General features: G+C 46.1%; 1 protein-coding gene and 1 long non-coding RNA gene across 8 annotated transcripts; one reads left to right on the forward strand and one right to left on the reverse strand.

The window, feature by feature from the left end:
- Positions 1-25,980: 25,980 nt before the first annotated feature.
- Positions 25,981-210,306, reverse strand: PLCG2 (phospholipase C gamma 2). 7 transcript variants are annotated; one of them, XM_009196941.3, is made up of 34 exons: positions 210,146-210,306; positions 203,219-203,459; positions 132,927-133,070; positions 129,240-129,333; positions 128,453-128,500; positions 119,291-119,375; positions 117,406-117,489; positions 107,960-108,003; positions 105,412-105,484; positions 99,406-99,507; positions 97,103-97,221; positions 94,624-94,709; positions 92,502-92,622; positions 87,000-87,168; positions 81,954-82,058; positions 79,696-79,785; positions 78,877-79,052; positions 76,754-76,954; positions 74,787-74,906; positions 67,564-67,744; positions 65,978-66,049; positions 63,616-63,725; positions 60,033-60,129; positions 58,587-58,653; positions 55,621-55,778; positions 50,770-50,872; positions 48,857-49,066; positions 47,352-47,497; positions 46,352-46,466; positions 45,228-45,395; positions 39,058-39,146; positions 27,398-27,582; positions 26,274-26,332; positions 25,981-26,173 (listed from the first exon to the last, which is right to left on the reverse strand). In XM_009196941.3, exons 2-33 carry the CDS (start codon positions 203,409-203,411, stop codon positions 26,290-26,292), a joined length of 3,798 nt encoding a protein of 1,265 aa, XP_009195205.2. In that variant the 5' UTR covers positions 203,412-203,459; positions 210,146-210,306; the 3' UTR covers positions 25,981-26,173; positions 26,274-26,289. The 7 variants fall into 7 exon arrangements, 6 of the variants coding, with proteins under 6 accessions (XP_009195205.2, XP_003917280.2, XP_021787898.2 ...); XM_003917231.4 differs by having other exon boundaries at positions 25,981-26,332; XM_021932206.2 differs by lacking the exon at positions 210,146-210,306 and adding an exon at positions 135,731-135,807 and having other exon boundaries at positions 25,981-26,332; positions 203,219-203,307.
- Positions 77,310-81,520, forward strand: LOC116271264. The gene is made up of 3 exons (XR_004179714.1): positions 77,310-77,705; positions 78,080-78,330; positions 81,072-81,520. It is a non-coding gene; the product is annotated as an uncharacterized LOC116271264 (long non-coding RNA).
- Positions 210,307-234,879: the final 24,573 nt, after the last annotated feature.

Here is a 234,879-nt window from a genome sequence, read left to right on the forward strand (position 1 = left end):
TTCTATATTTTTTGTAGAGACAGGGTCTCGCCATTTTGCCCAGGCTGGTCTCAAACTCCTAGGCTCAAGCGATCCTCTTTCCTCAGTCTCCCAAAGTGGTGGGATTACAGAAATGAGCCATGGTGCCTAGCCTACCATGCTTTTTTGGTTTGTTGTTTCTTGGGTTTTTTGTTTGTTTGTTTGTTTGTTTGTTTTGGTGGTGGTGGTGGTGGTGTTTTGTTTTTTTTGAGATGGAGTTTTGCTTTTGTGGCCCAGGCTAGAGTGCAATGGTGTGATCTTGGCTCACTGCACCCTCTGCCTCCCAGATTCAAGCGATTCTCCTGCCTCAGCCTCCCAAGTAGCTGGGATTACAGGTGCCCACCACCAAGCCCAGCTAATTTTTGTATTTTTAGTACAGATGGGGTTTTACCGTGTCGGCCAGGATGGGCTCGAACTCCTGACCTCAGGTGATCTGTCCGCCTTGGCCTGCCAAAGTGCTGGGATTACAAGCATGATACCATGGTTTTAAATTCCGCAATTCAATGGTGTTTTGAGCTCTAAACTGAAAATGATTTCTTCATTTTTTGAGATTGCAGAGTTGATTACACCGTGTTAGAGAACAAGTAGGCATCCATGCCCCTCTGCTCTAAATGTTGATATCTATAAGCACCCACAGAGGTATGTATTAGTTTTAGATCATATGGGGCTAGAAAGCCAACCCAAAATGGTCAAGCTCTTATTTCCACACATTTAGAGTACTTCTTTTTAACTTAGATTAAAAAGTAACTATACAAATAATGCATGGATATATTTTTCTTGTATAATGTTAAAATATTACAGATGAGGCCAAAGACCCCTTTTACTAATGTCGCCGAAATTTCACACATATATATATATATATATGTGTATATATATATATATTTGTATAGAAAACAGGACTGTGGTGTTCATGTCTTTCCCCATACTACTGTCCCCCACCTCACAGTTCCTTCTGCTACTGCGGTTTCTCACTCAATAGTACAGCATGGTGATCTGCCGATATTAGTATGTATTCCTTATTTGCTGACATAGGAGGTCACTGGATATATAAAGATGATAACCATATATCCTAGTTTGCCTAGGACAGTTCGGGTTTCATGCCTGTAGTCCTGCCTTAATTTTTAATAGTGCTTCCTTTCACTCTCAGATATGTCCCATTTTGTATAAAAAATTGTATGATCACCCTATGTATAAGATACATAGTTATATGAAGAATTAAGCATTTTTCATAACCCATGTGTTAGAAGTTATTGTGAGCTGATTTTGAGGGAAAAAAATCTCATTTTGTACTACGATAGAATATAGTAGAAAATCCTAAATGCTGGGTATGTAGCAGTATTCTACCAACATTGAAATATTAATACTAAATTACCCAAAGAAAATCTTATGTATAGTTTTTCAGTGCTGCTTTTGTGTATCCCTCAGCAAAATAAATTTACTGGTGGAAGAGTAGATGATCTGACGCGCGGTCGTATAAAAGCAAACATTAGTGCCATAGTTCACTGAACACTGGTAACTAGTAAAGACAAAGTAATATATATCTGAAGAAATTCCTCTACAGTACATGCAAAATAAAGCTAATATCAGTAGCAAACTATAATAAATTTGAATAAATTCCTCTGCAAGTAGTCATTGAACATGTAAAAGAATAAATATTTAGTCAATATTGGTACAAATTATGCAGCATAATACACTAGAAAGAATTCCAATATCAACCTTGCAAAGGCAGCGAAATTAACTGTATCACAGAACACTACAATATTCAAGAAGCAGAAAGGAAAACATTTCGGTGAATTCAAATGGAACTTGATTTTCCAGTAAATATAGCAACATCAGTCCAAAAGCATTTGTAAAATGCATCATAAATGTTTTACTTTTCATTTTCTCCAAACCTAAAAAGCCATCTAAAATGCCTGAGTATAGGTAATTCTCCTTATAATTGGCCATCATTGTGTTAGTGGTAGAGTCAATAACAGCCTCAAACAAGGTCCTTCAATTGTCCTTCACAATATTGTGGTTATTACTTCAGTAATTTGACTGCCTCAAATCTGGGAAACAAATAACATGGCTCTGTCTGGGCCAGCCCTGTTAAGAACAGAGATTAGGAAGAGGTGGCACTGCCAGCTCCCACCCCTACCTCAGGCTGCCCAAGAAACCTGTTCCCCAGCTGTTGGAAGAGTCCTGTGTGCCACATCAGAACTTTCCTAACTTCCGCTGTTCACCTACCTCTGATTATGCTTCACGTACCTCCCCCCACTTCCCTGCCTATCTCCCAGGCATGGGCATGACTCATCTACCAGCAAAGGTGAAATCTGAGTTGGTAGATCTAACGCCTGGACTGCCTTTCCATTCCCCACCCTGGGCACACATTCAGGGCACAACTTGGTGCCAAGGAAGGAGGCTCAGTATGTGAGATGGGTGGCGCCTGGCCTAGAGCTTGCCTTTGTAAGAACACTAGAGGATTGCTACTTTCTGATACAACGATGGCATAGAATATGTCTTATTTATGGCCATCAAATAAGGTAGATATACCTAGTTCGTCTTAACAGCTGAACAGCGTTCCATAGTGTAAATATACCATGGTAGATTAAGGCATTTCCTTATCGGTGTTTATTGCATTTGTTTCTAGCTTGCCACTTTATCAGACAGCACAGGCATGGATGCTCTTATATATATCTCCTTACATCCACATGGAAATGAACTGCTGTGATAGACATCCAGAAGTGGAATTAGAATTGCAATAGGGACTACTGTATCAGACATGCATTCAGCTGCTCATTTAAAAATTATCTAACAGTGCCTTGAACAGTGGTTTGTTGTTTTCATGTAACAAGGGGTCCAGAAGTAGGCATCTGTGGAATGATGCAACTCAGTGGTAACATCAGGGACTGGCCCCATCTTTCGGCTCTGTTAGATCTTCATTCCAATGATTCTCACCTCGTGATTCTGAGAAGGTGGCTGCAACCTCAGGCATTATTACAGGCAAGAAGAAAAGGGAAGATAAACCAGGCCAAAGGGAAATGCCAGCTGGGTCTATTTCTTTTAAAAAGCCTTCTTGAAAGCCCACTCCAATTTCTTCTACTGGAAATTAGGGAGGAAGATGGGATTATAGGTGGGGCTTGGATCAGCCATACTGTTCATCTGCTTCCAAAGTGGCTGTACATATTTACCCTCCCACCAGAGTTCCTTGTTCTTCCATACCATTTCTAGAACTACCTTACATTTCCATTTTTGCCAAGCTTGTGAGTTTTTTAATATCTCATTTTTTAAAACCTACTCTTTGTAATTACTACTCAAGAGAGCATCTTGCCAGGTATTTGTTAGACCTTGAGTTTCCTCTTATGTGAATTTCATAGTCATATTTTCCCCTACTTCTGTATTGGGTTGCTCATCATCTTTGCATGGATTTGTAGGATGTAAAAGATGTAACATCTTTTATCATATAAATCATGGATAGTTTCTCTCTCAAACGGTTGCCTTTTAACTTAGTTTCAAATGTCTTTTTAATTACATAGTACTTTTAATTTTGTTGCTAAATTATGTTTATGAAGGTCTTTCCCATTCTGAAGAAATATTGTATGTTTTCTTTTCATAGTTTTAAAGTTTTATTTTTTACTGTTTACCTTTATCTGGTATTTAGTTTTGTGCATGAGGTGAAGATCTAACCTGGTATTTTCTAAGTGAACGGTCAATTGTCTCAACATAATATTATTAATAATTATCTTTCTACTAAATTCAAATTCTCCCTATTCCCTCTTCAAGTTTATCTTTTACTGTGAAGGTAACACAACTTCAGTTATTAAGGACTTGTAAGATCTTTTATATTTGCTAAGACATATCCCCCACTCAATTTCATTTCATAATTGCAGGCTATTTATATACATTTTCCGTGTGACTTTTAGAATCAGGTTTTACAGTTTTATGAAAATCTTGAGGATATTTTTTCAACTGGGTTTGCTTTAATATTAGTTAAATTTGGAGACAATTGACATGTACAGTTTTGAGGTGTTGCCTTCATAAACATGTTATACCTCTCCATTTAGTTTTGTGTCCATTTATGAATCTTCTGCAAATGATCTTTTTTTATTTATTTTTTTTTTTTTTGAGACAGAGTATCAGAGTATCACTCTGTCACCCAGGCTGAAGTGCAGTGGCGCGATCTTAGCTCACTGCAACCTCCGCCTCCTGGGTTCAAGCGATTCTCCTGCCTCAGCCTCCCAAGTAGCTGGGACTACTACAGGCTTATGCCACCATGACCAGCTAATTTTTGTATTTTTAGTAGAGACAGCATTTCTCCATTTTGGCCAGGCTGGTCTCGTACTCCTGACCTCAAGTGATCCACCCACCTTGGCCTCCCAAAGTGCTGGGATTACAGGTGGGAGCCACCACACCCAGCCAAGATTCTTAGTTTTCTATGTTAAGGTCTTGAATATCTTTTGTTAAGTTTATTCTAGGTAATTTAAGGTTATTATTTCTACTGTTGTGAATATCTTTTTATTAGAATTATTCTAATGAGTTACTGATGGTAAATGGGAGCATATTTGAATTTTATACATTGATTTTTATATCTAACTTGCCTTACTATATTGTTACTGGTTCTGCAAGTTAGCTAATTTTTCTTGAGGTTTCTAGGTAGATGGTTATAGACATTCATAAATAATGACAATTTTTCTCCTTTCCAGTTTTTATCTTAGTTCTTTTCTTGCTTATTACTTTGGCCAGGGTATCCTGTATAATATTAAATAATAGCAGTATAGTGGGCAACCTTTGTTTATTCTGAATGATGGAATTGTTTCCCTGTTTATCAAGCGTTAAGTTCTGTGTAGATAGGTTTCTGATAGGTCCCTTCATCAGGTTGAGGCAGTATTCTTTACTTAGTTTGCTAAAATAAATTTGTTTCTTTTTTTTAATAATTTCAACTTTTATTTTAGATTCAGGGGTGCATTTACAGATTTGTTACATGAGCATATTGAATGATATTGAGGTTTGGATTATGAATGATCCTGTCATCCAGATAGCACAGGCCAGGTGTGGTGGCTCATGCCTATAATCCCAACACTTCAGGAAGCTGAGGCGGGTGGATCACTTGAGTTCAGGAGTTTGAGACCAGCCTGGCCAACATGGCAAAACCCCATCTCTACTAAAAATACAAAAATTAGCCCAGTGTGGTGGCACACATCTGTAATCCCAGCTACTCAGGAGGCTGAGGCATGAGAATCGCTTAAGCCCAGGAGGCAGAGGTTGGTTGCAGTGAGCCAAGATCATGCCACTGCACTCCAGCCTGGGTGACGGAGTGCGACTCTCTCTCAAAAAACCAAACAGCAACAACGACAAAAAACAGATAGTGAGCACAGTACTCAACAGTTAATTTTCCAACCCTTGCCCTCCTCTTACCCTCCCCACCTCTATTAGTCCCCAGGGTCTATTCTTGCCATCTTTATGTCCGTGGGTATTCACTTATAACTCCCGCCTATAAGTGAGAATGTGTGGTATTTGGTTTTCCGTTGCTGCATTAATTTGCTTACGATTGTGGCCTAAGCTGCATCCATGTTTCTTCAAGGAATGTGGCTTTGTTCTTTTTATAGCTGTGTAGTATTCCATGTTGTATATGTGCCACATTTTTTATCCAGTCCACCATCGATGCACATCTAGGTTGATTGCATGTCTTTGCTATTGTGAATGGTGCTGCAGTGAACGTACAAGTGTGTGTGTCTTTATGGCAGAATGACTTATATTCCTTTGGGTACATATGCAGTCATGGGATTGCGGTCAACTTGTAGTACTCTTAAGTTCTTTGAGAAATCTCCAAACTGCTTTCCACAGTGACTGAACTAGAAGCATTCCCTTTTATCTGCAGCCTCGCTAGCATCTGTTGTTTTGGGACTTTTTAATAATAGACATTCTGACTGGCGTGAGGTGGTATCTCATTATGATTTTGGTTTGCATTTCTCTGATGAGTGATCAGCATTTTTTCATGTTTGTTAGCCACTCATATGTTTTCTTTTGAGAAATGTTTGGTTCATGTCCTTTGCCCACTTTTTAATGGGGTTGTATTTTGCTCATCGAACTGTTTAAGTTTCTTATAGATATCAGACCTTTGTTGGATGCATAGTTTGTGAATATTTTCTCCCACTCTGTAGATTGGTCTGTAATTGCATTTGAGGACTTAGATATAAATCTTTCCCCATGTTGATGTCCAGAATGGTGTTTCCTAGGTTTTCTTCCAAGACTCTTGTAGTTTGAGGTCTTACATTTAAGAAAGTCTTTAATCCATCTCGAATTAATTTTTTTATATGGTGAAAGGTAGGGGGGTCCAGTTCCCTTCTTCTGCATATGACTATCCAGGTATCCTAGCATCATTTATTGCATCTTTCCTTATTGCTTTTGTCAACATTGTTGAAGATCAGATGGCTGTAGGTGCAAGGCTTTATTTCTGGGTTCTTTATTCTGTTCAGTTGGTTTCTGTGCCTTTTTTTGTACCAGTACCATGCTCTTTTGGTTACTGTAGTCTTACAGTTTGAAGTTGAGTAACAGGGTGCCTCTAGCTTTGTTCTTTTTGCTTAAGATTGCTTTGGCTATTCAGGCTCTCTTTGGGTTCCATATGAATTTTAGAATAGTGTTTTTCTAATTCTGTGAAAAGGGATGTTAATAGTTTGATAGGAATACCAACAAATCTGCAGACTGCTTTGGGAAGTGTGGCAATTGTAATGATACTGATTCTTCCAACCTTTGAGCATGGAATGTTTGTCCATTTGTTTGTTTCATCTGTGATTTCTTTCAGCAGTGTTTTGTAGCACTCTTTGTAGAGATGTTTCAAGTTATTGGTTAGATGTATTCCTAGGTATTTTATTTTGTGTGTGTGGCTATTGTAAATGGGATTGCATTCTTGATTTGGCTCTCAGCTTGAACATTATTGGTGTATAGAAATGCTTCTGATTGTTGTACATTGATTTTGTATCCTGAAACTTTGCTGAAGTTGTTTATCCATTCCAGAAGCCTTTTTGGTGGAGTCTTTAGGGTTTTCTAGGTATAGAATCATATCATTCAGAAAGAGAGATAGTTTGACTTACTCTTCTCCTATTGGGATTGCTTTTTATTTTTATTTTTTTTATCGTGCCTGATTGCACCGACAGACTTCCAATACTGTGTTGAATAGGAGTGGTGAAAGCTGGCATCCTTATGTTGTTCTAGTTCTCAAGGTGAATGCTTCCAGCGTCCACCCATTCAGTATGATGTTAAAGCTGTGGGCTTGCCACCAATGGCTCTTATTATTTTCAGGTATGTTCCTTCTATGCCTAGTTTCTTGAGAATTTCAACATGAAGGGATGTTGGATTTTACCAAAGGCTTTTTCTGCATCTATTGGGATGATCATAGGATTTTTGTTTTTAGTTCTGTTTATGTGATGAATCACATTTATTGATTTGCATATGTCAAGCTAACCTTGCAGCCCAGGAATAAAGCCTACTTGCTTGTGGTGGATTAACTTTTGATGTGCTGGTGGATTCAGTTTGTTAGTATTTCATTGAGGATTTTTGCATCTGTGTTCATTAGGGATATTGGCCTGTAGGTTTTTTTCATTGTGTCTTTGCCAGGTTTCAGTATCAGGGTGCTATCTGGCTTCATACAATGAGTTAGGAAGGAGTCCCTCCTCCTCAGTTTCTTTGGAATAATCTCAGTAAAATTAGTACCAGTTCTTCTTTATATGTCTGGTAGAATTCGGCTGTGAATCCATTTGGTCCATTGTTCTTTTTGGCTGATAGGATTTTTATTATTGATTCAATTTCAGAAATCAATATTGGTCTGTTCAGAGTTTCAATGTCTTTCTGATTTTATCTTGGGAGTTTATGTATTTCCAGAAATGTATCCGTTTCCTCTGGATTTTCTGGTTTGTGTGCATAGAGGTGTTCATAGTAGTCTCTGAGTATCTTTTGTACTTCTGTGGGATTGGTTGTAATGTCACCTTTGTCATTTCTGCTTGTGTTTAGTTTGATCTTCTCTCATTTTATGTTAATCTAGGTAGCAGTCTATCAATCATGTTTATCCTTTCAAAGAACCCACTTTTCAGGCCGGGTGCGGTAGCTCACACCTGTAATCCCAACACTTTGGGAGGCCAAGGCGGGTGGATCATGAGGTCAGGAGTTCAAGACCAGCCTGGTCAACATAGTGAAACCCCATCTCTACTAAAAATACAAAAATTAACCAGGTGTGGTGGCACATGCCTGTAGTCCCAGCTACTCAGGAGGCTGAGGCAGGAGAATTGCTGGAACCCAGGAGGTGGAGGTTGCAGTGAGCCAAGACCATGCCGTTGTACTCCAGCCTGGGTGACAGAGTGAGACTCCATCTCAAAAAAAAAAAGAGAACGCACTTTTGGTTCCATTGATTCTTTGTGTTTGGGTCTCACTCAGTTCTGCTCTGATTATTGTTTTCTTGTGCTGTATTTGGAGTTAGTTTGCTCTGGTTTTTCTAGTTCCTCAAGACGGGATGTTAGATTAAAAATTTCTTTGAGATCTTTCTTACTTTTTGAGGTAGGCATTTAGAGCAATAGACTTTCCTCTTGACACTGCTTTTGCTACAGCTCAGAAATTTTATGTTGTGTCTCTGTTTTTATTTCAAATAATTTTTTGATTTCTGCCTTAATTTTGTTTATTCAAAGTAATTTGGGAGCAAATTGTTTAATTTCCATGTGGTTGTGTGGTTTGGGGATATCTTCTTGGTATTGATTAATAATTTTATTCCACTCCTGTTCTGAAAGTATGGCTGGTATTATTTCAATTTTTTTAAATGTATTGAGACTCATTTTAAGGCTGAGCATGTGGTTGATCTTGGAATATGCTCCATGTACAGATGAAAAATATGTATATTCTGTGGTTAACAGGTGGAGAGTTCTGTAAATGTCTGAGATTGAGTTGGTCCAGTGTCAAATTTAAGTCCAAAATTTATTTTCTGCCTTTATGATATGTCTAAGACTGTTAGTGGAGTATTGAAGCGTCCCAGTATTATCATGTGGCTAAGTCTTTTCTTAGGTCTATAGTAGGTTTTTTGTTTGTTTGTTTTTTTAATAAATCTGGGTGCTCCAATGTTGGTTACATATATATTTAGGACAGATAAGTCTTCTTGTTACATTGAACCCTTTATCATGTAATCCCTCTTTGTCCTTTTGTTGTTGCTGGTATAATGTGTGTTTTATCTAAGAATAATGACCCCCTGCTCTTTGTTGTTTTCCTTTTACATGACAGATCTTTCTCCAGCTCTTTACTTTGAGCCTCTGGGTGTCATTACATGTGAGATGGGTCTCTTAAAGACAATGGATGTATGGGTCTTGTTTTTTAATGCAATTTACAAGTCTGTGCCTATAAAGTGGAGCATTTAGACCATTTACCTTCAATATTAATATTGAAATGTAAAGATTTTGATCCTATCATGAGGTTTTTAGCTGGTTGTTTTGTAGTTTTTACTTGTGTGCTTGCTTTATAGGGTCTGTGGGCTATGTATTTACGTGTGTTTCTCGGGTAGGAGGTGTCTTTCTTTTGTTCTATGTTTAAAACACCCTTAAGTTTCTGTTGTAAGGCTGATCTAGTGGTAACAAATTCCCTTACTGCTTGCTTGTCTGGAAAAGATTTTATTTCTCCTTTATTTATGAAGCTTAGATTGGTGCAATATGAAAATCTTGGTTGGAATTTTTTAAGAATGCTGAAAATGGGCCCCCAATCTCTCCTGGCTTGTAAGGTTTCTGCTGGAAATCTGCTGTTAGCCTGATGGGGTTCCCTTTGTATGTGATCTGACATTTTTTTCTAGTGGCCTTTAAGATTTTTTTTCTCTAGCATTGCCATTAAACAATCTGGTGACTGTATGGCTTTGTGATGTTTGTCTTGTATAGTATCTCACAGGTATTCTCTGGATTTTTGAAATCTGGATGTCTACTACTTTAGCAAGTTTATGGAAATTTACTTGAATTATTCCCTTAAATATATTTTCCAAGTTGCTTAATTTTTCTCCTTTTATCTCAGGAATACCAGTAATCCATAGGTTTGGTCACTTTACATAATCCTATATTTCTCGAAGACTTTTTGTTCATTTGTTAAAATTGTTTTTTATTTTTGTCTTACTGGATTAGTTTGAAAGACCAGTCTTCAAGTTCTGAAATTCTTTCTTCCATATGGTCCAGTTTATTGATAAACTTTCAATTGTATTTTGAAATTTCTTAAGTGAGTTTTTCAATTCCAGAAGTTCTGATTGTTTTGTTGACACCACTCTCGTCACCTGGCTGATGCAGTGGCAGTGGCGATCTCGGCTCACTGCAAGCTCTGTCCCCTGGGTTCATGCCATTCTCCTGCCTCGGCCTCTAGAGTAGCTGGGACTACAGGTGCCCACCACCACGCCCAGCTAATTTTTTGGTATTTTAAGCAGAGACGGGGTTAGCCAGGATGGTCTCAATCTCCTGACCTCGTGATCCACCCACCTCGGCCTCCCAAAGCTGGGATTATAGGCATGAGCCACTGCACCTGGCCTGACTTCTTTTTAAGATATTTATCTCTTCCTTCATTTCCTGGATTGATTTAGAAATTTCTTTGTGTTGATTTTCAGTCTTGCCATGGCTCTTGTTGAACTTCCTTGTAATTCATGCATTGAATTCTTTCTCTGTCATTTCTGCATTTCCACTTTGGTTAGGAACCATTACTGGAGAGCTAGTGTGATGTCACTACATTCAGATTTTTCATGGTGCCAGAATTCTCGTGCTAGTTCCTTCTCATCTGAAGATGCTGACTCTTCTAATTCTTGTAATTATTTTCATGTGGGTAGGATTTTTTTTCTTTTTCTTTCTCTGTATTATTATTGGGTTTTTCTTCTTTCCCTTTCGCTTCCCTACCCCCACCCTTTCCCCCCCACCCCCCACCCCCAGGAGGTGGGACTGTAGATAATGTCAGTAGGGTCTTTTGGCTTTGCTTCTATAACCCTATGCACTACTTTTGGCAGGTTTTATATTGGGCTGTATGGTTCGACTTACAAACCAGTACTTACCCTGTACTTATGGGTAAGGGGCAGCTACAGCCAACATGCTGGGTATATACTTGCTCTTTGTTTACTACTAGAAGCGCTCTGTTGCCTCAGGAAATGGGCTGATGCATGGAGTACACAGTCCTCTGAGTTCCCTGCTTAGCCCAAGAAAGAGGGGGGCACAATGGGCAGGACCAGATCAAGTAGGCCTACCTACAGGTCCCCCGATGGCAGGCACAAGCACCAGTGCTGAGGGACAATCCAGTGGGCGGCCACCATATGCCCAGAGGTGGGCCTAGGCATGGAGCTGGAAAACCTCCTCAGCCCCAGGTTATCTGCACAGATCAGGTACAGCCTAAACTCCTCATTCAGGAGAGTGGGTGCTTCAGCTGCCTAGAGATATGCCTGGGCATGGGACAGAGAAGTCCTCGCTCTACCATCGTCTCCACACAGGAAGGGTGGGCTGGCTCAGACTACTCATTCAGGCAAGGAGGTGCTCTGAATGCCTGGACATCTGCCTGGGCATGGAGCAGAGAGGGCCCTGCTTCACCACAATGTCTGCAAAGGAAGAGTGGGGCAACTCCGGCTGCTGATCCAGGTCAGTGGAGATCTGCCTGGGTGTCAAGCAGAGATGGTCCTGGGGCACTACAATCTTTTTATGAACTAGACATCATCACAGGGGTTGTTTGCCTGTGTTCTTCTACCCAGGAGCTGAGGTTTCTTTACAATTCTAGTGGATTCCAATTTTCCTTCTTGAATTAAAGCTCAGAGAGTTTATACACTACCTCGATATTTCCAAGTGGCTGAGGCATGCTAAAAGCCTCTAATCCACCACCTTGGGAAAAACAACTTCACTAATTCACTAAAAGTTTTTATGTGGCATATGTGTTTCATTTTATCAATTTCCTTATGGAAAAGCATAATATATTAATGTAGAGAACTGCACTGATAGGTTTTCCAATTATTAAACCATTACTGGATTCCTGAGATTAACTCTACGTTATGAACAAGCGAACATTGGTTTACTAATTTTTTTCAGGATTTCTACTCTGTTCAATAATGAGATTGGCATTGTCCTCCCTCCCTTTCTCTCTGTTCCTTTCACTCTTCCTGATTTTCCCTCTCTTCCTTTATTCTCCTCTACCCTCTTAAAATGAGTTTAGGAGGTTCCTTTTTTTGGTCTGTCACCTGATAATTTTTATCCAATAAAAATATATTCTGTGGACAGGAACAGTGGCTCATGCCTGTAATCCCAGCACTTTGGGAGGCCGAGGCAGGAGGTATCTTGAGGCCACGTTTGAAAACAGCCTGGGCAATATAGCAAGACCCCATCTCTACAAAAAGTAAAAAATAAATTATCCAGGCATGTGGGTGCATGCCTTTAGTCCCAGGTATTTAGGTGGCTGAGGTGGGAGGATCATTCGAGCCTAGGCGTTCAAAGTTACAGTGAGTTGTGACCCTACCACTGCACCCCAGCCAGGGTGACATGAGCAAGACCCTGACTCAAGCTTTCAAATGTGTGTGTGTGTGTGTGTTCCTTCTCTTTTGGGAATAGAAAGCCCAGACACAGGTCATTGAAATTATCCAGCCAGAGGAGCAAAAACAGGAAAAAGAAGAGAAGGAGGGGAAGGGGGAAGAAGGGAGAGATAAGAGGAGGAGGAAGGAGAGGAAGAGGAAGATGAGGGAAGGAGAAGGAAGGAAGAACAGGAAGAAGGAAAACGAAGAGAAAAAAGTCTCACAGACTTATAGGACACCATAAGCAGACCAAAATGCTCCTTAATGTTAGTTCCGAAAATAGAAGAGATAAAGAGGCCGAAAGCTTCTTTAAATAAATAGTGGCCAAAAACTTGCCAAATCTCTGAGAGAAAACGGACCCAAAGGGAATAAACTCAAAGAAGTCCATACTGACACATACATTGTCAAAAGTCAGAAATTTTAGAGCAACAAAAGTGACTAATTACATACAAGGGAACCCCCATAAGAATCAGTGAATTTCTCAGCAGAAACGTTGCAGGCCAGAAAAGAATGGGACAGTATATTGGGAGTGCTGAAAGGAGGGGGGAAAAAAAGGCTGTTCAAGAATACTATATCTGGCAAACTGTCCTTTAAAAGCAAAGGAGAAATGAAGACTTTTTCAGATAAAATTTGAAGAAGTTCCTCACCACTAGGCCTGAATAACAACAAATACTAAAGGCCTTGAAGTTTAAGCATACTCTAAGCAGCCATACAAAAGCATATGAAAGCATAAAGTTTGCTGGTATAGGTAAGTATATAGAAAAACACAGAATACTATACTGTTAGTGTATACATCACTTTTCATTCTGGTACAGATGTTGAAAGCCAAAAGTATTTAAAAACTGAAAATATGTAATGGATACACAATATAAAAAGATACAATTTATGACATCAATGACAATTGGGGGAAAGAGTAAAAGTGTAGAGTTTTTCAATATGATTAAAGTTGTTATCAGCTTAAAACAGATTGTTATAACTGTAAAATGTTTCATGTAAGCCCTGTGTTCGCTATAAAAATTACAAAAAATCAAAGGAAGACAGTGAAAAAAGAAGAGGGACAAAAGAGCTATAAGACAGAAAATTATTAACAAAATGGCAGTAGTTAGTCCTTTCCTATCAATAATTAAATGTAAATGTATTAAACTGCCCAGTCAAAACACACAAAGTAGCTGAAGGATAACAAGATTCAACTAGGTACTGATTATAAGAGAGTGACTTTAAGTTTAATGACCCACATACACTGCAAGTGATAGGATGGAGAAAGATATGCTAAGCAACTAAAAGAGGGGTGACCATACTTAAACAAAATAGACTTTAAGTCAAAAGCTGCTGCAAGAGACAAGGACAGATAATGATTAATGGGTCAGTTCACCAAGAAGATACAATATTTATAAATATGTATCTACCAAATATCAGAGCACTTAAATATATGAAACAAACATCGGCAGAACTGAAGGGAAAAACAGCATCACAATAATAGTAGGAGATTTCACTAATGAATAGAACATATAGACACAAGATCAATAAGGAAACAGAGGACTTAAACAATACTATAAATCAAATGTACCTAATAGACATATACCGAACATTCCACCCAGTAGTAGCAGAATACACATTTTCTCAAGTGCACACCGAAATATTCTCCAGGATAGATCAAAAACAAGTCTTAACAAACTTAAGAAGATTGAATTCTCAAATTTATTTCCAGCTACAACGAAATGACACTAAAAATCAGTAGGAGAAGGAAAATTAGAAAACTCATAAATATGTGGAAATTAAACAACACCTACTCTGGAACAACCAATGGGTCAAAGAAGATATAAAAAGGTAAATTATAAAATAGACAAAACAAAAACATAACTCATGGTATGGAGAAAAAAGCAGTAGGAAGAGGGAAATTGATGGTGATAAATTCCTGCATTCAAAAAGAGGAGCTCAAATAACCTAACTTCTATACCTCAAGGAATGAGAAACAGACTAAGCCCAAATTTGGCAGAAGAAATGAAATAATAAAAATTAAAATAGAAGTTATCAAAGTAGAAAATAGAAAATTAAGACTGAATCATAAAGAAATAGAACATCTGAAGAGACTTTTAGCTAGTAAGGAGATTCAATCAGTAATCAAAAACATCTCAAAAAAAGGCCCAGGATCAGAAGATTTTGCTGATGAATTCTATTAAACATTTAAAGAACAATTAAGACCAATGCTTCTCAACTTTTAAAAAGTAGAAGAGGAAGGAATACTTCCAAAGTCATTTTATGAGGCCAGCATTACCCCATTGCCAAAGCCATAAACAGACATTACAAGAAAAAAATAATGCAAACCAATATCCCAGATATAGATGAAAAATTCTTAACAAAATACAAGCAAACCACATCAATAGCACATTAAAAGGATCATACACCATGATGACCAAGTGGGATTTAGTCACTTAGTATTCTAAGTGACTAAAGAGTATCCCTGGGATATAAGAATGATTACAAATATGCAAATCAAAAATGTGATATACCACATGAACAGAACAGAGGATAAAAATCACATGATCATATCAATAGAAACAAATTGCATTTGGCAAAATTCAACACCCTTTTGTGATTAAAAAGCTTAGCAAACTAGGTGTATTATTCCATTTTGCATTGCTATAAAGAAATACTTGAAATTGGATAATTTATTTTGGCTCACAGTTCTGTAGACTGTGAAGCATGGTGCCAGCATATGCTTCTGGTAAGGCCTCAGGAAGCTTTTAGTCATGGTGGAAGAGAAGGGGAGCTAGTGTGTCATGTGGCAAGGGAGGTAACAAGAGAAATGCTAGGCTCTTCTCAACAACCAGCTTTAAATGAACTAAAGCTTTTAGTCATGGTGGAAGAGAAGGGGAGCTAGTGTGTCATGTGGCAAGGGAGGTAACAAGAGAAATGCCAGGCTCTTCTCAACAACCAGCTTTAAATGAACTAAGAGTGAGAACTCACTCATTACTGTAGGGAGGGCACCAAGCCATTCATGAGGGCTCTGCCCCCATGACCCAAACATCTCCCACTAGGCCCTACCTCCAACATTGGGAATCACATTTCAATATGAGATCTGGAAGGGATGAATGTCCAAATCATATCACTAGGAATACAAGGAAATTACATCAACATAATAAAGGCCATATATGAAAACAGGACAGCTAACATTCAAAGGTAAAAAACAAACTTTTAGTCTAAGATCAGGAAAGAGGCAAGGATGCTCACTCTCACCACCTCTATTCAGCATAATACTAGTGAAAGTTCTGGCCAGAGCAAGTAGACAAGAAAAAGAAAGAAAAGGCATGCAATCTTGAAAGGAGGAAGAAAAATTATCTATGTTCACAGATAACATGATTTTAGGTGTAGAAAATCCTAAAGATTCCACCAAAGGGGGGAAAAAACTGTTAGAACTAATAAATCCAGTAATGTTCCAGGATTCAAAATCAACATACAAAAATTTCAAAAAGAAAACAATTAGCAATAAACTTAACCAAGGAAATGAAAAACTTGTACACTGAAAACTATGAAACATTGCTGAAAAAAATTTAAAACACAAATAATGGAAAGACATCCCATGTTCATGAACTGGAAAACTTAATATTATTAAAATGTCCATATTACTCAAAGTGATCTACAGATTCAATGTCATTCCTACCAAAATCCTAATGGCATTTTTTACAGAAATAGAAAACACAATCCTAAAATTCATATGGAACCACAAATGATCCCAAATAGCGAAAACAATCTTGAAAAAGAACAAAGCTTGAGGTTTCATCCTTCCTACTTTCAAAACACACTTCAAAACTACAGTAATAAAACATTATGGTACTGGCAAAAGACAGACATATAGATTAATGGAACAGAATAGAAAGCCCAGAAATAAACCCATGCACCTAAGATCAACCAATCTTTGACAAAGCTTCCAAGAGTATGCAGTGGGGAAAGAATAGTCTCTTCAAAATATGGTGTTGGGAAAACTGAAAATCCACATGTAAAACAATGAAATTGGTCTCTTATATGTGAAAATCAATTTAGAATGGATTAAAGACTTAAATGTAAGACTTAAAGCCATAAAACTGCTAGAAGAAAACAGAAGAAAAGCTTCATGTCATGGGTCTTAGCAATGATTTCTTGGATATGACCTCAAAAGCTTGGGCAACAAAACAAAGGTAAGTAGAACTATATCAAACTAAAAAGCTTCTGCACACAGCAAAGGAAATATTCAACAGAGTAAAAAGGCAACCTCTGGACTGAGAGAAAATATTTGAAAACTACATCTGATAAGGAGTTAATATCAAAAACAAGGAATTCCTATAACTTAATAGCAAAAAAACCCACAGTTTTTTAAATGGGCAAATGACTTAAACAGACATTTTTCCAAAGAAGACATACAAATGGTCAACAGGTATATGAAAAGATGTTCAACATCACTAATCTTCAAGAAAATACAAACCGGCCAGGCATGGTGGTTCACGCCTGTAATCCCAGCACTTTGGGAGGCCAAGGCAGGCAGATCACTTGAGGTCAGTAGTTTGAGACCAGCCTGGCAAACATGGTGAAACTCCATCTCTACTAAAAATACAAACAAATGAGCTGGGCATGGTGGTATGCACCTGTAATCCCAGCTGCTTGGGAGGCTGAGGCAGGAAAATCTCTTGAATCTAGGAGGCAGAGGTTGCAGTGAGCCAAGATGTCGGCACTGTACTTCAGCCTGAGCAAGAGTAAGATTCTGTCTCAATAAAATAAAATTTAATTTTAAAAAAAGGTAAAAGCCACAGTGAAATATCACCTCACACCCTTTTAGGATGGACATTATTAGAAAAAATATGTATAATAACTGTTGATGAAGATGTGGAGAAATTGGAAACCTTCTGCACTGTTGTTGGCGGAAATGTAAAATGATGCAGCCATTATGGAAAGCAGTGTGGAGGTTCCTCAAAAATTAAAATAGAAGTACTATATGTTCTAGGAATCCCACTTCTGCATATTTAGCTAAGATAATGAAAATCAGGATCTAGAGGAGAGATTTGCACTCTCCAGTTCATCATAGCATCATTCACAATAGTCAGTTGTGTACATGGACAGATGAATGGATAAAGAACATGGGGTATAGGCATACGATGGAATATTAGTCAGAAAATAGAAGGAAATCCTGTCAGATGCTACAACTTGCATCTTGAAGGACATTGTGCTAAGTGAAATACGCCAATCATAGAAGGACAAATACCACGATTCTACTTACGTATAAAGCATCTAAAGCTTTCAAACTCATCTAGGCATAAAGTAGAATGGTGGTTACCAGGAGCTGGGGGAAATGGGAAATTGCTGTTCAGTGGCTATAATGCTTCACTCGTGCAGGATGAAAAAGTTCTAGAGACCTGTACAACTTTGTACCTGTAGTTAACACTGTAGTGTACACTTAAAAAACAGGGTAAATCTTGTGTCATGTTTTGGGTTGGTTTTTCTTTTGGCAATATAATAATAATAAAAACACTTTTTCTGGAATGTTTGGTAGAAGTTGCCCATAAAATCATCTGAAATTGATGCCATGGGGCGGGAGGTGCATGTCTTTGTTTTTTCTGTTTCTTGGATGATAATTGGATTAGTCATATTTTTAGTGATTCTTAAACATTTGGTCATTTTTATTTTAATATAATATTAGTTATTTTGTCTAGGCTTCCAAAAGTCTTACTGTAAAACCATTTTTACTCCTGGTAGTGTTGATCTGTGCTGCTTTTTTTCCCTTTGACTTTTAAAAGAACGATTTTATCAATTTTAGTTTTGTTTTTGGGTTTTCTTGTTTTTTTCATTTTTAGAGATTTTTCCCTACCTTCTAAGTTAAAGCGTAGGTCATTTATTTTCACTTTTTCTCAATTTACAATCAATGCATTTAAAATTCTAGTATTTTTTTCTGGGCAGTTTTGTCCCTTTCCTAACATATTCCCTAAAAATAGTTTAGAAATAGCTTTTAAACTTTGCCATCATAGGACTTTTGGGGGCCATCTTTTTGTTTGTGATTTTCATGTGGCACCGAATTTAATCTTGTATTAGAGCAATTAAAATTGTTTCCCCCTCTGTGGTTTGTTGTACAGTCAATATTTGTAAATGTTCTGTGCTTGAAGAAAATTTGTATTTTCTGGATCCAGAGTTTACTCTGTGTTTGCAGAAGCCTAACGTGCCTTTGATTGTGCTGGTGATTTGTGTTTTTCAGATTTTCCTTGTCCTTGTTTTGTGCCTTCTTAATCTGTGCTGTTCTGAGAAAACACTCTGATCCCCGTCTATAATTGTGAACTTGTTGATTTTTGTTCTCCCAATCTGCTCTATGCTTCTCAAAGCTACGTTGTGAGACACACAAAAGCTTGGGTCCTTCACAATTGGCTGGTGCAGTATTATTGTTAAAACTGTAAAACATTGCCCTTCTTAGCGATATCTACCTTGATTTTGTAACTTGTCTGATATTAGCAATGCTGCAGCAGCTTTATTTTTATTAGAATTTGCCTGATACGTTTTTTATATAACTTTATTTTTTGTTCCTTTTTTTTAAAAAATAAAAATGAATAAAAGAAGAATATAACAGCCACTTTTCACTACCCAGAATAATTGGCTAACATTTTGTGCTGTTTTAGTCTTTCTTCCCACTCCCTCGCCCCTGCCATCTTCCCCACCGCCTTCTTCCCCAGCTCTGTCACCCCTCTCCCCACTGCCCCACCTTTCCCCTCTCATTTCCCTTCTCCCCTCTCTCTCGTTTTCTTTTTTTCTTTTTTCTTTTTTTTTTTTTTTTTTTTTTTTTGTGCAGTGGTACAATCTCGGCTCACTGCAACCTACACCTCCTGGGTCCAAGCGATTCTCCTGCCTCAGCATCAGGAGTAGCTGGGATTACAGGCGTGTGCCACCACATGCCTGGCTCATTTTTGTATTTTTAGTAGAGATGGGGTTTCACCATGTGGGCCAGGCTGGTCTCAAACTCCTGACCTCAAGTAATTCACCCACCTCGGCCTCCCAAAGTGCTGGAATTACAGGCATGAGCCACCGCACCCAACCTCATTTTCATTATTTTTTATTCTTCTGTCTAGCTATTCATCTATGGACCAGAAAGCTTGAGTATGCCTGTATCCCTTTTTTGGTACAGCAGGCTGCATTTACATTTGTGTCAGGCAGAGCAACACTTCCCGATCTTTAGAAAAGAAAGAAAACCCATCATCAAGCTAAAACTACCTCTCCCTGCCTCGGTCACATTGCCTTTGCCTTCCCCACTATGTGACTCAATCCTTCTCTTGACATTAAGAGGTTTCTTTTAGTCCATTTTTATACCTGTATTATCTACTTAGCTGTGTGGATGTTGGAAGCAGTTTTATGTGCAGTTTTTAAATGTGTGTAAATGGCATCACTGGGTAGCACTGTTCTGTATTTTCCCTTTTCTCACACAATATAGTGTAAATGTATCCATGTTAAATATATGGGCTGTGTTCCACTCCATTTTACTTTCTTATACTATTCCGTCTTACAAATATCCTGCGTTTTATCTATATGTCTCTCTACTAATTTATATCATTTCACTCTTCTCTTTGCTGTGTGTGTGTGTGTCTGGCTTCTTTCACTCAACTTGTATTTGTGTGATCCAACTGCGCAGTTACTGTAGTTACAGCTCAGTCATTTGTCATTGCTGTATGGTGCTCCACTATAGAAATGCACATTTGTATGTGTGTATCAACTCTTCTGTAGATGGACATTTAAGGCTCTTTTCAGTTTTTGCCTATTGCGAATAACAGTACTATGAACACTCATATATATGTCTTTTGGTGTGCATATATATGCTTCAGTATTAGGTATATAGGAGTGGAATTGATGGGGTGCAGGGTACGTATATGTTTAATTTCAGCAGAGAGTGTCATACATTTTTTACAATGTAGTTTTGTACTAATTTACACAAGTGTGCCAGGTGCTCTACGTTCTTGCCAGGACATTAGGTTTTTAATTTTTGCCACTCTGGTAAGTGTAGTGGTATCTCATAGTTCTAATTTTCATTTTTCCCATATGAATAATGAGTGAACTTTTTCATACACATATCAGCCCTTTGGATATACTCTTGTGAGGTGCTTATTCATGAAATATGCCCCTTTTTCTCAAATGGATTGTCTTATTCTTATTGACTTGGAAGGATAGAGTTATTTTTTGGCTGAGGTCTTTTGTCAGATAAATTATTGCAAATATCTCCCTCTATTCTGTGGCCTTTTCTCTTTGTCTTCTTATTGTATCTTTTGATAAAGACCAGTTTTGAATTTTAGGGGAGTCAAATTTAGCAGTCTTCCTTCAGGGATACTGCTTTTGCAGTTTTGTTTAAGTAACCTTTCCCTACTCGTATGTTGTGAAGACCTTCTAGAAATACTGTTTTATCTTGCACATTTTGATCTATAACTGACTTGATTTTTGCGTGTGGAGTGAGATAGGAATCAGATTTCACATCCATTAGCGACACTGAAATAAATTTAATAGATATAAAACTGGTAAAACCAGTGTTCAGTATCCACAAGGCAGTGATTAATTGGATCTCCACAGGACACAATTTGCATTTCTATGGACAAGAATAATTTGCATTATTCAGACAATAAAACATGGAGAAACCATATAAAATCAGATAATCTGGACAGCTGATAACCTATACTCTCTCTATATATATTGTTCTTTGAATTCTCCTTTAAACAAGCTGGAACATCTTATTGGTTCCCTTGTTAGTAAGATTTCTGATATATGTTCATTTTATATCTTTATGAGAGTTATGGTTGTATCCATTTAAAAAGTGGTCATTTGGCAGTTCTAATTTCATCTTTGCTTTTTAATATTCCTTGCTCACCCTTCTAATGCAGAGGTTCGTCATAGGCTATTCTTGATCAGGGTCACTAATCCAACCACTGGGGGCTGGGGGTCAGAGGTATGAGATACAACATGGCTTCCTGTGAACCAGGGATTGTTGGCAAGAAACGCAGTGATTGACAGTTCTAGGGAGCCCATCACTCAGCTGAGAAACACAGGGACTTATTATAAGGTCTTGCTCCTTCCAACATTAAACATGCTTTCAAAACTGATAAATTGAAGAGCACTCAAGTATTAATCTTACAAACTTGAGTTTCAACATAGAGTGAGTTTTTGCTGAAGGTAAGATAAACCTGTAACCTACAGAAATGTGGGCTAAATAGGACAGTAAAACACATTTCAAAAAATAACTGTAACTCTACCTATCTCATGACTAAATTATTTTTTGTGTGTATTTTATTTGGGAATATAAAAGGTGAATAGCAGTTTTTAAAAAAAGTTCTGGGCAGATTGCTATATTCATTCAGATGAAACTTTTATTTTTCAAAATGTGATACAGCTGTTTAATTTTGACATTAATAATAGTCAACATCTGTGTGACTCATTCACTTAATTCTCTATGTACACAAAGCACATACTGTTTATATAAAAAAGAAATTAAGCTTTAATAATGAAACATAAGTTTACAAATGCAGCTTCTTAAGGCCTAATGAAAAATAAGAAATGTGGAAATTTCCAAGAGGCATGATCACTGTGGAATCTGGCTATTCAGAAAGAAAATATTTTGAAAATTAAAAACCAGGGACAAATTATTGAGTATTTTTAAATGCCAATTTTTTAATTCTGTGTAATTCCAAATCTAATTATTAACTTTTTGTTGGCGAGAAGATAGCTTTTACGGTTGGGTTCAAAAAGCTAAATGTCACACAGGTTGAAGGTTATTTTCCTTTTAAAGTTGAAAGGGCTGAGGCCCTTTTTAGCCATCCTTTTTGCTTCCAAATACAATTCATCACTTAGTGGCCCTAGATCAGCAATCTTAACATTTTATGCTCAGATACCTCTTAAGTGAATTTTAAAAATCTGTGTATCTTCTTGCACATTGCTATACTGATATCTAAAATTTCTCATCATGAATAGTTGCAAAGTGCTGGCATACCATAGACACTACATGTTTAAATAAAATGGTTGTATTCCTTTTTAAATTTAGCCCAGGAGGTTCTAAATATAAGTTATTTGATAGGTACTATGATCTTTTTAAAAATTTTATGAACAGTGCCATTTTTTTTATGATCAGTCTTACCTGAAGCAAGGCAATTTTTAGTAGCAGGGAATGCCCCACTTTTCCTTTTACTCCTTGAATTTGTATTTTCATACCACTTCTCCCTCAAAATTTTAGCCTAATACATTTTTTATTTTTATGTTGTTTAATTCTATCTCTGTACCAAAAGTATGATATAGTATCCTATAATCCTAATGCTGTAAGCCGTTAAAAATGTTCTTCTGGATTGAGCTCAATCAATAAACACATAGCACAAATTTCACCAAATTATTAAACATAGTAAAACTTCATTGGAAATGTATCACTTAACGAGATAAAGAGGGCTCTTCTCCACAATTATTTCATCTATGTGGATTGATAACACTTAAGATTGAGCCAAAGTTCATCATCGATTCTATTTTCCCTTTTCAATTTCATTTATGGAGGTGTTGATCCTTGTTCACATAGATACATCAGTGATAGCAGAATCACTGAATTCTTCCAACCCCTTTTGTAGTTACATGCTAAGAGACACAGAAATTTGCAGGCTCTTCCTTCCAGTTTGTTGAAAGCAGAGAATTTGGAACCACCAGAAAAATTTGGAAAATCCATTTGCAAAAGGATTTGTGCCCTGTTAAGTCTTTCACTTTCCAAATATCCACATTTTGAATTTTATACCTTGGGTCATGCTCTACAATAAGACTAGAGGTGGAGAAAGCCATATTTTCTTTTGTAAGGTAAGAAAAGGGCATTTTCTCAGGCAAGTGAGTCTTAGAGAAGAATACAACAGGAAGATGAGGGTCTGAACACTGCTCCCCTGAGAGTCCTGGAGTCTGCGTATTCCTTGGAAAGCTCTGGTATACTCCCAGGGGTAAGGGTAGCTTAATCTAAAGACCACTGGCCGTGGCAACTTAAGTTTAGATTTTAACTAGGTCACAAAGCATACGAAGTATTAGACCATGTTGCCTGGCTGCCTTACTTAATAGAGCAGCAGGGCTTCAAATGTGTTCCACTAGAGATAAGTCCCACGAGACACTTCTGGCAAAAGGATTCTGAGATCAAATGTGGAAAACAAGACCCTCTACACCTTTCACTCCTGCACATCTAGTCTCACAGTAGAAAAACTGTTTAGCTTTTATAACCTAAGTTTCCCCAACTCACAAGGCCTAACCAGCCTCCCCACTTTATTTTTCCATGTAATCACCAATATTCTAAATAACACACTTAGGAAAATGGGGAACAAAAACAATGTAACACATATGCAGTGGTGGTTTCGACCTATCAGTGCTGCTTCCATCTTTCAGAACGTGCCTGTTCCGAGTCTTCTTGGCCTGGATTGCCTGTGCTTTAACAGTCATGTAGGAAGCATATCTCAGCTAGATACTGAGGTTATGTAGCATCAAATAGACTCTGGAAACAGCCACGATACCATGTGTGCCTTTCCTGAGAGAATCAGTCCCTAACACCACCAAGAACCAGATCAACATGTTACTGTGTCAAGGACAGGAGGAAGGAACCAAAGCAAGTACTTTCTAATGGTGGATTCCAGTTGTAGCACCAGGAGGAGGAGACAGTTTTAGGCAGAGGGTTCTTCCCAGCACCATTTATGTCATAATCCCCTGACTGCTCTTTGGCCATGCATGGGTTTTACACAGCAGCAGCTGGAGAGAGGTTTAGCTTCTGCTTCCTATGCTGCCATATGTCAATTTCTTTGATAAGGTATGAAAAATCCATTTTGGGCAGAAAGGGGATGCAGGCCTTAGCACTGTGGCTTTAGAGTAGAATGAAGTGGGGAGCTGAAAGGAGGTAATGACAGCAACACCTGAGCTCTACTGTGTAGAAGTCATGACAGAGCTGAGAGGGGTTGGGGGAGATGCCAGAAGCAATAAATAGGTTCTGGTAGCTACCTGGCCAAAGGTTAATGGGGCCCTGGCTACGGAGTGCCTGTAGCACTCATCCTAGTGCCTTTTTCACCCAGCCTTTCTTGAAAGTTGCTTTGAACATCTGCCACTAAGAGGGATGTTCTTTCTTCAGTTGCTGACTGCCAAATAAAATAGCAACTCCCAGTTGGAGGAGTAACTGGAGTAATAGCACCCCATAACAGCCCTTCCTTGGCCAGACTGCTGTTCCCTGTATTCCTGGCTTCAGGCAAGGTAAATACCTTTCTTTTAGGAGCTCGTGGGTGGAGATGATTGATGAGACCCATAGCTTTTTATTTTTTTAACATCGCACCCCCAAATCTTGGCACTGTATTTGGCATGTGGAGGTGATCAGTAAGTTTTTGTAGAGTGATGGGACCAGAAGGGTCTTCTGGTCTGAGCCTGATTTGTTCTGCCCTGCTCTTCAGCAGTACATGCATGCTAAGCCCAGCATTTCAGATAACAAGAGAAGGGCCAGATGGGTTTTCTAGGGGCCAGTTTCATCCACATCAAGCATCAGGCTTACTGCTGGTTTGTTCTTCCCCACCACAGCCATTGCTTTTTACAGTTACACCCGTTTTCCCATCAGTTGTAAAGTCACTCATTGAGAAGTTCTGACTCTACCAACCAACTCCCTTCCCAACCCAGCACTCTCCTCTCCTTTAAAAAGCCATATTACATCACTGGTATCTGTTAATATCTTAAGATGCAGAGGTGTGAAGCCCTCACCAGCCGCACATATTATCATGAACTAGGTAGGTTTGCCCCAAGGGAGATGGCTGCATTTGAAATTTTCTGTAACACCCTAATGCTTAGCCCATTAAAGCTCAGCTTGCTGCTCCAGAAAACTGGGTAACCCAGAGACATTTCGCCATCAACCTAACTTTTGTCTGCCTCTTTCAAGCAGCAATTGACCTCTTGCCTGTGGAGAGCTGTGGACCGAGGGCCTTTCCAGCAGCCTCCCAGCCAGTTCAGTAGGGCCATGGGGGATTAGTGGCACCAGAGCCTACCAGCAGCTGGCAGAGCCAGGGGCAAGTGAGAACCTGCCCTTGCAGCAGAGCTCTGGTCTCTCTGGTGGGCTTTTTAAAACAAAGAGGCCCCAGGATTCCCACCTCCATCCCAGTAACTCTGGTCACAAAACAAGCCCTCACCATTCATTAGAAATTGTCTTAATGAAGAGATCCCATCACTCAGCCATTTTCTTGTGGACTGCAGCAGGCAGCCAGTGGTAGTAAAGTACATTGAACTGAGCAGGCTGCCTTTGGGTAGGGCTTCTCTTTGGGCCCTTATGGAATCATTTGCCTTTTAGTTAAAATCCTTTTCAGAATCTAATGAATAGTTTCTTACATTTCCAGCTCATCTTCTATGGACGTCAATTACCTGGATCATTAGAGGTAGAATCTTCTTGGCCGGAAAAGAAATCCTGTTCACTGTGTACAGGTTGTGCAACAGAAGGCTTAAGTGATCAAGGTTTTCATTGCTTTTATTCAATGAGGTTTGGAACATGAGAGGCCAAAAATGAGGAGCACATTTTGGGGAATCCTCTATAAAGAATATAAGTTAAGGAAGTTGTCCAAGATGAAAACAGTGGCAGGAAGTTACCCCAGCTCATGCCAGTTGGTTCTTCAGAAATGTCACCTTGATGGCAGGCTTGAAGAAAAGATGTCACAGATTAGCGTCTTCCTGGAGTGTGAAGAGGGCACATTCTCTTACATGCAAACACACATGTGCACACACACAGTACCCTTACACACATAATCCAGCTTCTATGAGTAAAACTTGCTGTTGCTGACTCTCTTCTCTTTTAACCTGAAATAAAACAGATTTCACCGTCAGCATTGGGGCATGAGAAATGGGCTGTGTGCTGAACTCTGTAACATTTCTCTGTCCATACATTTGCCAGTCATTCATAGCTGGATGGTGTAGGGCTGAGTGTCAGAGAGGCAAGCTCCAAGTTCCTGGTAAGACATTGAGACTCAGAAAGTTTAAATCTCCTCAATGGTAAAATAGAGTAAGAGCTACTCTGCAGGCTGACATGAAGATTAAATGAGAATAATGTGAGTAAGGCAGGCAGCACAGTTTCTCATTGGTGGCTACTATTAGGACTTTTGTCTGGATGGTTCTTAGTACTTTTAGACACATTATGAAATACTTGGCAACCCTGGCCGCCCCGTATCCCATTACATGCCTGTAGCACAACCAGAAGCATCCCTGTTGGGGGATCTTGACCCAGTCTAGAGCCACTGGACTAGCCCGTTCTTGAGAACACAATAAGGACTCCTTAAAAGTCGGTGGTCACCATTTATTTTCACTATTAAATTGAAATGTCCTTCTAGAGGAAATAGTTCTACTTAAGGGAAGTGGCAAACGCCTAAGGTATTACTTTAAGTTAATTTTTAGAACAAAGAGCACTAGAGTCAAGGGTGCCAAAGCAATTTTTTTTTTTTTTTTTTTTTTTTTGAGATGGAGTCTCCCTCTGTTGCCCAGGCTAGAGTGCAATGGCGTGATCTCGGCTCACTGCAGCGTCTGCCTCCCAAGTTCCGAGTCTCCTGCCTCAGCCTCCAGAGTAGCCGGGATTACAGGCACCTGCCACCACGCCTGGCTAATTTTTGTATTTTCAGTAGAGACTGCATTTCTCCATGTTGAGCATGCTGGTCTTGAACTCCTGACCTCAGGTGATCCAACCACCTCAGCCTCCCAAACTGCTGGGATTACAGGCATGAGCCACCATGCCTGGCCCATAAGACATCATGCCCGGCCAAGGATTTCTGAAGAAAGCAACTCAGAGGGCTTTCCAGAAGCCTGGCCCCTGGTGCCCAATATCACTGTGCCTAGAGACCTCCCAAAAGTTTGCAGGTGGAGGGGCTGACCTACCTCTTGTTGCATTTCTCCTGGTACAGCTGGAGCTGGTTCTCATTAACATTGAACTCTTTAACCAGGGCATCCCGGTTGGCATTGCGCAAGTTCTGGTGTGTGTCATACAGAAAGAGTTGGTTGTTCAGTTCTTCTTGCCGCCTCCTTAGCTGGCGACAGGAGGAGTAAAGTTCCTCTTCGCTCTCCTGCAGGATGCGGGGGAGAGAACAACCATGTGGTGACTACACCTTCCAAACCAAAATGTGAACCTGGCATCTCACAAGCACACCTGAAGGGAACATGAGGCAGAAGTTTTGCAACTTGGATTAGTCCAGACGAGCCAGGGCCTATTTTTACCAAAGATAAAACACAATTATTTATTGTGTGGGAAGCAAGCCGTCTAAAAAGTGCTTGGTCTTTACACTGTCGCTTTATTGCAAAACATTGAAATAATTACTACACTGCCCGTAGATCCTATTTCTTAATCTAATCCAGTTTTCCCTTGGTCTACATGTCACCTTCTGGTCTTTAACTGCAAAAGCATCTAAGCAGCTGCATGCTTAAAGTGGAACCCAGCAGAGGAGAAAAAACAGCATGACATGAGAGCAACAAGGCAGGCAAGAGGCAGATAATTTAAAATCTTTTAAGGGTCTTAAAAGGCAAGGTAACAAGCTGCAACATGGATGAACCTTGAAAACATTATTCTAAGTGAAAGAGCCCAACTCTAAAAGATCACACATTGCGCGATGCCATTCATATGAAGTGTCCAGAACTAGCAAAATCTTAGAGACAAAGTAGATTAAAGGTTACCAGGGTCTGGAGGATGGAGTGAGTGGCAGCAGCTAATGAACATGAGATTTCCTTTTTGGGTGTTGGAAATGTTCTAAAATTGATTGTGGCCATGACTGTACAACACGTAATAGGCTATAAACCATTGAATTGTACACTTTAAATGAGTGATGATTATATGAATTATCTCTCAAAGCTGTTACCCAAAAAAGCCAAGGTATCGTAAATTACACGTTGCAGAGATGGGCATGTGCCTCACCTGTAGCCGGTAATGATTTCTACTTCCCCCACCAGTACCACCTCCAGGCACATGACCCAATCAAGGCCAACTAGACGCATCCGTGGGAGTTTCATTGGTGTTCTGGGTAGAGTGTCTTTTCTTGGATCAGGTGAAAGAGTGAGTGTGGTCCTGTCATGGCCACACTGCTATTGTGTCAAGAAGTTGGGAATGTGCCAAAAAAAGAGGAAAACAGCCACTGCGTGAGCACAGAGATTCAGCCATGACTGAAACAAGACCTACTCCTAAACTTTTCAGTTGCAGGAGTCAAAATAGTACATTATACTAGGGGAGACAAAAAGATAAAACCCACTCAGGGTAGGGAGTTTGGGTTTCAGTGCAGAAGGAGGATGAGGATGTTGTACCTCATCTGTTTCAGAGAGTCACTGACTACTGTGTGAAGCTTGGCTTTGCAGGAGGTCAAGTCAACTGGCCTTTCCTGATGGAGTTCAAGTGAAAGACTCCTGTGCTACAAAAACATGTGTCAAGGTGCACAAACAAGATCCTTTGTCATTTACTTTTAGAAAAACATGGACTCGAACCATACTCTGCAAGGTTTTATTCCTACTTTAATGACCTAACAAAACAGTCCCCAGGGTAACAGCTGGAACTGTGACTTTGGAGAAGGGGGAGAGAAAATGGTTATTCCAGCTGTTTGCAAAGGTTGAAGAGTAAGCAAAGGTAAAATGGGCTGTCCTTGGTGATTAAGTGAATGTGTCAAGTGAGGCACTGGGAAGAGTCAGTAATGACTTCACTTAAATGTATTCCCTTCCTAAAGGGAATACATAGCTTTCCTCCCTATGAAGAATAAAGCATATTAAAAAGTCAAACAATAGATGCTGGTGAGGCTGTGGAGAAATAGGAAACTTACACTGTTGGTGGGAATGAAAATTAGTTCCACCATTGTGAAAGACAGTATGGTGGTTCCTCAAGGATCTAGAACAAGAAATACCATTTGACCCAGCAATCCCATTACTGGGTATGTACCCAAAGGAATATAAATCATTCTACTATAAAGACCCATGCACATGTACGTTTATTGCAGCACTGTGTACAACAGCAAAGACATGGAACCAACCCAAATGCCCATCAATGACAGACTAGATAAAGAAAATGTGGTACATATACAGCATGGAACACTATGCAGCCGTAAAAAGGAATGAGATAATGTCCTTTGCAGGGACATGGATGACGCTGGAAGCCATCATCCTCAGCAAACTAACACAGGAACAGAAAACAAAATATCACATGTTCTCACTCATAAGTGGGAGTTGAACAATGAGGACACAGGGAAGGGAATAACACACACCAGGGTTAGTCGGGGGATGGGGGGGGAGGGAGAGCATTAGGACCAACAGCTAATGCATGTGGGACTTAAAACCTAGATGACAGGTTGATGAGTGCAGCAAACCACCATGGCACATGTAACAAAACTACACGTTCTGCACTTGTATCCTGGAACTTAAAGTAAAAATTTAAAGAATAAAGTTCAAGGAAAAGTTAAAAAAAATAAAAATAAAAATAAAGTCGCTGGGCGCAGTGCCTCAGGTCTGTAATCCCAGCACTTTGGGAGGCTGAGGTGGGGGGAATGCTTGACCAGGAGTTCAAGACCAGCCTGGGCAACATAGTGGGACCCTGTTTCTATAAAAAAGGCAAAAATTAGCTGGGCATGGTGGCATACCCTGTACTCCCAGCTATTCAGGAGGCTGAGGGGGTAAGATCACATGAGCCCAGGAGGTTAAGGCTGCAGTAAGCCACAATCATGCCACTGTACTCCAGCCTGGGTAAGACAATGAGACCCTGTCTCAAAAAATAAAGCAAAACGAAAACCCCATTTAAGTCTTAATTATATACCATGAAAGGTCCCTCTTTCCCCTTGTCTGCACCTAGAAGAAAATGGCTTCTATTGTTTTATTCTATATAATGAGTATTTGTTATTCAGGTGCAAGTTCAAAATTCACTTTTTCTATGAATGCTTCTGTAACTGCAGCCCTTTATCACCTTTTCTGAGTCCCAAAATATTTACAGCTATATTACATACTGTAGTCCTGGGTACACTATATATATATGACATAGAATGCACATTCAGAAAAGAACATAAAAGATAGAAACCATTTACTGAATAACTCTACAGCAAGTGAACCAGTCTTCTTGACTTGAGGAACCACCATTCTAGTCAAGAGAAAACATTTTGTAATACTTATTTCCTGGATTTCTTTTGAGTCTGAGTTTTCACTTAAAAATTTAGTTTATTTTATTAGAAAATAAAGGAAGCCTTTGGTAGTAAGTTTTACCTGGCCTGAGACAAAATCTTTATGGCATTCTCTGCCTTTATTTTTTTTTTTTCCTGTTTGTTGGGTGGGGGAAAAATACACAAAAGTAAAGTTTTTCCCCCACCAATACTTTTTAAATTGTTTTATGTTGGAAGTTTAAGCTTACAAAAAAGTACAGTAATAGTACAATGTTCTACATACCCCAACCACCTAGACTCCACAGTGTTAACATCTCACACAACCACAGTACAAGTATCAAAACTAAGAAATTAATATCGGTGCAATACTAAAACTACAGATCTTATTCATATTTCATTGGGTTTTCTACCAATGTCCTTTTCCTGTTCCCACATCAAATCTGGGATCCCACACAACCTTTAGTCATTGTGCTACCTTAGTCTCCTACAATTGGTATGGTTTCCTCATTCCTCCTTCAGGACACTTTGGAAGAGTACTAGTCAGTTATTTTGTATGAATGTCTAGCAACTTTCATTTGTCTGGTGTCTTCTTCTATTTTGTTTGAGGTGACGCAGTTTTGGCAAGAATGTCACAGAAGCAATGTACCCTTCTAAGCGTCTCACATCAGGAAGGACATGATTTCAACATGTCTTATTCCAGGTGGTTGGTAACACTGATCATCTGATTAAAATGGTGCCTGCAGGGTCTATCCGCTGTAAAGCTGCTATTTTCTTCTAATTGATACATTTCTTGGAGGAAGACACTTTTGGGACAATGGAAATATATTTCTCTTCCAACTTTCATTTAGCATTCATCAGTAGGTCTTACTGCAGCAGTTAGTGCTATGCTGTTTCGATAGTGATTTTCTAGTTTCTTCATTCCTTCTACATTTATTAATCAGAATTCGTTTGTGGGGAGGACTGACTCTTCTCTCTCATGTATTCACTCATTCACAGACACGTAGCTATTTCATTCCGTGTGCTAGAATCCAATATTATTATTTTGCTATGCAAATTGTTCCAGCTGTGGCCATTGGGAGCTCTCCCTGGTTGGTTCTTAGGCCCCTTTGATGCCACCATTTTTTCAGCACTTCTTTATTTACTGAAACGTTAAGATGCTCCAAGTTCTTTTTATATTTTATTTATCCCAAGTCTGGAAATCAACCACTTGTCTAAGGAGCCCGGATTTCTTTTTATTGGAATATGATATTTGGCAATATCTGGAATTCAGAAACCAATGACTGAGGTGTCATTAATTCTAGGCACTCAGCAGAGTGAGCTAGGATATGTATGTATTTGTAGTAGCATGTAAACACACACATTTATTCATCTACCTATGTGTGAATCTATATATAAGTATATATGTAACTTAAGTGAGTTTATATTGATATCTCCAATTCCAATCAAACATTAATTTTGGAAGAGTTGGTATAAATTTCTACTTGTTCACATGGTGTTTTTTAATAAGATTTTATGTTTTTCCTTATATAAGTTGTATACCTTTATTTAAATTACTCCTAAATGTGTTAATGGTTTTTGTCAGTAACACAAATGGGATTTCCCATTTGTCCCTTCCTCCCACACCACATTTCTGTTTGTTACTTCCAGAACAGAGAGAAGTGGTTACATTCAATAAATACAAGACAAAGTCTCTCTTTAAAATTGAAGTCTTCCTGTTTTGTAAACTATACAATCAGAATTTGTATAGTTTAAATTTGTATAGAATAGAGATCACCTGACCTTTTTTCTACAATTATACTGATTATTTCATTTGGCTGATGACATGTATGGCATCTACTAGTTTATGCTTTTTTCATATTTAATTTGTTGCTAACTGTGCCACTGTTAAACCATCCTTGCATTCCCGGAATAAATGCTTAGTTTAATATATTGCTCTTCTAGTAAACAGCTGGACATTTGCTGTTTTTTTTTAAGTTTAACATCTATATTCACCCATGACATTGATCTATGGCTGAATGAGGTTAGAGGAAAGCTAGGAGTACTATCTCTCCAGTTTTGATATGAACATTGTATAGCTTCAAGACAGAAGAAGGATTTCCATTGTTTTTACTTCAGTGGAGTAAAATTGGAATTACATTATTTAAATGAAGATAAAACTAAGCTATAAAACCATCTAGATCCTAAACCTGTTTTATCTAATAGGTATTTTAACTTTTCTACTGCTTTTCAGAATAATTTAAGGCAATCATCCATTTGCTCTACTTTATTATTCGGGGTTCAGTCTCCTTTCCAGTGTTTACTATTACATGTTTTTCCTTTTTGTTCTTTTATTAAGTAGGCAAAGAGTTTAACTGGTCTTTTGGGGGCTAGACGCAGTGGCTGACACATGTAATTCCAGCATTTGGGGAGGCTAAGGCAGGAGGATCTGAGAGCAGCCTAGGCAGCAAAGCAGGGCCATGTCTCCATACACACAAAAAATTTTTTTAATTAGCCAGGCATGGTGGCATATGCCTGTAGTCCCAGCTACTCAGGAAGATCACTTGAGCCCAGGAGGTCAAGGCTGCAGTGAGCCATGATCACACCACTGTACTCCAGCCTGGGTGACAAGAAAAAAACACTGTCTCAAAACAAAATTTGGCCTTTTTGATAAACCAGAATGTTTTATTCTTTATCTTTTTTTGATTTGTGTTTTATTCAGTTGGCTTCTATCTCTATTTTATTCCTTTGTTCTATTTTATTGGTGTTTTAAAAGTTCTTAAGATGAATACTTAGTAGTCTTCAGTCTTTGTGAAGTTTTAAGGCAAGCACTTTCCTCTTCTAAATGTAACTATGGCATAAATGTTTTACTTTTAGGTAATTTACTTGTTTTAATATATTTAGAAAATTATTATCTTCAAATCATGAATAATTTTACCATATTTTTATATCTTTCGAATCTTGTCAAGTTATAGCCAATGACCTATGAAATTGTGATTTTTAAAAAATGTGTTAAGGTTTTCTTTCTAAGAAAGGATGCAATCAAATTTATAAAGTTTGAGAAATAGAAGAAAATGGTGTATATTAGCCATTTGTAGGACACAAAGTTGTATATTTCTTAAGGCAAATTATTTTGATATTATATCTTCGCTGATCTCCTATATACTAGACTCTCCAAATTCTGAAAGATTTTTTCTTTATACAGTTGTCTTTGTATTTGTAGGAACTTTTGTTTTATATACTTAGGTACTATGCTGTTTGCTAATGACTTTTATATCCCTTTAGAAAACAAGCATTTTATCATTACATACTGTTCATCTTAATACACTGTAGTACTTCTGATCCTAAATTCTAGTTTGATGTTAACTTTTCCTTCCCAATTTTCCCAGTAACTCTTCCATCCATTCCTATTTGTTTTATTTACCTTGCCTTTAGGCCTATTCTTATAAACATTGCAGTTAGATTTATTTTCTAATAGGAGGATTCAGCCTATTTACCAAATTAAATGTAAGTTCTTATCCATTTCACTTCAATTACTATACATTTTACTTTGCTTTAATTTCTTCTGATTCTTTACCTTATTTTTACTCTCTCTGTCAAGTTTATGTTGATCTCCTTTTTTCCTCCTCTGCTTTTCAATTCTGACAGCGGTTACCCTCAGTTTAACAATGCTAACTAAAATCACAGTTTCCTTTAACATCAAATGTAGCATTAACTCTCCCTCTGCAGTATAGTTTATTTACTGTCTGATTCCCCAGTCATCAAAGTCGAAATACCCTTTAGGATACCTTTATTTTTACCTGTCCATGCCTGTGCTTTGTTGATACTTGATTATTTTTCAGCTTTTGATTAGCATTTTTTATTATGGTATATTTCTTCCAATTCAAAAATTCTTGTTTAATATTTACCATAACAAAATTTTAATCATGCTGTCATCCTCCTGTAAGATGTAATTGTACTGCAAAATTAATTATCCACTGGTTTCCCTCTCTTCACCTCCCTACCTAAAAGTTTCTCTTCTGACTAAAATATCATTGATTCAGGGCTGCCTCAAGATTTCCCTTGAGTAGGATACCTGATATATCTAAAATATTGCATATTTTGAAATTCCTTGACATGTGGGGGGCTGGACACTGAATTATTCTGTCTTCCTAGTCCACATTCTACCCATTTGGGGAGTCTTTTAGTTTTCAGCACCAAAAAGGACAAGTCAGATATTAGACTTATTCAGTTCCTTTATACACAACTAGTGTGTTGCAAGTCCAGGTTTTTTAATTTATCCTTGGAATTTAACATTTTTACTAAAATATTACTAAGGGTATGGATGTGTTTTCTATTCATCCCACCTGCAACCAAGTGGGCCCTCACAAACAGCAGATCAGAGAAACACTTCCTCTATTCACTGTTTCATTAATAGCTTTGCACCATCTGTTTCAGTTTGTCCTTTGGGACATGCTTTCATATTAGGTCTTTGGCATCTGTCCTCCCAGCCCACCTTTTCCTTTCTTTCCATCTCATGGTGGGGTTGCCCTAGATTGTGAGACATTTCCTTCACATTATCTTTGGGGTCACTAATGCAGATCGCTTTACATACCGAATGTTTTAATTCAACAAATCAGGTCTTGTCTTTGAATTCCAGAAAGCTTTTTCCAGTGCTCTACTTGGATGTCTTTGAAAGATCCTATGAGTTATGTGTTACAATTCTCATCATCTGAGGCTTCCACTGGCTCAGTTTCAACTGCCAGCCACCTGTTCCAGGTGTGTACCTTTGTCTTCCTCTTTTTCCACTGCATGCTCATGGTTTTGTCTGTTCAGTAGTCATGTCAAACTGTTGGGTCATAGATGGTAAACACAGCAGTTTTTGCTCTTTGGAGCCAGCACTTGGCAAACTGACCAGCTTTAGCTGATGAGGCATAAGGAAGGCCTTTGTGTCCCCCAAGTTCTCCCCAAGTGTGAGGAAATCTTTCCCAACCTCAAAAACCAGGACCAGCTCAGTGCCAGAGTGCAGCTCCCAGTTCTGGACCTCCAGGATTCTAAAGTGTGCACTCTTCTACAAAGGGATTCACGCATCTGATCTAGGATAAGCCTTAATCTAGTTGACAGCATCCTGGGTTTTCTTTCACTCTAAGGAAGGGCCTCTGTACCCCCTTGCACTTTAGCTGCTACCCAGCACAAAACAGAACCCAGTTCACCCAGGATCAGTACTAAACAGGTCCTGGGGCAGCCAGTTTTCTCAAATGTGCCCTCCAGAAATGGCCAGTTTGCCCAGGGAAGATAATGGATATTTAAGCTTTCCTATTTTCCCCAGTCCCATTCTTCGGGATCTCACCATGTTAAATCATTCCAGTGAAGGCCTAATTCCAGTTAATGGCAAGATTGGATGTAATACATCAACTTAAGAGAAACTATTTACTTTCAGAGAACAATTTGATATGCAGGTAAAAATACATGGTCCTTTTTTCTTTGATTTATTATTCCATTGCTAAATATCTAGCCTTGGGAAATAATTTTTAATCAGAAAATGTTACATGAAGACCTATATTATTTATAAAGTAAAAAACTGCCAATGACTTAACTCTCCATTAGTAGGAGAATAAGTGAATTAGGGACCTACACGTGATGAAACAGGCATCAATGGCTTTGAAAATCATTTAAAGTCGTCGGCGAAGTAGGAAAGGGCACCTGTATGAATCCGACTATGGAAATATCATATACAAAAAATCATAAGGCAATGGAAATCTACCAAGATGGTAACAGTGGTTAGATACAGGCTGTTTGTGAGGACTCTTTTCAACTCCCCCACCTTTCTTTCCTTACATCTTCAAATACAGTAGGTAATAAAATGGTGCTGAAAATACTCTTTATAAACTAAACATACTGCTAACAAAGTAAAGGACTGCGACTTGATAAAGTAATTGTGACATGTAAATGGCTTCTTCAGAAGGTGTTTAAAGTGCTTATTGACAGTTTTCTGGGGCTGTAAAATCTATCTCAGCAAATGTTTTATGAGCAAACTCCATTTTAGCCCTTACTGGATCAATCATTTGCTCAGAAAACGCTGTCTTGAGGCTGTTTACCAGAGTTTCTCCCTGGCTTCCAGAGGATATGGTGATAAATAAAAGGTATGACCGTGGGCATTAAGGAGAAAGCCCAGGTCTACCGAATGCAATTCAGCTCGGCTTCCAAGAGCGACTTCTCATCCCAGTGTGGACAGAAATGCCAAGCTGCACCTGTGAGTGGCACAAAACCAGGTGACAGATGTGGAATTAAATGAAATCTCAAGAACTAGCAGCTGAACTAAAGAAAACTTTCAGAAAGAAGATTTGCGAGCATTGACTTTCCATTTAGAACCCCATACAACGCCCCCTACTCCCTACAGTGGCAGCCCCAGCATTAAGCTTCCCTCATCAAGGAAGTCAAATCTGCATCAACACAATTTTCTTTTAAATATACTAATTTTCTCTGCTGCTGGTGATACCTAATCACTTAAATTATTTATGATGCTTCCAGTTGTTTACAGCAGCCTTGCAGAGCAGGCTTAGGCAAATGCTGCCCTACCACCATCTAAAACCGTTTTTATCACTTGACTTTTCTGTGAAGTATCTGCAGAGAGAGCAGCACCAGTTCCCTTTCCCCGGCAACAGATGCGCAAATCCCAGATCCTTTGTTGAGCTGGGAAGGGACAAGCTTAACTAAGCAAAGGGTCTTCGTGCTCACTGGTTTAAGGCTTCTGCTAAAGCCCAGGTTTTACAGTTTTACCATTCAGCTAAATTAATTGATCCCACTAATTCTATATCTGAGTATTGATCCTCAGGAAAGAATTCTGGCATAAAGGAGGAAAAGGGTACTCACCTAAAGCTGTGCATGATCGCTTTGTTTGTAAATGGATTCCATCTAAATGCCCGGCTTGGGGTGTGATTAATTTATGGTCATTCTACTTGATGGAAGACTCACACAGTCATTTAAATGCTGGTGAAGTTTATTTTAGGCCACTGAAAAGTGAGACTGTCTCAGGCTCTTTGGTCCCTAACAGCTGTGCTTTTTAAGTCTCTCTCAGCAGTTTTTCCTGCTCTTTCTTCCCTTATTTTTTTTTCCTTGAGACAGGGTCTCACTCTGTCACCTGGGCTGGAGTGCAGTGGCACAGTCTCAGCTCAGTGCAACCTCCGCCACCCAGGATTGAGCTATCCTCCCGTCTCAGCCTCCCAAAGTGCTGGGATTACAGACGTGAGCCACTGTGCCTGGGTCTTCCCTTATTGCATCTTCTTTCATCTCAGTGCTCCTAAAAATGCTCTGGGAGTGGAAAACTATCAAAGTTGCAAAAGCTGCACATCGGGAAATGGCTATGCAGAAAAGCCTAATATTCCCTCCTCTGAGTCAAGTTCATGAATTTTTATTGCATGGACTGTTGTTATGGCTGTTCAAAGGTCTGAATATCCCTGTTTAGTTTTTGTAGCCAAATTACAGACCCTGATTTCTCTATCTGGAAACCAACCAAAATGAGAAAACAAGATGGGTATTGGGGGGCACTAACCAAGCCCACATCAACCCACTGGGATTCAGAACTACAGTTTTTTAGGTCAGCCAAAGAGAATCTGACCACAGAACTCACTCAGCCCATGTCAAGCTTTAGCCCATGTCGAGCTTTGCGGTTCTGCAGTAGGGGGAATGAAAAGATCCTGGGAGATGGTACTGCCTACAGGTCAGGCACTGCAAAAACATAGGCCTGATAGGTGGGTCTGAGCCTATGAGAGAGGCCATCATCGAGTCTCTGGAGCCCCAGAATCACAGTAAGTAAATACCCAGTCATCTACCCAAACCCAAGCCCTGACTCCACACAGCAGGGAGCTCCACTCTTAACCCTTCATCCTGAGCAAACTTGCCACATTTTTAAATACAGCTCAAGACCAAGCCTATCCAAACTGATTAATCAAAGGAGAGACTCAGTATCTTCAAGGCCTGGGAAAATCAAAAGAACCAGGAAGGAAGTCTCCTTCAGTCTTCTCTAGAGAGAAGTTGGGGTTCATGCATTTTTGTCCCCAGGACAGGCCAAGACAGGCCCTCACTGGAGGCTATCAGACTTTTTGACAGGATTCCTAAAGACCCACTGGCACCAAAAAAGCATCCAGAAAGGATGAGTCTATCTAGGAAGGCATCATCTGGCCCGGCTCTTGCTGAAATGAAACTATGAGGAACTTACAAGTACCGGCACCCTTTCCTTCACTGCCTACGCAGAATCACACAGCATTCTCCAAGAAAGGAGGATGCTGGGAGGGAAAACCCAGGAAACTCTGGGGAATTAGCAAAAAGGAATTCTTGTATGATGTCTCATGCTTGGGCTAGATAATTCTCAATGGGCGTAAGTCCAACAGCCAATGGTATTCATAGGCCATTTCTATCCCCACCAGCAGGCATGGCTCAGGGAACCCTTACTGGCGTATCTCCACTCACCAGGACTGGCCGCATCTCACAGAAAACCAGGAGGGAAGCCAGCTCTATGTCCTCGCTGTACCCGTTCTTCAGAGGAACAGACCTGAATCCTAAAGTAGAACAAGGAGGAAGATGCAAAGGCAGGTAATTAATGTCAGACCTTAGATTTTTTTGGAGGATACCCAGGGATCACAGGCCTAGTTCAAAGAGAAGAGAAGTCAGTGCCCCCTGCTGGGGGCTGACTTTGTGGAAGCCGGAGGTCCTATCCTGATGGTTAGGGACACAGGCCAACAGCCATGACTGACTGGTCCATACAGGGAATCAAGGTTAAAAATATCTACCATCTAGAAATAAAAATGATTCACTCAGAAGAAATTAAAACCCACAGAACATTCCACATTAAGTGTAGTGATTGCAGCTGTGGTTCAATTCCTTAAATACTCCTGAGACCAAAAGAGTAGTGAATCCTCATCCATTTCCTCCACTTAGAGCCTTACAAAGCACAGGACGAGGGAGTGTGTTTTATCTTTAAAGATTTCCAATGGGAGGAAATCTTTCTGTCCCTTAGTAGTTCATAGCAGTATTGATCTTCCTCCTCCGAAAGCCATTCCCTGTTTACAAGTAGGACCTGTGTTTGACAGTCATTTAAATGGTTCTTTTTATTTAGGGCTGAAGGGTGGGGGCGAGTTGGAGCTGAATCTTCCCCACCCCGATTCAGTAATGTTTAAGGCAACACATCTCAAAGGTTGGTTGCTGGCTTCTTTTAATTTAGTATAAAAGAACACAGGGCTAAAACAGAACTGTCACTCCCACCCAATTCTCCTCTCTGTCCTAAAAGGAACCATTGTTAACAGTATCTTTCCCAAGACTGCCTATGCATATGTTTGAGTTGCTTTTAAATCACAAATGATAGTGCCTTACCAGTGAGCATTATATCTTAGAGATCGTTTCTGTGGTCCTAGTTTGTCTTGAAAGCATTTATATCATATCTACTGATTCTCCAAGACAAGCAATGCCCAAAATAGGACCCTCCCACTGTTTCCTCTGTGCCTTCCACCATTCAGATTTTGGGCTTATTTCTCTTGGAACATTTTATACTCTCAGTTGATTTATCACCTTCAAACAATAGCCATTGAATCTCTTACTTTCCACTGCTTATGAAGAGGAAAGTCGCATACTTACACAAACCTGTACCTTTACTCCTTTTCTTCCCTCAGCTTCTCCTTTTACACCCCTAAGGTGTATGATTTCTGTATGGACATGGTGTATAATATTTGCATTCCATTTTGTAACCATAATTCTCCCACAAAGGGAGGCTTATGTTTTTCTGGCATTTTAATATAAAATTCTTAAACATACAGCAACACTAAAAAAGTATTACAAAGAACACTTGATTGTACCCACCACCTAGATTGTATGAAACTTGCACTCTACGGTTGTCCCTTGATATCTATGGGGGACTCGTTCAGGACTTCCCCAGATACCAAAATCCTTGGATGCTCAAGTCGCTGATATGAAATGAGATAGTTGGCCAAGTATGGTAGCTCATGCCTATAATCCTGGCAATTGGGGAGGGCATGGCAGGAGGATCACTTGAAGCCAGGAGTTCAAGACTAGCCTAGGCAACATAGCAAGACCCCATCTCTACAAAAAATAAAATAAAAAATTTAGCTGGGCATGTTGGTGCACACCTGTAGTCCCAGCTACTAGGGAGACTAAGGCAGGAGGATTGCTTGAACCCAGGAGTCTGAAGCTGCCATGAGCTATGATCACACCACTGAATTTCAGCCTCAGTGACAGAGGAAGACCCTGTCTCTAAATAATTAAATGATGTAGTATTTGCATATAACCTATGCACATCCTCCCATATACTTTAAATTATCTCTAGATTACTTTAATACCCAAGACAATACAAATACTGTGTAATTGTTATACTGTATTAAGGAATAAGAAAAAAGTCTGTATATGTTCGATACATAATGTTTTCAAAAATATTTTCAATCCAAGCTTGGTTGGTTGAGTCCACAGATCCAGAGGGCCGACTGTGCTTGTTTTGTCATGGATTTATCCGCCCATCAATCCATCTAATTTATGTATACAATTCAAAGTATGACAAAGACATCACTATACTTTCCCCAGCATGCATCTCACCACCCAGGGCTCAGTATTGGTTTACAGTGTTCGTCTTTTTATACATAAGGAAATGTACAAATTTATTTTTAATGGCTCGATGCTCATCATCTTACTGAACTCTGTGGATGCCTTCGTTGGCTAAATGTGTCCTCTTTTGTTCTCTTCAAAATGAGCCCACGGGACACAGAATTCCTGAGCTGTGCATGTTTGAGAGCATCCATCCTTTGATTTTATAGTTGAATGACAGTTTGAATGGGTATAAAACATTCAGGTTTTATACCCACTCTTTTCCTGGTAGGGTTTTGGGGACACTGCTCTCATTGAATATACTGCTGTAAAGAAGTCTTCTGACCTATTTTTTCCCTACGGCTACAATGTGATCTTTGTGGCTAGTTTGTTTTTTGCCTTGATAAAGCCTCACAGAATTCTTGCAGTCTAGCCCAGTGATAGGCCAACATTAATGCAAATATGAATCACCTGTGAATCCTGTTAAACTGCAGACTCTGACTTGGGAAGTCTGGGGTGAAGCCTGAGATTCTGCACCTCTAATGAGCTAATCTGTGGACAGTGGGGAAGAATTAAGTCTATGTTACGGTTTGGCTCTGTGTCCCCACCCAAATCTCATGTTGAATTGTGATCCCCAGTGTTGGAGCTGGGGCCTGGTGGGAGGTGACTGGATCATGGGGGTGGACTTCCCACTTGCTGATCTCATGATAGTGAGTTCTCACAAGATGGGGTTGTTTAAAAGTGTGTAGTACCTCCCCCTTCACTCGCTCTCTTTTCCTCCTGCTGACGATGTAAATATGTGCTGGTTTCTCCTCGTACCAGGATTGCAAATTTCCTGAGGCCTGCCCAGAAACAAAAGCCTGTACAGCCTGCAGAACTGTGAGTCAATCAAACCTCTTTTCTTCATAAATTACCCAGTCTCAAGTATGTCTTTATAGCCGTGTGAGAACGGACTAATACAGTCTAGCTGCTGATTGACTGTTAGAATGAACTGGAATGACTACTCTATGGTGTTCCGGGAGGCTATCGGGTAGCCTGTACACTCCAATAGCATGGTTCCAGGCCAGACAGTACTATCTGACACTAGGCGTGTGCCTCTTAAATCGGAGACATGAGCTCTGCCCCCATGGCCAGCTATCTCCAGCTCTGTGTACCTTCTCTCACTGCCCAAGTCCCATTTTTATGCACTGGGCAGCCCTCCTTGTATACTAGAGTCTGCTCAAAGGTGTTTCCCAATCTCACCCAAAACAGAATGATTTTTCTTCTTGTTTCTAGTCATTTCACAGGGGAAAGGGAAATATAGACACCTTTTAAAGTAAGATCAATGCTTCGGGCTTTGAGGGCCCAGTGAGAGGGCAGCCTGCAGAGGAGGAACACGGGGTTCGAAATTAGACATTCCTGGGTTTGAATCTCAGCTCTGGTCCTACAGGTGTGTGACCTTGAGCAAGTTAAGTCATAGTTTCTAGGCCTCGAAGTGCTCAGAATTTTAAAACCAAAGATAAAACCCCTTTCACAGGATTACTGTGAGGATTAAGAGAGAAAGAGTTTAAGGTACCGAACACAATAAAGGCTGCTTCTTTCCTTCCTGCGCTCCAGCTGGTTTAAAAGCTTAAGTGCATCTCTAATGACAATGGGCGAAGTTTATTTTTTGAGTTTGGAAGCCCCTCAATGCCTTCTGTTCACTCTATTTCATTCCTCCCATGAATATGGATGTGCCAGGCGCTGCTAGGAGCTAGAAAGGAGCGAGGAAAGGTCCCTGCTGAGAGTATCTCACAGTCGGGGGAGGACGAGGTCACATTTTTAATCTCCCTTGAGGTTTTGACCTTTGTTTTTTCTAAATCTCCAAGCTAAGTCATTGTATTCTGCAGATGAATTGACACACTTGGATGCCCAGTAAGGTAAGGAGGTTTTACCATCAACTCTGACATCTCTGCAAGGCACTGGGAGGGGTTATGAAGCTCATGGCCTTCATCCTTCAACAGGATGTCAGGGTAATCAGGGGGTTTCAGCACAGCTGCCCCTCTCTGCTGGATGAGTCCGGTAGAGGAACTGGCAGGCAGTTACCGTACAAAGAAGTCTGTTACAGCATCAAGGCTAGGAAGGTAAAGATGTACCAAAAGCTACACTTCCTGCACCAGAAGAATTGGTTTCATTCCTAAGCCTTATTAGACTAATCTAAAAGAAGCAAATTAAGGAATCACAGCCTCAGTGCTGGGTTTAAAGTAGTTCATAGGCCAGGCACAGTGGCTCACGCCGTAATCTCATCACTTTTTTTCTGACCAACACGGCAAAACTCCATCTCTACTAAAACTACAAAAATTAGCCAGATGTGGTAGTGTGCACCTGGAGTCCCAGCTACTCAGGAGGCTGAGGCAGAGGTTACAGTGAGCCGAGATCACGCACTGCACTCCAGCCTGAGCGACAGAGCAAGACTCTAAAAAAAAAAAAAAAAAGGTAGTTTATAGTGTGGGTGAGTTAACCCAGAAGGGTTGCCAAATATCAGACCTCTTACAGATGAATATTCATTATTATTGCTAGAGTAGCAATGTTCATGAAAATGAACATTTCTAGAGTGCTAAAAAAAAAAAAAAAAAAAAAAAAATTCAAAGTTTAAACATTTTCCCAAAGTCTTAACTTGCTAAGGAATTCATTTCCTCAATGGTAAGATAGGCAGCCTTGACATAATTTGGTTTTCTCAAAGTGCCATCCAAGGACCATCTGGGGAGCTGCCTAAAGATGCACATTCCTTGGCCCCATCCTGGGCTGACTCAGCACCCTGTGGTAGGTCCAGGAACCTGCATTTTCTTTTGAGTCTTGCTCTCTCACCTAGGCTAGAGTGCAGTGGTGCAACCTCAGCTTCCCAAGTAGCTGGGATTACACGTGTGAGCCACCGTGCCCGGCCAGCACCTGGATTTTCTAGCATGCCTGCTGCTCAGAAAGTGGGCTCCTGCCCAGTAGCAGAAATGGTCAGGTTTATGATATTATGCTAAGAAAGGTGGAGGTTGAGGGAATGTCTGAAAACAAAAAGGATCCAATTCAGCTCTTCGTTGAGCCCTAGGTTTCCAAACAACATCAAAAGACTATATTTTTATATAAGTAACTAAAAATGACAGTCATCTTTCTCTTGAAAAATGATCCTCAGAAAACAAGGGAACAGTGACCTCTTGAGGAATCCGGAAGAATCTATGATCTCATGCACCATGCATCAGAAATACTAAAGGAAGAGGAACAAGGAAATTCAACAGCCAGCAAGGGCCTATTTGACAAACATTATACCTAAAATCCAGTAGGAAAGGAAATACATAGAAGCTAAGGAGAGCCGGTTTTTTTGTGTTTGTAAACGACTGGCTCTGGAAGCAGCAGAGTCCCAAATCCCCTCACCTGCAGGTGTCCATCTCAGCTGTGCAGGAGGGGCTCAGGCATCTGGGATTCAACAGTGTTCTTAAGCGCTGGTCGTATGACCCAGCTTGGCTTGGTTGCAGAAAAATACGAAATGACCCTCCTCATACCATGAAGGGGTTTTGTGTTTTCTTCAGCAGGGAAGAAAACTAACAATTCAAAGAAGTAAATTAACCCGCCCAATTTTATACAAGAGGAAGGTGAATTCTGAAGGATCTGGGGAGTTGGACTCTCGAGATTGTAACTCCCCCGCAAGATGCCAAAGGTCTCTCCCTTGCCACCCTCTCACACTGCCAGCCAGAGAGCAGGAGGGAGATCAACCCAGACTTAGCCCTGGCTAGGGAGAAGCAAACCGTGTATAATATTTCAAAATGAAATCAAACTGCAGTGCCAGGTTGACGATCCACTAACAATCCAATTTTGCATGTACACATCCCACTTCGAGGGGCATAGCCTCCCCTGTCACCCGCTTCCCCCGACCTGTGTGCTACACGACAGGCTGTACGTGCACCAGCTCTCCAAGCCACCCAATCTGTTTTACAGTGATTCCATCCAAACCAGGAAAAATGATTTTTCATTCTTTCTGAAGCCAGCAGCCAAACCAAAGTACAATGCCAGCCCAAACTGAACATCTTAATTAAAATGCCTCTTACCTGATTTGATTGCTTTAATGGGGTAAGTGGCATGAGCAAGAAAGTTGGGATCACTGAACATATCTTCTTCGTAAACCACAAAGCGCAGAAATGCCAGGTTTGGGTCATAAATTTCAAATGTCACCTTCTCCTGTGTTGGAGCCCAGATAGGGCTGAGGCCATTATCATCTGGAAGGAGATCAAAGCTCATTAGAGGCCGCATTGGAGCTGCCCCCTTCTGGTAAGACAATCTCTGCATCCTTCAGCTGTGAATCCCCTTAGCAACCACGTAAATAAATATGCATCTATGCCAAGATCTAAGAAAATCTGAGTAATTTTCTTCACTCCCTCACCCCACCTTGAGCAATCCTGGAAGCTGCTGTTGCAGGCTGGTCCCTTGGTGAGCAGAGCAAGGAGACCACCTCCCATCTCCCCTCCCCAGGATGGGGGAGAAGGGAAGAGGGGAGGTGTTTGCAGAGCAGGAAGGTGGAATTTGGAAAAGATGAAAGAGGAGAAGAGAGCCTGCGAGCCACATCCAGCAGCAGGGGATTCTACAGCTGGCCGGTGAGAGCCCAGCCTCACAGAGCAAGCAAGGAGCAATCCTGCAACTCTCCATAAATGCCAATTTACTCAGTGAGCATCTGAGTTGTTCATTGGGCTACTTTTTACCAGGAGCAAGGATCCTGTGCGTTAGAAGGCCCACCATTCACGGTTCCCTCCTGGTTTTTCCTGGAAGAGCAAGCATTCCTCCTGCCCTCTAGGGGCTAAGCTCCCCCAGGTTAGGCTGATCCTCTGGGTCAGGTCAGCCATATAGGTTCACCCCCTCTCTCCATGTCTCTGCCTCTTGGCCTTTGACTCAGTAGATCAATCCGATTGGGCTGTTGCACAAAGAGGACCAACCAAGTGTCAGGGCCTCACCTAGAATTCCAGACTTGAGTTACAGGCAGGCAAAGAGCACTGGGGAAGGTCTAAGGATTTAATAAAGTGGCCCTTTGTATCCCCTCCTCAAGCTGAGCCATGTGGGCAAGAGGGAGGAAAGAAAACCTTGGACAACTGAAGTGCATTGCAAAATACCCCAGGAAGAGCACTCCCACAAAGGAGTCACTGGTCGGACGTTTCAAAGCAGAGGGGCCAAGGCGACTTACTCACAACCGTCGTCTTGAACTTGTTGTTGTCATAGTCGGCTCCACAGATCTCCACCTCTACAAAGGGACAGGCAATACTTCGTCCAAGTTTGGGGAGATGGCGAGCACCGAGAACCTGGGACACCAAAGGGAAGCATTGGAACCCTCCTGGGGTCCTGAACAGACAGCCTAGCATGGTTTGCGACTGGGTTCCAGAGTGACACTGGATGAGTTCAATGCCAGCCCTAATTTTCCCAAATTCATTGGAGAAGCCAGAGCAACCTTCTGCGGTGGATGAAGGTGGACTGTGGTATATCCCACAGTTCCTCAGCATCAGCCTGAGTCTCAGTCCCATACGCCACCTGACTCAACAGGTAAAACTCACCTGAGCTCATGAATGCACATCCATGCCCAAGTAGGTGCCTCTGATCAAGGCAGAGCTTAATCACTGGATCTCCCTGCCCCCAGGAAAGACTGAGGGACAACATGGCACTCTTTTTGTAACTGCAGTTTACTTAAAGGCCTCTGTTTACATGTGCTTCTTCCCCCCACTGCCCTTAATTTCATGAGAAATGCAATTCATTTCTCTACTTTTCAAAAATTCTTACAAAGTAACAACACTTTCTCTGAAAGTCAGATGAATTTTAACAAGCCCTGGAACTGGACAAAGTAAGGGAAAAAATGTCTCCATTAAGACCAAATGGCTGTTTCCCATGTTTCCTTTCTCTTTCCAGCCAGAGGCTGACCTCACCGGGACCCCAGAAAGACAGGGTCGTACCTCACCCCCACAGACGACAAGGGGACATGGGTTTGAGGTTTCCCCTCCCTTTCCTCTTCTCCCAAACGACCGTGGAGTGTAGTGTAAGAAAAGATCCTCAAACACTGCCTGAATGTGGATAGTTTAGTTTAAACAAGACAACAAGCGTTCCTAGCCATGGGTTCCCCGCTCTCAAGGCAGCGTCGGCGCAGCCCCCAGGAAGGGCAGCGGGCTCCCCTGGCAGGGAGGGAGGGCTGGCTTTACCTTGACCGTCAGCGTCATCAGGATCTTCCTCTGGGACTCGGGTGGCATTGGGTCATATTTCTCTGCCCTCATGCTCTCAGGCTGCAGAACGTAGCCCGTGCGCCCATTGAGAGAAAACAACGCGTGATTCATCTGCATGAACTTATCTGGGAAGGAAAGTGAAGGCCTGCTGTAAGTCAGGCATGAGCGTGCTGGCCTCCTAGGCCACGAGTTCCTAGGTGGGGAATGAATGACACCTTTTCCCAAAATTAATGTGAGGCAGCTGTTCAAATAAGTATCTCACTCGAAGAAAATCTAGGGTTTCTAGACAACAAAATCCCAGACTGGGGAACATCTTTCCAAGTATGTCACAAACTCCCGAATCATAAAAGAAAAGATTCAAACTTGCTAAAAGTATCTATGTAGAAACAAATTGCATAGGCTATTTTAATTCAAATGACAAATACATGAATATAAATTTTTACCCTCTTAGTTCTGATACATCTATGCTATAAATACCGACTGCATAGTTTGCAGAAAAGAAAACGTCATTGCTCCTTAAATAAGAGAAAAACTGGTTAATGTCACTTACAAGCAGCAGCTCTAATGGACTACAGTATATCAGTTTTCACCTCTCAGTTGTGCAAACGGCAAAAAGTTCAACAAAACTCAGTGAAGTTATACAAAAAGAGTATACTCCAACCTCCACCTATTTGCATCTCCGCCCACAATCTCTCTGGAGGGCAGTTTGGCAGCGTGGCTTAGCTCAGGCACACCTGCAGGCGCATTTTCAGTGGTTTTCTTCAGGGCAAAGTTGATCAACATGCAAGTGCCTCTTGACCCTGCGCTTCTGAGAATTCTGTTCCACAGACATATTCCTACGTCTGCGGAATGGCGCTCACGTCAGGGTACAGAAGGCAGTGCTGTCTGTGACGGCAAATAATGGGGAATACCTACACGTGCCTACACGGGGACTTGTTAAATAAATGATTGTTCCATTCAATGGAATCCAAGGTGGCTACAAAAAGAATGTAAAGGAGGCTACTGATGAACAGATCCCCCGAAAGAGGTTTTAAATAACAACAACAAAAGCACAAAGCCCCATGATTTATGCGACCACTTTATGTCCAGAAGCTTCTGTATGTTGGTTATGCCACCATATGAATGTCTCTGGAAGAAAGTCTGAGCAGAATGCCCTCCCAGAGCAACAGGCCAGGAGAAGAGGGCTCCAAAGATGCTTGAATTACGTGAGCTAATGCATTTTCTTTTTCTCTTAAGCCAGACTAACTCAGCCTCTGTTACTTGCAATCATGAAGCCTGCCTGAGCCAGGCACCCTTCAGTCCTCTCATCCCTCCATTCAGCTGCCGGACCTCATACTAACCAGCACTCTGCTGAACTGTGCAGTCCCTCAGACAAACCACTCATTCCTGGACACCACATGGCATCTCTGACCCCAGCTGACTTGGCCTGGAGTGATTGCCACCACCACCTTGCAGGGATCGGACTACCTTCAGTCTGCCTTTACCTGCCGTCTGGAAATTGAGTGCCACCATCTGAGAACCGCACAGCCAGAGGCGGAAGGGGTCGTAGTTTGAAGAGTCAACTCTTTGTCCCTTTGGGTAGACGCGGGTCAGGCCCTTTTGATTGTACCTCAGGAGGTCGACGGGCTTCTGTCTGGTGATGCTGTCAGCCTTCGTCTCCACAAAGGAGCGGATTTCTCGGAAGTCAGGATTTTCTGCACACAGAGAGAAAGGTCATCACTACTTCTGTGTCTCATCTCTGCATTTTCTTAATGTTTGGTGCAATGACTGGATGCTCAGATTATAAAAGGAAACCAGGAATCTCCCTCTTTGACATTCAGGGGGTTCTGATGATATTGTGCCAATTGGCGTCACTATGGACTTTTGCCCTCTGGGGGGTTCCAGGTATTAAAAAGGGACCTAGTTTTCCCACCGCCTTTTAGTCTAGAATTATTGTAATTTACTTTTTTTTTTAACTACCAACATCCTTGAACAAGAAAACACAAAAGCAGTAGTTATAGAAGAGGGGGATGGTTTTAGGTGAGAGGAAGATCCAGAGAGATCACAGACACAAGATGAACAAACTGAGAATCACCTGCCACTGCCCACAGGTAGAGCTGTGATGTGGGTGCCTGTGCGGGACAGAGGAGAGGGAAGGGGACAGCCCTCATCTTGGCTCCCTGCCATCCAGCTGTGGTGGGATAGCCAGGCAGTTAACACGCTGAGCCTGCTGAGTCCTGAGCTTTGACATCTGTCCCTGAACCGAGGTTCCTAGGGACTGGCCTCCCAGTAAGTTAACTCAGGGGTCTAGTATTGTCTGGCTGGTCTTCTGTTCTAAGATGAAACATAAGGAAGCACCCCAAAGAAAAAAATATGTACAGCATCATCAAAAACTTGCTACCTGGAGAACATGGTAGAAGGCCCCCTTTTTTTTTTTTTTAACTGTATCTGTGGTGGGCTGAGTAATGGCCCCTGAAGATGTCCAGGCCTTAATCTCTGAAGCCTGTGCATGTGTCACTTTATATGGCAGAATGGACTTTGCAGGTGTGATTAAGGAGCTTGAAAATGGGAGGCTTATCCTGGAATATCCAGGTAGACCTAATGCACCACAAGGGTCCTTGTAACAGGGAAGCAGAAGAGGAGAAGCCCATGTGACCACAAGCCAAGGAATGCCAGCAGCCCCCAGAAACTGGAAGAAGGAATTGCTTTCCCCTCTGGAGGGAACACAGCCCTGCTGACACCCTGATGTTGACCCCGATACCGATTTCAGACTCTGGCCTCCAGAAATGTGCAAGAATAAATGTTGTTTTCAGCCACCAAGTTTGTGGTAATGGCAATAAGAACTAATCCACCCACTAAGTGGGTGATATGGTTTGGCTGTGTCCCCACCCAAATCTCACCTTGAACTGTAGCTCCCATAATTCCCACGTGTTATGGGAGGGACCTGGTAGGAGATAATTGAATCACGGGGGTTACCCCTATACTGTTCGTGTGGTAGTAAGTCTCATGAGATATGATGGTTTTATACGGGGTCTCCCCTTCGGTTGGTTCTCATTTTCTCTCATCTGCTGCCAGGTAAGATGTGCCTTTCACCTTCTGCCGTAATTGTGAGGCCTCTCCAGCCACGTGGAACTGTGAGTCCATTAAACCTCTTTTTCCTTATAAATTACTCAGTCCCAGGTATGTCTTTATCGGCAGCATGAAAATGGACTAATACAGTGGGTCTTCCTACTGAGACACCAAAAGAGCTTCTTCCACCAGCTCCCTCACCTGGAGGACAAACCCAAGCTGAGGCCATCTACCGGGAGCAGTTAAGAACAGGAGCATGCACCCACTCTGCCCTCTCTGAAAACATCAAACTCGAAAGGAAGGAAGTTTTCACTGCAGTTATAGGGCAGATTCTTAGGAAAGATGTTACCTAAGTTGTCCTTGGTTTTGCTGGTTGGTTTGCAGTAGACAACCAGGTCAGAGAGCTCGATGGCGATGGACTGGTTCTTCTCCCAGTACTTCATGTTGTTCTCCTGTTTGGAGTTCACCGTCTTTAGTGCCCGCCCCTGAGAAATCCCATCTTCCCAGCTCGCCCTGTGTTTTTTCTCCTGCATCCCCACTTTGCTTTCTTGCATGCTCGGATCTTTAATATGGTTGAATGTTTTCCTTTCCTGAAGACAACCCTGCCCCTCTCATTTCTTCCTCTGTCAAAATTCTTGACAAAGCTATTTCCACGAGGATTTGGTGTCCAGCTCAGTCCTGGCCATAGCCCTCAAATATAGCTGAGGTCAGGATGGCAGGGGAAGGGGGCTCTTCTCTGTCACCACCCCCTCTGTCCTTAACTCTGCCTCCTGTCCCCGCCCCTAAAGCCACGCTGTTAAGAGTGTCTCAAATTCTAGTTCTTCAAATCCTCGTGGGCTCTGTGGACCCCAGCATCTTTGTCATAACTCTTTATCCCCTGCACCCTCAAAACCTGCACACCTGCTCCCCAACTCTGCCCATCAGGGCTCTGTCCAAGGGGACCACTACCCAGTGGCCAGACTATGTGCCGTGGACTCGGGAGGTGCCTCCCTTCAGAGGACCTACCGCCAAATCTAACTCCTTGCATGTAAGGATAAGCTTCTCACTTCACCCTAAAGCAGGCAACCCTGTTGGGCCTCCCCAAATTCTACCAGACTTTTATTGGCCAAGGGGGGACCTTGAGAGAATATTTAGATAATAACAGTCACTACTTGGGGGGTGCTTAGCTCTAGGCGTCACAGGCTAAGCACTGGATGGATACTACCTAAGTCAATCCACACCCTAACAGGGAGATTTATCTCCGTTTAACGGAAGTTGAGTAGCTTATCTCAGCCTTCACAGCCAGCCGGTGTTGAGACCAGATGCTGCCAAAGCCCTGTTAACACGGGGTGGGCTCCTGCCCCACCCACCACATGTTCCAGCTCTGCTTTGTCCCTCTCACCCCGTCAGCTGCCAGGTTCTGGAGACAATCTCACTAAAATGCCTCCTGCATCCAGACCCAGAGTTCCTATCCCGGCTCCCACTGAACCACAGCAATGCCCTCCTGACTCCTCGTCCTGCTGCCCATATACCCCCGCCCCACTGGTCCATCAAATCCCTCCTTCTAGACCCAGCCCAAATCATTCCTTCTCTGGGGAGCTGATGTGGTTAGGCTTTGTGTCCCCATTCAAATCTCTCATCTTGAATTGTAATCCTCAGGTGTTGAGGAAAAGACCTGGTGGGAGGTAACTGGATCATGGGCTCCGTTTTCCCCATGATGTTCTCATGATAACAGCGAGTTCACCGAGATCTCATGGTTTTATGAGGCAGTTTTCCCTGCTCTTGCTTACCTAGTCTAGGGTAATATCTTTACAGCAGTGTGAAAACGAACTAATCCGTGTATTAGCTCCAGCCAGGACTGGGAAAGGATATTGCCCTCCTGGAACCTTCCAAATCACTCAGTGCCTCAGCTGGTGTGCTCTGCTTCTCACCTTCCCTTGCCTGACTGTCCTACATTAATGCCATTCAGTGCCAACGCGCAGACCTTACTTCCCCACTGAGATATGCCCCTTGATGGCAGGGCTGTGAACAGAGCAAGTGTTCAAGTGATGGTGGTCACTAGGTGAGAGAGGCAACATGACCCAGTTGTTAAGACAGTGGGAACTGGAATGTGAGTTTGAAACCTGGCCCGGCTGTTCTCAGACTGTGCCGGCTGGGCAAGGCATACAGTCTCCTCGTGCCTCAGTTTTCTCAGCTGTAAAATGAGGCTGATATGAATCCTTACCTCACAGGGCTATTGCAAAAATTAAACAAAGAGGCCTTAGCACTCTATGGGCACATGGTGGCTACTCATACTGCCCCAGGAGACACCTCCCCTAGGCAAAGAACCAGAAAGTCATGTTTTGTAAACAAGCGGGTGAAGGCACCCAATTTCTTCTGTAAGAACACCTTCATGCATGAGTGCTGACAATTCCCAGGGCCAAAGTGGACCTTGGCAATGACCAGCAAACGAGCCTTTTACGTGAGCTCCTGCTGTGACCACATCATCAGAACAGCTTCGAGTGTGACTCTAAGCCCCTGATACTGGCTCTAGCTTGTCCACATACCCCCAGCTTCTGTCAGCCCTTTCCATCCTTCCTGAATGTCGTTGGGGACACAGCAAGCTCTAGGGGTCAGGCTGGAAGGGCTGTGGTGGGTGGGAAGTGCATGAACTAACAGGTAAAGAAGGTGTCAGCCAAGCAGTCAATAGCAAAGTGCTGTCACAGAAACCAAAGCCATGTTTCTTTTCCAAACCTCAGGTGTTTTCTCCTGGCCCTTGAATTAACTTGACTTTGTACACTTAGCGCACAGTTTTCACCACGGGGTTGTCTGCAGACAGGAAACCCCAGAAATAACACAGCTCACCTCCAGTGACAACAGAATTGCTTAAAATGAGGGAGTGGGCCTGCCTGTCGAATTCTGGAATGTTGGCCTCACACAAAACACAGCGCTATGACAAGGTATGGGGCTTCACTTTTTCTTTTTCCTCCCAACCTCAGCAGAAGACAATATCAGTTCAAGAAGAAACGCCAGCTGCTGCTTCAAAATTGCATGACAAGGCCAGGCACAGTGGCTCGTAATCCAAGCATTTTGGGAGGCTGAGGCGGGCAGATCACTTCAGGTCAGGAGTTCAAGACCAGCCTGCCCAACATGGTGAAACCTCATCTCTATTAAAAAATACAAAAATCGGCTGGGAATTGTGGTAGGCATCTGTAATCCTAGCTAGTTGGTTGGCTGAGGCAGGAGAATCACTTGAACCCAAGAGGTGGAGGCTGCAGTGAACCGAGACCCCACTGCTGCACTCCAGCCTGGGCAACAGAGTGAAACTCTTGTCTCAAAAAAACAAAAAACAAAAAAACTGCATGACAATTACTCTCTGGGCCTGCAGCTGTCATCTCAGAATGGGAAGTCACAATACAGTTGGTGAGGCTCTGGAAACCCACTAACTAGAAGGATATTGTGACTGCCCTCCGCCATCAATGAGGTGGCCACAGACCGTGTAACAATGCGGGCACTGAGGGACAGGCAGAGGTCCTGGCAGCGAGCAGAGAGTTTATCCGCCGCTGGTTGCCCGAGAGTGGAATGGGGCCTTCTTCCTTTGCCCCCCAACACCAGCTCCCCAAAAGGGCTAGCTGTGCTCAGTGCGGGAACTCCGTCAACTCTGCTGTCCCGTTTTGTTTTTTTTTTTACCCCTCAGATGTCATAATAGGACTTTAAAAATCATTCTCATGAAATCTCAGCAAATATAAAAACCAATTAGGAAGGAATGTAGACCAAAGGCCGCCAACAGCAGCCTTGAACAGCTCAGCTTCATTTCAGAAACCCTCACGCGGCAGGAGAGGAGGTGCGAGGCAGGGGAGAGAGAGAGCCTTCTAGGGAAGTAACACTTTTCCCCATTACGCAAAGCAGAGAGAGCCGGAATACGCTATTTGGAGATTTTTCAAATAAACCTCAGGGTTGTGGCGCCCCCCTGTGCCTCAGAGCTGTACTGCAGCATCAGAGGCACTCGAGGGCCTAGAAGAGATGGCTTCACTGGGAAACCCAGACGGACAGCACAGCTGGCCACAAGCTCATGGGAACTCCCCCATGGCTGGTGGTGTGAAAAGCCATGGGAAGAATTAGGAGCCCTAGGGAAGGCCCCCAGGAGATCCTAGGTCAGAGAAAGACGATGTCCCACCAGTGAGGGTACCCATGGACCGGCCCCCCCTGCAAAGTCTCCTAAAGAGGACACAGCGATCCTGTCGTGACCAGGGACTGGCCAAGATGTGAGGCCCTCCCAGGGGGAAAAAAAATGACCTGGCCACTGGTGGATGACTAAGTATCTTGGAGGAGAGACTCACTGACGCTAGCCAGAAGTCAGAAGGCACGAGACGCCCCAGGAAGGCTTTAATCAGCCCTTGGGGTCAAGATCTACCTTAGAAGCAAATGGGTCCATAGGAAACCCTACAATTTCTTTCCAGTTCTGCAGCCACAAGGACAGCCCTAACTCCATCATCAAACACAGGGTGGCACTTGCCCATGTCGCTCTGATATAATGGCAAGGCAGTGATTAAGTACTTTTGAGTTATGAATGTGGTTCCTCATTTTGCAGACAAGGAAACTGAGGCCCAGAGAAGTGTGGTTGCTTGCCCAGGGTCCAGCCCTGCCAGGATGCAAACTCCAGTATGCCCAACTCCTAGACCTCCTGTTCTTATCCAGAAGCTCACACCTTCCCAAAACACCTCCAGCCAGAGACTAGTACTTCAGGTAGGACAGCCCTGAAAAGGTCATTCCCATCTAGAAGGGAAGTTCCTCCACTGGAAAGAACCACGTCTCGCTGATTTGCTGTGTTCTCAGAGCCCGTTCCAGGTCCAGGCAGGTGAGCTCAGTGAGCATTTTCTGTGGGGAGGATCCAGACTGCTTTAAATGATACTTAGAAACAATTCAAAACGAGGAAGGCAGTAACTTCCTTGGTAAGATATGTGGGGCCGCAAAGACCTCATCACTGAGCATTGCTGCACGCACTCAGCCTTCTGAAAGTTCGAACCAGACGACCAGACCCACCTTCCCAGGGCAGCTCCACTATCCCTGCCTCTCTCTAACAAGAGGTGCTCCTATTGTCTGAACCCACCTGGTCTCCTCCCCCAATTCTGAATAGCACCTGGATCTGCTCATCCTGCCGCCTGGACCCACCCACAGCCTCAGCTGAGCACCAGAGCCCTGAGAATGCAGGCCCACCTGCACCCGGTGAGCAGGTGCCTACCTTGGTGTCAATCTTCCAGGTGATCTCTCGGATGCTCTGAAACCACTCGAAGAGCTCCTCCACCCTGTCTGTGGCAAACTCCACCGGAGGATCGCCCTGCTTCTTGGGCTCCAGGATGAAGACAAAGGGCTTCTGGTTTTTTCCCTGTGGGGCTTTCACTTGGGGGAGAGAGTAAGAAATGTCCCAATCAGCCTATTAGAGGGCCACAAAGACCAGACTGCACCCTGCCTGAGCCGTTTCTCTCATGGACCAACCGCCACTGCTATGATCACGGTTAGCACTGATGGGGACGTCTACTTTCCATCGGGGTAGGTACGCGTCACACACGTCACTGCTCAAGGGATGCGGGGGATTCAGTAGTGTCCTCCAAAAAGATGTGTCGGGTCACCAGTATCTGTGAATGGGACCTTATAGGGTTGTTGCAGATGTACTTAGGTTAAGGATCTCAAAATGAGATCATCTTGGATTTAGGGCAATTCCAACACCCAACAAGTACCAGTATCCTTGTAAGAGAAAGGAGAGGGACACTTAAGATGCAGGGGGAAAAAAAAAAACTAAAATGCATGAGAGAACCTGAAAAAAATACCCTCTTGTCCACTTTATAGACACATGTTCATATTGATCAAAAGAAACACTGAAAATCTTTTTGATTGACCAATTAGAAAATGCTTTTTGCACTCATCATAAATATTTTTTACAAATTACTAAAGCAATACATGTTCATTTTAAAAAGATTTAAAATATAACTAAGCAAAACTTGGCCTTTTTACAAAATGTTTACCTACAATACATAAAATTTTATGAACTGATTGTTTCACTTAGGATATTGTGCATAATTTTCTGTGTTATGTATAATATTTTATATATAAAGAATAAATAATTTAAATGGTTTTTTTTTTTTTTTTTTGACAGGGTCGCACTCTGTCACCCAGGCTGAAGCACAGTGGTGCGATCTTGGCTCACTGCAGCCTCCACCTTCTAAGATCATGCAATCCTCCCACCTCAGCCTCCCAAGTAGCTGGGACCACAGGTGCACACCACCAAGCCTGGCTAATTTTTGTGTTTTTTGTAGAGAGGGGTTTCACCATGTTGCCCAGGGCTGGTCTCGAACTGAGCTCAAGCAATCCACTCGCCTTGGCCTCCCAAAGTGCTGGGATTACAGGAATGAGCCACCACACCCGGCTAAATGGCTTTAAAAACAGATGCAGACACAAGGGAGAAAGCCATGTGCAGGCAAATGTGGAGACTGAAGAATGCAGCCACAAGCCAAAAACACCAAGGAGTCACCAGAAGCTAGGAGAGAAATGTGGCATGGCTTCTCTAGACACAGAGAAAGCATCTTACAGAGAAGAAAAGATTATGACAGGGAAACTTATCTGCCAAATATCAGTAGCTAAGATTTCTGAGCTCTTATATTCCAGACAATATTCTAAGCAGATTTTTTTTTTTTTTAAGATTTTGAGGTCTTACTACATTACCCAGGCTGGTCTCAAACTCTTGGGACTCAAGGGATCCACCCGCCTCAGCCTCCTGAGTAGCTGGGACTACAGGCACCCTGCTTTTGCTAGGCCCATTTTACAGGAGGCAAAAGTGAGGCTGATGAAGAGAAAGGTCACACAGCTAGTAGCAGTAAAATTGAGGCTCGGTTCAAACCTGACTCCAAGATTTCTACTCAGAACCACTGAGCCATGTGCCTCTGCTCTGCAAATACAGGGATGGGGGAAGATGATGCAGAGAGCACCAGAAGTGGACGCAGGGATCCCGCACCCCCCAGCCCACAGGACCTCAGCACGTGCGGTGGTCACTTAGGACCTTGATTTTCTCATCTGGTAATGGGAGCAAAGACTCCCTCTCCGACCTATCCTGCTGGATCGTTGTAAAGGAAAAGCAGCAGGTAACAAATGTGGAACGTAGGCTGGGCGCGGTGGCTCATGCCTGCAATCCCAGCACTTGGGGAGGCCAAGGCAGGCAGATCACTTGAGCTCAGGAGTTAAGGCCGACATGGCAAAACCCCATCTCTACTAAAAATACAAAAATTAGCCAGGCGCAGTGGCACACACCTATAATCCCGGCTACTCGGGAGGCTGAGGCAGGAGAATCACGTGAATCCAGGAGGCAGAGGCTGCATGAGCCAAGATCACACCACTGCACTCCAGCATAGGTGACAGAGACTCTATCGCAAAAAATAATAATACTAATTAATTAACGTGTAAAGCAGAGCACTGGTAATAGAAACACGAAGTTCCTGGGGCTGCTGTCACCTGAGTCCCAGGGAACCATGCCCATGCCTTCCCAGGGAGGGTCATGGGCTGCCCAGAACAAGGAGGCCTGCTACAGAGTCCCTTCACATGGGAGCTGCACCACACCCACTTCAAAGCAGGCAGGCTCAAGACCCAGGAAGCCCAGCACACACGAGACCCCGGCCACCACTGGACAAGCCTGGCCTCGGGGCCACGCCTTCACGTCCCCTTGCAGCACAGTCAACATGGGCGGGCTGGGTTTCCTGGGCCCCATCAGAGCAACCAGGAAGCAGAGGTTCAAAGAGGAGGTGACAGGTCTGTGGTCTCATAGCAACAGAGAGGCAGAGCTGGGCTTAGAACCCGAGACTCCCAACTCCATGCTGCGTTTCGGCCAGGCTGACAGCTCAGCTTTCCTTCGAAACACATGGGAAACACAGGCGGATCCTGAGATAGTAAGAGTGATGTTGGTAATAATGTCCGCTAACCACCATCTAGCACTTATGTACCAGACCCTGTTTTAGCATTTACAGTTTTAGCAGAGATTAATAGCAGACATAGCATCATACTCACTGACCAGCCTGACCTAAATACTCAGCTACAGCCAGGGAAGGAGCTGGCATTCAAGACAGGACCCTGTGTCAGCCACATCCCGGTGTAGGGCGGGGCTGAGGTCAACCCATGGGCGATAGGGGTGGGAATCCAGGCTAAGATGATGTGTGCACCTACCGACGTTATAGGTATTGAGGTCCAATATTCCTCTGCAAAGAGACCCTAAGGGATTGTCTTCAATAATCTATGAAGAAACAAGACATAACTCACGTTAGTTGTAACGGGAATAATAAAAAGACAACCGGTTTCCAAAGCACACCGTTTAGCAGAGACACTGCCTGTGGAACTGTTTAAAATGCATTTTCATTACCAGATACGTCTACGGGGAGAGAGCTAAATAATGAAGCATGGAGCTGATAGGGACCTGGCGCGGAGAGGGTGCCAGGAGGTTAGGAGTTTCATTTTCCAATCCGTAAAAACATGCCTTGTGAATTCTGGAACAGATTTCACAATGCTTCCTCAGATCTGGTTTCAAAACACATCCTAGACCATTTATCTGACCTTATTACAAAATGAGACTCTTTTGCCTACTAAAGCCCAGCTCAAGAACCTTCTGTGGCTCCCCATGTCCTGTGGAAGCAACGCCTATGCTCTGTGATCTGGTTTTTAAGACTTTCAGAGCCCCCATCACCCTTTCCAGCTCTGCTTCCCATTGCACACTCGAACCATCCCAGGGTCTGGCTGAGACGAAGAATATCTTGGGCTTAGGAGAGGTGGCAGAACCAGGCATCCACTCATTGCCTGCACCACCCCAACCCTCAGCCCCTGCACCAGGCAAATGTTGATGCTCAGGTAAGGGCAGCGCAGTATACAGACGCAGCAAGGGCTTCACGTCTCTGCCTCAGCCCAAGCACACAGGACACAACCACATTCCCACTGCCACACCTTTGCTTAGACTGTACCTCCCACTTGGAACTCCCTTCTGCCAGTCTCTTGCTGTTGAACTCTAACTTGACTTTTAAGGCTCAAATACTCCTTCCTCCAGGAAGCCTTCCAAGATTGCCCTACCTCCCTTAGAAAATAAACACCTGGGGCTCTAACGGGATCTTAAAGTCCTCATTACAAAGAAGTCATCCTTGCTGCAGCACTGGCACGCTGCATGTGGCTGCTCTCTAAACAAGAGGCAGCAAGGGAACCACCACCAGGTTTACAAAGTCACCAGGAAGGCCTCATCTCACCTTCTGGTTAGACCCACTTGCTTACTCAACCCAAGCACGTTCTCAATGTCTGGCTGCCCAACATACATGTGTTTCATTTGCAAGCTGCTTAAGCAAAGGACAAATTCCCCATTTGGCCACTTTCACTCCAGTGGGAATTCTCCTGCATATTCAAACCCTTCCAAGCCCAGCACAACCTGATTAAATCATGGCCGGTTTGTCACAGCAACTCACCCGCAACAACTCAATCTCAATTTCCCTATCACTCTGTCTTTCCTGATCCAGAGCTCCACAGAGACCACGAGCAGCACTCGGAAAAATTCAACCAGCGAGATGGCACAGGTCCCTGAAAAACTGGACCCGCAGATCCCTTCTTCCTGCAACAGCATCAAAGAGGGGGGCTCACCTGCTTTTCCAGCTCCTCGACATCTGCCGTTGAGATGTCCTCGACGTAGTTGGATGGGAAGTACTGCTGGATCCTGGTTCCATAGTCTCCTTTCCACCTGGATAAGAAGGACATGGGGGGCTGTCACCAGGTGGCATGCATTCCCCACTACTGCTTATTAACCCCCAACTGCTGGCTTGATTCTGATGGTGACAGGCAGCAAGTGGCCAGGTGACCAGTGTCACTATCTGTGACAACGGAGCATTTCAAAGGCAACTTCTTTTTTTTTTTTAATTACCAATGAGTTATTGGGGTCTGATTTCCCTCATCACATGATCTTAATGTTTGATCAAAGATACCCCAAGTCAGAAGTTTCAGTGCTTTAAGTGGAAGTCAGAGACCATACAAGACAAAAGTTTACCCCCATTTCAGGGAGGTTGTGAATTTAGAGAGAAGGTGGTTCTGGAGGCAGACAGGCTGGAAAGAAATTCCAGCTCTCCCACTGACTGTGGAGGCTTTCTGTGCCTCCGACTATCCATCTGCAAAATGGGCAAATGCGAGTGCTTCCCTCAGAGCGTTTTATTGGAACTCTAAATTAACAAAAGCTGAGTGCTTAGGACAGCGCCTACCTAGTGCACAGTAAATACTCAATAGTGTTAGCTCTTATTATTATTCAGCTAAAACACTGTTCTCTATCTTTATAATGACACTAACAACACGGGACATAATCCATCTATGAATGTTCCTGGACCCCACCAGACGGAGAGCACCTGTAAGATTGATTCCTCCCGGCAAGTCCATGCCCAGACACGCAAACCCCCTCCCTTCAACCTGCCCATCTCTTGAGCCACTTTCTGTAGCCAGGGACTCTCCAAAATGTACCTCTGACCACGCCACATGATGGCTCCCCAGGTCCTCTGGAATCCAGCCCAGACTCTTCAACATGGCAACCACAGCACAGCATAGTGTGACCCCAGGACTCCCAGACGTCACCTCCTAATTCTCCATGACATTTGCTCCAGATGACTCATCATCCCCATCATGCCTCTGCCACGCTGCCTGGCTTCCATGCCTTGGCCCATACCCTTGGTACCCAGTTTCCCCCCACTAATTTAAGACTCAGGTTGGGCATTTCCTCTCCCAGGGAGTCTTCCCTGACTGCCCCCTAGGCTGAGCACTCTTCCTCTGTGGTCCCCTGGCATCCTGTCTCCACAGTCATCCGAGCAGCCACACCTTATGCTTAATGTATAATTACCCGTTATTATCTTCCCCACTATACGAGATCTTTCTGGATCTTTTTGTTTGTTTGTTTTGTTTTTGAGACAGGGTCTCACTCTATCACCCAGGCTGGAGTGCATGGCACGATCTCGGCTCACTGCAACCTTCGCCTCCCGGGTTCAGGCAATTCTCCTGCCTCAGCCTCCCAAGTAGCTGGAATTACAGGCATGCGCCACCACGTCTGGCTAATTTTTGTATTTTTAGGAGAGACAGGGTTTCACCATGTTGGCCAAGCTGGTCTCAAACTCCTGACCTCAAGTGATCCGCCCGCCTTGGCCTCCCAAAGTGCTGGGATTACAGGCATGAGCCACTGTACCCGGATCTTTCTGGATCTTAATCAAGTCTGTACTCCATGGTGGTGGGAAGAAATTAACACTTTTCTGGTCTGAATAAGCAGAGTGAGGACTGATGCTACCAATTCACCTAGCAGAGACACAGGACCGCGGGTTGCAAGCGCTTTTCACGCCCTCTGCACCATTTCTCCAGATGCACTTCTGGCAAGGGCTGGCTGTATTTACAGCGATCATATATACCATCTATCCAGGACTGAGCACTTTACATTCCCTTCACTCAAGGAGCATCTTGGTTCACACAACAATTGTTTGGTCCCCTAGCTACAGGGGAACCAGTTTGGGAGTATGCAAAAAAGGCCGTTTCACACAGGCAGCCCCCTGTATCACTACTGCCATCAGAGAGAGCAATGACCACAGCCGCTGGGCGGTTTGCCCACACTCCCTTGCCAAACAAACTTCTGCCAGTCTCTTAAGACAAGAGCCTTCAAAATTCAGAGAACTGCCTATCAGAGTCATAGAAAGGCATGAAGCCGTCTCACAAAAAATGGAAAACTGTGATTTGGAGTAGTCACCTGGACTCCACCCACAACTCCAAAAATGACAGTCACCCACCCAGTGAGCACCAGGATGTTGACCAAGGCAGGGACAGGAGCACAATGAAGGAAAGCCAGTGTGCCTGGAAGAGACCTCAACTCTGTGCCACTTCGAGTGGAGGGACTTGGGGGCAAAGCCAAGCCTCTGAACTGGGAGAAGCAGATGGACAACACTGTGGGAGCCTCCAAGGGGAAGCAGCAGGGGCTGCAGTAGGGACTGTGATGTCAGCAAGGAGGCCAAACAGGGCAGGTCTATGCCCCTACTCCAGCTCAGCAGATAACTCGGCTGCATTTTTGGTTCTGGGGAATCTAGGTATGAATTGGTTTGCAATGAGGTTCTCCTGATTTTAAGAAAAAGTTTGACAATCCCTGGATTAAGGCACCTTGCAAGAGGACAGGGAAGGACTTAGCAGATGAATGGGGTTAAGAGTGTAGGCTCTGGGGGTTCAAATTTCAGCCTGCTATGTGGCCCTGGACAAGTGACTGTACTTCTCAAGGCTTCAGTTTCCTCATCTGTAAAATGCAGGTAACGACAGAACCAACCTTTTACAGTCATCATGTGGATTAATTGAGTTATTTCAAATGATGTGAGTTATTTCAAATGTGCTTAAAACAGTGCTTGACACACATAAGCACTCCATGCATGCTGCTATTCAGATTTCTAAGCCAGGTCTAGTTATCTTATGGGAGGCAGAAATGCCAGTCTCTGAGGTACTTAAACCAGTGCTCACCGGTTTAGTATGAGCGAGTTCTTACTGCTCTCAGACAGAAGTCACCCTACAAAACCACTTGCCCAGAAACCTATCGGTGGGCAGCGAATTTTTCTTCCAAGGTTAAAAAGCGAAGTGGTACTAAACCCTAGCATACCCAGGTACCTTTGCCCTAAAGACGTATTGTCTTCAATTCAGGATGTGGCCATTGCGTACAGCACAGGACTATGGAATAGCATAAGAATTTGAATTGGAAATAACACACAGTCTTGTGTATTGTAAAGCGCCTGCACTATTTAGTATTTAGTATTTATTTTTGTGACTTGGAAAGTCTCATTTGCCGCATTTTTAAAGTGGGGATCATCATAGTCCTGATCACAGGGAGTAATGAAGATTTGGTTGAAGATTTGGTTAGACAACGCATGAAACCAATTAGCAGACTGCTTGCCACTTAGTAAGACTTCAATAAATGGTAGCTGCTGTTGTAATTATAATAATATACAATATATGATATGATATGTTGATAACTGTTAATACTGTTGTTTGTCCATTTTCTCAAATGGAGCATGCACCAAGCCACCTTCCTAAAAAGGGACTTAACACAAGAGGTCAAAGCCAGCCCAGGATGACAGACAAAGGGGGTCAGACTTGGCCAGCACCTGAGTCTCATCACCAAGAAAGGACAAGTCAAGCCCCCGTGCCAAGCAGCCCAGCCTCTATTCAGCCTTACCAGCCCCCGGGTTCCTTGGAGACATTGTGGATGAGGGCACCACGGCAGAAGCTCAGCTCATCGCTTCGCTTGGCTTTGTAGTCATACAGAGCTTTCACGGTTCTCTGAGGCTTTCAGGGAAAACAAGAAGGAAAAGGTCAGGCCAGGGACAGGAGGGGAGGGAGGCGGCTGCGTTCCCAGGCACCATTTAGTTCTTCTCACTGAGGAGCAGGAGGCTTCAGGCCAAGGTTACAAAGTCACCTGCTGGAGAGGGACTGGCATTGCAGAGAATCCAAGACCCCAAAAAGTCACTAGGGAGTGAAGGAGAACTGACCTAGTCAGAACCAAGGGTACCTGGGTTGAGGTTAAGGGTTAGGGGTTAGGAGTTAGGGTTTAGCTGGGGTTAGGGTTAGAGTTCAGGCTTAGAGTTGGGGTTAGAGGTTAGGGTTTAAGGTTAGGCTTAGGGTTAGGGTGGGAGTGACCCTCTATTGTAGTGACACCGTATTGCTCAATTCCCTCAACAAAGAAAGGATATGCCTTTTAGATTAAGCCAAGACTGTCATCACAGTGCCTGTGCTCAGCAAGCCTCCCAGAAGTTTAAGGGCAACCCCATTCTTCCTGCCTGTCCTGAGGGCCTCACTGCTCTTTTCCTGTAGGTCAACAATCCCCTATCTACACTCCTGCAGGACCTTGACATTTTGTAAGAGTCACTGAGCTTCTCCTCCATGAAATTCATCAAAAAGTGGTCTCTGTTCACAGATCTAAGATAGAACTTCCTTGGTATAGAAATTTTCTGCAATGAATTTGTTTTCATGCCTTTTGCCTGGTGGACATAAATGAACACCCACACGGCAAGCAAATATTAGTGGGAAAAGCTGTGACATTGTCAAATCTATTTAAATCAGTGGCTTCCTTCTCCTCCCACCCGAAGGAAATGGGAATTTCACAGGGAACCCAGTAAAACTTTTCCTCAGAACACAGGCTATGGAGTCAGATATGTAGGTTCAAATCATTGCTCTGCCTTTGAATAATAATATAAGTTTGAGTCTCTCTGATCCTTAGTTCCCCCATCTGTGAAATGGGAATTAAATTTTTATATATTTCACAGGGTTGTTACGACTATTACATGAGATCATATGTATAACGATAAAACTGACAACAGCTTGCAATTCTTAAGTGCTAACTATAGTATAGTGAAAGCATTGTTCCAAGCCTTAAGGTATCTCCTTTAATCCTTACAACAACCATAACAGGTAGGTAGTTATATGATTATGCCCATTTTACAGATGAGAATACTGAGATGCAGAGAGAGACAGTAACTTGCCCCACATCAACCAGCTGTTTTAAGTGGCTCAGCCCAGAACTGGATCCATCAATGTGAGTGATTGCCATAGTTCATGATGTTTCATAAGAAGCAGTGTGGGTTCTAGAAGCCCTGCCACAGGGATCTGCAGCTGGAGGCCAGAGGCTAAGAAGAGCCCTCGCCTTTCTCTCCCCCGCCTGCACACAGAGCAGCCTCTACCTGCATATCCTGCTTCAAGGATGGATATGAGGACCGGAGCTGGTCTCCAAGGCCACAGGAAGGAACACTCATCGGTTAGAGAGATGACTGTTCTCGTCACCAAAACATCCTTCACTTCTAACAAAAGTTTTTGCTACTAAGGTCTCTTAATGCATTTCACACACAGCTCAATTTGCCCACAACTTTTCAAGATTTCATTTCTTTCTGAAACAGATCTGCATTGGCCAAGGATTATAAATTTTTAAAAAAGAAAGTCATCGCTAGATTTCAACAGAGCCCACAAGCAGGGGCCCTTCCTAAGCAAGCATTGTACACTAATCGTGTGCCACATGACCCCCAAACAGAAAATTCGCAGTTTTGAGCCGGCAGTTCTTCCTGTGCCGGCTCAAACTAAATTTCAGATGAAACCATGGCAAGGAGGAGCCAAGGGCTAAAAGTAAAATCCATCCCTACACCTGCATGAAATTACACAACAGTGTCAGGGTGGGAATATGAGATAGCAGTTGTGCTGCAAGGAGGTCAGCGAACCAAATGGAATTTATAAACACTGCGGACTCCATCAGCGAGCAAAAAACATTTGAAAGACTTTTAATTAGAAGCATTTGGCCCAAAGGTGGCTCGTCAAACCTCAGAATTTTATCAAAACACTGTTGCATTTGGATGGAATTCTATTAACATTTTCCCTGACACTAGACTTCATATTGTCAATCATCCTTTCTTCTCAAAAAAAAGAGAAAACATTATTTTAGCCAGGTTTTCCAAAGTCTTCCCTTGCCCTGTTATAACTGCCAGGGGAAGAAGATGGAATCCACATCAGCCTCGTGACTCAGAAATCGTGTGAATTGGAGGTTCAGCACTTACCATGGACGGATTGATTTCACTGGGATCCACATACATTCTGCTGACATCGTAGAGGGAGTTTATATCTCTTTCCTGGAAAAAAAGAAAGAAATAGAATAATCCATGCTCCTCGAATAGCCCTTACATATAACAAGTGTTCTAGGCTTCCTTATGGTTACCTATCCTTTGATAGAGGAGTTGAAACCTCACAGAATTTTCTTATGGCCCATGAGTAGACACAGAAAGAAGCTATAAAGAAGGTCCCCAGACTTGGAAACTAACCCAAACTCAGAAAGGCCCTGCCCTGGCCTGCAGCATGGCAGGCATCATGTTCCTTTGTAAAAGCACAAATCCCAAGATCCAATGGTGTGCTGGAGTGACCTCCCAGCTCACAAAAGCCCACTGCATACATCACTTCGTGACTCCACATTCCAGGTTCAACCACAGCACATCAACAACTTGAAACTGACCACTGACCACCATGGAAGTATTTACACCATGGAAATTGGCAAATGCTACAAACCAGTCCCTTCCCCTGCCCCGCTCAGAGCTGTTTGAACATTTACTAGCACACCACTGCCAAGATCCACCCCCACCACCTCTCTGTTCCTCTCTAACTCTTCTTTCTGTTTCCCATGTCACTTTAGGGCTTGCGGTGTGGCCACTCCTCTACCTAGAGCCACCCCTTCATTCACTTCTCCCAAGAGCCCATTCACTGCTGTCTTCCATGTTTCAGCCCACATTTCTCCCCTTTTAAGGTGGCCTTCTCTGATCTCCACTCCCACAACCTAAGGTAGTGTCCACCCCTTTTCACACCATCCTGTTTATTATATTTCATGCTACCTGAAAACATCTTAATTGTGTATATTGTCTCTCCTCTCCAGAACCTAAATTTCCCAAAGCAGATTTTGTTCCACAGTACTCTCAGTATCTAGAACAGTTCTTGGCACATGGTCAGAATGCCATAAATCTCTTTTCAATAAATTAATGATCTATCTGGTAGGAATGGAGACACAGTAATCACGTCAGGTCTCTCCTGAACCCAGAACTCTCCAGTGACTCAGAGAAAAAGCCAGGGCCTTACAATGGCCTATGCGCCCCTGCATGATAAGTCACCTGTGAACCCCCGTCCTCATTTAGCTCTACCCCGACTTGGGCTCACTTCATTCCAGCCATGCTGACTTCCTCTTAGTGCCTCCAGGCAGGCTTCTACCTCAGGACCTTTGCACATGCTATCCTCGCTTCCTCCAGAAGATACCCACATGGCTCAATCCTTTTCAATGAGATCTTCCTATACCACCCTCTGAAAACTGTGGCCCCTTCTCCATCACTCTGTATCCCTTTATCCACCGGCCCAGTGTTTTTCTCCTTAGCGCTCATCACCACCTGGAACATGCTATGGCTATTTTAAATCTCATTTGTTGCATCTCCCCAACACTACATTACAAGGGCAGGGTCTTTGTCTGTTGTGTTCAATTTGTATCCCCAGGACCTACAGCAGTATCAGACACCTGGTGAATACTCAGAGGTTTGCTGAATTCGTGAACAGATGAGGTACAACCTCAGACAAGAAATTGCACCAAATCATAAGGCAGTCCACCACCTACCATGTTGTAGCGCTCCAGGAGCTCAGGGGTCACGGGGTAGCGCAGTCTCATCTTTCGGTAGAGTGAATGCTTCTCGTAGTAACTGACGAGCTCCACCAGGCTCTCAAAATAGGCGGAGGTCCCCAGCACAAAGTGCCGGCCATCCCGGTTGATTCGACAATGCTTCACCTTGCCCCTAGCCCTGGAGGGGGAAGAACACAGGGTTGACATGCCAAGATCCTGGTGGCCAACCAATTTTTATACAAACCTCACTGATTAGATACAACCTAGTTATCCAGCCTTAGAGAAGTGGGTAAATAAGCAGGGTATAGTCCTCCGATGGAATACAAGACAATTAGAAAACAATGGTGTGGGTATTTTCAAAACAGATCTAGAAGAATCTGTGTCTCAGAAGAAATATTGCCGAGTGACTCAACAGCTCCTCTTACCTCCCCTCCTCCCCAACTACAGGACTTGACTTTAGGAGCATCCTAGGGACTAGAGTAGTCCACGTCTGGCCCACCACCTGCTTTTATAAATAAAGCTTTATTGAAACACAGCCACAGTTCATTTGTTTATACATTGTCTGGGGCTGTTTTCACACTGTAACAGCAGAGTTGCGTAGCTGCAACAGAGACCATATGGCCTGCAAAAACTAAAATATTCACTCTGTGGTCCTTCACAGAAAATGTTTGCAATCCCTCCCATCAAAATTATTAAATCTTGTCTTCAGTGACTCAACTAGTAAAAACAGTGACTTTTTTTTCAAAAAAGAAGTAAGTCTTTCATTCCTTCATCTGTTTGAAACATGAAGCAGAAAAAAATCCAAACAGAAGAGCCTGCTTGGTTTTATTAGCTTTTATCAAGACAGAAACATGTGGAAAAATATTTTTGACCCTAAGTTTACAGCCAAGAGGGTCTTTTTTAAAACATCTACCCCAAATAGCCAAAGCAATTTTGAGCAAAAAATAACAGAACTGGACATATAACACTATCTTACTTCAAAATATACTACAAAGCTACAGTAATAAAAATAGCATGACAGGCCGGGTGTGGTGGTTCACGCCTGTAATTCCAGCACTTTGGGAGGCCAAGGTGGGCGGATCACAAGGTCAGGAGATCGAGACCATCCTGGCTAAAATGGTGAAACCCCGTCTCTACTAAAAACACAAAAAAATTAACCGGGTGTGGTGGCGGGCATGTGTAGTCCCAGCTACTTGGGAGGCTGAGGCAGGAGAATGGCATGAACCTGGGAGGCGGAGCTTGCAGTGAGCCGAGATCGCACCACTACACTCCAGCCTGGGTGATAGAGCAAGACTCCGTCTCAAAAAAAAAAAAAAAATAGCATGACAGTGGCATAAAAACAGACACACAGACCAGTGGAACAGAATAGAGAACCAAGAACCAAGAAATAAATCCATGCGTTTACAGTCAACTGATCTTCAATAAAGATGTCTAGAACCCACCAGGGGGAAAGGACAGTCTGTTAAATAAGTACGGTTGGGAAACCTAGATTTAAAAAATTGAAAAGAATTTCAAAAGAAATTCCTATATAGAAATAATAAAGATTTCAAAAGAAGAAAATTAGACCCTTATCTCACACCATAAACAAAAAAAGCAGCTCAAAATGGATTAAAGACTTAAACATAAGACCTGAAACTGTAAAACTACTAGAAAAAAACAGAGAAGAAAACCTCCATAACATTGATCTGGGCAATCATTTTTCAGATATGACCCCAAAAGCACAGGCAACAAAAATTGAAAGTGGACAAATGGGATTATATCAAACTAAGAGGCTTCTGCATAGCCAAGGAAAGAATCAACAGAGTAAAGAAACAACCTACAGAATGGGAAAAACATCTGCAAACTGAGCATCTGGTAAGGGGTCAATATCGAAAATATATAAGGAAGTCAAACAGCTCAACAGTAAGAAAATAAATGACCCAATTTAAAAATGGACAAAGGCCAGGCGTGGTAGCTCACACACACCTGTAATTCCAGCACTTTGGGAGGCCAAGGCAGGCAGATCACTTGAGGTCAGGAGTTTGAGGCCAGCCTGATCAACATGATGAAACCCTGTCTTTACTAAAAATACAAAAATTAGCTGGGCATGGTGGCAGGTGCCTGTAATCCCAGCCACTCTGGAGGCTGAGGCATGAGAATCACTTGAACCTGGGAGGCGGCGGTTGCATTGAGCTGAGATCATGCCACTGTACTCCAGCCTGGATGACAGAGTGAGACTCTGTCTCAAAAAAAAGGACCAAACATTTTGTGAACAGACATTTCACAAAAGAAGATACCTAAATGGCCAACGGTTACATAAAAAATATTCAACATCACTAATCAGAGAAATGCAAATTAAAACCACAATGAGATGTCACCTCACACCTGTCAGAATGGCTGTTAGCTAAAGGAGAAGTGCTGGTGGGGATGTGGAGAAAAAGGGACACCGCACCTGGTGGGTGGGACTGTAAATTAGCATAGCCACTATGGAAAACAGTACAGAGGTTCCTCAAAAAATTAAAAATGGAACACCATGGGATCCAGCAATCCCACTTCTGGGTATATATCCGAAAGAAAGGAAATCAGTATGTCAAAGAGAAAGCTGCACTCCCATGTTCATAGCACCATTCACCATAGCCAAGGTGTAGAATCAGCCTGCCCATCAACAGATAAATGGATAAAGAAAATGTGGTACATTTACATAATGGAATACCATTCAGCTTCAAAAAAGAAGGAAAGCCTGTCATTTGCAACAACATGGATGAACCTGGAGGACACTGTGCTGTGTGAAATAAGCCAGGCACAGAAAAACAAATACCACATGTTCTCGTATGTGAAACCTAAGAAGATTTAAACTCATGGAAGTGGAGAGTAGAATGGTGGTTACCAGGGTCTGGGGCAGGGGGAGGTAGGGAGTGTTGGGGTTATGTTGGTCAAAGGGTACGAAATTTCAGTTAGACAAGAGGAGTAAGTTCAAGAGATCTATGGGACAGCATAGGGACTATAGTCAATAACAAAGTCCGGGCCAGGCATGGTGGCTCGCACCTGTAATCCCAGCACTTTGGGAGGCCAAGAAGGGTGGACGACCTGAGGGCAGGAGTTCGATACCAGCCTGGCCAACATGGTGAAACCCCGTCTTTACTAAAAACACAAAAATTAGCCAGGCATGGTGGTGCATGCCTGTAATCCCAGCTACTCAGGAGCCTGAGGCAGGAGAATCGCTTGAACCCAGGAGGCAGGGGTTGCAGTGAGCCAAGATCATGCCGCTGCACTCCAGACTGGGTGACAGAGCAAGACTCCATCTCAAAAACAAACAAACAAACAAAAAGTCCTGTATTCTTGAAAATTGCTAAGGGTAGACTTTAAGTCTCATCACACACTAAAGAAACGGTTAAGTATGTGTGGTAGTGCATATGTTATTATCTCAATTTAGCCATTTCACCACGTATACACATTTCAGAACACCATGTTGTACATGATACATATATACAGCTTTTATTTGCCAATTAAATAAATTAGGAAAAGCATCTAGAGGCATAGTTTCTGTGGGCATGCTACTCATTTAACAATTTTGCATGGCAGGGAAAAAAATCAAGAAAAGACATTTTTTGCACTATAGAGAGACTTTTTATTGTTTTCAAATATTTATTTCTTTTTTAAAAAGGATTTCCAGTCTTTTGAAAAATACATATATATTCCTTTAAGCCATTTCTTCAAAAAGGCCTGTGAAAACAAAACGCTAGAAGACTTCTGATTCAGTGGTTTATTTGCAGTGATATTTTATTAAATATTTATTCCTTCTAAAAAACAGAGGAAAGAAAAGAAACACTGCTGAGTAGAAAAGCTGCAGAATGATCCCATTTGTATTTTTCAAAAATAGAACAAAAATACCCACACACAAAATGGCACCATATATTTTCCATAGGCACAGACATGCATAAACACGTATTTATTTTTTAAATGTCTGAATGGACACACCAACTAGCAAACTGTGCTTTCTACCAGGATGTCTCTACTGAGATTAGAAGGACCACAGGGGGCTTTAGCCTTCAGGGTAATGTCTTAATTTTTTATAGAGAGAATATATTCCTGCAATATTCATGTAATTAAAAATTAACTTTACAACTTTTTATAAGAGCTTCTCAGGGCAGGGGGGCTCTGGGGTACCAAGGTAGAGAGCCGAGGTCAGGTTCCGGCTCTTTCCACAGGGAACCCCTAAGCCTCAGTTTCCCGATCCACAGCATCGGGGATCCACAACCCCTGTCTCATGGGGGCATTAGGATCATCGTCTATTAGGTGATTCGGGGTAAGCCCTCGGCACTGTGTCTGGCACTCAGGCAGGACTCAGTAAGTGAATGGTTTGGAAAACATAACTGAAATCAACCCACAACTAACTTCCCTGGGAGAAAAGAGAATCAAAAGGGGAGATGGGAACAGGGCTGGAATACGAGTTGCATCTCCCAACCTCCTGGAGCATGGATGCCACAGCCACGGCCTGAGGTCTCAGCTTCACTGAGAAACCCCTCATCCTGCCCAAGAGATGCCTTCCACCAATCACAACCAGGCAACAACTCAACACTTCCTTTGAGGATTTGAAAGCAGGTGTTTCTCCTCTCCTGGGGAAATCTATCCAGAAGTTTAGTACACATCCCCAGAGCCCAGAACAGTGCCTGGCACAGGAGAGGTACTTTACAAATATGCAGAGGGCAAGGAGAAGTTCCTCCAGACCTGTGTTCCCCCACTGCCTGGTCCAAATTCCCCATCCGTTCCCCTGGAGGGCCCCTACTCACCCTCCACCACCCTGCCTGACCAATCCCTCTGTAGCACTCACCACAAAATATTACACTGATTTCCTTATGTGCTCAAACGTCCTCAGTGCTTCTCAGTGAAGGACAGTGACGCCTCACCCCAAACCCTGACCACAGAGGGTTTGAAAAAGTGTATCCCCCGGGGCAGGGATGAGGGTGGTATTTTTGATTGTTACAATGACTTAGGGTCCCAGATAGACATGCAGTGGGTGGAGACCAGGGAAGTTCAACATCCCAACACAACGGGATCAGTCCTCACACCCCTCCTCTTTGAGAAACACTGTGGGGACACAGCTTCCATGACAGTGGGCGGTGGGGGAGGTGGGGAGCTGCCATCCTTGCTGATTGATTCACTGAGCCAGCATTCACCAACCACCAACTACATCCCAGCCAATGTTACATAAGCAGGAACAGATCAAAAACAAGAAATACTTGGAGTAAGGCGATGTCTCATCCCTACCAGACCATTAGCCTGAGAGAGCAACGGCTGGGCTGTTTTTATCACTCCTGCATTTCTGGAGCCCAGCACAGGGCCCGGCACACAGTAGGTGTTCACCAAACATCTATTAACTCCTAAAAAATAAAAACTTCCATTCTCAAGACACCTCCAATCTCACGGGGAAGACAGGCTCACAAACTGAATGGGGTGTGTATGTAAATCAGTCAATCAACCTGAGGACCCACCCAACCTCTTCATCCACGTGGTCCCATTGAAGTGACCCCAGCCCCATCCCCAGACGGCCCGTCAGAATCATGCCACCTGGCTCAGGGAGGGGGCCATCCTTTCTACCGGACACTGTCCTGGCAGCCCAAGGTACCGCCACCTGAGACAGAAGCTGATGGAGAGTAACGCCAGCATGCACACACAGGTGGCATCCCGACCATCGTCAGGCGAGGCCCCGACCCGGGTGTGTCAGAGCTGTCTCACCCCTTGAGCACCTCAGTTTCAGCCGGTTGAGTTTAGATGCCATCACTTGCACAGTATGACAGCACAGTGGGAGTGCCAACACCCCACCTGGGGCCTGGCGCACAGCAGGCCTTCAATCCATGCGCAGCGGACTGAACACACCTCCTCCCTATCCAGGCTGAGGAGGCACCACCAAGAGGTTTAGGGGAAAGAGCAAAGGGCAGAAGCACCAGTGCTGAGAAGCCCAGGTCGTCCTCTTGGGAACACAGAGTACAGAAGAGCCATGCTGGCAGGAGGCTGCCCTCTGGCTGGAGCCAGCACACAGTAGGTCCTCAGTAAACTGCAGTGATAATGACCGTCACCACAGTCCCCACGGAGGTGGCTCAGGCACAGTGGTGCAGGCAAGGAGGAAGGGAAATCCAAACGCCCAGGGGGCAGCCTGGCAGGGTCGCCAGGGGATGGGACCAGGGCACAGGGAATGGGGAGAGGAGTGGGCAGGGGCAAACCACACACCCAACAGCAGCTGCCATGCAGCCAGAACCACTGCGCCCATGTGAAACACAGGCCCAGAGTGTTCACTGCCTCCCATTTTTCACAAGAAGCAATCTCTGAGGTTTTTAGTGAAATTTGTCAGTTTTTCCCACCAGTGTACAAAAGACGCCCGCAGGCCTGATTTGGCCCCCAAGCCTCTGGCTGGAGACTCTGGAGTGAAGAGCTTAAGGCTTTGGAGACGAATAGGCCTGCATCTGAACCTCAGACTCAGTATGAGGCTGTGTGACTCCAGGCAGGTCACTTAACCTCTCTGGGCCTGTTTCCTCCCTTGTAATAACTAGACCTCCCTCTCACAGGCTGTAGCAAAGGTTTCAATCAGATGAGGCCTCGAAGGCAGCCCAGTGTCTAGAACACAGTTAGGAACTCAACATATGGCAGACGGTTACCACCGTAAGAATATGCAGGGAAACCCTGGTGCTGGGGAGACGGAGGGACAGTGTGCTACACGGAGTCTGACTCATTCCTCCACTCCTTGTCATTAGTGAAAGTGGGGGAATCTGGTGTTTTGGGGTAAAATTAGAGAACCACAGGCCTAGAGGTGGTTGGGCAGCAGCTGCAGATGGGAGGAAACAGATCTATATCATCACAGGCCTAGGTTGTCTGGGTTCGAATCCCACCTCCACCACTTACTGGCTGCCTGCTTCAGCAAGTTACTTAATCTTGCTGTGCCTCAGTTTCCTCCTCTGAGAAATACGGATCATGGTCATGTTACTGGAAGCCAAAGTGAGTTACTACAGGGCATCCTGCCTGGAGAACGCAGACTGTGCCTGGCACACTGCAGCGCACATTCTCGCAGTGGCTTTTGCTGTGATTGTTGTTGTTGTCGCTGATGCTCGGGGTGGGGTGGGGTGGGGTGGGGGGGTTCATGGGGGGACACTGCAGGTGAGCCCACACCTGAAATTCCCCCTTGTCTCTCCGCACCTGTCCTTGCCAAGCCCCTCTGGAGGGCGTGTGCCTCCCACCCTTGCACCCACCTGAAGGTGATGGCGTAGGAGTCGCTTCCCTCTCGCTTCCGGATCAGGAAGGCTCCGTCCCGGGGGATCCTCATCAGCATGTCCTCTGCCTCTCCGCGGCTCAGGCTCTCATAGTACCACCTGCAGCACAGGGCCAGGGAAAACAACCAGGTGAGTGGCTTCCAGGCTGTCAGTGGGCCACCCGCAGAGGGCAAGATAACGGTGCCAGTGACACCTGGAACCTGGCCCTGGAAATGACCATGGAAATCACACAGTGGGCTTCCCCAGCCAAAAACACCTCAGAAAATAGCAATTTGTAAAAAGAACAGTGGGAGACCCTGTGGATCTGTTTCAAACCCAAAATAATACACTGGGCCAGGCACAGTGGTTCACACCTGAAATCCCAGCACTTTGGGAGGCTGAGGCAGGAGAATCACTTGGGGTCAGAAGTTTGAGACCAGCCTGGCCAATACAATGAGACCCCATCTCTATAAAAAAATAAAACAGACTGGGCACAGTGGCTTATGCCTGTAATCCCAGCACTTTGGGAGGCCAAGGCAGGCAGATCGCTTGAAGCCAGGAGTTTGAGACCAACCTGACCAACATGGTGAAACCCCATCTCTACTAAAAATACAAAAATTGGGCCAGGCACAGTGGCTCACGCCTGTAATCCCAGCACTTTGGGAGGCCGAGGTAGGTGGATCATGAGTCAGGAGACTGAGATCATCCTGGTTAACAAGGTGAAACCCCGTCTCAACTAAAAATAAAAAAAGTAGCCAGGCATGGTGGCGTGCACCTGTAGTCCCAGCTACTCAGGAGGCTGACGCAGGAGAATCACTTGAACCCAGGAGGCGGAGGTTGCAGTGAGCCGAGATCATGCCACTGCACTCCAGCCTGGGTGGCAGAACGAGACTGTCTCAAAAAAAAAAAAAAAAAAAAAATTAGCCAGGCCCAGTGGCATGAGCCTATTATCCCATCTACTCAGGAGGCTGAGGCACAAGAATCTCTTGAACCTGGGAGGCAGAGGTTGCAGTGAGCTGAGATCGTGCCGTTGCACTCCAGCCTGGGAGACAGAGCAAGACCCGGTCTCAACATCAATTAATTAATTAGTTGGGCACAGTGGCACACACCTGTAGTCCCAGATAGAAGGCTGAGGTGGGAGGATCACTTGAGCCCAGGAGCTCGAGGCTGCTGTGAGCCCTGATTGTTCCGCTGCACTCCAGCCTGGGCAACAGAGCAACACCCAGTCTCAAAAAACTGACTTCTCTTCATCCACCCAAGCAGCCCAAAGCTGAAAAGCCAGGTGCCTAAGGAGGCACAGTTATTACCACGTGTCTCCGAAAACTGAAGATAGCACAGCAGGAGTTTCACAGGATTTTGGGTAGTTTTTGGGTTATTTCTTAAGATAAGAAATAGCAAGTTTTAAGAGGCAATCCATAGGAAAATTTGACAGAAAAAGTGGGGGAAAAAAAAAAGTTGCTATAAGTAATATGGCCTCCTCGGAAATGTACATGTTAGCAGCTTTCTGCCTAAAAATGGTTTTTTCTTTATTCCCGGGATTTGTCGACCCTTCGCAAGGCCTACCTTGATACTCATTTCACTAGAAAAAAAATCAAAGGGAGACTTTTACCATCATTGTTTTCTTGTTCATTTTCAGAACAAACAGGAAGGAGCTCTGAAAGGTAGGAGGATATCCTGGGCCAGAATGACCCTCTGAAAATCAAAGCCCAAAGCGTCGGGGCTATGAAGACAAAGTAGAAGAAAGGGAAAGGAGAAAAGAGAGGGGAGGAAACAAAGAAAAGAGAAAAGGACACAGCTCATGGTGCCAGGAATTTGGAAACCCGCCACCTCGGCAATTTTGAGACCCTGATGGGCCCGGGCAAGGGTGTCCTGGGGGTCTGGCCTGGCTGAACCACTAGGCCAGCTTCTCTGCCTGGAGAAGCTAACCCGACCACCGCCTGCCTCCTGCTCCACTCTCAGACACGTACGGCTTGGACTCGTGGGGGTTGGGGTTGGGCACAGGGTCCGTGAGCCGCAGCTCGAACTCGGCGCAGCGCAGGTGCGTCTCGCGGTAGTGCTGGATGAGGGCGTAGATGCTGCTGAAGGTGAGGTTGTCAGTCAGGTAGTACTTTAGGGTTCCACCTTCCATGGTGGAACGGATCCGGCAGTGCTGCACCCGGCCTGACCGCCTGCGGGGAGAGGACACCATCAGGGCTGGGAGAACACAGGCCAGGCCACTGCGGCAGCCAAGGCCTCCAAGGCGGGGACATCACATATGGCCACACAACCTTCCCTCTGCTCCTAGAACAGACACAAGAGGCTGGGTGCAGTGGCTCACGCTTGTAATCACAACACTTTGGGAGGCCGAGGCGCATGGATCGCCTGAGGTCAGGAGTTCGAGACCAGCCTGGCCAACACAGTGAAATCTCGTCTCTACTGAAAATACAAAAATTAGTTCAGCATGGTGGTACATGCCTGTAATCCCAGGTACTTGGAAGGCTGAGGCAGGAGACTCACTTGTACCCGGGAGGTGGAGGTTGCAGTGAGCCGAGATTGCGCCACTGCACCCCAGCCTGGGTGACGGAGCGAGACTCCATCTCAAAAAAAAACAAAAAACAAAAAAACGGATGCAGGCCCTTAGCATAGGCTAGACTCTCAGCCTGGATTCTAGAACAGTCTACCTACTTCCCACACCCCACCCCACCCCCATCCCCCTCTTATCTATATAACTGCTTCTCTAGAGCCAGGATGCCTGGATTCAAATCCCAGCCCTGCCACATATGAGCTAAGTGTCCTGGAGTAGGTCACCCGTCCTGAGCCATGGTGTATTACTACCCTCGCGGTCTGACAGGGATGATAACGGTGTCCACCTCCAAGAGGCATCCTGAAGAGCAAACGAGACCACACACACGAGGTGTCTGGAATACTGCCCGGCACATGGTAAGCATCATTTAGGTGTCCAGTATCGTTTGCGTGTTATTAGTATTCTAATTTTCAGCCAGGTGCAATGGCTTACAGCTGTAATCCTAGTGCTTTAGGAGGCCGAGGCCAGAGGATTGCTTAAGCTGAGTTCAAAACCAGCCTGGGCAACGTAGTGAGACTCCAGCTCTACAAAAAAGTTTAAAAATTATCCAGGTGTCGTGGCATGTGCCCGTAGTCCCAGCTACTTAAATGGCTGAGATAGGATTGCTTGAGCCAGGAGTTCGAGGCTGCAGTGAACCGAGATCGCACCATTGTACTACAGCCTAGGCGACAGAGCAAGACCCTATCACAATTTTTTTTTAAGTGACAGAATTATAATTTCCCTCTTTCAGGTCTCATCTTCTTTCAGGAAGGTTTTCCAGACCATTCCCCACATCGTGGCATCAGCGCCTTCTCTCACAGACTTTCATAAATCCCAACTCACATTAAACCCCCCCAATAAAGGGAGCGATGTCCCTTTATCTTGCCTTGTTTCACTGCACTCATCACAACTATACTTGCATATCATCTGAGTGACTACTTTTTCATTGCCCATCTCCTTCGAAAGACGCAAATGTCCAGGAGGACAAAGACATTGTCTGGCGTAAGTACCGTGCCTAGCACAGGGCATGCCCTCAAGAAGTATCTTTTAATGCACTGAGACATGGATAAGTGAGTGGATGAATGAATGCACAAGCTCATCACAGCCTATGACGGCTTCAAAAGGACAGCTATAGCGTCCCCCTTTTACGGAGGAGACGGAGATGCTAGAAGGCTGTCTGAATCATCCAGAGCTGCAGGACCCACTCCAGGGCCAGGACCGGGGGAAGTGAGTGACGCCACATCATCTAAGTGTAGGGTCAGATCTTGTCTTTGTCTAAAATGTTCGTATTTTGTTCATCACAGACTTTTTTGCATTACTTTTGATTTTTTAAAAGACTGCCCTGAAATTTCATTAATCTGGATTACTGTGCCCAGGTGAGGCACACCCACCTCACTCTTGTCGCAGCCTAGAAGAGCGTGACAAATGAAACCTGGGATTCAGGTCCCAGAATGCCCAATTCATGCCTGAGCTAGAACCACTTGCCACCCTGCCTCATCCGGCCGGCGTGGAGGAGAAGGCTGGTGTTCCCTGGGTCGGGGGCATTACCAGAAGGACAGGGTGTAGTCATTGGGGAAGGTCTCGCTCTCCCGAACCAGGAAGGTGCCGTCCTTGCCCCCCGTCTCCATGCAGTATTCCTGCAGCAACTTCTCGGCACTCGTCCTCTTCTCCACCTTCTTGTGGAACCATTTCTCCCCAAAATGTAGCTCTGTAGGGGGTATATCCTGGGCCGCAAAGAGAGGAGGGGTTTCTGAAAGCCTTGGACCAAACCCCAGCATCACTAGACAGGTCATTCTGCCTCACCCTGACCCAGGGCACCAGATAGCATAGACAGGCCAGTCTCAGCTGCTCCCCACCCGAAGGGGTCTGGCAAAACAGTACCCACTACCCTCCTCTGCCTGCCTCCCACTCCTGAGAGCCCTCATTTATGGTGGCCTCCTGGCATCCTGAGACATGGAGTGAGGGGTTCCTAGCATAGCCCTCCATTCTGTTCTATGGGAAGTCTGAGAGCCATGATGCCCTAGGCGCTGCAGAAGTAAACAGCGGGAAAGATGACCACAGCTGGAAGAGAGGGCAACAGGAAAGCCTGGGACCAAGCCAGGGCACCGGCCTCCATCTAAGGCCAATCAGGCCCTTTAGAGAGCAGGAAAGCATCTTGAACCTCACTGGTTAAAGTACCTGCAGCAGTCAGCCAATCAGAGACAAGCCAACCAGGCCATGGTACCCAGAGTAGCAGCAGCTTCTTCAGCTGAGCATCCTCTTGCCAGCTGAAGCCAGAGAAGCCACATGGGAAGGAGGTCCCAAGGGCTGGCTGGTCCTTGGGGGCCCCTGGGGACCTCCTCCCTATGTGGCTAGGGTGCCCCCTACCTGGGGCACTTCCTCCTCTGTAGTCTGTTCAATGTCATCACTGAAGGACAGCTTGGCGTCAGCAATGGCGCAGTAGTGCCGAGTCCATTTCTAGAAAGTGAAACGGGTATTAGTGCCCCCCAAGGCCTCTACCTCATCAACTCTGGAGCCCAGGAGCCCTGCAGGGCGTCACCCCAGCATCTACTGTGGATGTGCTTTTCCCACTTTCATAGACATTTATGGTGACTTCTCTGAGTTCAATTCTCTTCAAGGCATTTCTTTTTTAAAACATTGATGCGTTTTGAGCTTCTTTTACTATTTGAGCTTCTTTTTGGACTTTTTAAATCCATGTGTCTAAGGTAGGTACAACTCCTCATCATTTTCTTTTCTATTTCATCTACCTTTTGAGACTATCAGGATTTTCTGTCCAGTTTGTCTAGAGATCTTACCTTCAATATTTACTTGTTGCTTAATGACTTTTTTTTTTTTTTAAACTGGTGAAATTTAGTCTCTGGTTTCACTGTAAAGTACCAGTGTTAAGTTCTGAGTTTTGGTCACTGTTTTATTGTCATGCATGATGTTAATGTGAGAGGAGGCTGGGTGCAGGGTATGCAGAAACCTTCTTTTTTTTAAATAATGTTTTTATTTTTATTTTTTAATTATACTTTAAGTTCTAGGATACATGTGCACAATGTGCAGGTTACACACATATACATGTGCCACGTAGGTGTGCTGCCCCTTTTTTTTTTTTTTTTTTTTGAGACAGAGTCTCCCTCTGTCACCCAGGCTGGAGTGCAGTGGCTCAATCTCAGCTCACTGAAACCTCCGCCTCCCAGGTTCAAGTAATTCTCCTGCCTCAGCCTCCCGAGTAGCTGGGACTATAGGCACGTGCCACCATGCCCAGCTTATTTTTGTATTTTTAGTAGAGACGGGGTTTCACCATGTTGGCCAGGATGGTCTCGATCTCCTGACCTCGTGATCTGCCCGCCTCAGCCTCCCAAGGTGCTAGGATTATAGGCATGAGCCACCGTGCCTGGCCCAACTTAATTCTTTACTTGAATATTGCCATTTTTGGCTGGTCACAGTGGCCCACACTGTTAATCCTAGCACTTCAGGAAGCCGAGGTGGGCAGATCACTTGAGATCAGGAGTTCAAGACCAGCCTGGCCAACATAGTGAAACACCATCTCTACTAAGACTACAAAAATTAGCAGGGCGTGGTGGTGCGCGCCTGTGCTCCCAGCTACTCAGGAAGCTAAGGCACGAGAATCACTTCAACCGGGAGGTGGAGTCTGTGGTGAGCTGAGATGGTACCACTGCACTCCAGCCTGGGCAATGGAGCAAGACTATCTAAAATAAATAAATAATAAATATTGCCGTTGTTATGTTTATATCTAGGATATAAGAAGACATGTAAAAACATACTCAAAAATGGATATACACATGAGGTAAAGGGATAGAAGCAGCATTAGAGCCTGAAAAATAAGGTTTCTGGTGGAACAACTCTGGATTGGACGACACGAGGGGGTCAGGACAACCTAAGTGCACGCGGCAACAGGTACTGGATCCCGAAACAGGAAAACAGCCTGAATGGACACAGTGGTAACACTGAAATACAGTCTATAAACTAATTATTAGTATTGTACCAATGTTAATTTCCTGATTGCACTAATTATACTGTGGTTATGTAGGATGTTATTAATAACATTTGGAGAAGCTTGGTAAAGGTAGATGGGGATATCCCATACCATTTGTATGTGTGTGTAAATATATTATATTGAATCTAAAATTATTTCAAAGTAAAACATTAAAAAAGCAAAAGGAAAATAAAGTTGGCCAGGCTTAGCGGCTCATGCCTATAATCTCAGCACTTTGAGAGGCCAAGATGGGAGGATTGCTTGAGCCCAGGAGTTTGAAATCAGCCTCGGTAACGTGACTAAATCCCGTCTCTGCAAAAATACAAAAAATTAGCCAGGCATGGTGCTGCGCACATGCAGTCCCAGAGACTCAGGGAGGTCGAGGTGGAAGGATCACTGGAGCCTGGGAGGTCAAGGCTGCAGTGAGCCGCGATCACACCACTGCACTCCAGTCTGGGTGACAGAGTGAGACCCTGTCCCACAAAATAGATAAAGTTTAAGTAGGAAGGTAAATTCGCATGGCAAAAACTCACTTGACTAAAAATGGGAAAGACAGGCATATTCTCAGAGCTCCCTGCAAGGCTCCAAGAAGCAGCTGCGAGGGGGGTGGCCATAGTGGCTATGGGAAGGGACCAAGGCCCACCTGGTCGATGGAATCCCACATGTACAGCTCTCCCTGTTGCTTGTGCTCATCCTTCTTGTCCTCCACGTTGACATCCACGTCGCCTCGGGGACCCAGCTTCTTATGCTGAGGGGAAAACATACACATAGACTGTCTCCATGGAGACCCAAGTTTAGGTCTCCGAGCCAGCAGCCTTCATCTGTCTCTTCCCACCCAGGGCCTTTGCACTGCCTGTTCTTGCTGCCCAGCTTCCCTCTTAGTCTGTTCAGCTCTCCAGGTTACCCTGAACGAGGAGGAGGAACTTTCCTTATAGCTTCATCTAAATATAGCCTATACTGGCCGGGCACAGTGACTCACGCCTATAAGCCCAACACTTTGGGAGATTGAAGCAGACAGATCACTTGAGCTCAGGAGTTCTAGATCAGCCTGGCCAACATGGTGAAAACCTGTATCTACAAAAATATAAAAATTAGCCAGGCGTGGTGGCACGCACCTGTAATCCCAGCTACTCGGGAGGCTGAGACAGTAAGATTGCTTGAACCTGGGAGGTGGAGGTTGCAGTGAGCTGGGACTGTACCACTGCACTCCAGTCTGGGCAACAGAGTGAGACTCTGTCCCAAAAATAAATAAATAAATAAAAATAGCCCACAGTCCCCTTCCCATCCTGCCACTCTCTAGCCCCAGGCCTGCTTTATTCGTCTCACATTTCTAGCCCTACACACACCATGTGATTGTCTTCTGTCTTCACGGCTAGAATATAAGCCCAATAAGGGCAGGGATGTTGTTTTGCTTCCTGTTGAGTCTCCTGTGCTAGAAGAGCACTTAGCAGACAGTAAGTGCTCTGTTGATACTCGGTGAATACACAACACCCCCTGTGCCCAGCCTTCTCCAGCACACAGAGGGAAAGGCAGGCTGCAGTCCAGAGGGAACAGGCTGGGCAGGATGGCAGGAGACCCGCTGGGGATTAGACTAAGGCGACCTGGGTGCAAACAGCACTGCAGCTATTCGACCAGCTGTGTGACCCCTGGCAAGTGGCTACACTTCTCTGAGCCTCACACTTCTCATCTGCAAGATTAAGACAGTGATGACACCTGGCGTCCAACTCAGGCAAGCGTCTGTAAGTTGAGGGTCATGTAACCTGGTGAAGGAGCTCAGGATGGGGAGTCAGATCCAGATTTGAATTCAGGGCCTATTACCTTACTGGCCATGTGACCTTGACTGAGTCATCATCAGAGTCTCAGTAATCTGTCTCGTAAAATGGGGATGTGGCAGCCCCTGTGGGATCCCGTAAGTCAAAGAACGTGAAAGTTAAGTGCCAACAGTGAAGCAGGACCTCAGTGTCCCATTGTGAATGGCAGCATGATACATGATACAGGCATGGGAAAGCAGCCTTTGAGGGCAGACCACCTTGACCTTGAATAATTTCCTCAGCAAATACTAAATGTGTGACCCTGGCTGAGCTATTTAACCTCTGAATCTCAATCTGTAAAGTGGGCAAGGGCTGAGGTTATTCGTCTTGCAGTGTCGTGACGAGACTGAGGAAGAAGATATGTATGACCGTGCCTAGCCCAGTGCATGGTACAAGGTGACTGGCCAATGCCATTTCCACCTCATTTCTTGAAATAGAAAGAAGTGAGCCACAGCATACCAGGTGTGGGGCAGAGGGTGCTCTAAAAGGGGCCTTCAGTACTTTGCATCCTAGAACAAGAGCTAAAAAATCCCTGGGAACGCACAGCAAGCCATCCTAATGGAAACAGAAGGAATGAGCTGGGAGCAGGGAAGAGCAAATGCAACCAGGCTGCCCTGAAGAGTCACCAACCAGGTGCCTGAGAAGCCATGGACCCTCCATGGCCAAGCTCCCTCCACCCCTCATCCTGCCAGGAAGCATCCCTTGGCATCTCCGAAACAACTGCCTGCGCGCAAACAGTGCGGGAGCTATTTTGTTAACTCATGACCCTGGGCAGGTGGCTGCACTTCTCCAGGCCTCACACTTGTCATCTGCAAGGCTAAGACAATGACAGCTGATCTCCTGCTTAAGTAAACATCTGTACCTTGAGGGTCACAGTCTTGGCCAAACACTCCCTGTGTGCTGACGCTCTTACCCATGGGGGCACCAACATCCCCTCCTCTGGTTCGGCTTAGCCAAAGCTCCTTGCACTGCCTGGTGTTTCTCTGTTGATGGGTTTGTCTCCCTTATGACTTCTTGGAACATAAGGATTGTGTCCAATGTATCTTGGTGACCCAGTGACAACTGAGGGTATATGCCACATGTTGACACCATCCACACCCTTGTGTGTGCTATTATTCCCCCAACCTGGTAGGACATCCCCCTTCTCTGCTTACTGCTATGGTCTGAATGTCTGTGTCCTCCCAAAATGTGTATGTTGAAACCTAATCCCCAATGTAATGGTATTTGGAGACGGTGGTTTTGGAAGATGGTGGCTGTGTCCCCACCCAAATCTCATCTTGAATTGTAGCTCCCATAATTCCCACATGTCATGGGAGGAACCCAGTGGGAGATAACTGAATCATGGGGGCGTGTCTTTCAGGTGGTATTCTTGTGATAGTGAACACATCTCATGAGATCTGGTTTTATAAATGGGAGTTTCCCTGCACAAGCTCTCTTGCCTGCCACAATGTAAGATGTGACTTTGCTCCTCCTTCATCTTCTGATATGATTGTGAGGCCTTCCCAGCCATGTGGAACCATGAGTCCATTAAACGTCTTTCCTTTATAAATTACCCAGCCTTGGGTATGCCTTTATGAGCAGTGTGAGAATGGGTTAACACAGAAGGTGATTAGGTCATGAGGGTAGAGTCCTCATGAATGGGAATGAGAGTAGAGCTCTTATGAATGGGAATGAGGGTAGAGCTCTCATGAATGGGAATGAGGGTAGAGCTTCTCATGAATGGGAATGAGGGTAGAGCTCTCATGAATGGGAATGAGGGTAGAGTTCTCATGAATGGGAATGAGGGTAGAGCTCTCATGAATGGGAACGGTGCCCTTATAAAAGAGGCCAAAGATATCTCCATGTCCCAGATGGTTATTTATTAATAAATAAATATTTAAAAATAAAAGAGGCCCCAGAGAGCTGCCTCACCCCTTTCACCATGTGAGGACACAACTAGAAGTTGACAGCCTACAACTTGGAAGAGGACTCTCATACCAGCACCCTGACCTTGAACTTCCAGCCTCCAGAACCGTGATAAATCAGTTCCTGTTGTTTATAAGCCACCCAGTTTATGGTATTTTGTGACAGCTGCATGAACACACTGAAATACCTAGGAAACAGCTGTTTGTCCTTCCCCATGAGCTTGTGGGAATGTCAACAAAATTCACATTTGCTCCTTCCATGAAAGGCTGCCCGCTAGGGACTTCAGATGCCACCGCCCTTGCAGGTAACACGACTGAGTTCTCATGCACAGAACAGAAAAGGACGGGACAGCTGACTTGCTTACCAGAAACCATTTGCCCTGGACACCCTTGGACTTCCCGTGCTCTGAGCTGGAACTCAGATGTGCCTGAGACCCAGCGTCTACCACACAAACAAGGACAAAGCAAAGTCCCTTCACCATTTTTGTGTAATGAGCTCCTTCAAAATCTGGAGAAGGCTACAGACCCCTTTCTCAGAATAATAATGCATAAAATTACAAAGGAAACTCGATTATATTGAAACACGATTAAGACATTAAATAGGCCGGGCGCGGTGGCTCACGCCTGTAATCCCAGCACTTTGGGAGGCCAGGACGGGTGGATCACGAGGTCAGGAGATCGAGACCATCCTGGCCAACACGGTGAAACTCCGTCTCTACTAAAAATACAAAAAACAATTAGCCGGGCGTAGTGGCGGCGCCTGTTGTCCCAGCTACTCTGGGAGGCTGAGGCAGGAGAATTACATGAACCCGGGAGGCAGAGCTTGCAGTGAGCCGAGATCGCGCCACTGCACTCCAGCCTGGGGGACAGAGTGAGACTCCATCTCCAAAAAAAAAAAAAAGATATTAAATAAATATTTGCAATACACTAATAGATGTGTTTCTTTATTAACATCTTAAATAAAATCTAGAGGCAGATCTTATAACCTCCATAATTCCAAAGTGATGATGAGCACATTATTTTGAAATATTTGCAGTAACTGTAAATGTGATATGAAAATACTCATGACTTCCACTGGTGACAGAGCCCCCAAGTGGCTTGCTGCCAACGTTCATAATGGAAGGAAGTATTAAGTTTTACGTACAGGTTAAACAAATAAAGACGTAATTCTTTTGAAGTTCACATGCCCCTCTGATTCTAACCGTGGATTCTTTGGGGGTCTGTAAAACCCCAGTTGAAAACTGCTTCCCTGAGAGATGGTAGAGCAGAATGAGGGTTCCCAGGTCCCTGAGTCACCTTGTGGGTTAGAGCTCAAAACTCACAGAACATTCTCCCTTGTGTGGGGAAGAAATAAACTCTTCTGTGCTTTAAGCCACTTCATATCTGGTCTCTTTATCCTAATAATTCAAAAATCCAAATGTTACCGTGGTATCCCTAGGCACAGATATAATCACTCATCTCCCCTGTAGCACTAGGAATAACAGCTCTATTGCTGCACTTAGCGTTTTCTAGCCACTGCCCGCCTCCCACACAACCGGAAGCTCCAATCACAGGAACAGCACCCAGGTCGCTGGACACCTCCAGCACCTCAAATAAGGCTGACTCCGAGAGAGGGTGGGGAAGGTTCACCAATGAACGAAGAAACCATAACAAGTTAGCCTTTAACGTAGCACCAACTACAGGACAGGCGCAGTTCCATGCACTGTGCACGCCCTCCCTCATATGATACTCCCAGCAAGTTGGCCAGGTGGGTTCTAGTATTATCTCCCCCTGAGAATGGTGAGAACAGAGGCTCCCAAAGGTCAACGACTTTGCCTGCAGTCACAGTGTTAGTAAGGAGAGCAGGTTTGGGCCTGTAGAGTAGGACCTGGAGCAGGCCCAGTAGGACACAGAACTTGGTGAATGGGACCCAGAGCCAGGGAACCGAGCCACTGGGCTCCCTGGACAGCTGACAACAGCACCCGGGGTGCCTACCTTGATGATGATCTTCTCCCGCAGCTGGCTGGGCGAGGGCAGCTGGTCAGCGCTGGCCTCCGTGGGCTTCATCAGCAGCAGGTCACCAAACACTTCCTTGAAGGTCTTGGCCATGTGACGCTGCTGCTCCACGCTGCAGTGCTCCTCGATGGACAGGATCACTGGGAAGCTGCAGGCAGAAGAGGGTGGGCAGCTCGGCAGGGGGAGCAGGCACCTCTGCATCTGCCCCACAGAGGGGCCAGGGCAGCTTGGCCCTGGGGCAACAGAAACCGGGTGCTGCTCGGGGCACAGCCCCCACATCTGCCCTCTCAGAAGGAGAGGGGACCTTATCCTGGGTGTGAGGGCACAAGCCTTGGGACTCAGAACAGCTGCAGTCTGATCCAGGAGCTTCCCCATACCCCAGAATGCACCTTTTCTCTGTTTCTTTTTTCATCCATTCAAGTCTTTAAACTTATAGAAAAAAGTCTCTAATTTTTTTTAAGTTTCAAACTTACAGAAAAGATCAAAGACACTACAATAAGCACCCATGTAAGCTTCACCTAGGGTCACCAACGTTGACATTGTCCCACATGCACATCTACCTACTTTAGTATATTTATTTTCCTTTATTTATAAGGTGTATTGGTTTCATATATTCTCATTCATATGCACACACAGGTAATTTACATATGTATGCATGCATACATTTATTATTTGTATGTGTATATATGTATATTTATATAAGGTGTCTGCATTTATACATCATTTGTGTGTGTGTATCTAGACTTGATTTTTCTCATCTATTGAGGTTATGGTCCATAAAGTCACCACCAACATTGATTGGCAAATACCTGAGCCATTGCTCCTAAGGGGAAATACAGGGTCAGGGCCTTTTGAGCCTGTGGTCACAACATTTACCTCAACGGATCAAAATCTGACCTTGTTTTATGTGTGTTTCTGTTTAAAGACACCTGATTTGGTATATATTGTTGACTGACGTCAGGCTCACAGCCAGCATCACTGTAATTTGTGCCTGAATGAAGCGTATCTGACACAGGTATTTTCTCCACTGGGCACATCACAGCCTTCATCATGCTCAAGAACACCAGGCAGCCCTCAGCACTGTGCTTTGGACCATCTGAACAGCAAAATTACCAAGAAAAAGCTCAAAAACAGGAAAAATGTGGCACTCAACAGACGGCGAGAAGGACACTTGCTGAAGCTTTCATGCTGTAGACCAGGACGGTGAGCGCTGCTTTGCTTAACCTCAGCTGAACACATGTGCGTCATGTGAGTCTCATTTCCCACACTTTGTGCGTGTCTCAAAATGACTTCAGAGTGCTTTAAGATTTGATTTGGGGTTACAAGTCAATTTTAGCAAGTAGGTCAATTCAGTTACAGAATTCACCAATAAGGATCACCTATCTCCGTCTATATACATTCACATATTAGTACATGCATATACATACATACATATATACGCATATATATATTTATGTGTGTGTGTGTGTACATATACAACACACGCACACTCCTCCTGAGGGAGCAGAATACTCATTTAGTTATTTATTTTTACATTTTTGGAGATGGAGTTTCACTCATTGCCCAGGCTGAAGTGCAATGGCACGACTTCAGCTCATTGCAACCTCTGCCTCCCAAGTTCAAGCAATTCTCCTGCCTCAATCTCCTGACTAGCTGAGATTACAGGTGCCTGCCAGCATGCCCAGCTAATTTTTTGTATTTTTAGTAGAGACAGGGTTTCACCATGTTGGCCAGGCTGGTCTCAAACTCCTGACTTCAGCTGATCTACCCACCTCGACCTCCAAAAGTGCTGGGATTATACGTGTGAGCCACTGTGCCCAGCCTATATTTACATTTCATTTATACATGTATTTACGTTTCCTCCTGAAGCATCTGAAATGAGACGCGGACATCCTCCACAGGTATCTCTTAAGAACAAGAACATACCCTGACTTCACCACACCATGTCACTCCAGGAAATTATCTTTAAACAATGATTAGACATATTCATCATTAGACATACTCAAATTTCCCCAGTTATCCAAGAAACACAGTGTATAGATGGAGTTTTTCCCACCGAGAATCCATCTGAGGCTTGTGCATGGCATTTACTATGAAACAAAATTATTATTATTTTTTTATTTTTATTTTTTTTGGAGACAGAGTCTTGCTCCGTCACCCAGGCTGGAGTGCAGTGGCGCGATCTCAGCTCACTGCAAGCTCCGCCTCCCAGGTTCACGCCATTCTCCTGTCTCAGCCTCCCGAGTAGCTGGGAGTACAGGCACCCGCCACCATGCCCGACTAATTCTTTGTATTTTTAGTAGAGACGGGGTTTCACCGTGTTAGCCAGGATGGTCTCGATCTCCTGACCTTGTGATCCACCCACCTCGGCCTCCCAAACTGCTGGGATTACAGGCGTGAGCCACCACGCCCGGCCGAAAACAAAATTATTCTAAAGGCAGCTATGTCACTTCCATAAACAGGAAACCACATCACTCAATAGAAATGAAGGTAAAAGTGAAAATAAACTAACGATGATAAAAATAAAATCCTTAACCATGTTCCAGCTCAAGTAAATCATAGCCTCATCACTCCTGGAAAGCGTGGACCCAGCTCATTCCCCGATCCTGATCCACACACCCTTACTAGAACACAACAGCTAAAAAGCTTTTAGAACAAAGGCTAGTGAATTGGTATCAAAACTTAACTGGCAGCAAAATGTGAACCATTCGAATGAATGCTGCTTGCAATCATTTTTTAAATCCCTCTTAATACCAATAAGGATGCCTTTTGCTGCAAAAACATTAATGCATTAATGTGTAATTACAGAGTTCTAGCCCTATAGGTGTTAGATGATTCCAGGCCTATTTTAACCAGAAAAAACTTCCTCTAGCCACGAATGAGATAATGTTCAATGAGTGACTATCAACTCACAACCATAAGCACCTATGTCCTGAAAACGAAAGCAAACTCTCAAAGCAGTGTAAGCAGCCCCTCCACAGTGTCTGTTAACACAGGCTCCTTCCATCTGCCTGGCGGAGGTTGGCACTAAGAAGGGCTAGGGCCCTATGGGGGAGAACACTGCGAGGCAGACATCATATGCTTTCATTGAAAGGTTTTCGCCAAGTGGGAAAAGACGTCCATAATTTCACTGTCTCAGAGCAACGCCTCCACCCAGCTCGAGGGACATCTGCAGTAAATGCAATAAAAATAACCACTCGGGCTGGGCGCAGTGGCTCATGCCCATAATCCCAGCTCTTTGGGAGGCTGAGGCGGGAGGATCACCTGAGGTCATGAGTTCAAGAGCAGCCTGGCCAACACAGTGAAACCCTGTCTCTACAAAAATACAAAAATTACTCAGGCATGATGGCAGGTGCCTGTAATCCCAGCTACTCGGGAGGCTGAGACAGGGGAATTACTTGAACTCGGGAGGTGGAGGTTGCAGTGAGTCAAGATACTGCCATGGTACTCTAGCCTGGGTGACAGAGCGAGACTCCATCTAGGAAAGGGAAGGAAAAAGGGAGGGAAAAAAGGAAAGGAAGGGAAAGAAGGAAGGAAGGAAGGGAAAGGAAAGGAAAGGAAGGGAAAGGAAAGGAAAGGAAGAAAGAAGGGAAGAAAAAGGAAAGAAGGAAAGAAAGAAAATCAATCTTACTGACTGAACACTAACTCTATGCCAGGTGCAGGGTTAAGCACTTGCTGTAATGGCATCTCATTTAATCCTCACAACTGCCCTGTGAGGTGCACACAATTTTCACCTCTGTTTTTTAATGTGGGAATTGAAGCATAGAATGGTAAGTGCTTTGCCCAAGCTAGTACTTCACAGCTGGATTCAAACTTGGCAAAAAGGATTCACAACCCATACTCGTAAGTGCTATTCTACCCCAGAAGGGATAAAAAGACAACTATCATTCCACTGAGACTACAGAAGGTCTCTTGCCAGCTCTCAGAAAGAATAAGGAACCCAGACCAGGAGTCAGTATATGACGGCCTCCACCCCAAATCTGGCCTGCCATCTATTTCTGTAATTTGTAATTCAAGTTTCAACTGGAACACAGCCAAGCCCATCTGTTTACCTCTTGTCCACAGCTGTTTTGCACTTCAGCAACAGGGCTGAATAGTTGCAACAGAGACCACAGGACCCACAAAGCCTGAAATATTTCTTTCTTTTTTTTTTTTTTTTTTTTAAGATGGAGTCTCACTCTGCCACCCAGGCTGCAGTGCAGTGGCGCGATCTCAGCTCACTGCAAGCTCTGCCTCCCAGGTTCACGCCATTCTCCTGCCTCAGTCTCCCGAGTAGCTGGGACTACAGGCGCCCGCCACCATGCCCGGCTAGTTTTTTTTTGTATTTTTCAGTAGAGACGGGGTTTCACCGTGTTAGCCAGGATGGTCTCGATCTCCTGACCTCGTGATCCGCCCGTCCTGGCCTCCGAAAGTGCTGGGATTACAGGTGTGAGCCACCGTGCCCGGCTAGCCTGAAATATTTCCATCTGGCCCTTTACAGAACAATTCCGTTGACCTCCAGCCCAAATCAAGATCTTCTAGTGGGACAGACAAGGATTAGACCTGAGGTTAGAAACCCTTGAAACAAACCTAAATGTTCTCATCCACTTAACCTCTCCTTGCCTGAATTTATACTCATCTGTTAAATGGGGATGACCATACCCACTTTGCGGCAAAGAATCAAGATGATCACATGTACAAAGGACCTAGCACAGAGCCTGGCCCCAGGCGGCTATTCAAGAAATACACCACCACCACTACTGGCTGCTTGGATTCTGCCTGTAGAAACAGGTTTGGTGGGGGTGACAACTAGGCAGAAAAGAGGGAATTAGGACAGAAGGGGAATTTTAACTTTCCTTGCCTCTTTTTTTTTTTTTTTTTCTTTGAGACAGGGTCTCGCTCCGTTGCCTAGGCTGGAGTGCAGTGGCGCAATCTCAGCTCACTGTAACCTCTGCCTCCCAGGTTCAAGCAATCCTCCCACCTCAGCTTCCCTAGTAGCTGGGACCACAGGTGCATGTCACTGCACCCAGCTGATTTTTTTTTTTTTTTTTTTTTTTTGTATTTTTGATAGAGACGGGGTTTCACCATGTTGCCCAGGCTCTTCTCCAACTCCTGACCTCAGGTGATCACACCTCAGACTCCCAAAGTGCCAGGATTACAGGCGTCAGCCACTGCGCCCAGCCTTTCCTTCTCTTTCAAGGGTTCTGAAAGTGGGGGCCAGAGAGAATGAGGAGGCAGGGTGGGCACGGAGCAGCCACAGGGTTTCCCAGCCAGAGCCTCCTCGGGGCTCTAGATTCCGGGAGTAACCTGCACTCTTGGCCTGCAGGGGGTGCTAACACTCGGGTGAGAACTTGATGGCACTGGCTTTGGCCAAGATGGGGCCCAGGCCTTCCTACATTTGGAGGGAGGCGTCCATGTGTGTTTGCCTGTCTGTGCATCTGCCCATCCAATCCTAGCTGCCTTCCTCTTTAAGTCACACCACCCAGAAATCAGCCAACTGACCTTGAGGTAACAAAGGCGTGCTCTTTGATGGCCTGTACGACGTCGTCAAACTTGATCTTGGTGGTCCGCGTCCAGCCGTGGTAGATGATCGGCTTCCCATCGGGCCCGTCCCAGCAGTCCACTACAGGGAGAAACGTGGCAGGCTCAACAACACATGTGTTCACCGATAGCCCCAAGGTCAGCCCCCAGCCCACACACCAGTTCAGTTACTAGACAAGAATGCCCACACTCCCTCCATTCGGCTGCCAACAGGAGGACACGGGTTTCCCTGTGTAAGCAGGGTTCCCTGTGTGCTTACATAATGCAAGTGCAGCTGTCCAAGACAAGCTAGTTTCAATGCTGTTTTTTTTTTTTTTTTTTTTTGGAAGATGAAGTCTCACTCTGTTGCCCAGGCTGGAGGTGCAGTGGCACAATCTCGCCCCACTGCAATCTCCGCCTCCCGGGTTCAAGCAATTCCCCTGTGTCAGTCTCCCGAGTAGCTGGGACTATAGACGCTTACCACCACGCCCAGTTAATTTTTTGTATTTTAGTAAAGACAGGTTTGCACCATGTTGGCCAGGGCGGTCTCGATATCCTGTCCTCATGATCCGCCCGCCTCAGCCTCTCGAAGTGCTAGGATTAGAGGCATGAGCCACTGCGCCCGGCCTTAATGCTTCTTTTTAAAGAAGATTTTACCACGTTTTTTATTTTGACTTTGCCTGTTGAAAACCCTGACTGCCTTTTCTGCCCGTGGAAATGATACAGAGCAATGAGAAATTTATTTGTAAAGGTTCACAGTCAAATTTTCAAACAGAAATGGGTCATGTGGAAGGTGAACATCCCCAATCTTTTGGACCCCCTGAGGGCACAGGAGCTGACTGCTTAAAGCTTTTCTTCTAAACATTTGTTTTTTCCTGAGGGAGGAGAAAAATCATAAATGGGAGGAAAGTCTATAGAATAACTGCTACCAAACGTTGCTTCCATCATGAGTGGTTCTGGTAACACTGGAGCCTAAGTCAGTGGTTGTTGCCTTTTTTTTTTTTTTTTTTGAGACAAAGTCTCCCTCTGTTGCCCAGGCTGGAGTGCAGTGGCACGATCTCAGCTTACTGCAACCTCTGCTTCCCGGGCTCAAGCGATTCTTGTGCCTCGGCCTCCCAAGTAGCTAGGATTACTGATGTGCACCATCACACCTGGCAATTTTCGTATTTTTAGTAGAGACAGCGTTTCGCCATGTTGGCCAGACTAGTCTCAAACTGATCTCAAGTGATCTCAAGTGATCTCCTGATCTCAAGTGACCCGCCTGCCTCGATCTCTCACAGTGCTGGGATTACAGGCATGAGACACCATGCCCAGCTGGCTGTTTCCTTTTCTCAGCCAAATGCACCCATGAGCCTTTGGTGAGAGAGAGGCTGGAAGGAAAAGAGCCAGAGAGGCTATGAGAAGGAAGGAGGGAAGTAAGGCTTCTGCCATCTGCTCAGCCACAGATGCCGGCCGACCCTTCTTTTCTTTTCTGTTTAGACACAGAGTCTCGCTGTGTTACCCAGGCTAGAGTGCAGTGGCACAATCACAGCTCACCACTGCCTCAACCTCCTGGGCTCAAGTGATCCTCCCACCTCAGCCTCCCAAGTTGTTGGGACCACAGGTGCATGCCACCACACACAGCTAATTTTTTTACTTTTTGTAGTGACGGAATCTCACCATGTCGCCCAGGCTGGTCTCAAACTCTTGGCCTCATGCAGTCCTCCCACTTCAGCCTCCCAAAGTGCTGGGATTACAGGCAGGAGCCACCATATCCAGCCCTGATCGTTCTTTTCACATTTGCTCACAGACCCCCCAATCCAGGTGATACGGGGTACCTGTGCACACCTAGGACCCAGCTGCCAAAACACAGTGGGCGTCTGTTTGCCTTCCTCTAATACCAGCCCAGGAGGAAGCTGAGGAAATATAGATGACAGGCACTCTGTCTCAAAAAAAAAAAAAAGAAAGAAAAGAAAAAGAAACATCACACTCTAACCTCATAAATATGCACAGTTATTGTGTGTCCATTAAAACTTTTTTAAAATTTGAAAGAAAACATAGAGCAACCACATGGTTATCCTCAATTTGCTGTGAGCGTGACCTCAGCCAGGAAGGAGCTACTCACGTTCAATGCAGCGACAGCCCATGCGCAGGCAGCGGATGTAAGCTTCCGGGGACGACTCGCTCCGCAGCTGGTCACCTGTGAGGTACCTGCAGGAGAGAAGGCAGGTGGCCGTGAGGGGGTGGCAGTCACAGGGGTTGGGGGGCAAGCCTGCACCTCAGAGTGTTGCGGGGGAACTTCTCAGCCTGAGTTCCCAAACCCCTGAATTCTTCCATCTAGAAAGACTCAAAGTTAAGGCCTAGGACAGAAATACACAATTCCACGGTCACACTGGGCATGAGCTTTGAACTCAGGTCACAATCACAGGAGGTGACTGCTGACCACCTGGGCAATGCAAGCATGGAGAGGACATGTTCTTTTGAGGAGAAGTTGGTCAAAGCACATCAGAAGCAAAAAAAGCTGCAGAAGATGAATTAACAAAGCCCTGTGGCCACCCTCTGGGTCCTCGGTCTAAACAGAGATGGGCGCTTCTTTTGATATCAGGGCCCAAGGCCAGGCACAGAACAGGCATTCAACAACTGTTGGTGGAATCCACTATGCGAGGAGCCACACCCACCAAAACTGCCATAAGAATGACTCCTTAACGCACTTTCTTCCTCACCATGATTCACCTCAACTTTTTTTTTTTTTCTTTTTGAGATGGAGTCTCGCTCTGTCGCCCAGGCTGGAGTGCAGTGGCCGGATCTCAGCTCACGGCAAACTCCGCCTCCCGGGTTTGTGCCATTCTCCTGCCTCAGCCTCCCGAGTAGCTGGGACTACAGGCGCCCACCACCATGCCCAGCTAGTTTTTCGTATTTTTTAGTAGAGACGGGGTTTCACCGTGTTAGCCAGGATGGTCTCGATCTCCTGACCACCCGTCTCGACCTCCCAAAGTGCTGGGATTACAGGCTTGAGCCACTGCGCCTGGCCCACCTCAACTTTTTTTAAAGTTTGTGTTCCAAGGCCAGGCACGGAGGCTCACACCTGTAGTCCCAGCAGTTTGGGAGGCTGAGGCGGGCAGATCATGAGGTCAGGTGTTCGAGACCAACCTGGCCAACATAGTGAAATTCTGTCTCCACTGAAAATACAAAAAAAAAAAAAAATAGCTGGGCATGGTGGCATGTGCCTGTAGTCCCAGCTACTCGGGAGGCTAAGGCAGGAGAATCTCTTGAACCAGAGAGGCAGAGATTGTGACAAGCCGAGATTGCACCACTGCACTCCAGCCTGGGCAACAGAGCAAGACCCCGTCTCAAAAAAAAAAAAGTTTATTCCTCACACTGGGGCCTATCAGAGGGTGGTAGGAGGAAGAGGATCAGGAAAAATAACTAATGGGTAGTAGGCTTAATGCCTGGGTGACAAAATAATCTGCACAGCAAACCCCCATGACACAGGTTGACCTATGTAACAAACCTGCACACGTACCTCTGAACTGAAAATAAAAGGTTTTTTCTAAGTTTGTATTTCTTAACTGTCTTCTAGGTTTTCTAGAATTCACCGTGCGGAAACACAAACTCTTAAAATGATGGGCATGGTGGGGAAGAGAGAACTGTGATATCAATTTTCCCCTGAAAGAGATTTTTACCTTCCCAACTGCCTGGAGCATAACACCATTAAAAGCCTTTTCCCAGATGACCCCCTGGAATGTCACTTAGGAAAGTCCCCACCCATAGCTCCAGGAGCCATGACCCAAGGACTTCACCCCTCACCCAATAAGACACACTAAATACTGGAACATCAGTGCAACATCCGTTATCCTCCCTCTGTTGCAATCAGAGTAACCATCCCAAGAGGCCCCTGTGAGCACCTTGTTTTCTGGTTAAAAGTCGTCAGGGTCTTCCCGACAGCTCTCACGGTGACCTACAAGATCCCACTCCAGCAGGACCTGCCTTCCTCCCCTCCTGACACCACTCTCCTGGATTCTGCACTCCAGCCTTAGCAGACTCTTTTCACTTGCTCCTGCCCCAGGGCCTTGGCACATGCTGCTCCTCTGTCTGAAACACTTCTCCTTGCCTTACCACCTGCTCCCCACCATCAGCAAGCCCTCTTCTGGGGTTAACTTTCAATGGAGGCCTTCCTCCCAGCACATGAGGACGTGGCTGCCACCTGTTCACAGCCGCATCCCCAGCTCCCAGCAGGCACAGGGTACACAGTCCCTATGAATCAATTCAATGAGTCACCGAATTGCTTTGGTGTGGCTACTGTGAGAAGCACAAATCATGAAAAACGAAGTTTACTACGTTAGTTTAGTTACTAAGTTACTTTAAGTTACTTTTGTTTTTACTAGGGCCACAGAAAACAGATTATCATTACAATGTCAACTGAGAAAGGGAGGTGTGTTCCCCGTCCCTTCCAGAAGCTTCTGTGTATTCTAGTCCAAGGAATGCGACCCTACACCCTCCACCTGCTTCTCAACACAGCTCACCAGAGCAGCACATTGGACCCCTGCCTCAACCCTCACATGCTCTGTGCTGCCCAACCCATCACAGGTTCATGTGAAACTCACGTGTTATGGGACGAGGAGATCCAGTAATGAGACAGGGGGTTGTTCATGTCCTGCATGTCCACCGCGTCATACTTCTCATCCCAGATGCTGTTTTCTCGTGAAAACAGGTACGTGAGGAACTAAAAGAGTCAAACACGAAGACTGAATCATCACGTTGACGGGAGGGATGGTGTCTGCTTGTTTCTGTTCTGTGTCCACCCAGGGGAAGAACAGTTCTGACGCGTGAAACCAGCAGATGGTCTCCAGACCTCAGTTACCCACATTTTCAATACCGAAGGCTCAGACTGCAATGGGCTGCAGTGACATATTTGTTCCATGGACCTAGACAATATTTTCCTTTGTAATGCTTATCCTAAAATATTTGCTACTGCAAGGGCTCATGCTTACTATATATACATTTTTGTTGCCTTTTGTTTTTTCAGACAGTCTTGCTCTGTTGCCAAGGCTGCAGTGCAGTGGTACAATCTCAGCTCACTGCAACCTCCACCTCCTGGGTTCAAGCGATTCTCCTGCCTCAGCCTCCCAAGTAGCTGGGATAACAGGCATGCACCACCACACCAGGCTAATTTTTGTATTTTTAGTAGAGACAGAATTTTACCATGTTGGGCAGGCTGGTCTCAAACTCCTAACCTCAAGCGATCCACCCGCCTCAGCCTCCCAAAGTGCTGGGATTACAGGTGTGAGTCACTGCACTCGGCCTCATATATACGTTTTAAAGCATAACAGTAGCATGAAAAGTTGTGAAGCCACTACCCAGCTGAAGAAACAGTGTTATCCATATCAGAATGTTGAAAGGGCAGCAAATTTCAAGTTACAATTCCTGGCCCCTTTAAAAAAAAAAAAAAAAAAAAAAAAAGCTTTAGCGACCTGGGCCTACTTTCTGCTGCCTGAGAACGACCTCATATGGGGCAGGCGCTCCCCAGTTTCAACTCCCCTCCTTCCCTATGCAAGGTCAAAGGCAACCATTCTGACCTGCAAGCACCCAGACACCTTAGCATTTTGTTTCTGTGCTTGCAATGGTTCAACTCTCCCTGGTGGCAGATGCCCTCTAGTGGCAAAATCAGTAATCCCACCCAGGCAACACGGTCAATAGAGAAGAGTAAGAAAAGGCTATGAAACTGCTTTAGCAAAAATCAGAACAACGAGAAAATTATGACAACGAAACAGACCTGATCTAACCAACCTCTATCTTGCCTTTAACCTCCAAACTGCCCTTAATTATTCCCGGGCTTGGGCCAAAGTAATTTTGGAAAACATTTAGTTTATAGTTTAAGTAACAGCCCTTCCCCAGAACTAAATTGCCTTTGTAAAGCTAAACAAAGACCAGGTTAGGAGGATGAGAGGGGCCTGAATTCCGCTAACGTAGAGACTAATTGGTTACCAGCCATTTTTCTGGAGGTTATAAGATTCGCAACTTCCCCAGGTACTCCTACACATAACATCACTCTTGTTCAACCTAAGATTGGCCTTTTGAGATGCCTTTTTGGGCGTTTGCATGGCTCTACCTGGACCGCCCACTGGTCCTGTGGCCCCACCCAGAAGCACTCTATTTTCCACACCCATAGGATTGCATCTCCAACCAATCAGCAGCACCCCTTCCCTGGCCCTCCAAACGATCTTTAAAAAACCCTAGCCTCGGCCAGGTGTGGTGGCTCACACCTATAAGCCCAGCACTTTGGGAGGCCGAGGCAGGCTGATCACAAGGTCAGGAGTTGGAAACCAGCCTGGCCAACATAATGAAACTCTGTCTTTACTAAAAATACAAAAAAATTAGCCAGACATGGTGGAGGGCGCCTGGAATCCCAGCTACTAGGGAGGCTGAGGCACAAGAATCACTTGAACCTAGGAGGCGGAGGTTGCAGTGAGGTGAGATCACACCACTGCACTCCAGGCTGGGTGGCAGACTGAGACACCATCTCAGAAACAAAAACACAAGCAAACAAAGATATAAAAAACAAAACTCGAGCCTCTGAAAGGGAGGATGATTTGAGTAATAATAAAACTCGAGTCTCCCATTCATCCAGCTCTACGTGAGTTCAACTCTTTCCCTGTTTCAATTCCCCTGCCTTGATCAATTGGCTGTGTCTAGGCAGCAGGCAAAATGAACCCACTGGACAGTTAACAGTTACAGTAATCTGGAACCTGGGAGAAAAAAAAAAGAAAAACACTCCCAAATAACCAGTCAGTCTAGGGGACATCAAACAGCAAAGCTCTCCAAGGAAAGAGAACAGAAAATAAACCTCTGAAAGCACAGACGTCAATCAAAAAGTCACCCCCACGCGACAACAAGCCCAGCTACTCACCTCATCCACAAACAAGAAAGGCTCAGCAGTTTCGCGCATGGTGTCATCGATGAACTTTGTCATCCGCTCACGGACTTTGCTCAGATCCTGAGCCCAATGCTCCTTAAAATGAGAAACAGAACAAGAGATCACCAGAATGAGTACTGATAAAATTCTTCGTTTCCCAGGGTCCAGACAGTCGCGATCAAAGACTGACACATCAACCAATTCCGAAATCACATGTTGCAATTGAGCACCACATGTTGAGGCCTCATTCTGCACATGGCCCTCTGCCAGGGGTCAGCAAAGATTCTCTGCAAAGAGCCAGAGAGTAAATATTTTGGGCTCTGTGAGCCATATGGTGTCTGTCGCAAACCTCTCAACTCCACTGCTGTGGTGCAAAAGCAGCCACAGATAATCCGCGGGCAAATGGGCATGGCTGTATTCCAACAAAATTTTGTTTATAAAAACAAGGTCAGCTGTATTTGGCCCATAGGTTATGGTTTGCCAGCTCCTGCCCTATGATAGCTCTTTACATTAGTATGAAGCAGCCTGGGGGCATGGCAGTTATATCAGCCTTCCAGGTCACTTACCTGGGTTGGCCTCTCATTCTACCTAGGTGACCTTGGGCAAGTTACATACCGTCTCTGTGCCTCCGCATCCACGAAGCGGGAGTAAGAGTATCTACCACACAGTTTCTGTGAAGTACTGTATGAAATGGATACTGTATGAAGCATTGTATGAAATCTTATTAGGTTATGTGCCTAACGCAGCACCTGGTGCATAGAAAGTGCTCAGACCCACTTTGGGAGGCCGAGGCGGGTGGATTGCCTGAGCTCAGGAGTTCAAGACCAGCCTGGCCAACAAAGTGAAACCCCATCTCTACTAAAATACAGAAAAAAAAATTTTTTTAATCAGCTGGGCGTGGTGGCGGGCGCTGTAATCCCAGCTACTCAGGAGGCTGAGGCAGGAGAATTGCTTGAACCGGAGAGGCAGAGGCTGCAGTGAGCTAAGGTTGTACCACTGCACACCAGCCTGGGCAACAAAGTGAAACTCTGTCTCAAAAAAAAGAAAGTGCTCTGACCATGGCAGCTTGTGCAAACAAGCATCTATCTTTCTCCTACGGTCATCTCACTTAGTCCACATAACTCCGCAAAGTCATTTACTGCCATTGTCATTTTAGAGACAAGGAAAGAGGCCCAGGAACAATACCTCATGATCCTAAGCCCACACAGCTTGTAAATTGCAGAGTCTCAGCTCCAAATAGCTCAGCTGACATGGAATGTAATCATATGCCCTCTTTCCAAGAGAATAGGCAAACAGGGCTGCTAAAACACTGATAACGTCTGAAATATACATGACCAGTTCCAAAGCAGCTGCTGCACAGTCCTAGACATTCTAGAAAATCTTTTTTAAAAGAATGTATAATATGAAGTAACTATTGCTTTCCTCTCCATGCCCTGAAATGCCAAATATTCATAGGAAAAGAGCATGAAATATGTCATGTAAATTCAACATTGATCAATGCTTTCTTCACTTCAAATATTCTAAAACCTTTATCTTTATGACTAACAGGAGCAAATATGCTACCAGATGTGTGTGTGGTTCGATGGGAAGGGCTGGATGAGGATGTCTGGAAGAATGAAAAACAGAAGAACAGACGCAAATGAGGTGGTGACCAGGAGGCTTGTGACATGCATGGGTGTAAGACAAAAATGAACAGCTGTTGACTCCTGCAAATTTACCTGGACCAGGAGCCCAGAACAGCCAGGAAGCTGGGAAACTGCGAGCTCATTTGAATACAGGAGTGTCAGAATCTTTGAATACTACAACATGAAACCCAAATTGTGGGATATTTTATCAAAATACTTTGCCTGACCAAGATGTCCCAAAGAGGCTGGAGGTATCCTCCCCCCTGCCCCCTACAAAGTTTTTACATTTATCAAAATGCATGGGTACTTAGCTAATACAACCTGGCACTGGACTGACTGCAAAGAAAGAAATCTTCTGCCTAAAGGAGATTGAAATATCAATATCCTAGGGGTTGTAAAATGCATCTACTTGGTGTGGGGTATTGCACTAGACACCTATAATAGTGAAAATGGCAAAGAATAATGATGAAAATAAAAATAAATGGTGATGGCCGTCAACACTGGGCACTGACTCTACACCAGGCCCCACACAGTGGCTCATCGTGAACTTACCACCACCCCAGGAGGCACAGGTTATTCTCCATGTCATATAAATGGGGAAACAGAGGCCTGCTTCACATGGGCCAAAATGTACACAACCTATACAACTAGGCTTCTAGTTGTTAACTTAGTGTTCCCAGACATGAGCCTCAGACTGAACCCAGAAACACTGATTCTGGAAACATACATTTAACTCCCTTGCTATCCCATCACCCATCCATCCCAGAGCTGCACTATGGCGTGCTGAGCCAATCTTCTAAAGACATTTCAAGTTTTCATTTCTATTAAAAATGCTGCCATTATTTCCTTAGGATAAGTGTGCGGGAGGGCAACAATTTACTCAAGATATAGAATCTAGTTTTAAAGCTTTCTTTTCATTGCATACAGCCAAAGTGTTTTCTAGAAAAGTCATACTAATTTGCACACAAAGTGCTGCAGTGATTATTCCATATGAGCATCTGTGTGACCAACAAACATCACATGGATGCTCATGGTTGGTCGGGTCCTAACTCCACAGATGCAGAGAGAGCGAGCTCCTACTTTCTCCTGGCCGCAAATCCCTGATCTCTAAGGGCAGCCCAGCAAAGGGCCCTGTTGGGGGAAAGCATGTAATAAAGTCAACCACCCCTAGGTGGGGCTAAATCTATATACCCAAGTCTCCCTACCAGGTGGTGAATTCTAGGAGGCGAGGCTACTTGTCCCCAAGAATTTAACCAATTTAACTTTAATTGTTCCCTACTAAACTGAATAATTTAGTGGAAGGAAAATCATGACAGGAAAAAAGTGCTTGAATTTCTCCACTTCACTCGAGCACCAGCACACACCTAACAGGTGACTGTGCCCAATAAAATTAATGTATTACCTTCATTTTACCTCCTCCCTCAGACTTAGTCTCAGGTTGGGCAAATAAGCCTTCTTTTGATCACTGTCATTCAACCCCGGCACTGGGAAGGCATGATGCCTACAACATGCATCAACATTCTCATTCACCATTTATCAGTCTACTAGGGTAGCTACGACCCTTCCCTGAGCCCTCAGTGTGGCTGGCCTTGTGCAAAACACATCTTCCCTACTCGTAAGTTTCTCTTCCATCAATGAAATCCAAACACAGGTTGGGTATTAGATGCCATTTAAAAATTACGACTACTTGCACAAGCTGTAATAGGAGTGTTATGGCTATATTTTTTAAAAAAACAAAAAGTCAGCCGGGCTCATGCCTATAATCCCAGCACTTTGGGAGGCTGAGGTGGGTGGATCATGAGGTCAGGAGATCAAGACCATCCTGGCTAACACGGTGCAACTCTGTCTCTACTAAAAATACAAAAAATTAGCCAGGCATGGTAGCCGGCACCTGTAGTCCCAGCTACTCGGGAGGCTGAGGCAGGAGAATGGCGTGAACCCTGGAGGCAGAGCTTGCAGTGAGCCAAGATTGCACCACTGCACTCCAGCCTGGGCAACAGAGCAAGACTCTGTCTCAAAAAAGAAAAGAAAAAAGGAAAAAAAAAGTCCTATCTGTGAGAGAAACATATGGAAGTATTTACAAACAAAATGACGCAAAGTCTAGGGGTTGCTTTAGAATTCTTCAGAAAAGAAATGAAGGGGAAGGGTAGAGAGACACATGTGTGGACTTACAAATGGATGAAATAAAACCGGCAAAGTGGGCTAGGCACAGTGCCTCATGTGTGTAATACCAGCAATCTGGGGACTGAGACAGGTGAGTCACTTGAGTCCAGGAGTTGCAGACCAGCCTGAGCAACATGGCGAAATCGTTTCTACTAAAGATACAAAAATTGGTCGGGGCTGGGCCTGGTGGCTCACACCTGTAATCCCAGCACTTTGGGAGGCCAAGGCAGGTGGATTACCTGAGGCCAGGAGTTCAATACCAGGCTGGCCATCATTGTGAAACCCCAACTCTATTAAAAATACAAAAATACAGGTGTGTGGCAGACCTGTAATCCCAGCTACTTGGGAAGTTGAGGCAGGAGAATCATTTGAACATGGGAGGCGGAGGTTGCAGTGGGCCAAGATCGAGCCATTGTACTCCAGCCTGGGTGACAGAGCAAGATTCTATCTCAAAAACAAAAAAAAAAAAAAAAAATTGTCGGGCATGGTGACACATACCTGTAGTCCCAGCTATTCAGTAGGCTGAGGCAGGAGGATCGCTTAAGCCCAGGAGGTTGAGGCTGCAGTGAGCCGTTATTACGCCACTGCATTCCAGCCTGGGCAACAGGGTGAGTGGGGCCTTGTCTCAAACAAAAAGAAAAACTGGCAAAATGCTCATAATTTTTAATCTGAGTGATGATACATGGTGGTTCATTAAACCATCTGTCTGCTTTTGTGTATATTTGAAATGTTCTGCAAGACAAGAGGTTTTTTAAGTAAATGAACTTAATTTTGCTTCAACCCTAAAACTGCTCTAAAATATAAAGTCTATTTTTTTAAAAATGAATTAAAAGAAAAAAGTAAATGGAACTCCAACGATACAAACAAAATTTTTAGATTTATATGTGACTAGGCATGCATACATGTACACACACACACACAGATTCATAAAATTGTCCCCGATCCCCACAATTCTCAGAGGTAGATGCTCTCAATCCCACTTAAAGAAGAGGAAACTGGGGCACAGAAAGGGTAAACCACTTGTCCATGGCTGTGCAGCTGGTAAGCAGATTTCAAGTTGATCTCACTCTCACAACATTTTCTTGTCCTCAGCACTATAGGCACTTGGGGCTGAAGACCTCTTTGGTTTGTTTGTTTTGTTTTGTTTTTGGTGGGGGGGGTGGTTTTGTTTTCTGTTTTTTGAGACAGAGTCTTGCTCTGTTGCCCAGGCTGCAGTACAGTGGTGCAATCTCGGCTGACTGCAACTTCTGCCTCCCAGGTTCAAGTGATTCTCCTGCCTCAGCCTCCCGAGTAGCTGGGATTACAGGCACCCGCCACAATGCCCAGCTAATTTTTGTATTTTAAGTACAGAGGGGGTTTTGCCATATTGGCCAGGTAGGTCTCGAACTCCTGGCCTCAAGTGATCTGCCCGCCTCGGCCTCCCAAAGTGCTGGGATTATAGGCGTGAGCCACCCCACCTGGCCCTGAATACTTCTTTGTTGCCGGGAGGAGGGGGACTGCCCTGGGCAATGTGGGGTATTTAGCAGCATCCCTGGCCTTGACCTGCTAGATGCCGGCAGCAGCCTCCAGCTGTGACACCCACCCATGTCTCTGGACACTGCCCAGTGTCCTCTGGGGGCATCGTCACAGCAGTGGAAGACCAAAGCACAACACAAACCCCCCTTGAGTCTATAGCTGGGCTCAAGGCCCACAGGCAAACCCTGTCCAGAGAGACTGTCCCAGGCATCATCTGTTTAAGGACAGCTGGGCTACTTTATCTCCCAGGGGGCCTGGCAGGCTTGATGAATCTGGTCCCATCCTCCCATCAATCAAGGAAGCCTTCCCAGGCAGCGACACCTGATATGATGCCAGAAAAGCTGACGCCAGCCAGGTGAGGGCAGCCCCTTCCTCAGGCCCTCACCCCTCCTGCCCTGCCCTGGAATCTTCTCACTCTTCCCATCCTCAATGTGTGTCTTGAAAAGAGGCCCGACATGAGGCTCTTCTCATCCAGAGTCTCAGTGGCATCAGACAACAATCTGAAGTATCTGGCATCTGGGAGACTGCAGTCATTCCATGAAGACAGGTGGCCAGGTGAGCACAGGTGGCCAGGTGAGCACAGGTGGCCAGGTGAGCACAGGTGGCCAGGTGAGTACAAGTGGCAGAAGCGTGAGGCCAGTCCCCGGCAGCATCCCGCCAGCTCCCCCAGTCACCCACACACCTTGTGCTTTCTCACCTGCTGTTCGTGTAAGAGAAACCTCTGGAAGTCATGCAGGTAAACAGCGGAGGCATCCGGCCTGTCTGTGTTCCTGTCCTCGGGGAAAAGGGGTGCGGTTAGAGACACGCACATTCAACAGCGGACTCGAGAGGAGACGCCAGCCAATGGGGCAGCCTGCCACCCAGAGCGCCCCACTGAGTCTGGCGCTGTGTTAGGTACCAGGCTGGCCAACAGGAAGACACAGGTGAATGACACAATGTCCCTCACCTACAGGGATTCAGAGGGGCCCTGACATCAGAATTCTGGCGGGCAGGCTCCTGGTGTCTGTGACGAGCTGCTTCCAAAATAGTTTCTGTGCTCTCTAGTCTGGAGGGAGAGTCTACAGTGGCCATGGGGAAGACAAGTGAACCAGGCATTTGGGATATGGTGTAGCTCCAGAGTCTGAGGAGCAGTTCACAGGGTGGCCATGGGGAAGATAAGGAATTGGTGGCATTTGGGATATGGTAGCCCAGATCTGAGGAGGAAGCCCAGTGGGCTGGGGAAGATATGAACTAGGCATGGGATATGGTGGAAGCCCAGAGTCTGAGGAGCAGTCTTACAGGTGGGAAGGACAAGGAATTAGAATGGATATGGTGGAAGCCAGAGTCTGAGGAGAAACAGGGGCTGGAAGAGGGATGGAAGAGGGAGGGGAACATGGAGGGAATGGGCCGGAGGGAGAATTTGCATGGAGTCTCCAGAGAAGGAGGTGGGGTGAGCCAGAAGGAGGTGCAGAGTGCGCCAGGCAAGGAAACCATAGATGCAGCAGCCTGAGGAAAGAGTATGGAGGAGAAAGGAAGAGGGTGCAGAGAGAGGGAAAGAGGCTGAGGGAGGGATTGGTAGAGGAAAGGTGGGAACACAGGGACATGAGCGTGCCTACCCAATGCCCAGACAGGGCTGGACACGCTACCCACCCTTATAGGGAGAGCTGGTATTGGAGAAAGGAAAGGAGCCAGACCCAAGCGCCTCCTCAGAAGCCATGATCCAGAGATCCCTGGGTCATTGAGGGCTCTGGAGTGGGGACCAGATGAGGCCCCCCCAGACTCCAGGCTATCCGGGCACAATTAACTGGAGTGTGGAAAACACATCCCTGGACCAAGCAGAGGTCGGGTATCAGGGAGGGAACACTACACTCCGAATAAAGGCAGGACTCCCGCCTTGGCCAGCAGGTCACCAGAAAAACAGGGCCTTACTGGGTCAGCATGAGCCACATCCAGGTTGGATGAGGAGCACATTCTGCCACTTGAGGCCTTCCAGGGAAATGGGTACGTTTCCCTGAGCCCTTGCAGGACCCTGGGGAAAAGAGGTCTATTTCACATAGTTTAAGACATCAAACGTTCCCTGCACTTTCTCCCTTTACTAAACACTCAGGGTCCAGGAGTCTGCTGTCTTTAATTATGAGTACATTTCTAACCTTTCCTCGGCAGCCTCACGGTCTAACACTAAGCTTTTCATTAAAATACTATGTGGAAATTATGGCTGGGCACAGTGGCACATTCCTGTACTCCCAGCACTCTGGGAGGCCGAGGCAGGTGGATCACCTGAGGTCAGGAGTTTAAGACCAGCCTGGCCAACATGGTGAAACCCCGTCTCTAATAAAAATACAAAAAAAAAAAAAAAAGCTGGACATGGTGGATGCTTGTAATCCCAGCTACTCGGAGGATGAGGCAGGAGAATCACTTGAACTTGGGAAGTGGAGGTTGGAGTGAGCCGAGATTGCGCCAATGCACTCCAGCCTAGGCAACAGAGGGAGGCTCCATCTCGAATATAAATATATATATATTTTTATATATTCATATATGTAAATATATATGAATATAAATAATATATAAATTATATATATTGGATTCATTTTATTTATACTTTGGAGTCTTAGAGTTTCTGATTTCAGAAGTGACAGAGGGAAAAGTTGCTCACCAGTAAGGACTGGATCAATGTACCCCAGACCATTAATTCCAGGGCCAACACTTCTCCCAGTCAGATAGGCTGGGGAAACACAAAACATCTCAGAAATTCCCCACTTGGGTAATCATGAAGCACGGTAAATGTCCTGGTAAGTCCTGCAACACTGACTTTTTAGTAATAATATTACTATTTATGAGCCTCTCATGGGTGCCAAACACCATGTGAAGCAGTTTATACACTTGAACTCATTTTAATTCCGTTAAACCTGTTTAACAAGGAATTTTTCACTTATTTGATCATTAACATTCGTTTTTGTAATTAAAAAAAAAAAACTATTAACCTGTCACATCTCATGAGGCACATTCTGGGAAAGAAGGCCCTGAGGCACACAGGCCCTTCTACAGAACCTTCTAGACCATCCTCCCAGTGCTCCACACCCTCCTGTTGCTACTGCTCATGTCTATCCACACCACAAGCGTGGGATGGCCAATTCCCCAGCAGGGGGCCCCCGTCCCTCTGGAGGTCAGCGCCTGCACACACAGGGATCCCCTCCTGAAGGCCGGCTGGGCACCAGGCACTGAGGTCCGGCACAGCCACCCTGAACAACACGCAAGGGCTGCCTCACCCCAGGATGAACACGGACGAATCCTTTTTGAATTCATCGAGAATCTGAAATGGAAAGCACACACAAAGAACCTTAGACAACTCACTTAACGCAAAAACGGAAAGTTTTTTTTTGTTGTTAAAAAAGCATCATTTTGTCAGATGCAACAAGATCATTAAAAATATCATTTTAATTGGTGTTAGTTGTAAATATTCAAATATGACAGAAACTTAAGAAGCAAAAAGTAGAAGCCCTCCTCATCCCCTCCACAGTCTTATTCCCAAGAAGCAATCACCCTTAAGAATTTCATAGGTTTCCTTCTAGAATTTGTTTTAGGGATATTCATTTAATTGTATCATATTATGTTATATCATTTACATACATCTCACAATTTTTTGCTGTGTTTCAAGCTTTACATATTACTCTTCAACCTCAAATAACCGTTTCCTTTCTTTGAAAAACCATTGTATTCCATAATACGCATGTCACTCAATTTTTGTTACATCTAGTATTTTTTTTTAAGTGTCCCTGTGTGCACATTTCCGTATCTTTGCCCACGTGTGCCAGTTTTTCCACAGAGTAGAGTCCTAGAAGGAAAAGCACCTAGACACAGCACGTTGTAGGCACACTGGCTTTGATCAATTCTGCCAAGGTGCTCTCAAAACAGTTGAGATGGGCACCTCCACTGGGGTACACATTCCTTTTTCCACACCCTCACTGCCAGGTTTCTTTAGAGATGGGGTCTCACTGTTACCCAGGCTGGAGTGCAGTGGCACAATCGTAGTTCACTGCAGCCTCACTCTCCCGGGCTCACATGATCTTCCTGTATCAGCTTCCTGAGGAGCTGGGACTACAGGCGCGTGCCACCATGCCCAGCCAATGTTTTTTCTTTTTGTAGAGATGGGGGTCTTACTATGTTGCCCAGACTGGCCTTGAACTCCTGGCCTCAAGAGATCCTCCCTCCTGAGCCTCCTGAGTAGCTAGGATTACAGGCAACATTTCCAATCTTTAATATTTCAAAGATGCACTTCTAATCTTCGAAGGCAAGAGGACGAAAGAAATATTGAACTGCTTCAGCTCTTCTCTTCACAGCCCACTGCCATGCCAACTGTTGCATAATGAAAAGGCTCCTCCACCAAGGGGGGGGCGCCATGGAGCACCCCTCCCTCCAGCTTCTACTTGCACCAGCCCATTTTCTGTGCACTGTACACGGGCACCCTGCACAGCCACATCTTGTCCATTGCTGCCCAGGTAGCCTTGCTTCAACAGTCTTCAATGACACTGCGACTGGATAAGCACTTGAATAACCCCCGCAGAAATGGAAATGTACCCACTAGCACATGATCAATGCTAATGACATAAAACACGTCCTGCCCCAGATGATCCAGGGTCCTCTTGCTGAACTCCTTGCAGCCCAGGACATCATGGGGAACACCAGCGTTCTAGAAAGGGAATCGCAGGCCTCTGGGAAGCATCAGAGAGTCCACAGCAGTTTGTGCGGGTGTGTGTTTCTTCAGGAAACATAATCAGCATCTCAAAGGAGTAGGTCCCACCAAAATGTTAAGAGCCACAAACTTAGCCTTTTTACACAAACTGAGAAGTACTTCCTTTTGTTTATGTGTAATTTACAGCATAGGTATTTCTTTTTAAAAAGGGGTGGTGGTGCAGATTTTAGACAGGGCATGCTGCTATTTGAACTCATTTACTGCTTAGGTCGCCAGATCAGCCTGGTGCTGAAGGCATCGGGGGTTAGAACTCTTCCAAGCCCAAAGCCCCACACGGAGCGTATTGACATCTGGAGGGAGCCCAGCGTGTGCCCCCCTCACTGACCACCACATGCAGTTCTTCAGCCCTGTCATTCCTTTACATTCCTTTCAACGAAGCACAGAAACAGCCCGCACTGCATTCCCCGACTCAGGGAGCTCAGACAATGGCAGAGGCACCACCACAGCACAGATGCTTCCCAGAATCAGGAAAGACCTCGCTTCTCCTCCGCCAGACCCTGCAGCTCCCTGCCTGGACACTCTGCTTGTTAAAGCAACATGTTTGCAGGAATCGGCGGCCCCTGGGATGTAGAGCAGGACAGGGAACGAAAAAGAACAACTGAAAGCCAAGAGCCGCAAACGCTGCAAGAGAACAAGCAGCGAGGCAACAGAAGGAAGACGGTGTGGCATCCCAAAGGCGAGTTACAACATCAAGGAGCGAGTGACCAGCTTTGACACGCGCTGCTGAGTGGACAAGATAAAGACCACGGGGCAGACTTCTGGATTCACAACACAGGGAGGCAACGGGTGACGGGCCAAGATGAAGTGATCTAGGAGGTAGGGACGGAAACAAGATGGGAATAGACTCCAGAGACAGCCGGAAGAAGGGAAGCATAGACAGCTCTTGGAGTGGGTTACTTTAAAGGGGGCAGAGAAATGGGGCTGTAGTTGGGGGTATGGGGCAGAGGTGGTCAAGGAAGATGTTCTAAAGATAGAAGTTATAGTTAGTATTATACGTAGGATGGTGTCCCCGGGAATACGTGTCCAAGTCCTAACACCCAGTACCCATGAGCATGACCTTCTTTGCAATTAGGGTCTTTGCAAGGTGCAATCAAGTTAAGATGAGGCCATGCTGGGCTAGGGTGGCTACGTGACTGCTACCCCGCTACCTCCTGTGACTGGCTTCTTACAAGAGAGAGATTTGGAGACAGAGAAACACACAGAGAAAAGGAGACCATGTGATGATGGAGGCAGAGACTAGCACAATGCCATCTACAAGCCAAGGAGCGATGGCGTCTACACGCCGAGGAACACTTGCAGGATTGCTGGCAGGCCACCAGCAGCCGGGAGGCGCCCACACCCCGAGGAACGCCTGAAGCACTGCTGGCAGCCACCAGAAGCCACAAAAGAGGCCTGGAAGACATCCTTCCCTGGAGCCTTCCGGGGTGGTGTGGCCCTGCCAACACCTTGATTCTGGACTTTTAACCTCCAGTACAGTGAGGGAATAAACTTCTGTTGTTTTTAAGCCACAAGTTGCAGTACTTGCTACAGTGGCCCCAGGAAATTAACATGGGCTCCATGCGCTGGGGCAAAATGGTCACAGTCTCAGTCGCTCCTCCCGCCGATCCCATCAGGCAGTAAAATAAGCCGTTTCAGAAACAAGAAATAAGCCCAGGGAGGCAAGGACTTTTCTCCTAACAAGTCCAGGAGCCAGAATTTCAACCCAGGCCCATCTTGGTAAATCTCCAGCATCCCACACTACACGTGCAAATGTACACACAATAAATGAGATTTCAGCAATCAGAGAATATTCTAAATGCTATGGGTGCACCATGGAGATAGCAGTTAATTTATGTTTGGCATTACCATGGAGGGTTATGTGGTCAGATTCTACATAACCAAGGGACAGGGGTTGGACTGGGCCTTGTGTCACTGTGGACAACATCCCGGAACCTTCCCACCCCAGCAAAGGGCCAGTGAGGTCAGGAGAAACATCTATATCATTAACCATTGTGCCCTCTTGGGTCATACACACATTTACTGGATGAGTGACTAAAATAAGAGATCAACAAATTTTCTCTGATAGCTAAAAGGCTACAGGGAAACGTCATCTTTGAGTCGGGCCCCAGGAGAAGTTACTAGCTGGACAAGAGAAGGGGCCATGCTAGGGGGAGGGGGTCACAGAAGCAGGGGCCGGGGCACTAAGAAAGGCAGGGAGAGGAATGGAGTTTTCCCACATGGCTGTAGGCACACGCCCTTTCAAAACTGAAGCTGGTCTTACACACTCAGTGGTACTTAGGCTGTAGGAACCATTTGGTTCTGGAAGGCCAACAGTAAAATCTCATTAATAGAAAAGCTAGCTCAGGCACAGTGGCTCATGTCTGTAATCCCAGCACTTCGGGAGGCCAGGGCAGGTAGATCACTTGAGCCCAGGAGTTCAAGACTAGCCTGGGTAACATAGTGAAACTGTCTCTACAAAAAATATGAAAATTAGCCTGCATGGTGGCACCCGCCTTTGGTCCCAGGTACTCTGGAGGCTGAGGTGGGAGGGTCATCTGAGCCAGGGAGTTCGAGGCTACAGTGAGCCATGAATGTGCCACTGCACTCCTGTCTAGGTGACAAAGTGAGACCCTGTCTCAAAAACAAAAGAAAGAAAGAAAGAAAGAAAGAAAGAAAGAAAGAAAGAAAGAAAGAAAGAAAGAAAGAGAGAAAGAGAGAAAGAGAGAAAGAGAGAAAGTGAGAGAGAAAGTGAGAGAGAAAGAGAGAGAAACAGAGAGAAAGACAGAGAGGGAAGGAGGGAAAGAGCGAAAGAGGGAAAGAGCGAAAGAGGGAAAGAGCGAAAGAGGGAAAGAGCGAAAGAGCGAAAGAGCGAAAGAGCGAAAGAGGGAAAGAGCGAAAGAGGGAAAGAGCGAAAGAAGGAAAGAGGGAGAAGACATAACCAGTGATTCTATCTGCTAACTTCTCCACTATGGACTCTCCTCTCGCCAGCAGCTGACAATGAGATCTCCGAGCTCCTACACAAACATCGTCACAGAATGCTCATCACTTGCTCCCCCCATGCCCACACCGTGTAAAATCCAGCAGAACAATCCTTCAGTGTCTTACTGGATCATAGGGACAGCCACTGATAAGTCGGCAGGCTTCTCAATTTCCTTTTTTATTATTGGCAAGTGCTTTCTATTTTTACTTAAGAATGCTGTAACCACAGGGACTTCACAGGTTTGATCCGGACATAGCAGGGTAGCAGTCACGTAGCCAGGTACTAAATTACAACACTGGCAGAGGACGTGATATGCCGTGTGAGGTCTGCTGCAAAATGTGAGAAAAGGGTTTGGATGAGGGCATCATCAAAGTGATAATGGCTGAAGTCCGCTGATGATACATCTGCTGACTTAGCATCTGTTACGCTATTCTCTCTACGTGTATATGCTTTACATTTTCTTTAACACAAAGGATTCAAAAATTAAGAAGTATTCTGTGGCTGTGCATCGAAGTTGGGCAGAAAATCAAATCCTAGCTCTGCAGCTTACTAGTTAGTGGCCTGACCTTCAGCAAAGTAACCTCTCTGGACCTCACTTTCTTAATCCCTAAAATGGCAATAACAACAGCAGCTCTTCCACAGGGCTCTAGGGGGGAATCAAATGTATACAAAACACAGAACAGGCAGGGCATGATGGCTCACACCTGTAATCCCAGCACTTTGGGAGGCCGAGGCAGGTGGATCACTTGAGGTCAGGAGCTCGAGACCAGCATGGCCAACATGGTGAAACTCCATTTCTACTAAAAAAACAAAAATTAGCCAGGCGTGGGGGTGCGTGCCTGTAATCCCAGCTACTCGGGAGACTGAGGCAGGGAGAATCACTTGAACCCGGGAGGCAGAGGTTGCAGTGAATGAAGATCGTGCCACTGCGCTCCAGCCTAGGCAACAGAGCAAGACTCTGTCTCAAAAAAAAAAAAAAAGAAAAAGAAAAAAAAGAAACACCACATAGGACAGTGCCTAGCATATAGCCCACCTGAGAAAATGTTGGCTATCATCTTTGTTAATGATATTGTTATCACAGCCTAGTTAGAGGTATATCCCCTTACCAGGGAGACACAAACATGAGATTACATTTCTTATCCTCCTGCTGCTGCCAAACTTTTGGAAACTTTGAGGCTCGAGAGCTGCAACGTAGGCAGGTGGTTAGACACAAAGAGGAACTGGCAAGCTCACAATGGAAACCATTTGGCTACTGATAAGCATGAACCCACTCCCTGAATTTAGGTCTGGGGATTATGAGTCACCGTAAACAGCTCTGTCTCCTGCAGGAGCCTGAGAAAGCCAGCGAGGCCCTCCTCCCCGCCAAATCACAAAACAGGTACTGTTCTCTGCCCTGTGCTTCCAGCCAGGAGCAGGACGTAAACAACAGGTTAGGGGATGGGCATTTACCTACACAACAGCAGTGAGGCTCTTAGAGCTGGCCGGAAACCATCTATATAAGCTTGGGACTTTGTTATTCAAATCTGTCTTTACCTTAAATTTTAAAAATGCAGTGACTAAACTGGAGAGTTATACCCTCAAACAGTGGAGATGAGGGTTACCAAAGCAAAACTCCTTTAGGGTCAGGTAAGCACCATAAATGAACAGATAGAGCTGTACAGGCCTGGGTCAATACAGAGAACGTGGACCATTCCATGGGGTGATGCGACCCTATTTATAGCCCGATCTCGACTTTTTTCCCAAGGGAAGCCAAAAATCTAGATTTTAATATATAATATAATCTCTCCAGTTTTAAATGTAGGCATTTAATTTTTAACATATTTAAACCATTAGATCAAGTACAACCAGGTGCAGGCTCAATGTGGCATTCCGGCCACCAGGGGTCAACCTTTGGTATCTGCAGAATCTTTCTCATACAAAGTTCCACATGGGGCAATCTAGGGTACCCCAGAGGGTTCCGAGATTCTGTAAAACTCTGACTCAAATTTCTTTTACTCCCTCATAAACACAAACACCCAGACTAGCCTTAATAAGAGCCATAATTAAAAGTACAGGTTGAAATACCTCTTAGGTGGAATTTTACCACAGTGGAAACCATCAATGAACGGGTTAATCTGCTGGCAGGTGAAATAGTTTTTGTACATATCTTTTTTTAATTTTTAATATTATTTAATAATATAGACGGGGTCTCACTATGTTGCCCAAGCTAGTCTCAAACTCCTGAGCTCAAAGGATCCTCCTGCCTTGGCCTCCCAAAGTGGTGGGATTACAGGCGTGAGCTACTGCACCCAGCCATGTACAAATCTTATTTTCAAACTTTGCCTGACATCTGTCTGATAACACAGCATCTTGAAATGTCAAGGTAAACTATTATTTAAAAAAAAAAAAAAAAAAAACTGTTATTTGCAACTACTTATCTTGAGTAAATCGACTTTTTCTCAATCCTGGTCAATTGCATAAGATGACAATCGTCACCATTCCGAATTTCATACACACACTCTCATCATTGTTCTGCGACATGTTCTATGTTCAATGACACATGTCATTGTTCTCAAGGACTAGTTTTAAAGTTACAGGTTTTAATCTTAAAAAGTATTCTGATAAGCTTTTATGAATCATGGTTTTTGTTGTGGTTGTTACAGTTTCTTGTTTAAAGGAGGGGGATTATAGACTTTTAAAAGTTCTATAACCATTGATCTCATTTAGTACCTTCATTTTATAGAAAAGGCTAAGTGAGGGGACAGAGATGGCTCCCCCAACATCACTTGGTCAGTTAGAGGTCAAGTTGGTCTAGAATCCAGTTCTCCCAACTCCCAAGCCTGCAATCTTTCTATTTCATTTGGCAAACCAATAACTAATTATTATATATGTGAAAAAATGAACACATTGCAATTCTATGATCCACTCTATGAAATACATTTTTCCCCAATCTGGGCAGATAGGAAAGGCCCTCCCATTTCTCTACCTCAGATACATCCAAAGTCCCATGGCCAGTGGTCACCCATCAAGCGGCCTCACTGCGTGGCCAGCCCACAACCCTGCATGCAGAAAGCAATTAATGACTGTCTTCTAGGAACATTCACGTTCATCACTTAAAAATGCTTCTATTCACAGCTCCCAATTTCCCATTGCACAGAGCAGAAGACTGAGGCTAGGAGCAGTCAGTGGCTCATCCAAGATCATGTAGCTAACTGGAGAAACCACAGCCACCTGACTCCAAGTTCCGGGTACTCCTCACACCCTCACAGCTTTCCCTGGGAATTCTTTTGCAGTCTGCAAAGCCGTTTCCTGACAGCAACAGCAGCAGCCCCTACTTGTTGAATGTGTGCCACCTACCAGGTACTGTGCTAGGTGCATCACATAGAATAGTCTCAGTTTTAAAACTTTATGCTCTATGGAACTTTTTGTTGCAAAGGTAACATGTTACTTGGAACATACCAGAGAAAATGAGCTGTGCAAAGAAAAGGTAACTATCCTTCCCGCCCATCTTCCCAACCCCTTCCAGCACACACACAAAATCAACATTAAATGTGAGGTGCTTTCTTCCATACTTTCCCCTGCTCATGAAAAGGAGCAAAAGGAGGATTATTGCATTCTGTTTTTGTGTTTGAGATGGAATCTCGCTCTGTTGCCCAGGCTGGAGTGCAGTGGCACAATCTTGGCTCACTGCAACCTCCGCCTCCCAGGTTCAAGTGATTCTCCTGCCTCAGCCTCCCGAGTAGCTTGGATTACAGGCGCACACCACCGTGCCTGGCTAATTTTTTTATTTTTAGTAGCGATGGGGTTTTGCCATGTTGACCAGGCTGGTCTCAAACACCTGACCTCAAATGATCCACCCGCCTCGGCTCCCAAAGTGCTAGGATTACAGGCATGAACCACTGCGCCTGGCCTGTATTCTATGATTTTTAACAAAATAGCAGACCTAACTCCTCATGTAAATCCGCTGCTGGCTTTCCTCACAAAATGTCACAAATATCATCTCAGATCAACGGAAAGAGAACTGACGCATCCTTCTTAATCAGCTGCATAATGTCACACAGTACGAACAGACCGTAATTTACCCATCAATTCCTCCACTGACAGACATTCAGATGGTGCCCTGGTACTTTGCCAGCATAAGTAACACTGCAATAAACAATCCGATAATGTATTATCAGGCCCTGATGTTTTCCCTTTCATAAAATAGAGTCTTCAAGATGCCACTGTCAGGTGAAAATGTACACACGTCTTAATTTTTAAATAGTCTATTATTTTAACCAAAAAAAATGGCCTCATAAAAAAATACGAATAAAAGTATAAAAAGGGCTGGGCATAGTGGCTCACACCTGTAATCCCAGCATTTTAGCAGACGGAGGAGGGTGGATCACGTGAGGTTAGAAGTTCGAGACCTGCCCAGCCAATATGGCAAAACCCCATCTCTACTAAAAATACAAAATTAGCTGGGCGTGGTGGCACAAGTCTGTAATCCCAGCTATTTGGGAGGCTAAGGCACAAGAATCCCTTGAACCCGTGAGGCAAGGATTGCAGTGAACCAAGATCACACCACTGCACTCCAGGCTGGGCAACAGAGTGAAACTCTATCTCAAACAAGCAAACAAACGTGTAAAAAGAAGAAACACATATATAATTCCTCAATCTGGAGATGGTTATTAATAATAACAGCCATTTGCTAAATTTCCTTTCAGAATGAAATAATGCAGTAGAGTGAGTTGCACTTTTTTAACAGACTCAGATCAAATTCCAGTCAAACTTACGGCCATTCACATTTCCACCAGGAAGGTATATGAACACTTTTCTCTACATTTTCCCCACAGCTCTGTCATGGTTAAAGAATTTTGCCAATCTAACGGATGAAAATGGTATGCTTTCGTCATTCTCATTTATATTTCCTTGACTAAAATGGAGATTCAACACTTCTTGTGGGTTTCTTAGGAACATGCCAGACTTGGAAATACGTGCAAAACAGAAACATCATTTGATCACTTGCTCAACAATCATCTTACCGATTTTTGCTGCTCGAACATAAGTTTTTTATAGAAGAGATGGAACTGTTCAAAGCTGAGCTCATCTCTGTGTGCTCCTATTTCCTGTAAATATGAAAAAAGTGACCACATGATTTTTGATGTCCACCGTAAGAATGGCTCCATGCTATTTATAGAATAATTTTTATTTCAGAAATTGCATGCAATTTTATTGGCATGCTGAAGAGAGAACTATGAAGAGACAGCAAATTAAATTGAGGACAGCCAGGTAGTTAAGAACAGGTGGATAAGGGTGGGAAGTTATGGCCAGGTGGGTAAGGATGGGTTTCTTAGGTCAGGAAATTAAGACTGGGTGAGCACGTTCATGAGTATTTAGTAAGGCCAGACGGATAAAGTCAGATTCATAATACCATGAGGATAAGATAAGGTGATTAAGACAATGAGATTAATAAATGAGATTAATCAATGAGATTAAGACAATGAGATAAAAGCCATGACATTGTGTCATGGCTTTTGAAAGGAAAAAGTCATGCTATTTAACATGGCTTTTCTAAAACATTGGCTAAAATCAAACTCACATTCCTCTGAATCAAAACCCTCCACACGTTCCCTAATGTCCCTGGTCTGGGAAAACATACTCACAGGGACACCTACCAAGTAAGACCCTCCTTTGAGCCCCAAAACGGAAGAGTCTCAGCCAGGTTTGCAAGAGACATGATGCGTAACTCCTCCATTTTTGGGCAGAAAACACTCTCTTTGGACTTCCACCTTCAGACATATTTGTAGAGTACGTACATATAGGGCATTTTGTAAAGCACTGGGAGTCAAAGCTCAGCTCCAATTAATTGCTTTACGGCTTTGGGCAATTTCCTTGACCTTTTCAAACCCTCAGTTTTCTTTATCTGTAAAATGGGAGAACCACCACTACGCTCCTAGGGCTTCCCTGAAAGTGAACAAGATACCTGCAAAACACCTGGTTCCGTAAATACTTGATAAAGAATGAAATGCTGATTGTGTAGCAATCAATGGTAAATGCTTCTCCCATCTCTCTCCTCTTCTGACCTACTCTTTTCTCTTTTTCTATTCTTGGATTAATGTGGATTATTGGGGGCAAGTCAAAGGATGCTTGATAAGCAATAAAATAGGATAATTCTTCCAGGAGTTCATTAGCACAAAAATGAAATGAGCTTTTTCCACTGAGGAACGCTGTAATGGAGCCGATATTGACAATGGGTACTGGGGTCCTCCAACTGGGGCTACTGGGATGAAGCGTTGCTCATTTCCTAAGAAGAATGAGTACTACCCTGTAGGCAAAAATCAGTGCCCATCATCTCCATCCTTGCCTCACCTCCTCTACTATATCCCATCACTCCTGGAGTGGCTTTACTGCCCAGCCCCACCAACAACTTGATTACACAACAAAATTAATTAAATGATATACGGAAGGATGGATGGTTGGAGAAACAAAAGAATAAAGAGCCAACTCTGACAGCTACACTACCAGCACGTGCATACAAACTGCCATGGTCCTGGTACCCTACACAAGGAATTTTTCGTAATATTTTCCAAAAGACATACATGCATTCATTTCACTAGGGAAAAAATGGGCTGAAGTATGGTCAGGGAAACAGGGAAAGCTTGACTAATGAAAAACAGGTCTGAGGGTAGATGTTCCAAGCCTAACAGCTCAGTAAACATGGTCTTTATTGATTACATCCTCTGCGAGGATGGAGACTATGGTCCTCAGATATGTCTCTGATCCCTCTGTCTGAACTAAGATGTACTCTGGAGGCAAAGGACTTTCTTGGGCACTATTCCACGGAACTCAAAGGCAAGTCACGGCTTCATGAGAGAGGTTAAGTCACTCTGCATTCATACAATTCCCAGGCTGAGCCATGAAACTTACCACAAACTTATCTTTAAGGAACTTGGCACTGCTCACTTTAAAGTTGATCAGGGGCAAGACGGTCTTCAACTCTCGGAGACTGATGCTGCAAAAAAGGGAGACTCAGCTCTGTCACCTTGAGGGTTTTCAACAGCACAGGATTTAGCGGCTCCCATCAGTTCCCACCTCGGGCAGCCCTCTATAAGAGCGCCTGGTCAACAGTTGTTTATGGAGCACTAACTAGGAACAAGACACTGGGTCAAGGTCAGGGCGACACTTCAATGAGCAAAGCTCAAGGGCACCCTTCAGGAATGTCCATAGATACAGGTCACACAGGAGACTCACAGTGTAGGGTGATGCCCCAATGAGGAGGCACCTACACTGGAGATCCCCAGTACAGGGTGATGTCCCAATGAGGAGGGCTGGTCCCCACCCTTCGGGAATGGCCACAGAGGAAGGTCCTGCAGGAGATTCAGTGTGGGCAGAAAATGGTGTCAGATGACCAGATAATCTCAATACAAAATGCCACAGAAATCCCAAAGGCCCAATGTAGGTGTTGACATGATGTGATTTCTGCCCAGGACTCTGAATGTCAAAGTGAAGAAATTCAGTGAAGCTTGGGTAAACAGCAGGAGTAACTCTGACATGCTTCACGCAGCCAAACACTTTGTCACCTAATTAGTGACACACATGAAGGGATGAACAAGACTCCTACTGACTCCACCTGCCACCCAGAGGAACCACAACCACAGAACGGGCTTGGCAGAATCAGCCGGGAAAGATCCAGCTGAGCTTGACTCTAGTCTGGCACTGTGAAGAGACAAGAGGGATGTAGAGTAAGTGGGGACACCCTGCACCCCCAAAATTAAGTAAGTTAAAAAATAAAGGTTTCTTTTAATGCCACTGGGGTTCAGAGTAAGGCAAGGTCACTAAGGGCCAGAGAGGGGAACTGGGAAGGAACAAGGCCTACATGAGCACCTACTGTATGCCAGGCTGCTCTGGGGTCATCCAGGTGTTACAGTTGCCTAATTGCTCACCAGATTCTATCTTCTGCAAAGTACACATGATTGACCCCCAGGGCTCAGAACAGCCAAGGGCGGGATGTCACAAGGGTACACAACTCAGGGCTTAGAGCTAGATGGCAGGCAGCAGAGCCTGGAACTGAATCAAATTCCAGTGCTCGGTCACAGGAATCTGCATGAGTGTTTCTTTGAAGCCACATAGTGAGGTTCAGCTTAAGAGGGAAGAAAGGGCCGGGCGCAGTGGCTCACGCCTATAATCCCAGCACTTTGGGAGGCCAAGGTGGGCGGATCACGAGGTCAGGGGATTGAGACTATCCCGGCTAACACGGTGAAACCCTGTCTCTACTAAAAATACAAAAAACATTAGCCAGGCGTGGTGGCGGGCGCCTGTAGTCCCAGCTACTCAGGAGGCTGAGGCAGGAGAATGGTGTGAATCTGGGAGGCAGAGCTTGCAGTGAGCCGAGACCACGCCGCTGCACTCCAGCCTGGGTGACAGAGCGAGACTCTGTCTCAAAAAAAGCAAAAATGGAGGGAAGCAACGGAGAACACATCCCAGGCAAAAGGAGCAGCAGCAGTAGTAAGAATGGTAACAAAAGCTGAAACTTCAGAAGTGCTAATCAGGTGTCAGGTGTTGTTCTAAGTGGTGCCCTATAGGCATATTCACCTGTTAGATGCTTGAACAACTTACAAGGCAGGTACCATGATCATCTCCATCTTCCAGGTGAGGAAACTGAGGCACCGATCACTTTGGTGCACACCTGACTGCCTCCCAGCAAGTAGCTCACACAACAACGAGAGGTTAAATTAGTGGGGTGAGTGGGTCAAGAATACGAGATCCAGACCCTTCTGGCTGGTGCCAAGTGTCCAGCAGAGCTAAGACAGGGTGGTCAAGAGAGGAAGCTTGCCCCAGCTTGTAGGAGAAAAGAGCCCTGTTTCCCTGCACCATCCTCCCAGCTTCTGCTGTGGCATGCGGAAGGAAGTAGCACGTCACTGCCCAGCCGCTGCCCTGGAGAAGGTCCAGTGTGACTCTGGCCATCCTGTGTCCCCACCTCCAGCCTTTTCCTCTGGTTCTAACGGCCTAACAGCAGAGACTTCAGCTGACAAGATGCTCCCCACCCACATACTCAAACTGTAGGGACACCACCCACGGTTTTCACAGACAGACCTCGAGGGCAAGGGCAGAAAAAGTCCCTGTTGGGCCAGCTGGGGCTGGCTGGGCAGAGCGGCCAGCAGGCTAGGGAATTCGCCCCAGGGGCTTGCAAGAACCTTTCTGCCTCGGCCCTGGGGGTGGTCCTAGGAACAGCTGGGCCAGGGCAGGATGAAGGTAGAGGAGCAGCGGGAACAGGCGCTGCCAGAGCAGCAGTGAGAGGGGTTGTGGGGAGAGGAGCCAGACCATGCTGGTGCCCCAGTGGAGCTCATCCTGGGAGCAAGGGGGAGGTCAGGGTCCCCCAGGAGCCCCGGCAGCAGCAGGGCAAAGGAACCATCCCGTGTTCAGAAAGAGAGAGACTGAGGGGCCTGAAGGGCCAGAGCAGCTGCTCGAGAACCAGTGGAAAAAACCCAGGAACCAGGGACATGAGCATTCAAGCACCTGGGACATGGGAGCCCACCTGCTCCAAAGGCCTCCCCTTACAGTGTAAACACTGGAGGCTGAGAGCTTCTTTGGGCTCCCAGTGCCGGGACAGCCTCACCCGATTTCCCCCTAGGTAAGCCCCTGCCTCACTCCCACCTCTGGGTGTGTGTGTCCTGCTGCATGGCCCGACTGAAACCAGCACAGGCAGGCTGAGCCCCAGCGCTGCAGGGGAGGAAGCCAATGGCTCAGCTTCAGCCCTCTCTGCAACCTGTCATCCCCTAGAGAGAGTGCCTCGCCCAGGTCAAAGCCGCTTGCAAGGCAGCCAGCTCTGACCTGGTCCACGCATGGGAATGAAGGCCTGGACCTCTAGTCTCAATTCAGGACAGCTCCACAGGCCATGCTCAGAGCTCCCCATCAGGTCTGCCCGGGCCATGACTGTGACTCCCCGGCTGCCTGTTCCAGCGGCCTTCCCTTCCCCATGCTTTCCACAACCCCCCATGCACTCCCCAGTAAGCCTCCTGCACACAAACCTACATCTCAGATCGTGTTTCCTGGGGGCTCAGCCTAGAGCTGTGGGTTAGGAACCAAGGGAATTCCTTTGGGGAAGGACGGCAACTATTCCCTGAATGAGTCACCAACAGCCCCTCCCTCTCCCATGGCAGACAGCACTAAACAATCACAGTGTCCTCCCTGCTCAGCCCGGGAGGCTCCCACGGTTCTTCAACTCTGCACCCAGGCAGCCATCACCAAACAATTAAAGATGGCAGCCCCATGACACTTACCAGTCACGCTGAAGCTGGGCCAGCACCTCCACTGCCCCCAGCTCTTTTGCAGCAACAACAGCAATAAGAAACGTTCGTTAAGTGCTTACCCCGAGCCAGGCACGGTCCACGCACCCTTCACATATTAACTCCTGAACCCTCACATCTGCCCTGGGAGGTGGGAACTATTACTTTTATCTTTTACACATGAGGAAAATGAGGCCCAGAGAAATTAAATCATTTACCCCAATTCACACAACCAGTTACCGTGAGATCTGAGATTCAAACCTCAACGCTGTCTGACAACTTTCGACAATGATGGAGACATCTGTGCTGTCTGAGGTACTAGCCGCCAGCCACTCGGGGCTGTTGAGCCTCTGAAATGCAGCTAGTTCCACTGAGGAGCTAAGTACTTTTATTTTGTTTTGTTTTGTTGAAATGGCCACCTGTGGTGAGGGGCGCCCCACCAGACCTCGCAGCCCCAGAGTTCTGCTTCTGTAAGTAGCTCCCAGACCAGCAGCATCTACATCACCTGGGGATTGGTTGAAATGCAAATTCTTGAGCCCTGCCCACCACCGACTCAATCAGCCACTGTGAGGTGGAGCCCAGCAGCCCCCACGTTCACAGGTCCTCCAGGGGATTCCCATGTATGCTGACATTTGAAAACTGCTCTCTAGTCAGCTCTAATCTTCAACCCCAGCTTCACAGTAGAATCTTATTTTTAAAAAATTCCAATGCCAGAGGCCATGCCCAGGACAGTAAAATCTGAATCTCTACTGGTGCGGCTCTGCTAAAGCTCCCCAGGGGACTCTAATATTCTGGAACCTCGAATAGGAAGCCTATTTGCATTCACGTTGAAGGAGATAAATGGACCCACCCACCCACCTTCCACCTGCAACCCCCTCGCCCTGTGCCACCTCCTCCTCTGTCCCTGCCAGGGCTAAAGGACAAAGGGAAGTGCACATCCTGCTTATGCAAATCCAATGTTATAAGGCACGGGGGCAAGGGCAGAGGAGGGAAAGGAAGTAAGTGTTGGTGAGGATATGAAGAAAATAGAAACCTGTGCATTGCCATGGGAAGGTATAGCTGCAACAGAAAACAGTATAGCAGTTCCGCAAAAATAGACAGAATTACCATTTGATCCAGCAATTCAGCTTCTGGATATATACACAAAGGAATCTGAAGCAGAGACTCAAACAGATTTGTACACCCATGTTCATAGCAGCACTATTCACAATTGCCAAAAGGTGGAAGCAATTCAAGTATCCATCGATGGACAAGTAAACAAAATGTGGTCTGTCTGTACAATGGAACATTATTCAGCCTTAAAAAGGAAGAAGATTCTAACACATGCTACAACACAGATGAAACTTGGAGACATTACACTAAGTGCAATAAGCCAGATACAAAAGGACGAATATTGTATTAGTCCACTTATACGAGGTACCTGGAGCAATCCAGTCCAGAGAGACAGAGAGTAGAGTGGTGGTTTCCAGGGGCTAAAGAGAGAAGCAATGGGGAGTTACCACTTAATGGCTGCAGAGTCTCAGTTTGAGACGATGAAAAAGTTCTGGAGATGGATGGTGGTGACGGGAGCATGACAACATGATACACTTCATTCCATAGATCTACCTATCTAAGAACGGTTAAAATGATCAGTGTTGTTCTATGATTTATTGTTGTTAACACACTAAAATTTTAACATTTGTTTTTAGTTTTTTTTAATTATAAGGTGATTGGTCAGGGTGGGGAAGGAAAGATTTCTCTATTTCCCCCAGCTCTCAACAGCACAATTCTTTTTGTTTTTGTTGTTTTTGGTTTTGTTTTTTTTTTTTTAATGGGATCTCACCCTGTTGCCCAGGCTGGAGCTCAGTGGCACAATCATGGCTCACTGAAGCCTGGACCTCCCTGGGCTCAGATGATCCTCCCACCTCAGTCTCTCAAGTAGCAGGACTACAAATGTGCACCACTACACCCAGCTAACTTTTTTGTACTTTTTGTACAGATGGGGTTTCGCCATGTTGCCCGGACTGGTCTCCAACTCCTGAGCTCAAGCGATCCACCTGCCTTGGCCTCCCAAAGTGCTAGGATTACAGGTGTCAGTCATCATGCTCAGCCAATAGCATACTTAAAAAAAAAAAAGAAAGAAAGAAAGAAAGAAAAGCGGCCGGGCGCGGCGGCTCATGCCTGTAATCCCAGCACTTTGGGAGGCCAAGGTGGGCGGATCACAAGGTCAGGAGATCAAGACTATCCTGGCTAATGTGGCGAAACCTCGTCTCTACTAAAAATACAAATAATTAGCCGGGCATGGTGGCAGATGCCTGTAGTCCCAGCTACTCAGGAGGCTGAGGCAGGAGAATGGTGTGAACCTGGGAGGCGGAGCTTGCAGTGAGCTGAGATGGCACCACTGCACTCCAGCCTGGGCAGCTGAGTGAGACTTGGTCTCAAAAAAAAAAAAAAAATAGGGAAAGCAACACCAGTGGGGATAGTAAGTCTGCAAACCCTGGTGCCACCCCTGACAACCTGGGCTACTTTAGTCAAGTCACTTAACCTCTCTGGGCCTCAGTGTCCTCACATAGAAAATGGGTCTGAGAGCACCTAGCTCACCCATCAGCCAAGAGGGTATCCCGGTATCCTAAGGATGTAAAGTGCTTATTACAGCCATGACTGCAAAGCAGGCTATAAACAAATGCCCGCTGCTACCATTTGCCTCTAGAAAAGTCTAAAAATGAAACAGGGTGCTTGGGCCAAGCAAAACACCTAAGACTTGTCCATTGCCCAGGCTGGGCCAACCCTGAGCCTGCCCCCTCTCGCCTTCAGCCTTTCCTCTGCATCTGTGGCTCCTTTGTTTTCTTTCAGGAAACATGATTAGTCTCGTGGGTGACAGGAAAGGGAGGGAAATTGGCAGAACAGAAGTTGGTTGCTCTTTCACTGGCACCTTGGTCAAAGTTTCTTTTGCAAAGCTCCCTCCAGGCTTCCCAGAACCACGGGTAAGGTGGGATTTTCCACATGTTGACAGAGAGCAGGGCTCCGCCCACTGGGAGGGAGGTTGGAGGAGAGGAAGCCAGTGAGCACGCAGGGATGAACTCAGTCCAGAAACAGAAAAGGTTCTCTCTGCAGAGGGTCCTGGACCAGCCGATGGGAAGATGGATCTTTATGCAGGACTTGCCAGAATCCCTCCTGAGCAAGAGGGAGGTATCCATTTCTTGACTTCACAGATGAAGAGCAGACTTCAGAGCCAGACTGGCCACCCCATACCAGCACCGCGTGGAGAGAGGCACTGAAGGTGGCTCCCTCCCTCAGCCCTTTCAGCTGCCAGTTTCAGCTATGATTCACCATAAGCCACGGAGAAAGAAAATGCAGAGAAGGCATCACCTCTGAGGCTGAAAGAGACCAGTGTCTACCAAATTTTCCAACACAAGGACCTCATTTAATCCACCTCAGTGACATTAGAGGGTGGCCCAGCATGGGGGAGCAGGCAGGGCATGTTGGATGAGAAGAAGAGGAGGGAGAAAGGCAGGTGGACAGAAAAACATGGAGTGAGCTAATGGCTGACCTAACTTTACTAGACTTTTAACCACTTCCTGCTTAAGAGTTCCAAATCCTCCCACTGGGCATGAGAAGAGACCAGGGAAGCTCACCCAAACCCTGAAGCCAACAAGTAACAGAGGACAATGACCAGACAGGAAGTCACCCTTCAAGATGGAAAGATTTTCAGGAACAAAATAGGAGAGCTGATAGAGTTTAGTTATTGGATATTAACTAGGATAATGACATATCTAGATAGGATAATGACATATCCACATAGGATAATGACATAAATAAACCAAGAATGAACGAAAGGAATATTTTATCAAAAAAAATAAGGCGTCTCATGTGAGGCTAACATGAGATAAGGACTGAAGTGCTCAATGCAATTCCTGGCATGCCAAATACACAGGTGTTAAATAAATCGTAGGGGGTTTTTTGTTTTTGTTTTAGGTTTTGTTTGTTTGTTGTCGTTGTTGTATTTTGTTTGTTTCTTTCTTTGGTTTGGTTTTTGAGACGGAATCTTGCTCTGTCACCCAGGCTGGAGTGCAATGGCACGATCTCAGCTCACTGCAACCTCCACCTCCCGGGTTCAAGCGATTCTCCTGCCTCAGCCTCCTGAGTAGTTCGGACTACAGGTGCACGCCGCCACGCCTGGCTAATTTTTTGTATTTTAGAAGAGACAGTGTTTTACCATGTTGCCCAAGCCGGTCTCAAACTCCTGAGCTCAGGCAATCTGCCTGCCTCTGCCTCCCAAAGTGCTGGGAATATAGGCGTACTCTACCATGCCCAACCAAATGGGAGTTTTTATCATTACATTATTAAGAGCTGAATCATACCTCAGAAAAAAATAATGAATTAAAAATGCTCAACCTCACCCATAAAGAAAGCAAGTTTAAGCAAAAACACTTGGTTGCCTCGGTTGCAGATGAACAAAGATCAAAGTCTAATGGCACAATAAATCATCAGGAAATGGACACCTTCTTGCCCCACTGGTAGAAATATTATATAAATTGCTACTTCTAGCTATCAAACGATTAGACCAGCAAACACTGAGCTGCTGATATTCATTTCTGAGAATTTATCCTACTCACAGCCACCTCAAATGAGTTTACAGAAAGATAGACCCAAAGGTTTCCATAGCAGCATTATTCACAATAATAATCAAGGATTGGGAGCAGCTCTCTGTGCATCAAGAAGGAAATGATTTCTGAAATGACAATGCATTAATCTAAGGAAAAACCAAATGACGTTTACTTTTAAAAAAAAAAAAGTCTGGGTAAGACCTCACCTCTGCAAAAAGTAATAATAATAATAAATAAGCCAGGCATGGTGACACACACCTGTAGTTCCCAGCTACTCAGGAGGCTGAGGCAGGAGGATCATTTGAGCCTAGGAGTTTATGGCTGCAGCGAGCTATGATTGTGCCACTGCACTCCAGTCTGGGGAACAGAGAGAGACCTTGCCTCTAAAAAATAATAATAATAGTCTGGCATAGAGCGTTGTGCAGGACTGATAGGGAGCTTCTCCAAGAGGTACTTTTAAGTGAAAAAGTCAAGTAAACTGAATACACATTATCACATCACCCAACACATCTCTACCAGCCCTTAGAACCACCTGGTGCCCGAGCACAGTGGCTCATGCCTGTAATCCCAGCACTATGGGAGGCCAAGGTGGGTGGAACACAAGGTCAGAAGTTCGAGACCATCCTGCCAAACATGGTGAAACCCTGTCTCTACTAAAAATACAAAAAAATTAGCCAGGTGTGGTGGTGGGCGCCTGTAGTCCCAGCTACTTAGGAAGCTGAGGCAGGAGAATGGCGTGAACCCAGGAGGGGGAGCTTGCAGTGAGCTGAGATGGCACCACTGCACTCCAGCCTGGGCGACAGAGCAAGACTCCATCTCAAAAAAATAAATAAATAAAATAAAGAACCACTTGGTTTACTTCTTCACAGTCAGTCTCTCTCCTGTCACAAAGTATGGGCTGGTGCCATCATGATTGTGTTTACTGCTGTATTCCCAGGATATTAAAGGTGCTCAAATATTTGTGATGAGGTCCGAATGCCCCATGGCAGAGATCATCTCTAAGGCTGGACTCGAATTTTCTGCTGGAATAGAGGCTCCCTCCAGGAGGAAGATTTTGTCATCATCAACCCCAGGACCCAACATGGCATCTGCAGATCACATTGGACGCAGTGAGGACCTTGCCCACCACAAGTCATGCTCCCACCCTCTTGGAAGGTTTAAAGAAAGAATGAAGATGGAAATCCAAAGTGACCAGAAGAAAACTGAATGACTCTTACCTGTTTCTTCTGGTTTGATCCACAGAATATATCTGCTTTCTCAGCCAACTGGAAAGAAATTTGAGACAAAAGAAAGAGAGACAGAGAAAATTTAAAAATAGCGTAAGTCTAAGTGAGTCCTACAGGATGTGCACAAAAGGAACTGGAACCAAAAGGAGGAGTTTTCCAACTTTCTAACAAGGGCAGCTTGGGAAGAAGTTTTCTCCTAGTATCTAAGCCAAGATCTCAACTCAAAAAGGCCAGGTTTCCTTACACTGACAACTCCTTCTAATGATAGTCATTAATCCACAAAAACCTAGAAAGAAAAATAGTACAAAGTAGAGGAATTTGATTTAGTGGAAGGAAAATAACTCACACCCCAATGCCCATCCAGACTCCCATGACACTGAAGAGACAGTCTTGAGGTCTTCATCAACCCAGGAGGGAGTGACAGGTGGAAAATTCCAGACCCTGTATCTATCCTTTGATCAGTCCACTTAATCTCTCATTAAATCCTTTAAGAAGGAAGCCCCGTTTTCCCCAACGCATACCCCAGGAATGTTTCTATCTCCAGTCCCATGCACCACTCACCCCAATAGGCCAAGGCTGAAAACTAGCACAGGGAAATGCTCTTATTTGAAACATTGTAGGGCTCACACCGCTACTAGGCACTCATTGCATACAAGACACTCAATGAGCCTCAAAAAACCAATGTCCCCCTTTTTTGTTTTCCTGTAGCCCATGTTGGCAAAGGCAGCAGAATAAAGGAATCAGTGGCTATGTAAATAAACAGGCAAAAGCCAGCTACCTCTCGATAATGGTGGGTGTGGACGCATTCATCGCTTCTTGGTGTAAGATTTTCAAGCCGGAGAGCCAATTAAGTGCATCTTCTTTAGAGTCAGCTGGAGTGGAGAAAGGGAACAGAAATGCTGTGTTAATTCCTGGGAAGACATCTGCTGACAAAGCCCGGCCCCATACAGATCACGAAGATGGGGGAAGCCTATGCTGGTTTCCAGTTTTGCAGGAGGCAAAGAAAGCATCTCTTTCACACTCTCATAGCTCTAGGACCTGCTTTTTGTCTGAGACGGGGCCACATATTCATGATGAGCTTTGTACCACAGGGGTGACAAGTGGGTTATTTCCTGTGCCAAATGGCATTAGCACATATATAATATATATGTGCTAGACACTGTTCTAAGTGTTTTTCTTATATTGATCCCACAAGGGAAGTACTATTATATTCCCATTTAACACATGGAGAAACCGCTGAACCTAAGACAGGTTCAGTGATGTGTCCAAGGCCACACAGCTCCTAGCAGCCATTACAGACTGAATATTTGCATTCCTTCAGAATTCATATGTTGAATCTCTAACCCCTGAGGTAGGGCCTTTGTGAGGTATTTAGGTTTAGATGGAGTAACGAGGGTGGGGCCTCCATGAGGGGATTAGTGCCCTTTTAGAGACAAGAAAGAGAGACCAGAGCTCCCTTCCTATCCAAGCACACCCTGAGGAAAAGCCATGTGAACACATAGCAAGAAGGCGGCTGTCTGCAAGTCAGGAAGAGAGCGCTCACCAGAACTCAACCATGCAACATCTTGATCTTGGACTTCCCAGCCCCCAGAACTGTGAGAAAATAAATGTCTGTTGTTTAAGCCCCTCAGTCTACGGCATTTTGTTATAGTAGCCAGACTATGCTGAGACAATGGAAGACATAGGATTTTAAACAAGAACCCATTATCTTACCCTGGCAGCACACTGACTCCAGGAATGAAAAAGCAAAGGAATTCAAACCCAGGTGTCCAACTCCAGAGCAGAGTTTCTCAACCCCAGCTGCTCAGGAGAATCACTTGAGGGCTTTTCAAAACCCCAATACTTAGCTCCCACCCTAAAGTAATTAAACCAGAAGAGAGGGATGAGGGAGACATCAACAGGTGGAAGCACCCACATGGTGCCAAAGTGTGTCAAAGGTTATCAGCTTCCTCTGCTGCTATAATAAATGACCACAAACTTAGTGGCTTAAAGTAATACAGATTTATTTTCAGACCGTGAGAGAGGCCAAAATTCTAAAATAGACTGGTTGCATACAATCCTTCTGGATTCCTTCTAAAAGCTCTTGGGAAGAATCCATTTCCTCACCTTTCCCAGCTTCCAGAGAATGCCTGCATTCCTTAGCTCATGGCCTCTCATCTTCTGACCTTTGTTTCCATCCTCACATCTCCTTCTCTGGGAATGACCTTCCCATGTATCTCTTATAAGAAGCCTTGTGATTCCACTGGACACCCGGATAGTCCAGGATATTTCCCATCTCAAAATCCTCAATTTAACTACACCCGCAAAGTCTCCTTTTCCATAGAGGATAATATATTCACAGGTTCCCGGGATTAAGACATGGACATCGTGGGAGGGCAGTATTCAGCTTCCCGTGGCTTAGGAATTTAGCTTTTTGTTTTATTAAAGAGTGTTAGCTTTTAACCCTATGCTAACTAATAAGATGCAAGATCTGGAATAATCTGCACCACAACCCTAAGCAGCTGTCAGTATTTCTCTGCTTCTAATGAAGATGGCACAGAGGGATGGCAAGTAGAGCTTGCTAATAGCCAGAAGAGGATGGCTTGCTAATACCCATAGTTGCTATTACCCTTGCTAATAAGCAGCATTGAGGAGTGGTTAAGAGCTTGGCATCTGGCAAAAGGAAGATCATAGCTTAAGTCCCATTGCACCACTTCAGGGCTGTGTGACATTCAGCGGGTTACTGAACCCTACTCTGTGCCTCATCTCACCTGGAAAATGAAGCTGACAGTGCAAACACCTCACGGAACTATGAAGCCTCTCCTTAAGCACCAGGTACTTCGCCAGTGCGTACACCCCGGGCAGAGATTGCTGCTCTCATCTTTCCACACAGATGCAGAGGAAACTGAGGCTCTGACAGACTGAGTTTGTCTCAGAGCAGTAAGTGAGAGGGTGGAATGGGAATCAAAATCTTGACCATCACTGTGCTAACCTTGAATTTAGGGTTCCAGAAGAGGCTCCCAGAGTGGGATATATATCAAAGTTCACATCCTAGCCTCCAAGGGCTGGGCTCTTGTGGTCTCCTTACCACGTTAAGAACAGGGGGTCAGGGCTCAGCCTGTAGGTGGGGCTAAGGAGACAGAGGTGTGAAGCTTCATGGCCACGGGACTTGCCCTCCTGCCCCACCTCTACCAACACACTCCACATCATTAATCAGATATTCGCTCCTCATTTCCTACATCTAACGTGCTATTTCCCTCCTCCAAGCCCTGTCATACACCACAGCCTTTCCCTGCAGCGCCCTCCCTCTTTCCTCCAAACTCCTACTGAAGCCTCAAAACCCAATGTAAAAGTCACCTTCTTTGCCCAACTTCTCTGAAACTAAGCATTCACAGCACGCTGCATCATGCTTGCACTAGGTCTTATGCTAGTGCACCCATCTGTCTCCCCAAGTAGACTGAGAGCGTCTTAAAGGCAGCACCAGGTGCCATTCATCTTCCTAGATCACTGGCGTGTACACAACCTAACACAGAGTATAGGCTCAAAAGATGTGTAGTAGAAGAATGAATGAGAAATTCATAAGTTATTTGACCCTAAAGTAAATGTCCCTATATTGCTCAACTTTCAGAGCTGCCTCCACTTTGGTCTATTTTAATCGTATTGATTTTCTCTCTGAGTCATGAATGTATACATACTTCTAAGTCAATAAATTCTAGGACTGAACTTGAAAGTAACTACAAGCTTCTGCCCCTGAGTAAAATGAGGAAACTGCATGTGCGTGTGCAATAGAAGATCTCAGGACAGTTCCTTCACATCAGTCAGATTTGCTGAGCCACATCTGCTGGAGGAAAACAGGTTACATTTTTCTTTTTTTTTTTTTTTTTTTTTTTTTTTTTTTTTTTTGAGACAAGAGTCTTGCTCTGTTGCCCAGACTGGAGTGCAGTGGTGCAATCTTAGCTCACCGGTTCAAGCAACTCTTGTGTCTCAGTCTCCCAAATAGCTGGGACTACATGTGCACACCACCACACCCAGCTAGTTCTTGTATTTTTAGTAGAGACAGGGTTTCACCATGTTGGCCATGCTGGTGTAAAACTCCTGACCTCGAGTGATCTGCCCACCTTGGCCTCCCCAAGTGCTGGGACCACAGGGATGAGCCCAGCCTACATTTTTCATCCAACAGAGCCTGGCCTTCAGTGTTAAGACTATCTAATCATCATTTATTCAGCTCTCAGCATGAGCCAGAGAGACACTTAACATACCCCTCACAATACCCCGATGAGATAGGCATTACTATTCTCCCCATTTCATAGCTGAGCAAACTGCAGCTCAGAGAGGTTAAGTCACTCATCTAAAGACACACAGCTAGAAAGGGGCAGGGCTGGGATTCGAAACCATGACCCCAAATACACATCAGCCAGCAGGCAGGGGTGAGCCAGGAAGAGACTAAGGCACAGGGAAGGAGAAAGGCACAGAAACATGCATCTACCTGCCAAGCTGAGGGTGCTGAGGACGAACTGAGTGCCATACAGGATGGTGAAGCAGCAATCTTCTTTCTGGCGAACCGCTTTTGCACGTTCGAAATCTTTGGAGTTCTTCCCTGGGCGGATTTCTTTTATTTCCATGATATCCACTACAATGAAATTAACATGAGCCAATTAGAAGCTGGAGTTCACTCCACCTGAGGACACAGTCACACACCTGCAGCCCAGGCACAGCCTGGCTCCTTCCTTCCCCAACAGGATCCCGCAAAGCTATCTGTGCATCCAGATTCAGTGCCCCCTCCTTCTGGAAATGAACAAAGGGCCAAGAGCCTACCTGGGCATTTGCTGCCACCCCACAAACCCCTGGAGTATGAAGAGTTTGGGGTTTCCGCTCACCCTGTTTCTCAGACAGACACGTTTTAAACTAGGACAATTAATTTTTGTAATGCAACTCAGATTTGAGAAAATAGGCACAGACTATTCTACCAAAACAAACAATGGATCAAACTCATGCTCACTAGAGATCACTCTAGGCAGCCTAAAAGTTCCAACCGTCCGGTTGACCTTGACCTTGACCATCTTTTCCCTTGAGTCCCAAAAGCTACAAATGCTCTGTGGCTCAACTGAAAGGGGAAAAGAAAATGAAGGCACTGAATAACTGTTTCAAATTAAAAATAATAATAAGAGGCCAACCTCAGCATTGGGGATGGTCACAGTGGTTCTGGATATCACAGGGCCTACGGGCAGAGAGTGGTAAACTATTACTCTGGTGACAGTCTAGAGTAATGGAGTGTTACTAATGGGCCACAGCCTCCGGTATTTATGCCTTATATAGCCAGCTGCCCTTCAATCCAGGTTGTCTCTGTGACCTGTTTTAACCAATGAAATGTAGTATAAATCAGGGACCCCAACCCCCATGCCATGGAATGGTACTGGAAAGTGAGCACTGAGCTCCACCTCCTGTCAGATCAGCAGTGGCATCAGATTCTCATAGTAGCGCAAACCCTACGGTGAACTGCATTAGGTTCTCACAGGGGCGTAAACCCTATGGTGAACTGAACATGCGAGGGATCCATGTTGTATGGTCCTTATTGGAATCTAATGCCTGATAATCTGAAGCAGAACAGTTTTATCCTGAAGCAATCCCCTCAATGCCCCCACCATCTATGGAAAAACTGTCTTCTAGGAAACTGGTCACTGGTACTGAAAAGGTTGGGAGCACTGGCACGCTGGCATAAATGATGCTGTGCCAGTTCAGGGCCTAACCCTTTTTTTTTTTTTTTTTTCTGAGATGGGGTCTCACTCTGTCACCCAGGCTGCAGTGCAGTGGTGTGATCTCAGCTCACTGCAACCTCTGCCTCCTGGGTTCAAGCAATTCTCCTGCCTCAGCCTCCGGAGTAGCTGGGACTACAAGCATGCACCACCATGCCGGGCTTAATTTTTGTATTTTTAGTAGAGATGGGGTTTCATCATACTGGCCAGGCTGGTCTTGAATTTCTAACCTCAAGTGATCTGCCCGCCTCAGCCTCCCAAAGTGCTAGGATTACAGGCGTAAGCCAGAGGGCCCAGCCTGAAGCCTAATCCTTAAGAAGGCCTGGTACCTTCCATTTTGAGCTCTGGGGAAAGCCAGCCTCTGTGTAAGAAATCAGACTACCTGGAGACCACCATGCAGTAAGAAGCCCAAGTCAGCCCTATGGAGAGGCCATGGAAGCAGAACCAATGCCCTCAGCCAACAGCCCAGCTGAGCCCCCAGCCAACAGCCACAGAGCACTGCACCATCTTAGAAGTGGATCCTCTGGGCCGGATGCGGTGGCTCACGCCTGTAATCCCAGCACTTTGGGAGGCCAAGACGGGCGGATCATGAGGTCAGGAGATCTAGACCATCCTGGCTAACAAGGTGAAACTCCGTCTCTAGTAAAAATACGAACAAAAAAAAAAAAAATTAGCCGGGCGTAGTGACGGGCACCTGTAGTCCCAGCTACTCAGGAGCCTGAGGCAGGAGAATGGCATGAACCTAGGAAGCAGAGCTCGCAGTGAGCTGAGATCGCACCACTGCACTCCAGCCTGGGCGACTGAGCGAGATTCCGTCTCAAAAAAAAAAGTGGATCCTCTGGTCCCAATGAGCTGCCCCAGCTGACAACATGTGGAACAGAGACAAGCTCTCCCAGTCCCCACCCATGCCCAGATTGTAGAAATATGTGCAATAAATAAAATGATTGTTGTCTTAAGCCACTAAACACTGGGATAGTTGGTTGTATAGCAATAGATAACAGAAACAAATAAGAAATTCTTCCTCTCTGCAACCTCTGCTGCCATGAGACTCCACCTACTCCTGGTCAAAACCTACTGGGCCAGGATGGCAACGTGACTGACTCAAAGGTGACTCCCCCTTCTCCCTACAAGATGACCAGTGAACTCTGGACTGGCACAGAGACACGAGCTCAACAAGCCCAACCAGTCCCTTCTTTCCCCTTCTTCTGAAAAACAACAACAACAAAAATCTTTTCATGGGATGAACCCATTCCTTGTGCTTTATTTAGAACTGATTCACTCCTCACCACCTTCAACCATAAGCTGAAGGGGACAGCAGGGGCCTGGGAATGACCCAAGTGCCCTGGCTCAGTGACTGGTTCAGGGACAGACACATGGCCCAGCTGCACCATCAGCATCCTCCTGGGATTCATGTGGCCAGAACTACCGGTAAAACCTCCCCTCCACTGCTGCTCCCAGGCTGGTAAAACATGAGCCTGGGAGTGGCAGGGATCACCTTGTCTACCATGGAACAAAGTATTATCAAACCCTGGTGTACCTTTGAACTCCAGCACTCCTGGAGATGAGAGTGAGAAAGGAGATCTCAGCTTTGCAGCAAGAAGAGGTGGCTCTGGCCTGGAATTAAGGAAGAGGACAGAACGAAGTCCACAGAGGTGAGCAAAGGCATCTTAGAGTCACAGTGAAACAGCAGGAAAGATTGGTGGCCATTCACAGGCAACAATGGGAGCTGGGGGAGGAGAGCAGACAATTAAGTTAGAGGAGAGGGGATGGGATGCACTCAAAGCTTTCTGAGTTCTTACCATGGGTCTAGCTCAGTTAGAAACAGCTCAATGGGCAAGAGCCATGTGAACACAAGCCGGGCACGGTGGCCCACGCCTGTAATCCCAGCACTTCGGGAGGCCGAGGCGGGCAGGTCACTTGAGGTCAGGAATTCGACACCAGCCTGGCCAACATGGTGAAACCCTGTCTCTACTAAGAATACAAAAATTAGCTGGGCTTGGTGGCACATGCCAGTTGTCCCAGCTACTTGGGAGGATGAGGCAGAAGAATCTCTTGAACTCAGGAGACGGAGGTTGCAGTGAGCCGAAATCACCCCACTGCACTCCAGCCTGGGTGACAGGGTGAGACTTCGTCTCAACAACAACAACAAGGCCATGTGAAAAGACTAAAACAACAGCATGTCATCTGCATTCTGTGCATGTATGGTGGTAGATATACCCACCTACACGTGACAAGATTTCACAGAACTACACATCAAAACAAATGCAAAATAACAAGAAAACTGAGTGTACGTAAAAAATGGTGAAAGCCAATTAAGATCTGCAGTTTCATTAATAGCACTGTACCAGCATCCACATCCAGGTTTTGATAACTATGCTTATGAAAGATGTTATCACTGGAGCAGCTAAATGAAAGGTTCACAGAAACTGTACTATTTTTGCCATGTCCTCATGAGTCTACAATTATTTCAAAATAAAAAGTTGCTAAAATCACTTCTCAATTATGGGTGGCCCTATTATTAGGGGGGTGGTATCTCTAAACCTTGTTGGGTAGAGTATTTGGGATGAAGGTGAGAGAGAGTAGAGATAGGACTCATCCCCCGTCACACCCCACTGAGAACCTCTACTACAAGCTGGCTGGGGGACCATAACTAGTGGGGACCCCATCCAAACCTTGCACTATAAATCTTGTTCAATGGGCCATGCCCACTGATTGCAGACATTGAGGAAACTAAAATAAGCAGCTCCCATCTTAAATATTACTCAAGGGAGTTAACCCTATTGCCCGCATGTGCATGAGACCTGAAGAATGACCAGTCCTCCACTTTAGCTGCATTCTAATACTAAAAATCATGCCCAAGGTTGGGGATTTAACACATTAATGAGATATGCAAACATGAAGAGGCTCTCTATCCTGTTATACTGTGCAGGTGTCAGATGTTCCCCAACTCTATGTGCTTCAATATCACTCCCTGCCCATTTGAGCCCCTTTAATATTACTCTCCTGACTGTCTTCGAGGAGCCAGGCAGAGAATTATCTCTCTCGTGCTGCTTCTCTTATGCCTGGGCATAAGCTCCAATAAAGTCTTGTCTGGGAAAACTCTTTTGGCCTCATGTCAATTTCTATCACACTGAGAGCCCAAGAACACATGGTCAGTAAAAGATGGACATGTCGCCACTCTTCACCCAAACCAGAAATCGGAGTCTTCCTTATCTCTTCTCTTTATCTTCACTCCTCAAAAACAAACAAACAAAAAGATCCTTTTCATGCATTGAAATTTATTTTTTTTTATTTGTTTCATTTATTTGGGGGAAGCTTGAGTACTTAAAGTATAGACTTCACGGTGTTGCACCCCAAAATACTTAATGTATCTCAGAAAAATGAGCACGTTTTCTTATAGAATCATAAAACCTTTATTGCATCTAACAAAACTGATGATAATTACTTAACATAACCTAACACCTCGTCTGTATTGAAATTTCCCCAGTTTTCTCCAAATCTTTTTACAGTAGACTTAAATACAAATAAAATGCATACATCTTATCTGGTTATGTCATTACATCTTCAATCCTAAGGAGTCTCCTTGTTTACTTTTGTTTTCTCTTGTGCCTTTGACTTTTTAAAGAAACTAGGCACTGGAATTCATTTTTAGAGGAAATCAACATGGCTGATTTAACTGCTTTAGCAATTATCTAAAAACATGAAAGGTATTAAGGTTTGTTTTCCAAAAGTTATTCACCCACCCAGTTGACTGCCAGTGAAAGTGTAGTGACTTTAAGCAAACATTCTTTTCTCTGTCTGTCTAGACTAACAATTCTCTTTCCAGATAAAATGTCTTCAAGAGGGAATTTATTTTTCTTTTCTTTTCTTTTCTTTTTTTTTTTTTTTTTTTTGAGACAGTTTCCGCGCTTGTTGCCCAGGCTAGAGTGCAGTGGCACAATCTCGGCTCACTGCAACCTCCACCTCCTGGGTTTAAGTGATTCTCCTGCCTCAGCCTCCCAAGTAGCTGGGATTACAGGCGCCTGCCACCACACCTGGATAGTGTGTGTGTGTGTGTGTGTGTGTGTGTGTGTGTATTTTTAGTAGAGACAGGGTTTAACCATATAGGTCAGGCTTGTCTCGAACTCCTGACCTCAGGTGATCCACCTGCCTCGGCCTCCCAAAGTACAGAGATTATACACGTGAGCCACCACGCCCAGCCAAGAGAGAATCTTTGCACTGGCCTATGGTGAGCATCTGTTCTTACAGCAAAATTATACATAACTAAAGAAAAACTTTTGGCCGGGCGCCGTGGCTCACGCCTGTAATCCCAGTACTTTGGGAGGCCGAGGAGGGTAGATCACGAGGTCAGGAGATACAGACCATCCTGGCGAACACGGTGAAACCCTGTCTCTACTAAAAATACAAAAAGATTAGCCAAGCGTAGTGGTAAGCGCCTGTAGTCCCAGCTACTCAGGAGGCTGAGGCAGGAGAATGGCGTGAACCTGGGAGGCGGAGCTTGCGGTGAGCTGAGATCCGGCCACTGCACTCCAGCCTGGGCGACAGAGTGAGAATCCGTCTCAAAAAAAAAAAAAAAAGAAAAGAAAAGAAAAACTTTTTTAGACAATGTAACATTGTCTTCCAGCAATAGCCACATTTTAACAATTCTACTTTTGAAATTGCTCTGGAATCAGTCAACGTCTATCCATTTCCATGGTCAACACCACAATCCAAGCCACCATTATCTCTTGTCTATGGAGGCTACTTCCTGACTTATCTTCTCATAGCAGTACATTATCCCCACAGTCATCGTATGAAATACAAACAGGCTCATGCAACTCCTTGGGATCAAGCCTTCCCGTGGCGTCCCACTGCTGTTAGGACTAAGAACCACAGCCCTGTGATGACGCCTCCAACCCCACATGGCCTAACCATCTGCCTCCCGGCCCTTGCTCCCCATGCACCCCACAGGCCCCTCCGAGCATCTCTCATAGGTCACACTCATTCCTACCACAGGACGTTGGCATCACTGAAAATGTTCTTAGTCTGGTTAGCGCCAAGCTCTCCCTTCCACTCTCAGCTCAATCAAATCAAACACAGAAAACCTCCCAATGCCTGCTATGAGCTATACCAAGCACCTCTCTTCCACAGCATTGAACAGAAGCAAATATTTATTAGAGGGAATCTGCAGATCCACAGCCCTCCTTTCCTAGACTGTAAGCTCCACATATGCAGGAATTGTGCACCCTTCCTCACCACTGCGCTCCACCCATCAGACTGGCTGGTACATAGCAGGGCCCAATAAGTAGCTCTCGGAAAGAGGAGAGGGACAGAGAGAGATGGGGACATCAAGAGGGATCAAACTACTGGTGATTGGGCAGAGCAGGGGACAGAGAGGAAGAAGGACAGAGGAGGAGATGAGGGAGGCTGAGAGGGATAGAGAGACCAGGTACAGAAAACGACAGGCTACCCAGACAAGGAGGGAGAGAAATGTAAACGCACATGTACAAAAGCAGAGAGACAGAGCATGGTAAGAAAGAAAGAATCAAATGCTAACAGCCATTCTAATGATACAAGCAGCCCTGCACATCCGCACACCCCCTTCCACTTCAGCCCAAACAAGCACCCTTTGGAAGGCAGCCCTGTCCCAGGAAAGAGCTGCAGGCATCTGCCTTCATCAACCAGGACTTTATCATCCTGAACACCCCTCTCTTGCTTCTTCCCAAGACAAGCACTGGCTTATTCATCATACTTCTGAAAAGATTATCCTTTCTCCATTGAGTAGCCTTTGCCCCTCTGTCAAAGATCAGTTGATGATATTTGTCTGGGTTTATTTCTGGGCTCTCTATCCTGTTCTACTGATCTGTCTATTCTTCTGCCAACATCACCGGTACTGATTACTGGAACGTTAGAGTAAGTCTTGAAGTCAGTCCTCTGATTCTGTTCTACAATACTGTGTTTGCTACTCTATGTCTTCCACCTTTCCATATAAACTTTGGAATCACTTTGTCAACACCCGCAGATTAACTTGCTGGGATTTTGTAATATTGTGACTCTTAATAAGACATACAGTCACCCCTCAGTGACTGTTGGGGATTGGTTCCAGGACCTTCCACAGATACCAAAATCCAAATAGATGCTCAAGCCTCTGATATAAAATGGCAGAGTGTTTGCATATAGCCTATGCACATCCCCCCATAAACCTCAAATCCCTAGGTTACTTTTAATACCTAATATAATATAAATGCTATGTAAATAATTATACTGTATTGCTTAGGGAATAATGACAACAAAACAGTTTGTCCATGTTCAATAAGATGCAATTTTTTCAAATATTTTCAATCGACCATAGCTTAAGTCCACAGACGCAGAATCCACAAATACGGAGGACTGACTGTATACATTTGGTCTCCAACCCCATTTCCTGGCACACGACTCCTAACACCCTTGGAATCTCCAGTGACAACTATCTTTTTGTATGGCTGTGGGCTCCTAGACACCTCAGGATGAAGGTTGGCTGCCAGGGGAACCAACCATGTGATTAGAGGGTTGGAAATTTCAGCCCTACCCCCAACATCTAGGAAGGAGAGAGGGGCTAAAGGTTGAGTTGGTTACCAATGGCCAATGATTTAATCAATCATGCCTTTGTAATAAAGCTCTCATAAAAACCCAAGATGACAGGGTTTAGAGAGCTTCTTGGTTGCTAAATACATGGAAGTTTCTGGTGGATGGCACGCCCAGAGAGAACATGGGAACCCTATGCCCCCTCCCACATACCTTGCCCTATGCATCTCTTCTATCAGGCTGATCATCTTTTGTAATATCATTTTAATAAATTGGTATACATGTTTCCCTTAGTTCTGTGAGTCACTCTAGCAAATAAATCAAACCCAAGGAGTACGTTATTGGAACCCCAATTTATAGCCAGTCAGTCAAAAGCATAGGCCACAACTTGGGCTTGTGACTGGCATCTGAAGTGGGAGACAGTCTTTAGGGACTGAGCTCTCAACCTGTGGAATCTGATTCTAGCTCCAGGTAGACAGTATCAGAATTCAATTGAACTAGAGGACACCAAACTGGTGTCTAACAGAGAACTGTTTGCTTGACGTGTGGGGGAAAAACCATACATATCTCGTGTCAAAAAGTGTTGAGTACAGAGAAAAGAGGGAAGAGAGAGAGAGAAAAAACATACCTTGGTTTTTCCTTTCTCTGAGGTGAAGTGTTTTGTGCTGTATTGAATGTGAATGGAAAAAAACTTTTCTTGTATCTCTATTAGATTTTGGTTGGGATTGTGTTGAATCTATAGATCAAGCCAGGAAGAACTGATATCCTGAAAATAATGAGTCTTCCTGTTCATGAACATGGACTATCGACTCATGATCCTTATAAGCATTAGCCATAAGCCAGACGTTCTGCTGGATGTACTTGATCCTGGCCCTCAAAGGTCTTGAAGATACAGTAGCCTCATCCTTGAGGATAAAAGTAAATGCTATATAGCAAAACTCTTACAGAACACCTACTCTGTGTTAGGCAGAGAGCTAATGTTTTGCATGTTATCACAGGTTGGTTCCCTGGAAGTTGAGCCTGAATCAGGGATTCTTGCGTGAGTGAGGTGGGGGAGGAGGATAAAGCTAAAAAAGGCTGTGGTCCCACTTAGGGATGGGCTTCACCCTGATTGTACAGGGAGTGGCAGGGGGCTGTCTGGAGCATGAATCACATCAGAGAAGTGGGTCCTCCTGAAAGGAGACCAGTCCTTCTTGTCCTCCCTGCCAGTCAGTCATTGGCTTGGCTTACAGCCACTACAACGTTCTAGGTGATGCAGCTTTCTTCTAGTGAGAGCGGTGCCCTAAAGAAGGGGCACCTGTGAGACACAACACCCAACACTCCTAGCAGCTGGGAAATGGAGCACAAGCCTGGTAATGGGAGCTGAGTAGGGCACAACAGTATCCTCTGTATTAACTCATCATTCCTCACAAGAACACTATGAGGCAGGTACCATGACTGCACCGATTTTATAAATGAGGAAACTGAGACATGGAAAAGTGAAGTACGTTGGCCAGGGTCACCAAACACAAGTGGAAGAGCCAGCATTTGAACCTTGACTCATAGCCAAGCAAGTGACTCTAAGAACCCACATAAGAATATGCAGCTCTCACCATGGTTTTCTATCTGGCAATCAGCAAAGTCTGAGGGGGTCGGTAGGCATTTTTGCTGACATCCCCCATCCCTTGATCTTACATCAGGCAGGGGCGTCTTGGTGAATGATGATCCCACTACCCACAGGGGTGCAGACCTGCAAGGAGAGGGGTCAGGCCCCCTGCACTCAACCCAGCACATTCAAGCCAACTTTCTGACCCGAGGCTGGGAACAAGACTCTAGTGCGGGGGCTGCAAATTCATGTTCCCAGGAGCTACCCAAGTCATGAGGAGCAGTGTGGCTACTGATGAGGTGGACAGACTCTGGAACCAGCTCACCTGGGCCTGGAGTCCCAGCTCCCCAACTTACAGCAGATGGCTTTGGACAGTAACTCCAATTCTCTGTGCCTCTGCTTCTTCATGTGAACAACAGGAATTTACCACACAGTGCTCTTGTGGGGATTAAATGTGTGTCTGTACATATGTGTTTGTCAATTAAAATAGTACCTGGCAAAATAGAGATGTAGGGGAAAAAAACAAAGATGTAGAAACTTCTCTGTACTTGTTAGCAACTGAATCAAGCTGAACACATATAAGGCATAAGAAATAACATGGGACAGGGAACAGTGGCTCATGCCTATAATCCCAGTACTTTGGGAGGTTGAGGCAGGAGGATCATTTGAAACCAGAGAGTTCAAGACCAACCTGGGCAACAAAGCAATACCCCATCTCTACAAAAATAATACAAAAAATAAACCCAGTAAGCCAAGTGTGCTGGTGTATACCGGTAGTCTCAGCTACTCAAGAGGTTGAGGCAGGAGGATTGCTTGAGCCCAGGAGTTTGAGGCTGCAATGAGCTGTAATCACAACACTGCACACCAGCCTGACAAGAGAGCAAGACCCTGTCTCAGAAAAAAAAGGAAAGAAAATACGGTGTCTCAATTTATTTCCTTATGTACTGACTGGCAAAAACTCCTTGATGACCTATGTAAATAGGAGACTAGATGTATACGTGTGTGTACACACATACAGGCCCAAGTGTACATGTACATATTATATACATCCATATGTATATATGCATTATGTCCATCACTATGCAAATTCTCACTATCTGAATGTCTACTATAACTTATTAACTCTTTTTTTTTTTAATCGGAAATGCACCACCCAGATCACAGACCTGCTGTACAAGGTTCACGAGCAGGTGCCAATGAAAACAGTGAAGGCGTGGGCAGACACAGTGGTTCACGCCTGTAATCCCACTACTTTGGGAGGCCCAGGCAGGCAGATCATTTGAGGTCAGGAGTTTGAGGCCAGCCTGGCCAACATGGCAAAACTCTGTCTCTACTAGAAATACAAAAATTAGCCAGGCGTGGGGGCATGTGCCTGTAATCCCAGCTACTAGGGAGGCTGAGGCAGGAGAATCACTTGAACCCGTTGGCGGGTGGTGGGGCGGAGGTTGCAGTGAACCAAGATCACACCACTGGCAACAAGAGTGAAACTCCGTCAGAAAGAAGAAAGAAAAGAAACAAAAGAAAAGAAAGGTAAAGAAAAAGAAAGGAAAGGGAAGGGAAGGGAAGGGGAGGGGAGGGGAGGGAAGGGGAGGGGGAAGGAGAGGGGGGGGGGGGCAAGGGAGGGGTAGGGATGGGTAAGGGAATGGGAGGGGAGGGACGCGTGTCTGTCTGCAATGGAAGAGAGGCAGTCTGATGCACAATGAATGGCACATCAAACCTGGCATCCTGCCCATTCTATTGAGTTCTTCTTTCATCCTAGCATTTGCTTCTGACAAGCAAACTACCAACCAGGGTCCAATGTAAATGAATCTTTAGTATTTTTAACAGATCATTTCATTGTTTTTTCCATTACAGTACAAGGTAGTTGGGGGATAGAAGAATATCATAATTCAGAACCATTACTGTATAGTATCCTATGTACTTTTTGCAAACATGCTTAGTAAAGAGTTCATCAAAGCACCCAAAAATTGGGCATTTGTTACTGCAGATGCTTTGTATTCATGCCAAAAATATTGATGGGCTGATTTTAGGTACTTAAGGTTGTTAAGTGATACTAAGGAAATTGGCTGGGTGTTTCAATCAGTTGGTAATGCATCAGCACTTGTCTCTGTGTAATATGATGTAATATATCGCAATCCAAAAATGTTCCTCTCCAGTGTGTTTGCAGGAATGTACTGGATTCAGCTAAGAAGGAATGTGCCTATTTGTAGGTGTGCATGTGTGTGTGTAAAGGTGTGAGAAAGAGTACCAAAACATTTCCACCAACTTGCTGACAAACAGGCACTACTAGTGAGGAGGAGATGGGCAAATGATGGTCAAGGAGGGCTTTATCTGCACTGGTTCAAATTTTTGCCAAGGGCACACAGTGACTAAAACAACACTTTATTCTCAAAGTAGGCTGTGGTCAGCAGACCTCAGGCCATGCACTCTTGCATAGTGGGGCTCAGTGGCTGAGTTTCCTGCTTGAAGAAAGTGAGATAACCCAGCCACAGAAATGAGGCTTCATCTTTGCACAACCCCACCCCCTTCCCAGCATCACCTCGGGTCTTCCCAGGTGCACCCCACCCCCACCGCCCATCCCTCCACCCCCACCCCCTGTAAACCACCTCCCACACACCAAGTCCCCTGGAGTTAGCCTCAAAGGCTGGCACCCCACTCCAGCCATCCTCCCCTTGGACCTCCCTGGCCACCCATCATCTTCTGGCACACCTTTGGGAATTTTTGGACCCTCCAGACATCTCATAGCTTCCTCTCACTCCCCGCTTTACATCACCAACCCCTAGCACAAGTGCTGGCCAGGCCATGACCCTGTTCTTCAAGTTCCCATTTCCTTCCTCCTCCCACTACTTAACAAAAATTTCTCTCTGGAAGCTCAAGACATATTCAAGCAAACAGACAGAAGGCTTGGGCACCTTCCCACACATAACCCACCCTCTTTTCCGACTTTCAGTCATTCAGTCAACCAGGCAGTCACAGAACCCCACTCTGAGCGCTAGGGATGCCACGCTGCAGAGACAGACACAGTCCTGCCCTCAGACAGCTCCAAGTCTGGGAAGGAGGACAGGCCCTGTCCAGGCTGGCATGAGATACGTGCAAATCCACATCTCCATCCATATCAGGAGTGCAACAGAGTCCACACTGGGGCTTCTCCCCAGCAAGGGGAAGAAAGGCTTCTCTGAGTACATGCATCCTGGCTGAGTTCTCCAGACTGCAGCTCACCTGGGAAGAAGAGAAAGCCTCCCTTTGTAGGGAGTTCTGGAGTTCAAAGACCTTGGTTCAAATCCTGGCTGTGCGCCCCAGGGGTGCACAGGAACCTGGGCACGTCGTGTCCTTTCTCTTTGCTCTTTCCTCCTCTGTACAAGCAGTGATGCCTATCACTGAGTTGTCGTGCAAACCAAGTGAAATAACATGAAATAAAAACTACCTGGTCCCAGAAGGGCTCCACCGAGGTGAGTTTAGCTACTAGGATGAATGGTTTTCTTTTTTTTTTTTAGACGGAGTCTCTCTCTCCCAGGCTGGAGTGCAGTGGCGCGATTTCGGCTCACTGCAAGCTCTGCCTCCCCTCCTGCCTCAGTCTCCCGAGTAGCTGGGACTACAGGCGCCTGCCACCACGGCCGGCTAATTTTTTTGTATTTTTAGTAGAGACGGGGTTTCACCGTGTTAGCCAGGATGGTCTCGATCTCCTGACCTGGCGATCCGCCCACCTCGGCCTCCGAAAGTGCTGGGGTTGGAGCCACCGCGCCCGGCCAGATGAATGTTTTTCTGTACCACCTTGCAACACCACCTTCCCAGCTGCTGGTGGTTTCACTTTAAGTAAAAAGCCCCAGCATTGCTTATTGACCTCAGCCAAGGACGCTGCTTTAAGAAAAACCAAAGGTGTTAGGTTATTTCACACACGTAGCAGCATCTGACATGGCAGCTGGGGGAATAGATGAGATGCACAGCAGAACACGTAATGACAAAAGGGGCTTCTGAGGCACACACGGTAGGGCAGAAAGAGCCCAGTTCTAGAACAATCTAGCAGGCATGAGTTAAATCCAGCTCTTCCTCTTCCGGCTGTATGAAGAAGCCTCTATTATGGTTTACTGTCTATTTTCTCATCTATAAAATGGAAAAAGAATATACACCCCATAGAGATATATCTGAAAAAAACTTTGCAAAAGGTAAAGTTTACAGCCAGGCGCAGTGGTTCATGCCTGTAATCCCAGCATCTTGGGAGGCCAAGGTGGGCAGATCACTTGAGGTCAGGAGTTTGAAACCAGCCTGGCCAACATGGTGAAACCCTGTCTCTACTAAAAATACAAAAATTAGCTGGGTGTGATAGTGAGTGCCTGGATGCCTGTAATCCCAGCTACTCAGGACGCTGAGGCAGGAGAATGGCTTGAGCCCAGGAGATGGAGGTTGCAGTGAGCCAAGATTGTGCCACTGCACTCCAGCCTAGGTGACAGAGTGAGACGCCATCTCAATAAACAAACAAACAAACTTACTTTACTTTTCGGCCTGCAGATAGAACATGGGTCTGCCCTTATCTTCTTTGTTAAAAAGATAATAAACAACAGAGTTGTTGAGGCTGCACTGATAGCAAAGGGGAGAACCAGTATCCTGCTTCCATGTGAAGAGATTCTTCCCAGATCATTACGCTCAAATAATTCGGTCTGTGATTCTAATGCTTCATATTAATGCAGAGCTACTCAATGGATAAGAGTTTTAAGTGATGCTGAAGAAACTGACTGGTGCTTCTCTCCCTTCTGGGACTCTCCCTCCCCAAAGGAGGAAGGGACCAATCTCTGGAAAAAGGAACTAAGGATTCGCAGCTCAGCAGTTTCGTTTTGTTCTAGTCGGATCCACTCCCAAGGGACCACGTGCCCTGCCCTGTTCCCTGCCACTCGGAGGGGAGCTGCCTCTAAGACAGGGGTCCCCAACCCCCAGGCCATAAACTGGTACCTGTCTGTGGCCTGTTAGGAATTTGGCCGCAGAGCAGGAGGTGAGCAGGTCTACAAATATTACCGCCTGAGCTCTGCCTCCTGTCAGATCATCAGTGGCATTAGATTCTCATAGAAGCACAAACCTTATTGTGAACTGCGCATGTGAGGGACCTAGGTTGCATACTCCTTATAAGAATCCAATGCCTAATGATCTGTCACTGTCTCCCATCACCCCCAGATGGAACTGTCTAGTTGCAGGAAAACAAGCTCAGGGCTCCCACTGATTCTATATTATGGTGAGTTATATAATTATTTCATTATATATTATAATGTAGTCATAATATAAATGAAGTACACAATAAACGTAATGCCCTTGAATCATCCTGACACTATCCCTCCAAGCCAACCTGGCCCACGGAAAAGTTATCTTCCACAAAACCAGTCTCTGGTGCCAAAAAAGTTGGGGACTGCTGCTCTGAGACATCTATGGGCATCCACCCAGGCCATGACAGGGTGGGAAGGTCAGGGGCCAGGTGTCAGGGCTCAATTCTGAGCGTGCTCTCCAGGCAGCCATCTCATCACCCTTCGTTGATTGCCGATGTTTCATTTCTCAATCGTTTCCAAACTCAGGAGACCATGAGAAAATGAGGAGCTTTATGTGCTCACCACTAACACCCCTAACATGGCCCATCAAATAATTCTTTATGTTTTTTGGAGACAAGGTCTTGCTCTGTCACCCAGGCTGGAGTGCAGTGGCACAATCACAGCTCACTGCATCCTTGAACTCTTATGCTCAAGGGATGCTCCTGCCTCAGCCTCCCAAAGCCAGGTGACCGAGAGTACAGGCATGCACCACCACACCTGGTTAACTATTTTTAGTAGAGACACGGTCCTACTATGTTGCCTAGGCTGGTCTCAAAACCCTGGCCTCAAGTGATCCTCCCATTCTGGTTTCCCAAAGTGTTGGGATTACAGGCATGAGCCACCATGCCCAGCCTAAATGTTCATTATTTTAGTGTCATTTAAACTTGGTGTTTTCACCCTTCTGCTGGAAACTAAATTTAAATGGTGCCCACCCTTTGTTATGTCTTAACTGTAGCACATTTTAAAACATATTGAAAAAATATATACCTGGCACCTCTAAACTATGAAATCAAGTTTCTTTTCTATATAAAATTAAGTTTAAAAATAGTGAATCAATATTAAAATAAGTATTAGACATAAAACAGTACTGGTGGTGTGCAAATATAACAAAAATTATTAAGGCAATAAAGGAAGGGCTCATTACTTTATATACAGCCTATTAATATTTTAATAGGCTAATTCTGCTTCTCTTTAAGCCAGTACTGTACATCAAAATTACACAGAAAACTCTCATTATACCAAGACTATAGAGAGATTTTTTTTTCCCCACACATGGATTGACCAGTTTTGGGGGGTGGTTTGGAGCCAGCCATATGACACTATTTCTCAAACTGCAAACATTTGTTTATCAACCTTATAAGGTTTGTTGTATCTGCCTACTGCTGATACTATTTATCTGAAGTTTCCTTTAAATCAACTCACTGTTTTCACCTGAATTGATGTATGTTAAGAATGATTTTATGTTTTTGGCAAAAAGAAAACCAGTAACACTCACCATATACAACAGGAACTGCAAAATAAAAAAAAAAAAAAATCAGTGGAAACAGGACAATATTATTAAATTCTACCTAGAAACAGTTGTCTGCTGGAAGCAAAAACCCCGGCTTGGTTCTGTGAGTCATAAAGGGAAAGAAGAAGCCTTTAAGACAGGCACAAAGCCAATTAGCCATGCAAAACTCACTGATGGAGACAAGAGTCAGAGTGGTGTCACCTAAGGAGAGGACTGGGTCACCGGCACCCGAGGAATGGCCACAGAGGTGGACCCATGCTTAAAGCCTTGAGCCTTACATGCACCATGTGTGCATTTTACCACATCTACGTTATTTATATATTTTTTTATTTTACTTTAAGTTCTGGGATACATGTGCAGAACATGCAGGTTTGTTACACATATATGTGCCATGGTGGTTTGCTGCACCTATCAACCTGTCATCTAGGTTTTAAGCATTATGTATTTGTCCTAATGCTCTCCCTCCCCCTGCCCCCGCCTGCCGACAGGCCCCAGTGTGTGATGTTCCCTTCCCTGTGTCCATGCGTTCTCATTGTTCAACTCCCACTTATGAGTGAGAACATGTGGTGTTTGGTTTTCTGTTCCTGTGTTAGTTTGCTGAGAATGATGGTTTCCAGCTTCATCCATGTCCCTGCAAAGGACATGAATTCATTCCTTTTTATGTCTGCAAATTATATTTTAATAAAGACATTTCATATCTTTCAGGCCGGCAACAACGGCTCACGCCTGTAATCCCAGCACTTTGGGAGGCCAAGGCAGGCAGACCACAAGAGGCCAGGAGTTCAAGACCTGCCTGGGAAACATGGTGAAACCCCATTGCTACTAAAAATATAAACATCAACCAGGCATGGTGGCGGGCACCTGCAGTCCCAGCTGCTTGGGAAGCTGGGAGGTTGAGGCAGGAGAATCACTTGAACCCAGGAGGTGCAGGTTGCAGTGAGCCAAGATCAAGCCAGTGCACTCTAGCCTGGGTGGCAGAGCCAGACTCTGCCTCAAAAAAAAAAAAAAAATTCGTATCTTTCAAAGAGAGACATGTTAAAATTTTGGAAATGAAGTTGGTGTAACTATTAAGGAGTGACTAAGAAATCCTTACATGGCTTCCGTCTGTTGACTATGATGGTAAATATAGGATGCTATGCATGTGATAAAATTGTACATAACTAAATACACACAAGTACAAGGAAAATGGGGGAAAACTGAGTAAGACTGGTGGTGGGTTCTATCAATGCTGTCAATATTAATATCCTGGTTGTGATATTGTACTATAGTTTTGCAAGACATTACCACTGGGGATAACTGGGTAACGTCCACATGAGATCTCTCTGTATTATTTCTTACAACTTTATGTGAATCTTTAATTATCTCAACAAAAATTCCAATGGAAAAAAATGCACAGTATCAAGGAGGAAAAAAAAAAAAAAAAAGACATGTTGGTACCGAACAGATGTTCTTGTCATAATCAGGAAGACGGAAAGGGAACTGAGAAGGAAACCACGCTCCCAACCTTGGTTCAGGCTCCCTGGGCACCGCCTGGTGTTCATGCTTTGCTGTGGCACCCACAACACGGGGGTCCCTGCAGAGAGCATCCCTTACCCCTCCCAGTGGATTCTACCAGCCATCTCTGGGCTCCGCCTTCTGCCAGGACCCGTCCTATTTCCCGCCCAGCTAGAAATAGACGTTCATGCAGCCTCCTGATAAGCTGGGCACTGAAACCCAGAGGAAGTGGCCTGCAGGGTGCCCACTCGTTTGGAAAAGGCAAAGGTCACAGAGCTATAGAAGCCAGCTGGGACCACAATTCCTAGGAATGTCGGCAAGAAGTTGAGATAGTCTGAGCACTGGCAGAAGAGTAAATGCAGACTTCTCTTTCAACAACAGCCTTTCATTTGATCACACGCTTTTCTGACTTCCATCCAAAGCAGCACTGCACGTATATGTATTCTCGTTCTTTGAGTTTGCTAGTTTGTCTTGTTTTGTTTTTGTTTGGTTTTTACAGCAAACGAGGTTCTGAGAATACAGACAACTACCTTAACTTTGACTGCCTGGAGTAAATCCTAGAGTTCTAACTGATGTTGAGTCTTCCCATGGAGAATGCTGGTCCTCAACTTCCTACTTAGGACCTTTTGGCTTCAGAGAAAACCAAAGAGGATAAAAGGGAAGGGAAACCACATATATAGAAACACCAAGTACATGCCGGTGTGCACGGCAGGGGTCCTGACACCTGTGCACTCACGTGCGGCTCAGATGATTGTCTTCCTTCCACAGGTGGGAAGGCTGAAGCAGAGAGAGTCACTGATTCATCCAAGGCCACAATGGTTGAGCCAGAACTTGAACCTGAGTGGCTGGGCTCCAAAGTTTGCACTCTTTTTTGAGACAGAGTCTTGCTCTGTTGCCAAGGCTGGAGTGCACTGGCATGATCTCAGCTCACTGCACCTCAGCCTCCTGAGTTTAAGCGATTCTCCTGCCTCAGCTTCCCAAGTAGCTGGGACCAAAGATGTGTGCCACCACGCCCGACTAATTTTTGAATTTTGCTGGAGATGGGGTTTCACCATGTTAGCGAGGCTGGTCTCAAACTCCTCACCTCAGCGGATCCACCCACCTCAGCCTCCCAAAGTGCTGGGATGACAGGCGTGAGTCACCCTGCCCGGCCCAAAGCTTGCACTCTTAACCACTACCCAGGGAGGGATGAAATGAGAAGCCAAGATCCAAAGTGCTCTCCCCTGCAGACAGCAAGAACCTCTTGGCTCCAGTAGTGAGAATACGAGCCCATGACTGACATGTGGGCCAATACGGGTCACCAGGAGATCCACGATCCAGTCCCGTTGCCATTACCTTACTGTGTGACCTTGGGAGAGTCATTTTTACCTCCCTGGGCCTCAGTTTCCCCATCTGAGAAATGCGGGGATTGGGTCAGCTGTGTCACGTGGAAAGTCCCTAGGGTATGAAAACACTAGCTGACATCAATTCAGGATGAAAATGGCTCTGGTCTTGTCCTTGGTGGCCCTGGAAAGAAAGTATAAATGCGTAATGTTGAGGGTTGAACTGCATCCCCCAAAAAGATATATAGAAGTCCAGTCCCTGGTATCTGTGAATGTGGCCTTCTTTGGAAATAGGGTCTTTGCAGATGTAGTCAAGATGAGCTCATGCTGGATTAGGGTGGGTCCTAACCCAAGACTAGGGTCCTTATAAGAGGGAAATTTGGATAGAGACACACACAGAGGCAGAGATGGGAGTGCCATATACACCAGCCAAGGGACACCCAGGGTCACCAGCAGCTAGCAGAGGGCAGGAAGAGGCGAGGAAGGATCCTCCCCTAGAGCCTCCAGCAGGAGCACGGCCCTATCAACACCTTGATTTCAGACTCCTAAGCTCCAGACTACAAGGGAGTACATTTCTGTTTTAAGTCCCTCAGTTTGTGGCACTTGCATTATGGCAGCCACTGGACACTAATATAGGTAATAACGTGGTTTTCTTATCTTCAATTATTATTATTATTATTATTATTATTGTATTTGAGACAGAGTCTTGCTCTATTGCTCAGGCTAGAGTGCAGTGGCACAATCTCGGCTCACTGCAACCTCCGCCTCCCAGGTTCAAGCGATTCTCATACCTCAGCCTCCTGAATAGGGGTCACCACACCCGGCTAATTTTTGTATTTTTAGTAGAGACGGGGTTTTGCCATGTTGGCCAGGCTGGTTTCAAACTCCTGACCTCAGGTGATCCGCCCGCTTCGGCCTCCCAAAGTGCTGGGATTACAGGCGTGAGCCACCGCACCCAGCCATCTTCTTTATCATTATAACAGCTACTTACTAAGTGTTCGCTGTGCGTAAGGCACTGTATTAATTGCTTCACTTAAATTATCCCATTTCGTGCCAGCCACCCTATGACAGAGGAGTCGTTATGATACCCATTTTGTGGACATAAAATTCTAAGGCTCAAAGCAGACAAGGAGCTTGTTCAAGGTCACTCAGTGAACCAATAGCAGAGCTGACACCAAACCAAATAAGTGGCACCTGGAAGGCCACTTCCTCCTCTTTGGGCACCTCCACCTCCTCCCACTGAGAAAAACAGTGTTCACAACACCAGGAGGTGGGCAATGGGCCTTTCCCCTGCCCACGGGGTCTGTTCTCCAGAGAGCAGATTACAGCAAGGACTTCGCACTTCGCAGTAGTACCCAGTTCCACAATGGACCAAGGCTGCCCCCCAATCCACCCAAGACAAATCCAGAGTTAGCCATAAAAGACCAAAGGAACAAACAAAAACTCTTCAGCTCATGGCCAAGAAGCTCTGGGGACTGGCAGGAGGTTTTGTTAAAGGAGACTGTCCCTCTCCTGGGAGCCCTTGGAAAGGGGAGCCATGCCTTGGTCAAATGGGCTCTCATCCCTGCCCTGCTCAGATCTCACCCTGGCCCAGGTGGGTCCTACCAGAATCTTCCTCTCAGGAACATCTCTCAAGGAGCCCCAGCTCTGAAACCCCTAACAGCAGCAGCAGCAGCAACTCTGCGGATCCAGGGTCTATCAACCAAGTGACAAGTGCTCTCTGTCCATCATCTCAGCGGTCTCTCCCACAACCCTAAGTAACCACCATTATCATACCTCCATTTTGCAGAAGGGGAAACTGAGGCTCAGGCAGGCTGGGTAAGCTGGGGTCTGAGTCCTCCCCGTCTAGCTGCAGACCCAGAGTTCTCCAACACCACCCGCACTGGCTCCTGGGCTAAGACTCTCACACAGACTGCCCTCGCAATTCTGCCAGCAGCCAGCAGAACACTGAGCCCTGCCAAGGTCAAGTTCAGGGCACAAACACCTACTCGGACAAAGAACAAATCAGGCCCCCTTATGGACCATTTAATAGGTGTCAGAGCCGACCTCAGCATCTCTTTAATCCTCCCGCCAATCTTGGGAAGAAAGCCCCATTTTCCAGAGACAGCCCAGGAAGATGAAGTCACCCATTCAAGGCCACCTGGCTGGGTTCTGATGCCAAAGACACCAGGGTAATCTGTGGGGGTGGCCCGCAGTGGGAGGCCTGGAGACAAGTTAAGTCCAGTTACCTCCTGTCCCCATTCCCCCGTTCCAGCAGCTGCTCCCTGAATGACCTCTCAGAAAACCTTGGGGTGAACCAGCTAGCTTCTGGCTAAAGATGAATCCTTCCTTTGAAGTCAGGTAAGCCTCTACAGACAGAGCGATGCCAGAAGCATTCAGCACTCCCATCACCAAAGGCAACTGTTAGGTAAGACACACAGGAGCCCGGGCGCCGTGGCGCATGCTTGTAACCCCAGCACTTTGGGAGGCCAAGACAGGAGGATCGCTCGAGCCCAGGAGTTCCGAGACCAGCCTAGGCAACATCTCACCTTAGCTGTAAGTCCTCAACTCTACCCAAAAAAAAAAAATGTAAAAATTAGCCAGGACTGGTGGTGCATGCCTGTGGTCCCAGCTACTCAGGAGAATGAGGTGGGAACATTTATTGAGCCTAGGAGGTGGAAGGTACAGTGAGCTGTGATCACACCACTGCACTCCAGCCTGGGCAACAAAGTGAAATCCTGACTCAAAAAAAAAAAAAAATTAATTAATTTTTAAATTTAAAAAAAAATTTTTTTTAAAACCCAGGCAGGAGTATCCTTTACCTTGTCCGTGATTAACAGGAGAGGCCAGGGGTTTCCCGGTGCCTCCTGCTCAGCCACAGGGAACGGCCACCCAGGCCAGAATGCTGGCTCAGGACCCTTGTACTGACCGGAGCCACAGTCCAGGAAAAAGGACCTTGGAGGTGTGGACAGATTGCAAAAGAAGGCCCCAGTCCTCCAGAAGCTTCTCCAGAGCCCGGTGACTCTAGTGCCCAACCAGGTTGTGGTCCCCGCAGCTCTCTTGGCCTGGAAAGCTGGCCACAGAAAGGTAAAGCCCTCCTTCTTTAAGGGGTGATTTTTGTTCTGGGGTTGCTGAACCCCAAACGTGGTATCCTCATGCTGTGGGCTCTTCTCACAGACCAGAGTCAGGGAAGGAATGGGTTCTGCGAGATGGGTGCCAGCAGGAAAGCACCCTCACCTTGGCTATAAGTCCCCACGCGACACCCCCTCTCTGAGAGGCTGCCTTCCGCTTCTGGACTTCCCCTTTCCAGGTCCTCATCACATCTCACAAGCGTGACTCGTCTCCCTGAGTTACTGTTATGGCCCCAGCAGCAAGCTGGGCACACAGGAGGCCTTCAAGTAGTGGCTGACCACTGGTTGCCTGGGCCTCACACGCTGACACCTTCCTATCTGGGCACTTACCCTGCTCTTCTATGGCTCATGGGTCACCCACAGGGTCTCCCACCAGCTCCAAGGATGGCGGGCCTCTGCCTCATGCTCTAGCTTTGCAAGAATGGGGTCTGATCCTCAGGCAGTCAACTGGATATCAGACCACTCACAAAAGCCTAATCAAAATGGTAGATTCTGTAGAAAAATGGTAGACTAAGAGAGGCTGAGGCAGGAGAATGGCTTGAGCTCAGGAGTTTGAGACCAGCCTGGGCAACATGGCAAAATCCCATCTCCACAAAACACACACACACACACACACAGACACATACACACACACACACACAAATGAGCTGGGCATGGTAGTGCACATCAGTAGTCCCAGCTACGTGGGAGGCTGAGGTGGGAGCACAGCTTGAAGCCAGGAGACAGAGGTTGCAGTGAGCTGTGATTGTGCCACTGCACTCCCACCTGGGTGACAGAGTGAGACCGTGTCTCAAAAAAAGGCAGGGTGGGGACAGATTCTGCTCAAAAAGGAAAAGAAGAGCATGCATTAGGGAGTATTCACTTATCCTCTTTTGCTTAATCTGAGGATTATTCCTAAATTGTGACTGCCATGTGTAGCAGAGGCCAGCAGAGAGGCTCTGATGGTGCCCGCCACCTCTGACCACTGCCACTGTAACGACGACGGTGAATATCCCCCAAAGCATTCACCATGAGTCAGGCACTGAGCAAAGGCTTTATGTGCATTTCTTCATTTGAGCTTCACAGAATCGCCACAATATCACTATTCCCCCCATTTATCAAAGGAGAAGACTGAGGCCGGAGGATGACAAAGCCCACTGCTGGTAACTGGGTCTGAGTACCCAGGCTCAATGGTGGGGCATGACTGGTTCCAGCAAGACAGCAGCCTGCAGAAGTCAGTCCCTTCCGCTAGGGCGAGAAGAGTCACCCCTGCCCCCGCTTTGCCTGTGCAAATGAGTCTTCATTTGTGGTTAGCAAGCCAGCCCTTCATTTCCCCACCAGGCTCAGAGTTTTGCAAACCAAAGTTGGGGGATGGCTAGCATGGCCTCCCGGCAGTTCCTGTTGCAGACAGCTAGAAGGTAAGAGCCTTCCTTCCCTTTCAGAGAAGGCAGGATTGGGGCAAGAGGGGTGAGCCTCCTGGGGTCCCCATTACCCTCTAGCCCAGGCACTTCTGGCCTAAGTTCCCCCTTACACAAGGATCTGAGTCCCACTCAGGGGGTACAAATGCTTGTCAGACTCCACAGCTTGGGGCTGAGATCTACCTGCCTCCCTCTTTCCCAGCACTGGCCAGAGACCCAGCCGGGGGTCCCAACTGGAGTGTGGGGTTGGATGAGGTTCAAATATCAACCCCATCTTGTCCCTAACTGTAAAACTGAGACAAATAGACAGGGCCAGTTTCGTGCCACTGACACAAAGATTTAAGGAGACCAAGTTCATGGCCAAGTGCTTAGTGAAGTGCCTGGCACATAGCCTGGGTTTAAATGTTTGCCACTGTTATCCACAGATTCTCATGATGATGGTCACGTCCATTCATTCAGCCATTCAGTCAACAACGAGCAGTTGAAAGCCAATGTGCCAGGCACTGTTCTGGCAGCTGGGGATACAGCTATGAATAAAATAGACCAAATTCCTGGCATTGAAGAATTGCATTCTAATAGGGGGAGAAAGAGACAAATCAATATTTATTACATTTGGCAATCAGAAGTGCTACAAAAACTAAACCAAAGTAGAGCAAAGCATGGTGGGTGACCAGGAGGGAGGGGCTCTCATAGAAGGTGTTATCAGGGAGGCCTCCCCAGAGTGGTGACATCTAGGCTGGTATCTGAGATAGACTATTCCAGGTAGAGCACGTAGTGAACGCAAAGGCCCCAAGATGGAAATGTGTCTGGTATGTTCTAGGAAGAGCAATGTCATCACCAGCTGGGACATACTACATGTGCTCTCTGAAACCCTCATGGCCTCTAGTGCCTGTCCGTCTCCCCTCTCCTTCCTGGACATCCTAGTCACGCCATCTCTGCACCTGCATGTAACCTCAGTCAGCCAGGAGCCTGATGCCCCCTCACCCTTCCCATTCCCTCCACTATCACACACTGTGTCCCTCTGTCTCCTCTGGGGTCCTCTGGAGTCAGCTGCAGCCCTTGGCAGCTGATTTTGCCACTTCATTCATATATATAAATATATAAAATGTGTGTGTGTGTATATATATACACACACACACATATATACACATATATACACACACATATACACACATACACACACACATATATATACACACATATATACACACATATACACACACATATATACACACATATATACATACACATATATACACACATATATACACACACATATATACACACACATATATACACACATATATACACATACATACACACACATATATATGCATACACATATATACACACATACACACACACATATATACACACACATACACACACATATATACACACACACATACACACACATATATACACATATATACACACACATATATACACACATATATACACACATATACGTACACACACATATTACACACATGTACACACATATACATACACACACATATATACACACATATATACACACACATATATACACACACATATATACACACACACACACATACATATATATACACACACACCCCACACACTTTTTTTGTTGTTTTTTAAGACAGAGTCTTACCAGGCACGGGGGCTTATGCCTGTAATCCCAGCACTTTGGGAGGCTGAGGCAGGTGGATCATTTGAGGTCAGGAGTTCCAAGACCAGCCTGGCCAACATGGCGAAATCCTGTCTCTACTAAAAATACAAAAATTAGCTGGCGGTGGTGGCATGCGCCTATAATCCCAGCTACTTGGAAGGCTGAGGCATGAGAAATGCTTGAACCCAAGAAGTGGAGGTTTCAGTGAGCCAAAAGTAGCATCACTAAACTCCAGCCTGAGTGTCAGAGCAAGACTCTGTCTCAATAAAAAGAAGAAGAAAAAGACAAGACACTGCTGGAGTGAGTGGCATGATCACAGTTCACTACAGCCTCAGCCTCCTGGGCTGAGGTGATCTTCCCACCTCAGACTCCTAAGTAGCTGGGACTACAGGCACGTGCCACCACGCCTGGCTAATTTTTGTACCTTTTGTAGGGACAGGGTTTCATCATGTTATCCAGGCTATTCTCAAATCCCTGGGCTCAAGCGATCCCCCCGTCTCGGCCTCCCAAAGTGCTGAGACTATAGGCATGAACCACTGCACCCGGCCACCATTATATATTTAATCTCCCCACTCCCTGAAGGCAAGACAGCATTGCTCATTCATGGGTCCACAAAAGGAAAGTGCCTGGCACCTAGTGAGGATGCCACCAAAAGGTAAAACAAGCCCGCTAGAGAGCGATTTGGCACTCACTCCTGAGGCTGGAAATACACACGCCTTCCCCCACCGACCTGAGAGGTTCCTCCCCGACCCATGGCTACCTCAGCACCCTCTGCAACTTCAAAGGAGAAAGGGACTCAGAACAAATGCCCAGCATGAGAGTGGACAAATTGGCTCTTGTCACCAATGGATTGCTCTACAGCAATTCAAAAGAAAGAAACACCTCTACATATCGATGGAAATAAACAAAAACTATGTGCAATGTGGTGTCCTGGATGAATCCTGGAACAGAAGGAGAACATACGAGGAGAAACTGTTAAAGTCCAAATAAATTCTGGAACTTAGATAGTGATATGGTAATGTTAATTTCTCACTTTTTGCAAAGGCATCATGGCAATATAAAATAGAGAAATGGGCCAGGTGTGGTGGCTAACATCTGTAATCCCAGCACTTTGGGAGGCCAAGGCAGGCAGATCACTTGAGGTTAGGAGTTTGAGACTAGCCTGGTCAACATGGTGAAACTGGCCATGTGCGGTGGCTCACTCCCGTAATCCCAGCACTTTGGGAGGCCGAGGCGGGCAGATCACCTGAGGTCAGGAGTTCGAGGCCAGCCTGACCAACAGGGTGAAATCCTGTCTCTACTAAAAATACAAAAATTAGCCAGGCATGTTGGTGTGTGCCTGTAATCCCAGCTACTCAGGACGTTGAGGCAGGAGAATTGCTTGAACCCAGGAGGCAGAGGTTGCAGTGAGCTGAAATTGCACCACTGCACTCCAGCCTGGGCGACAGAGCCAGACTCTGTCTCAAAAAAAAAAAAAAAAAAAAAAAGAAACAATAAACAACTACTAACTACCCCATTAATGAATGAAAATCACAGATACAAAAAAGACAGGGCAGAGGGAGCCGTCCTCGTCATCATTAAAAGCCAGGTCCTATGCTTTTCTGGCTATTCCGGAGACTAGCAATGTTTGAGAGGATTGCCCACACAGGGAATTCATTCCATGATCTCCTGTAAAATCAGAATGCAGTTGGTAAGATACAGCCTCTTTAGGGGATAATAGGACACAACCTACTAAAACATAAAATGTGCGTACCTAGGAATTCCACTTCTAGGAACCCATCCTACAGACGTAACAGTACACACGCACAAAGATGCAAATATGAGCTGGGCACTGTGGCTCACGCCTGTAATCCTAACACTTTGGGAGGCTGAGGCAGGAGCATTGCTGGAGCCCAAGAGTTCAAGAAGACTAGCCTGGCCAACACTGTGAGACCCCATGTCTACAAAAAAATACAAAAATTAGCCAGGCATGTGGCATGTACGTATAGTCACAGCTACTACTCTGGACGCTGAAGTGGGAGGACCACTTGATCCCAGAAGTTCAAGGCTGCAGTGAGCTATGACTGCACCACTGTACACAAGCCTGGGCACAAGAGTAAGACTCTGTCTCAAAAAAAAAAAAAAAAGCAAATACAAGGAGATTTCCATTCTGGGTGATTGGAAATCACCTCCCGTCCACCAGTAAGGGACTGGTGAAATAAACACAGCCACACTCTGAAACACTGACAGCCATTAAACAAAGGGTGGAACAAGGCTGGGGTATGGGGTGCAGCTCACAATGGTAATCTCAGCAGCGCTTTGGAAGGCCAAGGCGGGAGGAACACATGAGCCCAGAAGTTCGAGACCAGCCTGAGCAACATAGTGAGACTTCGTCTTAACATAAAATTTAAAAAATTAGCTGGGTGTAGAAGTGCGTACCTGTGGTCCCACCTACTTGGGAGGCTAAGGTGGAAAGATCGCTTAAGCCCAGGAGGTTGAGGCTACAGTGAGCCATAACTGTGCCACTGCCTTCCAGCCTGGGCAATGAGACCCTGTCACTAGGAAAAAAAAAACAAGAGGTGGAACAATCCACGTGTACTGACGAGAAAGATGTCCAGAAAATCGCAAAACAAAAGCCAGGCTGCAGAGCGGTATGCATCATACATTCCTATTTTTGTTTAAAAAGCTGCACATAAGCATATATGTATGTATGTATGTATGTGTGTTTACACCTACGAAAGATGTAAACACACACACGCTGAACACTTAACACTGTTTACCTCCAGGATTTGGGAGAGGAAGGAGAATTTTCTTTTTAAATTCTTATTCATTTGAGTTGATTATAATAGGCAGGTATTTTCAAAATAATGGATCAAGAATAAGGCCCCTTGTCTCAATGTCTGCATTGGCTAAAGAAACGAAAACCTGAAAACACAGGAGTAGCCGTGTGTATAGAAGAGTAGCTGAATAAAAGGTGGTTCAGCCACACCACAGGCTATCATGCAACCAGCAAAAAAGTAGGTCAGAGTCTCCGTATCAGCTGAATTGAAGAAATCTCCTGAGCCACTGCTGAATGACAAAGGCGAGTGTGGTACACATGGTTGGTAAAACAACAAAGAAGCACGGAAAGCCAGTGGAGAAGACAGGAGGGTGCCCCAGAGGGCATGCACCACGCTTCTGGGAGCTGGCAACATTCTAGGTCTGGGTTTGAATGATGGTTTTATGGTGGTTTCATCTTTTAATTATTCATAATTCTGAAAAACGTGTTGCTTCAAAAAAAAATGTAAAGGCTTAAAAGCACAAGAAAAGGTGAATGGAGCACAGGCTGTCAGATGATCACGTGTCCACAGCTCACTGACCTCATTCCCAGCGGCTCTTTCTCCCGGCCCTTTATTTTCAGACAAACCTACAGCACACACTCTGTGACCACAGGGCCTTGGCACTGGCCAGGGCTCATAACCTGCACTCTGGAGGCACCTGTTCTTCCCTATACACCCACTGCCTGGGTGAGCCCAGACCTAAGCCAGGTCTGAACAAAACCAACACAAACAAACAAGAAACCAAAAAAGTGGGCCAAACAGCAGGACACGTGCAATGTCACCAGGGGAAGAGGTCTCTAGTGATGAGCCCCAGGGCTCTGGCCTTTCTCAGTTCCCTTATTATTTATTTATTTATTTATTTATTTGAGATGGAGTCTCGCTCTGTCGCCCAGGCTGGAGTGTAGTGGCGCAATATTGGCTCACTGCAAGCTCCGCCTCCCAGGTTCATGCCATTCTCCTGCCTCAGCCTCTCGAGTAGCTTAGACTACAGGCGCCCGCCACCACGCCCAGCTAATTTTTTGTACTTTTAATAGAGACGGGGTTTCACTGTGTTAACCAGGATGGTCTCAATCTCCTGAACTCGCAATCTGCCCGCCTCGGCCTTCAGAAAAGAGAAAGGAATGCAAGTTAAGGGGAAAGAAATTCACATTTATTGAAACCTTCTATGTACCAGACTTCATCAGGCACTCCGGAAGATGCCGCATCGTTCAATCATCACAGCAGCTTCGGAAGGCTGAGGCTGTGATTGCTGGCTTCTATATGAGGAAACTGAGTCTCAGACTTATGCTTTTATAACAGACTTATGCTTAAGTCTCAGTCTTATGCTTTTATAACTTGCTTAAGGTTGTACAAGCAGGTTTTCTCAGACCGTCTGCTGACCCCTAAGGACTCGCTGATCAAAATTGCAGCTCATAAAAGCAAAGGAAGAGGCACCACACCACAGCAGAGAATAAAAAATGACACTTCTCAGCCAGGCACAGTGGTTCATGCCTGTAATCCTAGCACCTTGGGAGGCCAAGACTGACAGATCACAAGGTCAGGAGATCGAGACCATCCTGGCTAACACGGTGAAACTCCATCGCTACTAAAAATACAAAAAAAAAAGTTAGCCGGCCGTGGTGGCAGGTGCCTGTAGTCCCAGCTATTTGAGAGGCTGAGGCAGGAGAATGGACTCCGTCTCAAAAAGTATATATATATGACATTTCTCAATAGTGTGAAACAGACTTCACAAGCTGTCAGCCTGGGAACTGTATCAGGGTGCAGGCATGTTTTGTTAGGTCACGATCATTGTGCTTATTTGTGTGTTTCCATGAGTCAACTTTTTTTCTTTTTGGAGACGGAGTTTCGCTCTTGCTGCACAGGCTGGAGTGCAATGGCATGATCTCGGCTCATTGCAAGCTCCGCCTCCCAGGTTCAAACGATTCTCCTTCCTCGGCCTCTCAAATAGCTGGGATTACAGGTATCCACCACCATACCTGGCTAATTTTGTATTTTTAGTAGAGACAGGGTTTTGCCATGTTGGTCAGGTTGGGCTCGAACTCCTGGCCTCAGGTGATTCACCTGCCTTGGCCTCCCAAAGTGCTGGGATTACAGGCATGAGCCACCGCGCCTGGCCGAGTCAATGCTTTTTTTAAATGAGGAGATTTCACAGTAACAACCTATATTTCCAGCTGCAGATCTGTGGACCCTGAGCCTGCAGCGTGAGGTAGGATCTGCCCACGTCATAGGAGGCACGCATGCACCAGCTCCCCGCTAACCACAGTTCCCACCACCCTTAGATACTTCCCAGTGTGCAGCCTGTGTTTATTGTCATTTGTCCCCTAGATGCAACCTGCTTTTTTTGTTTGTTTGTTTTTTGAGATGGACTCTCGCTCTGTCGCCCAGGCTGGACTGCAGTGGCACGATCTCAGCTCACTGAAAGCTCCACCTTCCGGGTTCACGCCATTCTCCTGCCTCAGCCTCCCGAGCAGCTGGGACCACAGGCGCCCACCACTGCGCCTGGTTAATTTTTTGAAGTTTTTAGTAGAGACGGGGTTTCACCGTGTTAGCCAGGATGGTCTCGATCTCTTGACCTTGTGATCCGCCCGCCTCGGCCTCCCAAAGTGCTGGGATTACAGGCGTGAGCCACCGCGCCCGGCCTGCGTCTCTTATTTAGGTCACCTGTCCAGCTTCCTTCAAGTGTTTGTGTTTCTGATCCCTCATCTGAAACAGAGGAAGCAGGATTTTAAAGAAATAAATGCAGGCCGGGTACAGTGACTCATGCCTGTAATCCCAGCACTTTGGGAGGCTGAGGTGGGCAGATCACCTGAGGTCAGGGGCTCGAGACCAGCCTGGGCAACATGGTGAAACCCCATCTCTATTAAAAATACAAAAAGTCCATCCTGGCTAACAGGGTGAAACCCCGTCTCTATTAAGAAATACAAAAAACTAGCCGGGCGAGGTGGCGGGCGCCTGTAGTCCCAGCTACTCGGGAGGCTGAGGCCGGAGAATGGCGTGAACCCGGGAGGCGGAGCTTCCAGTGAGCTGAGATCCGGCCACTGCACTCCAGCCTGGGCGACAGAGCGAGACTCCGTCTCAAAAAAAAAAAAAAAAAAAAAAAAATACAAAAAGTAGCTGGGTGTGGTGGTGCACCCCTGTAGTCCCAGCTACTCAGGAGGCTGAGGCACGAGAATCACCTGAACCCAAGAGGCAGAGGCTGCAATTTTAGCCTTGTCATCTTGTCTCTGTCTCCCTAAGGCATGAAGCCCTGAAGGACAAGACCTTGCTGTGGTCAATCCAGTGACAAACAGTCTCCAGCATGTGTAGTGGATCAGTAAATATGAACCGAACAGGTCAAGGAAGGGGATCTCAGGAGATAGTTACGCAGGAGTATATTTCCTATTAGGTGAGTATAAAAGTTATCGCAATTTTTGCCATTAAAGGCAAGTTACAATTAAACTGTAATTACATTTGCACCAACCTAATATTATTGCTCTAAAAGATTACAGCATCTCGGGCTGGGCGCAGTGACTTACACCTATAATCCCGGCACTTTGGGAGACCGAGGCGGGTAGATCACCTGAAGTCAGGAGTTGGAGACCAGCCTAGCCAACATGGTGAAACCCCATTTCTACTAAAAATACAAAAAACTAGCCAGGTGTGGTGGCACACGCCTGTAGTCCCAGCTACTCAGGAAGCTGAGGCAGGAGAATGGCTTGAACCCAGGAGGCAGAGGTTGCAGTGAGCCAAAATCGTACCGTTGTACTCCAGCCTGCATGACACAGCGAGACTCTGTCTCAAAAAAAAAGAAAGAAAGAAAGAAAGATTAGAGTTTCTCCTCAGATCTAATCTAAAACATTAGGGCAGTAAGAGGAAATAAACACACTCCCAAGTAAGCATGACTGAGGCCAGGATGGCCCCATAAACCTAGTGGCTTACAACATCACAAATTTACCATCTTGCAATTATGCAGGTCTGATTTCCAAAACGGGTCTCGCTGGGCTAAGACCAAGGAACCAGCAGGGTTGTGTTCCTTCTGGAGGCTCCAAGGGGTCTCGCTGGGCTAAGACCAAGGAATCAGCAGGGCTGAGTTCCTTCTGGAGGCTCCAAGGGAGAATCGACCCATTGCCTTTCTCAGCTCTAGAGGCCACCTGCATTTCTTGGCTTGTGGCCCCTTCCTCCACCTTCAAAGCCAGAATCCTGCAATTTCTCCCTGACTCTGACCTCCTACCTCCCTCTTTTAAAGAACCTTGTAATTACATTGGGCCTACCTGGGTCATGCAGGAGAATCTCCCCATCTCAAGATCTTTCCCTTAATCACACGTGCAAAATCCCCTTGGCCACATAATGTAACATATCCACAGGTTCCAAGGATTAGGACATGAACACCTTTGGGGATCTATGCAGGGAGTCACCATGCAATGAAAGGTGATGTCATGGGAAGGACAAAAAGACCAGAGGTCACATGGCAGCTATGAGAGGATCCTAGCCATCCTGGCCTCAGTGTTGCTCTTTAATTATGACTGCTGAATCTGAACGCCCAGTCCCTCCCACACCCCGTTATCTCACCAGTGTGGCACATTTGGAACACGGTGAGAAGGCGTGAGAGAGATCCAAACATGATTTCAACAAAAAGTCCCAGCCAGACCTGGCTCCACAAAAGCTGGAGGTGCTTTGTAACAGTCACAACCCCAGAGGCTGTTTGCTGGCAAATCATAAGTAAATAGTTGGCTGGGGCCATGTGCAGTGGCTCACGCTTGTAATCCCAGCACTTTGAAAGGCTGAGGTGAGTGGATTACTAAAGATCAGGAGTTCACGACCAGCCTGGCCAACGTGGTGAAACCCTGTCTCTACTAAAAATACAAAAACTAGCTGGGTGTGGTGGCACATGCCTGTCATCCCAGCTACTTGGGAGGCTGAGGCAGGAGAATCACTGGAACCCAAGAGGTAGAGGTTGCGGTGAGCTGAGATCATGCCACTGCACTCCAGCCTGGGTGACAAGAGTGAAAGTCTATGAAAGAAAGAGAGAAAGAGAGAAGGAAGGAAGGAAAGGAAGGAAAGGAAGGAAAGGGAGGAAAGGAAGGAGGGAAGGAGAGAAGAAAAGAAGGAAGAAAAAGAAAAGAAAAGAAGGAAAAAAAAGGAAAAGAAAACAAAAGAAAAAATAGTTGGCTGGGTGCAGTGGTTCATGCCTGTAATCCCAGCACTTTGCGACACCAAGATGGGGGTACTGCTTTAGGCCAGGAATTCAAGGTCAGCCTGGGCAACGTAGAAAGACCCTGTCTCTATAAGGGGAAAAAACATGTAGCTGGGCATGGTGGTGCACATCTGTAGTCTCAGCTACTTGAGAGACTGAGGTGGGAAGATTGCTTGAGCCCAGGAGTTTGAGGCTACAGTGAGCTATGATCTCACTACTGCACTCCAGCCTGGGCAACAGAGCCAGATCCTGTCTCTTAAAAGTAAATAAACAAGAAGACAGTCATCTTAAAGCCTTCAACACAAATCCAAGCTAGACAGGGAAGGGTTCACTTCAGAGATCAGACAGTGCAGCCCTGCCCCCACTGAATCTTCACCTGGACTCTCATGGGGTAAGGGGTGGGGAGCAGCATTTCAGGGACTGGCCAGACAGGAAGCCTGGTCTCTGCGAGCAAGCAGCTCACTTCTGTGTTTCTGTCGAGAGAGGAAGCCTCTCTGCTGCCGCTCCCATGGCCACAGGGGCTCACCAGAGGCCTGACTGCGGAGATCCAGTCTCGAGGTAAAGCCCCGGCGAAGCCAGACCTCCCCTAGGCTGGACTGAAAACAATACATCCACGTCAGAAAGGCAGAAACATAAAAATGGCCATAAGGTGCCATCATCCAAGAGGCCACCTTCCTGTGAAACCACAGCAACACAGGCCCCGGCTGCTGCACCAATCACCACAAACTCAGTGGCTTAAAGCAACACACATTTACCATTGTTCAGCTCCTAGGGCAAAACCAGTCTCACGGGGCTAAAACCTAGGTGTCGGCAGCACTGGTTCTTTCTGGAGGCTCCGAGGGAAAACCTGCTTCCTGGCCATTTTCACCTTGTAGTGACCGTCTGCAACCGTGGGCGTGCGGCCTCTTCCTCTGCCTTCAAAGCACATCACTCCAACCTCTGGTGCCACCATTCTGCCATTGTCTTCTACTCACTCTCATCTCCCGCCTTTTTCTTTTCTTTTCTTTTTTTGAGATGGAATCTCAAAAAAAGAGCCCAGGCTGCAGTGCAGTGGCACAAACTTAGCTCACTGCATCCTTTGCCTCCCAAGTTCAAGTGATTCTCCTGCCTCAGCCTCCTAAGTAGCTGGGACTACAGGTGCACACCATCACGCCCAGCTAATTTTTGTACTTTTAGTGGAGACGGGGTTTCGCCATGTTGACCAAGCTGGTCTCGAACTGCTGATCTCAGATGATCCACCCGTCTCGGCCTCCCAAAGTGCCGGGATTACAGGCCTGAGCCACTGCCCCCGGCCCCGCCTTTTTCTTAAAAGGACCCTGTGATTACACTGGATCCACCCGTCTCGGCCTCCCAAAGTGCCGGGATTACAGGCCTGAGCCACTGCCCCTGGCCCTGCCTTTTTCTTAAAAGGACCCTGTGATTACACGGGATCCACCTGGGTAACCCAGAATACTTTCCCATCTCAACCTTCTTCACTTAATTTCATCTGCAAGGTCCTCTTTACCAAGTAACATGACATATCCACAGTTTCCGGGGAGCAGGACATGGACATCTCTTGGGGGGCCATCATTCAAGCCTACCACCTATGCCTACCCTTCCACACCCTGCCCACTGATCTGCAGAGGACGAGAGTATTATTTCAAAGACAGTTTTGGAACATCTTCCCAAGAAAGCCAAATTTCAACCCCCCACACCCCACCACACTTGACAAAGCTAAGAGAAACTGAAAACAAGCTCTAGGACAAGCACAGAGGGGAAAAATGAAAAAGGAAGAAAAAAAGACCCTCCCTATTTACAGCATCTCTGCAGCACAAGGGTGCTTTGCATACACATTGGAGATTCTAGTCTCATCTTCGCTAGTTAACACAGGAAAAGAGAAGGCTCAGAGAAGTTAAGGAATTTGCCCAAAATCACACAGCCTGCATATGGTGGATCTGGGATGGAACCCCAGGCCTGTCTGGCTCTCTCTTTGTGCCGCTCTGAATAAAAACATCTTGGATCTTTCTGAGTTTATTTTGAGAGGGGAGGGGTCCCCAAAAGTTTTTTGCAGTAAAACCTTTTCTTTTGGGTAGGAAATTATGCAAAGCATTTGCCACTGCCCCCACTTGCTTGGCGAGTTAGCAGAGAAAGATCTATTTTGGGGCTCTGCGCTCCACTGATCTGTTCACCACCCGCTGCTTATACATTTTTTTTCTACAGAGGCCACTTCCTGAGGCTTAAATGGGCTGGTCAGCTCAGCAAGACCCAAGCCAGACTCAGAGCAGGACACAAGGCAACAAGTAGGGCCAGCACTGAGCAGCCAGGAGCCCCCAGGATCCACCTCAAAAGGAAAACCACCCATCTTAGAACAGGCAATGGCTGCCTGTCAGCCGACCACCAAGACACACCGTATTCAAGCCCTCGAGGAAGGCAACAGCCACCGAGGCTGCCCAACTACACGTGTACATTTGTATTATTTCATTCATTCATTCATTCATTCATTCATATTATTCAAGAGCCCCAAACTGGAAATACCTCCAGTATTCACCACTATGCCTTGGGGTGGTTTGTTCCACAGCAAGAGACAACAATCCATTATTATTACTATGATATTTAGCATCTGCTATGTGCCAGGCATTATTGTAATCACTGACATGTTAACTCAATCCTCATAACAATCTGATAAAGCATGTAATGTGGCCAGGCGCGGTGGTTCACACCTGTAATCCCAGCACTTTGGGAGGCCGAGGCAGGTGGATCATTTGATGTCAGGAGTTCTAGACTAGCCTAGGCAACATGATGAGACCCCGTCTCTTCTAAAAATACAAAAATTAGCCAGGCATGATGGTGTGCACCTGTAATCCCAGCTACTCAGGAGGCTGAGGCGGGAGGACTGCTTGAACCCGGGAGGCGGAGGGTGCAGTGGGCCGAGATCGTGCCACTGCACTCCAACCTGGGTAACAGAGCGAGACTCTGTCTCAAAAAAAAAAAAAGGTGGGTAATGTTTCCCCATTATATAGAGGGTAAAACTGATGTGGCCCAAGATCTCCCATCAGGAGAAGGCGGGGGGAGGCGGTGGTATATTCAGTCACTGGAATGCTGCCCAGCAATAGAAAAGAAACTACCAACACCAGCAACAACATGGGTGAATCTTCAGAACGTTCCACAAAAGAGGTTGAATACAAAACACAGTCTACTGTATCATTTCACGTTTATGAAATTCTAAAACCAAGGAAGAAGGCTGGATGACTGAAAGTAGGTTGGGGTGGCCTGGGGCAGGGTGTGTGCATGCTGGGGAGGGTTGGGGGCTGCTGACTGCAGAGGGAAGTGAGGGAACCCGCTCTCCTGCGATGGAAGGTGTTCTTTGTCTCAATTAGGGCGCTGGTTACACATGTCTACACGTGTCAAAATGTATCAAACTATGTACTTAAAATGAGTGCCTTTTATTGTATATAAATTAAATATGAAATAAGGTTCATTTTTCAATGTTCTTAAAATATGAAGCACATCTTCCATCACCTAGATCATAATCCTTAAAGATGAAATAGGACATCTTCAGAGAAAAGCAGCCAGATGCTAGTTTGGGTCCAGTGCTCCCTGGAAGGTAAGCAATGGGAGATACTTTTCTTTTGTGTTTGTCCATCTTTTCCAAAGGTTCTAGAATGAATCTGCATTTCTCTGATAATGGAAAATAAGACCTACTAAATGTAATTTTTAAAACTGAGCTAGGGCTGGGCACAGTGGCTCATGCCTGTAATCCCAGAACTTTGGGAGGCTGAGGCGGGCGGATCACAAGGTCAGTATTTCAAGACCAGCCTGGCCAACATGGTGAAATCCCATCTCTACTAAAAATACAAAAATTAGCCAGACGTGGTGGCAGGCGCCTGTAATCCCAGCTACTCAGGAGACTGAAGCAGGAGAATTGCTTGAAACCGGAAGGTGGAGGTTGCAGTGAGCCAAGATCATGCCATTGTACTCCAGCCTGGGCAAAAGAGCGAAACTTCATCTCAAAAAAAAAAAAAAAAAAAAACTGAGCTGGGATAGAGTCCAGCCTTCCAGAGATGGCCGGGAAGATCTCACATCCCAGGGCAGTGAGCAGTCAGGAGGTCTGCCCGGCTAAGCCTCAGGCTTCCTGGGTGCCCCAAACCAAATCCTTGACTTCTCCAAGCCTGGCTACACAAGGGAATTCGCAGGAGCTCCCTTGCCTCATAGGGTTGGTACCAGATGAAGCCTCAGTAACGAGCTCTGAAAATGGATATGAGGCAGTGTTTTCACTCCAAACCTGGGAATACAACACCCCTAGGATGTCCCGACTCTGCCCAGACATCCACCCACCACATCCATCTCCAGAAGCAGCCCGGCACCCAACAGGGTCTTTGTCTTCCATGCCCAAGCCCCACCAACCCCCACTAAACCCCAGAGTCAGGCCAACCAGAATGCGGATCTGAACTCCCATGCCCCGCTGTGTAGACTTGAGCAAGTCACTGGACCTCTCTGAGCCTCAGCTTCCTCTGCAAATTGAAGGAGTTACACCTGCCTCATGGGAGGCCTGGAAGGATGAAATAAGATGACAGCGCTGGAAATACCCTAAGTTCTCACTAAAAAGCTGTATTTATTTTTGTGATTCAAAGAACCCCACCCCACTAAAAAAAAAATTCATGAGCCCACACTAGCTTATAGAAGACGAAGCAAATCTCCCTATTCATATTCTATCTAAATACCAACTCTCATAAGGCTGCCCTCCACATTCCTCCCTTATGCTAGAGTGACAGGCTCAGCAGCCCTCAGTTTCCATGGAAACTCATGACAAGGGGCATCATCATTTAAGTTATTTCAGCCATTTCCTGCTGCCCACAGTGCCAATGAGGCGTGCCGCAGTGGAGAAAAGGTGTGCCCAGCTAGTTGGCTCTGTCCTGGCTATTGTTCAGGCCATTGAAGCCTCCAGAAGCACAGTCCCCACCAGGCAGATAATTCCCGAAGCTCAGGCCTTCAGAGCTCCATTTCTGTGCAGCCGATGAGTATCCCCAAGACATAAGCAGAAGAAGAATGGCATTCACCCATGCAGACAGCATCTATGGTGTACCTGGTATGTGCCAGTCATCATGCATGACACAGGAACAATGAATGGAACCAACAGCCTCCTTTCAAAGAGCTGACAGTCTGAGAAAGACAAACATTAAATGCCCACATAAATATAAATAACCACCATATGACGATACTCCCAAAGAGACAATGGAATGACAGACTAATGGGATGTCCTCCAGAGGGGCAGAAAGTGAGGAGCTGACTGTGCCACAGACTTGATCAGGCAGAAAGGACCTCATCAGTGAGGAAACTGAGGCACAGAGGGCCAAAGCAATCCTAACAGGAATAAGAGCTTAACACACTAGCTCGCTGAATATTCACAAAAGCCCTGTGAAATAGGTGTTGTAATTCTCACTTCACAGATCGGGGGACACAGGCCCACAGAGAGGAAGTGACTGGGCCCAGGCCACATGATAGGAAGGAACAGAGAGTAGACGACAACCAGGTCTCTCTAATCTTGCCCCTTCCCTCCCAGAATCAGACTTCTCCTTTGGGTTTTTGCTCTCAACTCCAAGTGTTCACTTAATCCCCTTCTCCTCCAAACAATAAGGGACAGAAGATACATGTTCATAAGCACAGGGAGCTTGTCTCACTTTTGCCTACACTGGCCTGGCCTGACATGTAATAAGTTATCAATAAATGTGTTAAGTGAAAGAATCACAACCGAGTGCAGGGGCTTATGCCTGTAATCCCAGCACTTTGGGAGGCCAAGTGCATGAGGGTCGTTTGAGTCTGGGAGTTTGACACCAGCCTGGGCAACATAGTGAGACTCCATCTCTACTTGAAATTTTAAAAATAAATAGATAAAATAAAAATCACAAGGTACCCTCTGATGTTCTGCATACATCTTTTGTCATCTTCTGGAAGGGCAGGTACAGATTGAGGGCTCTTGTTTTACCAGTCGTGTTTACCGAAGCTGTAGCAACACTAAACACAGCTGACAAAAGGCATTTAAAACCACTCTAGTGCCTTGTGCAGCACCCCTCATGACGATGCACTCCAATGTGGACAACAAAAGAGAAACTCCTTCTCAAAAATAATACTAATAATATCAACATCTAAAACAGCTTTTTGTTTTTAGTGGAAGATTGGTGTTTCACACGCACTAATTCATTTTATCTTCATAACTGCCTCACGGCACAGGTACTAATATTATTCCCATTTTGGCTGGGCACGGTGACTCAAGCCTGTAATCCCAGCACTTTGGGAGGCCAAGACGGGCAAATCACGAGGTCAGGAGATCGAGACCATCTGGCTAACAGGGTGAAACTCCGTCTCTACTAAAAAAATACACAAAACTAGCCGGGCAAGGTGGCGGGCGCCTGTAGTCCCAGCTACTTGGGAGGCTGAGGCAGGAGAATGGCGTAAACCTGGGAGGCGGAGCTTGCAGTGAGCCGAGATCTGGACACTGCACTCCAGCCTAAGCGACAGAGCGAGACTCCGTCTCCAAAAAAAAATATATATATATATATTATTCCCATTTTATACACGGAAAATGGACGCATAGTCCTCCACCTGGAGAACTCTTCCCATCGGTTCTTGGCCTAAATATAAGCTCCTCAGAGAGGCCTTTCCTGACCACCCATCACGTGGGCTCTTCCTGTCCCTTGTGCTGACTTCGCTTGTAATGACAGGGCTTTGTCTTCACCTCCCTGTTTACCATCTGTCTCTTCCCGCCAGCCCTCAAAACTCACAAGAAGGACACCAGCATCTAATGCATCCAGTGCTTGTCGCCTTCTGGGCAATAAATGGGTAGTTGCGCAATGGCACAGGAAAAAAAGCGCAGCTCAGAGAAGACCCTAGCCCAGCTAGAAAGAGGCAGAATCACGATGTGGCCCCAGGTGCCACATTAGTGTTTTCCCACTAATGATAACAGCGCAACCTCACTTTCAGTTCTTGCTTCTGGACACGAGCATCTAGGGGGTAAGTCATAATTTCTGGCTGGGCACAGTGACTCATGCCTGTAATCCCAGCACTTTGGGAGACTCAAATGGGAGGATTGCTTTAGCCCAGGAGTTCAAGACCAGCCTGGACAACATAGTGAGATTCCACCTCTACTAAAAGATAAATTAAAATTAGCTGGGCACGGTGGTGCATCCCTGTAGTCCCAGCTACTCATGAGGCTGAGGGAGGAGGATCATTTGAGCCCAAGAGGTCAAGGCGGCAGATGAGCTATGATTGCACCACAGCACTCCAACCGGGGCAACAGAGTAAGACCCTGTCTCAAAAAACAAAAAAATAGTATAATGAGGGACAAGGTCTTCTTCTTAGACTTGCCAGGTCACCCTTTTCATGGCCCCAAAACAGGCTATGCCAGATAGTTCAGTATCTGAAGGCTAATTTGTTTTGTTTGTTTTTTGAGACAGGGCCTTACTTTGTTGCCCAGGCTGGAGTGTAGTGGCATCACTGCAACTTCGATCTCCCAGGTTCAAGAGATTCTCCCACCTCTGCCTCCCAAGTAGCTGGGATTACAGGCATACACTGCTATGCCCAGCTAATTTTTATATTTTTAGTAGAGGCGGAGTTTCACCATATTGGCCAGGCTGGTCTTGAACTCCTGACCTCAAGTGATCCTCCTGCCTCATCCTCCCAAAGTGCTGGGATTACCGGCATGAGCCATCATGCCTGTCCACAAAGGTTTTGTTTTTTGTTTTTTGTTTTTTTAGATGGAGTCTTGCTCTGTCACCCAGGCTGGAGTGCACTGGTGCGATCTCGGCTCACCGCAGCCTCCGCCTCCCAGATTCACGTCATTCTCCTGCCTCAGCCTCCCAAGTAGCTGGGACTACAAGTGCCTGCCACCACGCCTGGCTAATTTTTTGTAACTTTAGTAGAGATGGGGTTTCACTGTGTTAGCCAGGATGGTGTTAATCTCCTGACCTAGTGATCCGCCCGCCTCACCCTCTCAAAGTGTTGGGATTACAGGCATGAGCCACCATGCCTGACATTTTTTTTTTCTTTTCTCTATTTTTTTTTTTTTTTGTTTTGTTTTTGAGACGAAGTCTTGCTCTGTCACCCAGGCTGAAGGCTGAAGTACAGTGGAACAATCTCGGCTTACTTCAACCTCCATCTTCCAGGTTCAAGCAATTCTCTTGCCTTAGTCTCCTGAGTAGCTGGGATTCCAGGCGCACTTCACCACGCCCAGCTAATTTTTGTATTTTTAGTAAAAACGGGGTTTCACCAAGTTGGCCAGACTGGTCTCGAACTCCTGACCTTAGGTGATCCACTCACCTTGGCCTCCCAAAGTGCTGGGATTACAGGCGTGAGCCACCGTGTCTGGTCATTTAAGAGTGCTAAGTTATAGCGCACTTAAGACCTACAAAGATTTCCACCAAGAAGACTGTAAGAATCGAAGGAGCCACCTGCATGGGAACTGGAAAAACATCAGGCTAGATTTTCCCACGCTCAGACTCCCAGCAGCTGGAGAGGGACTTGTGTTCTGAGTGGCTTTTGAGCCCCCTTGGCCTCTGAAAGGGCCAGAAGAACTTCAGAACAACAGGCTGAGTAGTCAACAAAGCCCAGGCAAAGCAGGCGGAAGAAGAAAACAGCCCCCAACCATGGCAGTGTTAAAGATGCAAATTAGGAAGGTTCCAGGGGGTGGTCTCTCATCCCCTGCAGTTTCCCGCTGGAAAGACAGGGTCCCTGGGATACACTCTAGGACTGTATCTTCACCTCTGGGAATCAGAGGCTCAGCTACGCAGAAGGATCTCACTGTGTTCTGTGGCTGCCAACCTGCTGAGGCTGAGACCCCTTGGTGAGGACTGGGAGACCCATGCCCTAGCCTGGGCCCACCAGGGAGAGCTGAGAACCCCCTCCCTTCACAGCCCAGTAAGGCCCCATATGCAATAAAACCTCCTCCCTTCGCATAACCACCCTCTGCATGAACAGGCGTTCCGGACCGTCATATCACAGGTGCTTCATTTTAAGCCTGAATTCCCCAATGATCATTCCTTCCATAACTCAGGGAAAAAAGGAAACGTTTAAAAATTAACTTCAACTCTGGTTTTGCCTTGGAAGATTTTTCAGGCTGGAACAGCCACTGGAACAAGCAGTCCTGATAATAATAAAAGTAACTTCTTATCGTCACCATCTGCAGCAGCTGACGTTTAGTCAGCACGAACTCTAGACAAACCCTGTGCTACAAACCTAATGTGTATTGGCTCATTTAATCTTTATCCCAACTCTATGCGGAGAGTATTGTCATAATCCCCACTGCAGAGACAAAGAAACTGAAACTGAGGTTCAGAGAGGTTAACTCCCTGTGGTCACACAGCAAGGGAACAGTGAGACAGGACAAAAGCCTGGGGTCCTTGCTTTCCATTCTCCCTGTGCTTCATGTCCCCCTGGTCGTCTTTTTTTTTTTCTTTTGAGACAGAGTCTCGTACTGTTGCCCAGGCTGGAGTGCAGTGGCATGATCTTGGTTCACTGCAACCTCCAGCTCCCAGGTTCAAGTGATTCTCCTGCCTCAGCCTCCCGAGTAGCTGGGATTACAGCCACACGTCACCATGCCTGGCTAATTTTTGTATTGTTTTATAGAGACAGGATTTCACCATATTGGCCAGGCTGGTCTCGAACTCCTGACCTCAAGTGATCTCCCCACCTCTGTCTCCCAAAAGTGCTAGGATTACAGGCATGAGCCACTGCACTCAGTTTCCCTGGATGTCTTTCAATCCAATCCCCGCTACACCCTACCTTGCAGGTCTTCCACTCCTGAACACTCTAACCCCAGACTATATCTCTGCCCCTGTCTCAGCTCCTGAAGCACTGCTAAAACAGGCAGGTCCCCTCAGAAGACCTTATTATCTATTGAGGAGAACAGTGAAATAACCAGAAAACAAGCAAAAAGACAGCCTATCCTTTGGACCTGGTACCATTCCCCTCCGCTGTATCTTAAGACATTCGTATCCTAGCCCCAAAGTTTGGCACAAACACACAGACCTCAGCCTGGGTTCCCAGACCCTCATCCTTTCTCCTTATGGAGGGCAGCCTCTTAATATTCACGTACCAGGCGTGTGTTGAGTGTGTTATCACTCAACACACCCAAGGTCAAGGCCCGGAGAGATGCCCCTGGATACCATGGTCTCCATCTCTGGTGGATTCAAGATAGCCACAAACTTCTTCCCATCAACAGGTAGAATCTATTTCCCTTCCTTGAGTCAGGGTTGGCCTTGTGACTTGCTTTTAACACAGCAAAAGTTTCAGGCTTCTGCTTTCTGTCCCTTGGAAGCCATCACAGAGAAGACCAGCTACTGTGAGACCACCATGCTGTGAGGAAGCCCAAACTAGCCACAGAACAGGGAGAGACACTGCACAAAGGAGCACCAGTGGCCCAAAAAGCTGCCTGGGAACTTTCAGCCCGGCCATCAGCTGAATATATTCAGGTAAGGGACTCCAGGCAACACCAAGGGAGACAGAACAGCAAACCCACTGACTGAGCTCTGTCCAAATTGCTGATCCACAGAATTGTTGTTTTAAGCTCCTGTGTTTTTATACGGTTATAGAAAAATCCCCTTAAGCTAATAAGCAATTTCAGCAGTCTCAGGATACAAAATCAATGCGTAAAAATCACAACCATTTCTGTATACTAATGACAGACAAACAGAGAGCCAAATCATGAGTGAACTCCCATTCACAATTGCTACTAAGAGAATAAAATACCTAGGAATACAACTTACAAGGGATGTGAAGGACCTCTTCAAGGAGAACTACAAACAACTGCTCAAGGAAATAAGAAAGGACACAAATAAATGAAAAAAGATTTCATGCTCATGGATAGGAAGCATCAAATTTGTGAAAATGGCCATACTGCCCAAAGTAATTTATAGATTCAATGCTAGTCCCACCAAGCTATCATTGACTTTCTTCACAGAATTAGAAAAAACTACTTTAAATTTCATATGGAACCAAAAAAGAGCCCACAAAACCAAGACAACCCTAAGCAGAAAGAACAAGCTTCAGGCATCACGCTACCTGACTTCAAACTACACTACAAGGCTACAGTAACCAAAACAGCATGGTATTGGTACCAAAACAGATATATAGAACAATGCAACAGAACACAAGCCTTAGAAATAACACCACACATCTACCACCATCTGATCTTTGACAAACTTGACAAAAACAAGCAACGGGGAAAGGATTCCCTATTTAATAAATGGTGTTGGGAAAACTGACTAGCCATATGCAAAAAACTGAAACTAGACCCCTTCCTTACGCCTTATACAAAAATTAACTCAAGATGGATTAAAGACTTAAACATAAGACCTAAAACCATACAAAACCCTAGAAAAAAACCTAGGCAATACTATTCAGGACATAGGCATGGGCAAAGACTTCATGACTAAAACACCAAAAGCAAAGGCAAACAAAAGCCAAAATTGACAACTGGGATCTAATTAAGCTAAAGAGCTTCTGCACAGCAAAAGAAAGTATCATCAGAGTGAACAGGCAACCTACAGAATGGAAGAAAAATTTTGCAATCTATCCATCTGACAAAGGGCTAATATCCAGAATCTACAAAGAACTTAAACAAATTTACAAGAAAAAAAAACCCCATCAAAAAGTGGGCAAAGGATATGAACAGACACTTCTCAAAAGAAGACATTTATGCAGCCAAAAAACATATGAAAAAAGCTCATCATCACTGGTCATTAGAGAAATGCAAATCAAAACTACAATGAGATACCATCTCATGCCAGTTAGAATGGTGATCATTAAAAAGTCAGGAAACAAAAGATGCTGGAGAGGATGCGGAGAAACAGGAACCCTTTTACACTGTTGGTAGGAGTATAAATTAGTTCAACTATTGTGGGAGACAGTGTGGCGATTCCTCGAGGATCTAGCACCAGAAATACCATTTGACCCAGCAATCCTATTACTAGGCATAAACCCAAAGGATTATAAATCATTCTACTATAAAGACACATGCACACATATGTTTATTGCAGCACTGTTCACAATAGCAAAGGCATGGAACCAACCCACATGCCCATCGATGATAGACTGGATAAAGAAAATATGGCACATATACACCATGGAATACTATGCAGCCATAAAAAAGGGTGAGTTCATGTCCTTTGCAGGGACACGGATGAAGCTGGAAACCATCATTCTCAGCAAACTAACACAAGAACAGGAAACCAAACACCTCATTTTCTTACTCTTCAGTGGGAGCTGAACAATGAGAACACATGGACACAAGGAGGGGAACATCACACACCACCAGGGCCTGTCAAGGGTTGCGGGGCAAGGGGAGGGATAGCATTAGGAGAAATACCTTAAAAATGAAAAAAGAAAACAGAAACATCATCCTAAAACCAGTTCCCAGGCCTAGGGAGCGCATCATCTTCTCAGGTGACTAACACTGGGGATGGCCTTCCCTTTTGAGTCCTGAACCCTGATATGCAAAACTATCCCCTATCAATGATACTGCCAACAAAAGTGCTCATAATTGAGCACTACGCTAAAAGTTTCACATACCCGATCTCTAGTCTTTACATCCACCCACAAGAAAGGCACCACCGGTGTGCCCATTTGACAGATGTAGACACTGAGGCCCAAGGAGGGAGTCATACAGACAGAATGGGAGACTCAAGAGGCAAGCCCAGGCTTGTTCAACCCCAACACTGCTGTCATACGTGCTGCCACATGACCTCCCCCAGCACACTGACCACCTCAGGGTCGTTCCAGGAAGCGCACACTCATGTCCCTCTGGGACGCAGCTTAGATGTGGCCTTGGACCACAAAGCACAGCCACTGGGGCCAGAAAGGCCACTGTTAGATCAGTTTTGCTGCTGTTCCCTGGGCTCCTGTCAGGTGCATAACCTCCCTTGGTCCCTCTTAGAGAGGGAAGCAAAAGTTACCTTCATTTTCATTATAAGTATAGTCATGTACAAAATTATTTGATCAATGTTTTGCTTGCCTCTCCCACTAAACAATAAGGTCAATGAAATTAAAGGCCCTGTCTCCTTCTATCAGAACTCAATACAGTGCTTTGCCCTCAGCAAATAATCCACAAATTGTTACTGAACAAATCAATAACAGGAAGAATGAAAGAATGAGAAATAAATGCACTTTGCTCGGGGCCATTTTAAAGAGCAACATCACCAGCAAAAAAAAAAAAAAAAAAAAAATTGCAGAAAATAGGCACTAAGTGGACCACAGAAAGGACACCTGTTTGCAAAAAGAAAGCTAAAACAGAAAGGCAGTGTCATTTGTTTGACCTCAGCAGGGCATGTGTGAATGGGTGACCCAAATTTTTCACCAGTCTGCATCACCGTGAATGACCACAGAAGGGCCAGAAGTACTGGTCTGGGGGTTGCAAGTAAGTTGGAGCAGAAAGGCAAATTCACAAATACTGATGCTGCAAATAACGAAGACCAAGCATACATGCTGAGAGAAAAACGGTCTCTTATGAGGCTGCTCACAGCCACGTTACCTGTTCTGTAGACTAGAGTCATCTGGGATAGGAGAGAAGCATGGGCTGGGCACGGTGACTCACACCTGTAAACCCAGCACTTTGGGAGGCTGAGGCAGGCGGATCACGAGGTCAAGAGATAGAAACCATCCTGGCCAACATGGTGAAACCCCATCTCTACTAAAATACAAAATTAGCTGGGCGTGGTGGTGTGTGCAGGCAGTCCCAGCTACTCAGGAGGCTGAGGGAGGAGAATCATTTGAACCTGGGAGGCGGAGGTTGCAGTGAGCTGAGACCGCACCACTGCACTCCAGCCTGGTGACAGAACTAGGCTCCGTCTCACAAAAAAAAAAAAAAAAAAAAAAAAGGGAGAGAACCATGGTGAAGGACAAAAACTGGCAGAAATATGAACAGAGCAGGGAAAGGCGTTGCTTCTTGGATGCTGTGAGCTACACAGTATGCGTCTCAGCCACACGAGCCAGTAAATTCTCTTTTTTTTTGCTTGAGCTGGTTTCTGACCCCACCCCCAAGCCAAAAAAATTCTGAATGCTCAGGGCAGCGATAACTGGGGCATCAGACACTCTCTCTAGAATCAGAACAGAAGTGACAAGACTGGCCAATCACAGGTAAGAGGATTAAGACACGTGTGTAGGCACACACACAGGCTCACATACCACAGGGAACAGAGAAAAGAGCAAGTCCCAGGGCAGCCCAAGTCTGGTCCATGTGATTCCTCACACAGGGTTTAAGTGGGTCTCTGTCTTCATCTGGGTTCCCCCAGAAACAGACTCTGAGGCAAGAATGTACATGCAAGGAGTTTATTTGGGGGGGTATCCCAGGAATCACTGGAAGGGGAATGGGGTGGTGGACAGGGAAGGAAGCACAGGAAATAAAGGATGTGTCATCAAGCTTATTACACCTGTGAGCAAATAGAGCCAAAGTCCATTGGGAAAGCCTGGGAGCCAGTGCAGAACAAGCCAGGAGTGTCCTGACTGAAAGCGAGGGTGCTGGGGTATTGATCTGCCAATTCCCCACACAGCCATGCCACCTCTGGAGGCACTAACACCCCAGCACTCCCAGTCTATCCTGCACCACAGGCTAGCGAAGCACAGTCACAGGTGTTTCCAGCAAGTGGCTTGTGGTGTGCAGAGGTGTGTGCTGAGGGGATAAGGTCAGGCACCAAGAGTGTCTGCAACAGTTTCAGTTCCCTGCCACAAAACCAACCAGTCCAAGTCACCAGTGGGCTCAGAGTGGGGCCTGGTTCAGCACAGGTTCCCCCTCCCCCATGAGCTACTCACAACACACCTCCACACTCCTTCCTTACCCCTAGAAGAGGAGTATTATATTTTAGAGGAAAATGCCTGGTAGACACCACCAACCTTACAGGCAGCAACCTTCATCAGGCAGGTCCAATAGGCCATGAACTACACCGAGCTCATGTCTCCCCTGATCTCATGGAAGCCTCCCCAGCATGCTCTGATAAGCCCCATTTTGCAGAGGGGGAAACAGAGGCCAGGCCCACAGAGGCTATGGAGTTTGCTCAAGATTGCACAGTGGTGGCCGGGCACAGTAGCTCACACCTGTAATCCCAGCACTTTGGGAGACTGAGGCAGGTGGATCACAAGGTCACAAGATCGAGACCATCCTGGCTAACACAGTGAAACCCTATCTCTACTAAAAATACAAAAAATTAGCCGGGCAAGGTGGTGGGCGCCTGTAGTCCTAGCTACTCAGGAGGCTGAGGCAGGAGAATGGCTTAAATCCAGGAGGCGGAGGTTGCAGCGAGCCGAGATCACGTCACTGCACTCCAGCCTGGGCGACAGAGGGAGACTCCATCTCAAAAAATAATAAAATAAAATAAAAAGATCGCACAGTGATAGGTGGCAGAGCTGAGACTCAAACTCAGTGCTGTGGGCTTGGGCCCACACAGCCTCTCCAGTGCAATCTCCCAGGACCCTCCTCCCTCTCTCTCTAAAAGGGTCCCCTGGGCATTCTGACCTCAGGACACTGGGGATTCACTTCTTTGGAAGTTAAGGGGAGGGGTTTGCCTCCAAAACAGCCAACAGGCCTTGGCAAATGCAAAATAGTGCAGCCTTTTTGGAAAATAGGCTGGTGGTGCCTCAAAAGGTTAAATGTAGTCACAAATGCTTAAATGAATGGTTACTGTATGGCTTAGCAATTCCACTCCTAGGTGTACACCCAGGAGAAAGGAAAACACATCCACACAAAATCCTGCACATGAATGTTCACAGCAGCACTATTAATAATAGCCAAAAGGTAAAAACAACCTAATATTGTTTGCATATCTGTCCCCACACTAGTTTCATGTTGAATTGTAATCCTCAGTATTGGAGGTGGGGTCTGGTGGAAGGTGACTGGATCATGGGGATGAATTTCTCATTAACGGTTTTGCACCATCTCTTGGTGCTGCCCTTGCAGTACTCAGTGAGTTCTTGAGAGATCTGGCTGTTGAAAAGTATGTGGCACCTCCTTCCCTCTCTGTCTTGTTCCTGCTTTCACCATGTCACATGCCAGCCCCGCTTTCACCTTCCACCATGATTGTAAGCTTCCTGGGGCCTCTCCAGCCATGCTGAACTGTGAGTCAATTAAACCTCTTCTCTTTTTAAATTACCCAGTCTCAGGTAGCTCTTTATAGCAGTGAGAACAGACTAATACAGTGACCCTGGGCTGTGCCTCAATGTTCTCATCTGTAAAATGGAAATAATGGGTATTGAACATATACACTTGTGGAATTAAGTAAGCAATAATACAGGGAAAGCTCTTAGAGTGGTACCAGATACATAAACGTATACTACATAAATGTCAGCTCTCATGGTTGTGTTGGTTAGTGACAGTGATGACAATGATGATGATGTGGGAGCTTGATGGGCTTCCTGCCTTGTATGAAGCTGAAAAAATGCCGCTTCGGCCTGAAACCAGCTCTTCCTTTGCAACTTAGACCTCAGATCCAAAAGGCAGAGCCCAGGTTCTGAGCAGCCCATTCTCCTCAGTGCTCTCCTCCTAGATATGCACACTGCCCCCATCCCTCAAGCCTGCAGAGGGGTTACCAGGGCACCCTGCCCTTCTTGGGCCCCAGAGCTGCCCTCCCTCTCCTGATATAGGAGGAGGACAAGGCTGGGACAAGACATGGGCAGCTGTCCCTGTGAAATCACCAAATGAATCACCACGTTCAACAAGATAGGCCTCTGCTGTGAGGTCCCCACTGACCACCTGGAGAAGGAAATGCATTGAACAGACTTGAAACATGACCTAGGAAGCCTTGGCGAGAAGGTAGAATGGACGACTCAGGAGAAGGCCAACTAGAGCAGCCAGAGGGGCCACATCAGTCATCCATCATTCACTGCAAACTCTCCCATGGCCCCTGGCTCCCTGGAGGAAAAGCTGGAGTGCTATGGAGGCCTCCATAGCCCTGGGTCATGTGACCCCTGCTTCCTCCCCATAACTCTGCCCCCATCACCCTGCTTGGCCTCCTGGCTATCCCCAGAACATGCCCCAAATAGAACAAACAATAGAACAAATCAAATAGAACAAACCAAATAGAACAAACAATAACCAAAAAGAGAAAACTACCTAAATGCTGCAAAACAACAATAGCAGCAACAACAATAACAAAAAAAGCACTACTCACATGGCTGGTATTGGTGGTTCACACTGTATTTCCATCACATAGCAGTGGTCCAGAAGCAGCCAGCTTTGGCTACTGCAGGATGGAGACGTGGATGGCAAAGCATTGTGAGTGGGGTGGGGGAAGGGGGTGTGAGGCATCTGTTCAGACCTTTGCCCACTTTTTAATTGGGTTGTTTTCTCATTGTTGAGTTTTTGTTTTTGTTTATGTTTTGAGACGGAGTCTTGCTCTGCTGCCCAGGCTGGAGTGCAGTGGCGTAATCTCGACTCACTGCAAGCTCCGCCTCCTGGGTTCACACCATTTTCCTGCCTCATCCTCCCGAATAACTGGGACTACAGGCACCCACCACCATGCCCAGCTAATTTTTTTGTATTTTTAGTAGAGACAGGGCTTCACTGTGTTAGCCAGGATGGTCTTGATCTCCTGGCCTTGTGATCTGCCCACCTCGGCCTCCCAAAGTGCTGGGATTACAGGCGTAAGCCACTACGCCTGGCCTTTTATTGCTGAGTTTTAAGAGTTGTCTATTTTGGATACAGGTCCTTTATCAGTTCTTGTTTCATAAATATTTTCCCCTGTCTGTGGCTTGTCTTGTTAACCTCTTAACCTAAAGGTTTTTTGGCACATGGTGACTGCGAAAAAGTATCTGATGTTGTTCCTCTAAAAACTTTGGCAACCTTGGGCAAATCACTGACGCTCACTGTACTTAAGAGTAAAAGAGGCAAAACTCACAGGCAGATTGTAATGACTAGACACTACACATAAATACCCATACACATGATCACATGGATACATGTGTGCTTGTAGTGCCCAGCACAACGCTGATGCATGGCAGATGCTCAATACTGCTCCCAAACTTTCAAGAACACTCTCTCAACCTGGTGTCAGCAGCACTTCCCAGTGACATTTCTCCAGGTTCCTCTTGGGAGGTAACTGATGGCCAAACAGGAAGCAGAGGAGCTCAAAGTGCACAGTTAGGAATAGGCATTTCCAGGGCTCTGTGAAAAGAGTCACCAAATATAGACCCCCTGGGCTGAGGCATTAAACCTTGAAATGATGAAAAGTCTGTGCTATGCTTCACCGCAATATTTGGACAAACATCTACTGAGGAAACTAAGACAGGTTACCAACTTCAAAAAATGGTCCTTAGTGCCACAAAAAAAGCAGAAGTGATGGTTAAAATGTATGATTCTTGACTCAGGCCAACAAGCACATCCTTGCCAATCAGTGTCTGTGCCCATGTGCTTCAAGCTAACATATCCAGAGTTTCCTCACTCATTTACGCCATAGTCAGCACCAACCCCATGCCAGATGGCAATGCTGGGGCCCAGAAAAGTTGAAAATAGAACACTGTCTACAAAAAGCAAATGTTTAGAAGGAAATTATTACATCAACTAAATATCATTCAATGAATGCTATGTAAGATAGAGCAATGAGCCATCAGGGAAATACAAATCAGAACCACAATGAGATACCACTTCACCTCCACTAGGATGGTGATAACCAAAAAGACAGATACTAACATGTGTTGGGGAGGACATGGGGAAGTTAGAGCCCTCATCCATTGCTGGTGGTAAAGTAAATGGTGCAAATGCTTTGGCAAACAGCCTTGGCAATTCCTTAAGTGATTAAACAGTTACAGATAACCTAGAATTCCATTCTTAGGCACAGAGCCAAGAGAAATGGAAACATGTATTCACACAAAAACTTGTACATGAATGTCCACCGCACCATTATTCACAATAACCAAAAAGAGTCCAGGCATGGTGGCTCATGCCTGTAATCCCAGTACTTTGGAAGGCCGACGCAGGTGAATCACTTGAGGCCAGGAGTTCGAGACCAGCTTCGCCAACATAGTGAAACCCTCTCTCTCTTAAAAATACAAAACTTGCCGGGCGCGGTGGCTCACGCCTGTAATCCCAGCACTTTGGGAGGCCGAGGTGGGCGGATCACAAGGTCAGGAGATCGAGACCATGGTGAAACCCCGTCTCTACTAAAAATAGAAAAAATTAGCCGGGCGCAGCGGCAGGCGCCTGTAGTCCCAGCTACTCGGGAGGCTGAGGCAGGAGAATGGCGTGAACCCGGGAGGCGGAGCTTGCAGTGAGCCGAGATTGCACCACTGCACTCCAGCCTGGGCAACAGAGCAAGACTCCGTCTCAAAAAAAAAAAAAAAAAAAATACAAAACTTATCCAGGTATGGTGGTACATGCCTGTAATCCCAGCCACTCGGGACGCTGAGGCACAAGAATCACTTGAATCCAGGAGGTAGAGGATGCAGTGAGCCAAAAATCGCACCACTGCACTCCAGCCTGAGTGACACAGTGAGGAGGAAGGAAGGAAGGGAGGGAGGGAGGGAGACAAACAGTAATCAAACTGTCGGAAGGAAGGAAGGGAGGAAGGGATGGAGGGAGGGAGGAAGGCATGGAGGGAAGGAGGGAGGGAGGGAGGGAACGAACAAACAATAACCAAAAAGAGAAAACTACCTAAATGTCTCTCAAGTGATGAATGGATAAACAAAACGTGGTCTATCCATGCAACGGAATATTACTCAGTGATAAAAAGGAATGAACTGTTGATATATGCTACAATGTGAATGAACCTCACGTTAGGCTAAAGCAGTGAGATGCAAAAAGCCATGTATTATGAGATTTCATTTACATGAAATGTCCAGAATAGGCAAATCTGTAAAGGCAAAAAGTAGATTTGTCATTGCCAGGAATGGGGGGAAGTAGAGGTGACTTCTGATCTATAGGATTTGGGCGAAATAATGAAACATTCTAAAATTGATTATGATAATGTTGGTACAACTCTGAATGTACTAAAAACCACTTAACAGTATACATTAAGGGGTGCATTATATGGTATATGATGTTTATATCTCAATAAAAGTATTAATTTTTTTTGCACTTTGGGAGGCCAAAGTGGATCACCTGAGGTCAGGAGTTCAAGACCAGCCTGACCAACATGATGAAACCCCGTCCCTACTAAAAATACAAAATTAGCTGGGCATGGTGGCACATGCCTGTAATACCTGCTACTCAGGAGGCTGAGGCACGAGAATCGCTTGAACCTGGGAGGCGGAGGTTATAGTCAGCTGAGATCATGCCACTGAACTCTAGCACGGGCGACAAGAGTGAAACTCCACTCAGAAAAGAAGGGAAGACGAGGGAAAGGAAGGGAAGGGAAGGGGAGGAGAAAGGAGGGGAGGCGAGGGGAGGGGGAGCAAGGGGGGAGGGGGAGGAAGGGGAATGGGAAGAGAGGACGGAAAGAGAGGGAAGGGGAGGGGAGGGGAATGAAGGGAACAAATCTATAGGTTCCTCATGAAGAGAAGGTGGCAGCTCAAGGTACTAGTTATACATGCAATATCACATAACTAGTAAGCACCTACTGGGAACACTTGGTAGCAGAAGCTGGAAGTACACACAGGAGTAAGACTGCACCCACCTGAAGGAGCCAGCTTCTAGTCTTTTCATTCCAGACAGAAAGTTGGTGGGCAACCCTGCAGAGCCATAGATTTTTAGAAGCCAATTCAAAACGAAATGTCAGCCCGGCGTGATGGCTGACGCCTGTAATCCCAGCACTTTGGGAGGGTGAGGCAGGCGGATCACTTGTGGTCAGGAGTTCGAGACCAGCCTGACCAACAGGGTGAAATCCCTTCTCTACTAAAAATACAAAAATTAGCCAGGCGTTGTGGTGTGCATCTGTAATCCCAGCTACTGGGAAGCTGAAGCAAGACAATCGCTTGAACCCTGGAGGTGGACGTTGCAGTGAGCTGAGATTGTGCCACTGCACTCTAGCCCGGGCAACAAAGCAAGACTCCATCTCAAAATAAAATAAAATAAAAAAACAACTACATAATATCGAAAAAATAGGAGACTGGTTTTTTAAAAATAAGGTAGAATTGAGAGGTGACAATATAGAGCAGCCCTCACTCTCAGCGCCTCCTCAGCCTCGGCGTCCACTCTGGTGGCACTTGAGGAGCCCTTCAGCCTGCCAGGGCACTGTGGGAGCCCCTCTCTGGGCTGGCCGAGGTCGGAGCCACCTCCCTCTGCTTGCGGGGAGGTGTGCAGGGAGAGGCGCAGGCGAGAACCAGGGCTACGCACTGCGCTCGCGGGCCAGAGCAAGTTCCAGGTGGGCGTGGGCTCCGCGAGCCCTGCACTTGGAGCGCCGGAGGCACCACAGGCCCTGGGTAGTGAGGGGCTTAGCACCTGGGCCAGCAGCTGCAGAGGGTGTGCCAGGTCCCCAGCAGTGCCGGCCTGCCAGATGCTCAAATTCTCACCCGGCTTCAGCTGCCTCCCGACGGGGCAGGACTCAGGACCTGCAGCCCGCCATGTCCGAGCCCCCCAGCTCTGCCGTAGGCTCCTGCGGGGCCCAAGCCTCCCAGAGGGGCACCGCCCCCTGCTCTATAGCACTGTGTCCCATCCACTGCCCAAGGGCTGAGGAGTGCAGGCGCGATTCAGCACTGGCATGCAGCTCCGGCTGCAGCCCATGTGCCGAAGCCACCAGATAAAGCCAGCTGGGCTCCTGATTCCAGTGGGGACTTGGACAACTTTTATGTCTAGCTAGAGGATTGTAAATGTACCAATCAGCACTGTGTCTAGCTCTGGGATTGTAAACACACCAATCAGCACCCTATCAAAATGGTCCAATCAGCTCTCTGTAAAATGGACCAATCAGCTCTCTGTAAAATGGACCAATCAGCAGGACGTGGGTGGGGTCAGATAAGGGAATGAAAAGCAGTCTGCAGGAGCCAGTCAGGGACAACCCATTCTGGTTCCCCTCCAGGCTGTGGAAGCTTTATTCTTTTACTTTACAATAAATCTTGCTGCTGCTCACTCTTTGGGTCCACGCTGCCTTTGAGAACTGTAACAGTCACTGCGAGGGTCTGCGGCTTCATTCTTGAAGTCAGGGAGACCAAGAACCCACCAATTCCGGACACAGAATCCTACAGTAATTTCAAACAGCGAAGACATGTTTGTTGCAATGGGCATTATCATAATTGGAAACAACCTAAATGTCCAGCATTACAGGACAGATCAATCCATCATGGTGTGCTGTTGAGTGAAATTGCTCATGGATGTTAAAATAAACCTACAACAACATGGAAAATCCTCACGATGTCAAGCAAAAAAATGCAAGTTGCTTGAGGGATACACACCACGCAGTGTCTTCTATGTAAAGACCTGCAAAACATATTATATGTTAATCATAGATGAAAATTTTAGAAATGGGAATTATAATTATTAAATCATGATACTGATTTCTCTAGGGAGGGAAGGGTACTTATGAAAACTTAACTATATCTGTATTTTATTTAATACAGATCTTTTATTAAAAACCAAAAAGATCCAAAGCAAATATCACAACTTGTCTAGGTTGGTTGGCGGGGTGGTATTCATTCTCTATTGCTACTCTAACAAATTCCCACATGCATAGTAACTTCACTCAAACTGACTATCTTGCAGCTCTGGAGGTCAGCAATCCAAAAGTCGTGAGTCTCATGGGGCTAAAATCGAGACGTCACTGGGACAAGCTCTCTCTGGACCCTCTAGGGGAGAATGAGTTCCTTTGCCTTTTCCAGCTTGCACAAGCCACCTGCATTCCTTGATTCATGGCCCCTTCCTCCATCTTCAGAGCCAGCTGGTACATCTTCCAGTCTCACTCTGACTCTGACTCTCCTGCCTCCCTCCTGCAAGGACCTTTGTGATTTCAAATCCACCCAGATAATCCCGGATCATCTCCCCATCTCAAGATCTGTTCAATCTGCAAGGAGCCTTTTGCGGTACAGAGTAATATATTCACAGGCTCCAGGGATTAAGGCAAGGGCATTTTGGGGGCAGGGAGCCTTTATTCTGCCTATCATAAAGGGTTGGAAATAATAATAGCAATAGTATCACAATAGCAAAGATAGGGAATCAACCCAAATGCCCATCAACAATAGACTGGATAAAGAAAATATGGTACATATACACCATGGAATACTATGCAGCCATTAAAAGGAACAAGATCGTGTCCTTTGTAAGGACACAGATGAAGCTGGAAGCCATCATCCTCAGCAAACTAACACAGGAACAGAAAACCAAACACTACATGTTCTCAATCATAAGTGGGAACTGATCAAGGAGAACACATGGACAAAGGGATCTGTCCGGGGGACAGGGGATGGATGAAAGGATGGAGGAGAGATCAGGATAAATAGCTAATGCATGTGGGACTTAATATCTAGGTGATGGGTTGATAGGTGCAGCAAGCCACCATGGCACACATTTACCTATGTATCCTGCACATTCTGCACATGTATCCCAGAACTTACAATAAAAGCAAATTTAAAAAATAATAATAGCAATAGTAGCTCTTATTGAGTGCTTGGGATATTTGCCAAGTACTATGATACACAAAGTATGATACATAATTAATTCCCCTAGTCCTCATGAGCGTCCAATGTAATAGGTACCACTATTATCCTATTTTACAGATGAGTGCAATGAAAAGCTAAGTAACTTGTCCATGGCCACAAATCTGATAAGTGACATAGCCAAGATTTGAACCCAGGCAGTCAGATCCTAGATCCTTTGCTCTTGAGTATGTGGGGTTTGTCATATCATTTTCTAAACCAACATCAACGTTTAAAATACTTAATAAAAGGCTGGGCTCAGTGGCTCGCACCTATAATCTCAGCACTTTGGGAGGCCAAGGTGGGAGGATCTCTTGAGGCCAGGAGTTCAAGGCTACAGTGTGACCTATGGTCACACCACTGCACTCCAGCCTGGGCGACAGAGCAAGACCCTGCCTCAAAAAATTAATTCATTAACTAAAATAAAATAGTTAATTATAATACTAAGATGGTCACATGTAGCACAAAATGAAAAAGGCAGATTACTAAAGTACATTACGAAAGGGTTACATGTTGTGAAAATGTCTTGTGAATATGTTTTGTGGGGAAAAAAGATCTGGACACCGGGTGTTAACACACATCTGTCTGGGTGGTGGGGCGCAGTGGCTCACACCTATAATCCCAACACTTTGGGAGGCCCATGTGGGCAGATCTCTTGAGGTCAGAAGTTCAAGACCAGCCTGGCCAACATGGTGGAACCCCATCTCTACTAAAAATACAAAAATTAGCCAGGCGAGGTGGAGGGTACCTGTAATCCCAGCTACTCGAGAGCCTGAGGCTAAAGGGTTTTCTCACCCAGAAGTAGGTTAAAATGTGTCTACTAATGAATGCATATTACTTCTATAATGAGGGGGAAAAAGCAGTTGTTTTAATTAGGAGAAATATGCAAGGCCGGAGGGAAGCAGCCCAGAGCTGTCTAAACAGGAAACTGGTGTAACGTTCACTCTCCACCACCCTGGGCTTGGGCCCTTCTTGCCTCCCCAGGGACACGGGCCCTCCTTCAGCTGTGCCACTGGCTGGTGTGGGGGCTTTTCCCACTGGCAGAGGCTGGTGGCAGGCCAGGGACAGCCTGGAGTGGCTGGAAGTCCTGAGGAGGGAGACACCTGGCCGATGAAATCCAGCCCAAGCAGGAGCAGAGAAGATGCAGTGGGATCCCTGAAGTCCGAGGCCAGGGGGACAGCCCCTCCTCCACCTCTTCTGAGCTCTGTGGGGGTCTCCTCTTCCTGCTGCACATGCTCTCACCATGCTCTGCCTAATTTTGCTAGTTTCCATTCTACAAATTAGTAAGTTCCCATTTCTTTCTTTCTCAGAACAGAATCCTTCTTCACACACACAGATACTTCACCTCCCAAAACTCACGCCTACCCCTGGCCACCAGCACAACTTGTGTAGATGAAAGCAGCACCTTATAGCTTCTTCCCAACGACGCTGTGACAGTGGAGAGGCCCCCAGGCTGTGAAGTGGCATTACCACTGATTCTAGTTCCAGAACTTCACCATCACCCTGTCGACGCTCCTTCTCCAAGCCCAGGCCTCCCCAGCCTCCCAGAAGAGCTGGGCTGCTTTTCTATCCAGGCTCAGATCCAAGGGCCCTTAACCCCAGAGGACCCCTAGCTGTGTGCTACAGAAGAGCAGGAGGAGGACACCCCCTACACATGCGAGCTATGTCTTGGCCTATCCCATGTACCCCACGCAAACACAAATGCAGGCACCTGCTGCCTGAGAAGACATACGGCAGCATGAGTGGGAGGCACCCTGTGTTAAGTACATACTGGACATGTGACGATCACTTACAAATTTAATCCCACCAGTGATCTGATGGGGTGAGCTCCACTATTACCCCATCTTATCGATAAGAAAACTGAGACTAAGGCTGGGCGCAGTGGCTCACACCTGTAATCCCAACACTTTGGGAGGCCAATGTGGGCGGATCACTTGAGGTCAGAAGTTCAAGACCAGCCTGGCCAACATGGTGGAACCCCATCTCTACTAAAAATACAAAAATTAGCCAGGCAAGATAGAGGGTACCTATAATCCCAGCTACTCAGGAGACTGAGGCAGGATAATTGCTTGAACCCGGGAGGCGGAGGTTGCAGCAAACTGAAATTGTGCCACTGCACTCCAGCCTGGGGACAGAGTGAAACTCCATCTCAAAAAAAAAAAAAAAAAGACAAAAGACATAAGAAAACTGAAACTCAAAGAGGCCAAGTAGATTGCCTAAGGTCACACAGTCACTAAGTGCCAGGACCAAGAGTGGAGCCAAGGTGTATGATTAAAGAGGAAGCTGTCACAGAGATGCCCTATCTCAACCCCAGATACTGCCATGGTTAGGGAGAAATGGGAAGTCCGAGGCTGAAAGCGGCAGCCAGGGCCTTTCCCTGATTCATCTGTTGACCAGGTATCTGAGGAGCACGAGCCACGGGCCAGATATGGGCCAGGTGCTGGGAAGTCTCCCCGATGAGCAGAATGGACAGGGTCCCTGGCCTCCCAGCACGCATAGTCTGTGGGTCAGGACTGCCGAAGACCTGGCCCCAAGATCACGCCTTGCATGAAAGCAGGAAAACTCAACCCCAGGATTTCTGATTTCAACTCCAAACTGCCCAGCACCTAAGTCTCTTCCAAGACAAATCACGACACATCATTTTGCGAGCCTGGTATGCAAAAACCTGTGTTTATATCTAAGACGGACTGGGGGCAGGTGGAGATAATTTTTTTTTTTCAAAAATGATTCAGCAAGGGACATCTTTAACTAGATCCCTCCCCCAACTCAGCACAAACCCTAAGACATTGGACCTGCACTGACTTGTCAGGAACTCCAAATATACCTGCATTCCCAGAACTGGTGCTATTTCTAAGGACAAATGCTGCCTCCCTCATTTACCCACTATACTGTATTCCCTCTTACACTCTCAGGGCCCAGGCCAGAACGAACACAGCTAGAAAATAACATGATGCATGGAAGAAAGCAAGGGCTCTCAAATTCCATTATGACAAACCACAACCCATCCACAGTATCAGTGACCAAATGGGTAGGTCAATCCCTGTACTCACCCCATTGCCCTTAGGCCCCTGTTACATGAGAGTGCATTTGTGTATTAGGCCTGCCCCTCATGAAATACCAAAAACTGGGTGACTTAAACAACAGACATTTGTCTCACAGTTCTGGAGACCAGAAGTCCAAAATCAAAGTGTTGGCGAGGCTGGTTCCTCCCGAGGGAGAACCCCCGGTGTTCCTTAGCTTGCAGATGCATGACTCAGATTTCTGTGTCTGTCTACGCATGGCCTTCTCTCCCTGTGTCTGTCTCTCCTCTTCTCATAAGGAAACCAGTCATTCTGGATTAGGGCCCACTGTATTCCATTATAACTTCAACTCAACTAATTACATCTGCAAAGACCCTCTTTCCAAATAAGATCCCATTCTGAGAATGGGGATTAGGACCTTGACATATGAAATTAGTAAGGACAATTCAATCATAACAGGCACCTACCACAGCCCACAGCCCAGAAGGAGCCAGACGATGTCTTCTTACAGGAGACCACATCCAATCCATCCCCATGCCCAGGAAAGGCTGGCCGTGCCAGGGGATACTGGTCTCCAAAGCAGCCCACTCATGTGCGCTGGCTTCAAAAGGCAAGGCCCATAGGAGACCTCTCTCTCTGGAGTCCATCCTTGGGAGGTTGCAAAACCAAAGCTGTCACTGATGGGGCAGCAACAGAAAACCAGGGTTTGGAGACAGGCTGTGCTGAGGAGGGGAGGGCCACAGCTGTGAGAGACACCCAAGAGGGCAGATGAGGCTGTCTAAGAGACATTGCCATCAGCAGCTCTTGTTACAGACGGGAAAGTCCTCGGTGCCAATGGCTCACCACTTCCCTTTCCATGCAGCCCAGCAATGAGACTGTTCATTCTCCTGGATTCCTACAAGACCCCCAAACCCTTACAATCATCCTACTTATCAGCCTTCACTGGGGTACCTACAGCTGCCTCTGTACCCTCCAAACTTAGGGGTTGCATAACAGCCTGGAAGGATGCCCCCCAACTTAAGTCCTGTTCTTCTAGCACGTGGCTAGGGCACGTTTCCCAGCATCCTTTGCACTTGGTCACATGCCAGATTCTGTTCATTAGAAGGTGGGAGGGGGTCAGGCACAGTGGCTCATGCCTGTGATCCCAGCACTTTGGGAGGCCAAAGCAGGAGGATCACTTGATCCCAGGAGCTCAAGGCTGCAGTGAGCTGTGATCACACCACTGTACTCTAGACTGGGCAATATGCAAGACCCTGTCTCTTGGGGGAAAAAAATAAAGCAGGTGGGAGGAAAGAGATACATCCACTTCAGGTATGGCCCATAGAAACCTCCACCCCCCTGAGCCATCCACCGCTCTTCCTCTTCCTCCATGCAGTGGTCAAAGGATTCTGTGGTAGCCTCCAACACCTTTGGAGATGATAGCACAGAGACCCATTGTGGTCAGACAGCAGAGTCCCACCCCCAAATCCCAATGGATCATGACTTGAGTGAGAGATAAACTTATAGGAAGAAATAACTTGTTACTGCTGTTAGGCTACCTTCACTAATAGGAAAGCTTTGTTGCTATGCCTTATGCCAGAATACTCTCCCCACAGAGCTTCCCATGGCTCCCTCCTTCTCATGCTTCAAGTCTCAGCTCAAATGTCACCTCTACAGAGAGGCCACCCTAAGGCCTTCCCCAGCTAAGCTAGTGTTCCTGGCTAATGACTCTTTTTTTTTTTTTGAGACAGAGTCTCGCTCTGCCGCCCAGGCTGGAGTGCAGTGGCGTGATCTTGGCTCACTGCAAGCTCCGCCTCCCGGGTTCATGCCATTCTCCTGCCTCAGCCTCCCGAGTAGCTGGGACTACAGGCGCCCGCCACCTCGCCCGGCTAGTTTTTTTGTATTTTTTAGTAGAGACGGGGTTTCACCGTGTCAGCCAGGATGGTCTCGATCTCCTGACCTCGTGATCCGCCCGTCTCGGCCTCCCAAAGTGCTGGGATTACAGGCTTGAGCCACCGCGCCCGGCCTAATGACTCTTTATTACAGTACCCGGTTTCTTTCCTTCCTAGCATCCATCACGATCCAACATGATTAAATGTGTTACTTTGGCTTTTTCTGCTTTCCCTACAAGATTGTAAGATCCTCTAGAGATCTTCAGGGTCCTGTTCACTACTTTATCCCCAGCGACAAGCACATTGCCCAACACACATCAGGTCCTCTTTGAGTATTTGCTAAATCAACAAAAGAACAAATTCTAAGAATATTCTAAGGTTGTCATCCAGGATAGAAGACGACTCTTGAATAACAAGACAAGCAATTCCTCAACTATCCAGCATAAGAGTAGGGCTATAGCACCATCAAGAATAAAAATGTCAACTCTACTTTTCACACTGGCAGGCTCCAATGTGGAGGACACATGCCCCAGGGGGAACAGGACAATCCATTGGGTGTAGGAAGGAAAATCCTCACATAAATGGAAGATGTAGTACTTATCCCATCCTTTCTACAATGCCATCTGCCTTTACACTGGATGATGATGATGATGATGATGATGACAACAATGACAGCAAGAGCAAAAAATACTTAAGCACATCCTCTGTGCCAGACACTATTGAAGCATTTTACATATATCACGTCATTCACTTCTCACAAGTCTTATGAGGTGTGTTCTTCAATTATTCTCATTGTATAGATAAGGAAATGGAGGCCCAAAGAGGTGACATGACAGACCCAAGGTCACACCCCTACCAAGTGGCAGGGCCAGGATCTGATGGCCCTTCTTTATACCATCACCGCATACCAATAACTGAAAGGCAAATAAGTTTATGGACACTTCAGGCATTGGTTGTGTCTTATTTCTGATGAGATGCTTCATTGCAGGAGCTTGGGGACCACCCTCAGACAATGGATTTCTTCTTAGGAGATGCCAGCAAGAAAGTATTATTACTTATTTAGTAGTAGTAGTAGTAGTAGTATTTTCACATTTATTTCAAAAACATTTTGATAAAATAACAACTTTCAAAAATAATCATTTTTTCCATGAAAAGAAGTCCAAGAGTGGATTTCAGGATGAGCCAAAATACAGTAAACTCTGGCTTCGGCACCCTTGTCCACAACAGCACTTTTCCAGGCTGTGTTTCTGGTCTTTTCCTAGTATCCCCTGTCTCCCCACTAATCCGGCACCTCTAGGATGAGCACCGGGTCTCCTTTCTCTTGGTACTTCCAACACCTGGCAGAGCAAGTCCTCTGCACACATAAGGAATTCATGTGTTTGCATCCTGCTGTCATGAAGAAAGTCTAAACGAAGCTGCCTGGTCTCAGGCAGGGTGTTCATGACACACAGAACTGATACATCTTTGAGATAATTTAGGAGAAGAAAACACCACAGAGCCGGAAGAAGACTTGAGACTGAGAGTAGGAAAAACAAGTTCAAATTGTAGCTCTGCCCTTTCCTAAACTTGGACATGTCACCTCATCTCTCCAAGACTCAATCTCTTCATGAATAAAGCAGGGATAGCTCCCCCTTCACTGGACCACTGCGGGGATTAAGGAGTTATCTCTGATGTGCTTTCACAGAGACTAGGACACAGTGAGCATTCATGAGAAGAGGCTGTCATCAATGGTATCACTATTACCATTATGAAGTGGGAACCCCAAGAACCTAATACCAAGGAAACAGACAGCTCCCACGTTTGAGAATCCCTCACTCATGGGCAGCCACAACTTGCCAAAAATAAGCAGACAGAGAAAATATGCCTAAGCAAAAGTGAAAGCGTCAGGATAAAAAGCCTATTCAGTTAAGATGGACGCAGTCCAGGCCCTCAAAGGGGCCCACCACCACAGCTGACCCTAAAATGCCAGACCCACAAACAGGTGGCACCACATTGGCTCCTGAAACAAAATCCAGGCCTCCCAAATGGACAAGATGCAAAAGGACACCTAAGGCTCAACTCAGAAAGGCCCGAGAGCAGACCCCTTTCCACCCGGAGACTGCTCAACTGGGTTCCTCAGAAAGGAAAGAAAACTAACATGCCCAACAGTGCCACAAGCTCCCTCCCTACATTCAGAGACAACCAGCTCCTTAACTCTATGCAGAAGGCTGGGGATGGAAGGAATCCCAGCACCATCTTATCCAACACCCCTGCAAAGCAACAGGGAACCCGGAAGCCAGGAAGGGAGGTGGTGTGTTTCAGACTCAGTCTTCTCTACCAGAGGCCAGGCCTTGGGGGTCCTCACCAGGGGGCCTTTTTTTCTTTCTGGTCTTATTGTATTAAGTTTCTATTATACAATATTTTCCACATCTTAAAAAGTACATACAATAAAATCCATTTAATTCTCACCCAGTAAGACAGAAACTACTATTATCTCACTTGACAGATATGGAAACTGAGGCACAGAAATATAACAAAAGAATTAGCATCCAGTCACACTTCTAGTAAGTGGCTGATATGGTCTGGCTGTGTCCCCACTCAAATCTCATCTTGAATTGTCGTTTCCATAATCCTCATGTGTCATGGGAGGTAACTGAATCATGGGGCCGGTTACCTCCATGCTGTTCTCGTGATAGTAAGTAAATTCTCGTGAGAGCTGATAGTTTTACAAGGGGCTTCCCCCTTCACTCAGATCTCCTTCTCCTTGCTGCCACCATGTAAAGAAGGCTTCTCCTTCCACCATGATTGTAAGTTTCCTGAGACCTCCCCAGGTATATTGTGATATTGTGAGTCAATTAAACCTCTTTCCTTTATAAATTACTCAGTCTTGGGTATGTCTTTTTGTTTGTTTGTTTGTTTGTTTTTGAGACAGACCCTTGCTCTATCAGCCAGACAGGAATGCAGTCGTGTGATCTCCGCTCACTGCAGCCTCCGCCTCCCAAATTCAAGCAATTCTCTGCCTCAGCCTCCCAAGTAGCTGCGACTACAGGCATGTGCCACTACACCCAGCCCCTACACCTGACCCCTGGTGATCCACTCGCCTTGGCCTTCTGAAGTCCTGGGATTACAGGTGTGAGCCACTGCACCCAGGTTGGAATATGTCTTTATTAGCAGCATAAGAATGGACTAATACAGTGGCAGAGCAGGGATTTGCATCACAAATCAGGATTGAGAGTCGACATGTTCATATGGGAGCTAGGCTGCTGGTGGCCACCATCAGTTCCTGCCTACCGTCGATGTGCATGCCATTCCTTCTCTAAGAGAGAAATTTCCTTTCCTTGAAGCTGAGCTGGGCTTACTGATCTGAGTCGGTGCAAGTGATGTCCTGGGATTTATGAGGCTGTCATAAGAAGCCTATAGCTTCTGCCTGGGACTCTTCTGCTTGAGACCACCACATGGTAGATGTTTGGTGAACAGTCCCAGCTGAGGCTGGGTGTGGTGGCTCATGCCTGTAATCCCAGCACTTTGGGAAGCCAGGGTGGGCAGATCGCATGAGGTCAGGAGTTCAAGATCAGCCTGGCCAACATGATGAAACCCCATCTCTACTAAAAATACAAAAAGTAGCTGTATATGATGGTACACACCTGTAATCCCAGCTATTCAGGGGGCTGAGGTGGGAGAATAGCTTGAACCCAGGAGGCAGAGGTTGCAGCGAGCCAAGGCTGCACCACTGCACTCCAGCCTGGGTGACAGAGATTCCATCTCAAAAACGAACAAACAAAAAATAGTCTCAACTAAGCCCAGTCTTCCAGCCATCACCACTAAGGTACCAGATGTGTGAGTGAAGATTCCAGAACCTTCGAGGCCAGGTGACACCAAATGACCTCAGTCCAGGCTACAAAGAGTAGAAGAATCACCCAGCTTAGCCCTACCCAGATCTATGACCCACAAATCTACTTGTTTATATTACATGACACCCATTAATCTCACAGGATCAGGGCAGCCATCCCTGCTAACTACCTAGCAAATCTCTCTCAATTCCACCCAAGCAGCTCCTCCACAATGAGCCCTCCCCATTCCTCACCATCTCTCCCACACCCAAATGGACAAAAGCCTTTCCTCCTCATACCATACCCAATGAAAACTCCCGCTATGGCACTAAGCACTCAATCCTGCAAGGGTGAGTTTGAGTCTGTCTCCCTCTCTTGCAGGCTGGGACTCCATCCTTCCTCCTCCCTCTCTCTGCAGAGTTTAGCACTCAATATGATGGCAAACATGTGCTGAACAAATGAGAAAGTTCCATCAAAACAGGGTTCAGAGCAAAACCCTATTTTACCCAGTGACATTTTACTGCTGTGAGCAAAGCAAACACATGACTCTAGAGCAGTTTCTCAACCCCTGCACCACTGACATGTTTGCTGGATCACTCTCTGTAGTGGGGACTGTCCTGTGCACTGTAGAACGTTTAGCAGCCTCTCTGGCCTCTACACACTGGATGCCAGTAGCACCCTGTATCCCAGGTGAGAAAATCAAACACGTCTCCAGACATTGCCAAATGCTCCGTACCCTGGAGTAGGGAGGAGGAGGTAAAAATCACCCTGGTTGACAACCACGCACTGCTTTAGACAGTAGGACCCAGTGTTTTACCCAGGGCTGCACAGGGATTGTAACACCTGTCCAAAAGTCACACACCACTTGCCAACTATTCCAAAACCATGTGCCGGTGCTCCTCTCATATGCACCTGCCCCTGAAGACCCCACGGTAACCAGCAAGTTCCTAACCAGAACCCCGTGAATGAATTGCCAGAGCTGGGAGTTCTTCTTGAGATGAAATGTCACCCTTCTCAGCAGGAGACTGAGCAGTGACACTGACAGTCCCCACCCAGGGCCTGAAGGCCTGCTCTCTCAAGGTGTGAGGGGGAAGGACCATTTATAAGCTCTTCACACATAATTGGCTTTCCCTGTCACTTCACCAACAATGTCATCTCAAACAGGACCTCCACAGTGTGCTCAAAGATGCAAATCCAACCACATCGTTCCTCTTCTGAAAACCTGAGAATGGACCCTACTCCCCTGCAGTCCAAACCCCTAAGCAAGACTTTAATTCCCTACACAGGCTAGACTCTACTAGTTAGCAACAACAGCAAAAATCACGACAGTGGTGGTTCCCAACAACTGAGTGACTGTCACATGCTATGAATTCAGCTGAGCCTCTCTGATGTATCTTCTCATTTGCTTCTTCCCAACCATGACCCTGTGGGGTAGACACCAGTGTTATTTCCATTCCACAGATAAGGGAATTAAAGTTCAGAGAGTGGAGGTAACTTGCCCAAGATCACACAGCAAAGTTCATCCAATGGCACTGGAAGTCAAGCCCCATACTGCTCATACCTGATAAAGCAATATAGGCTCCATGAAGATTTGAATCCAATTTAATAACTGCTATATCTCTAGTGCCTAGGGCAGTGCCTACAGCAGGCATTCAAACGGCAGAGGGGAGGCAAAGGAGAGGAGCAAAGGTGGGAAGGGAAAGAGAAAGAAAGAGAAAGTGGGAGGGAGAAAAGGAAGGAGAGGAAGGAGAAGGGGAAAGAAGGGCAGTTTCTCTCCAGTGGCATATGTGTGAAACCTGCCTAGTTACCAGACCATCTGGGGGATTTATTATAATACAACGTCCCAGCCAAAGTGGTAAAATATCATCATTCTTGGTCACTCCAGGGAAAAAGAAGAAGGAAACAAAGAGGCTGAACAGATAAATAAAAGAATGAATTGAGGCCAGGCATGGTAGTTCCTGTCCGTAATCCCAGCACTTTGGGAGACCAAGGTGGGAGGATCGCTTGAGGCCAGGAGTTTGGGACCAGCCTGGGCAACATAGCAAGACCCTATCTACACAAAAGTTAAAATACCAGCCAGGCATGGCGATGCTCACCTGTAGTCTCAGCTACATGGGAGACTGGGCAGGAGGATCGCTTGAGCCCAGAAGTTCACAACTATAGTGAACCATGATCAGGCCATTGCACTCTAACCTGGGCAACAGAGCAAGACCCTGTCTCTAAAACAGAGAGTGAGAGTAAGAGAGCGCACCCACATAAGCGAGTGAAGTGATATTACTTAGCAGAAGGGGAAAATGACAGGGCATAGATTTCAAGCCAAAATCCTATCTCATGCCCATCAGAATGAGCTTCAGAAGAAGGTTCCAATATGCTCTACTTTCTTTTATATATATATTTATTTTACTTTACTTTAAGCTCCGGGATACATGTGCAGAACGTTCAGGTTGGTTGCCTAGGTGTATACACATGCCATGGTAATACCTTACACTTTCAAGATCCTCCCTGGGTGTTTCTGATGGGCAGCTAGGCTTGGGATGGGCAGGTTGAGAAGAGAAAGGAACAACCTGCAGTCCACTGTCAACGTGGCCCACCTGTATTTACCATCAGTGCCAACCCTCTCACCCCTTGTGGGGGAAGGGAGGGTGGCCACCCAAGCTGCAACAGGTTTCTGGGCCACCTGGGGGTGGAGCCGACCAATGCAAACAGTGGAGAGGGAAGATGGCTACCTCCACACGGGCAGTTTCAAATCAGGGCTCTGGCTCTGTGCCACAAGAGACCCACTTTGCTCCGAAACCAGGAGAAGCCTTTCAGAAAGCAATTTGATCACACTCATGATAGGATACATCAAATTAAGGATGACACCAAGCTACCAAAATCTACCTGTGGATCGCCAAGTTTAGCAGCCAGGCAGCATAGATGAGGGTGCAGGCAACAGGTACTTTTACACCTTGTAGCTGAAACATACAGTGGGGCAACCTCTTTTGCGGGGTGCTGCCAAACTTCCCTTTAAAGTTAAAATATGCCATAGCCTTCAGCTCAGAAATAAACCTCCAGGAAGCTGTCCTTTGGATATACCCATACATACACATGAAGAATAACGCAAAGATCACCCTTCTCTGTCACTGGAGGGAATATAAATGGTGCAGCCACTTGGGAAAACAGTCTGACCGTTCTTAAAATGATGAAACTGAGTTAGCATAAGACCCAGCAATTCCACTCCTAGGTATATGCCCAAAAGAAATAAAAACAGACACCCACACAAAAACTTGTAGAGAAACATTCTTAGCAGCACTATTTACATTAGCCAAAGGGTGGCAACAACCCAAGTGTTCGTCAACAGATGATTGACTACATAAATTGTGGAATAGCCATACAATGTATCATGATTCTGCCATAAAAAGGGAAATTTCTGATCCACGCAACAAAGAGGATGAACTTTGAAAAATGCTGAGTCAAAAAGGCCAGTCACAAAAGCCCACATATATATGATCCATTTCTATGAAATGTCCAGAACAGGGAGGTTTATAGAAACAGAATTAAATTTAACAGTTGCTTACGTCTGGTAGGGGGGATGAGGGGATGGGGCGATGGTGAAAGGTATGGGGTTTCATTTTGAGGTGATATAAATGTTCTACATTTGATGGTAGTGGTGCTTGCACATATATATAAATATACTAAAACCACCACATTATACATGTTGCATACAATGGGTGAATTCTATGTATATTATGTGAATTATGTCTTAATAAAACTATTATTAAAAACAACAAAAAAAAAAAAAAACAGTACAAGGCCGGATGAGGTGGCTCATGCCTATAATCCCAATGCTTTGGGAGGCCAAGGAGGGAGGATCACTTGAGCACAGGAATTCGAGACCAGCCTAGACATAGCGAGATCCCATCTCTACAAAAAAATAAAATAAAATTCAATTAAAATAAATTACCCAGGCATGGTGGTGCATTCCCATGGTCCTAGCTACTTGGGAGACTGAGGCAGGAAGGTCACTTGAGCCCAGAGGGTAGAGGCTGCAGTGAGCCATGATCATGCCATTGCACTCCATCCTGGGTAACAGAAAGAGACCCTGTCTCAAAAAAATTAAATCTGTTTAAAAAAAGAGTACAACGATAGTCACTTCGACTAATAAGAAAAGCCTGGAAATAGCACAAAATGCTCCTCTCTGGAGTTAAACTGTTACATTGAGGCCTGTGCCATTACATGTCATGTGTCAAAGAAAGAATGAGATCAATGTGTGCTGATAAGAAACCACCGCCAACATCATTATTAATTAACAAAAAGAAGTCAAGGTGCAGAAGTGTATAGGAGTTCCCATTTTTTTAACCCACACATTATGCAAGCGTAGGCTATTTCTGGAAGATAAAAGTAATTTGTAACGAGCTTGCCTCAGTAGCATGGATTAGGGGCTGGGGAGGAGAAACATTTGAGTTGACTCCTTAACCCCCAGGAATATATATTTCAATTCAAAACTAGTTAATTTAAAAACACAAATTAGAGCAAATCTTTGCAACTGAAAATTGCTTAAGTGCCTTTATTAGTTAAAAACAGTCTTAGAAACTTTAGGATCTGAACCAACAGACCAATCTAAAGGAGGTGGGGGAGGAAGGACACCTCGGACACCGCTACCAGGACCAGAGCTGCATTTGAAAGCTACAAAACATTCAACAACTCACTCTCCCTGCTTGGAGACTAAAGCGAAGGCCCCTCAGTGCTGTGGTGTGCAGTAAAACACGGTAGCATTTGGTGACCACACTATGAGTTTCTGCAAGCTTGGGCTAGTTAGCCCTTAAGAGGACAGACGCGTCGACCAGCTGTGGGAAGCAGACGAGCCCTGATGCTGTCAGATAGGGGACAGACCCACCAGGCAAGGAGGGCTGCCCGAATGCCGTTTCCAAGTTGGCTGACCCCGGCTTCTGTTATTTCACCAGAGCTGTCCTGGCTGAACTTCCTCCACCTGCTGTAAACCTCATCAGAGACCCACACAAACTGGCAATGCTTTCATTTTTAGAAGAATAAAAGAACACATCAAACCAACAACAATCACAGTAATGACAAGATAGGAAAGTGGACAGGTGCTCAGGCCAGGGCCCCAGAGGACAGGCCACACTGCCCCGCTGCCCCACCCAGTGAGTACTCACAGAAGCCCTCGATCTTGTCAGCGGTCTTGCTCCAGGCCACCTGCCGCGTCTCCATGATCACCTGGACGGTCCTCCGCTCAGGGGTGGACTTGCGGAAGCTGAACACAGTCATCACCGTCCCCAGCTCCAGGGCTCTCTTGATCTGGCTCTTCTCATATTCCGCAAGGGAATCCACATTGACCATGGTGGACATTGTGGGCCACTCCAGGGAGGAAGGAAGGAATCAGGAGAAATCAGGAGGCTGAAAGGGCAGAATTAAAGAGTGAACTGACTTTAGTATTGAAGGGGATTTAGGTAACAGGGCATGAACTTCAGGAACCAAAATCCTGTCTCATGTCAATCAGGATGAGTTTTAGGAGAAGGTTCTAGTGGCAAGGCATTGCTGGCCACTCAGAGAGCTTAGGCAGGACACAAAGGTTTAAATGGAAACTGAAGTGTGAGAAGAGCCCCTGGCCTCAAGGACCCAACCATTACCTGGGCTTTGAATAACCAAATCACCCTGGCCTGGCAGTGACCTCCTCTCTCCCCAACCACTCTTATCCTACAGAATATTTGAATAGCCAAAACAACCCAGCCTGGCTCCCATCTCTCACCCCTGATCTCCAATATCCTTCTCTATCCTGTCTAGAGACTGCTAACCATCTCTTTACTTCCTAAGCAAAACTAAAAACACACAAAAAAATGAGATAAACAAAAAACAAACCAAGCCTTCAGAAGCGTCCATGGAGACCTTGGCAAATGGTTCCTCTGCATATAAATGAGGATAAAAGGCAGGAAATGTCAGCTCTTGGAAGCTTCAAGTTCAAACCCCAGAGAAGGCTCCTGCTGACTGTGTGGCTCTCGGTAGACTGCTTGACCTCTCTGTGCCTGTTTCAGCCTTTTTAAAATGGGAGTGTTCAGAAATGCCCCAGCAAAGCACCTGGGGTGATGCCCAGCACCTAGAAGGTGTCCTTGATTGCTGTTTATGCTCGTGGGCGGTGTCAGAGAGGTGCTTGGGCCCAAAATCTTGGAGGAATCCTTTCGTGGACTCTCTCATGACCACTTCCAACGCATCTCACCCTTTCACCGGCTCCTCCTAGGATCTCATACTTGAACTATTCTAATCCTGGTCTCCCCACTTCTTCCCTGACCTGCTAGGGTTAATTCTCAAACCCAGAGCCAGAAAGATCCTTTTAGAATATGAATCAAATCATGTCACTCCTCTGCTCAAAATCTGTAGTCACTCTCTGAGCCCTCACTCTGTACCATCCCCTTATTCTGCCTCCCTAATCCCCAGAAACACATTGCCTGCCCCCAAAATAGGACTTAGAGTGACGGAGCTCCCCAGGCCCTGGAGCTGAGCCACCAGAGACCCCCTTGCCAGCTAGGCCAAAGCCACTACAAGAAGTTACTTAGATCCTCTGGGCTCATTTCCAATCCCATAAAAGAAGGTAACAGTATCCACCATCTAAATGTGTTTGTAAGGCTTAAACAAGATAATGTATCTCAGGCCCTTAAAACAATGATACAAAGTCAGCACTCCTTAGATTAAGCTATTGTTAAAATTACCATTATTTGTTCTGTTTCTTATCTCCTTCTTTCCCTCCAAGTCCCTGTAGATGCCTGGAGTTGTTACTCTGTAGCTCTCAAGGTTACAGAGGAGAGACCTTTCCAGGATCTAAAGAGGAAGGAGTTCTGAGAAGCTGGTGTTCAGCCAGGGCTGTCTACACTTCCCGCCCGGCTCAGCCTCCTGCCAAGCTGCTCTAAATCTGTGCCTCGCTTCCCTCATCTGTGAAATGGAGGTTAAATGTCCACAAGGGGCAGCTGGGAGGACAAAAAGCTACAAGGTATGCACAGCCTGCAGCATTTAGCAGGGTCTCAGTTAACATTAATCAGGCACTGGGGAAGGCATTAATCAAATGTCAACCCTATGCCAGGCACTGAGCTGGGGACTAGGATGCAAATGAGGGGAATGGGGAGGGGCTCAGGATTTGCCCTTTGCCCCCACCTCCCTCTACTGCACACCCATACCAAAGGCACCTCCTCGGCCAACCACACCAGCAACAGGAGATAATTACACCTGCCCTGTGCCCATGTGGAAACAGACTAATTAACTGAGAATTCTAATGTAGTTACAAGTGCAGCAGCAGAAGCATGCATGGGGAGGCGGCGGGCAGAGAGCATCACGAAGGGCCCCTAAATGTAATCTGGAGTGGGGCTAGGCACTTAAAGGACTCAGAAAAAGTTTTCAGGGGAAAAAAGCAGGCATCTGAATTCAATCTTCCAAAAAAGATGAAGCAGGAGGAACTGGCTTGAAGTTTAAGCAAAGACCGCGAGGCACAACAGAGTATGCTAAAAACCCTGCTGAGAGTTAATGTGCATCTTACCTTATCAGGAGAAACCGAAAACAACCTCCTGATCATTACCCAGGACAAAGGGACGAACAAGGTGCCCCCATGGCCTACTTTATCCCTGTTAAGCAGCCATTTATTGGGCCCCTCCCCGGGTGCCAAGCACCTGTCATGTCTGGTTCATCTCATTTATCTCAATGGGAAATAGTGCAGGGGAAAACTGAAATCCCAAGAGGTCACATTACTTGATCAAAGTCATGTAGACCAGTGGCAGCACAAAGATCAAAACCCTCACCTGAGTCCCAAGCCCCCAGTCCAGAACCCTGTGGCAGAATTTGGCCAGATATTAACTGATTTGCCAGTACTTGCCCCTCTCAAAAGAGGTTAAGGGACTTATCCAAGGCCACACAGATAGACAGTAGCTGAAACTGGATTTGACCCAGGTGCCAACCACAAAGCTTTTCACTATGTTGACTGTCCCCAGCCACGCATCCTGGAGTTCCACACTCCCAGGTCTCTAGGTCATCATCCACTGGAATATAAGTAGGAAACACAAGCCCCACTATAACACCTTCAGTTAGACAGAAACCAGGACAAGGGACCAGGCTCCTCAGTTCTTTCCAGCCCTGCATCTGGGAAGGCCTTGGACTTAACCTTCCCCAGGGTTCCAGTTACTTCCAGCTTGGAAACCCAGTGGATCAGCTCAGCTATAAACACCAGCACTTCCATGCTGCCTCTCACCAATTTTTTTTTTAATACCTGCTCACAGGTTGCCCTAAAAGAGCAGGGGTGGAATTTACACTCTTACGTACAGTGGCTGACACTGTTCCTTTGAAAACACTGTATCCCGGCCGGGCGCGGTGGCTCAAGCCTGTAATCCCAGCACTCTGGGAGGCCGAGATGGGCGGATCACGAGGTCAGGAGATCAAGACCATCCTGGCTAATACGGTGAAACCCCGTCTCTACTAAAAAAATACAAAAAAACTAGCCGGGCGAGGTGGCGGGCGCCTGTAGTCCCAGCTACTCGGGAGGCTGAGGCAGGAGAATGGCGTAAACCCGGGAGGCGAGCTTGCAGAGCTGAGATCCGCCACTGCACTCCAACCCGGCGACAGATGACTCCATCTCAAAAAAAAAAAAAGAAAAAAGAAAACACTGTATCCCCTCTGTTGCTGCAGGGTGGTGTCAGGTGCAGTAATAACGTCCCTTCAACTATTGGAGGGCCCTTACCACTCAATTATTTGCCTGTGCCCCATTTTAACAGAATTGTTTTATGTGGGATTTTTGGATGAACTTGTAACGCTTTTACTACAAAGAGCACTGAAGAGACACAAACTTCTTTGATTTCTGGTTTGGGGTCTTGTAACTCATGAAATGCCCTTCTAAAGAAGCTTATGAGATACAAGAACATGAATGAGCTCATGAGATACAATTGGAAACAGATCTTCATGGCCAAAAGATTCTTGGAGTCCACCATTCAAATCCTGCCAGCACCCAGCTCAGGCCTCCGGCGTGCCATGCTTTAGCAACTATGGCAGGGAGGTCTCCAAGGCCTTGACCCCAGGGGAGTGCACCAGCCATCACAGCAACTTCCATTTTGCTTCTGCTTTTTTGTTGTTGTTTTTTGGAAAAAAAAAAAAAAAAAAAAAAAGGCTTGAAATTCCTTTTTTGTTCCTGTTTCCCATTCTTAATGGGTAATTCTATAAAATCATTTATTTTGTAAATACAAACATGGCTGAGTTTGAATAACTGATTTCTGCCATTTTTACATTTCATGTCTTTCTAAAGGACATTTTCTTGTATCTCAAAAGCTCATTCATGTTCTTGTATTTCATAAACTTATTTAGAAGGGCATGAAATGAGATATAAGGATCCCAAACCAGAAATCAAGGAAGTTTGTGTCTCTTCAGTGCTCTCTGCATGGTAAGCCAGTACAGCATTTCATCCAAAATCCCACAAAACAATTCTGCTAAAATGGGGCACAGGCAAATACTTGTCTGGTAAGGGCCCTCCAACAGTTCAAGGGACATTCCCACTGCACCTGACACCCATCCTGTGGCATCAGAGGGGATACACTATTCTCAAAGGAACGGTGTCAGCCACCGGAGGTGAGAGTGTAAATTCAATTCCTGCTCTTTTAGGGCAACCTGTGAGCAGCTATTAAAAAGCAAAACAAGCATATGCTGCAAGCTTCAATCCTGCAATTGTACATCTACAGAAAGACATGCACAAAGATGCAATATGTATGACAGAAAATCATGGAAGCAATATTTGTAATAGAAATACAAAAAAAAAAAAGCAAAAAAAAAAACAGGAAACAATTGCTCATCAATGTGGGGGGCCTCCTGGATAAACCATGGTGCACACGCATTGAAGAATGCTCAGTTGCTATCAGAAAGAATGAGGATGATAGATAAGCAATTGGATCTGGAAAGATTTGTGAGGTCAATGAAAAAAATAGTTGCAAACAATAGTTGCAAGTGTATGAGTATAATACAATTCCATTTTTATAAAGGCGATCTGCTGGTAAATCCAGGAGAGTGGTTAGTATTTATTGGAGGCTGGGAGAGGGTAGAGGATACGACTTGGACTTTACATTAAGTGATGATGTAACGGGAAAACTTTTCTCTTTGTGTTCTTGCTCTTTTATAAATTAATAAGTGTTTGTTGTTTGTTTGTTTTGAGACGGAGTCTCCCTCTTGTCACCCAGGCTGCAGTGCAGTGGCACGATCTGGGTTCACTGCAATCTCTATCTCCTGGGTTCAAGTGATTCTCCTGCCTCAGCCTCCTGAGTAGCTGGGATTACAGGCTCACCCCACCACGCCCAGGTAATTTTTATAGTTTTAGTAGAGATGGGGTTTCACCATGTTGGCCAGGCTGGTCTGGAACGCCTGACCTCAAGAGATCCGCCCGCCTCGGCCTCCCAAAGTGCTGGGATTACAGGCGTGAGCCACCGCGCCCAACCAAGAAGTGTTTTCACAAGTTTTTTCACCAGCAGTTTTTCACTGACTCTACCGAATGAGTGCAAAACAGCTACTCATGGGGTCTCTGCTTTTCCTCTTCCAGAGGAACTGCCCATACTCCAGTCGCTGGTGGGGGGTGGCAGCTGCATCATTAGGTGACTCAAACATCAGTGAGGCTCACAATGAGGATTGGCCCTGAGTTGGCATACACGTGAGTGCACACACACCGTTGCAAGAGAAACTGCTTGAGGCTGGCATAGACTTCAAAATTCTCTAACAGTGGCCGGGCGCGGTGGCTCAAGCCTGTAATCCCAGCACTTTGGGAGGCCGAGACGGGCGGATCACGAGGTCAGGAGATCGAGACCATCCTGGCTAACACGGTGAAACTCCGTCTCTACTAAAAAATACAAAAAACTAGCCGGGCGAGGTGGCGGGCGCCTGTAGTCCCAGCTACTCGGGAGGCTGAGGCAGGAGAATGGCGGGAACCCGGGAGGCGGAGCTTGCAGTGAGCTGAGATCCGGCCACAGCACTCCAGCCTGGGCGACAGAGCGAGACTCAGTCTCAAAAAAAAAAAAAAAAAAAAAAAAAAAATTCTCTAACAGTTCCCCACAGAACTGTAGCTAAGGACGAGGGCCCATGCCCCCACAGAATGCCCTGGAACCAGAGAGTCAGGAACTGCCCGAGGACTCTCCACGGATGCGCCCCGATTCTCAGCGAACCTCGTGGAACAGCAATAATCTCGACACAGCCCTGGAAAACAGGCTTGGGTGGCTCCAGTATCCAGAAGGGAAACAGACTCAACAAGGTTCTTCAACTTGCCCGGGGTCACACTGATGGAACTGAAATTCAAATTAAATTCTGATGGACAAGGCCACCTGTTACCCTCGAGCATGTCACCCCTTTAAACACCACCCCCCCTCCCATAGTTTCTCACCTTAGTTCAAGATTTGGGTACCAAGAGAGCCCCGCCCCACCCTCCTGCTGGAATCCAGGAGCTCGCTGTCCAAACGGGACACATCTTTAACTTGAACTCTTGCTGTGCAGGTAATGCCCTCATTAGGATTCCAAAGTATAACCAGGAACACGCACAGACACACGCATAATTACGCAGAGAGTTGTGGAGCGGGCATCGCGAGTGTCATGCAACCTCTCCAAAAGTCTCGGGGAAGGACTGCGCCTCCCGCGGTATCGCTCCCACCCGTCACCCGCAACCACCGAAGTGAGACGGGGAAGTGTGGCTCCGAGCGTCCGAGAGCTCTGGGCACAGGGGCGGTCAGGAGAGACGGCGCCACCCCACGTAGAGCCGCTCGGAAAGGGGAGTTTTGAACGCCAGCCCCCGCACGACCTCTGACCTTCCTCCGGGTCCCCATTCAAAGTTGGGGCCGCCCCACCGCACAGACCGGAGAGGTGGCGCTGGCCCCGGGTGAGGAAGTGCCGGCGGCTGAGCCAGGATCCCTGCCGTCACCAAACGGACCCGGGCACGGTGGGCCGGGGTCCCGGAGGGTGCGCCCCGTCCCTGCCCGCTCCGGCTGAGCCAGGGCGCAGACCCCCTCGGATACAGCGCCCTGGGCGCCGGTCCCCGCCGGGCGCAGGTCCCTGGGCGCCCTGCTTGCCTCGCTCCCGACCGAGCAGCTCACCTGGCCGTGCCTCCGGGGCGCAGCTGCCCGCCTGCCCCGGGTTTGGGCTCCGAGGTCCCGCGCGCAGCCGCCCGCGTCCGGACTCGGGTTACTCCCCGCGGCTCACGCCCTCCGCCACCGGCGCTCGCTACTTCTGCTTCGGCCGCGGCCCCGCGCCACGTGATCCACGGGGGCCGCCCCCCGCTCCGCCCCGCCCCGCCCCTGGCGCGCCCAGTCTGATCTGCCTCTCGGAGCGCACCCCGAGCTCCGCGTCCCCGCGCCCTCCCCGCCGTGGGGCGGCCCAGGCCTGGAGCCCCGCCTCTGCGTGCCAAGGAAGAAACTGAGGCAGCCCGAGGGGAGGCTACCTGCCCGAGGCCACTTGGCCAGGTGCAAAGGGAGTGCACCAATATCGCAGCATTCCTGGAGCGCCGGCCGCAGTCCAGGTGTTTGCTGTATACTTAACACACTCCCGGTCGGGCGCCCGGGCTCACGCCTGTCATCTCAGCACTTTGGGAAGCCTAGACGGGAGGATCGCTTGAGTTGGAGAGTTCGATGCAGCAATGAGCTAGGACTGGTGTGGCCAAGGGACACTCCGTCTCAAAATAAATTAAATAAATAAATAAATAAATAAATAAATAAATAATAAAAATAAATATACTCCTCACAATCACCCGCCAGGAATTGCCAATTCATGGCCCTAATTTGAAGCCCTTGTTGAGGATGCGCTGGAGTCAGAGTACCCTTTACCTTAGGCAGACCACTTAAATACCAACAGCCTCGGTTTCCCCAGCTGAAAAACGTGATCAACACAGTGCCAGCCCCAGAGAGTCAGGAGCAAAGAACCCCAGACAACTGATGTCCCGTTTTCCTGATCTCATGAGAAGAAGCTAATATGTTCTTTAAGAAATTTATTTTTTTTGTTCGTATGTTGCATGAAGCTATCTGATTCAAACCCTTCCTATGCTCTTTAATGGAGGTATCTTCGTTGTGACTAGACCCAGCTTCAGAGGCACCTAGACAGCTGTTAGGCACTTGAATTTCACTTCTAAGTTGCTTGAGTTATACTGTTTTTTCAAAGAGGCAGGGTCTCTGTCACGCAGCCTGGAGTGCAGTGGTGCCATCATAGCTCACTGCATCCTTGAACTCCAGAGCTCAAGCGATCCTCCTACTTCCACCTCCTGAAGAGATAGGACTACAGACGCACATCACACTTGGCTAATTTTCTCTTTTTTAGACAGGAGGTTTCACTATGTTGCCCAGGCTGGTCTTGAACTCCTGACCTCAAGCAATCCTCCTGCCTCTACCTCCCAAAGCACTGGGATCACAGGCTTGTGCCACTGCACCTGGTGTGTTATAGGTTTTTTTTGTTTTGTTTTGTTTTGTTTTGAGATGAAGCCTCGCTCTGTTGCCCAGGCTGGAGTGCAGTGGCACGATCTCGGCTCACTGCAACCTCCACCCCCCAGGTTCAAGCGAGTCTCCTGCCTCAGCCTCCTGAGTAGGTGGGATTATAGGTGCATGCCATCATGCTCAGCTAATTTTTTGTATTTTTAGTAGAGATGGGGTTTCACCATGTTGGCCAGACTGGTCTCAAACTCCTGACCTCAAGTGATCCACCCACCTTGGCCTCCCAAAGTGCTGGGATTACGGGCATGAGCCACTGCGCCCAGCCTGTTATAGAATTTTTGAATTGAGGAATATCACTGTCAATGTTGTATCCCAAGCCACAGGATTCGTTTGTTGACTTCGCAAGATCTGTGGATTCATTTCTTTCAGCACTCCCAACCAGGGTGTGCACCCGTGCTCATCAACACAGATCACTTAACACATTAACTTTTAAAAGAGATCTTGGAAGGACTCATGACATCAGTCACTTGAAGTCATGGGGGCCAATTCCCCAGGAAAAAATGGCTACATCTGGGGACAATTTCTTTGCCTCAATTTTTTTTTTTTTTTAAGAACTTCAGCTTGTATTTATTTCAACCAATCTTTTTCACACTTTTGTTTTAGTATATGTTATATAATGTACATAATATATTTGAACAGTCATATATATGTATAATTTATTCCAAAGTCTACATGGATAGGGGAGTGGGTTAAATCTCTTGCTGACAAAATGAGAATGTGGGGAGACCACTCTAGGGAACCGTGGCTCCTAAAAGCCTATCTTGACAGATGCCAATTCTGGCTGGATTTTTCTCTCATCTGTGGGAACCAAGCAAAAAAATAAGAACATGAAGAACAGGTTTCTGTTTAATCTATGTCTGTGAGCCTATAGCATTTTTGAGTTAAAATGTCCATTGTGTGTGAGATAATGGTCATAGTAGATGGCAGTTTGCTTTCTTTTCTTTCAGGTTTTTAATTCCTTTTCTTCCTTGCCTCATTTTTTGCTAACCAACTCCCAGCCCAATCCCGCTCCACCAGGTGAACAACTGAAGGAATCAGTGGATTGAAAGAGAGTACCGGGGGCCCTCATCTCTTTCTCAAACTCTAACTTGGTTGTTCAAAATAAAAATAATCTGCTGGGTGCAGTGGCTCATGCCTGTAATCCCAGCACTTTGGAAGGCCAAGGCAGGCAGCTCACCTGAGATCAGGAATTCACGATGAGCCTGGCCAATATGGTAAAACCCCCTCTCTACTAAAACCACAAAAATTAACCAGGCATGTTGGCACACACCTGTAATCTCAGCTACTTGGGAGGCTGAGACAGGAGAATCATTTGAACCCAGGAGGCAGAGGTTGCAGTGAGTCAAGGTGGCACCACTGCACTCCAGCCTGGGTGATAGAGCAAGACTCCATCTCAAAAATAACAATCATCATCCTCCTCAAGGTGGCAGCCGCTGCTCTGGGAAGACTCCAGTGTAAAATGACACTTCTTTTCCAAAGGATAATAGGTAGGGAAGGAATCATTCTGTATATTTATTCTTTTTCAAGGAATAAAATAGGTAGGGAAAGAAACCACTCTGGGCCGGGCATGGTGGCTCACGCCTGTAATCCCAGCACTTTGGGAGGCCGAGGCAGGTGAATCACGAGGTCAGAAGATGGAGACTATCCTGGCTAACATAGCGAAAACCCGTCTCTATTAAAAATACAAAAAAAAAATAGCTAGGTGTGGTGGCGGGCGCCTGTAGTGCCAGCTACTCGGGAGGCTGAGGCAGGAGAATGGCGTAAAATCCAGGAGGTGGAGATTGCAGTGAGCCGAGATCGTGCCACTGTACTCTAGTCTGGGCGACAGAGCGAGACTCCGTCTCAAAAAAAAAAAAAGAAAGAAACCATTCTGTGGGTTCAGACACATGCGGTAGAAAGACCCTGTCACAGGTTAGCTGTCAGAGGGCTGGAGGGGGTTAAGTCAGTGGGTGGTGGGGGCAAGACTTGAACCTCAGCCTGTCTGGTGACAAAGCCCATGGGCATGGTGACCTGCCACCCATCCCCAGATTAATAAGAGACATTCAGGCAGGGAGATGTGTGTTTGTAGCCACTCTACATAGATTCACAAATGGGTCAGCAAGTGACCTCAAAGGCTAGGGGGAATCTTTCTTTTCCTTTTCCTATGAAAGAAAGAAGGAGGGGGGTGGGTCGGTAAGAAAGAAAAACCTGAAAGAAAATTACATTTTAAGCTCCATCATCTTGACTCTTTGTATTCTGTGTTGCTCACCAGTCGTTGAGCATGCAAATACTTTTCCCTATTACCCTCTTCTCTTTGTTGGCAGCCATGGTGCATTGGACCATTAGCCTCTCTGGGGATCAGTTACCTCATTATTATGCCTATGGGTATCAGAAATGTACCTACATCTGAGGGGGATTGTAAGATGAGGGAGGTAAAGCACTCATCCCCATGGGGCAAAACCAGGGCTGGCTATTTTAGGAATTGTTACTGGGAAGAAGACCTACTGTGAAAGCATGAACTTGGGAAGCAGGGAATCTGGGCTCCAGTCCCAGGTCTGCGCCTTCCTTAGTTGTATAACTGTGGGTTGCTCAGCCACCCGCTTTGGACCTAATTTCCCCATCATAAGACCCACCTTTGGCATATCCAGAATCAGCAAATCTATAGAGATAGAACGTAGATCAGTGGTTGCCAAGGACCAGGAACACAGAGAGTGGGCCTATCAGAAGGTAATAGATAAGGGGTACAGGGCTGCTCTTTGGGATGATAAGAATGTTCTAAAATTGATTGTGACAATGGCTGCTCAGCCCTGTGAATGTGCTGAAGTCTTTATACTGTACACTTTACATAGATGAGTTGCATGGGATGTGAATTATATCTCAATAAAGGTGTTTTGAAAAATATCTGTGGTCTGGGCACATTGGCTCATACCTGTAATCTCAGCTATTTGGGAGGCTAAGGAGGGTGGACCACTTAAGCCCAGGAGTTCAAGACTAGCCTGGGCAACATGATGAGACTGCCATCTCTACAAAAATCTTTAAAAATTAGCCAGGCATGGTGGCGTGTGCCTGAGTCCCAGCTACTCAAGAAGCTGAGGCTGGAGGATCACTTGAGCCCAGGAGGCAGAGGGTGCAGGCAGTGAGCCGAGATCATGTGCCACTGCACTCCAGCCTGAGCAACAGAGTAAGACCCTGACCAAAAAACAAAACAAAACAAAAAAAAACTCTTAGAGGGTTATTTCAAACCTAGACCTCCTCTCTCCTCCTCCACCAACACCTCCAAAGGCAGTGACCAGGCTGAGGTCCACCGCCCTGCCCCAGGGAACCTCGCCAACCCTACCCCTCTACCCCCACAACCAAAATGACCAGAAACCCCCCCGGAGCCCTTGAGCCCAGTTTCCTTTCCCAACATTGTTCAGAGAATCACACATCCCTGGGGACGAGCCGAGTCCCAGCTGCTGGCTGGCAGGCCTCTGTGACAGGAAGTACCACCCAGAATGGGCTTTCAATGGGGTTAGGCCTCACTGCTTCTGGGGGCAGGGGGAAGGCAGGCCCCTCTGCTATTTAAACTGTGGCCAGCTTGGTAGAGCCTCTGGTTTAATGTTAATGGTTTCGCTTTTTTTTTTTTTTTAATCGCCCAGGCTGGAGTGCAGCAGTTGGAGCTCAGTTCCCTGCAACCTCTGCCTCCTGGGCTCAAGTGATTCTCGTGCCTTAGCATCCTGAGTAGTTGGGACTACAGGTGTGCACCACCATGCCTGGTTTTTTTTTTTTTTTTTTTTTTTTTTTGTATTTTTAGTAGAGATAGGGTTTTGCCATGTTGGCCAGGCTGGTCTTGAACTCCTGACCTCAGGTGATCCACCCACCTCGGCCTCCCAATGTGCTGTGATTATAGGAGTGAGCCACCGCGCCTGGCCCCTTTCATTCATTCAACAAACACTGAGCCCTTATTTAATACCAGGCCTCGTGTCTTCCTGTCAAAGGCTGACATAACAAATTATCATCAACTTGGTGACTTAGAAAAAAAAAATGGAAATATATTATCTCACAGTTCTGAAGGCCAGAAGTCTGAACGCAAGGTGCCAGCAGCAGCACTGGTTCCCTCCTTAGGCCCTAGGTGAGAATCCGCCCCATGCCTTTCTCCCAGGGTCTGTGGTTGGTGGTGATCCTGTGCTCCTTGCCTTGGAGCTGCATCACTCTAACTCTGCCTCTGTCTTCTCATGGCCCTCTGCTCTCTGTCTCAAATATCCCTCTCCTTTCTCTGGTAAGAACACCAGTCCTCCCATTTAGTGTCCACCCTGAATCCAGGATGATCTCATCTTGAGATCCCTAACTTAATTACCTCTATAAAGGCCCTATTTCCAGACTTGCACCAGTGGCTCACACCTGTAATCCCAGCACTGTGGCAGGCCAAGGCAGGTGGATCATTGTAGGTCGGGAGTTTAAAACCATCCTGGCCAACATGGTGAAACCCCGTCTCTACTAAAAATACACAAAGTAGCCAGGCATAGTGGCACAGCCTGTAGTCCCAGCTACTTGGGAGGCTGAGGCAGGAGAATTATTTGAGCCTGGGAGGCAGAGGTTGCAGTGAGTAGAGATCCTGCCCCTGCACTCCAGCCTGGGCAACAGAGAGACTCCATCTCAAAAAACAAACAGGCAAACAAACCTTATTTCCAAGTAACGTTATATTCACAGGTACAGGGTTTAGGACTTAGTTTTATTTGTTGTTGTTTTTTAGGGGGCGGGGGGCTCACAATTCAACCCACTATACCCTATATTAGGAAAATAGATTAGACCTATTTACCTCTCAATGGGGAGACAGCAGGAAGAGGCACTTACTATCACAGAACGGCAAGAGTGGAATTAGTGGGACGAATCAGGCAACGGCTAATCCTCTTCCTCACGGAGCTGGGAAGACTTCTCAGAGGAGGTAACCTCAGAACTGGGTCCTGAGGGATGAGCAAGAGTTCTCCAACAGCACCAGGGAGAAAGAAGCTCTGTTTAAAACAAGGCTGTGTTTCACAAAATTCATCAGTGCTTTTTGAAGTCAGAATAGTCCTGACTACTTGGGAGGCTGAGATGGGAGGATCGCTTGAACACAGGCGTTTAAGGCTGCAGGGAGCTACGACAACACCACCATACTCCAGCCCGAGCAACAGAGAGAGTTTCTCTCACACACAAAAAGAAGTCAGAAGAGTGAGTCTCACTGCCTCCAAGGCAGCAGAAGGAAGGACCTTAAGGGCTGTGATGCTCTAGGTTTTGATCTTGTGGTCTCATGGGTTAGTCACTTTATGAAAATGTACTGAGCTCTGTATTTCTGATCCGGGCCTTTTTTTTTTTTTTTTTTTTTTGTGAGATGGAGTCTCGCTCTGTCGCCCAGGCTGGAGTGCAGTGGCACAATCTCGGCTCACTGCAACCTCCACCTCCTGGGTTCACGCCATTCTCCTGCCTCAGCCTCCAGAGTAGCTGGGACCACAGGCACCTGCCATCATGCCCAGCTAATTTTTTGTATTTTTAGTAGAGACTGGGTTTCACCGTGTTAGCCAGGATGGTCTCAATCTCCTGACCTCGTGATCCGCCCACCTCGGCCTCCCAAAGTGCTAGGATTACAGGTATAAGCCACCACACCCAGCCTGATCTGGGCCATTTTATACATGTTATACCTCAACAAAAAGTTAGTATTATTATTTTGAGACAGGGTCTCACTCTGTAGCCCAAGCAGGAGGGCAGTGGCGCAATCGCAGCTCACTACAACCTTTGCCCCCTCCCCAGGCCCATATAATCCTCCCACCTCAGCCTCCCAAGTAGTTGGGACTACAGGCACACATCACCATGCCTAGCTAGATTTTTGTATGTTTTTGTAGAGACAAGTTTTCATCGTGTTACCCAGGCTGGTCCCGAACTCCTGAGCTCAAACGGTTCATCCACCTCAGCCTCCCAAAGGGCTGGGATTACAGGCATGCACTACCACGCCAGGCCAAAAAATTAATATTTTTTAAAGGCTGTTCAATATGTTAACATGTCTCTGATTTTTTCCTCCTATCAGTGTTTTCTCAATATTCTTTACTATGCATGTCTTAGTTGTCATGGAAAACTAAAACTGTTTCAAAAACAAGGCTGCTAGAAGTCAGGAGAACGGTTGCCCTTGGGAAGGGGGTGATGAGCAGCACGCCCAGGCAAGTCCTCAGGGTGCTGGTTTCTCGGCTGGGGTGTGGGTTATGTGGGCATGGGTGTGTTCGGTGTGTGAAGATCTAGTGAACTGCACACTTCTCTGCATTGTTATGCATCAATAAAAATTAAAATACAAGGCAGTTAGCGAAGGGAGTGGAGAGAAAGCATTTGGAATCTTTTTGGCTTACGAAAATCTACAACATTTATTGAGTATCTACCTTGCATCAGGGCCCTTCATGCAGTGAATGTATTTCATCCTCACAATGAGATTGGGAAGCTGCTTTACTTTCAGGACAGTTCTACAGATAAGAAAACTGAGGCTCTGAGGCATTAAGTGACCGGCGGGAGTGAACCACCAGTGGTGACAGAACTAGAATCTGAAGCTCCATGCCTTTTTCAAGACCCAGGATTACTTACACTTCTACAGAAGACTCTCAGCTCTCCTGAGGGGCCTTAAGAAAGTCTGAGATGCACCCAGAGTTATTGGCCGTACTGAATCAGAACCTGGGGGCAGGGCCTGGGGATCTGCTTTTAACTGCCCCCCACCGCTATCATTCTCTTGCACCCTCTAGTATGGGCACCAGTGCCTTTCATTGAAACAACAAGGAAGAAACCCATGCAAGCCTGTTCAGAGGTAGAAGCAGTCTTGGCACTTTGGGCAGATATAGGAAGATATTAGCCTTAATGGTAAGGGGGTTTTACCTGCGGCAACCATTTCAGAAAGACCACCTCATTACTCATAATGAGTTCCTTTGTGGGGGAGCGGAGAAACTCACATGGCATCTGGAACAAACTTACCTTAAGCGATATGTCAATAGATCCCTCATGCATGTAGTCAAGAAATTCATTCATTCAGTGAATGGACTCATTCAGTCAGCCCACAGCATTTCTTGAGCACCTACCACATGTCAGTCACTACTACAGGCTGAGGATAGGAGATGAAAGATTTATTCTGTGTCAGAAGTTACAGGCTGCTGGGGAAGACCAACTGGTTAAAAAAAAATACACACCTATTAAAATGGTTAAAATAAAAACAACTGATGATAGGCTGGGTGCAGTGGCTCATGGCTGTAATCCCAGCACTCTGGGAGGCCGAGGCGGGTAAATCACCAGAGGTCAGGAGTTTGAGACCAGGAGTTGAGGCCAACATGGTGAAACCCCGTCTCTACTAAAAATACAAAACATTTCCCAGGTATGGTGGGGGACACCTGTAATCCCAGCTACTCAGAAGGATGAGGCAGCAGAATCACTTGAACCCAGGAGGCAGAGGTTGCAGTGAGCTGAGATCGTGCCATTGCACTCCAGCCTGGGCGACAGAGCAAAACTCTGTCTCGGAAAAAAAAAAAAAAAACAAAACCTGACCATAACACCGAGTGCTGGTGAGGATGTGGAGCAACTGGTGGAAATGCAAAACAGTGCAGCCTCGTTGGAAAACAGCTGGGCAGTTTCTTTAACAAGTTAAACACTCACTTACCATATGACCCAGCAAACTCACCTGTATTTACCTAAGAGATATGAAAACATATGTCCACAGAAAAACACTAATGTTTATAGTAGTTTCGTTCATAACCACTGTAAACTGGAAACAACCCAAATGTCTCATTTGTGACTGGATAAACATTCATACAGTGAAGTAGCTCTCGGCTATAAAAAGTAATTATTGATACACACAAAACCAAGGCTGAATCTCAAACACATGACTGTAAGCCGAGTGAAAGACGCCAGCATTAGGCCGGGCATGGTGGCTTACGCCTGTAATCCTAGCACTTTGGGAGGCTGAGGTGGGTGGATCACCTGAGGTCAGAAGTTCAAGACCAGCCTGGTCAACATGGTGAAACCCCATCTCTACTAAATATACAAAAATCAGCTGGGCATGGTGGTGGGCGCCTGTAATCCCAGCTCCTCAGGAGGCTGAGGAAGGAGAATCACTTGAACCTGGGAGGGAGAGGTTGCAGTGAGCCGAGATTGTGCCATTGCGCTCCAGCCTGTGCAACAAGAGTGAAACTTTGTCCCCCTGCAACCCCCCAAAAAAGACACCAGCATTAAAGGTTATAAACAGCATGATTTTACATATGACATTCTGGAAGAGGCAATGTTATACAGACAGAAAGCAAAACCATGGTTGCTAGGGGCTGGAGTGGGAAGAGTTGTTGGATACAAAAGAGCATAAGGGAATTGGGAAAGAGTGAGGAAATTGTTTTATATTTTGATTGTGTTGGAGATTACAACTTTATACATTTGTCAAAACTCATAGAACTAAAAAAAAACAAACAAACCTCAGAACTGTATATCAAAACAGGTGAATTTTACTGAATGCAAATAATATTTTTTAAAGAAAAAAACAAGATTTGATTACAATACAAGTGATAATCCCAAAGAGAAGGAGAAGAAATGATAAGTGCCGGTTGGGAAGGCTTCCTGGAGGTGATGGTCCTTAAGCTGAGCCTAGTAAAAGGACAAGAGTTTATCAGTTGAGGCCAGGCCCAGTGGTTCACACCTGTAATTCCAGCACTTTGGTAGGCCAAGGCGGGGGATCACTTGAGGTCAGGAGTTCGAGAACAGCCTGGCCAATATGGTGAAACCCCGTCTCTACTAAAAATACAAAACAGCTGTGCATGTTGGCACGCACCTGTAATCCCAGCTACTGGGGAGGCTGAGGCATGAGAATCTCTTGAACCCAGGAGGCAGAGGTTGCAGTGAGCCAAGATCATGCCACTGCACTCCAGCCTGAGTGATAGATCGAGACTCAGTCTCAAAAATAGATAAATAAATAAATACATAAATAATAAAAAATTTAAAAAAAACAAGAGTTTATCAGTTGAATGAGGTGGAGAAGAGCAGGAATCCAGGCAATGGGAACAGCATGAATGACATCCATTCTGAGGCAGGACTCAGCTGTGCATGAGTGACTAGCAAGGAAGGCAGGGCTCACCCAGGGTCCCTTGAGACTTGCTAAGGCATTTGGACTTTCTTCTGGGGATAAGGGGGAGCTACTGAAAGCCTTAGAGCAGAAGAATGACCTGGACAGACTTCTGGTTTGGGAAAGTTCTTCTGTGGGCTGTAGGGAGGTGGGAGAAGGGAACCAGGCTGGAAGCAGGTTGAAGTCAAGACCAATTCAAGTCATTCTTCCCTGTGATTGTACATTCTTGGCTGAGACATTTGTCACTCCATGAACAATAACTGAACACTTGCTGTGTTCCAGGAAATGTTCTAGAAGCTGAGGGTACAAGAATGGACAAGGAGGAAAAAAAAAAAGACAAAATACCAATGGCTCTTCTATTCTACTGGGGAAGACAGACCATAGACAAGGAAACACATAAACAAGATCATTTCCAGTGGGGTGAGCACTTTAGCAGAGCAGATGAATGTAACGGGAGGAAGCGCTGGGTTTGCATGTGGTGGTCACAAAGGTTTCTTGGAGGAGGGTGACCTGAGGAGGAAGAGATGAAGGAGAGGCTGGCTAAGTGAGGGCCTGGAAAATGAACTTCTCAGGCAGTGGGCTCAGCAAGTACAGAGGCCTGATTGCTTTTGAAGGTTACAGAATGGTGCAGAGCTTGAGGGCAGGGTTGGAGGCACAGCCAGGGACCCCCCTGTGTCTCCAGCCCTGCAGAGGAGAAACAGAGTGGCTTCCCCTAGGAGTGGCTATGTTTCCCTCCTCTGCCTCCCCCATGTTTTGGTGAATAACAGTTTATGACCCCACTTGGAGAGAAAGGCAGCTTTCCTCTTAGCTCTAAAGGTCACAGCTGTTGCCATCATAAACAGTGCCCATGTTGACAAAATCACACCAGCTCCGGGAGACAGGACACAGAGATGGGAGACAGGAGACAGAAGAGGTAGGACACACCTGGGAAGGCTAAGCCTCATTTACAAAGTTAAAAAATAAAAAGTAAAAAAATACCCAACTAAGCAAACACACATCAGTGTCTTGTGACTCATAGCAAATGCTGGCATCTGTCACCTGGGTCCCCCGTCAACAGAGTAAGCACCCTGTGGGGGCCCCCAGGACCCTTTCCTAGTACGTAACCCATCTTGTCTACACAGCAGCTGTCCACAGGAGACTTTCCTTCATAGACTGAGCTTTTGCATCGGGTCTGATGTTAGCTGTCAACCAGACATCCAGATCACCACTCAGAAGGGGCCAAAACGTCATTGAAAACATGCGTCAGTTTCCCAGGGCTGCTATAACAAACACCATAACTCCCTGTTGTGGCTGCTAAAAGTCTGAGACCCCAGGTCAGCAGGGTTGGTTTCTTTTTTATTTATTTATTGAGACAGACTCTCACTCTGTCACCCAGGCTGCAGGGCACTAGCACCATCTCGGCTCACTGCAACCTCTGCTTCTCGGGTCCAAGCGATTCTCCTGCCTCAGCCTCCCGGGTAGCTGGGATTACAGGTGCCCATCACCACACTCAGCTAATTTTTGTATTTTATGTAGAGACAGGGTTTCACCATGTTACCCAGGCTGGTCTCGAACTCCTGACCTCAAGTGATCTGCCCTCCTTGGCCTCCCAAAGTGCTGGAATTAAATGCATGAGCCACCACACCTGACCAGCATGGTTCGTTTCTTCTGGAGGCTCTGCGGGAGATGGTTCCATGCCTCTCTCCCAGCTTTGGGTGGTTGCGAATCCTTTGTGTGCTCTGGTTTGTAGATTCCTCTCTCCAGCCTCTGCCTCAAGTGTCACATGGTGCTCTCCCTGTGTGTCCCTGTGTTGTCTTCATATCATCTTCCCTCTATGTATGTCTCTGTGTCCAAATGTCCCTCTTCTTATGACACACTAGTCACTGATTTATTTTTTTTCGGGGGACAGGGTCTCGTCTCACTCTGTCACCCAGGCTGGAGTGCAGTAGGGTGATCACGGTTCACTGCAGCCTTCACCTCTAGGCTCAACCGATCCTACCACCTCAGCCTCCCGAGTAGCTGGGACCACAGGTGCACACCGGCTAATTTTTTGTAGAGACAGGGTCTCATCATGTTGTCCAGGCTGATCTTGAACTCCTGAGCTTAAGTGATGTGCCCATTTCGGCCTCCCAAAGTGCTGGGATTACAGGATTGAGCCATCACGCCCAGCCTCATCAATTTAGGATGCATCCTAATGCAATATGATCTTAACTTGATTACATCTGCAAAGACCCTCTTTCCAAATACGGCCATGTTCTGAGGTTCCAGGTGGACATAAATTTGGGGGACACTGTTCAACCTCATCCACAAGGTAATAAACAAGATGGAGAAAATTAGGCTTGCCAAAGGCCTCTGACACAGCTGGGACGGCCAGTGTTCAGCCTGTGGCTGAAAGACAACTGCACGGGCTGGAGGGTGAGACCTGCACGGGGCATGCTTGGCCAGCGATCGCTGTGGCAAAAGTGTCTTTGAGGAGAGTGAGTCTATTCAGACACCAGCTGTGAACAATTGCACTTTCCAAAGACACATCCCCTGATTCTTCCTCCATCCCACATGCCCTTCCACAGTGCAACATTGACATTCATCCATGGAGAGATGGGGTCTGGGTTTTCTTCCTTTGAACCTGCCAGATCTTTGTAACTTTTTGCTTTTCATTATGCATTTATTTATTTTGAGACAGGATCTCACTCTGTCCCCCAGGCTGGAGTACACGTGGCTCAATCACAACTCACTCCAGCCTCGACCTCCTGGGCTCCAGCAGTCCTCCCAATCAACCTCCCGAGTAGCTAGGGATACAGGCTCACACCATCACACCTAGCTAATTTTTAAAATTTTTTGTAGAAATGGGGTCTCACCATGTTGCCCAGACTGGTCTCAAACTCCTGGGCTTAAGCAATCCTCCCGCCTCAGCCTCCCAAAGTGCTGGGATTACAGGCTTGAACCACTGCACCCACCCTAAGAACTACGTAACTTGGTTTTTTTTTGTTTTTTTAGACAGAGTCTCTCTCTGTCACCAGGCTAGAGTGCAATGGCACAATCTCGGCTCACGGAAACCTCCACCTCCTGGGTTCAAGCAATTCTCGTGCCTCAGCCTCCCAAGTAGCTGAGATTACAAGTGCCTGCCACCACACCCAGCTAATTTTTGCATTTTTAGTAGAGACGGGGTTTCGCCCTGTTGCCCAGGCTGGTCTTGAACTCCAGACCTCAGGTGATCCGCCCACCTCGGCCTCCCAAAGTGCTGGGATTACAGGCGTGAGCCACAACACCCGGCCCCTTTGTAACGTTTTATAGCTGCCTCAATAGAATGTAGCAGAAGGGACAATGTGTGACAGCTTTTGCCTAGCTTGAGGCACACACCTTAGGAGCCCCAAGATGGCGTTAGAAGACCAGCCGCCCTGACCTCACCGTGCTGGAGAGGTGCCCAGGGAGCCCCACCAGTAAAGCTCACCTCTGCTCAAGTCTTCCCAGCCCAGGCACAGGTTGTGAGAGTGAGGACACCTTGGAGATGGCCCCAGCCCAAGTCGGTATCCACCTGCAGCTGGACGAGAGACCCTGCAGAGAGCTGGAACTTCCCAGCCATTCCCAAATGCCCGACCCACAGAAACCAGGAGAAAATCTGAGTTACTGTTGCTTCAGGCCATTACATTTTGGAGTCATCTGTTATGCAGCAATGGATGGCTGATACAGGGAGATTATTTTGCTGAGTGGAGCTTGCAAATCTGGGCTATAGCAAAATCATCTGGGGCAGTGGAGGAAAGGCTGCGTTCTCCCATCTGGAACTTTCCTTCTTTGCCTTCTGTAAGGCCTATTTTTCAGTCTCCTCTAAATCAAATCTGAATATGAAGTATTTTTATCTTTTGTATTTTATTATTTTTTGTTGATTTAATTTTTTTTAAGAGACAGGGTCTCACTCTGTTGCCCAGGCTAGAGTACAGTGGCATGATCATAGCTCACTGCAGCTTCGAACTCCTGGGCTTAAGGGATCCTCCTGCCTCAGCCTCCTCAGTAGCTGGGACTACAGGCATGTGCCACCATTCCCGCTAATTAAAAATTTGTTTGTAGAGATGAGGTTTCACTATGTTGCCGAGGCTGATCTTAAACTCCTGGCCTCAAATGATCCTCCTGCCTTAGCCACCCAAAACCTTGGGATTAGCAAGTATTTTTAATGCCCATTTGAAGGGGCTCTGCCTGATCAGCCAGGCTTGGGGGTTTGGGGAGAAATCGCAGTGGGGCATTCTTTTGCCCAGGCTGTTCCCATTGTCAGGAAGTCCCTGGCCTGCCTTTTCACTCTCCCCTCAACCTAATGATTCTGTTTCATCCTATAGGACTCTGTTCCTTATGTTAAAGGAAAATACAGACAATTTTATATACTTTTTTTTTTTGAAATGGAATCTCACTCTAATGCCCAGGCTGGAGTGCAGTGGCACAATCTCGGCTCACCGTAACCTCCACCTACCAGGATCAAGCGATTCTCATGCCTTAGCCTCCCCAATAGCTGGGACTACAGGAGCATGCCATCACAACAGGCTAGTTTTTGTGTTTGTAGTAGAGACAGGATTTTCCCATGTTGGCCAGGCTGGTCTTGAACTCCTGACCTCAGGTGATCTGCCCATCTTGGCCTCCCAAAGTGCTGGGATTACAGGCGTGACTCACCATGCCCAGACCATTTTGTTTAACAGCTGACAACTTCTTTTTAAAAAAATAATAACAACATATGTATGCATTTGCCATTACTTTGAAATGCATTAAAATTAACATGTATTAATAATTGGAAAGAGGCACAGACAGATGTGATAAAACAGAGTAAATGTTCAGGGACCACACGCGGTGGCTCATGCCTGTAATCCCAGCACTTTGGGAGGACAAGGTGCGCAGATCAGCTGAGGTCAGGAGTTCGAGACCAGCCTGGCCAACATATAGTGAAACTCCATCTCTACTAAAAAATACAAAAAGTAGCTGGGCGTGGTGGTGCATGCCTGTAGTCCCAACTACTTGGGAAGCTGAGGCAGGAGAATTGCTTGAACCCAGGAGGCAGAGGTTAGAGTGAGCCGAGATCACACCACTGCACTCCAGCCTAGGTGACAGAACAAGACTCCATCTCTGAAAAAAAAAAAAAAGAAAAGAAAAGAAAGAGTAAATGTTCAGGGTGAAATCTTAGGTAGTGGCTAGATGGATGCTTGCTATACAACCCTTTTTACTTTTCTGTATGTTTTAAAATTTTTGTAATAAAAGATTGGAAAAATGAGAAGAGCAAACAACTACATAGCAAATACAATGAGCTAGATACGGTTCTAAGCCTTACATCTGTTAACTCATCCCAACCTCAGCCCAACCCATGAGGGATGTTCTATTGTGATCCCCATTTTACCAAGGAGGAAACTGGGGCATAATGAAGTTCAAGCCGTGCTCAAGTTCAAAAGGTTAGCTGAGGGATACAGATGTGACTCTAACTCAGGCGGTCAGTTCCCAGGCTGCCCAAGCTTAACCATTACAACATGTCACCTGTCACCCATGTACTGCTGTTATAATCAGAAGTATTATACTTTCATAATTACAATACACTTACGTTTAAGTATTATCATCATTATTATTATTATTTTAAAGACAGGGTCTGGCCCTGTTGCCCAGGCTGAAGTGTCGTGGCTTGATCATAGCTCACTGCATCCTTGAACTCCTGGGTTTAAGAGATCCTCCTGCTTCAGCCTTCTGAGTAGCTAGGACTACATGTATGCACAACCACACCCAGCTAACTTTAAAAATGTTTTTGTAGCTGGATGCAAGTGGCTCATGCCTGTAAGGCCAGAACTTTGGGAGGCTAAGGTAGGAGGATCACTTGAGCCCAGGAGTTTGAGACCAGCCTGGGCAACATAGTGAAACCTTGTTACTATAAAAAAAAATACAAAAATTAGCCAGGTGTGGTGTTGTGCACCTGTAGTCCCAGCTACTGAGGAGTAGGAGAATCATGTGACCCCAGGAGGTCGATGTTGCCGTGAGCTGAGATCACGCCACTGCACTCTAGCCTGAGTGACAGAGTGAAACCCTGTCTCAAACAAACAAACAAAAATTTTAAGCCAGGTGTCTCACTATATTGCACAGGCTGGCCTTGAGCTCCTAGCCAGAGGTGAGCTCCTGCCTTAGCCTCCCAAAGTGCGGGGATTATAGGTACACGCCACCATGCTCAGCTAATTTTTTTTTTTTTTTTTTTGGGTAGAGACGGGGTCTCCCTATGTTGCCCAGGCTGGTCTTGAACTCCTGGCCTCAAGTGATCCTCCCACCTTGACCTCCCAAAGTGTTGGGATTATAGGCATGTGCCATTGTGCCCAGCCCATTTAAGCATTATGTACTGGGCTCTGCCATTCTTTTTGGGTGCCCATCAAAATTTGCCCTCCTATGTATGACTGCCTCCCCATATGAGGCCACACGTTGCCAAAGAAAAAGCCAGATCTTGTTTTCACAGACTCCCTTGCAGCTTGGGTAGGGACAGTCAGCTCTGCCCCAGAGTCAGACATACCAGCATCAGGCTTGTGTTCAAAAGCCACCAACAAGAGAAGCAGGTGTCAGAGGGTACATATCTGGCAAAGGTAAAGGCAGAAACACCTGGTATCTGGAGGCAGAGAACCAGAGGGTGCCACACCCTGAGCCCAGCAGAACCAGCCATGCTCTGTGCCCGGTCCTGGCAGTGTGCACTGCTCTACTGTAGCAATCCCACCTGTGGTTGTGCTTTGTTTCTGGCTGTGTAGACTCCAGACCTGGATCTCTGCCCTCCTCGAGATTCTCCAAGCCACCTAATATCCTTTAATAAATTCCTTGTTCTTCCTAACACTAGAATGAATTCCTGCTGTGCCTCCCACAACTGACAGATACATTGTATTCTTAACTATAGAAAGAAAATTGCAGAGCTACAAGACTGGAAAGGAGCTACCGACAAGCTCAGTGGAATGGGTAACATACAATTTAAGGGAAATTTGACAAGTATATGTCCATATGTACAAGCTACAAGCTATCCTTGGAAGATCATCTAGAAAGCGGCAACAGTAGTGGTCCCCAGGAGGAGTTTGAGTGACAGGGGCTCCAGGCACTGGGGCTTTCAAGACAGATCAGACTTGAAAGAAACTTTGGAGGAAGCAGGATACGGTGGCAGAGGCACGGAGAGAGCCAGACTTTGCAGTGGACCTATTCAGATTGAAAATGCAGCTTTCCTGCTTGGGAGACTCACTGAATCTCTGATTTTAGACTTTTAGAATTCTGCAGCAGTGCACATATTACCTATCAAAAAATAAATAACAATTAAGTTTATTAAAAAGGCAAATAAAAAAGATTAAATATTAATCATAGTGGTCGCTGGGTGGTTCTTTTTCCATCTCTTTGTACATTTTTGCCTTTTTCAAATATCTTAGCATGAGGATGTATGCTTTAAAAATCAAAAATAGGCCGGGCGCGGTGGCTCAAGCCTGTAATCCCAGCACTTTGGGAGGCCGAGACGGGCGGATCACGAGGTCAGCAGATCGAGACCATCCTGGCTAACCCGGTGAAACCCCGTCTCTACTAAAAAATACAAAAAACTAGCCGGGCAAGGTGGCGGGCGCCTGTAGTCCCAGCTACTCGGGAGGCTGAGGCAGGAGAATGGCGTAAACCCGGGAGGCGGAGCTTGCAGTGAGCTGAGATCCGGCCACTGCATTCCAGCCTGGGCGACAGAGCGAGACTCCATCTCAAAAAAATAAAAAAATAAAAAATAAATAAAAATAAAAAATAAAACAAAACAATGAGAAAGAACTGGAGCTACAGAATGGGAAAGAATATTTGCAAATCATGTATCTGATAAAGGACTTGTATCTAGAATCTATAAAGAACTCTTACAACTCAATAATGAAAAGACAACCCAATTAACAATGGGTAAAGAATCCAAATGAACATTTCTTCAATGAAAATATACAAATGGCTGATAATAACATGTAAAGATGCTATCTGGGAAATGTAAATTAAAACCATAATGAGGTATCACTCCACACCTGCTAGAATGGCTAAATTTTAAAAGATGGACAATAGCTGGGTGTGGTGGTTCATGCTTGTAATTCCAGCACTTTGGGAGACCGAGGCAGGTGTATCACCTGAGGTCAGGAGTTAGAGACCAGCCTGGCCAACATGGTGAAACCCCATCTCTACTAAAAATATAAAAATTAGCTGGGCATGGTGGTGTGCACCTGTAATCACAGCTACTCAGGAGGCTGAGGCAGGAGAATCACTTGAACCTGGGAGGCAAAGGTTGCAGTGAGCCGAGATCGTGCCACTGCACTCCAGCCTGGGTGACAGAGACAGACTCTGTCTCAGGAAAAAAAAAAAAAAGAGAGAGAGAGAGAGATGGGCAATAACAAGTATTGGTGAGGATATGGAGAAATTGGAACCCTCCTACACTGCTGGTGGGAGTACTAAATGTTGCTGCTGCTGTGGAAAATAGTTTGGCAGTTCCTCAAAAGGTTAAACGCAGAGCTACTGTATGACTCAGCAAGGCAACTCCTAGGTAAATGCCAAAAAGAAATGAAAACTCATCCACACAACGCTTACACATAAATGTTAACAGCAGCATTATTTATAATAGCCAAAAGGGGAGACATCCCAAATGTCCGTCAACTGATGAATGAATGAACCAAATGTGATCTCTCTATAAAATGGAGTATCACTCAGCAATAAAAAGAAACGATTTACTGATCCATGCTACAAAATGAATAAACATTGAAAATGCAATGGTAAGTGAGCCTGGGTGCAATGGTTCACACCTCTAATCCCAGCACTTTGGGAGGCCCAGGCAGGCAGATCACTTGAGCCCAGGAGTTTGAAATCAGCCCGGGTTACACGGCGAAACCCCATCTCTAGCCAGGCCTGGTGGTGTGCGCCTGTGGCCCCAGTTACTCAGGAGGCTGAGGTGGGAAGATCGCTTGAGCCCAGGAGGTGGAAGCTGCAGAGAGCTGAGATCACACTGCTGCACTCCAGCCTGGGTGACAGATGGAGACAGTGTCTCAAAAAACAAAACAAAACAACAACAATAACAACAACACATGATGCTCAGTGAAAGAAGCCGGACACAAAAGGCCACATAGTATATGATTCTACTTACATGAAACCTCCGGAACAGGCAAATCCACAGGCAGAAAGTAGGTGAGTAATTGAAGGGAGTGGGAGAAGGCGGTACAGGGAGTGACTGCCTAATGGGTATTGGGTTTCTGTTTGGGGTGATGAAAAGGTTCAAAAATTGATTGTGGTGATGATGTCATTGCTCTGTGAATACACTAAAAGCCATCGAATCATGCTTTAAATGGGTGAACTGTATGATTATATGAATTATATCGCAATAAAGCTCTTTTCTAAATGTAAAAAATAGAAAGCGCTGGCTGGGCGCAGTAGCTCACACCTGTAATTCCAGCACTTTGGGAGGCTGAGGCAGGCAGATCACGAGGTCAGGAGATAGAGACCATTCTGGTTAACATGGTGAAACCCCGTCTCTACCAAAAAAAAAAAAAAATTAGCCAGGCGTGGTGGCGGGCGCCTGTAGTCCCAGCTACTTGGGAGGCTGAGGCAGGAGAATGGAGTGAACCCGGGAGGCGGAGCTTGCAGTGAGCTGAGATTGCACCACTGCACTCCAGCCTGGGCGACAGAGGGAGACTCCATCTCAAAAAAAAAAAAAAGTGCTGAAGGAAAGTATGAAACAACAGCTTTTTTTCTTTTTCTTTTTTTTTTTTTGAGACAGAGTCTCGCTCTGTCACCCAGGCTGGAGTGCAGTGGCGCGATCTCGGCTCTTCTGCAACCTCTGCCTACCGGGTTCGAGCAATTCTCCTGCCTCAGCCTCCCAAATAGCTGGGATTACAACCACCTGCCACCGCACCCGGCTAATGTTCATATTTTTAGTAGAGACAGGGTTTCACCATCTTGGCCAGGCTGGTCACTAAACAGCATTTTTTCTATGAGGCTGTTTTTACTCTTTTGTTTTTTTGTTTGTTTGGGCATTTTGTGTGTTTTGTTTCCAGGGCCTAGCAGAAAACTGGAGCCCAGAAAATGGGTGGGTGGATGGATGAATGGATGAATGATTGGATAATGAGATGACTGAACGATCGGATGGGTGGATGAGTGGGTAGATGGAATTTCCAATGTGGTCCCTCCTAGAGCTTCCTTTTTCCTTTAACTCACCCAAAAGTAACAGAGATGCAACTACTCCAAAATGATTCTCCTTTCAAAACTCTCCATTCCAGCAGCGCCTGAGCTCAGGCAAAAAACCACTCACCAAGATACAGAGTCACTACACTTCCTGCCACATTTCCTCTCCTTTGCCCAAAGTAGCTGCAAGTGGGAACCACTGGAATCCCATACACAATTTCTAAAAGCAGGCGCAGAGGCGCGGTGTGTGTGTTCCAGGCCTGAGCCCCAGGCTGTGGGGTTCTCAAGACAGATCAGACTCGGAACAAACTGCTGAGGAAGCAGGATAAGGCGGCGAGCTCACTGCAGAGCCTGGCTTTGCAGTAGACACATCTAGGTTCAAACGCAGCTTTGCTGCTTGGGCAACTCACTGTCTCTCTGGGCTTTCAGCTCCTTATCTGTAAAACAGTGCCAGTAACACCCTCCTCATAAAGTCCATTCCTCTTCAACACCAGTATTAATGAGGTGTTCACTCGGGACCTGGTACCAAAGCACTTAGCTTCCTTCTTTCCCCGACCACCTCTGTGCCCCGTCTCCCCTGGCCTGACACACTGTATGGTGTGGTCACCTTCATAAGCTCTGGTTTCAGATGACCTGGATTGAATACAGGCTTGGCTCCTCCACTGTGTGACCTTGGGCAAGATACTTAACCTCTCTGTGCCTCAGTTTCCTCATCTGTAAAATGGGGTTAATAATAATAGCTGCCGTATAAGACATAAGTTTGTTCTGAGGATTAAAGGAGATAAATCTTACAGATCGCTGAGGTCAGTGACTAGCATATACTTTGCACTCTGTGAATACTGACAATAATAGTCCGGCATAGCAGCATACTCCTACAAGAAGCCCTATCTGAAAGACGGTAGGGGGCAGTGGACACTTGGCAGTTGGCCCTGCAGGGGAAATGTAGCCCATCCATTGGGCCTCCCCGACGGTTCCTGGGCTTAGCAACCCTATTTGATCCTGTGGAATAACGACAGTTCTACTACCCTGCTTTATGGCCATCCTATCTGTGGTTTTGAAGAGGAAGCCGTCTTTCCTCCCAGACACTCTGGTGCCTTTCCTGGTCTCCATGGAAACAGGCCAGGCTTGGTGCTGCTGACTGGCCTGGAGTCAGGGTTTGGTGGAGGACAGGTTGGAGGCCATGTGCTTACCTGGGGGCACCAGGGAAAGGACCATCTTCCAGATGGACTTCATGGAATGTTCTTTTCCTGATGCCTGGAGCTTGAGTGAGGGGTATCCTCAGAACTTCTGCAGAGATAGTTTCAGAAGCTGATGTTAAAGGAACAGGCTGAGGCTGGGTGCAGTGGCTCATGCCTGTAGTCCCAGCACTTTGGGAGGCCGAGGCAGGTGGATCACTTGAGGTCAGGAGTTTGAGACCAGCCTGGCCAACATGGTGAAACCCCATCTCTACTAAAAATAAAAAAAATAGCTGCATGTGGCGGCGAGCGCTTGTAATCCCAAGCACCAGCTATTTGGGAGGCTGAGGCAGGAGAATCATTTGAACCCAGGAGGCAGAGGTTACATTGAGTCAAGATCAGACCACTCCACTCCAGCTTGGGCGACAGAGCGAAACCCTGTCTCTAAAACGAAAAAAAAGAAGCTGATGTTAAAGAAACAGGCTGAGGCTAGGTTTGGTGGCTCATGCCTGTAATCCCAGTGCTTTGGGAGGCTAAGGCAAGCAGATCACTTGAACTCAGAAGTTTGAGACCAGCCTGGGCAACACAGTGACACTTCATCTCTACCACAAAATAGTAATAATAATACAAAAATTAGCCAGGCATGGTGGTGCATGCCTGTAGTTCCAGCTACTTGGGAGACTGAGGTGGGAGGATCACTTGAGCCCAGGAGGTCGAGGCTGCAGTGAGTCATGATCACGCCACCGTACTTCAGCCTGGGTGACAGAGTGAGGCCTTGTCTCAAAATATATATATAAATAAAAATAAAAAATAAAGGAACAGGCTTGGGGTGGTTTCCCATGGTCAGCCGCCTGTCAGCTCAGCTGGGCAGCTCTTCCCCGCTTGCTAAGACTGAACCCATCTTGTATCTCATCTGATGCCTGCCACAATAGCAGAGGAAGTGGGGATTTCCAGACCCATTTGACAGATCAGGCAATGGGGGCTCAGAGAGGGTAAGCAATTTGCCTAAGGACACACAGCTGGTTCTTCCTCTGCCAATGTTCCCTCACTTTGCACCATTCCCTTTTTGATGACCTTTGTGGGAGTCACTGCTTCTGATCCAGAATCAGATTATTATTTAAAATAAAAGATAATAATGGTAACTAAAGTTTGAATACCTACAATGTAGCAGGCATTTCCTACATATTATTCCATTTAATCTTCAGAGCATATTTTATTAAATATCCCAGAGCAGGTATTGGTGTCCCTTTTGGGGATCCCTCCCACACATACTTCAGACAGGCCTTTGACATTGCTAGGGAGACACGTGAGGTTCCCACTAGTGAGCTCTGCCATGGGGCCTCACAGTCACTCATTCACTAAAGCAGGTATTGAGCACCTACACCTTACCAGGTCCTTCACAAACTGTGAAGTGAGGTGCACTGCTTTATGAATTTCCAAACGGATCACCAACCAGCTTGATATGAGGTAAAGGCAAAAGGGAAAGGAAAGGAGATGGGAAAGGAGGGGAATGAGGTGGGGAGGGGTGGGAATGAGGTGGGGAAGGGAGAGAAGGAGGCGGGGAGGGGAGGGAAGGAGGCGGGGAGGGGAGGGAAGGAGGCAGGGAGGGGCGGGAAGGAGGCAGGGAGGGAAGGGAAGAAGGCAGGGAGGGGAGGGAAAGGGGCGGGGAGGGGAGGGAAGGAAGTGGGGAGTAGGTGGGGAGGGAAGGGAAAGAGGTGGGGAGGGGAGGCAAGGAGGTGGGGAGGGGAGGGAAAAAGGTGGGGAGGGGAGGGAAGGAGGTGGGAGTAGGTGGGGAGGGAAGGGAAGGAGGTGGGGAGGGGTGGGAATGAGGGGGGAAGGAGGTGGGAAGGGAAGGGAAGGAAGTGGGGAGGAGTGGGGAGGGGTGGAAAGGAGGTGGGGAGGGAGGGAAGGATGCCACAGCCACTAAATGCAGAGGCCACAGCCATGACTGTGGGATGGGGAAAAGATGAAGGGAGTTCGGCCGTTTTATCTCCAGGAGAAGGGGCTGGAGGGCTTGGAGAGGGCCTGGGGAGTGGGAGGTGGCTGTGGAGGTGAGACTCCCCCAGCCCTGGACCAACAGCCAGGGCTCCATGGTGGAGCCAGACGGTCCCACCTTGGGTGGAGGCTGAGCGCGTGTGAGGCACTGCCCTGTATCTTCCTTTGCCTGGCCTGGCCGCCATCACAGGCCCCCTCCCGGGGAGAAGATTCTAGGAGGAGGGTCCAGGCCAGGCCTGAAAGGACTTCACTCCTTGGTAACTATCCCTCAGGGTTGACCCAGTGACACAGGTTCTAGAGACCTACTTCTAGGTTTGCCGCCTCCATCTCCATCTCCACCTCCACCCCCACCCCCACCTCCACCTCCACCTCCACCTGAGTTCCCGCATCCCCTCCCAAAAGCCAGCACTGCTGGGTGCAGTGGCTTACGCCTGTAATCCCAGCACTTTGGGAGGCCAAGGCAGGCAGATCACTTGAGGTCAGGAGTTCGAGACCAGCCTGGCCAACATGGTGAAACACATCTCCACTGAAAATACAAAAATTAGCTGGGCGTGGTAATGTGCGCCTGTAATCCCAGCTACTAACGAGGTTGAGACAGAAGAATTGCTTGAACCTGAGAGATGGAGGCTGCAGTGAGCCAAGATACCATTACTGCATTCCTGCTTGGGCAGCAGAGTGAGACTCTATCTCAAAAAAAAAAAAAAAAAAAAAGAAAGAAAAATTAAATTAAATTAAATGGTTAAAACGGTAAATTTTATGTTATATATATTTAACCAGAATACAAAAAACAAACAAACAAACAAAAGCCTGCCAGAACTTTAGCACAATGCTGAACTCGGCATAACCCACCAATGGCCAATGTGGATGTTTTACCAAATTGGCTCGATGGGGCTGTGAGTGGCAAAACTAAAGCTGGTGCTGTGTGGACCTGAGCTTGGCCGCACCTGCCACAGGTGGGAAGCGAGGCTGAGGTGGCAAGGAGAGGCAGGGCC

The sequence above is a fragment of the Papio anubis genome, chromosome 18 (assembly GCF_008728515.1).
Source record: "Papio anubis isolate 15944 chromosome 18, Panubis1.0, whole genome shotgun sequence".
NCBI classification, from domain to species: domain Eukaryota; kingdom Metazoa; phylum Chordata; class Mammalia; order Primates; family Cercopithecidae; genus Papio; species Papio anubis.

Excerpts from the sequence above, each read along its gene's own strand:
- PLCG2 (XM_009196941.3), bottom strand. The coding sequence starts at position 203,411 with ATGTCCACCATGGTCAATGTGGATTCCCTTGCGGAATATGAGAAGAGC. Across the intron at positions 99,508-105,411 it reads TTCTCTTACACGAACAGCAG|GAGCATTGGGCTCAGGATCT; the intron begins GTGAGAAAGCAC and ends TCTCATTTTAAG. Across the intron at positions 76,955-78,876 it reads GACTACACCCTGTCCTTCTG|GCGGTCAGGCCGGGTGCAGC; the intron begins GTAATGCCCCCG and ends CTCTCCCCGCAG.